The sequence below is a fragment of the Sciurus vulgaris genome, assembly GCF_902686455.1.
Source record: "Sciurus vulgaris genome assembly, chromosome: 3".
NCBI classification, from domain to species: Eukaryota; Metazoa; Chordata; class Mammalia; order Rodentia; family Sciuridae; genus Sciurus; species Sciurus vulgaris.
Genome location: NC_136463.1, coordinates 75,803,283 through 76,091,640, shown reverse-complemented (window position 1 = coordinate 76,091,640; position 288,358 = coordinate 75,803,283). Strand labels below are relative to the sequence as shown.

General features: G+C 35.7%; 1 long non-coding RNA gene across 1 annotated transcript; it reads left to right on the top strand.

Moving 5' to 3' along the window:
- The first annotated feature begins 83,895 nt into the window (after nt 1-83,895).
- On the top strand, nt 83,896-210,855 carry LOC306657790. Its single transcript, XR_013762884.1, has 2 exons — nt 83,896-84,034; nt 210,749-210,855. It is a non-coding gene; the product is annotated as an uncharacterized lncRNA (long non-coding RNA).
- Nucleotides 210,856-288,358: the final 77,503 nt, after the last annotated feature.

Here is a 288,358-nt window from a genome sequence, read left to right as displayed (position 1 = left end):
CAAGAATCACATGATTATTTCAATAGATGCAGAAAAAGCATTTGATAAAATACAGCACCCCTTCATGCTCAAAACACTAGAAAAAATAGGGATAGTGGGAACATTCCTTAACATTGTAAAGGCCATTTATGCTAAGCCCATGGCTAATATCATTCTAAATGGTGAAAAACTGAAAGCATTCCCCCTAAAAACTGGAACAAGGCAGGGAAGCCCTCTTTCACCACTTCTATTCATCATCGTTCTTGAGACTCTGGCCAGAGCAATTAGACAAACCAAAGAAATTAAAGGCATACGAATTGGGAATGAAGAACTCAAACTATTCCTGTTCGCTGATGACATGATTATATATTTAGAGGAACCTGGAAATTCCACCAGAAAACTCTTAGAACTCATAAGTGAATTCAGTAAAGTAGCAGGTTACAAGATCAATGCCCATAAATCCAACGCATTTTTATACAGAAGTGATGAATCTTCAGAAAGAGAAATTAGGAAAACTACCCCATTCACAATAGCCTCGAAAAAAATAAAATACTTGGGAATCAATCTCACAAAAGAGGTGAAAGACCTCTACAATGAGAACTATACAACACTAAAGAAAGAAATTAAAGAACACCTTAGAAGATGGAAAGATCTTCCATGTTCTTGGATAGGAAGAATTAATATTGTCAAAATGGCCATACTACCTAAAGTGCTATACAAATTCAATGCAATTCCAATTAAAATCACAATGACGTACCTTACAGAAATAGAGCAAGCAATTATGAAATTCATCTGGAAGAATAAGAAACCCAGAATAGCTAAAGCAATCCTTAGCAGGAAGAATGAAACAGGGGGTATTGCAATACCAGATCTTCAACTCTACTACAAAGCAATAGTAACAAAAACGGCATGGTATTGGTACCAAAATAGAAAGGTAGATCAATGGTACAGAATAGAGGACACGGACACAAACCCAAATAAATACAATTTTCTCATACTAGACAAAGGGGCCAAAAATATGCAATGGAGAAAAGATAGCCTCTTCAACAAATGGTGCTGGGAGAATTGGAAATCCATATGCAACAGAATGAAACTAAAACCATATCTCTCACCATGCACGAAACTAAACTCAAAATGGATTAAGGACCTCGGATTCAGACCAGAGACCCTGCAGATTATAGAAGAAAAAGTAGGTCCAAATCTTCACCTTGTTGGCTTAGGATCAGACTTCCTTAACAGGACTCCCATAGCACAAGAAATAAAAGCTAGAATCAACCACTGGGATAGATTCAAACTAAAAAGCTTTCTCTCAGCAAAGGAAACTATCAGCAATGCGAAGAAAGAGCCTACAGAATGGGGAGAATATCTTTGCGAATCATACTTCAGATAGAGCACTAATCTCCAGAATCTATAAAGAACTCAAAAACTTTACTCCAAGAATTCAAATAATCCAGTTGACAAATGGGCTAAGGAAATGAATAGACACTTCACAGAAGAAGATCTACAAGCAATCAACAAACAGATGGAAAAATGTTCAACATCTCTAGTAATAAGAGAAATGCCAATCAAAACCACCCTAAGATTCCATCTCACCCCAATTAGAATGGCGATTATCAAGAATACGAGCAACAACAGGTGTTGGCGAGGATGTGGGGAGAAAGGTACACTCATACATTGCTGGTGGGACTGCAAATTAGTGCAGCCACTCTGGAAAGCAGTGTGGGGATTCCTTAGAAAACTTGGAATGGACCCTCCATTTGACCCAGGTATCCCACTCCTTGGCCTATACCCAAAGGACTTAAAATCAGCATACTACAAAGATACAGCCACATCAATGTTCATAGCTGCTCAATTCGGAATAGCCAGACTGTGGAACCAACCTAGATGCCCTTCAATTGATGAGTGGATAAAGAAACTGTGGTATATATATACAATGGAATATTACTCAGCCATAAAGAATGATAAAATTATGGCATTTGCAGGCAAATGGATGAAATTGGAGAATATCATGCTAAGTGAGATAAGCCAATCTCAAAAAGCCAAAGGACGAATGATATCGCTAATAAGTGGAGGATGACACATAATGGGGGGGAGGGAAGGATTAGTGTTAGGGTTAGAGTTAGGGTTAGGGAGGGGGGCAAGTATGGAGGAAGGAAGTACTGTATAGAGGGTAAAGAGGGGTGGGAGGGGTGGGAGGAAGGGAAAAAATAACAGAATGAATCAAACAACATTACTCTATGTAAATTTATGATTACACAAATGGTATGTATGCCTTTACGCCATGTACAAAGAGAAAAACAACATGTATCCCATTTGTTTACAATAAAAAAAAAATAGAAAAAAAGAAAAAAATAATAAATAAAAAATAAAAAAATCTATTTGGAAATTAAACAATATACTTCTACCTAATTCACATGATAAAGAAGTAGTATTAAGAGAAATCAAAAAGCAATTTGAGCTGAGCAAAAATAAAAGTAAAACATCAAAATCTTTGGTATTGGAGAAAAATGTAAATTACTAAATATTTACATTTGAAAAGATACAAGTCTTAATGCAAATCTTCCTTTTTAATAAACTACAAAAAGAAGAGCAAAATATACCAAAATCTCACAGAAGTGAAAATAATAAAGATAAGGGCAGAAGTCTATAAAATTGAAAGTGTAAATAGTAGCAAAATTAATCTCTAAGTAGTTTTATGAAAAGGTCAGTATATTCATAAACCACCAGCTAGACTGGCTAAATAATGAAACTACTAATTAACAATATCTATAATAAAAGGAGGGTATCATTAGAGATTTTAAAGACATTAAAAAGAAGAAAAGGATATACTACAAGTAATCCACAACCATAGATTCACGATATTTTATGGAATTAATATGTTCTTTGGAATAAAAATTTAGTTAAAAATAATTCAAGAAGAAATATATAACATGAAGAATTCTATATTTTTTAAAGAAATTAAATTCACAGTTTAAAACCTTCACAAAGAACAAGTCTAAATCTTGTGCTTTCACTGGTGAATTTCACCTTTCATTTATAAAAGAATCCTACACTCTGTTCCAGAAAATATAAGATACTCATTGTGTATACCCAGAATTACCCTAACAAGAAAATTTAAAAAAACTAACATCTGCATGAGTCTGAACAAGAAAAAAAAATCTTCAATAAAATCTATGCAAACTAAGCTTACCTGTATGTAAAAGGATGATGCACCATAATTATGCCTGAATGTAAGTCTGGTTTAGCATTGAAAACCAGTAAGTATAATTCACCTATATAGCAGACTAAAGAAGAAAAACCATAGTGAGTCATTTTAATATAAACAGAAAACAAACATTAGACCAAATAACTCATCAACTCACATTAAATTACGAGTAAAATAAAACATCATAAATCTGACATTAGGTTTTTACAAAAAATCTACAGGTAAAAGTGTAATTAATAGTGAAAAACTAAAAATTTTGATTGTACTTAATTTTTCTTTTTATGGGACTAGAAAACAAATATCTTTATTTTCACCACTTCTATTTAACATTATCATGGAAATTGCATCTAAATTAAATAAGACAAAATAAACAACTAAAAGTCATTTGGATCATAAAAGAAAACAAAACTTTGTTGGTGATGGCATGGTCTACACAGAAATTTCTAAAATAATCTACACACACACACACACACAAAGAACAAACTAAAATAATAAGTAGCACATTTGTAGAATACAAAGCCAGAATGTATAAATATGCATTTCTACATGACAATAATGAAAAACTACAATTAAAACTTTAAAATAAAAATGTAATTTATAATTATACCCCCAAAATAATGTAAAAATACAATAAAATATGTATAAGATTCATATGTTCAAAATCATAAAGCATTAGTGAAAGAAATCAAATAAGACATAAATTGAGAAACATAAAATGTTCATGAATCTACAGCTTCAGTAACTGAAGCAGCGTTGAATTCATAAAAGGCTAGATAAGGATTGAAAAAAGGATAGAGAATTTAATAGTTCCATTGAAATACCAAGTCTCAAAGAAAAAAAATCCATGGCATAAATGTAGCTTGTAAACACAAAGATCCAAACACACTGATGGCTATAAGTGAAAAATTGAACATGTATATAATATATAAACATTTTATATAAATGCAAAAATCCTCAACAAAACACTAGCAATTCAAACCCCCAAATATACAAAATATTTTGTCCTTATCAAAAAGGAAAAAAACCACATAGTTATTTTATTAGTTGTAGAAAAAGTATCAGACAAAATTCAACACTTCTTCAAGACAAAATCTTTAATAAATTAGAAAGACTCTCTGTAAAACTGACAAAAATTATCTGAGAAAAACATAACCAACAATTTAAAGATGAAAGACTCAATAGTTCTCCCTAATATCAGGAAAAAGGAAAGCAATATTCTAGTCTAGGCCATTAGGTAAGGAAAAAGAAAGAAAGAAAGAAAGAGAGAGGGAGAGAGAGAGAGAGAGAGAGAGAGAGAAAGAAAGAAAAGGAAGGAAGGAAGGAAGGAAGGAAGAAAGGAAGGAAGGAAGGAAGGAAGGAAGGAAGGAAGGAAGGAAGGAAGGAAGGAAGAAATGGCATACAGAATAGATACAGAATGGAAAAGAGCTGAAAACTCTGTCCTTGTGTACATGTACACATGATACAACCTTATAGACTCCTAAGAAAGCCACTGCAAAGAAACTACTAAAACTAATGCTTTGGTTCAAAAGCTTACCAGAAACAGGACAAATATAGAAAAAAATTAATTTTATCCTTCTTTAATAATGATGAACAAAACCAATGTGAAATAAATAAAACAATTCCGGTGAAAATTGCCCTAAAAATAAAATACTTAGGAATAAACTTTAATAGGACTAATAACTATACTTTGAAAACTACATTGTTAAAAACATTGCTGAAAGAAACTGAGGAGCACCCAAACATATTAAAGATATTTCATGTTCATGTATCAAAAGACTTGAATTTGTTAAGGTGTTAATATATTCAGTGATCATAAAGTTCATATGGAAACTCAAAGTATTATGAATCTTTCAAAAAGAACATCATTGAAATACTTCAACTTCTTAATTTAAAAAATTACCAGAAAGCTACATTTATCAAGACATGTAGTACTAGCATAAGCAGACATGTAGCTGGGCATGGTGATGCACATCTCTAATCCCAGCAACTCAAGAGCCTGAGGCAAATGGACCACAAATTCAAGGCCAGTCTGATCAACTTAGGAGACCCTCAGCAACTCAGCATGACCCTGTCTTAAAATAAATAAACAAATGAATAAATAGGGCTGGGGATATTAATCACTGCTAAAGTGCCCCTGGGTTCAATCCCCAGTAGCAAAAAACAAAGACAGACAGGCAGGTATTCAGTTCAGTGGGATAGAATAGAAGTTTCTCACATTTATGACTAATATTGATTCCCAACTAAGCGGACATGCCATTTTGATGGTGAATAAAAGAGTATCTTCAACAAATGGTACTGAAACAACTACACAGTTAAATGAAAACAATATAATATCTGTACCTTACATCATATATCAAATTTAACTCAAAATTGAATCAAAGACCTATATGTATGAGTTAAAATTATACAATGACTAGAAGAAAATTAGGTATAATCTTCATGATACTGGGTTAAATGATGATTTATTAAATGTGATACAGTATGCAGAAGCAACAGAAGACAAAAGAAGATACATTGTTCATCATCAAAATTAAAAAAATCTATTGTGAGTCAATGGACACCATTAATAAATTGAAAGCACAAGTCATGTAAAGTAAAACAATAGACTTATAAACCATATCTGATAAGGAACTTGAATCTAGACTATATACACCACTGTTACAACTCTAGAACAAAAATATAACTCAATTTAAAAAAATGAGTAAAATATTGAAATAGACATGTCTGAGAAGAAAAGCTCAAATGGCTAATAAACAAATGAAAAATTGTTTGGCATCTGTTGTGGGGTCCGGTTATTGATACATAGAGAGACCACCATAAACTAAAGCTGGAAAAAAGTTTATTTTGGGGAAAGAGGAAAAAAAGGGAAAAAGAAAACAGACCGACGTGTCATGATTGCTATAAGTGGGGCAGTCGTGGGGAGTGACTTCAGCAAGCTCATTTTTAAAGTGAAAACCATAAAAAATATCCTAACAGGCTTAGAATAGGGGCCTTTTTACATTTTTTTTTTTTTCTCAAGGAATGCAAGCAGCCAGCTCCAGCTTATCTATTTCAGGCTGCACCTGGTGAGTTAGCAGGGAGAGCAGGCATGGGGAGCCAGACTACCCGTATCTGAAGCTGGCAGCTTCTGGGGCCTCCGAAGGGATGGGCTCCTTCACAGAAATGGTCACAATGTCCTTAACTCATGGCCACTTTATTTTATCTCCCGTATTGTCCTTGTATTTACCACAGTCAGCACAACTCAATGATTTATTCGCACCCATTTTGGTTTGGTCAATCTTAACTAGATATATTTGTTTTATATCAGAGGGTCTCTACCTTTTTCTTTTTATAAGGGGGGGTCTCTACTTTTTCACAGCATCCATGGCATTAGGAACTTTTGTGGACATCTCAGAGTGACCAGATGGACCCTCACATAAAGTTCAGCTCAGTTGTCAAAATGAATGCCATACAGCCTGAGGAGTTAGGGAAGATTTATTATTTACATAATGAAGCTATCTAGAAATGCATGGCAACCCTCTCAAGGTGTCTAAAAATGACTTTAGAGAGTAAAGAAAGGAAATTTGTTTGGCGTTTTGTGGTAATTATAGGTGTTACGGTTTAGATATTGGGTCTCACCTGAAAAGTTCATGTGAAACAATGCAAAAAAGCTTAGAGGTAAAATGATTGGATTATGGCGGTCTTAAACCAATCAGTAAATTAATCCCCTAATAGTGATTAACTGAGTGGTAACTCTAGGCTGGTAAGGTGTGACTGGAGGAGGTGAGTCACTGGGTGCATGCCTTTGGGGTATCTATTTGGTGAGCTGACCTTAGTCTCTGTCTCTCTGCTCCTGATGTGATGTTCTAGGCTGCTTTCTTTGGCCACCCTCTTCTGCCATGATGGTCTGCCTCACCTTGAGCCCTGAGGAATGGAGCCACTACCTCTGAAACCACGACCTCCCAAATAAACTTTTCCTCCTCTAAAATTTTTCTTGTTAGGTCCTTTCCGTCACAGCAGCAAAAAAAAAAAAACTGACAAAAACGTGATAATGCTGGGTTAGCTTTCTCATACATGAGCAAGGAGTTACATGGTGTGAAATTTCTGTCTGTTCCAGAGGAAGATACTGTCCAAACTTGTTCTGATATTGGTGGTAGTGTTTTATTTTGCTTTTTTGTTTGTTTTGTTTTTCAGCTTGCTCAAATACAGTGCAGAGAGAAGAGGGAGGGACTTATAACTGGTAAGAGTCAAAGATAAAAATAGATTCAGTATGTTTATTACAAAGCAAAACCACAATGAAATACCACTTCAACCGACTAGGATAGCTATAATCAACAAGAAAATAACAATTGCTTGCAATGAAATGGGGAAATTTTATCACTAGTCAAATGCTGGTGAGAATGCAATATGGTTCCATCATTATGGAAAACAGCTTGTAGGTTTCAAACAGTTTGATACAAATTTACCTTATGGACCAGCCAATATCACCCCTCGGTATATATACAAGAAAAATGAAAAACATATATTCACATAAAAGTTTGTATACAAACTTTATTAACAGCACTATTTATACTAAGTAAAAAGTGGAAATAACACAAATGTCTATCAACTCATAAAAAATAGAATTTGCTATATTCGTATAGCTAAATATTATTAGTAATAAGCAGAAAAAAGTACAGGTACATGCAATGATAGGCATGAACTTTGGGAACATTATGCCACACACACACACACACACACACACACACACAAAATGGCAGTCACAGTGGGCCACATATTGTGTGATTCTATTTATCTAACTCCAAAATAGGCAATTGTTTCTCTTTTTTCTTATTGGTACTGGGGATTGAACCCAGGGGCGGTCAACCACTGAGCAACATCCTGGCCTTCTTTATGTTTTATTTAGAGACCGTCTCACTGAGTTGCTTAGGGACTGACTGAATTGCTGAGGTTGGCTTTGAACTCCAATCCTCCTGCCTCAGCCTCATGAGAAGCTGGGATGACACAGATGTGCCACTGTCTGGCCAAAATAGGCAAATTTATCGACAAAGTAAATAGATCCACAGTTTCTTAGGGATATGGGAAGTGGGTTGTTAGTTGGCAACAGTTAAAGGGCATGGGGTTTCTTTGGGGAGTGAAGAAGTTATTCTCAAATTCATTGAGGTGATAGCTGCGCAACTTTACTAAAAGCCATTTAGCTGTGCACTTTAATTGGGTGAATGGTACAGTATGTGAATTAAGGCTCAATAAAACTATTCATTAAAAATAATAATAATCTTCAACCTTTATTTCACACCTAATGTAAAGATTAATTCAAAGTAGTTCTTGAGTTAAATATAAAACCTACAACAATAAAACTTCTAGAAGTCAGCAGAGGAAAAAAATCTGTTACCTCAGATTAGTCAGAGTTGTGAGATATAACACCAAAAGCATAAAAAGAAAGCATGATAAATTGAATTATATTTTAATTAAAACTTTTACTTGGAGAAGAGTCATTCTTTGCTAGAGAATGTAAAACATCACGGCCATTTCTGAAGAAGTTTCTGTGCTTTATAAAGTAAAACATATTCCCACCATATGATATAGAAATTCCACTTCTAGATTTCTACCCAAGAGAAATGAAATATTGTGTTCACACAAAAATATGTACATGAATGTTTATGGCAGCTTTATTCATTTTGCCCCAAACTGGAAACAACCCAGATGTCTTTCAACCCATGAAAGCATAAACAATCTGTGGTACAGCTGTACTTAAAATACTACTCTATTAAAAGCAACAAACTATTGATTCATGCAACAACTTGGATGGCTCCTAAATGCCTTTTGTGAAGTAAAAATATCCAGACCCAAAAGGCTACATATTGTATGATTCCATTTATATTACTCTTGTCAAAAGGAAAAACTACAGGAAAGGAAACCGGTCAGTATTTTCCAGGCACAGGGGGTATAGGAAAATGATCCACAAAGCACAGTTTTGAGGAAGGTGTGTGATGAGAGAAGTGTTCACTTATGGGAAGGTGTTAATAGACACAATTCATTCATTTGTCTAAATGCCACATAACTGTACAATAATTTTTTGAGCATTATTTTATGCATTTTTTGTAGAAAAGAAACCAAGATATAGAAGTAATTGACTCTTCGAAAGTAGAGATCATGAAAGAGAATACAAAACTAATCCACCATTAGAGGTTGGAGGAAACTAAGGAGATGTAACAAGTAAATCCAATGTGGGGTCAAAACTAGTGAAATCCAAGTGAGTTTTGTATTTCAGTTAATAGCATTGTGCCAAAGTTAATTGTTTTATTTAGATAAATGTCCCATGATTATAGTGGATGTTAATACAAGAGGAAGCAGGATAATGACTATATAAGAATTGCAAATCTTTGTAAGTCTAAAATCATCTCAATTTTTGAAATAACAAACCTCTTAAAAGCATTATACTAGGCTAAAGAGTTTTCACTGAGTTCTTCAAATATATCTCTCCTATATTGACTCATGCAGTTTCAACCATGTTGTAGTCTAATCCTCGCATTCACATAAAGATATTTATGCCTTAAACCCTGGAACCTGCGAATAAGTTACCTTAAAATAGAAATAAAGATTTAAAAAAATTTTTTTCTCTGTAGCATGTGGTGCTACAGTTGCAATTAAATACTCATTTGCTATCATTTTAATATTGGATCAAATTTATCAATTTCATCCCACTTCATTCTGATAGTAATATATTAACTGGAAAGTATCCAAATCTATTTTTTTTTCTGTTGCTATGCTAACTATTTTCCACAATTTTTAAACTTCATGAGTTTGTATTCTTACAGTTCTGTGCATCATGAGTCTAAAATCCATGTCACTGGGACAAAATTAAGTGTCAGTAGCACCGTACTCTCTACTGTCACCTTAGAGGAGTATTTGTTTCCTTGTCTCTGTAATTTCTGGCTCTATACTCCTTGTCTTCCTTAGTTTGTGGGCCTTTGCTCCATCTTCAAACACAGGGACACTACTTTCATCATCACACAATCTTCACTTTCCTCTAGATCTTCAAGTTTAATCCTCTGTCTTCCCTCCTATAGGGACTCCTGTGATTACATCTTGTGATCACCTGAATCATTCAGGATAATGTCCCCATCCGCAAAATCCTTTTGCAATGAATTTTTAATCTGTGAATGGAAACTTTTAAGGTCAATGTGAGAATACCTTTCAGTGGACCCAGAAGACAAGCTTAGCTTGTCACCACTCATAATCTTTGGTGACTACTGTATTCTGTACACAGTCATGGTGATGACACATTCTATAACAACAGTATTATAGTTTTCCCCATTCTACACATCAGATCATTGTAAAGATCTTCCAGTAAAGATCTAGGACTAAATAATAAAAACATTAAATGTATTGCATGAGTTTCTGCAAAAATGGCCTATTTTATGAATGAACAGCAGGGAGTGATGGTGTCCCAGGTAAACCTGAGAGAAGTAGGAAGAGCTGTGTCTTCTGCCCTTTCCCTTTGTCACACAGGTACACCAAATGAAGTGGTAAGGCAGTGGTCAGGTTGTCAAGTGGGAGAAGAACAGTGACAATGAGGACAGACCTCTTTGGGGACTTAATACAGTCATGTGTTCAGACAGGGACTTGAAGTTCTTAGAATAGAGTGTGTTTCAACATTTCTCATTTTGTTTAGGAACCAAATACTTGTTTAAGAGAGTTTCTCACCACCCGCATGGGTCTATCCAAGAGTAGAAGCTCATACCTGGTTGTCAGTGGCTCTCATCTCCCATTGTTAAAATATCACCAGCCTGTAATTACATTTTCCATGTAAGTTAAAGAGATTTAGGTAGTATATCCTTATTTAAAACCTCTTGTTTAGTGTGTAAGAAAATTGAAAGTAATAATTTAACCTAAAATTACATCATCTTAGAGACAAATACATGTAAGGGCATACCCCTTGGCAATAGGTAAAATTTAGTTCCAGAAAAATTTAATTGAACTAATTTGAAACAAAATAAGTCCATGAATAATGAGTGTAGGTAAAGGGAAGTAAAAGAGGAATGAGTCCAAGTTTTTAAATATTTTTTGAGTATGTCAGTGCTACACAGTACAATATATATATAATATATATATTATATATATATTGCCTTATATGCCAGCTTCTTTGTTTAACAGTTTGGTATTTTAAATAATGTATTTAGCTAACATCTTTATATTTCTGGTTGCTCATCTGAAACTGGATATTATCTGTTTCACTGGGATTGTGTGGCTATCATTAAATGAGGCAAATGTAATAATAATAAAATAGTGAACTGCCTGGAATAGTGTATAAAATGTAACATTTTTGCTTAAACCATTATTTAGAATCTCATTTAAATAAACTATTATGTATCATTGTCATAAAGTTAATGTATAAGATCTAGTGGAAAATTCCCAGTGATGCTAAAATCAGCCCAACATTTTTGAGTTAAGGAAAGAATCATTATGTCTTTGATGGTTTTATATTTCTAATATGTCAGATACTAGCCTAACCTAATCCACCTTCACTAGCTCTAACATTTAGCTAGAATCAAAATTGGAGTTATTCAAATTTACTTTTTCCAGAAATGTAATTTTCTGATTTAAAAGTCATAATAAAATGCATTGAATTGACAGGGAACTACTAAGTAGAGAATCATAGAGGACTTCTTTGGGTCCTCAGACATAATTAAAATGTACTGAGCAGGAAACTGCTCATAAGAATGGAAGCCTTTTAGTACTTGAAAAAGGAGAGCTAAGCTTAGTAACTTACATTATTCTTAATAATCTTTTAACACACTTCGTAAACATTTTATTTTTATTTATATTTTGGTTGTGCTAGGGATTGAACCCAGGGCCTTGTGCATGCTAGGCAAGCACTCTACCAACTAAGCTGCAACCCCAGTCCAACATTTTTATTTTTAAAGCACTTTAGAAATGAAAGTTCTATGTTATAATTTCTCCATTTCTTAATGGAATCTTAATAAAATAAATCTTGTACATGAATTATCCAATGCATTCATAAAAAGTATTTACAACAGCTAAGGCTTGATGATAGCAATTATCACAGTTATCTTTGAAGTTATTTTTCTTGGAAATTCATATTCATAAGCAGACTTGAATTTCACAGTTCCATAATGAATATGTTCATCCCCATTCTACAGATGAGGAAGCCATGATTCATGTGTTCTAAGATCACATGTTCCATAATTGGTAGAGCCATAATTTGAGCACAAACCCAATGCTTTCCCCATCCTATTTCAGATTCTCAGATTCCCATTAAATGGTGCACTTGATTCATCTCTGTGTTCTGAGATTTTAGCCTCTATGAACAAGTGAACTGGGTCAGTGCTCTGATCCTTCATATGAAGGTAGCAGGTGACTACTTTTTCTGCACTAAGGCATCTTCAGTGTGCTTGACCAAAGATGAAAATTGGAACGGCAGCCCTCTCAGACTTATGCCTTTAGTGAAGAAATATTTCCAAATATATCATGAAAAGGAAAAGATCCAACTTCAAGCCTGTAAGTTCTCATTAATAAAGAGAATGTTGGTACATCTGATTTATTGGGAAATCTTTCTTTACCAGAACAGAAATGTGTTCATATCTGGGGTTTTATTTTCCACTGAGTTGCCTGATGGATGTGCTATTCTGGATCACCTGAAATTGAAGGGTTCTTTTTAAAATAAATGTTTTAAAAAAGCACCAGTGCTAATGGCACAATAAAATTGACAAGTTGAAAATAAAGTGTCAGAAATATAAAAAATTAAAGTTCTCATAGCAATATTAGCCCACTATATAGCACATAATGTCTAAATTATGGGGAATTTACAGACCTAAGTAGTAAGCCAAAAAAAAATTATTCTGTGAAAATGTGAACAAGAAGTTTTAATCCAATTTTCATGCCATCACAAGTAGGTCTTGATAAATAAGAGTTTATATTATTGATGTACTATTATTGGAGCTTCAGTCAGTATTTATGACAGAAAAAGAATTTGCTTTGCTGTTGGGGAGAAATGAACATGAATCCATATTTTTCTCTTTTCCTTTTTTTCTCATTTTATTATGTTTACAATTGAAACACAGTGGATGTCAAGTTTATGGGGTACAGTGTGATGTTTCTATTTGTGTATTCATTATGTAATTATCAAATCAAGGCAATTAGCATATTGATTGCATTACTTCCACTCTGTCATTCCGTTCTCTTATTTTTAAAGTGGAGAAAATATTTCTGTGATGTAGACCCAAAAACAGACCTAAAACACTAGTTCACAGAATGCAAGTTCTGGGTCAATGGAACACCTTTTTCATATAAATGAATTTCAGTAGTATTCATACAATTAAGGAGAAATGATATGGTGTAATACTCTCCATTTCTTTAATTCAGCAGGCTTCAAATTCTCAATGTGATTGAATTTATGTTCAAATCTTAATTATTAAATTTATTTTTAAATTTTTTAGCCCAGCAGAATATGAGATGTACAATAATTTTGGTAAGGAGGTAAAGGGTTTTAAAAAAATTCTGAAATAATAATGTCACCAAAAGTTACATGAAGATCATGAGAATTAAACTATCCTTGTAAGTTATTGATATTTGGCTGCAAGGAGAGTGTGAAGAAGAGGGAAGGGATGTGAAGCTGATGAGCAAGAGGCCCAGAGGAATACTGTAATTATTGAAAATACTGTAAGTACTATAAATACTGTAATGGACAATGGCCCATTTCTCCAGGTCTTACCTTCCTCATGGGCAGATTGAGATGACTTGGGTTAGATCACATGTAGAAGATATTCTGACTTTAACATCTATGTCTTATTGTATTATAAAAATATGCATCAGTTCTAAGGTATTTAAAAATCCAAACGTATTTCCAGTCCCCTTTCACCTTTTCTTGTCTTTTTCCTTCTACTTCTTCCTCTACCACTTATGCTACCTTTCTTCTTTCCCTTGGAATTCCTCTTTTTCTTTACCTTTTTCTTTTCCTTTTGATTCTTTCTCATTTATATATACCTTTTTGTTTTTTCTGTTCAGAATTTATAGAACCCCCCCCCATATTTTATGTGAATTGGCCAACAGAGGATTGATAACCTGTTCTCATAATGCTGTTTTGTTTTCCTTTCTTTCTTTCTTTCTTTCTTTTTTTTTTTTTTTTTTTTTGTTGCTTAAAATCATTCTAATCCTGCTGAAGCAAAAATATCCTTATTTTCACACAGTCTATTAAACTCTGAGCTACCTCCAAATTTTTTTATAGTTATAATGATTTTGCTTCCAGTACATGCTAACAGGGTCTTTTCTCACTGCCATGTTTAGATTTCAGCTGCATACCAGGTTCTGAACTATGAGGTTCTTTAGGATCTGAAACTTTTTTTTGTCACATTTATATTTGAAACACACCTTATCATTTTATTTATTCATTCATGTGTCACTTTTCTAAAAGAACTTGAAGCAGGATGAAATAAAAGTCATAAGTAATAAAACCAGACTGGAATTTGTTTTTAAAAATCAAACATTGAAAAGGAAAAATAAATTAAGGCTGTTGCACCATACTTTGCTAACTGTGTGCTCCATGGCAGTCAAATGATAAAGGGCTATCTATATATTGTTACATTTAATTTCTCTTTAGGAAGAAGAAACTTGTCGATTTTTTAAAAAGCACCTATTTTTTAATAAATTCATTTTGTTAAATAAAAATGTTTCATTTTGTAGCTTCTACAGGATGTTCTATAGATTATAACATAATAACGATCTACCTTTAAGTAAATGTGGAATCGATCTTCAATTTTGCATTTTGTAATGATTTAATTTTTAAAAAAGCATACCATGATGTCCTAATTAACTCACTGAAAGCACTCCTACCAACTGCAACATTTATTGCCCATAATTTATAGTATTTTGCTTTGTAATGTTTTATGTTTAAAATATTCATCAATATGCTGCCGTCCACAGTTTTAAGTGAAAATGCAAAAATTTTCTTTCTCTAACCTACCCTGCAACTTCATTCCTTAGAAACAACGGTTTAAGTGAAGAGTTTGGCCTGGTTTTTGTGTTCATATCTCTGCATCATGATCATGTACTTGTACTCCAATTGCTTAATGTATTATTTTACTGTAAAGTATGGAATTTCCGGTTTGATAGAGGAGCAATTAGCTTCACAACTCACAAGCATACACATACTTTCACATGTTACCTCTTCTGGTCCTAGAATATAGATTATCTGTTATGAGTTAAATAGTCAGATTTATATCAATATATTTAAAATAATCACTGCAGTCAAAAAGTGCATTATATCATGTTTCCTAGTGCATAAGCTCCTGGATGAGAATGTTTTCTTATGTGGTGGTTATTTTAACCATTGTGTCTGTAGGTTTTAAAACACTTCCTGGTCTGCTGTCAACATTCAATAAGGAACTGCTAAAAAAATAAGCTGCCTTCAGAGCCTCTTCATTTTCATAAACTAATAATTACCACACTTCTTCCTGTGCAACTTATCATCAATATATGTATACATTTTTTTTAATTTTCCAAAATATTTCCTGATTATTTCTTTATTGAAGTTCTGTCTGCATAGATGTATCACACCCAGAGACATTTACCTGATTGCTCCGGATGAAACTAATGACTCCCAAGGTTATTGTATTAATGTATTTTAATAAATGAAGATGACATAGACATAAAAACATGTACTGATGAGCTCCATGCATGGGAAATTATGAGAACTGCTTATTTAAAAATTTTCTTCATCCAAGCATAAATTCTGCCACATATATTAATTTATTCATGCACTCATTCATTCAACAAAAATTTGAGTGCCTAATATGTGCCAAACACTGTGCTTCCATTCAATTTTAAACATCTAGTCCTCAAGATATTCACATTTAGGTAAAGGAGACCTATCAGAAATCAGGCAATGCATCTAGAATATGGTCAGCAAGTGAGTAGGGATATGAAAGAGAAGAATCTGGGAGTACATGGAAGAGGATAATCTTGAAGAGTCTATACAGAGATGATTGTTCAAGTTCATGAAGAATCAATGGGAAAACAGGAAAACTGGAAGAACAAAGTCAAAAGCAAGGCCTCATAATATTTGAAAACTATTTCACATAGAGGAAAAAGACATGATACAGGATTGTTGGAGCACAGGCTTTTCAGGAAAGAACAAATAATAAGGTCTTACAGGCAGTTTGTTAAGGAAAAGATTGAGACAGAATTGTCACTTGACATTGGCAGGTAGGGTACATTAGCAATTGAAAGGCTGAAAATAGATCTCTTCAGAATCTTTCACATGAGGCTAGGAGAGTGTGTTGAGAACTCAGTTACTGTTTACAAAGTTGTAGAGAAGTGTATAGAATTGAGAATTGAATAGGAGGTTGAAGGCAGGAATTTAATATGGGCAAAGATCAATTCAAAATCATGCATTTAACAAGGCCTATCTTGATACCCTCACTACAGAGTTCTTAGCCAAGTCCACAGTGTTTTTCAGGAAATTACAAACAGTTCATCACAAGAAATTATCATGCCATACATTTATATAGCACGGTCTGCCTTCTGGTCAAAAAGGAAAAACATACTGCACTTGAAAAAATACAGAACATTATAATTAGAGACAGATTATAAATATAACAGCAGTTTATGGAGGACATAGGTCAGGGAGGACAAACACAGAAAGCCCACACATGTCACTTCTTTGACTTTTCAACATGTCAAGTCCAAATAAGGGTTTTCTGAACTGAGGGTGAGATGGAAAGTGATTTTTAACAATTTTATTAACAATGGTATCTGGTAAGCCCATGCTCTGGCAGAAAATAATAAACTCATCTTTGAGCATATTATTAAACAGAAAACAAATTGGAGGAGAATTAAAGAAGATAGAAGAATCAGAAGTAAAAAGAAAAGTTGTTTTAAATTAACAAATTTACATTTACTCCACAATTTATTTTTATTATGAGACCCCATGAAAATACATACCCCATCTATGAATACTGACTGTGTGCTCATGAAGAAGAATGGACCGTGGTTGACACAGGGAAACTTTCTCCTGGACAACAGGACAAGTTCATTAAGAAAACTCCTTTTGTTTCATGCCTTTGATGGGCTCCCTTAAACTTTTCCTCTACAGAAAAAAAAAAAAAATAAGCAAAAATAATAATATGATACCTTGGAGGTATATGTCTCTGTGTGTGCTTATTCTGACCTAGGCAACGTTTGAAAATTCTTTGTTTCCACAAAATTACCACCACAGCAGGTCTCACTCCAATTAATTTCATGATGGAAAATAGTCATTAATGAATAAAATCCCCGCATACATATTTCAATTTAAAACAGTGAAATGATGGAAGGGAAAACAATGTACCAGAAAGAGACATTTGGGAGTGTTCACCAACCAAACAGGAGCCTGCAAAAGTAGGTTACATGCTCCATTCAGGGCAGCTTTTTCATCCCTATTATTCAGACTATTAATATTAATGGATTCTGGGAGAGAAAGTTAGGGACCTAGTCTTCCATCTTGCTGTGCAGAAACTGAATATTGCATGATACAGAATAAATGGAGTGTTACTGATGCCATTTTGTCTCAAATGAAGTTATGGCAGGGAGCAATCCCTTATCCTCACTCATTCTTGTTCAGTTGGAGTCTAGGCAAAAAGTTAGCTATAATAATAATAATAGTAATAGTAATAATAAGTAATACATAAATGTGTGTGTGTATATATATAATCCCTAGCTTGCAAAAGCTGACAGGTATTGGATTAGTGTGATTTGAGAGAATCCTGACCTTCTCCCTACCCAGGAGTGAACCTGGTCTCTCTTGGCTCTGCAGAGTGGCAACCTGTCCTCTGGCAGTATAATTTAAACATGATGATTTAAGAATGAGAAGACTTATTATGCAACTTCCGCCACCCACGACAGAGGTGTATGCTGTTGATGTCCAAGGAAAATTAGGCATGGGATGAAAATGGACTGGCTGTATTCATTAGCTATAAAGTTCCCATCTTTCATTAAGTGCTATGAAGCTGAGTGATTTCATAAAATGGTTTTTAGTGCACAAAGAACAGGATATTAAAGATAATAAAGATAGGTGGTCCCACCACCTGGGAGGGGATGTCTTGCTAAGGGATGCAGATTCATTAGCGTTTATGACTATACACTTTAGGTGTCAAGGCACAAGCATTCCTCAGCTTTGGGTTTTCTATTAATGCTGCATTTCATTGAGAATTGTGAAGAGGACTTGAGATTTGTATGTTTTGGAACAAATAAAGTTTGTATGCATGCATGCATGACTCAGTGCCCATAAGAATCTGGAAGGAAATACAAATACTTTAATGTGATATCTCAAAGCTACTCAGCACAGAGAGAAGGAAGGGAAAAAGAAAACATACTTTTATTCCTGGCACAGTCAAAGTGAGTCTGGTCAGTGTTTGAATTCAAAAGATGCACAAGTCTCTACTGATACAGAGCTGGTTAATTCTAGGGTACATTTTAAATGAAAAAGAAATTATAAACATTATTTTTCCATAGTTTAATATTTCCTCTATGACTTGGCTGTATTTTAATATATTGAGAAGACTTGTTGCTTGATGTTTGCACTAAAACATCATCATGAGAGCATTTGCATGATGCAGGAAGTAGAAGAGTATGATTGGTCTGCTAAGAAACTGCAACTGCTTGCCTCCCAAGAATAAATGAATTAATAAGGTGATAGAAGAAGGAAGCTAGATGAACTTTTTAAATGGAGAACTATATTTCTCTTGAAATTTTTAGAATTTCACAACCACATTTAGATATCCAGTTTTCCCAATGTCATTGAAATGAACATTCTTATTTTTATTTTTTATTTTTTTGTCTTTTTAGTTATACCTGACATAAGAATGATTTTGGCAGATTATACATACTTAGAGTAGAACTTATTCTACTTAGGATCTCACTCTTATGGTTATACATGATGTTGAGTTACCCTGGTCATGTATTCAAATATAAGACTAAGAAAGTTATGACCAGTTCATTCTATAGTCTTTCCTTTTCCCCTCCCCACTCCCTTCCTACATTTCCCTTTATCGAATTCAATGGATTTCTATTATTCCCCTCTCAAATCTCCCTTGTTTTGTGTTAGCATCTGAATATCAGAAAGAAAATTCAGTCTTTGGTTTTTTGGGTTTGGCTTAAGGCACTTAGCATGATATTCTCCAGTTCCATTTATTTACTGGTGAATATCATAATTTCATTCTTCTTTATGGCTGAGTAATATTGTGTATATATACCACATTTTCTTTATACATTCATCCATTGAGGGACACCTGTGTTGTTTTCATAGCTTAGCTATTGTGAGTTGAACTGCTATAAACACTGATGTTGCTGTGTCACTGTAATATGCTGTTTTTAAGTCCTGTGGGTAGGCCCAACTCCCCAACGTGTCAGCTTAGGAACTAAATTCCTCAAAAGACTCCTAAAGCACACTAAGTAAAATCAAGAATCAATAAATGAGATGGTAGCAAACAGAAAAGCTTCTTCACAGCAAAGGAAACATTGAAGAATATGTAAAGTGATCAAACAGAATGGGAGCAAATCTTTATATCACCAGTACCTCAAATAAGGCATTAATTTCCAGGATATACAAAGAACTCAAAAAACTTAAAACCAGAAAAATAAATAACTCAATCAACAAATGGGCAAAGGAACTGAACAAACACTTCACAGAATAAGAAATATGAATGGTCACAAAATATATTAAAAAATGTTCAACAACTCTAGCAATTAGAGAAATGCAAATTAAAAACACACTGAGATTCCATCTCACGTCAGAGTGGCAATTATAAAGAACGCAAGTAACAATAAATGTTGGTAATGATGTGGAGTGACAGGTACTCTCGTACATTGTTGGTGGGACTGCAAATTGTGCAACCACTCTGGGAAGCAGTATGGAGATTCCTTAGAAAACCTGGAATGGAACCACCATTTGACCCAGTTATCCCACTCCTCAGTCTAAACCCAAAAGGATGAACATTCATTTTCCATTGAATGGACTTGTCATCCTGACAGAAAATCAATTGAACATAAGTAGACTGAAATACATTTTTTGAATGTTTGGGGAGGAGAGAGGTATACATCTCAAGTACATTTTCAAACAATTAACACTGGAAGGCTTACTTTAATGAAATGAGAAAAATGTGGATCTGGTTCATTAAATTTTATAGTCTAATATTATAAATGATTCATGTTAATCTTTTAAAATGGTCTTCCATTAATCATTTCTTCCTGATATATTTCTTTTGTTTTCGGGCAATTTTCTACTTTACGAATGTTTGTTTCTGAAGAACAACTTGCTCATTCATCCTGAAATTCACAGAGCCTGACACATAGTATATGTTTAACACACAGTTATTGACTAAATTATAACTTTTCCTCTTTAGATATCATTTGCCAGTTTCTCTTCAGTTGGAGAATCTGAAACTCAGAGAGATTCTTTTCATCTTGTCGAAGGCAGCGCAGCAAAGCCCAGTCCTGGAATTCCTAGATGGGCTAAGTGTTCACTGTCTATCCAGACTTTGTAATGATGCAGATTTCAGTCAGGTTTGCTGTAAATTACATGGCATGAGAGCAGCTTGTTCAGTCTTGAAGTGCTTAACTAACGATGCAGAAAAAAACAACAATTAATGCTGACATAATACAGAAATAAAATACCAGCAAGAAGAAAAAATGGATTTTGATTTTCAGGAATATGGATTTCACTTTTCCTTTCAGATTTGCCCAGTATTCATGGCATCATTAAAACAAAAGGTTTCAAATAGACAGGATAATCTTAGCCACTCCAGAGAAATTCTCAGAAGAAATAGTTATGTATCCTGAAATAGGATATTAATTAATTCCAGCATTTAACATCATGCTTTCCTAAATTACAGTGAGAATTATCAGTTAATTCTGAGGCAAGATTTAACAACCAAAAAGGAAAAAAAAAAAAAAAGACAGTAGAAATCCCTCCATTCGATTATTATGGAGTTCTGGAAACTTGATAGTTGTAATCACACAAATAGCCAGAGGGTTAATTTTGATTAAACACTAAATCATTGATAATAGATTAACAAGAGCAGCAACTAAAATAATGATAATCCACTGCACTTGAATTTTACTGATCACTTGATTCCAAAACCTAAAAAAATTAAAAATAATTTCAACACCTCTAAACCAAAAGAAAATTTCTTTTTTCATATTATTTTATTTTAAAATTAAAGAGTCTAAGGTAAATGTGAAAAGGTTAATGATAATGTGCATGATGTTTAAAAAAAAAAAAAAAAAAGCATTACCAAGATTTGTGCTACATGACCAAGAACAAGATTTTCAGTCCTTTGCTTCTCTATCCTTATTTCTAAAAAAAGAGACCTGAAAGCCCAGGGTTATTACATTAGTTTCAGCATGAATATTAGTCAATGATCTTTGAGATCCTTCCCACTTCTTTTCTTTCTATCTCCTTCACGATGGGTTCCCTGACCAAAAAGACTCTGAATGGAAATTATGAATATTATTTATTGAAAAAAGATTTCACCCGTAGGGTAGACATGCAAGCAGGATGGACAGAGGAAATTGGGCAGCAATATAGTTTTAGTAAATGCCTCAGTCAGTACCTCAAAAACTCCTGGAATGGAGGTGATGTTGAGAATTTTCCCATTTGGAGGTGAGAATGAGAATGTACACCCTACATTGACCAGACTGCCTGGACATGGGGCATGACTAATAGAGAGATACCTCCTTTCAGTTGAGGGCATCTCAGCAGAGCTGATGTTATGTGTATCATAACATCAGCAAAGGGAATGGGGCAGGAAACACCCCCTAGCTACTCCTCACTTCACCAACATAGGTAACATTCTTTCTAAGACCTAAAGAAGAGATCTTTGCATTGGGGGCATGCTCTGAGTAGAGACATTTTGTCACTTGCCACAGCATGGACCAATAAGATCCCTGGGCCTCTGAAAAATGTTTCTCTACCTAATTAGAAAGAGGGAGGACAGAGAGAATGGCAGAGAGACTTGGCCTGGGAGCTTCCTTCTATCACACCCCTTCTTTCCCTCCCTGAATGTTTATAGAGAGACAAACCTTACTGCAGTTAGCACCCAGTTTCTGGAAATCCAAGAAAACAGGGGGAAGGCTGATAATCTGATATCCAGAAAACTAAATTAAGCAATTTGGGGATGTCTTACTTGGCTATCTCATTCTACAGAGGATATTTATCTGTCTTGTGTTTTTATGTCTTTTTCCCTCTCTGAGGATTTCCTACTTTGGAGGTAAAAAAAAAAAAAAAAAAAACTGATGTGGAGTTCACATTGATGAGAGATCTAAGACATAATAGATGTTTAATATTATTATTTTCTCTCCTCTACAACACACAAATCATTCAAATGTATAGGTGTCATAAAAAATGGATCATTTGATAAGAGTTGGATTTTCCAATAGGCAAAACATCTGATGGCCATAGTTCTCATATGAATTTACAATGCTTCATGTTTTGGAAAAAAGTCTTCTAAATGCAATTTATATATTAATCAATATCTGCTGATCATCAATATGAACTATCCAATAAAAAGATATTTTCATGTAGGGCAAAGCAAGGAAATATATGTTTCTCCACCTTAAGGCTTTTGTGGATTTGGATCTATACTACTTTCTGGAGCTCTACTTATACCATCAGACTACCCACTGTTAAGGTCACAAGCTTAACAAGCTCCTTAGCCCAGCCCTTCCCACATTTATGCATCTGTGGTGATCTGCATAAACTTTTTGAGTTAGTGATCCAACCCTGTTAGAACCATGATCAAATTATTAACACAGTGTCTTTCAATAAATGACTGATGACTCTTTGGTCCCTGAATTTCACTACTGGCCCACTGGTATTTTTTGCCTATTTTCTAGATGTTAGCTTCTCAGACACATGAGATTCCAAAAGCACTAGAGTATAGATATGTATTGGTTAGGTTTTCATCTCTGTGACCAAAATACCCTATGAGAACAATTTAAGGAAAGAAGAGTTTATTTTTGCTCACAGTTTCAGAGTTTCAGTACATGTCCAGCAGATTCCATTGCTCTGGGCCCAAGGTATATCATGATGGAAGCAGCATATCATGATGGAAGGGTCCAGAAGAGGAAACTTATCAGCTCATGAAAGCCAAGAAGCATAGAGAGAGTGAAAGGGGCCACAGGGAAGATCAACCCTCCCAGGGCACCCCCTATGACCTGCTTCCTCCAGCCTTGTCCCACCTGCTTACAGTTACCACGCAGGCAGTCCAGTCAAATGAGGATGAACTGATTAAGTTACAGATCTCACAAGCCTGTGATTTCACTTCTGAATATTCCTGTATTAACAAAGGATCTTCTGGTGGACACCTCATATTCAAACCATAACAAGGTACATAATGTCTTTCATTTTTCTTTTTTCTCTTCTGTTGTTTCTAAATCTTAACAGTTATATTAGCAGAAGTAATTACTATATATTTAATTCTTGCTCAATGAAGAACAGTACTATATATTTTCTATTTTAATGACACTCAGTGAAGTCCAGCAAAATAGGAAAATTAGTTTGTTTTAAAGACAAATAAAAATGAGAAAAAAGTTAGATTTCCTATAAATTGTTGCATACCTGATCATTCCATTCTCTTGGATTTTTGTTTTTGGTTTTTGCTACTGAGATTGAACCCAGGGGCACTTAACCACAGAGCCACATCCCACATCATATATATATATATATATATATATATATATATATATATATATATATCTGCCTATAGATATATACATGCTACAAGGTCCCTCTAAGTTGCTTAGGGTATTACTAAGTTGCTGAAGCTGGCTTTGAACTTATAATCCTCCTGCCTCAGCCTTCTGAGCCTCTATAATTACAGACTTCTGCCACCACACCTGGCCCATTTTCATTTCATTTACTTTAATATATGTTAAAATAATTTAAATATTCTGAATATATATATTCTGAATATTTATATATATGAATATATATATATATATGAATATATATGTATATATATAAACTTTTTCTGCTTTGAGTTGTTTTAATTACAAAGTAACAATCTCTGGAAATTACAATGATGTATAGAAGGTTTGCCCAGATTTTGAGACTGCTATAGCCAAAGCACTGAAACTACCCTGTAGAATCCTCTCACTTCTTCCTTTTTTACCCTAAAATTTGTATTCCTATTACTGTAAAGCTGTCTTCAACGCACAGTGTCATTTTTCATAGATCGGTAATATCACAGTCTTCAGTCATTTTTTGAAAACTAAGCTATCCATAGAAGAAAGAGCAGTACTTTATTTACTTTACTTGAAAATATGTTCAGTAGCATGGCTCCATAAATACACATCTTTGCATCTCATTTTCATGATGATCTCATGGGTACAGCAGTCACTGAGCATTACTGAAACACTTCCATGCCAGAAACACAGCATAACTCAGGAGACTCAATATAAAATTATTATTATTATTTTAAGTGTTATTACTTTTATAGCTACATGAATGCCTGCGGTGCTTTGCAGTGAATAAAATACATTTTATCAAATAAATGTACACAAACTATCAGAACTAAAGAGCTCAGATTTAAAAACTAGACTAGCAATGGAAGGCAAGTGCTTAAGAAATGAAGAGAAAGTAGGCTTAAAATCTAGGAATGAAAGAGGGACATCAGATAACATGGGTCTAAAGTTGGGATGATGTTAACTAAGACATCAGATTTATTCAACCTTACCTCTGTCATTTAGGGCATAAGACATAAACATGTCACAGAAGCCAAAGTTCAGACTATTAAAGGCAAAAATTAAATATACATTGAAAGTTCACCAGTGCAGCTTCATTGCTAGGGTATAATAGAAAATGAGTACAATTTCATCATGGTCCCTTAATGTCCCACCTTCCTCAGCATTTTTCTTTCTTTCTGAAATCTTACATTGCAGAACTTATTTTTCCTCTTTTCCCTTGTCCTACTTCCCCCTCTTCCCTTTTGCCTGGAGGATATGATAGGGCCCTTTCTGATTTCAGTTTTTCCAATTTTTCACTGTCATTGCATGGTGTCTCCTATACCCACACCTGTCCTCGAGTCCCATCATCTCCTTGTAATTGTCTAAAGAATGTTTAACACTAATTTTTATTTCAGAATACACAAACATATACAAAAAGAAAATCAATTTTCTACTCTTGCTGTGTCCTAATTCTCCAAATTAATATGCTGCTTCTTTTTATTCATTCACCTTGGACTTCACTATTTTTGGAATAGCTCTCTTTCCCCGGGCACATCTATGTGTCCCCTCTTGTGATTCAATAGCCCAGACTTCTCATTCACCCAGCTATATCCTCTTCTTGTGTCATGAGGATGTATTTGTCTCAATCCAGCAGAAGACTGAGGCCACCTCCTTCAGAACAGAGTTTGTCTCAGATCTTTAGTCCACTCCAGGGCTTTCTGCATTCTCTTTGTCATCTCCCCAAACCCTCCAAAGCACAAACACAAACTCAGGTTATCACCGCTCAAGTTGCCAAGCATCACTTAATTATGTTCACTACCACTATTTCTGTAGTCTTCATCAAATTAGCATGAAGAGTTTTTCCCATATCCTGGCTAATAGATAATTTCTTGGTCTCTTTTCTTCTTTTTTTTAAATTTTATTTTTAGTTGTGGATGGACACAACTATTTATTTATATACATGGTGCTGAGACTTGAATCCAGTGCCTCACATGTGCTAGGCAAGTGCTCCACCACTGAGCTCCAACCCCAGCCCTCTAGGTTTCTTCTTAGTTAAGAATTTTTGTCCTTCTGGATTTCCCAACACCTGTGTCACCAACCACACTCCAAGTCAAGGCAGGTACCTCACTCCATTCAGAAATAAGAATTGAATGCATGAAGTTTAATCAGAAGGTGCAGAGATACCAAGAGAGAGAGGAAGATGATGTTAATAAGAAAGTCAGAAATGGGTGACTTTAAGCAGTGACTGGGTTGTTGGTCACTGCTCATCAGAATGATATCTGTGGACACAGTGAGGTGACCAAATGTACAAGGTGAAGATTCAATTGCATCCACTGTAACCTGACCTCAACTACTTTCATAGATTACTTACCTGATGGCTGTAAGAATGTGGAATCTTTCTTGTCTTCCTGTGGTTTTCACACATCTCAGAAAGCAGATGTTCAACTGGAATTTACTTGTTACATTTTAATTGATACAATAAAAGACATTTCTAAACATAGTAAACACAAGATGATATATTTTAAAGCTTCTACTGCATGTATTTTGTGGTGTTATTTAGCACAACATTATCCTACTCTGTTACATCAGGGCCTCTTCTTCTCAGTGCTGCTTATCCATTACATACACACTTAGATATAAATGAATAAAACAACTGACAATATGATATGCTTTTATTCTAATCTCTTTACTTCTATCCCATTCCTGTTTTCCAAAGCAAACTGTATTTTAATAACATAAATATAATTAGAAGTTCTTTGACAAAAGTGGATCATGATCCAGAGTATCAGGAGAATATTTATCCTTCTAGATCAAATGTAAAGCAAGAATGTCAACAAATAGAAGCAGAAAGATTATAACTAGAACATAGTGTGTACTTAAGAGATGAAGATAAAGTAATTGACAAGAGTTCAGCATAAAGTAATAAGATAAAGTAATTGACAAGAGTAGGAAATATTAAGAAATTTATCCATTGGCTACTATGGACAGAGTTAAAATTAAAAAGTGAAACATAAATCCCTTTCAAATTTTGAGGACAGGTCTGAGTACACAAATTTAGATATGGACTGTTTTTAGAGGAATAAATGCATGTGCAGGATGTTTCATCTTTTTATATTAGCAGAAGGCACATTTTAGAGTTGAACTGAGGAAGCTACCCTTCATGGTTTCAGAGCTGAGGTCTTTCAAAGACACCAGAGGTCTTTCCACTGCACTGTGAAAGGATGTGAGGTTCTTCCACACTTGAGAAAGTTGCTGAAATAAGAAATCTTTTTGCCATTGCTTTTATAACTGTTTAATTATTTCATTTGTTTAACAAAAATTATATTATCATCTCTAATGTTAACCACAGGATGAGGTTTGTTCTGGGTCAGAATAAAGAGGGAAAAGCCCATATATGACTCATTCTGATGATTTAAAAATCCTCACAGATCTGGATTAATGGGTGGGTCCTATCTATACCAGCAGGTGTTCTGCCAGATGGAACACTTCTCTATTTTCTTCAGTAGAAAAATTTAAACTGATTTGCTGACTGGAGGATTTGGAAGAGGCAACAAACAATGAGAAAATTTTAACAGTTCTTTCCTGGAAAACTAGTTTGGATAGGAGAGGGAAAGAGAGAGAGAGAGAAAGAGAAAGAATATTTATGTGTGTTTTAGAGGAAAATAACACAAAAATTGCAATTAATGAAGGTTTTCTGTGAACCCTTGCTTCAAATCCCAGTTTCCTTTAAACAAACACTCCAAATGATTATAATTAAAAAATCTTTCATGGAAAGATAGAGACTGCTGAGTCTTTAAAAAGCATCATCCCTAAGATTAAAATATCCACTTTCCTTTCCTTATTATTTGTCTATGTGGTGGGACTAATTAGATCTAATTAGAGTACAAGGATACCAAACCCTAATGAGTGTCTATTTTGGATATATTTTTAAATGAAGTGCAAAATGAGATGCTTTGGAGATTTTCCTCTAGCAAAGGACAGAAAAACAGGAGAAGATGTGTTTCCAAGGTCAAAGCCAAAATGGGTCAAATGAAATTTATGAAAGGAAATTCCTCTAGAAAATATCACGGGTAATCATAAAACATGGGTGATGTCTTCCAATTAGCAAAGCCACCAGTTCAAATTGCAGCAAGAGCAAGCATGTATGCACATGTGTGCACACACACAATTTTTAAAAGCCTCTGGTATTTGATTGAAATGGTAAATGAAACAAGGCAACTACATTATCTGAGAGCAGAAACTGAGAGACAAAGTTTTAATGCACAGCAGATTTCAGCAGATGCCATATAGTTTCATATATATTTTCTTTTTTTTTTTTTTTCCCCCTTGAGGTTGAGAAAATAAGACCTATTCTGGGGCTTCCCACTTTTTGGGGATGAGGGAGGAAGGTAATCTTGTTCACTAGTTAAGAACATGGGCTTTTGGAGATAGTGGACTCTTCCAGTGAAGAAAACCTAGAGATATTTCTGATAAGGACTAATGACGGGGTTCTGACCTCATCAGTGGATTAACCCATTTGATGAAACAAACCCACAGATATTGGAATGGACTACTGTGAGATGGATCCAGGTAGAGGAAGTAGGTCAGCTCTGGGGTGCCCAGGAAGGGTTTATCTTCTCCTAGCCTTTTCCTCTTTCTCTACTTCTTGGCTGCCAAGTGCTGAGCGGCATTCTTCTGCCACATGCTTCCACCATCAGGTGTCTGGCTTGGAAACAGTGGAGCAAGAACTAAGACCTTTGAAACCGTGAACTAAAATACTGATCCTTCTCCAAGTTGCTTCTGTCAGGTATTTTATCACAATAGTGCAAAGTTGACCAACAGAGATCTATATCCTAACTTCTTCTATTTCCCATTTTTTTCAAGGTTGATTTCTACAAAGTTGGCAGACTATTAATCTGGTTCAGAGGGAATTCCCAACAAAAAATATTAAAATCTTCTCTTTTTCGTTTTACTCTAATTTCATCTGAAGTTCAGAGGAAACTTTTGTCAACCAGGAATTTGCCCGGTGGAAAACAAAATCAAGGGCTAGCCTTGCACATATAAGAAGTAGACGAAAAGCCAGCCTTTTCTTTCTTTCTTTCTTTCTTTCTTTCTTTCTTTCTTTCTTTCTTTCTTTCTTTCTTTCTTTCTTTCTTTCTTTCTTTCTTTCTTTCTTTCTTTCTTTCTTTTTCTTTCTTTCTTTCTTTCTTTCTTTTTTTCTTTCTCTCTTTCTTTTTTTCTTTTTCTTTCTCTTTCTTTCTCCTTCCTCCCTTCCTTCCTTTTCCTTCCTTACCTGATTCTTTTTATACATAAGATTGAATAATAAGCCAGCCTTGCATTTCCATCTGTTGCAGTCACACCCAGAGAGTGCAGTAAAGCCTATCTGTGCCCATACACTTGAAGGTAAGTTTCTAACTGGGCAAGCAAAAGATGTTCTTGGCAGAAGTTATTTATGAAGGGAGAATCCTCTAATATGGGTATGTGATAATGATAGCCAGTTATTAAACTTTATTTAATTGATGAAGAATTATGTTTCAGTTTAAAAATAAAATAGGACTTAAAGTTTCACAATAAGGAGCTGAGGCAGGAGGATTGCTAGCTCAAAGCCAGCCTCAGCAACTTAGCCAGAACCTGTCTCTAAATAAAACATAAAAAGGACTGGGAATGTGGTTCAGTGGTTAAGCGCCCCTGAGTTCAATCCTGGTACCAAAAAATAAAATAAATAAAAATAAATTTAAAAAGTAATGCTTTGCCAACCTCTTCCCCATTTCATGATCCCATATATCCAAGTAATCCTGTTCAAAATAAAATCCTATTTTCAAACAAATACCTTTGTGTAGATCAATGATGGTTGATGAAAGGGGATATTTTTTGGTTCATCAATATTAGATTCTACTTAATAGAGTAGCTGAGAATTATTCCTCTTATTGAATCATCTCTATATTCCATTGTCCCAACATTGTTCCATGCCAATATTTGCTTAAAGAATCACAGTTTACATTTCATAACACACACACACATATATATACACACAAATATATGTATGCACATTCCATATATAATGTATAGCTTATTCAAGAATTCTGTTACCAAACTTTAATTTCTTATATACCTGTATAAATATTTTTCTTGACTTTAATAAACACTTGTTTTTAAATTTTTATTTGATTAGTTTTATCAATATCTCTCATTTTTATTTCAAAACTACACTAGACCTTTCAAATACTATATATATATATATATTTTTTTTTTCTGTATTCACTTGAAAACAGATTAATCCGTTTTTTCCATCAACTAATTTCTGAAATCCTCTTCTGCACTAACCTTCCTCCCTTCTCCCTTGAGGCCAACTGTTCTCTAGAGTTCATGTTGCATGCAGTACTTGTTCCAATTTCCCTTTGCTACTTCAAAGTATAGAATCCTTTATTTTTTAGATCTAATACCTACCACTTTTAAAACTTTACTTCCTGGTTATATGAAACTACAATTTGTGATACCTTTTTAAGCAGAAATTGGTATTGTAGTAGAATAAAAATCTTTCCCATTTTCATGGAAGCAAGGTCAAGGTCTTTATAACAAAAGACCTTTTGTTATAAAACATAATTTTATTTAGTATGAATTTTATATGATATGCTATTCTTACATAATAAAAGGAAAACACAAATGGCTAAATCACTGCAAATATTCAAGCTTAGGGTGATGAAGAGTGGACAGTTATTAAGTAAATATTATCGAAGACAAAAGGGTATCTAATGGTAATAAACTGGTAATAAACTTTAGCAAAATCTATTTGTTTAGATTCTTTTGTCCTCTGTCTTTGTTCCTTTTCTCAAGATGTAAAGAGGACATGTCTGAAATTAACTTCTTATTCTACCCATTAAGGGAGAAGGGTCAGAGTAGAGAACAATGTTCATGCCTCTGTACTCTTCTCAAATGCCAAGGTGCCATGTTTTGGAGCAGCATGTCCCAAATTCCAACTGCATGCATTTTTTTTTTTTTTTATAACTTTGAAAGTTTGAAAAATACATGCAATCTGTCTTTGAGTTTAACAATTTGACCCAATTCAGAATTTTATAGTCAAAATAAAATTGTTCTTAAAATTTTAGAGATTTTGCTTCCCTAGAAATCTATACCACTCTTGAGAAATCTGGTGATGTTTGACTTAGTATCTGTTGATATAAGATATTTACTTGTTTAAACCAATGTATATGTGTATACATTGTATATATTGTATATGTGTGTGGGGGGGAATGTGTGTGTGTGTGTTTTTGCATTTATATGTATATATCTTTGTAATGTGATAGCCATTTCATCGTCAAACAATAATTTTTGTCTGTTATATACAGAAAATGGGCCCTATAAAAATATTGTGTGTGAGATTTGAAGACATTTAATTTGAAGAAAGTGTTAGGGAAAATATTTTGGAACATGCTTAGAATCATTAGTTTTTATGGTTTGGATATGAGGTGTCCCCCAAAAGCTTATGTGTGAGATGATGTAAGAAGTTTCAGAGGAGCAATGATTGGGGTTGTGAGAGTCTTAATACAATCAGTGAATTAATTTTCCCATAGGTATTAACTGAGGGGCAACTGAAGTGGTAGGGTGTGGCTGGAGGAGGTGGGAAATGGGGCCTGGCTTTGGGGTATACATTTGTATCTGGTATGTGGAGCTCTCTCTCTCTCTCTGCTTCCTGATCACCATGTGACCTACTTTCCTCTGCCACACACTTTGCCATGATATTCTGCTTAACCCCAAGGAACGGAGCTGAACTTTTATAGGTTAGGAACTCTGAAACTGTGAGTTCCTAATTAAACCTTTCTTCCTTTACACTTGTTCTGGTTGTGTCTTTTAGTGGCAGTAGTAGAAAAAGCTGACTAAAACATTAGTCAAAGAAATATTGTGGTACGTAAGAGCATTGTGCTTGGTTTACACTCCTGGCTCCCCAAGTTACTAACTTCAAGACTCTAGGCAGAGTAGACTATCTGAGCTTGAGTGGTATCAACTGAAAAATAAAGATAATATTTGCATTGTAGATTGTTTTTTCCTTTTTAAAGATTTAGACATTAGACAACACTCAAACAATGTGTTATGCCTTTCTGTTTCTGGTGGTCCTATTTTACTTTTTGATTTACAAAATTTAGGAAGCCTTTTGTAAGTTGATTTCCTCAGGAGTTAGTTAACCTTGCTGTGATATAGAGAATATGCATCTGTATAATCCCAGAAATTGGGAGACTGAAGCAGGAATGTCACAAGTTGAAAACTAGCATAGGCAACTTAGTAAGACCCTCAGCAATAATTAGATTCTGTCTTGAAATTAAAAAAAAAAATGCATTGGTATATAATTCAGTGGTATAATACCATTGGGTTCAATACCCAGTACAAAGAAAAAACACGTGTGCTTGTGTGTGAGTGTTAATGTCAGCCATTAGGGGGAAAAGAAATCAGGGCTGACAAGACACATTTACTAAAAACAGACAATGCTTCAGTCAACTCCAAATTACTTGAATTGTTCCCCTTGTGTATCTGCTAATTAAATATACACAGTTTGAGTGGGAAATGAAATAATATTAAAGAAAAATAATGTAAAGCAAATAGAAAAAGTGCCTTCATTTTTTCAGTAAAACTCAAAGAAATGATTAATGTCACTCCTTTTTATAACTAAATTAATATGTATGGAAAACAAAAAACAGCAATGCATCAAATTCCAATCAAAGGAATGAAAATGAAAGAACACAAATTAAGTAGCTCATTATACATGTCAGTTATTTGCAATAGACTGCCAACTTTAAAATCACACCTTGAAACCAAGGCTAGAATTTCTCTTCAACTGTGCAGATGTGCTTATGGTTAATTCTATTTTCCTGATAGGCAATCTAACACTATGGGCTTTTCCGTTCTTGTTCTGGCAATTTAAGCCCACCTAGTGTATTTCCTGAGTATTCATCTCACTTTATCAACAAAGATTAAAGACTTAGTCTACTGGTAATCCCATTATCATGCATGATAAAAGTAAATGTATCTTTGGTCACTGCCTGTAGAACTCAAGGGATTTATCATGAGTGAGTATAAAATCCAATTAATCTCAGCTTTCTTAGCAGTCATGTCGATCATTAGTCTATTCCCTAGAATGCATGTATTTACCTTTAGTTTACCAGAGGATTTTCTAGATTTTAAAAGAAACATGATTTATTTTGATTTGGCTCAAAACTAAAATGTTTTAAAATGGGAAGTGTTTATGTTGTAATATTCTTAAAATAATAAATACTCTTGTGGAGTAAAAGAACAAGATATTATCTCTTTTAATAAAATAAATAGGTTCAACTCATGGTTTCATTGAGACATTTTCTTTCAAGATATGAAATAAAGGACTGCATTCTTCAGAATAAATCCAAATTTTCTATCTTTGGAGAATAAACATAGTCTTCCAATCCTTCCTTATCACAAACATTCTCTCTCTCCCTCTATCTTTCTCTCTCTCTCTCTCTCTCTCTCTCTCTCTCTCTCTCTCTCTCTCTCTCTCTAACACACACACACACACACACACACACACACACACACACACAAAACATAAAACAAAAACAAACAAAGAAAAAGCAACCACATGCAAGAACACACACATAAACTTTATAACATCTGGACAAATGAAACTGGTTAATAGTGACATCAACATTTGGGCAATAATTAAAACCTGGTTTTGTCAAAATCATGGTACCATTGTGATGTTTACATAATGAGATAATATTTGTAGAACTGTTAACAAATTTACACAAAGCAAATTTTAATAGGTATTGGCTATTATTATTATTATTTCCACAGTATTCATAAAAGACTTTTGAATTTCTTTTCTTGCTTTGGGGAATTGACATTAATGATGGAAAATTTACCTGGCTTGCTGACTGTAGTGTTTTAGAGTGCCTTATGGTATTATGTAAAGGCAACTACAAATTATAAATAAGAGGCTTATTTCTCACTGTTAAAAATTATAGTAAAAGACTTGACCCTTTCTCTCTTTTTTCTTTGAAATTTTTTCTTTGTCTTTCTCAACTGCACATAAATCTTTTTCATTGTTGGTTTCACCTCTCAGGAATGTTCAAGAACCAAGAACATCACTTTGAAATGTTACTGCCAAGTAAATTAGTGCTTAATCTCTCTGGAGAAGAAAGGAGACATGCCTAACTTCAGCTGTCACCTCACCCCAAGTTGCAAAATCTATCTCATATATTGAATGGATTATACCCACTTAGTTAGATAGAAGATAAGAGTTCTTGTCTTTGCAATCTCTTTAGTGAATTGCCAGTGATGATTTCCTTACCCTCTTTGGTTTAATGTTTTTAATAAAACTTTTACATTTTCAGAGTTTTCTGAGTTGGAAGAAGATTTTGTTTTCAACTATACTTTTCCAGGAATTGTCAGTCTTCCTCTGTCTCAGTGTCTGCCTGACAATCCCCAAAGCTCAGTATCTCCTAAGATCTTGGGATGGGACAGAATCTTAGGTGGCCATTTTTTCCTTCAGAATACATTGACAATAGTTTGAATCATAGATTCTGAGCAAGGATGGACAGTAGAGTCTAAGTGATTCTGAAAGAGTTTTGCCAAAAGAAAATATGAGTGTTCTAATTTTTTTGCCCTGTTTATTTTTATTTTAAAATTCATTTTGTTATTATTATTTTTTTTGCTTTTATTATTTTTTTTGCACCAGATTCTTGTTACAAATGGTAAGGTATTTGTTTTCAAGATATGCCAGGCACTGTGGCCTATGCATGTAATCCCAGAGATTAGGAGGCTGAGGAAGGAGAATCATAAATTTGAGACCAACCTCAGCAATTTAGCAAAATCCTGTCTCAAAATAAAATAAAATAAAATAAAATAAATAGTTGGGGATTCAAATCAGCGGTAGAGTGCCCATGTATTTAAACCTTAGGATTAAAAAAAAAAAAAAAAAGTAGGAAAGACTTTAGTATAGAACTGAGCTCTACTCCAAATACAGCAACTATAGCTAGTGGTTTGCACCCAAAGAGCAGTGGGGGGTGGGTGAATAGAAAATTGCTAGGAGGATCTAGATTGAATACCAATGTTGGGTGTCCCTACTAAACAAGACTAACAAGAGTTCTTCTTAATGGCAGACCAGGGACTAGGGGAAGAATGGTGCTGAATTGAAAATGGCTCAGAGGAACCTGATTAAAATTTAGTACCATAAGTCACTGCTTAATAGCTATCCTAAATAGAAATTGAAATAGGGAGAGACTTAGATCTCTTCCTAAGACTTAGAGGAAAATCTACTGTAGAACGAACCAAAAACTTACAAGAACTTGAAACTAATTAAAACCAATTGTGACAATAAACATCAAAAAAGTTAGAAATATCTTTTATCTAAATATTACACTTGAGTCTTATTGTATCAACACACTTTTTAAGTTAAGAAGCAAACATAGTCGATATGTTACAAATTGCATTGGAAATCTACAGTTCAGAGTTAGATGTGTCCATTAATCTATTTTTACAATGAGAGCCTGCATAATTATTTCACAAATCAGGGAACCAAAACTGAGGGAGGACTAGTAATCTACTCAATATAACAATTCACATCATTTAACTAAATTTTGTTGTTTTGTGACAAATGGTTATAAAAGATAGTTTATGTAGAAGGTATTGAATTAGACTCTTTCTAATTATATAAAGAATAAGAAATTAAGATCCTCTTCATGAACTTCTTAGAAGAATATAGAACCACAGGAAAAGAGCCCCCAGTAGAAAATGTAAGAAGCAATTGAGAAGGAAGCAATTATGCCTGTGCCCAGCCTCTGCCTTCATAATAATTAGTTGAGTGACCACAATGTGCAGCAAAGTGGACTTCCTACTTGCATCCTCTGTTTAATCTGCATGTATTTCAAATGTGAATGTGTGATGGTTTTTCAGCTAGGGATAGAATTTAATTTTCACCTATACTTTTATAGCTGAGAATGAAACTTTAATTTAAATGAGCAGTTTATTTTGGAAGCCAGAAAAATAAAAATACCAGTAGACCCAAATATCCTAGTGAATTTATGAAAAATATTCTGCATTTCTCCAGGAGCACTTTGCATTTTATCTTTCTTCTACTGAGTTCATTCTGACAACCTGATCTAAGAAGCTAGAAAGTTTAATTTCATGAAGCATTTAGTTCAATTAATTTAATAAATATTTGTTCAGCACCAATCTAGACTTTAAGTGTAGAATAAGATCTAAAGATGAAAAAAAGCTGTGATAAACTATTGAGGTTCTGCTATGGAAAAATAGAAACCTTAAACTAACAATTCTAGTGCAAAACAAAGACTCATGAGAATGATGACAGCCCAGTGGTGCCCAGCGATTCTCCACCTCTGGATCTTCACAACCTGCTTAATCTTTCTCCACACTGCACCCAGATAGGACTATCTTGTCAACTAAATATTGTATAAGTGAAGGGTTTCTGTCCCAAGATAAAGTCATAAAAGATACCAAGGTTCTGTTTTGCTCCCTCTTTCACAGTCTGCCCTGATCCTGGATCACACTCATGCTTTGAGGGAAGCCAGCTGCCATGTTCCTCACTGCTGAGGATGTGGTAGTGAGCTGAAAAGTGGGACTCCCAGACTTCCTGTAACTTCAACCTTCACTGGTACCTATTCAAGAACCCATAGAAGACTGTGCCAGATTCCCCTAATCTAAACCACCATTGGATTTCTGATGCTTAGAAACTACGTGACATGACAAGTGTCTTTTGTGTGAGCTGCTAAGTTCTGGAGTTGTTTTGCAACAACAAACAACTAATAAAGAGAGATATACAACTGATGGGAGTAAAATTCAGAGATGGATTTCATTTCTTCCTTCATGGTTAATAAAATGGAGCACATTATCTTGATGCTAGCAAGCTTTCGAAGTGATTGTAAGGGATAGTTTGCAGAGAATACATTCATGGAGAAGAAATCCTGGAAGGAAGGGAAAGGTGCAAAACCAAAAGTGAATTCATGAGTATTTAACAATGTTTCAACTACTTGGATTCTAGGTACATGGAGGATGCCAAGTGAAAAGATATGTTGGAGCCAGATGAAGAAATGCACATGTTCATCTACTGTTCAGTTTAGGAACCGACATACTGTTTAATAGACAGAATGAGGAGTGATTATATCAATCGTGCTCTACTCTCAAATAAGAAACCCACAAAATTAAGTTGTATTTATTAAAGATTTGCAGGGCAATAGTGAATGGCAAAGATTCTTTAATCTATATGCAGGACTATTATAAGGGGTGAGAGAACATTCTCATTGCTAAAAAGATCACAGGGGGTTAAGAGAAGAATAGAGGAACTTTAGATTACGTAGAGGAAAATGAGAGGGAGGAGAGGTTGGGAGTATGAAAGATGGTGGAATGAGACAGACATCATTACCCTAGGTACATGTATGACCACACAAATGGTATGAATCTACATTGGGTCAACCATTGAAATGAAAAGTTGTACCCCATTTGTGTACAATGAATCAGAATGCAGTCCATATAAATAAAAAGAAATTCAAAAAAAAGAAAAAGAAAAGATCACAGGTTAGTGGGAGGTATAGCCAAATAGAGCTGTTAAAAGACAGGTCATGGGTGTTATGACAGAGGAACACAAAGACTGAGACAAGTTATTGTATTGGGCAATGTTTTGTATGTATCTTGAAAAAATAAATACATAAAGAATAAACTAAGAAAATTAAGAGGTCAAAAAGAGAAAGTGAGAAAGTATACATGCTATTTGTGTCTTCCAAGAGAGTCACATTTTTTATTACATGTGTAAAATTCAATCTTTATAATACTGTTCAGCAACTGATATTTTTTAATGCCAATTCACAGGTGAGAAAAACGATGCAAGTACTTTAGTTACACAGCTGGGAAGAGATGGAGCTGGGATTTGAGTCAAGATCTGTCTAATAATACTTCCCTTACACTTTATACTCTGCTCTGATGCCAGAAAGCTGTGTTTGTCAGCAGTCCCTGTAATTGGAAGTCAAGTTTGCCAAGCAAGGCTGAATCAGATAAGACTTTTTCTTTGCTTTCTAACTGAGAGCTAGATTGTCTCTGTTGGGGCTGATACTCCAACTCAATTAAGCTAATGCCATATGATCGGTTTGGTAGAAATCCATTATCTCAGTGGAGTGACTGAGCCTGCCACATTTGTAACGAAGAATCCATCAAAATATTTGTTCTGGTAGCCTTATATAAACAGTACCTCAAATAAACACCTTGTAGTTTTATTTTCACTTTGTGAAGTGATATAAGGTAAGATGAGAAAGAGACTTCTGATATCAACTATCAAGTTTGAAATAATTAAAATAACTTATTGAATGGGAGAGGTTTCTATTAGACATGAACAGACTGAAATTTTTACCTTTGTCCTAGGCTCTAAATCAATCATAACACTAATAATAAACTACATTGATCAGAAAAGCATAATCCAAATATAATTTTCATTGTTTTCACTGATAAAGAATTTTTTTACATCAACTTCTTATTCTTCTGAGTATTATATATTTACTTTTCATCCGCAATGAAAAGTAACCAAATCTTTGAAAGAAATTCACTATTAATATGCCATATTTCTCAAGAGATTTATGTTCACATATATGTTTGATTAGGTGTTTATAATTTGTTTTCTTTACCCTTGTGTCACGACATCTACTTTGGGGGAAAGCAGTTAACTGTTTGGGGTCCATAGATCTCATGACCCATGAACTTTGCTTCCTCTCATTATCCTCTCCATTACATTATTTTCACAGTGCCCCTGATCCGTTTCTTTTTTTTTTTTTTTTTTTCCGTTTCTTCTTTATACCAAATTATGATGTTCCCAGATTTCCTTGAGGCTACTGAGAAGCACCGTCTGGCACATGAATTCTGCAAAACAGCAATGTTATAATAGATGAGACAGGACTTCCCATCTCATCACCTCCAAATTGAAGGTGGTCTTCAGTGAGAGGTGTATGATATGGTATGCTGGTCAAAAGTACCCTCAAAGGATCCTGTGTACATCAGAAATTGCTTATGCTAAGTCTTCTTACAGTATACCTAAATGCAAACCTCTCTTGTAGTACAACTGAAAGAAAGAATCTGAGAAGAAAATATGCTACTGACCTTCCCGCATCAGTGGAAGACTTCCTCCAGAACTTGTGCCTATTTCTGAAGGTCATTAGGAATTGCTGTGCTAGTCACACTGCTGTCTGTTAGATATTGGCTTCACCCATAGAGTTCCTTAAATCAAATCAAGAGAGTGGATCAAAAAAAATTTCAAAATACACAGTTAACCTAAAACCATACCATTAATTTCTGACATATAGAACTTTGCTAAATTTTTGAGCACCAATAATAAAATCAGCACATTTCATTATTTCTCTCTTCTACCATCTTTCTCTTACACACACATGTCCACACACGCACATCCACATTCTAGATCTATTTTATGTATTTTAAAGATAAAGACAATATAATGGTAATGTATTTTTTCCCTCCAATTTAAGAATTCCCACATTACTCAAGACTTCACAGTAACATTAGGAAAATGTAAATTTGAGATATCCCTTGAAACTTACACCTTAATGAAAACCCAGATCTATCTAAAATATGGAATGATTATGCAACATTGCCTGAATATTTTTCTGTTAATAACATTCTTGTAATAATATTAAAAATCATTATTGAGCATTTGTTTTGAGCCAGGCACTGCAGGCAAAGAAAATTCCCAATGTCCACACTCAGATTATAAATTCAGTCTGTCATAAGTGGTTGAAATTTATGATTCTCACATCACAAGCCTAGTCTTACACCGTTGAGTTAATGCCCAGCAGTTCATTTGGTGGAATAGATTTAATCTGATTGAATGATTGAATTGAATTTACCACTTACATTATTGAAATTGATTTCCATTGAAATTTTGAACCAATGACCTTATGTAGTGATTCTGCCAAAAAAAAAAAAAAGAAGAAAAACCTTAAGTTGTTCTCATCCTGTAAATTCTATATACTACCTCATTTATTTTTCAATTCCATGATGAAAAAAGTAGTAGGAATAGGAGTAGCAGCAATCGACTGTGTGTGTGTGTGTGTGTGTGTGTGTGTGTGTGTGTGTGTGTGTATCTGTCTGGGTGAAACACAATCTCAGGGAGATGATATAACTCATGTTCAAATATCTTTTCATCCATGTCCATGACATTCCAACAATGATTCTCTCAAAGTCTCTGATAACTTTCTTAGTCATGCCCAATCATGTCATAAGTGGCATTGCTAACAGCCAGGCCAGTCACAGCAGCAAGGAGGGAGTCATCTCATTACGTGATTACATACACTCTGCATTCTATTAACACTCATTCATTCATTATTAACTATTTTATTCTTTCAATTAACATTGACTGAATGTCATCTCTGTGTCCGACGTTGTTAGCTTTTGGGATTATAATCATATATAAAATATAATCCTTAGCAAGTGTGTGGCACACACCTGTAATCCCAGTGACTCATGAGACTGAGGCAGGAGTTTGAGGACAGCCTTTAACAACTTAGTGAGACCCCGTCTCAAAATAAACAAAAATGACTCAGTGGTAAAGTGCCCCTGGATTCAAAAAAAAAAAAAAAAAAAATCTATAAAAACAAACAAAAATGGAAAAAAGAGTGAAAGAAAAGATGCAGTCCTTTCTCAGGTTGATTAGAATTGAGTTGGTGACAGGGATGCTGGTAAGGAAAGCACCATGATAATGATAAGTCCACAAACAAAAGAAAAAGCCTCCAAACTGCTGACATATGAGAGGATATGTTGCTTAAACTCCAATTAAAGAAAAAGGGGATTTCAAAAGACTTTCAGATGTCATAAGAGCAGTATGTTTATCAAGGGCAAGAGAGAAAATGATGTGTCCTGCCCCCTGCACATTCTTCTATACACCTGACTGAAAGGGGAGGTGAGAAGAGGGAAGTTATATTAGCAGAGGTTTATTTGAAACAGAGCTCACTGGTTATAGCCTTGCTAATGGATAAATGGATAATGAAAATAATGGAATGGTGAAAATTAGAAGGATATAAGGTAATAGGTATTTATGATGGGCTAAGTTTAGGTAGTGATAATGTATAAAGGAGGAGGAGAAGAAAAATAGGAGCTATGTTAAATATGTGTATTGTGACACTATTACTGACTTCTTTGTATTCATGTTCTTCAGGTACACATGCTTTTAAAAGAGAAAGCTTAGGAGAGCGTTTTATCAAGATGGGGTTCTCCAAACTAAAATTGTAGCAATAGTCTCCTTCAGATTTACATAGAAATAACAAATTTGGTGGGTATTTATTTATGTCATTTAATGTTCTGTAACTGAATAAAGGTAACCTCTTGTCAATAAGTTATATGTAAAATTTTGTGTTACTCATTAAAAAATAGCTATGGTTATTAATAGAGAAAGCAGTGATTGATTTGAGTGAAGGATTAAGAAAAGATGAATCTCTCATTTTCATATTATGGAAATGAAGTCATAATGATGAATAAGGGAGTTGTCTAGGCATATATATACTGTGCATATTTTGAAGAGTGGCTGGGAGAAAGCCATCAAACAAGTCACTATTGGACACAGGGAGCCTTAAGTGTCATGGGATATCTAACAAAAGATGTTAAATCACCAAGCGAGTGTAGAGATTACACACTCAGGAGGAAATTACAGGTCACCAGCTTCTAGGTCGTAGTTGAAACCACATTAGCAGCTAGGCCCACCAAAGCAGAGTACATGTAGGAGTGAATCTAATTCTATACTAATACTAGGAACTAGACAGAGAAATGTATCTGTATGCACATATTCAAAAAATGGCAAAGACTTCAGAGAGCAAGGTAAAATGAAGAAGAAAGATTGAAAAAAACACTAATTTGGGGTTTGTGCTTGGGCTCTGGCGGCAGCCGTGTCTCCTTGAAGAGTCTGCGTGGGATAGGCACTCTTTGTTATCAGTAAGAGTGGCCAGCAGTCAAGGGAGAGGGGGCGTGCAGAGCGGTTGTCCCTGACAGTCTCCCCCGGGCCTTTGAAGGCTCCAGATGCCACTCTTCAATTCCGCCACCCCCACCAAGTTCATTCCTACCGAGGGGCAGCTGCTGCAGCCTACCCACCTGGGCGCTTGGGTACTTGGCTCTCTTTGTCGGGCTGTGGCTTGGTGCCCCCTGAACTGGCAGGTCCGGAGGGACCCCAGGGGAGAGACCCTGGTGTCGACCCTCTGGGGCCCTGTTCAGTGCAGAAGGCTCTTGGCTCAGCTCCTGGCAGTGGGCAGCAAGGTTCAGCCTAGGCGACTGTGGATGGTGGGCCTTTCAGGACTCCAGCTGCATTAGTTATGGGCATGCGCAAGGATTTTTTATGCCATATTCCTAGAAGCATTTTTATATCCAATTTCTATTATCAATTGGTCAGTGTTATGAATCAAGAGAACAATGAAGATAAAATTAATACAAACCAAAGCATGAATATCCCTATGAAATACAGATGAGTATCATCAAGACACCGCACTCCTGACTCAGGAATCAAAGGACTGTGCCACCACTTCCAACCTCCTAGAGCTTTCCTCATGGAAGAAGTATCCCTAAAGATGCAGCAGCAGGCTGTGACCCAGAAACCAAGTGCATGAATAACCCTAAGGAATACAGATGAGCATCTTCAAGACACTGCACTCCTGATTCAGGGATCAAAGAACTGTGCCACCACTTCCAAACTCCTAGAGATTTCTTCATGGAAGAAGTATCACAAAAGATGCAGCAGCAGTTTATCCTGAAACCAAGCCTCTTGTCTGTGTCCCAGAAACAAAGTGGTGACTTTGCTTTTCTTTCATTCAACAAAAGTGCTCATTTCATGAGCATAAATTTTTTACAAAGGCGAAGATCCAAACTTCCAGCCAGATGAAACATTTTTCTTTCAAATTTTCCAGGGTTTTTTAAAAAAGGATAGAGTTTTAGTGAAATTTTTACAAATCAGCAATAGGCCTGGCTTCCCTGTAACCAGCAGCAATTAGCAATACAGTAGCAATACTGTTTTTCCTTGCTTCAGCTTTTTTCCCCACTTTTATGTCTTGCCTAGAGCAGGTCAAAGGCAAAGACAAGGCTGTAGGTGCTTCAGGGCTTTCCTGGTTCTCTAATACTGTTGGGAGAAATCCTAAGTCTTGGCCAGCAGCTGTGAATGTCTCAAGTATGTAAGGAAAACCTTCACACATTCACACCAGTCAGGAATACCTACAGAGAGGCACATTCCGCTCTGGTCACTTAGGAAAGTAAACAACTGTCCCCAAATACCTAGTGTTACCAAGGGAACCTGTATTGGGGCCTCGTGGTCTGATCCCCCATGGCACATTGTGATTGGGTTAAAAGTCCATAAAATGTATGGTTTCTCCTGCTATAAACGAGTTTGCAGGTTGCTCACCACAAGCCTGCATTTACCCAACTCCCGGGGCCTGGTTTATGGCTCCGTCGGCTCTTACCTGCGACTGAGCCAGCCTGGCACACACCCCTACAAGTACACTCCACTGTGTGTTCCCTCACATGGTCCCATTGGACAAAGGAGGTTGTCAGTGATGAGTGTCAGAAGACTGCGATGGCCCGCCTGGACACTGATGCTGATTAGCATGTGAGGACTAACATGATTTGTACAGAAGACTTTCCTTAGCCCCTTAATATGATATAAATTGTGTGAAATCATTCTCTCTTACTCACCCTGTAATGTCATTTCTAGTGTATTAACACTGATGTTCAATGCAAGGCCTCTGTAATTTACCATCACCCATGCTTGACTTTTAAACTTTGAATGCAAAATAAAGATGGTATAAGAAACCAAAAAAGGCAGAAGCATTAATGTGACAGCTGAATTTCTACATCTGTCTTTCTCAGTCTGAACCAACTGTGGGATCCTCTGAAAAATGGCATTGCCTTTTACAAATGAGCAAACTAGGGCCTAAGCACTAAAAACTAAAGAGAATATATAAAACCTGAGAGGTGACCCTTACATATAACAATGTTTGACATCATCTGAATACCACATAAAATTCAGAAACTCTTCATCTATTTGCAAAATAATTCATTTAGTATTAATGGAAAAGTATCTGATACTATATTTAAATTCACTGTACAGTGATCTTACTTTATGATAAAATTTTACATATACATCCAAGGGAGAAAACTGTCAAATTAGTGACACTGAATTTCATTAAGGTTTTTCATGATTTAAAGTATTAGTATTCAAAAATTTCCCTTTAAATAAAACCTCCCACAATGCATACATTAAAAAAAAACACTAATTTTTAAAAGAGGGTGATATTGGCATACGATTTCAATGATGCAAAGGTGTCAATATCCTAAAATATAGGGTCGAAAGATCTGTGGTGTTGAATGAACTTCTTGATGAAACCCAAACCCTTCTCTTTTCTTTCATCATCTCTAAAATTTCTTATATAGAGCTCATTACACAGGGCAAAAAAATCTCCTGTGGTACAAGAATGAATTTTCAAATTTTGAATCTTGATTCCTTACTCCACGCTTTACTAACTTTGCAATGCTGGACTATTTAATTAGCCCTTCTGAGTTCTAAGTTGCTCTTCAGCAGAAAATTAAATATAAAAGTGCCTATCTCATTGGACTGTTGTGAAGAAGAAATGAAACAGTATATGAGGAAACACTCTATAAGCTCCACTGGGCTCTAAATAGCATGCAAATTTGATATTATTAATAACATGTGGATATTGTTCTTCACATCCTTTCTACTCTGTGTATGTGTATGTGCGTGTGTGTATGTGTGAGAGAGAGAGAGGGTGAGAGAGAGAGTTTAACCTGTTCCTTGTAGTTATTTTCTGTTTTTGCATTGTATGTGTAAAGATGAATATTTTATTTGCATGTTAGCTCCTAATTTGTAAACAAATGCCCACATGGTAAGATAAAGGAAAATATGATATTTCCCCAGGCAGTATTAATAATATTCCAGACTATTTCCAGGATCGTGCTGTTCAATTAATACACAAATCAATCTTACCCCTAGGAATTTCCCCAGTGTTCTCATGACTCAAACTTCCTGGAAATGAGTACAATTTTCTGTCATAGGGCTCACTAACAGGCAGCATTCACATGTGGGATGATATCTACAAGCAGCCTGGCCATTTCCAGTTTCTTGGGAACAGGAGTGTTTGGTGGCTTCCACACAACAGTTACATTTACATCACTAACCTATGGCTACTTTTATTTTTAACTATGCTGACTTATTAGTACAGACCTTGGGTTTCCCACATGTGCCTGACCTCAAGTGATTTAACAGTTTCTCTCTTTGTAAAATGTGGTTCTTAGCCCTACAAAACACAACATTTATTATTTTATAACACTTTTATTTATAAACTATAATATAACCTAATAAGATTTACCCTAAGTACATATATTTTTAAAATAAGGTATCATATACAACACAAAATAAAGTAGCCCAATGCCAGATCCCTTGTTCTTATATTGGTAACTCAAAATACTACTATTGATAATATTTCTTTAAGTAGTGGACAATACAATATGCTTATGTACAACATACTGTATGCTTTTTCATCAAATGACTAAGTATGCATTCCTGGAAAATGTATGCTAATTATAAAAAAAGTGGTGTACACATATATATAATAGATTCTAGATTCAAATACTTATAAACTGGCTTTTATATATATGAATTTCTAGTAGGATACAACAAAAGTTGTATGTGTGGAAAAGTGTGTTGTTCACCAAAAGGTATCATTTCTTCTCCTTTTTGGGGAGCATCATGAGAACCATTATCTAGCCTTCTTTCAGTCTAGCTAATGAAATGAAACAGAAATGAGGTGTGCTATTTTTAGCTAAGTCGTTTAAGAAAATTTATTCTGTCCCCTATATCAGTCACATTCCTTACAGGAAATAAATGATATGTTCAAATTGAATAATTGAAGGCAAATCTAATAATATGATTTAAAAAGTGAGAGCAGGTTATAAGGATAGTATCAAAGTTAGTGCAAATTCCAGGGTTAGCAGGAAGATTCTTGGGCTCTCTAAGCCTGGAAAAAACATAAGGAGGATACAAGTGCCAGAAACACTCTAGTGGGGCTGTATGCCAGGAAGTAGGGTCTTAGGTGTGAACATCCAGCTGGCAGCAACCCCACTGGAGAGGAATCAACAATCTGATGTCCCTCTTCTCCCCCTGCCCCCAATGTCGCTCATGTTCTCAAGGGTTGAGCCCAACTGAAATCCCTCAGTCAGCCCAACTGAAACTCCCTCCAAGGGTTTCCCTCTTGGGGCATAGAGCAACTTGGAGGAGAATAAAGACTGAATCATGAGGAAAGATGACCAGCATATCTCTCCAAAAGCATCTTTGATTTGGTCTGGCTGATATCAGGGTAGCAGATCTAATACTCTTTTCCAGAACAGCAACCTCTCACTTGATGAAATTGTAAGGAATGGAAATTCCCTAGTCCCAGGGTAGACATACCTTTATTGGAAAATAAGGGGCAGGGACCCTGATTTCAGTGTTTTTGGTGGTGGTGGTGGTGGTTGTTTTTCCTGTTTGGTGTTGGGGATAGAACTCAGGACCTGGGTGTATACCAGACAAGTACTCTGTCACTGAATTCTACACCCCCAGAATTTTAATAAGGATGCTGGTGATCTCAATGCATGCTTAATTTTGACATCCACTGTTCCAAGAACACGCACATTATTTTTCTGCCACTCCTTCCCCTGCCCCTCATAATTTTATCAGAATCTAGCAACTCATAGAGTGAATAAATACGCATTAAATGAATAAAATAAAATTTTGCATTTCTATTTTAAACATCCTACATCATTTAGATATGTTTGTTCATTGACCAGAATTCTAAAGCAAGACTGGAAACTGCTGTCTTATCTGTCTCCCATCTTTTATAAATCATGCTATTTTAAGCAATTTTAAGACTATAAGCACATTCATGGCAATGTAATGATTTTTTTTACATTATCAGATCAATTCTTAATTTTTCTAAAAGAATATTTTCTGTGTTAATGAAGTGCAATTTCTCAGAGAGGTAAAGTACAGGTTTGGAATTTTTAATTAAATGATCCAGGATTTAGCAAAACAATGCTTGACTTGGCCAAATTTCTCCATGATGACTGTTATCATACACAGTATGAATTTGTAAAATGGCCAAAAGGTAAATGGATTTGGGAAGTGGTGTGTTGTGGTGATTAGTATGCCAATCAATCAGCAAGAGAGAAAGATGTGGCTTGATTGGTTTATTATCAGAAAAATTGATATGTATGGAGAGACTGTGTCCATGAGAGATTATATCTGCCTATCAAAATAAAAATAAACAAAGACACCATTGCTGCAAGTTTATGAACAATAACAACAATGAAAACAAACAGAAAAATATCTTCTTGAACTCTGGCACTTTTGCATCTAATTAAGTACAACATTGGTTCATTACTTTTTTCAAAAAGAAAACAGAATTATTAAAATGCCTTTTATGTCAGATTTTATTGAAATGATATTTTGAAGTGGTATTATTCTATTTTCAGACGGTCTACATGTGAGGTACCTAGTAACTGAACTGAGTCTTGCTTTCATACAATAGCAGCAAAACAATCACGACTACATCTAAAATGTGCTTTTTAAGCTTCTGATTCTGTGTTAAGCATTTTATTTGTATAATTTAATTTAATCCTCATGATGACCACATAAGAAGTGTTGTGTTACCTTTCTGAGAAAAACCAAGGTTTTGCAATGTTAGGTAACTTGCTCATGTTTACAAAGATCCACGATTCAAACCCAGGTCCATCTGGAACCAATTACAGCATATATGATTATGTATACGCTAGGACTTGTGCTCTTTCTACAATGTTATCTTGCAATCGTTATCATGTGAATGCTTTGCCCACTTTTGATCCTCTCCTTTTAGACCTATTTTCCAAATCTTCTTACATGAAGGTGGCCAGTGGATGGTGTGGATTTATCAAATCACTTTACATGGGTCACATCAAGGATCTGCAGTTACTGGGTACAGCAAGAGGAGAGGGAAAGAGAGATGCTGCTGAGAGTACAACACAACAGAAAGAAAGTGATGTCCTCAGGCCGCCACTGGTGGTTCAGACCTGCATTTGACAAACTCCACCAAGAATGTTGAGCTTGCTAAATTTCTGAAATTCTTTTTGCTAAGATGGAACACACACATTTATAAAAATAACAGCTTGAGAAATGTTCTTTGGCTGGATATGTTTCAGTTCTGGAAACACAGTCAGGGAAATAAATGTTTAATATTTTCTTTCTCCTCAAACTTGAGCTTACCAGAAACCCAAAGCTAATTCATACTGTGATTAATGTAGACCAAATAAATTAAAGTTTCAAATTAGTTTTTTTTTTTCAAATTAATATTGAAAATAGTACAGGATGATGCTTACCTCTGTGCTTTTCACTTCAGATGAGATATCAGAAAATGGAAGGGACTGTGCCCAAATCATGGGTGCTCAGGGAAGGTGACAGAGCTATATCTGGGCATGGAGCTTCCAAATCTTGCCTTTGAATATGATTTATCAAATTTGTAAATACTGAAAAGACCTGTTCTCAGAATTTTTCAGGCAATTCAGTCAAGTCCGTTTCTAAATTTTAAGAATTCTATACATCCATTACAAGCATGTGTCCCACATAATTTCTCTTAGTGTAGGGTTACATCTTAGCTCATAAAGCATGTGACATTTGCTTGGAGAGACATTTCATATATATCAAACAACCTTACAAGACTTTTTAATTCTTAATTTCAGTTAGTAGTGTTTGTTGTAAAACAGCCTTTCTGAGCTTGTGGGAGATCAGTGGTACAGTGTGTGCTTAGCATGGATCTGATTCCCAGAAACATGAAAATATTAAATAAATGAATATACCAGTATTTTTAATACTGTACAACAAACAATTCACTTTTTTTTTTGTTGATATATTTTTTTTTATTTTCTTTTTTTATTGTAAACAAATGGGATACATGTTGTTTCTCTGTTTGTACATGGCGTAAAGGCATACCATTTGTGTAATCATAAATTTACATAGAGTAATGTTGTTTGATTCATTCTGTTATTTTTTCCCTTCCCCCCACCCCTCCCACCCCTCTTTACAATCTATACAGTACTTCCTTCCTCCATACTTGCCCCCCTCCCTGACCCTAACTCTAACCCTAATACTAACCCTTCCCTCCCCCCCATTATGTGTCATACTCCACTTATTAGCGATATCATTCGTCTTTGGCTTTTTGAGATTGGCTTATCTCACTTAGCATGATATTCTCCAATTTCATCCATTTGCCTGCAAATGCCATAATTTTATCATTCTTTATGGCTGAGTAATATTCCATTGTATATATATACCACAGTTTCTTTATCCACTCATCAATTGAAGGGCATCTAGGTTGGTTCCACAGTCTGGCTATTGTGAATTGAGCAGCTATGAACATTGATGTGGCTGTATCTCTGTAGTATGCTGATTTTAAGTCCTTTGGGTATAGGCCAAGGAGTGGGATAGCTGGATCAAATGGCGGGTCCATTCCAAGTTTTCTAAGGAATCTCCACACTGCTTTCCAGAGTGGCTGCACTAATTTGCAGCCCCACCTTTCCTCCTACATCCTCGCCAACACCTGTTGTTGCTCGTATTCTTGATAATCGCCATTCTAATTGGGGTGAGATGGAATCTTAGGGTGGTTTTGATTTGCATTTCTCTTATTACTAGAGATGTTGAACATTTTTCCATATGTTTGTTGATTGCTTGTAGATCTTCTTCTGTGAAGTGTCTATTCATTTCCTTAGCCCATTTGTCGACTAGATTATTTGAATTCTTGGAGTAAAGTTTTTTGAGTTCTTTATAGATTCTGGAGATTAGTGCTCTATCTGAAGTATGATTCGCAAAGATATTCTCCCATTCTGTAGGCTCTTTCTTCGCATTGCTGATAGTTTCCTTTGCTGAGAGAAAGCTTTTTAGTTTGAATCTATCCCAGTGGTTGATTCTAGATTTTATTTCTTGTGCTATGGGAGTCCTGTTAAGGAAGTCTGATCCTAGACCAACAAGGTGAAGATTTGGACCCTACTTTTTCTTCTATAATCTGCAGGGTCTCTGGTCTGATTCCGAGGTCCTTAATCCATTTTGAGTTTAGTTTCGTGCATGGTGAGAGATATGGGTTTAGTTTCATTCTGTTGCATATGGATTTCCAATTCTCCCAGCACCATTTGTTGAAGAGGCTATCTTTTCTCCATTGCATATTTTTGGCACCTTTGTCTAGTATGAGAAAATTGTATTTATTTGGGTTTGTGTCCGTGTCCTCTATTCTGTACCATTGATCTACCTTTCTATTTTGGTACCAATACCATGCCGTTTTTGTTACTATTGCTTTGTAGTAGAGTTGAAGATCTGGTATTGCAATATCCCCTGTTTCACTCTTCCTGCTAAGGATTGCTTTAGCTATTCTGGGTTTCTTATTCTTCCAGATGAATTTCATAATGGCTTGCTCTATATCTGTAAGGTATGTCATTGTGATTTTAATTGGAATTGCATTGAATTTGTATAGCACTTTAGGTAGTATGGCCATTTTGACAATATTAATTCTTCCTATCCAAGAACATGGAAGATCTTTCCATCTTCTAAGGTGTTCTTTAATTTCTTTCTTTAGTGTTGTATAGTTCTCATTGTAGAGGTCTTTCACCTCTTTTGTGAGATTGATTCCCAAGTATTTTATTTTTTTCGAGGCTATTGTGAATGGGGTAGTTTTCCTAATTTCTCTTTCTGAAGATTCATCACTTATGTATAAAAATGCGTTGGATTTATGGGCATTGATCTTGTAACCTGCTACTTTACTGAATTCACTTATGAGTTGTAAGAGTTTTCTGGTGGAATTTCCAGGTTCCTCTAAATATATAATCATGTCATCAGCGAACAGGGATAGTGTGAGTTCTTCTTTCCCAATTCGTATCCCTTTAATTTCTTTGGTTTGTCTAATTGCTCTGGCCAGAGTCTCAAGAACGATGTTGAATAGAAGTGGTGAAAGAGGGCATCCCTGCCTTGTTCCAGTTTTTAGGGGGAATGCTTTCAGTTTTTCACCATTTAGAATGATATTAGCCATGGGCTTAGCATAAATGGCCTTTACAATGTTAAGGAATGTTCCCACTATCCCTATTTTTTCTAGTGTTTTGAGCATGAAGGGGTGCTGTATTTTATCAAATGCTTTTTCTGCATCTATTGAAATAATCATGTGATTCTTGACTTTAAGTCTATTAATATGGTGAATGACGTTTATTGATTTCCTGATGTTGAACCAGCCTTGCATCCCTGGGATGAAACCAACTTGATCATGGTGCACTATCTTTTTAATATGTTTTTGTATGTGATTTGCTAAAATTTTGTTGAGAATTTTTGCATCGATGTTCATTAAGGATATTGGTCTGAAATTTTCTTTCCTTGATGAGTCTCTGTCTGGTTTAAGTATCAGGGTGATATTGGCTTCATAGAATGAGTTTGGGAGGGTTCCCTCCTCTTCTATTTTATGGAATACTTTGAGAAGTTTTGGAATGAGCTCTTCTTTAAAGGTTTTGTAGAACTCGGCTGAGAACCCATCTGGTCCCGGACTTTTCTTTGTTGGTAGGCTTTTGATGACTTCTTCTATTTCAGTACTTGAAATTGGTCTATTTAAATTGTGTATGTCCTCCTCGTTCAGTTTAGGCAATTCATATGTCTCTAGAAACCTGTTGATGCCTTCAAAATTCTCTATTTTGTTGGAGTATAGATTTTCAAAATAGCTTCTAATTATGTTTTGTATTTCAATCCTGTCTGTTGTGATATTTCCTTGTTCATTCCGAATTTTAGTGATTTGGGTTTTCTCTCGTCTTCTCTTTGTTAGTGTGGCTAAAGGTTTATCAATTTTGTTTATTTTTTCGAAGAACCAACTATTTATTTTGTCAATTTTTTGTATTGTTTCTTTTGTTTCAATTTCAGTGATTTCAGCTCTGACTTTAACTATTTCCTGTCTTCTACTACTTTTGGTGCTCTTCTGTTCTTCTTTTTCTAGGGCTTTGAGCTGTAGTGTTAGGTCGTTTATTTGTTGAGTTTTACTTCTTTTATTAAATGCGCTCCATGAAATAAATTTCCCTCTAAAGTACTGCTTTCATAGTGTCCCAGAGATTTTGATATGATGTTTCTTTGTTCTCATTTACCTCTAAGAATTTTTTAATTTCCTTCCTAATATCTTCTGTTATCCATTCATCATATAATAGCATATTGTTTAATCTCCAGATGTTGGAATAGTTTCTGTGTTTTACTCTTTCATTTATTTCTAACTTCAATCCATTATGATCTGATAGAATACATGCTAGTGTCTCTATCTTCTTGTAATTGCTAACATTAGCTTTGTGGCATAATATATGGTCTATTTTAGAGAAGGATCCATGTGCTGCTGAGAAGAAAGTGTATTCGCTCTTGGTTGGATGGTATATTCTATAAATGTCCGTTAAGTCTAAATTATTGATTGTGTTATTGAGATCTATGGTTTCTTTGTTCAATTTTTGTCTGGAAGATCTATCCAGTGGTGAGAGAGGCGTGTTAAAATCACCTAGTATTATTGTGTTATGGTCTATTTGGTTTCTGAAATTGAGAAGGATTTGTTTGACATACATGGATGAGCCACTGTTGGGGCATAGATGTTTATGATTGTTATATCTTGCTGATTTATGCTTCCCTTAAGCAGTATGAAATGACCTTCTTTATCCCTTCTGACTAACTTTGGCTTGAAGTCCACATTATCGGAAATGAGGATGAATACTCCAGCTTTTTTGCTGAGTCTATGTGCATGGTATGTTTTTCCCCATCCTTTCACCTTTAGTCTATGGGTATCTTTTTCTATGAGGTGAGTCTCTTGCAGGCAACATATTGTTGGATCTTTCTTTTTAATCCAATCTGCCAGTCTATGTCTTTTGATTGATGAATTCAGGCCATTAACATTCAGGGTTATTATAGAGATATGATTTGGTTTCCCGGTCATTTGGTTCATTTTTTAAATTTTATTTATTTATTTGTTTGACACAACTTGTTTCCTCCTTTATTTGGCAATTCCTTTAGGATAATTCCTCCCTTTGCTGATTTGCGTCTTTGTTTTTCATCTCTTCCTCATGGAATATTTTGCTGAGAATGTTCTGTAATGCTGGCTTTCTTTTTGTAAATTCTTTTAGCTTTTGTTTATCATGGAAGGATTTTATTTCATCGTCAAATTTGAAGGTAAGTTTTGCTGGGTATAAGATTCTTGGTTGGCATCCATTTTCTTTCAGGGCTTGAAAAATGTTGTTCCAGGCCCTTCTAGCTCTTAGGGTCTGGATTGAAAAATCTGCTGATATCCGTATTGGTTTCCCCCTGAATGTAATTTGGTTCTTTTCTCTCACCGCCTTTAAAATTCTGTCTTTATTTTGTATGTTAGGTATTTTCATTATAATGTGCCTTGGTGTGGGTCTGTTGTAATTTTGTGTATTTGGAGTCCTGTAAGCCTCTTGAACTTGATTTTCCATTTCATTCTTCAGATTTGGGAAATTTTCTGATATTATTTCATTGAATAGGTTGTTCATTCCTTTGGCTTGTTTCTCTAGGCCTTCCTCAATCCCAATAATTCTTAAATTTGGCCTTTTCATGATATCCCATAGTTCTTGTAGATTCTGTTCATGATTTCTTACCATCTTCTCTGTTTGGTCAACTTTGTTTTCAAGGTTAAATATTTTGTCTTCAATGTCTGAGGTTCTGTCTCGCAGGTGTTCTATCCTATTGGATATGCTTTCTATGGAGTTCTTAATTTGGTTTATTGTTTCCTTCATGTCAAGGATTTCTGTTTGGTTTTTTTTCAATATCTCTAACTCTTTATTGAAATGCTCTTTTGCTTCCTGTATTTGCTCTTTTAACTGTCGATTGGTGCGATCAATCAGTGCTTGCATTTGCTCTTTCATCTCATCATTCAGTGCGTGCATTTGCTCTTTCATCTCATCGTTTGCTTCTCTGATCATTTTAATTATGTACATTCTGAACTCCTTTTCTGTCATTTCTTCTGCCATGCTGTCATTGGGTTTTATTGATGTAACATCTAGATTTGTTTGCAGCATTTTCTTTCCTTGTTTTCTCATATTGTTCAGGTATCAGAGGCCCGCTGAGATATTGCAGATTTCCTCTATTGACTTACAATGTCCCTGAAGATTTCTATATATATCCCCCCTTAGCCTTCAGTAGGCTGAAGTCTTGGATGAAGTTGATAATGCGGTGTTCCACAAGGAAGCTGCCTCTCTAGGAGTGGGGGCCTGCAGGTGGGATATAATCCCTGCTAGTGGGCAGAGGTGCCTCCACTTGTTGACCAATGGTCATCCAAAGGGGACCTAGGCTGCGGGCTGAGGCAAGGCCTGTTTGGGCCTGAGTCTCTGGTTTTACCGTCCTTGTGGGGAAACGTCACCCAGGAGGGAAGACTCACCCGGTGGGGAGGTCTCGCTGGTCAGTTCCCTCCTAGAGGTTCCCCTCAATTTACAGCTACCGCCTGGGCTGGGCTGCCTTCCTCTGCAAAGTTCCCAGGGGCTCGGCCCTACCTCCTGGGCCTGGGAGCCTCACCCTTTGCAGATGACTCTCCTTAGGCTGCCCTTCCTCAGAGTATCTGCCCACAGGCCTGGAACCTTCGCTCCGCCCTTAGCCTGTCTCTGTGCAGCTCTTCCACCAAGAAGCCTCCTAGATCCTGGGACCCTGCTCTGCACCTAATCGCCTGGCTATGCGGCCCCTCCTCTGAGCAGCCACCTGGGGCCCTGTACAATCGCTCTGAATCCCAGAGACCCGCCACAGGCCTCTTCCTCCAGACAGCTGCCCAGTATTCCGGTGCGGTCACTAGGAGTCCAAGAAACTCACTGCGTGCCTCCTCCTCCCACCAACCATCTGTAGCCCTGGGCAATCAATCACTCCGAGTCGAAGTGACCCTCCCCGTTCCTCCTCCTTCTCCAGATAACCCCCCAAGTGTTCAGGAGGGGTCGCTCTGAGTGGCTCTGAATCCACATGACCCGCTGCACGGGTCCTCTGGGCAACCGCCCGGAGCTCTGGTGCGGCCACTCAAGATCAAGCGTCCCACCACACTTCCCCTCCAGGCAGCCCCCCTGTGTTCAGGAGCTGTCACTTTAAGTCCAAACAACTCACCACTCGCCTTCTCCTCTGAGCAGCCGCCTGGAGCGCTAATGCAGTCACTGCGAGTCCAAACGACCCGCCGCGCTCCTCCTCCTCCTCCTCCTCCTCCTCCTCCTCCGGGCAGGCCCCGGGGTTCAGAAGTGGTCTGAGTCCAAACAGCTCGCCACGCAGCCCCTTCTCTGGCAACCGCCTGTAGCTCTGGTGCAGTCACTCTAAATCCAAGTGGACACGCTCCTCCTCCTCCTCCTCAGGGCAGGCCCCGGTGTCCTGAGTCCACACAGCTCTCCTCGCCACTCTTCCCCTGGGCAGCCGCCGGAGCCCCAGTGGCTGCTCCGAGTCCCAGCGCTGTGCCGAGCGGCCTCCTTTACGATGCTCCCAGTTGTCCGAGTTCACTGCTCCAGCGGGGGGAGGGGCGTCTCGTCGGCAGCTCTACTTCACAAAGTTTCCTGTGTTCCGGGACCACCGTCCCATCCGGGACGCCTTCCCAAGGGGTGAGAGTCACCCGGCTGCTTTGAGTTGGTCCCAAGCATCTCAATATCTCCTCTTTTGAATCCTGAGTCCTGGAGCAACATGAAATGCAGCCACCCTCTAGGCCGCCATCTTGAAACTCCAACAATTCACTTTTTAATCAACATGCTCATATATTTCATACTTTCTCTGGCATACTTTAATCTATAACCTATTTCTACCAGAAATTATAATTAATATGCTGTATTAAAATACTTTTAAAATTAATATTTTTGTCAAAAGTTTTACATCAAAGTAGTCTCAGAATTCAGTTCAATGTGTAAATGTCTTCTTCAAAGAAAAATTTGACTTTTGTTCCCATTGTGATATGAACCAGTTTGTTCTTCTATTCTGCTTTTGTTGGTTTGTTTTTTGGTGCTGTGGATAGAACCAGGGCCTTGCATATTTTAGGAAAGTGTCCTCCCATTGAACTATATTCCAAATCCTCTAACCAAATATTTGATAAAATTATATTCATGAACAATTAAGAATCATTGACACCGCTCTTTTTGTCTGCTAATAAATAAAAAAAGAGCAAGGAAAAAATCAAAACAAAAAAACCACTCAAACCTCACACCTAAATTATTGATCACTGTGAAGTAGAATCATTAATAACTGAGGTTCAGAACAATATATAACTTAAGGAATATCCTATTGATGTTAATGGCAGAGTAGAGATTTGAATCCACACCTGCCTGTGACCATGAGCAACTTAATATGTATGTATTGTAGAATCGCTTCCCCATCAGTAAGAGAGTAGACTCCAAAAAGACTGAGAAAAGAGGACGAACAATTCAAATGGTATACAAGATATGTCATGTTTCTGAGGTGTGAGTGATCATGAGTATAGGAGAGAAAAGGAAGACATGCTTGCATAGTGAGTTACGGTGAAAAGACAATGAAAGAATGATCCCATTCACGAAGAGCTTTGTTCATTGGGAGTTTGGGGAACAGAGCTGAACTTACTCTCACAAGGAAATACAAAAACATGAAAAATTTGAATCCCTTTACCAGAATAATAACAAGAAGAAAGTGGAGTCTGCACAGATATTCCTGGAAGCCATCTGTCCAATACTTGGGAAGAGAAAGAAACAAGCCCTAGAGAAACAGACACTACAATGAGACATATTAGAAAGCTGGACTAAAAAAAGGGTGGGTTGAAAAAAACTCAGTGGGACTTAGAGACTAATGGCTATTATAGAAAAGAGAAGGATAAGTAAAAGCCTGTTTTTAGAAATAGACTTTCGTGGATCTGGAAGAAGAAGGTAATCAGTATCGAAAACATTCTATCGTACAGGGAAAGCAAACACACATACACAAATCAAAAGGTTTCTATGGCCTCATACAGCACATACAGAGAAATGATGAGTTAACACTAAATTCATATTTTGTGAGGGAATGCACCCTTGAACATATTTTGATTCTTGGAATCATCATTGATCAAAAATTCCAGGACTGGGGATATAGCTCAGTTGGTAGAGTGCTTGCCCTGCAAGCACAAGGCCCTGGGTTCAATCCCCAGCACAGTCAAAAAAAAAAAAAAAAAAAATTCATATCCTAGACTAGTGATTCAATCTTGGAAAATAAGTTGATTGTTGGAATAAAGGGAAGGTGCAAGATATTATTATTATAATTTAAATGGATTTCTTATAAATAATTGATGGCTGTTATTTATTCATCATTAAATTAGAAATTCATATTGAAGTTAGGTGAGCTTCCTGAGAGAGAATTTCTATTTTTGTGCCAGCTGAAGACACTTAGAAAATCACAGGCACTTTTGACTGACTGATTGTCTAAATATTCATAAAATGGTCAAACTATTTGAAACTCTCTAGAAGATTACATTAAAATGGAACACCAGCATCAACAGCCAAGTGAACAAAGCAACCAACACAAAGCAAACTTGCTTGGTTGGGTGATACCAGCTGTGAAAGTGATACTGGAGCAGAAGTATTCATATTTCTCAAAAACTGTATCCTTCAAATTATCTTACAAATCCTGGAAATTCTAAGAAGATACACATGCTTTATTTTTTACTAAGAATTTGCTCCAAACTGATACTTAAAGTCCAAACCTATTAAGGAAGATCAGAAGCTATGGAAAATTCATTCTGCTTTTGTTGTTTGTTTCTTTTAAGCCTATGGTATTAAGTACACCTAGACTTACATTCCTTTCTTCTGAACTATTTTCTGATGCAACCCATTACATCAACCATAAATTGAGAAACAAGAATGAGCCTACATTATTTTCCTTGATATGCTCAAGCATGGTAAATAAAAGTGAGAATTCTGAAGTTAGGATATTCAGAGAGAAATCCTGGTCTCATCATTGATTTATTGAATGACTTTGAGAAAATCATTTAGATCTCATTGAATTTGCAAAATGGAGAAGATAATAGAGTTAGAGGGTTTTAGGTACTATTGATGGTGTACATGTAAGAAATCAGCTCTTAGAAATATTAGTGTTATTATTGTCACCAATGATGCATTTTTGATACTGCTAAAGATATCATATGAACTTTCTACACAAGAGCCAACAGTTTTCTCCCTCATTATTTTTGGTCCCCAGTCCAGAAGATATCCCTACTCCCTAACTCTAATAACCAAATGAAAAGAGAGATGAATTTCAAGGAAGAAAAAAAATAAACTAACTCTCATTACCAATAGAAATCGGAATCGGGTTCGTATTCCACAGAGTCAAAGAATGAAGATCATGAAACCGAGATAAGCAAGCAAGCAGAAATTTATTAAAGAGGAGGTTAAGTTTCAGAAATGTAAGCAAAGTCAGCCAGGCATGGTGGTGCACGCCAGTAATCCCAGTGACTCAGGAGGCTGAGGCAGGAGGATCTTGAGTTCAGCACCAGCTTCAGCAAAAGCAAGACCCTAAGCAAGTCAGTAGACCCTGTCTCTAAATAAAATACAAAAATGGAACTGGGGAAGTGGCTCAGTGGTTTAGTGCCCCTGAGTTCAATCTCTGGTACATCCCACCTAAAAAAAAAAAAATGTAAGTGAAGTCCCAATGAAGAGAATGGGAGGGGCATGAATGGGAGGTCTCTGGGCATCTCTTGATTTAAAGGCACATGAAGGGAACTTGACTTGTCCAGTGCCAGGGGGCTCATACGGAGTTGTGTAATTGTCTTTTCGTGAGAGTGGGGTCTTTTGTCCCTTTTGGGAAACAGATGTTGCTGTTTGACATGCTTGTGCATATCTCAAAAGGCAGAGCATACCTCAAACTAAGTAAATGATTTGTGTAATATATTTTTTTTTTCAGCCTCTTCATTACATCACTTGAATAAAGAGAGAGATTCTGGAACAAGACAAGGACGTTCTCTTTCACAACTTCTATTCTACATTGTCCTGAAACTCTAGCCAGAGCAATTAGACAGAAGAAAGAAATTAAACAGATACATACAGGTAAAGAAGAACTCAAACTGTACCAACTTGCCTATGATGTGATTCTATATTTAGAGGATCCAAAAAATTGTGCCAGAAACATTCTAGAACTAATAGTTGAATTCAGCAAAATAGCAGGATATAAAATTAACACCCATTAATCAAATGTGTTCCTATACAACAGTGATGAATCCATTGAAAGAGAAATTAGGAAAACTGCCTCATTCACAATAGCCTCAAAAAATTAAAATATTTGGAACTCAGTAAAACAAAAGAGGTGAAAGACCTCTACAGTGAAAACTGCAGAACACTAAATAAGGAAATAGAAGACCTTAGAAGTAGGACAAATCTCCAATGCTCTTGAACAGGCAGAATTAACATTGTCAATATGGCCACACTACCAAAAGTGCTATACAGATTTAATGCAATTCCTATTAAAAGCCCAATGACATTCTTCATAGAACTAGAAAAAGCAATTGTGGAACTCATTTGGAAAAATAGGAGACCCAGAATAGCCAAAGCAATCCTTAGCAAGAAGAGGGAAGCAGGAGGCATCGCAATACTAGACCTAAAACTATACTACAGAGCCATAGTAACAAAAGTGACATGAAATTGGCACCAAAACACACATATAGACCAATGGTACAGAATAAAAGACACAGAAAAACCCACATAAATACAGTTATCTCATACTAGACAAAAGTGCCAAAAATTTCACTGGAGAAAAGATAGTCTGTTCAACAAATGGTGCTGGGAAAATAGAAAATTCATATGTAGCAAAATGACATTAAACCCCTATCTCTCACCATGCACAAAAATCAACTCAAAGTGAATCAAACACTTAGGCTTAAGATCAGAGACTAACAGAAGAAAAATAGAAGAAAAAGTAGGGACAAATCTCCATTATGTTGGCTTAGAAACCGAGTTCCTTAACTATACTCTAAAAGCACAATGATAGTAGAGTGAAACAGACATTATTACCTCATGTACATATGTACATGTATGACTGCATGACTATAGTAATGTATAAACAGAAAAACGAGAGATTACACTCCATTTATGAATGATCTATCGATATGTAAAAAAAAAAGTACAATCAAGAATCAGTAAATGGAATTATAACAGACTAAAAAGCTTATTCACAGAAAAGGAAACAATCAAGAATGTGAACAGAGAGCATGCAGAATAGGAGAAAATCTTTGCCACCTGAACCTCAGATAAAGCATTAATCTCTAAGATACATAAAAAACTCAAAAAAACACAAGAGCAGAAAAGCAAATAACAATCAGTAAATGGACAAAGGAACTGAACATGCACTTCACAAAAGAAGAAATACGAACGGTCAAGAAATACGTGAAAAAATGTTCAATACCACTAGCAATTAGAGAAATGTAAATTAAAACCACAGTGAAATTTTATCTTTCTCCAGTCACAATGGCAATTATCAAGAATATAAGCAGCAATAAATGTTGGTGAGGATGTGGGGGAAAAAGGTACACTCATTCATTGCTGGTGGGACTGTAAATTGTTGCAACCACTCTAGAAAGCAGTATGGAGAGTCTTTAGAAAATTTGGACTGGACAACCATTTGAACCAGTTACCAACTCTTTGGCATATACCCAAAGATCTTAAAATCAGCATGCTATGGAAACAAGGCTACACCAATGTTCATAGTTGCTCAATTCACTATAGTTAAGCCATGAAACCCACCTAGTCGCCCCTAAATAGTTGAATGGATTAAAAAATGTGGTATATGTACACAATGGAATATTACTCAGCCATAAAGAAGAATTAAATCATGGTATTTGCCAGTAATGGAAAATTACTGGAGGAACTGGAGGCTATCATGCTAAGTCATAAAATCCAATCCCGAAACTGAAAGTCTGAATGTTCTCTCTGATATGCAGATCCTGCCTCATAATATGCAGGGGTGCAGGGGTGGGAGGAGTGCAGGTTCAGTGAATTGGACAGGAGGAAGCGGGGTGGGGGGTTGCAGGGAAGGGAAAGAAGATGGGAATGGAAAAGTCCGTAAAGTGATTTGGACATAACTTTCCTATGTTCATATATGGACACATGACCAGTCTAACTCCACATCATGTACAACCACAAGAATGGGAAGTTATATTCTATGTTGTATATGTCAAAATGCAATCTACTGTAATGTGTAAATTTAAAGAACAAATAAAAGAGAAAAATTTACATAATCTTCCCCAATTTAAATGACAGATAAGTGATGGGGTCTGAATTCAAACTCATGCTTTCCTGTTTTAAAGCCTGCCTGTTCAATATGAATTGCTACTTCCAAAAAAATTGGGTAATTATCAGTTGGTCATACTAGACAGGAGATCTGCAAGGAGAATGTTATAGTTTGGACCTGCAGTATACCTTACAGAACTCTTACGTTTAAAGTATGGTACCCAGTGCAGCAAGGTTAACAGATGAGGATTTTAATATATAATTAAATTATGAGGGGTCTGTCCTCATCAGTGAATTATTCCACTTAATTCATTAATAATTTGAATGAATGGACCATTAAGTAATTATCATAGGTAGGTGAGGTATGTTTAAAGGAAGTAGGTCAAGGGGTTGGGGTGTTGCCTTGGTGACTATCTCTCCCTTGTCATTTAATCTCTCTCTCTCTCTCTCTCTCTCTCTCTCTCTCTCTCTCTCTCTGTCTCTCTCTCTCTCTGCTTCTTGTACCCCTCCAGCATGATATTCTGCCTCACTTTAGGCCCAGAGCAATTGAGTCAGCTGACCATTGACTGAATCCTTCATTCCTTCATAACTGTGGACCCAAAATAACTCTTTCCCCCTCTTAAGTTGTTCTTGTCAGGCATTTTAGGTACAGTGAGGAAACACTAATTCAGACCACAGTAACCAGATTTAAAAGTTCATACACATCTTATTAAATCTTCCAGTGATTATTTCTCTGAAACTTTCTTTTTTCTTTTTTTTTTTTGGAACCAAGGATTGAACCCAGGGTACTTAACCCCTCAGCCACATTCCCAGCACTTCTCTGTTTTTCGTTTTGAGACAGAGTCTCACTGACTTTGAACTTGCCATCCTCCTGCCTCAGACTTAGAAGAAAATGTTGTAGCCTGCTGAGGAATTATCACTCACTTTCATATTTTTATGTGTATATGGCAAAAGACATTGGACACTCATGAACACACGTGCAAGATTGCTCAATTTGCTTCTTAATATGGGTTGTCTGTATTTGATTGCATGTGTATGTGTGTACACATTTTGGGGGAAATGTAAAATAAATTAGTAAGATAATCTATTTAGTGTTTTGTTCAAACAACCCTGTGTTTCCATTATATATACATATCAGACAATGTAGAAAAAAGGCTCTTAAACATTTGTTTTACAACTCTTCCTCTAGATGTTTGGAGAGAGTTAAGTCAAGTCTTTACACTGTTCTTGCTTTCATCACAGCTTTATAATGCTCTTTTTCACTGAAGTTCAAAATTTCTGTCTCAAACATGTACAGCAGAACTCAGAGTTCTTCTTTTTAAGAAAATGAATGACAACTTCAAGGAACATAGGAATTTTTGACTAAATTAACAACAACAACAACAACAACAAAGCTCTTTCAACTCTGCTAATGCAAGCAGTGAAGGAAAATAAATGTGTTATTTGTTTACAGGCCAAATCTAAGTCTCAGTTGATTATCAGTGTAAATATTTACAGTATGGCAATGTATATAAAGAGAAAGAAAAAGAAGGAAAGAAAAGAAAAAAGAAAGAAAGAAAGGAAAAGGAGGATATGGAAAAGAAAATGAAAAGAGAATGAGGAGAGGATTTACAGAATTCATTTTTGTAATTATAAGGGAACCATTAAATAAAACACATATTAAAATTTAAATGCTTAGTGTAGTAGTGTAAGCAATGACTTTCGAGTTAGGAAAATGAAGATTTGAATTCATGCTCTCCTTTGGGCACTTACCTTGGGACTTTCCTTAGGTTTTCATATCTTCACTTTAGTTTTTTCGTTAAAAACATAGAGAAATTATTCCCACATAGGTTGTGAATGTTAATGGAATGACTGGTAGAGTGTCTAGGAGTGTTTAGAGGCTGAATTCAGTAATATCAGTAGCTGCTGCTACTGCTGTGATTGCTGTTATTGTTTTGAAATACTCAGCCTCCTACTCTTGCTATTCCCAGCCCACAGCTCTGGTTTTGCACTCTAACTCATATAGGTCAAATGCCTGAATTAAACTTTTGGCTGACCCTCTATTTCTAATCTCTTCTGTCCCTCACTCCCACTGAAAGTATTTAAAAATACAAATATGATGACATTATTTCTATGTTTAAGAAAGAAAATTAAGATACTACTAATTTTCATGAACACTTCTAAACTCACTTTAAGTATTCACATAATTTCCCTTATTCGTTAGAAGGCTAGAGAGAAAACTTTTCATTCCTGTATTAAGAGAGAATTATATCAAATTAAGCAACTTTCCCACATTCAGGCAGAAATAGCTGGTAGGGATAAGAAAGTAACAGTGCAGAATCAACTAGTGATCATGGGATAATGAACAAACTTTTTAGATAAAACTTAATCTGTCTGTAACTTTATAGTTACTCTCCCCTCTGGACACTCTTGTTTCTAAAGGAAGTCCAGGTATTTCTGTGCTTTTCAATCATAAAAGTAATGGAATATGATTTGCCTTCATCTACCTGGATTTTATAATTGAGAAATAGACTCTGCAAAGCAGCAATCTATAAAGCAAAATTAAGTAATTCAATGAAGAAAGCTGTTATTTTTGTAATTGTAGGCAATACAATTTGAATTCATAAATTCATTACATAGATGACTATTATAAGGTAAAAATTTCTAAACATTGAAAAGTAATTTAAAAACTTTACAAATTCCAAAATTAATAAGTCCTTTCATGAAAATCATTATCTATGAGAATATGGAAAAAACTAGAATAAATTTAAGTGAAGAAATCATACAAGTGAATAATACTAACAATTATTCCAGACCTAAAAATTACTAAAGAAAAATTAATAGGAGTAATATTCATAAATATATATGAAAAACAGGAGAAATGACTAACTGCTAGTTATCAAGAAGCAGCATCTCAGATCATCCTGGAGGTGGAAACAGAGGAAAGCATTTATTACTCCAGAGCATTGAGAAGGAAGCTTCTTCAGCAGCTGCTGAATCTGACACTGCATGTTACTTCTCCTGAAAACTTTTTATTGAGTTTATAAGAAATGCTAATAATTTTCTTCTTTGTCATCTTTCTTTTTTCTCTAAGGTGTCTGAAAGCCTTAGAAACTGCCAACTCTGCCCTCACTGGACCTTGCTTTCACTTGGTGCACCTGTTCAGCCCTTCCTCCTTCTTGTAAAAATCAACTTATTCAGCCTGCATGGAATAACAAGTGAGTGTAAGCATTTATTTATTTTTATCTTAGCAAAACCATAGACAAATCTGCCTAGTCTAGGGGACACTGGAAAGCTAAAACACCAAGAGCATGAACTTATCTCTAGAGAAGCCACGTTGACTTAGAAGAGGATGCCTTGGTCCTTAATAAAATTGACTTTCTCTTCCTCTAAAACCATCTCAGTAGTAAATGTCAGTACGTGTATGTCCATAAACACACACACACACATATATACATACACAGAAGTTAAGAAAATCCCTTCACCTGCTAATTTATATCTGGTTTCCTAATGGAAATTTATGTATATCTCAATCTCAGAAATTGAATCCATAATTTTCATTAATACTCTATTTTGCAAGTTATATGCAGCACTTTTTTAACATACTTTTTTTTTTTTTTAAGCAGTACTATATTCTTCATGGAAATAATGAGAGATCTCCACAACATGACAGCCTCCTCGGGAAGTGATTTGGCTCTCAGTGACAGAGAGAAAGTAAAGGAATTGAGTGGATAGAACAGGAGTGAGTCAAAAACTCAGCTTGACAGGGTATTAATCTGAAGGGTTTTTCTTCCCCCTCATGTCAGCATATAATGATGATGTGGTAATTGATGGATGTATTGTATTTTAATAGGATGCTCTTTTTTATTTTAACGTCTTCTCTGGTCTCCCTTTCATTCATGATGACTTCATGCAGACTTTCCTTATAGTGTGCTTCATTATAATAGGATGTTTTGGTACTAGCACTACTTGAGTCAATAAGAAGAAATCAAATTTGGAACTTAGAAACTGGGTGAATTGAAGAAAAAACTGGTATACCATTATTGTCTTGTATCAAACTATATAAGGTTGGTTTCTGAAATAAGAAAGACATAAAGAACTAAAGAAAACAAATTTAAAATAGAAAGCCAGACAGTAAACAAGCAAGAAAGTAAGAGGGAAGAAGGAAAAAAGAAAAGAAGGAAGGAAAATAGTAACATGTAATGTTAATTCAAAGAAGTGAGTATGTACAGTCCATGGGAAGTTGTACAAAATTAAACTTGAAATAAAATATCTCTGTGGCTAAAATGCAAACACACCTTGCTACCTAGTTTTCAACCATAGAAACCAATAATCTTCTATTAATTTTGACTTAATAGCCTTTCATTTAATTAAAATAATTAAAATTTAGATTGCAATAACTTGAGAAGGGAGAATTGTAAAAAGCTGATGCACATATCATTGATATTAGAGTCATTTTCCAAAAGCTGAGAAGCCATTACACACTGTTGCTGCAATAACTGTTGTTAAAGAGGGCTCATATGACCAAAGTCCAAATTTCTCTGTAGGATAACACGGCACTAGATCAGCTTGTTGTGCATGTGCCACAGACTTGGATATGCTTTCTGTTGGCATGACATTGCTACAGTGGTGGGGTTTCTGAACTGTGAGTAATTTTTATTTATGAGTATCTCCATATTTCTACTAAATCAGCCAGTACAAGGCACAGAGACTGTTACTATTCACTATCAATCACAAGCATGTCAATTAGGCACATCATTCTTCTCTACTGAAGTCAAAAGGAAATTTTAAGTTTCAGTAACACAGACAGGCATTATCACCTGAAATTAGACATGGTAGTGAAATAAAATGTATTTACTACTCAGAACCATGGTAGTCACTCCAAGAGGTCAAAACTGGTATATTTAGTACATATTCAGAGCATACCAGAGATAATGGTGATAACGACAATGATGATGTTGATTTTAGGGGCACCCACAATTCATTAAACATCTGTACTACAGTAGGTGCTAGGATAAGGAATTACAAAATAACATTATTGCAATATTTTGCAATTTCTGTATCTGATTATAAAGAAATTGCATATGTATGCACTTATATATATTAAAATGCATTTTTATTATAATATTTATTGGAAGGCAACATATTTGACATTTAAAGATAAATGAATGTTTATCACTCCCCACAGATTAGGAACTAGATATCTTCTCTCATCATTTGTATTTAGCATTTTACAGGATGTTCTATTCATGACAATTAGGCAACAAAAGGAAGTTAAAAACATTATATTAGAAATAAAAAAGTAAGAGATCCAAGATGGCGGTCTAGAGGGAGGTTGCGTTCCTTGTCGCTCCGCAACACCGGATTCAAGCAGAGGATATCTGTTTCTTGGTGAGGCAGTTTTTGCTGCTTATCGATGCCCTGCTCTTTACCCCATTTGTCTGCTGTGATCACCTGTGATGACCTGCAATCTGCCAGCATATCGACGCCTTTTTTGAGAGCAGATTGCTCACTGTCAGGCGTCTATCATCCACCATTTGCCTGCCTCTTGCCTGTCCATCGCCTGCCTTACCCCTATCCATCACCCAACCCTCGAGGTTCACCTCCCGATCATCCGACAGCTGCCAGCAGACTGACTGCGGACCGCCAGTGGAGAACCAGCTGCCTGCTGCTGCCTGGAAGTTCACTGTTACAGTACCTGCAGGTTTGATTACACGTGGCTGCCGCCATTTTGAGACAAAAGCCAGGCCCTGTAGGACCCCTGGCGGGACTGACTGAGTACCGTCTCCAGGATTCCTCAACCTGACTGATCACTCCCTTCCTCTGGGGCCCTCACATCAACTGACTGCTCCCTGCTGCCAGGACCCCCAGACCAACTGACTGTGCCCTACCACTGGGAACCCAGACCAACTGATTGCACCTGGCCTCCTGGATCCCACAACCACACCAAACACACCCGACCTCCAGGACCACTGCTGGACCAACTGCATCCTGTCTCCAGGACCTCCAGCTGACCACGTCCACCCCTGAGCTGCAGCTCCCCATTTGCCAACACATTTAGAAGCCAGAGCAGCCATCTTGGATAATCCTGGAAGCCGTAGCTCCGATCTTCAGGTGGGGCAAATCCCATCCTGAGACGCCTGCTGGAGGCTTGAAGCTCATTGTCAGGTACCTCTCATACATCAGGCTATTGAACACTGGGAGGTTTCATTAGTATATGACTGTTATACAGTAGATTTTCTTTTTTCTCCTTTTTAAAAAAAAAATTCAAGTTTTTATTTCTTTATGTTTCTTGCTTTCTTTTCCTTCTGTTTACCTGTTCCCTCAGAGTCTCTTTCTCCCTTATTTACATGCTAACATCCGATTTCTTTTGATTACACTCTCACCCTTTCTATTTTCTAGAACTTCTGTATATTCTTTTCTTATCCCATTAACAGCCATATTCTTCATCCCTCTGCATCCTCTTTGTCCTCCATTAGAAACTGCAGACATTATTGTAAACCTGTTTGTTTTACCAAAGATAACATTTTAACACATTTTGTTTATTATGACAATTTTGTTATTGTCCCCATAGGGGCTGTTTGGTCTAGGATTGCACAGTGTCTGATTTGGGCACTGCTAATATTGATCTCCCCTTAAAGAAAGGGTTTTGGAAACCTATAGAGCCACTATAAGCCTATGGGGGAAATCTGCAATACCCCAGATCTGCAGCGCTAGAGGGGAAGATACATGAACAACATGAAAAAACAAGGGAAGAAAATGATCCAAACAAATCTAGGTTCTATAGTAATAGAATCCAATGACAGTATGTTAGAAGAAATGTCAGAAAAAGACTTCAGATTATACATGATTAAGATGATTCGCGAAGCAAAGGATGAGATAAGAGAGCAAATGCAGGCAATGAATGATAATACCAATAAGCTGAAAGAACACCTGCAGGAAGCAAAAGATCATTTCAACAAAGAGATAGAGATTCTTAAAAAAAAAAAAAAAAAAAAAAAAACCAAACGGAAATCCTTGAAATGAAGGAGACAATAAACCAAATAAAAAACTCAATGGAAAGCATCACCAACAGACTAGACCACTTGGAAGACAGAACCTCAGACAATGAAGACAAAATATTTAATCTTGAAAATAAAGTTGCCCAAACAGAGAAGATGGTAAGAAATCATGAACAGACCAAATTTAAGAATTGTTGGATTGAGGAAGGCACAGAGATACAAACCAAAGGAATGAAGAACCTATTCAATGAAATAATATCAGAAAATTTCCCAAAACTTAAGAATGAAATGGAAAATCAAATACAAGAGGCTTACAGAACACCAAATGCACAGAATCACAACAGATCCACACCAAGGCACATTATAATGAAAATGCCTAACTTTCAAAATAAAGATAGGATTTTGAAGGCCGTGAGAGAAAAGCACCAGATTGCATATATGGGGAGACCAATATGGATAGCAGCAGACTTCTCAACCCAGACTCTAAAAGGTAGAAGGGCCTGGAACAACATATTTCAAGCTCTGAAAGAACATGGTTGCCAACCAAGAATCCTATACCCAGCAAAACTAACCTTCAGATTTGAAGATGAAATAAAATCCTTCCATGATAAACAAAAGTTAAAAGAATTTACAAATAGAAAGCCTGCGCTACAGAATGTTCTCAACAAAATATTCCATGAGGAGGTAATGAAAAACAACAATGGAGGTCAGCAAAGGGAGGAACTACTTTAGAGAAAAACCATTCAAAGGAGAAACTAAACCAACTTAAAAACCAAAAATAAGCCAAATGACTGGGAATACAAATCATTTCTCAATAATAACCCTAAATGTTAATGGCCTAAACTCATCAATCAAAAGACATAGACTGGCAGAATGGATTAAAAAGAAAGACCCAACAATATGCTGCCTGCAAGAGACTCATCTCATAGAAAAAGACATCCACAAACTAAAGGTGAAAGGATGGGAAAAAACCTACCATGCAGGACATTTCATACTGCTTAAGGGAACCATAAATCAGGAAGACATTACAATAGTAAATATTTATGCCCCAAACAATGGTGCATCCCTGTACATCATACAAATCCTTCTCAATTTCAAGAATCACAACAGAATAATTCTGGGTGACTTTAACGCACCACTGTCACCACTAGATAGATCTTCCAAACAAAATCCAACTGAAGAAACCATAGAACTCAATAACACAATCAATAACCTAGACTTAATAGACATATATAGAATAATCCATCCATCAACGAGCGGATACACTTTCTTCTCAGCAGCACATGGAACCTTCTTGAAAATAGACCATATATTATGCCACAAAGCAGGCCTTAGGAAATGCAAAAAAATATACATACTGCCTTGTGTTCTATCAGATCATAATGGACTGAGAGTAGAAATCAATGACAAAGTAAAAAAAGGAAATTACTCCAACACTTGGAGATTAAATAATATGCTATTGAATGAAACATGGATAACAAAAAACATCAGGGAGGAGATTAAAAAATTCTTAGAGGTCAATGAGAATGATGATACAACATATCAAAATCTCTGGGACACTATGAAAGCAGTACTAAGAGGAAAATTCATTGCATGGAGCGCATTCCAGAAAAGAATGAAAAGTCAACAATTAAATGACCTAACATTACAGCTCAAAGCCCTAGAAAAAGAAGAACAGAATAACAGCAAAAGTAGTAGAAGACAGGAAATAATTAAAATCAGAGCTGAAATCAATGAAATTGAAACAAAAGAAACTATTCAAAAAATTGACATAACAAAAAGTTGGTTCTTTGAGAAGTAAACAAAATAGATAAACCCTTAGCCACATTAACAAAGAGAAGGAGAGAGAAGACTCAAATTACTAAACTACATGATGCAAAAGGAAATATCACAACAGACACCACTGAGATACAGAACATAATGAGAAGCTACTTTGAAAATCTGTATTCCAACAAAATAGAAAGTACCGAAGACATTGACAAATTTCTAGAGACATATGCTCCTCCCAAACTGAACCAGGAGGACATACACGATTTAAACAGATCAATATCAAGCAATGAAATAGAAGAAGACATTAAAAATCTACCATCCAAGAAAAGCCCAGGACCAGACGGACTCTCAGCCAGTTCTACAAGACCTTCCAAGAAGAACTCATTCCAATACTTCTCAAAGTATTCCAGGAAATAGAAAAGGAGGGTACCCTACCAAACTCATTCTATGAAGCTAATATCACCCTCATACCCAAACCAGGAAAAGACACATCAAGGAAAGAAAATTTTAGACCAATATCCTTGATGAATATAGATGCAAAGATCCTTAATAAAATATTGGCACACCATATCCAAAAACATATTAAGAAAATTGTGCACCACAATCAAGGGGGGTTCATCCCTGGAATGCAAGGATGGTTCAACATTTGTAAATCAATAAACGTAATCCATCATATCAGTAGACTTAAGGATAAGAATCATATGGTTATTTCAATTGATGCAGAAAAAGCATTTGACAATATATAACACCCCTTCATGCTGAAAACACTAGAAAAAATAGGGATAGTAGGAATATACCTGAACCTTGTAAAGACTATTTTATGCTAAGCCCATGGCCAACATCATTCTTAATGGAGAAAAACTGAAACCATTCCCTTTAAAAATGGGAACAAGACAGAGATGACCTCTTTCACCACTTCTATTCAACATTGTCCTCGAAACTCTAGCCAGAGCAATTAGGCAGACTAAAGAAATTAAAGGGATACGAATAGGAAAAGAGGAACTTAAGCTGTCGTTATTTGTGGATGACATGAGTCTATATTTAGAGGATCCAAAAACCTCCTCCAGAAAACTTCTAGACCTCATCAATGAATTCAGCAAAATAGCAGGCTATAAAATCAACACGCACAAATCAGTATTTTTATACACAAGTGATGAAACAGCTGAAAGGGAAATGAGGAAAACAACTCCATTTGCAATAGCCTCAAAAAAAAAAAAATAAAATACTTGGGTATTAATCTAACCAAAGAGGTAAAAGATCTCTACAATGAAAACTACAAAACACTGAAGAAAGAAATTAAGGAAGACCTTAGCAGATGGAAAGATCTCCCATGTTCTTGGATAGGCAGAATTAATATTGTCAAAATGGCCACACTACCAAAAGTGGTATACAGATTCAGTGCAATTACAATTAAAATCCCAATGACGTACCTCACAGAAATAGAGCAAGCAATCATGAAATTCATCTGGAAGAATAAGAAAACCAGAATAGCTAAAGCAATCATTAGCAGGAAGAATGAAACAGGGGGTATCGCAATACTAGAACTTCAACTATACTACAAAGCAATAGTAACAAAAACAGCATGGTATTGGGACCAAAATAGACAGGTAGATCAATGGTACAGAATAGAGGACATGGACACAAACCCAAATAAATACAATTTTCTAATACTAGACAAAGGTTCCAAAAATATGCAATGGAGAAAAGATAGCCTCTTCAACAAATGGCCCTGGGAAAAAGGGAAATCCATATGCAACAGAATGAAATTAAACCCCTATCTCTCACCCTGCACAAAACTCAACTCACAATGGATGAAGGACCTTGACATCAGACCAGATACCCTGCATCTTATAGAAGAAAAAGTAGTTCCAAATCTTCACCTTGTTGGCTTAGGATCAGACTTCCTTAACACGACTCCCATAGCACAAGAAATAAAAGTGAGAATCAATAACTGGGATAGATTCAAACTAAAAAGCTTTCTCTCAGCAAACTATCAGCAATGCGAAGAGAGAGCCTACAGAGTGGGAGAATATCTTTGCCACTCATACTTCAGATAGAACACTAATTTCTATAATATATAAAGAACTCAAAAAACTCTACACCAAGAATACAAATAACCCAATCAACAAATGGGCTAAGGAAATGAATAGACACTTCACAGAAGAAGATGTACAAGCAATCAACAGATATATGAAAAAATGTTCACATCTTTAGTAATAAGAGAAATGCAAATCAAAACTACACTAAGATTTCATCTCACCCCAATTAGAATGGCGATTATCAAGAATACAAGCAACAATAAGTGTTGGAGAGGATGTGGGGAAAAAGGTACACTCATACATTGCTGGTGGGACTGCAATTTAGTGCAGCCACTCTGGAAAGCAGTGTGGAGATTCCTTAGAAAACTTGGAATGGACCTACCATTTGACCCAGCTATCCCACTCCTTGGCCTCTACCCAAAGGACTTAAAATCAGCATACTACAGAGTTACAGCCACATCAATGTTCATATCTGCTCAATTCACAATAGCCAGACTGTGGAACCAACCTAGATGCCCTTCAATTGACGAGTGGATAAAGAAACTGTGGTATGTATATACAATGGAATATTACTCAGCTATAAAGAATAATAAAATTATGGCATTTGCAGGCAAATGGATGAAATTGGAGAATATCATGTTAAGTGAGATAAGCCAATCTCAAAAATCCAAAAGAAGAATGATCTCACTGATAAGTGGATGATGACACTTAATGGAGGGTGGGAGGGGGACAAGAATGGAGGAAGGAGGGACTGTATAGAGGGAAAAGAGAGGTGGGAGGGGTGGGGGGGAAGAAAGAAAATAACGCAATGAATCAAACATCATTACTCTATGTAAATATATGAATATGCAAATGGTATGCTGTTACTCCACGTACAAACTGAAAACAACATGTATCCCATTTGATTACAATAAAAATAAATTTAAAAAAAGAAATAAAGAAGTAAAATTACCTCTATCAACAGTCAATATTTTATTCACAAAGAAAATTCTAAAAAATACATTTGAAAAATCATAAGGACTAATAAATTATTTCACTGTGGTTACAAAACACAAGACCAGTTTAACAATCAGTTATATTTCTATATACCAGCAATTAACAGACGGAAATGAAATTAGGAAAACCATTAAAATACAGCATGTTCAGAATTTAATAAAGGAAGTTCAGGTCTTGTATACTAAAAATTTTATATCACCATTGCTAGAAAAAATTAAAATGCAAAGAATTCTTATGTTCATGAATCTGCATACTTAAGAGTGTTAAAATGTTAAAGACTTAATACTAAACCTTCACAAGTCCTTGATTAATAGAGAAGAGAATGTAGCATTTCTGATTATCTTTAATGGAACTAACACTATGCTGACATCAGTATGTAGGCAAAAATTGTTGATGAATATTTGTATAAAGACTGTAGTTTCTTTAAGAAATATTTATACAAATGTATCTCATAAATACAAAAGTAAAAATTCTTAAACAAATCTTAACAATTCAAATCCATCAATGTATGTAAGAGAGAAAATTATTCATTATGATTAAGTGGGATTAATCTGAAGGATATAAGATTAGCCTAACATTCCTAAATCAAGTACAAGTCACACTAAGAGATGAAAAAAGAAAAACCATAAGATCATTTTAATATAAGCAGAAAACAGCATTTTACAAAATCCAATGTACATACATGCCGTAAACATAACAAACTATGAACAGAAGGAAATTTCCTCAACTTTATAAAACAAGGCATACAAAAAGCAAAAACCAATCCTATAATATGTATAATCAGAAAAATAAGAGAGTACACTCAATTTATGTATAATCTACCAAAATGTATAAATACATTCTACTGTCATGTACAACAAATTAGAACAAATGAAATATTTTTTTTAAAAAAGCAATAACAAAATTGCTACAACTAAGGTTATCATTTTCTGTAGGTTAAAAATTGTAAGCTCAGGGGTGCGGATAGCAGCCAAATGAAATGGGACAGAAAATGGCCCAAGCAAGCTTTACTGGAATTTGACTCTCTGGCGAAATTCCCAGACCGGGGGTACTGCTCAAGTAGGGCCCAGGAGAAAATCTTTACTGGCCCTGGCTGCCCAGAGTTTTTATAGGCTGGAATGGGAGGGGATCCTGCTGAGTGACAGGTGGATGTTAAGGGTCAGTGGAATTTTCTAGACCACTTGATTGGTCACCTTTTGGCGGGCTGGCCTTTGTCTCAGCTGCTCTGCTCTGCCCCCTACAGTTGCCTAAATTCCGACCTAACAGAAATAAGGGAAGAATGTTTATTCTTACTACTTTCTTTCAACATCGGAGGTTCTAGGCAGTTCCATAGGCGAGATCAAGAACAAAACAATGTATATTTTAATGCTTTCAATAATTGATAGAAAAAATGTTGCAAAATAAAAACTAAGGCTTACAGATGATAGACTGTCCATGTAGAAAATTCTATGAAATTTACAAAAATCCTAACAACACACAATATGCGGATTTATTTGATCTATACATTTTCTACGTTGCATAACAAACTCTCACAAAGTTAGTGACTTAAAATAAAAATTTATTCTCTCATTGTTTGTTTGGGTCAAAAGTACAACCATGACCTGCTGGGTCTTCTAGCAGGGACTCAGGAAGCTGTAATAGAGGAACAGTTAGGACTGGGTCCTCAGCTGGAGATTGAACAGGAAACATCCAGTTCCTCATTCACATGGGGGTTGTCAGTACTCAGCTCCTTGTGATTGAAGGATTCACAGCAATTTACTTAATCTAAGCTACCGAGGTAAAGAGAAACAAAGACAAATCAGCTAGTGAGATAGAGTCTTTTATAATATTACATAATCAGAGGAGTGACTGTCTTTCATCTTTGCCATATCCTTTTGATTAAGAGCAAGTCACAAGTTCCACCCATGCAAGAAAATCCAGAAATCATTTTCAACCGGTCTTCCCAAGAATCTTCAGACTTAATAACTTAGATAAATAATATGCCAATTCCTTGAAAAATACAAGAATCAATACTCATTAAATAATAGGTAACTTGTATAGTTCTTACCTATTAAAAACATAGAATTTGCAACTAAGAAACTTCTCAAAAGAAAACAGCAGATTTACATCAATTTGGTAAACATAAAACAGAGCAGAAATGGAACAGTAAGTAGAAAAATAATAGAAAAGAATAAGAATACATTTATTGAAAAAAAGATAAATAAAATTGGCAAACCTTCAACTATATTGAGAAAAAAAAAATGGGAACATTCAGAAAAATTCAGAAGTTAAAGAAAATACATCAAACTGATACCACAGGGGGAAAAAACCACAGGAAATTACTGTGAATGCTTTTTTGCCAATAAACAATGTAGAAGAAATAAATAAATTTCTAGAAACATAAAATATACCAATAATACATTTGAAGAAATAGAATTTCTGAACAGACCTATAACTAGTATAGAGATAGAATCAGCTGTCAAAAACTTCCTGACAAGGAAAACTTCAAGACGAGATGGCTTCACTGTGAGTTCTAGCAAACATTTAAAGAAGTATTAATGCTAATCCTTTTCAAACTCTTCCAAAAAATTGGGAAGGAGAGAACATTTTCAACCTCATTTTATAAGACCAGCATTACCCAGAAACTAAAGCCTGAAAAAGACAACACAAGAAATCTAATATCCAATATCCTGGATAAATATAGAAGCAAAACTCAACAAAATAATAGCAAACCAAACCCAGGAGCACATTAAAAAGATTATACACCACAACCAAGTGGTATTTATCCCTGGGATGCAAGACGATTCCACATATGAAAACAACTTAATGTGATTCAACACATTAACAGAATAAAGGATAAAAATTACACAATCATCTCAAATAGATGCAGAAAATGCTTTTGACAAAATTCAGTACCCTTTCATGATTACAAAAAATAAACTCTTAATAAAGTATGAATAGAAGGAACGTATCTCAATATAATAAAATCCATATTGAAAGTGCACAGCTAACATAATACTCAACAAGTAAATGAGAGAAAGATTACACAAGAGAATGAAACAAACCCACAAAAGGAAGTTGTCTAGAGGAAGAATCTTATCACTTGTGAGATTTTTCAGGCTCATCCTACGACTCAATTTATGTGTATTTCTCATTAGGATACCTACAAAGGAGAAGAGTTTGTGTTCTTTTCTTTTTGGAGTTTGCTTTTATTTTCCTATCGACTGCTTTGCTATCTTGTCTTGAAATGACCCTCCTATGTTATCCTAGGTATAATGATGATCTATTACTTTCAGTTCTGCTGTTCAAATATGTAATTGCAAATATTGAGAAAGAAATGAAATTCTGAATGCTGCAGTACGCTTATTTCAAATGCTCTTGTTTGTCTTATTCCAGGGATTACACTGCAAAAGCTCATAAATTGTCTTCATTTTCTCAGTCAAGGCCTATAAGGCAGGTTTTGACTTGCAATTGTTAATGTCACAGTTTCCTCCAGTGCCATTTCAATAGATGTGTTCTTATTTACTTATTTTTGTGTGTGTATTTAACTATCTGACTTTCTGTTAATTTGCTATTCCTTTATCAAGCGACTTTGCTATGTCGCAATCAAATCTAGGAATATCAAATATTCTTCACAGGGTAACTGTACAGTAAAGTATGTTTACACAAAACTCCATTTATAGTATACTTTTCCTGATTGCATTTTCCTGTTTATGCAGTGTTTCCCTGAACTCACCTGTAAAATTTACTGTTGAAAATTCAATTAGATGGAGATTAGAAATGAGTATGAATAAGCATGGGAGCTAACTATGCTTCTGTATCAATCCAGACTCACATTTACTCATTTTTAAAAACAGACCACTCACAAGATGATTCCTAATTGATTGCTATCACCCAGTCAGTAAATTTTATACTGAAAATAACCCATAATTGATTAAGCAGGAGGTAGTTGTTAATATTTTGTTTTGATTTACTTTTTGCCTTATCCTGCTTTATTTACACATTTTATATAAAAACCATGTACCCATAAAAATACTTGGAAATTAGGGGAAAAAAATCCATCTGTAGAGCTACTACATATCTACCATGCACTATCATTATTAATGTCATATTGTAGACTCCTTTGTATTTGTGTGTATATTTATATATAGAATGTATCTCTATATACATATATATCTATATGCATAGATATATTCTCTCTGTGTATTGTATATAAATTTTCATATACCATTAAAATATTTCACTGATACAATATTACTTGGCATTCAGATTTTTATAAAAAGATTTGTGACCTGGCATAGTGCTACACATCTATAATCCCCACAACTCAAGAGATTGAGCCAAGGAAATTGTAAGTTTAGGGTCAGTTTGGGCAATTTAGTGAGACCCTGCCTCAAAATAAATACAAAATGGCTAGAGATGTAGCTCAGTAACAGAGCACTTGCCTAGCATATGCAAAGTTCTGGGTTCAATCCCATGCACAATACATACATACATACATTTGTATTATATATAATTGCATATATCCATCTTGTTTTGGAGTAATTCTTCATAATGTAATCCCAGATGTGGAATTAGGTTTTCATAGATTATGAACACATTAAAGACTTTTCATACATCTTTGATTTCAGGAACTAACACTGAGTGCATGTCATATGAACCCATATAAAATTTATGAATCAGTTCTTGGAAAATAGCTTCTTAGTGGCATGATAATTTCAATAAGAAATAATATCATGTCCCATTCTTTATCCTTATTCTTTAGAATTACATTGAAGGTTATCAGAAAGCTGCTGACAGTTGTTCATAATTTCTCTTGACTGAGCAGAGGTTTGCAAAGGGCCACTCATTCCTGGGAGACAGTATGTATTGGAGAGCCTCAGAGTAAAAATGTAAATACACCCCTGTTGCCATAATAGATCTAATATTTACAAATGATGTAAAGGGGAAATTACTTAACTTCTGGGATTCTGATTCCACATTTATAAAATGGATAGTCATCATCCTTCCTTCATTTACTTAGTTATGTATTTAAAAATATGAATTAAGCTGGATGGAATAATAGGTAAAACAACTTAAATTTCGTGACATATGGAGTTGGCAATGGAGTGGGAAAGATGAGCAATGCAAATAAAACAAATGAAAAATAGAGTTCCATGAAGGAGAACTTGACCAGGTAAAGGGCCTTTTCTATGTGATGGTGAGGGAGGAGTTCTGAGTGGTGCATCAACGCCTAGGCATCTACCTGAAGCAAATGAGGAAATGAGACCATGAAGACAACCAGGGCTTTTTCTTTCCCTACTCTGGGATTTCTGTTTTGTTTTTGTTTGGGTCACAAGTTGAAAAAGCTCTTTGGAGCAAAATGAGATTCTTTTAAGTTGCTGGCCTTTGGAGACACTCATCTTAAACTGGTTGAATATTCTCTGCAGATGTTTATTTTTCTTTTGTGATTGGAGCCCTACTTTTCTGGAAAAGAAATCAGAAGAGTTAAATGGAAATAGTCATTAGAAATACAGTTTTTTCCTTCAGAAAGTGTACTTTAAAAAAATACATATTAATGATGCCAGTCTGATGGAAATCTGAAATGGGTTCTTGCTCCCCAGTGTTGAAGATTTTCTACTTGCCTGAAAGATGCCCTAAAAGCAATTTGCCTGCAGCCCCTCCTGGCTTAAATGGACAGGATATATCACATTCCTCAGCGAACTGAGGCAGGGTCAAAGGTCAGGCTGTGTGTGTAGGCAATGAAGGATAAGGGTCTATGGAGAGAGGATGAAGACTGGTTATCAAAGAGAGAACAATGGGTCGCTACTGGTGCTACTGGTGCTCCTGGGCACTCTGGGCTCACTGTGCTGATCCCCACATGCTTTATCTATATATTCTCTTAACCTTGTGTCCCTACCATTCTCATTTATCTGTCCCCTAGCCTTAACTGAGGGCCTAAAACCCCTGCATCTGAATTTGTGTGCTGACGCAGATGGGGCTTGGACAAAATGGACTCTCACTTTGTAGTCGTATTTCCCCCATCTACATGATCATATGCAAAACATCCCCTTTTCATAGTTGCTGTGTGAGTGAAAAAAAATGTTAAATGACAAACATATGATGAATGATCAAGAATTGGTAATTATAGTTAGTGATGCTCTGAATAAGCTGAATGAAGTCTGTATTTTCTCTTGGCAACTCCTCCTGAGAGCCTGTCTTGGCCGTTGTGAAGATCAGAGTGTGTCACCTCATTTTGTATTTGAGAAAACGGATTTCTCAATAATCAATTTACTCAATAATCAATTTACTGATTTCTCAAGTAATGGTATAACCAATCACCTGAGGCTGAGATGCCACAGCTTCTGGAGATGGTGGTCTTACTGAGTATCTCTTATCCTCAGGAATCCTGCCTTTGTCTGGTGCTCTTCACTAACACTTTCCAAATGTTTTCCATGCCTAATTTACAGTTGAAACAATGCAGTTTGCTGAAGCCCACAGCTTCACCCTGTATAGGCTTTCTGTCAGGATTCTTAAGAGTTTCTTTCTTGTCGCCTTTTGCTCCTAATTATGGCCAGCTGTAAACTAATTAACCTCTCTAGGTGTCTCCCAGGAGGTTAGAGTGCTTGGCAGCTGGGGCAACAGCAGCACTGCAGCTGGGAATAAATGATAACAAAGCATATTGATTCACCAAGCCTGCTTCCCGAGCCCACAATTTCCTCATAGTCTCCTTGCTAGCAGAGATAACAAAAGCAATCAAGAGCAAAGCTTTTGAGATGGAGAAGAACTTAAATGTCCTCATTGTTTTAACTTTGCTTCAAAGTCTGCTGTGTAAACACAGTAAACTGCAAATGAGGGAAAAAATAAGTTGATAAATGAGTGAATGAATGAATATGTGGGAGTGAATGCAGCGTGGCAATATAAAATCAAGTAATCAACTCAAAGGTACCTGTTTTGTGTTGTCTACCATGTTGAAAGGGCTTGGGATAATGGTGTCAGAAAGTGGCCAGAAAGAGGTAAATGATGGGCTGCAGCCCTGGAGGACTTGAGCCCTGATGGGAAGAATGAGGAATGTTCCACTTGTAAACATCTAGGAAACATCTTTTTTCTGTGTTATGTTTTGTTTTTAACTAATGGTGCTCTCAGTGTGTGTGTTATGTGTACGTGATATAATTTGGAGGTCTCATTTACCAGATTTCTTACATATCATTGCATATCCAGCAATTTTTATTGGACTTGTTCCATAAATGGTATTTGAATTATTGTATCACTGGCTCCAAGAATGTAAAAATTTCCACTTCACTAACTTTCAGATATGAACTGAAACTTCAAAACTATTTGAGTGACATATATCTTAGAGCTAAATCTTAAAGAAGAGTTTTATTACATTTCCCTCTTTTAGAAAATGTGATGTCTTGTCTTCTTGCCATCTGTTTTCACCTTTCGATCATTTGCTAAACCTGTCCTACCGTGCTATTCATATGCCAACTCTGTTCTCTCTGACCCTATAGTATGAAGTTTTGATACTGGATAGGAACAAACATGGGATAGAGGCCACTTTTTGTCTAAAAGACTTGAAATTAGTAAAATTACAGACTGTACTAGACTTCATCATGAAAAAAACAAAATTAGGAATCAATAACATAATTAAATATGTATCTTTATTTTTCTCTTTGAAAAAATATTTTAAACAATCTTTTCTTATGTTTCAAAATCGTGAATAATTTTATTTTAGAAAAACTTTTATCTTTTGACATTGGCCAGGAATTAATTATAGTCCTGAAATAATTCATTAATAAAAATAAATTTTTTATTGTTTAGAATATGTATGGAAAGATAATCTTGGTTTTGATCATTAAACATTGTCATATATATCAGTTTCATTAGTTTTAGACCTAATACTAATGCCAATTGTTAAAATAAAAAGGAATTCAGTCACTAAAGTCCTACTAAAAAAATGGCTTCAATGAATAAACATATTTTCTTTAATTAGCATACATTCACATGCAAATTGTTTTCAAGTTGTGTTGTGGTTTTACTTTGATTTCCTAGGTTGAATAAATAAATACCCCTTCGCTGTCCCTCTTACCTAATTCATTTGCTTAGTAAGCTCTTTTGTACATTAAATGCTAAAATAAAACTTTGCCTGCCCTAAATTTGATGTATTCTGATCCTTGGAAGCAAAACATTTGTTTGTGTTGAGCCTAACAAAAAAAGGATAATTAAGTTTCTCATGAAATAGTGTCTGAACACATACCTAAAATTGAATACAGTAACTCAAATATGGGGACAAGAAATCATTATTTCTAAGTATACAAAGTGATTTTTCAAGGACTTCAAAGGCAAACTGCAATTTTACTGAATTTATGCTTAATTTTATTGAATATTACATATGTAAGAGAGGTCTCAAAATCTATTTCTCTGACAGTCCTCTGTTCACACCTCAAAACAGAATTTACAAAGTTATGCTACCACTCTGTACATCTTTGAGATCCCAATAGAATAAACTGCTGAAAAATAAAGACTAAAGTAAATTCTTAGTAAATCTTTGTGGAATTAATATTAAATTAATGAATAATATTTTCAATTAAAATTTGCAACCAAACATCTCTCTTCAAGACCCTTAAAATGAAATTACCTTTAAAAAATGCTGGCCCAGATTCATGGATTTTGTATAAATCACACTATCAATAATTTTCTTGAAGACTTATCATAGAAATGAATATTTATTTTCCAAAACACAGATATTGTACTTAGAAGCAATTCATCATTATACTTATACTTTATGATTAATATTAAAATATAAAAGGATTCATATGCAAACTCAAGCACACTGCATGGGGTGCTGTGCTGTGGGACCAACTGTTTGATTAGCATTGTACTTGGTGTAAGGCCCCCAAAAAGGAAACCCCAACTCTGTCCCATGGATGGACGGCAACCCCAATCAACCGCAGGAGGCGTCACTTGATGCAAACCGCAAGAGGTGTTTATTCCAGCGCGCTGGGACCCAACTCCAGGAGTCGAGTCCCTAGCAGAAAATCTTGTAGGTTTATAAAGGCAGAAACCACACATCGGGAGGGGTCGCACATGAAAGGGAAAAGGGGGACAAAGCTGCCGGGAAATTTCAAAGGGGGTTCTGGGTTTGCTGATAACATACAACATGTTTCACAATGTTTTACAACAGGGCGTAGATTCTGTTCAATAGTTTCTGGTAATCATTCTGTTTGATCACTATCTGGCTATCTGGCTCAATTTACCCTTTTATTCTCTGTTTGGGGCTGTTTCTTGGAACAGCTTTAAGGGCTTTGTTCCCATTCCTGGGAGGGTGACCTTAGGGAGTTGAGATGACTGGGAGGGTGACCTTAGGGAGTTAAGATAACTGGGAGGGTGACCTCAGACAGCTTAAAAAAATGTCCATTCTTTCATTTCCCCATTTTCTTTTCTGGTAAGTTCTAATCATGGAACTTCTGTCTCTATATACTCTTCTCCAAAGCTATTTCCATGGCGGAGGGACTGGTATTATTGCCTGAGCATTAGTACCTGTACAGCACTTATTATTTCCCTGATGAAGGTGACTAGGCGATTTCAGGCAGGCAAGAGCCGAGGGGGCAGGCCACCAATTAGCAGCCCCTTGTTTGCAGTCCTTGATAAACAGTCCTTGATAAAGGCAGGTAAATTTGGTAATCAATGGCCTCCGGAGATCCTTGACATTCCATTCTTCCAGGGGCAGTCTCCAACTTGCAGAGGCAGATGACCTCATGGCTTCATTTCCTCGATTTGACCCGATCCCCTATTTCTACACTAACTACCTATTCCCAATTCTGGCTTCATTCCCCCCTTTAGCTTTAGGAACCCGTAACTGCTTGTTAAGGAAATGAAAAGGGGCGTCAGTCATTCTGGCTGCTTCGAAGCTGAATGGGGGCAGCGAGGGGCAAGTTTGGAGTTCCTTCTTTTTTAAAAAATCGGGTCAATCGAGGGGTCCCAGGAAGAAGCCCGGTTGGGGAAGAGCAGGTTGTAAAGTCATCTGGGGGTGGCTGCTTCTATGATAGAAGAACAAAAAGACATGAGTACTGAAATGAGATTAGCACAAAGTAAATGTTGCAGCATCTGAAACATGCCACTGAGTATCACAAAAATGACAGAAGTTAATCTCTTACCAGGAGGTGAAAGAACTGAGAAATTGTTCCCATAACTAGGCCTAGCAAAGGCTGGAGAGGACAAGGCCTTTATTTGGGGACTTTAACGTTATCATAGATGTCTCCAAAAAATATAATTAAGCTACTTAATGTCATCTGATTTTGTAAAATATCCCTTTATTGGTATAACCTGTGTTTAGTAGAGATCTCTATACTTCTGTTACTTAGAAATAGATAATCATACTGGCAAACATAGATTAAGTCTACCTATGTAGCTTAGGAAGGTCTGCAGGCCTTAAACTGACTAAAAACTTCTGACTCTGGCAGTTTCTCTTGATAGTTATCAGGCACATTTGCTGAAGAATCTTCCTCTCATTTGTAGCTTCCAGCCTTTATTCTAGTGGGCTAATACAAGTGTACATCTTAAGTTACATTTAATTATTATTTCCTTTAAATGCTCAAGAATGGCTATATTTTGGTTTTAACTGTTTTGCTGGGTATCTAAGATCAAGCTGGTGAAATTGACCTGGTTCCTGTCTTGTTAAAGAGTCAGCTGAGTTCCCACAGGGGTCACTCGTACAGAACTTAAGAGCGGCTCCTTAGCTCCACCAGTGACTTTGATTAGGCAGGGTCTCTTGATGAGGTGACTTCCTTTAGAAACATCAAGGGATGTTTCCCCTTTTCCATGACCCTCCTCTGCAGCAGATGAACTGGATGATTTTTCATCCTCTAGTCAACAATCTCCTTGATCAGGAGGTTGTGTGACCCAGAGTTGCAACGTTCCTTAGAGAAGTTCTCTTATTCCCTGGGTTCAGGCTAACGTTGAGGGCAAGACCCAAATATGGACTTTTCTTGACCTCTGTATTTAACTCCAATTTCTAAGTTGGATCTTAATTATCCAGCAAGCCAGTCTCACCAGTCATAAATTAAGAGTAATGGGCTTTAACTTTAATGTCCATAACTTTACAGTTATTTACCCTTTTATCTAACTGGAGTCTGCATTAGTACTGCAAGTTACCACTATCTATTCTATAGGTGATGGCTTATTATCACAAGTTACCTAGGTTGTGTGTTCTTGGAGCAGCTACTTCTGCAAAACATTAACAGGTAACAGTTTTACAAAATGAAATTAGCAAGAGTAAAAATATATTCAGCTTGTATAATAGCTATCTTCAATTTTGATTGAGAACTACATTCTATCCCCTATTTGAGATCACAGTACTTTTACAACAAGAACCAATATTTTGACTATAACTTTAAATAAGCTGAAGTCTGACTTATTTTGGAGTCACTCTAACATGCAGTAAGGTGGGAGGCAGAGCCTTATCTCAGGTAAGGCAGGGCTCTTTACAGATCTTAAGTGTTTTAATTCTGATGTTGATCTTTGCTTCTTCCTTAAATATCATTAAGTAGTTTACATATACTGTTTCCTGAGTCTATATAAACTTTATAATTAATACAATTTAACACAGTATCTAAAACATGAATCAAAGAAAGGCTGAGAGAGCTTTTAACTTTCCTTTTGTGTGATTAAGTGGCAAAATGTTTTCATGTTTCTTTCATATTTCACAATATTAACCTTTAAACAAATCAGACTCTAATGTTTAGAAATACATTTACATTTGAAATTCTTTATCTCAGTGTAAAAAGTAACAAATTTTACACATACCCTATTGATAGCAGGTCCTATAATAGAACATTATATGATAGAAATAAATCTCCAATAAAATTTACTCTTTATAAGTTTAAGATTACCATTACAGACAAGTTTAATCTGGAGGAGAGCAGAGCTTAATAAATTCCTTGCTTTAAAAACTTGTGGTCCTGAAAAATATGAACACATTTAATATACAACTAGTGACCATTTCACAAATACCTTGACACTTTTACCTTACCAAATTGAGTTTTTAAAGAGAAATGTAGACTCTGTAACAAAGTACAATACTCTATAATAGTTGTTTAACCATAATTGTATACACCCCAATTTTTAAGACTAATTGTTCTAAAGAATAAAACTTAATAGACACAAAGTTAAGAGTAAATTAGTGTTTCAAATCCTTGTCATTTTACCATGTCATTCTACCATATAGATTAAACTTTGGTTTATATCAGAACACTAGTATTTCACCTTAGGGAAAACCTTCAATAGTTTTACCTGTCTCACATACATATAACCAACTTAGTTACACACAAACTTGTTGAAACTTGCCCTTTACTTACACAGACTTTCTTAGCACTTACTTAGACCCTCATGTATTTCATCACACAAGCACTTTCTTACCCAGAAACATTTCCTTTTTCCTTTTACTAAATATATTTCCATACCCAGAACCTTTTATTTTTCTCTTTCCTATTCGTTGACCCTTTTTTGTTCACATTCTGAAACAACTCTTATGAAATTTCTGAATTTAAATTACTCTATTTTAATAAGATTAAATATTCTGTTGTTTATAGTTGAAACACAGTTGAAACTTTTGGGACCCTTTGTATACAGAATTGCACTTGTTAGGACATAACTCTTAGTAACCTTGTTTTTAGTTTAGTGATGACACAAAGCAAGTTTAAACCCTTTTATTTACCAACCTATGAAAACACCAATAATGTTTAAGTATGATACCCCATGGCATTTAAGGAGTTAAAAGTACTCAATGTTATTTAACAATTAGCATTTTAACTTTGTAAATTAATCAGATATCTCTACAAACACATTAGAGTAATCCCATACATGTTAACTCTAATTCACTTATTCTGTAAAAACCAAGATATCAGACAAGTGTCCTGTACAGTATTTGCTGTCTCTTCCCTGTTGAAGAAAAGTCCTAGAAACAATTGATATTAGACATTTTATTAACATCAATATTTTATTAGCTTGACCACCTAGAGACTTGCAAGTTATTTTCAAAGACATTTTACTCTTATTAGTTTACCCAATTTGAACCTTTTTAAATCACGAGAATTAAAAGTATCTGGATCCATTTTTAAATTTTAATTTTAGGAGTGCTCAGTTTTGATACAGACGAAACATGACATCAGACAGCACAACATACAAATAACACAAAATCAAGCCCTTGTAACTTATAGGTGAATCTCATTGCAGTGTAACAGATGTTCAAAAACTCTAGTTGAATAAAAAATAGAACTGATCAAAAAATCATGAGCTCAAAAAAACATATAATTAAAAATATAGCATTTACTTTGCTGGAGTTTTAAAGACTCTTTTTACCTTTTCTTTCCCTGGGTTTGAGACTGGTCTCCTACTGAGCCTTTAGGCTTCTTTTATTTATATTTCAATGCAAGCCTGGACTGAGATCTGGAAGGATCTAACAGGTTTTAACAGAAACTCTGTGTCTAAGGCATTTTAGCCATCTCATCCGGACAGGTTGGATGTTAAAATTATGAGACCTTATTTTTCATTACTTTTGAGACTGAAACTACTTTGCTAAGTTACCCTTTAGGGCTGTCGGGAGGGGGAGTCCAGAGAAGGAACCTTTGGGGTCCACCCGAGAGTAGCCCGGGCCGAGAACCCCGCAGTTGTTCCAACCCTTCCTCCACCTCCGCCACAAACACACAACAGAACCAGATACAGACGGGCGCCAATCTCTGATCCACCAATTGAACCCCATCAGCGCCCTTACCGACGGAGACTACCAGGCGTCCCTGGCTCTCCTTCCACCCTTAGGGCGTCCCCCAGGGCTGCAACCTGTGGCCCCCCAGGCACGTCTACCGGCCACTGTCCGGCCACTCTCACGAGTCACCGAACGGTTGCCACCGAAACCGAAAGCGCGCTCACAGAACCAGACCAACTAACAAAACACAAGACAAAGACAGACAACTTTAGGGTACCCCTTCTTACCTCCAAGATCGACTCCGCGGATGAGGGGGGGCCATCTTATCCCGGACGAGCCCCCAAATGTAAGGCCCCCAAAAAGGAAACCCCAACTCTGTCCCATGGATGGACGGCAACCCCAATCAACCGCAGGAGGCGTCACTTGATGCAAACCGCAAGAGGTGTTTATTCCAGCGCGCTGGGACCCAACTCCAGGAGTCGAGTCCCTAGCAGAAAATCCTGTAGGTTTATAAAGGCAGAAACCACACATCGGGAGGGGTCGCACATGAAAGGGAAAAGGGGGACAAAGCTGCCGGGAAATTTCAAAGGGGGTTCTGGGTTTGCTGATAACATACAACATGTTTCACAATGTTTTACAACAGGGCGTAGATTCTGTTCAATAGTTTCTGGTAATCATTCTGTTTGATCACTATCTGGCTATCTGGCTCAATTTACCCTTTTATTCTCTGTTTGGGGCTGTTTCTTGGAACAGCTTTAAGGGCTTTGTTCCCATTCCTGGGAGGGTGACCTTAGGGAGTTGAGATGACTGGGAGGGTGACCTTAGGGAGTTAAGATAACTGGGAGGGTGACCTCAGACAGCTTAAAAAAATGTCCATTCTTTCACTTGGCACACAGTAAAAGTAAACATTTAACATGCACAAGCTATCTCTAAAGCCACACATTCAGAAGCTGTCTTCAGTTCTCTTATTGTACTTATACACACATATACACACGCCCACAGAAAACAGAGAGATGCATGTAATATTCAGCATCTATAATTACATATATGTTTATATTACTTGTGTAAAACATACTATTAAGAGACTTTTTTTTTCAATCAAATTAGGCATGAGGGATGAAAGGAAGTTGGAGCATTAGGAAGAGAATGAGAGATTCTAAAAACTTGAACCTTAAGAATTAATTTAAAATATTGAATTTCCAATTTCAAAGAGTTCACTGGAAGACAATCTTCCTACATTACATTTCTAGGAATGCTTAATGTTTCAATATAAAAGACCTTAAACCTCAACATGAACATAAAATCAGACTTCAATTTATGACTGCCAATTAAATTGAAAGAAATCAGAATGGAGTTGAATGAAATTTTTCAATGACCCATATGCAGAAGCCCAAGGCATAACTTTGTGTAGAAACCACTGTGATCCAAACTGTCCTTACTGTGCTTCACATATGTAAGTGAAGCCAGAATTGGGAATAGGTAGTTAGTGTAGAAATAGGGGATCGGGTCAAATCGAGGAAATGGAGGCCATAAAATCATCTGCCTCTGGAAGTTGGAGACTGCCCCTGGAAGAATGGAATGTCAAGGATCTCCGGAACCCATTGATTACCAAATTTACCTGCCTTTATCAAGGACTGCAAACAAGGAGCTGCTAATTAATGCCTCCTGGGCCCTTGCCTGCCTGAATCACCTTGGCCCTCCCCCTGCCCATGGCTTCTCACTTAATGCAAAACCAGGCCTAGTCACATAGGCAGGAAGGACAGATAAGGTGGGGGAGAGAACTGGAGAACAAAACAGAATTTAACCTATAAAAGATGTAGGGTGCGCTCACTTCTGGGGACTTTAGAACATTAGCCATGGCCCCCTTCTCCCTGCCGGGAGAAGTCTGTATTGTAAGGCCCCCAAAAAGGAAACCCCAACTCTGTCCAGTGGATCCACGGCAACCCCAATCAACCACAGGAGGTGTCACTTGATGCAAACCGCAAGAGGTGTTTATTCCAGCGCGCTGGGACCCAACTCGAGGAGTCAGTCCCTAGTAGAAAATCTTGTAGGTTTATAAAGGCAGAAACCACACATCGGGAGGGGTCGCACATGAAAGGGAAAAGGGGAACAAAGCTGCCGGGAAATTTCAAAGGGGGTCTGGGTTTGCTGATAACATACAACATGTTTCACAATGTTTTACAACAGGGCGTAGATTCTGTTCAATAGTTTCTGGTAATCCTACTGTTTGAGCACTATCTGGCTATTTGGCTCAATTTACCCTTTTACTCCCTGTTTGGGGCTGATTCCTGGAACAGCTTTAAGGGCTTTGTTCCCGTCACTGGGAGGGAGACCTTAGGGAGTTGAGATAAAACAGACAGCTTAAAAAAATGTCCATTCTTTTGAAGCCAGAATTGGGGACAGGCAGTTAGTGTAGAAATAGGGAATCGGGTCAGATCGAGAAAATGGAGGCCATAAAACCATCTGCCTCTGGAAGTTGGAGACTGCTGTGGGAGAATGGAATGTCAAGGACCTGCAGAACCCATTGATAACCAAATTTACCTGCCCTTGTCAGAGACTGCAGGCAAGAAGATGCTGATTAATGCCCCCTGGGCCCTTACCTGCCTGAGTCACTTTGACCCTCCCCTGCCCCATCCGCTTCTCACCTGCAAAACCAGGCCTAACCTGTAGGCAGGAAGGAAAGAGATAAGGGGAGAGAATGGGAGAATAAAACCCATAAAAAGGACAGGATTTGCTCATCCCACGGATTCCGCCTTTGGGTCCCCTTCTTCCACCCGGGAGAAGTCTGCTTTTACTTTTCTTTAATAAAGCTGCATTTCCACTCTACATTTGCCTCGGCGTGCTTCTCCGGCGTTATACTTCAACACCTGAGGAAGCAGGACTCGTCACCGGTAAAGAGCGGTATCACTTTCAATATTATTAGTTTTAAATAAAACCTGCTTAATCTGCTTGCCTTGGCGTGCTTCTCTAGTGTTCAATCTTCAACATTAGAAGGAGCAGAACTCGTCACCGGTAAATGGCGGTATCATAAGGATGACCAGGTAAGCCACAAAGCCTTGCTCAATCAACAGAACTCTGTAGCACTACCCCACCAGCCTAGGTCAAAGCATTTCAATTTCACCCTTTCTGCTTAACTGACAAGATTCTATAAGGTTTAGTTGAGCATGCAGAAAGAATACTCATTCCTAAAATTACTAAAAATTGCAGACTATATAGCATGATGTCTAATGTGCATGCTTCAGAGTTGGACAGCTTGAGTTTAAATCCTTCCTAAATTATCATAGCTCTGTCATTACCCAAGTCATTTAATCCTCAGGTACTCTGCATACATATGGGAAGAATGATGTGCATGTGTGTGTGTGTGTGTGTGTGTGTGTGTGTGTGTGTGTGTAGGATTAACTGTATGTAAAATGTAACAACATTATAGAAATATGTCAGATTCATATGAAATAGCTAATATTTTTCATCTACAAGAATGCCAAATTTGTACAGTTCAATAGATTTTAGAAAATATTATGATACTGGTTACTGGTTTATCTATCAAATAAGTAAAAGATAAATCATTGTCTGCACAATTGATTATAAATTTAGGGGCAAACTCTTATTAAAATTCTGTTTTCATGATGTGAGATGTATACTGGCATTTGTCAAAGAGTAAGGGAGAACAGTTCTCTCAACAAACAGATATAGGGATCACCCTGGTATTTTTAAAATGTAGATTCTAATCCACTAAACCAGAAGTAGGACTTGGAATTTGCATTTGAATTTAATTGCCAATGAGTTCTGATGCAGCTCCTAGAGCCCTCACTGAAGTCCAAGAACCAGAAGACAGTTAAGAAGCAAAAGGGAATTAAAGATCATAGAGTTGAAGACAGGTAAGTGCACAATGAAGACATCCAGATACCGTCTCTCAGCCAAGATGAAAGATTAGACAGGAGATGGAATGAGATAATAAGATGATAAGTGTGATGGGTGGAACCCGGGGCCCAGGGTTACGCCACGTGCATCCAAAGATGGCGACTGGCAGAGAGCAAACGGCGTTCTGAATATGAATGGAGAAAGGCAGAACATGTTTACAATTGGCTGTATTATAATCAGTTCAGCTGCCTAGTGTGTGGACAGATATACTTTACATGTATGCTCAAGCCAGTGACTGCTTGACCTTTAACAGGATTGGATGGACATATCTGGTTACAATTGCTTATGCATGAGACTGCTTATATATTGAGGATGTTATTGGAATAAAGGGGAAGCTGCTTCATGAACCGCTGAAGTGTACGTGTCTTCTGTCCCGCTGGTCGGGCTGTAAGCGCGAGGAGCGGTGGTTTTCTGCAAGCGAAAAGACAAAGAAGCCGCCATTTCCCGTAAGAGAAGCCATGCGGAGAGCTGCTTGAAGCAGCCCTGTCAGCAAGCAGCAACAGTTTCCCACAGATAAGCAGGAAAATTCCATGGATCCAGTAGAACTATCATTTTAATAAGAAATGTGTGGTATAGGAGGAGGTTAACTTGACCTTGTTTGGATAAAATGGATGCTATGTATCTAGTGGGATCTAAGCAAAATCTGGAGTCAGAGGTATACTCAGGTTCTGTGGAGACAGTTTTACTTTAATTGAGGGAGTGAGAGTGGCTTTTATTAAAGGAAAAAATAAATTCTATGTATGTAATGTATGTATATACAGCTAAAATATCAAATTAGAATGAGAAAAATAATTCCAAAATTTAAAAGCAGTAATATATCACAAATATCACAATGCTAAGATAAATGTCCCAATTTGAAGTCAAACCATATGAATCTTCAACAGCCTGTTCTTACCATTCTGAGACCACAGGACTCAAGAAGCAATGTAATGGAGAAGAATTAAATAGACTTGTGATAGCAGTTTTAAACCTCTATGTATTGCTCTGTGGGCAATATATCTTGCTTTTCCAAATTTTACTGAATATATGGCTGTGTGAACACATATCTAATTTGAGTTTGTGCAGATGAGCATCTGGAAGCTTAAGCATCATGGGCTAAGTAGTTAATCGGCCTCAGATTGGGCCTTTGTATTTTGTAACTATTACCTGACTACCAAAATCAGGAATAAATTCATTTTTTTCTATGTGAGAAGTCATTCCCATTATAATACCATCATCACTCACTTGCACTTGATTGGCTTCAATGAAGGAATAAAGGTGAATTTAGAAATGGTGTGCTTAGTTTGACACACACCTGAGTGGATTATGTAAGCTGTCTGAGTGTATAGATCTACTTCCTCTCATGAGCCATCTCGTAGGGAAGAATATCCTTGACCATTTCCCTATGACTCAGGAAATTTAACGACTGAGTTTGGAAAAACAACTTAAAGTATTTTGAGAGATGTTTTAAAATTTCGGACCATATCATACAAAGGATATAAATTTTTAAAGAGCTGTCTTATATTTCAGTCCTTTACATCTGTCCCTTTCTCCAACTTTCAAAGACAACCCTCTCAAGTACAGCTCTAGTCAGACCAGAGGCTTCCAGGAGATGTAGCCAAGACACAGGAGAGTGTGAAGGACTTTCTTTTAGTCCCTTCTCGCTTCTGTTAACATTTCCCTGGAGGATGAAGCATTGATGTTGTCAGGCTTTTTGCCATAACTGTCTTGCTACTGATGGGTAGGACAGGAAGGGTACACAGTCTACTTAAAAGATCAACAAACAAGGAGAGCTTCTGGGTTTGAATATAATGTCAGAACTTTTCTCATTTTCAGATTTTGTGTTGAACCATTTCCCCACAATTCAGGGATTATTATTTTTTTAAAATTATTTTTAAATTTTTTTTTATTTTTTACAGGTTGCATTTTGATTCCCTTGAAGTGAAGGAACTCATAAATGTTTGGTATTTACTAAATGTAGTTCTTTGCAAAGTTAACCAGGCTTCTCTAAGACCCAATTCCTCTAGCTAACCTAGAAAAACTAGAGATTAGGACCAGAACCAAAGTCTATGGAGTCCAACAGTTAGCTTGAGGACAGTCATCATTCAGAGGCAGACAGAATAAAAAGAGGCAAAGCCCACAAGGAGCAATGAGGAAAAGGGGGAAGACAGAGAACAGAGCGCAATGGCACAGAAAGAAGAAAGCTGTGTAAAAAAGGACAGCCATGACCCAAGTGTCAAAACCATGATTAGAAAATGAAGTCAGAATCATATCCTTTCAATTTGGTAACTTAAATGCTGTTGGGGTCCTTTGCAAGATCAGGTTTAGCACAGAAGTTTGTGCATGTCATAATGTGCTGAGTTAAAACTATGAATGGTAGATGAGAAAAATTGAAGCTATGGATCTAAGTAACAACTTTAATACTTTTTTTTTTTTTTTTAAAGAGGAGGAGCAGAGGGCATCTGGGGAGTGAAGGACAGTAAGAAACACAGCTTGGGGGCTGGGGAGATAGCTCAGTCGGTAGAGTGCTTGCCTTTCGATCCCCAGCACCGCAAAAAAAAAAAAAAAAGAAACACAGCTTGGGTTTAAACTGGAATAAAAAGCTTGTTAGAGTAATGAGTACATTTATTTCAAATACATTCATTATGAAGATGTCAAAACATAAACATTGCTGAACAAGGAGAATGGGATCAGATTTCAAAGAAAATTTCACAATTGAGGTACTTAAATTAGCTAAGAATTTTTAAAAGAACATGGGAGAATAGATAGGTCCAGAAGGAGGTAACAGGGCTGCACGTGAGCCAGTCTCTGCAATTTTCTGGCTGTATGGTCTCAAACTTCATTCATTGTAGATTTCTACTCTATCTAGAAGTATCTTAGAGTTTTGAGAAAATCAAGAATGTAAGTGAAAGTGATTTGGAATTGATCTGCTCAATTTCTAATTTTATATTTTTCTTACACTTAATATTTATTTTAGCTGGTATGTAGTAACACAGAAAAGAAAGAAATACTTGACTGCAAATTAGGACCTTGAATTTTTGTCACATGCTTGGTATTTACTGTAGGTCTTTGCAAGGTTAACCAAGCTCCCTCTAAGATCCAATTCCTTAATATAACATAGAAATATGTTTATGGATTGATGATAGTTGATAACTAACAAAGATGTTTCTTGCAAGGAAAATGGCACTTAGTACTTGGCTTAAAAAGTTGTCACTATTACTAAGAAGATAGCTTTTCACCTCCAGTCATTTATGTGAGATACTACTGATTCCTGATTAAGGTAGAGAAGTTTTACTAGAGAATTTACATCTAAAATGAAAGACAATCAACCTTTCTTAGGTGGCTTTCATTTTCCTGCTTAGAATAATAAATATGTTATTTTGTTCTTGTATTTGTACAAATAATCTCTCAAGAGTAAGTGCACTTACTTGTCACGTAAGAAAAATACTTGAATATGTTAATTACTTTATTCATAGATACAGCTACCAAATGGAAGAGCAAATAGTATCATTCACATGTATTTAGTTTCAATAGCATTTTCTTATCTGAATACACCTCATAATTTCTTAACAGAGATGGCCACTATTATTTATTTTCCATTATTCAAAACAGTACACTGTTGGAAAGAGAAATAAAACCAAAATTTTAAGTACTGCCCACAATATCAAATGTTTCTGCCCAATAATATTAAAAAAATTACTCATTAGTGCACTGAAATAATTACTAAGTATTCGTATTTATAATAAAGACTCAAATTGGTTTTAACAGAAAAGTTAACAGTACCTCAAATCACAAAATGGTTTGTTCTTTTCAAATACTAGCAAGTCTTGAGCTGAGCAGCCCAGCTCTTCCATGGTGGCTCTGCCTTAGTACTCTATCACATCCTTAGACTATGTTTCTTGATGACTAGCTCACGGTTACATGATAACTAATACAGGTCTAAACTTGCATGTAAAATGCAAACTATTTCTGCTTCAGAGGATGACAGCATAGTAACCAGAAGATGAATCTTCAAAATGAAAATAATAGAAAAATAGGATTTAAAAAATTTAAAAATTTTATTTTTAGAACAGTTCGATTTAAAGAAAAACTGTGAAGGTAGTACAGAAAGTTCTCAAACACCTTGTGTTCATTTTCTCCATCATTAACTTCTTATATTTGTTAGAATTAATGCATCAAGACAAACACACTATTATTAAGTAAAGTTCACACTTATATTCAGATTTCCTCAAGTTTTCCCTGATGTCTTGTTACTATTCTGGAATTGAATACAGGGAAACACATTACTTTTACTCATATTGTCTCTCTAGAATTAATTTGGCAATGAAAGATTCTCCCTTGTTTTGAATGACTGACAAGGTTGGCCAGGTATTTGTTGTTGACTGTTCAAAAGGTGGGATCTGATGTTTGTCTCATGATTAAACTGGGGTGGTGGTTGTTGGAAGAAAGACCACAGAGATGCCATTCTCATGACATTATATCATTGTGACTTAACATGGGGTAATAACTTGACCACCTGGCTGAGGTAATTTATCAGATGTATGATTGTCTGGAATGCTTCTGCGCCTTGAGGGCAAAATAGCAGCATAAATTATTTGAAAATCTTCTGCATGGCACATTTGCCCACATCATATTTATATATTTATTCAATCATTTATTTATATTGATATGGACTCATGAACATTTAATTTGTTTTTTAGGTTAAAACTCAGTATTACTTTATTGTTCAAGTTTTTTCATTGTAAACTGGAAATTATTTTTAATTATCCATTTTGGGTAACAGGTAGAATTAGACAAAAAATTGCTAAAAATACAGAATATTTAAAAAACATGAATAACATATTTATCTAATAAGCATAGGTAGGACTTTGCACCCAACAATTAAAGAATACATATTATTTTCAAGGTATAACTAATTAGAATAGAAAAATTAAAAAAATAAAAATGCATATAGAAAATTTACCAAAATTATTCTATAAAGTGAATCATAAGGAAGATGTCAAAAATTTCAAGAAACTTAAGTAGTTCAGTGCATGTGCCCTGACTGCAATGTGAAATTAAGATAGATATGAAAATATTTTAAAATTATTCATTTTGATATTATGAAAAATATTTATTAATAAATTATTTGAAAAAGACAGTATTTGCTTCTTAAGTGTGGATTATGCGTGATTTCTTTCAAATAATTAATTCTAAACAAAGTCTGGAAAATAATTGTGCAGTGAAAAACCCGACAAACACTTCTTCAGCCAAGTGCTCAAGGTAAATGTCAACAGCTATAAATCATGTTGATAGCATATAACTTTGACAGTATATGGTGAAAATGGCACTTTACCTCTGTGATCTTCCTTCTCAAAACTCCTAACTCTACTTTCATTATGAAAAAAAGAAAATCAGAAAATTTCCAGTAGGGGCCATTCTATAATGTACCTGACTGTGATACCTCAGAACTGTCAAGGCCATCCAAAACAAGAGAAGTCTAAGAAACTGCCTTAGTCAAAGGAAATCTAAGAAGGCATCAGGATTAAATGTCAAGTGGTATTCCAGATGAGATTCTGAAAGAAAATCTAGAATATATGCAAAAACGTATGGATTTTACTTAATAATACTGCATCAATATTAATTCAATTGTAATATGTGTACCATGATTGTATAAGATATTAATTAGGGAAACTGTATGAATACAGGTTGGAAACAGATATATGGAAACACCATGTGTTCAATTTTTCTATATATTTAAGATTGTTCTAAAAATAAAGCCTATATTTTATAAAATGTACCAAGTAGAAATTAGAAATTATTTTCACTGAATAATGATGGTGGTAAAGTATACCAAAATTAATTGAATGAAGATAAACTCATATTGTTTGAAATTTTTAGTCTTAAATATACATGCCACAAGGTTCTGCAGATTAATGAGTTAAAATAAATTTTACCAAAAATGCAATAAAATAATTCATGAAGCAGATTTAAAAAAAATAGAAAACATCCTTGCAAAAGTGAAATCAGTGATCTCAAAGGCCAGTACTGTAAAACTCTAATATAATGATAAACAAAATATAAAAATAATAAATTTTGGAGGAATTCGTACATTAAAATCAAGAATAAAATAGAACGTCAAAATACTTAAAACAAAAAACACAAGGGCACATTTTTTAAAATGATGTTCCATTGAAAGCAGAAATTTACATAGTATGAAGAAATTTATTGAAAAATCATTTACTAAATCTGATAGAAGAATAATTCTGGAATGATGAAATAAACTGAATTTTACTTAAAGTAATAGACCACTTTTCAAAAAAGAACATACCCTACTCAGATATTTAAGGAAGAAAATTTACTTACTAAGGAAGAAAATACCCTACTCAGATATTTAAGGTAAAATTTTGCACACATTTTTCCAGAAATCTTCTACCAAAAAAAGAAGTGGTACTAGATCTTCTACCCAAAAAATAAAGTGTTACTAGTAGTAGGAAAAATGTCTAGGATTGTCCACCTAACCCTCAAGATTTCAGACCTCCATATTTCCAGAACCTGTGACTGTGAGTCAATGTGGTTACATGACGTTAAAGGAAGCAAATATCTAAGAGAGGAGAGGTTATCTAAGTAAATCTAATCTACTCTTAAGAGCCCTGGAAAGCACACTGTTTTCTCTGACTGGTAGTAGGAATAGGAGATAGGAGAAGGCAGAGTGGAAAGCAGAAATGGAAGTCAGACAGGTAAGAAATGTGATGAAGACTTGGAGATGATGGTGAGTACGTGAAGAAAAATGGTTTAGGGAGTCTCAAGGTCTTAAAGAACTGAAGCAAAAGCCCCTGATTGCCACCCTGGGTAGAATGGGGACCTCAGTTCTATATTTTTCAACAGCCTGAATGAATACACATACAAATATAGATTCTTCCCCTTTACACTAGGGGGAAAAAAAAAGTGTAACTTTGACAATGTCTTGATTTAGGCATTGTGAAGCTTTAAGCAGAGAATACAGTGTTATTGTGTTCAGACTCTTGACTCATATAAACCATGTAACAATACATTTGTGTTAAGATATCAGAATTTGTGATCTTTTGTAATGAAGAAGCTGAAAAAATAATACATTACACAAATCATTTACTTGGTCCAGATTAACCTTGACCTAAAACATGAAAAAGTTCCTTTTGTAGAAAGAAAAAAAGAAAAAAGAAAACATTTTCTATGAACATAGGAGCACAAGTCCAAAGCAAAATGCTGTGAAACCAATTTCAACATATAATAACAATTACATTATCAGATAGTCTGACTAATTGTATATATTCTAGGATTGGAAGTTGGCATGTCAACCATTCAATAAATGATTAATTAATTCAACATTTTAACATAATTCAGCATATGAAAAGAATACTGAGTGATATCCATATTCATATCTTCCATTTAACATTTTATTGACAGGCCTGACTAGTTCAATAAGCTAACAGCATGAAATAATGGCATAAAGACAAACAAAAGTAATGATCCCTGCTTCATTCTCAGATGACATAATCATATGCTCAGAAGATTGAAAAAAATGTCTGAGCAACTATAATTAATGAATTTAGCAAGACTGCTCAATCTAAGAGTCAACATGTAAGAGCTGACCACCATATTTTTTCCATATACCAAAAACAAGTAGAAAATCAAACTTAAAAAGAAATATCATTACAACAGCATCTAAGATTATTAAACACCAAGAAACAGACTTTAAGAATCTATTCATTAAGAATTTTGATACGAAGTACAAAATACTTTTGAGATAACATAAAAAGACATACGTATATGAAAAATTAAACTTGGTAAATGGATTGGAAAATTTAACATTAAATAATGAAAAAAATTCCAATTAATCTTAACATAAATCTTAACATTAATCTTTACATATATATGTAGTACTACATATATATGTAAAAGGTAGAATGATGAATAAAATATTACATATCTATATATTATATTACTATGTAGAATTACAGTACTATAAACCATAGTTTGACTTTAATCATAAACTGCTCTTATAATTTTAAGTCCATGAGATGATTTGTTATCTATATCATTTTCATTGTTAAGGTAGAATACAATAAAAAATATCCAAAATCCAATAGAATTAGGCAATACATTACTTCTTTACATCAGTATAACCACTTTGTGCAAATCATGAATTTGAGAAGAAATCCAATTCAGTTCTTAGTTCTTGCATACTAGGGTGCATGCTCTCAATTAAATAGTCAAGATATATTAAGTTGTTTTGTTGTGGTATTTTAATGTGTGTGCTTTTATTATCTGAAGTTGAGAACATCAGGGTACACTGGATCGTTCAGTGCACATCATGGAGGGGCCTTTACAAATTAAAGATATACCTTATTAATGCCAGACAGAATCTGAGTAGATATTGACTTTTAAGTCTAAGTTAAAGGAATACTAACACTGAGCAATCCTGAATTACATTTTAATATTTTTGGGTCAAGGAGCAGAAAAGGCAAAAAGGTCAATAAATAAGATGCACTTGTTAAGCCAGTTGAATGTGCACCCAGTGATCTTCTTTTCTCAAGTGTATAATGGGCAGAAAGTTGGATTGAATGCCCTTGAACATAGCACAACTATTTTAAAGTTCAGAAAAACTAAATTTGTGAGAAATCAAGTTTATAGCAATATTACAATAATATATTTAAGTGATCTTTTCTGTTTTGCTCTAAAAAATGTGAGTCAATAAAGTATTAGAAAGTAATAATTCCATGGTTGACATATGAGTAAAAAGATCAAGCATATGTGAATTTTATGGACTTCTTTGACAAGATTGTACATCAGGATGATATTATAAAATAACTCAATTCACAGAAACTGATGTGAAATATAGTAGTTCATTTTAAATAGTCTTCTACTTTGGAAATTGGTTGACTTGTTTTGGTAGCTTAGCTTGCAATTCTCTCTATACAAAAAATAAGTATAGAGTCACATTCATCACCTCTCCAGGTACTCATCTGAATGTGCCAACTTTTCATAGAAGATGATTGAATTCACTTGTACTGGAGCAATAATGTACCTGTGCACATGTATAGAAATACCTGTGCAATCATTCCAGGGAAGAATGTGACAAACTTTGATAAAGAATTCCTATAAAATCAAGGATGATGGTCTTAATGATGTTTACTTCATTTTAGTATTCCATTAAGGTCAACATCTCCTAATATTTTATATATGTGCTAAGAATGGTTTAAATAAAGACATAAAGACAAGGAGGATCAATTAGGGAAAAGTTTGTGGAGAGGAAATTGAAATGACCCAGGTAACTATCAAGTGTGAACAGCAAACAGCAAAGAAAGCAGATTTCATACACAACAAAACAAAAATGTGGCATGGAAACAGTCCTTCCGGGAATGATGTTCAAGAAACAATTTGTTATGTGTTAGGTGTTAGTGTTTGCAGTATTTTGTTATGGAAAATAGTATTTGGTATATTGGAAAGCTTTGCTTTTGGTAGTTGAATGAAGTTTCTCCTTCAGTTTCTTAGTTTTAGTACTGGTCCTTGATTATCTTGGATATCTAGTAGACAATGTAGCATCGTGTAACATAACGGTCATAATGTGTGATTTAATTTTAATATATAGGTTACACACACACACACACACACACATGCACTTACTTCTTTAGCTGTTCTGATTGGGACCTCCCAAAATATGTTGAATCATAAATACGTATCATTATCAATAATTATGTTAGAATCTCTCTTAAATTTCATCACTGATAATGCTACTTCAGATGGATAGTCTTTAACAGTTGAAGAAGAGTTTCTTTAATTTATATTTGCTATGAGTATTGAGTTGGGGTGCTCTTAGTTTGGAATTACATACCCCAATGATGCATGATTGCCTTAACTTTCTAAGTGTTCTTTTATTGGAATGATACTATTTTCCTGTAACATATTAATATTGTTGGCTTTCATTAATTTACTTTCTAATATTAAACATTTCTGTGACTCAAAAAACAAGAATGAAGTATTATAAGAGTTCTTTTAATATGCACTTATTTCAACTTACCAGGTTTATAAAGAAGAAAATTCACTTCTATTCTCAGTGATATTTGCCCTGAGTTTTCTTCTATTTTTCTTTTCCACAGGGAATCAGTACTACTTTAGCCCCATAATGCAATTTAATTAGCTGTTCCAGACTCTGAAACAGAAAATGTAACATGAATGTTACCTGCTTCTTGATGACAGAGTAGGACAAGCCAAGTGAGCTTCTAAGGTTTCATATATACCAACAAAACAGAAGAAAAACAAGCAAAAAAAGACACACTGCAGTGCATTTGTGAGCATCCCTGTAATGTAAAACAGTATTACAAAACTTTTAGGGGTTGGGGTTGTGGCTCAGTGGTAGAGCACTTGCCTAGCACATGTGAGGCACTGGGTTCAATACAAAGCACCACATAAAAATAAATAAGGAAAATAAAGGTATTGTGTCCATTTACAACAACAACAACAAAATTTTTAAAAATACCTTCTAGAAAACCAAATTTGGAGCTGAAGTATACAGTTCAGTGGTAGAATGCTTACCTAGCATGCATGAGATCCTGGGTTTGACCCCCCACTATTATAAGAAAAAAATTACAAAAATATTTTCAAAAATGATCATTTAAATATCATTTATGACAATATTTATGCATGAAATTATTTCTTTAATTTAATTATAGCATTTTAATTCTCAATTTTTGTTTTTCTTCTGATTTCATGAAATATGCAGCCATAATATACTTATCAGGTCTAATATTTCCTTAATTTTGTATTTTAAAATTTTTATTCCTACCCTTTTAAATGTTTTTATTATTTAAACTTGTAATATCTTCAAATGGAATTCTGTTCACCTGCTTTTTAAAAATATTTCTTGGTTTTTTGAAAGTATTTTTAGCTGTAATTTTTCCTTATTTATATTTTAATCATATCTAGAAGCATTTGTGTTAAATAATTCTCATTACCAACTATTTCTAAATGATTTGCCATTCTAGTTCACGTGTTTCTGGGGTTTTTTGTATTTTGGAGGGGGGGGTTTGGGAGGGTACTGGGGATTGAACTCAGGGGCATTCAACCACATTCTCAGCCCTATTTTGTATTTTATTTAGAGATAGGGTTTCACTGAGTTGCTTAGTGCCTCACTTTTGCTGAGGATGGCTTTGAACTCACAATCCTCCTGCCTCAGCCTCCGGAGTTGCTAGGATTATAGGCATGCACCACTGTACCCAGCTAGTTCACATTTTTCTTTATGCCAAAGGTCCTTTAAAAGGGTTTGAAATAACATTAACATGTATGTTTCCCCAATTTTATTTTTATTTCTGATTTTAATGCAGTGATGATGGGTTTGAGTTGTATGTTTTGAAATCCGTTGATATTGTATGTGTTTTGTTGGTATACATGTGTTTATGTTTTGAGGATATTTGATGTATATCTCAAATTATGTATCATTTCCTCTCATAAGGTAAAATATTTACATAAGATTATAATAATGATGTTTTGTCGAGTTCTTTCTACTTTTTTTTTCTTTGTCATGATACTTCACAAAATCCATGTTATTTCTTTCTAAGAACAATTAAAATATATTAACTTATTTGGGCTATGGAAAAGAAGGTCAATTGATATGGTCAAGTGTTTATTGGTTTGAGTCCCAAAATTATTTTTTCAGATTTACTTAAAGTTAACATTGTTGAATGACCTTCATTTACTCTCAACTTAGTCCTAGATCGTAACCAGGAAAGAATAATTTTTAGTACTTTCTGGAATCACTCGTGGGAAAGATTTCTGGATAACAACTCGTGATAGTTTCTTCACAGTGATAGTCCATTGCTTAACAACCCATTATAATGACACAGAATTGCATTATACTCTAGTATTTCTGAAACAAGAGGAAACAGTTCTTCAATAGCATGTCATTTATAATGCTAGTTCAGCAAAAATGGGAAAGGTTTTGTGCTTTTTAGAGTAAAGCTTTAGTCGATAATCAATAAATGGGATGGCTTCAAACTAAAAAGCTTCTTCACAGTAAAGGAAACAATCAAGAACATGAAGAGAAAACCTAAAGAATGGCAGAAAAATTTGCCACCTGAACCTCAGCTAGAGGGCTCATTTCCAGGATATATAAAGAACTCAAAAACTTAGCAACAAAAACAAACAAAACGAAAAAAAAAAGAAGAAGAAAAGAAAAAGAAACAAATAACCCAATCAACAAATGAACAATGAAACTGAACAGGTGTTTCCCAGAAGACATATGAATAGTCAACAAATATATGAAAAAAAAAATCTTCAACATCTCTAGCAATTAGAGAAATGCAAATTAAAACCATACTGAAATTTCATCTCACTCCACTTAGGATGGCAATTATGAAGAATACAAGTAACACCGGGCTTGCTGGTACATGCCTGTAATCCCAGCAGTTTGGGAGGCTGAGGCAGGAGGATTGGGAGTTCAAAGTCAGCCTCAGCAAAAGTGAGGCACTAAGCAACTCAATGAGACAGTGAAACACAAAATACGGCTTAGGAATGTGACTCAGTGGTTGAGTGCCCCTGAGTTCAATCCCTGGTTACTCTCACCCATCCCTGAAAAAGCAAAAATACAAGTAACAATAAATGTTGGTTAGGGTGTGGGGGAAACGTATATACTCATATATGGTTGGTGTGATTGCAAATTGGTGCAACTACTCAAGCAGTATAGAGGTTCCTCAAAAAACTAGGTCAACCATTTGATCCACCCATCCATCTCATTTCTATATATCCAAAGGGTTTAAAATCCACATACTACAGTAAGCAGCTGAAGCCAGAATTGGAACAGGTAGTTAGTGTAGAAATAGGGAATCGGGTCAAATAGAGGAAATGGAAGCCATAAAGTCATCTGCCTCTGGAAGTTGGAGACTGCCCCTGTAAGGATGGAATGTCAAGGATCTCCGGAGGCCATTGATTACCAAATTTACCTGCCTTTATCAAGAACTGCAAGCCAGGAGCTGCTAATTAATGCCCCCTGGGCCCTTGCCTGCCTGAATCACCTTGACCCGCCCCCTGCCAATGGCTTTTCACTTAATGCAAAACCAGGCCTAGTCTCTGCCCCCTAGAGATAAGGGGGGGAGAGAACTGGAGGACAAAACAGAATTTAACCTATAAAAGATGTAGGGTGCGCTCACTTCTTGGGACTTTAGAACATCAGCCATGACCCTCTTCTCCCTGCCGGGAGAAGTCTGCATTATTAGCTTTAAATAAAACCTGCTTAATATGCTTGCCTTGGCATGCTTCTCTAGTGTTCAATCTTCAACATTAGAAGGAGCAGAACTTGTCACCGGTAAACGGCGGTATCACAGCTACATCAATGTTTACAGGAGCTCAATTCACAATAGCTACACTGTGGAACCAATCTAAGTGTCCTTCAACAGATGAATGAATAAAGAAAATGTGGTATATATACACAATGGCTTAGTACTTAGTAAAGAAATTTATGATATTTGCAAATAAATGGATGGATCTGGAGACTATTATGCTGAGTGAAATAAGTCAGTCCTAAAAAGCAGGAGAGAATGTTTTCACTGATATGTGGAAAGTAACCCAGGAAAAGGGGGGAAGGGGAAGAATAGATATTCAGTACTTTAGATAAAGAAGAATGCAGCGAAAGGATAGGAAAAGGAAAGACAGTGGAATGAATTCAAAATAATTTTTCTGTGTACATATATGAATTCTTCATGGTGATTCCCTACCATTATGTATATCCATAAAAATGGGACCCTAATTAGAATAAGATATTCTTGTATAATTATATCAAAATGAATTCTACTGTCATGCATAACCAAAACAACAACAACAAAAAAAAAAAAAAAAATTAAAAAGTAAAGCTCATTCCTAAAGGTTAGTGCTAAGGCAATATAAAATAAGTAGATGATTGTATAAAGGAACCCTAAACTGATTTCCAGGGTATTGTTAAGCCTTTGGGGTGTTTTTGGTGTTTTTGTTTTGTTTTGTTTGTTTTTTGATTTTTTTGCATTTTACTTCACTTATCATTCTTTTACAACGGAAAGAAAATTTACCTTGGGGTCTTTAAGTTCTGTGATGACAATGATTTTTTTCTCCACTACTTAAATACCAGCTGTGAAACTGGTACATGCAATTTAAAAAAAAATAAAAATTAGTGAGTTAATAAGTGAATGAAGGAATGAATGTACTAAATGACTGTCAAGAAGAAACTGAAAGAATGAATATTTTTTTAAGCTGTTTTAAAGAATGAACATTTTTTTAAGCTGTTTTATCTCAACTCCCTAAGGTCTCCCTCCCATTGTCTTAACTCCCTAAGGTCACCTTCCCAGTAATGGGAAAAAAGCCCCTAAAGCTGTTCCAAGAAATAGCCCCAAATAGAGAGTAAAAGAGTAAATTGAGCCAGATAACTAGATAGTGCTCAAACGGTAGGATTACCAGAAACTATTGGCCAGAATCTACGCCCTGTTGTTAAACATTGTAAAACATGTTGTATGTTATCAGACAACTCAGACCCCCTTTGGAATTTCCTGGCAGCTTTGCTCCCCCATTTTTTTCTTTTTTTTTTTTTTTTTTCCCTTTTTCTCCCTTTCATGTGCGACCCCTCCCGATGTGTGGTTTTCTGCCTTTATAAACTTGTAAGATTTTCTGCTAGGGACTCGACCCTTGGACTCCTGCGTGAGTCACGAGTAGGGTCCCAGCGCGCTGGAATAAACACCTATTGCGGTTTGCATCAATGACGCCTCCTGTGGTTGATTGGGGTGGCCTTCGATCCAAGGGATAGAGTTGGGGTCTCCTTTTTGGAGGTCCTTCAAAACAACACTCCTAAACATCTCCATTTTTGGAGATGGTCACATCTACCTAGGATCTGATTCTTTTTGTTCAACAGTCAGGAAAAAAAAAAGAAAAAAAATTCATAGGTGTATACTTTACAGAGCCAGCCTCTGAATAACTTTCTGTTTTTCTACCTGCCATAAACAACCGCTCCTGCTCCTTCAGGAACATCCTAGGCTGCCTTGAGTGTAGCTGTCTGGTGAGATACACTCCCCCACAAACATTGATTAACATCATTCTGCTTCTTTACTTTCCTGGCTGTGCTTCCCTTTTTGCTGTGAAACTTCTCCCTAGAATTTTTAATACGTTATCATTTCAACCCATAGTTTCTTTTCCTATGGATTTCTGCCTCTGAATACATGCTTAGCAGTTGCAGCAGGTTGCTAAAAATTTGGGACCCAACATTAAACAATTTATAATAGCTCCTAGATGCTAATGATCTCATGCTTTTCTTCCTGGGGAAGAAATTTTGGCTATTCTCTTTTATACTTAGTGAAGAAACATCTTTCCAATTCTCTAATGTAAGCAAAATTGCGATCATAAATAACTAGACTAGGTTTGAAGATTTGGATGGCTAACACTGAAAATTTGAGGGTTAGATTAAAAGAAAAACTAGATCTTTAAACAGTGAATTTTATATTATGAGTACTAAACATCTTAGGTGTTGACTTATCTTTCTTATAAATCAGAGGTCAATGGACATTTTACAGGCTGAGAAAACATTGTGTTTTAGTCACATAAAAAGAGAGAAAATGGGAAAATGGCATTTGTAGCAGTTAAGCTCTTCTATTTTGTGTTAATTCCTCTCCTGTGGTTCAATGTTCCTTTGTAACCTGAAAATTTATCAACCTTTAGTTATTACCTTAATAACAATGACTATGGTTTATTGATTGCATACAATTTAATTGCATGCATCCTAAAAGGTAGGTATTATTAAGTTTATTTTTACTAATAAGGAAAGAGAAGCATTAAGTAGTTACTGAGTTGGGCTTGGGTTACAAAACTCCAAATTAGTGCAGCACATGCTGCCTTCTTATGGTGATTCTTCTATCTGATTCCATGGTTTCTTAACTCTCACGTTTGAGTATGAAACCAAAAACTTCACCTACATTTTGATATTGTTATAGCCTTAAAGATGAGGGGAGATACTCCCTATGCTTGTAAAGACAGAATGTCCTATATTCTTCTGCAGACCAGACATGGTGCCCATCTTTCTTCTGCCCATTCACATACCTCCTTTGTCATATGAAGATGATGATAATGATTTGAAAATCATCAGAAATGAAATGCACTGAAATGATTGTATCATGCTTTTATAAATATTTACTAACTTTATTTTTTTCTTTTTCTTTCTCCACTTTAATATTCTCTCTCTCTCTCTCTCTCTCTCTCTCTCTCTCTCTCTCTCTCTCTCTCTCTCTCTCTCTCTCTTTCTCTCTCTCTCTCTTTCAGTGCTGGGATCAAACTCAGTGCTTCACATGTGCTAGGTAAGCACACTGAGCTACAACAAAGGCACACACTTGTTTTCTTTTCTTTTCTTTTTTTTTTTTGGTACTACAAATTGAACCCAGGGTTGCTTAACCACTGAGCTACATACCGAGCTCTTTTTCTTTTTTGTTTTCTTTTTCTTTCTTTCCTTTTTTTTATTTTCAGACAGGGTCTCCCTAAGATGCTTAGGGCCTCGCTGATTTGCTGAGACTGACCTTGAACTTGCAATCCTATTGCCCCAGCTTCCTAAATTGCTGAGATTGTAAGCATGCACCACTGTGCCTGACAGAAGAGATAATTTTAAATGATTCAATACTGTCTTGTTTCTAGAAAGTCTATATCTTTAATTTTTCTTTTCTTTCCAGACAGTTGATAGATGAATTGCTAAAAGTAGCAGTGGAATGTAGCTAAAATATTTTATGAAATTAAAAATAAAATTCCCAGACTCCTGCATACTCCATTTCTATACTAACCAACCCAAAGCAAACTTTATGGCGGTTTAACTGCTTCACTGAATTCTGGTAAATTTTGAACTAAAAGAAGGCTCAGAAAGTCAAGTAATGTCATGATTAGACTAATGTTTAATTTGCTGTCCACCAGAAAGCTTCAATGTCATTATATGTGTGTTTACCCAATACTTCCAAAGCAGCACCAACCAGTGGCAATAAAATATAAACTATTTTAAAATTTAAAAAATAATAAATAGCCACATTACAAAAGGCAAATGGAGACAGATGAAACTAATGCTAATATTTTATTTAACCGAACATGTCAAAAATTATTTCAGTGTAAATGCAATATAAATTACTAATGAGATATTTTACTTCCCCTTTTATTTACATGAAGTCTTCAGAATGTGGTATGTAATTTACACTCACAGCACATCCCACCTTAGACTTTAGAGATGCATGAAATCATCTCTAGATTACTCATAGTACCTAATACAATGTAAATGCTGTGTCAGTAGCTGTTATACTGGATTGTTCAAGGAATAATGATGAGAAAAATGTCTGTACATATTCAGTACAGATGAGAAATTGTTTCCAAGTATTTTCAGTCTACAGTTGGTCAAATCTATGTATATGTAGGGTCAACTATACAGATTTTTCCTCTTCAGGAGGATTTCCAAAAATTATCCAGTAAAGGAGATGCTATTTCTCAGTCATTGCAGATCATCCCGTTAATCCCTCTTACTGTACATCAATAATATACTTGGGACCCCCACAGTCTAACCCTTCTCCTGGGCTCTGCCTTGTTCAAGAAGGACAGGTTTGGATGCATGGGCAATGACAAAAGGCTCTGACTTTCAACATGCAAACTCTCAATTCACACATTTGTCCCCTAACTGATCAAGTGGTTAGTTCCAAGACTTGTTCTAATGCGGAGACCACTCTTTTTGTAGAAATGCTCTATTAAAATTCCAGTAATGAAGAAGTTATAAAAAGAAACACAGCTTATAACAGATAAACATTCATTAAAGAAAAGTACTACTTATAAGAATGTTCCCTCGCAATTCCACATCATCAGTCTTTCTTCTGTTCAACAGTTCATCAAACTTTTCAAATTCTACTGATAGTTAAATGCTGTGAAAATTATATAATACAGTCTATGAAAGTTTTGTCGAAGATGCAGAACAGGTTTTATTAAGGGTTCAATATCATGTACCAGAAATACTGAAGCATATAACATTTTGAATTGAAAAATACATATATACACAGATATATATATACTCATATATATGTGCGCATATATATGCATATATATGCGTATATATATGTGTGTGTGTGTGTATATATATATATATATACACACACACACATTACTGTTTCTTAGATATTTAGATAATTAGGGGCCCCCCAAAAGCTTACATGTGAGAGAATGCAAAAATTTTCAGAAGATAAATAATTACACTAAGAGAGGTATAACTTAATCATGGATTAATTCACTAATTTGGAGTCACTAGGTGGTAACTACAGGCAGGTAGGGGATGCCTGGAAGAAGTAGGTCACTCAGAGCGTGCCTTTGGGGTTTATATTTTGTCCCTGGTGAGCAGAGCTCTCTCTGCTTCATAGTCGCCATGTTCCAAGATGTTTTCCTCCATCACACCATTTCACCATGTTGTTCAGTCTCACATCAGGCTATGGAGTCAGCTGATCATAGACTGTATCTCTGAAACCATGAAATAAAATAAACTTTTTCTCCTCTTAGTTGTTCTTATGCAGTCTTTTGATCATATAGATGAAAAAACTAACTAAAAATATAAAAACATATGTATATGTAACTTAAAAGGCAATTCTTTAACTATCATGGAATTAAAAGATATTATTGATACTAGGGATTCTACGAATGTATCGCAAAGTTGACCCTTTTTCAGTTTACTAAATGAAATGTAATCAGAAGATCATGGCAGTATGTTCTCATAAAATTTGATCAGATAACCTGTATCTCAACAAGTTAGCATGTGTGTCATTTTTATTAATTCTAATAAGCATGTATAATTGATTATAATTAATTTGATTAAGTATGCAACCATCAAAATACTTCAAAAACTATTAATTTTATAATATTTATCATTTTTCATAACAGATTGCTTTATGCAATTTTGCCTAAAACTTGTAAAAACCATAATCAGATGATTTGCATCTTTTTATTTAAATTTATTGTACTTAAAATCTGTGTTACTTTTTGATGCATAGGAAAGTTGATGCTCACACATGTGCACTTTAAAAATGGTTTATAATATATGAACATCTGCTCCACTTCTCAGAATATCAACAGGGAAAGTGCAGGAGAATATTAAGTGTTGCCCACATCATTACTGTTACAATGAATAAGATAAATATTTGAACATAATGGCATACTTCATCATAAAAACATATTGAGGTTATTTGGGGAATTCATAATGTTTCATTTAATCACAGCAAAAAGTAAAGTCGTGAAGTGAGTAGAGAAGAGGCTTACTGAACTGGGAGCCGTTTCCCTTGCTGTGACATTCAGGCAAACCCTATTAACTCAGGATCCTACACAGTTTGGAAATTAAGGTTATTCAGACTTGATGCATTTGATTCAGGTTGGAAAAAGTTTGGAAAGGAAGTATTTATTTGCAAAGTATGAAACAATTTCACTCAAGAGAAAGGAGAAGATGAATTATTGAAGCAAATTTCAAAAACAAATAGGAAATTCCTTCTCATAAATGGTATTAGAGTTCTGAATTTAGGAAAAGATTTTGGCTAGGAAAAGGCCAGACCACAAAAAACAGACACAGGAGTTTTTCTAAGTCCTGAGTGCTCATCACAGTGTGCTCTCTGCCTGACATTAGAATTCCTGGGTTGCTTTCTTATTATTAAATAAATGGGTGAAAGAGATGAACATTAAGTTTTCTTCCATGATCCTAACTTTTATGGGCTAATGAATGTGTTTAAGCACATAACTATGTCAACAAGATAATTGGCCATTTAGTACTATCTTAGACTGTTTTCTGTGACTCTAACTGGTTCCCTGGGACTGGGTAGTTTATAGGTAAAAGAAACTTATTTGGCTCAAGGTTCAGCAGATTGGGAATGCAAGACCAAGGCAGTGGCATTTGCTCAGCTTCTGATGAGATCCTCATGACTTAGAGCAAGCAGGTACATGTGGAAGAGATGGATGTGTGAGAGCGAAGAGGAGAGGAGCAAGGCTTACTTCACAGCACCCCACTGTGATGGTAGCTAACCCTGTCCCAAGAACCCACTCATAAGACATGGCATTACCCTAATCACGAGAGCTCTGTTCTGATGGACTGAAGACTCCCCACCAGACCTAGCTCCCAATATAACCTCAATGAGGAATTAAGTCTTAACACAAGTTTTGGAGGGTAGAAGTCATATTCAACTCAAAGTAATTCCTCTTTAGTATGTCTGAGTTTCCACAGTATATCCTCCACATGCTTTTTTAAAAATCTTTTCCTGTATTTCTTCTTCTTTACACTTACAGAATTAAGTAATAGTCAACAGGTGGACATTACGCTCAGATTTATGATTTGGCCCTTCACACTACTGTGATTGTCAAAAGACTTGTTCAATAAAAGCACATTATTTTGTTTTAATTTAGTATTTAGGGTATTGTAGTATTTACACGTAAGCCTAAATAGATTTAGTATTATATTACATTTATTCCAAATGTAAAATTTTAAATATGACAAATTATTTACGATTTACCTATATGTTCACAAGTAAGCATTTTCTCATTTTCTACCTGTTCCATTAAAAGTGGTGAGATCATCCACAAAGCTATTTGACTTATAAATCAAGCTTGAAATACAATTGTTTAGTGTTCAGAAGGGTATATCACATAATCTACTGAAGGTCTATAAGAAAGTATTAGAATTTCTAACTATTTTTATTGTGTCTTTTTAAACATCTCACAATTCCATGTATTTTACAAAATATATAATCTTTATATATAATTTGATAGATTTGTGAATTGAAAATAAGAACTTAAGACGTATCTGAATTACACATACATATAAAGGTATGTGTAAGAAAGTTGGAAATTCACAGTGCAGATTTGTGTTGCCCAGTAGAAATAAAAGTCACATCTATAATTTAAATTTCTCAGTAGCTATATCAAAAGAAAAAATTAAAACAAAATATCCAAAATATCACTTAAAATGTAAGCAATGTGACGATATTAACAATCTATTTTACATTTGAGCATATATGAATATTATGTATACATACATACATGCATGTATTTTTCCCTTTTTAATATTGGAAGTTCAATGTGCATTTTATACCTACATCTCTCTTTGAACTAGGGATACTCCAAGTGCTCAATATCCACATGAAACAAGCGCCTACTTTCCTCAGTAGTTAATTCTCAAAACCACACAAAGAAGCTCTTCCTCCAGAGGATTTGGCCTTGACCCTCATGGACAGTGTTTTCTCCCTACCCCTGGAATTTCCTACTGCAGCCCCATTTTCATGTCTGTCTCTGAACCTTTGATTTGAGCTACACACAACAAATTGAGCCTCTGGGTTTCACTGTTCCACCTGTGCCCCAGCTCTGCTGCCTATCTGGATTTCCAAGTTGTCTCCAGTTGCCACCTGGAAACACTGTTTCTGGGGGCTTTTGTGGACAGGAAGTTGAGACTTTGCCTCCAAATATTTAGGTATTTCTAATCAACAATAATATCAGTTATCAAATTCCAGCTAACAGTTTTTTTATAAATCAGTGGCTCTCAAATGATGATTCTCTAAATTGGATTCAGGTTTTTCATTACTCCAACCCAGTAATAGTGGTTGTTATGTAATTCACCAAAAAAAAAAAAAAAAAAAAAAAAGAGAGAAAGAGAGAGAGAAAAGAAAAAAAAATCAATAGAAGCAATTTTCCCAAAGTAACTTTTAAATTTGCATCTCTATAGTTTATTTCTAAAAATACTACTCCTGGTTAATATTTCTTTACAGTGAGAAATATTATGGCAAATCGATTAGAAAGCAAATGATGTTAACAGCAAGTGTTAAAAAGTATCTTTTATAAATATTATTTATATTTTCTGTATAATAGGGTACTTCCATATCTGCCAACCCATTAGTCCATTAGAATGTAAGTTTCACATTACAGGAATTTTTTTCTGTAGTGTTCCCAAATTTCCCAGAGTGTCCAGCACATATTTGGCTTCCAATAAAGGTTAATTAAACAAATTTTAAAAGTCAATTTCCCCCTTAAGCTTGTTCTTGTAGCCAGAGTGCTTCATGGTGTATTTCTACACATAATACCATCAATGTTAAGTGCATGAAATTGACTAGTCTGAGTATCACTTGTGTTAAGTCCTTCTGTAATATTATAGACAGCCCTAGAAATTCTATATTGCTTGAGGAAGACTGCTAATATGTGCCTTGAGGACCATGCTACAGCAGTTAAGCATTCTCAGCTTCTTTGAAGGTGCAAGGTGCCAGCATTCTTCCGTGGGATCTTCCTGTTTAGTTCATATGACTTTACCACTCGTAAGAACAAAAGCAGAAAGAGAAACATGGCATCAATCACTTTTTCTGAATGAAAATTAAAAGGAAATTTTTCTTTGTTGTTCAATCAACTCTTTTTTTCCAAAATAACCTGGCAACAGTTATCTTTGTTGTGTTATTTTCTTCAAGATTAAGAAATGATCAGCTTCTATTTTCTTCTTTTTAGGTACATACTGTACTGTTTGGTTTAAAGAGAAGTTAATATATGAACAGAGCCTACAGTGTACTTAGAAATATGAAACATCTTCACATACTTTTTGAAAGCTGTAATTTTATATATTCATACTCCATTTTATATACTAGATTTTGTATATTAATTTGCTCGATGGATTTTACTTTAGAAAATCAAATATATTACATCACTCTAGTGAAACAGCCTTGTATTCTCATCCTTTTTCTGCCATTTTTTTTTTTTACAGACTGCATTTTGATTCATTGTACAAAAATGGGGCACAACTTTTCATTTCTATGGTAGTACACAATGTAGACTCACTCCATTGGTGTAATCATAGGATAATAATGTCTGTTTCAATCCACTCTTTCTTTCCCCTACCCCCTCCTGCCCCATTACCTCTACACAGTCCAGAGTTCCTCCTTTCTTCTCCTACCACCCCCCGCCATTCTCCCATTATGTATCATCATCCACTTATCAGAGAAATCATTTGGCCTTTGATGTTTTGGGATTGGCTTATTTCACTTAGCATGATATTCTCCAACTCCATCCATTTACCTGCAAATGCCATAATTTTATTCTTCTTTATGGCTGAGTAGTATTCCATTGTATATATATACCACAGTTTCTTTATCCATTCATCTGTTGAAGGGCATCTAGGTTGGTTCCACAATCTAGCTATTGTGAATTGAGCAGCTATAAACATTAATGTGGCTGCTTTACTGTAGTATGCTGATTTTAAGTCCTTTGAGTATAAACCCAGTGGGATAACTGGGTCAAATAGTGAGTCCATTCCAGGTTTTCTGAGGAATCTTCATAATGCTTTTCAGAGTGGCTGCACCAATTTGCAAATCCACCAGCAATGTATGAGTGTGACTTTTTCCCCATATCCAGGCCAAAACTCAACTCAAAATTGATCAAGTTTCTAGAAATTAGACCTCAGACCCTTCACAAAATAGAAGAAAAAGAAGGCCCAAATCTTCATCATGTTGGCTTAGGACCAGACTTCCTTAACAAGACATCCATAGCATAATAAATAAAAATGAGAATCAACAAATGGGATGGATTCAAACTAAAAAGCTTTTTCTCAGCAAAGAAACAATAAATAATGTGAAAAGAGAGCCTACAGGGTGGGAGAAAATCTTTATCACACACACTTCAGATAGAGCACCTCTCTCCAAAATTTATAAAGAACTTAAAAGACTTTACACCAAAAATACAAAGAACCCAATCAATAAATGGGTTAAAGAAATGGACAGATACTTTACAGAAGAAGATATACAGGTGATCAACAAATATATGAAAAAGTGCTCATCATCTTTAGTAGTTAGAAAAATGCAAATCAAAACCACCTTACAATTTTATCTAACTCTAATCAGAATGGCTATTATCAAGAATACAAGCGATAATAAGTGTTTGTGAGGATGTGGGGAAAAAGGCATACTCATACATTGCTGGTGGAATTGCAAATTGGTGCACCCTTTTTGGCATTTTTTATTGTTACCCTCTATTTATATTAACTTTATATGCTTGCTGCAAAAGCTTACTTATATGCCAGACACTTAAAATGGTTGTATGTTGAAATTAATATATTATAAATGGATGGGGAGGGAGGGAAAAACCAAAATCCTTTAGAAGTCTGACCAAAAAAAAACTGCATTCTTAGACTATGTTTTACATACATACTTGCATATCCTTCAACATTTGGAGTCAATTATCACTGGTCAGTATTCAAGGCTGATGAACTGGGTGGTAGTTGAGGGATATGGTGAGTAAATATGCATGACCCATTTAAAATGAAGAAACTAAAAGTTAGAACATTTTACACATAGTTGTTTTTCAGACAAATGAGAAACAAACTTGGGAAACAGTGAAATGAGTAGTTGCTGGATTAATGGTGATCATATATATATACATATATATGTATATATGATGATATATATCACACATAAATGATGTTTATATATTTTATATATAACAAAGATACTACCTAGAAACACTTAAAAGATTTTTTTCGACTCTGATCCACGATTTGTTTCATTCTGAGATCCCACCATTAAGCCCCAAAATATCCAGAAAAGCACTCCATGAGAAGAGCACCAGCTAACTTAACAGGTACATAAAGTCTAGAGAGAAAACAAAGTGTTTAGTTTCCCAGTAGCCTTGCTTTCTTGTTCCAGTGGAGTGATTTTCAGACCAGTGTTCTCCTTGCAGTCTCTTTCTGCCTCTATCGCTTTGCTCAGGCTGCCTGCTACCACCCCTGCCTCCGTGCGGTCTGTCTCCTCTTTGAGGAATCCTTCCTTTCCATGCCCTGCAGCTCTCCACTGTTCCACTTCATGTGTAAGCATGCAGTTGTTCACAGATTTTAGGTAATCCACTATAGATACTTCAATGAGAAAAACTTCCCAGTTTCCAATAGTCATTCCTACTCGTAGCCTAAATTAAAACATTTTCATTTTCAGAAGGAATGAGGGAGAAGGGATAATGGAATTTGTGAGGCAGAAAATCCTGAGAACTCATTCATTTATTTATTCAATATTTAATGAAAGTCCTCTGTGCACCTATCACCGGATGATGTACTAGAACATTAAAAAGAATCAGGCACTCTCTTTTTGCTCAGGATTTCTTTTTAATGTAGAAGGCACACACGTAAGTTGATAAATTATTTCACAATGGTCTAAATGCTGTAAAAGCATCTAAACATAAGATTGTGGAAGACAATTATTACCACAGAGACAAAAAGGAGTTGAATGCTCCAGATTGCAATACACCAGGAGAGTCAAAAAATAGAGGTATCCCTTTTCCACCTGCACTGTCCACACTGTTCCTATAGATAGAAATACAATGATGAATCCATGTTTCCCTACCTCACTGTGTTTAAATCCTATCTTTAGAGAGTATTCTACAAATAGAAGAATAGCTGTATTGGTATTGTTAAAACTTAAGACACCATTGGATGGTCACTATATAAAGAATAAGAAACAATTCAAATAATTAAAAGTAGGTGAAATATTAAAGTGGATTATGTGAAGTATTGAAATACAATATTTACATGCAGAAATGTAACTATCTTCTGTGAGAGCTTTAAAAAATGCTTCTGCAAAGGGTCTGTCATGCTTGTAGTTTGAGAAGTTTGAAAGAGCAAATGTGTCACATTATGGGTAGTAGTTCAGAGGAAGAAATGTAAATATTGGGACAGTAGACAAGAGTGAAAAATTTAGGATGAAAGAGTTTCAAGTTATTTTAAATATTTTTCTTTGCTATTCAACATAAAAATACCCTAAGGATAAAGCATTTTGATTTTACTGTCCTCCTTACTATGAGTAAGAAGGATAATTTTCTTTAAATGAATTAAAAACTTTGTGAAAGGCTAAGTCAAATGTATCTACTGAATTGAATGGATACTCAGCATGCCTGGACTTTCTAAAATAACTTTATGACCCCATCAAATTGGTGAACCCCTCATTCCTCTCATGTTGTATTGATAGAAGTTTGGTTAAATCCTGGATATCCTATGTAACATTCGTGTTAGTGCATTTAAGGTATTCTTGAATTTCATTTACATAATCTATCAAATGGTTGTTGTAATACTTTTTAACAAGTTTGTTATGAGGGCTAAATAGACATGACCTCAGAACATCAGCTGATATACACATTTTGGTACTCACCTGGAATTCCACTCTTAGTTCCCCATTTCTTTCTTTCTCTAACTTCAAAGCTTTGAGCTACATATTCAGTTAGATGACATGTAAACCATAAGACATGATCTAGCCATATTTCTTTCAAATAATTCCACCATGTACATTCTTTAAGAGTTATTCAGGAAATCTGAGCAAGTTGATGAAAAATGAGAATTAATGAGCCCCTTTGGGAGAAGGTACTGTCTTTTTCTATCTTATCTCATATTAAGGTAACAGATCAAGGATAAAGGACAAGAACAAAACCACAGAACTCTGGAATATGCTGAAACAATTAAATAGTGGTTGCTTAATCTGGGTACCTGGGGGCAGGTAGTGGTTACTTTCAGGTGCAGTCAACTATAAGAATTGTGGCACTGCACAGAGGAAAAAGGTCATTTTCACAAGAATATCAAAACAGCAAATTCCACCAGTTGTTTATACATTCTGAGAGAAGATGATGTGATGAACATTGTTTTGTATGTCTCCTGTACCACAGGAGATAAGAATAATTTAATCTTGTCTGAAAGAAAAACAAAGATTATCTAAGAAGTGGTCCCTCAATACACAGTCAAGTCATACTACACCCTTCAGCAGATATAGTTTACTCTGTATAGTTGTGCTGTACCACCAAAGAGCTGTGTACTCAAGAAGGAGATATGCTTGGCTATTTGGGGTTGGTGAGCTCAAAAGCCCAGGCCATAGAGAACTGGGAACAGCAGAGGTACAAAGATTGTATCCCCCTCATTGTGTGCTCTGGAGAACATTGTGTGAACTGGAGAAAGGTAAGGAACTGAGTCGTTATTAATACTACTAGTATGAAGCAGAGCAGTGTAAGAGTAAAAATGCCCCAGGAGAGGGGAAAATGAGTCCAGGAAACCAAAGGATCAGTGCAGAATGAGAAATGTCAACAAGGAATCTTGCGTGGATCCAACATTCAATTCAAACTCAAACCTATCTTCGGTTTATTATTTTTCCATCTGTGACAAACAAGCATCTCATAGATAATATAAGAAATTAGTTGCCACCCCACATGGTGGCACACACCTGTTATTCCAACTACTGGAGAGGCACAGGGAAAAGAATTGAAAGTTAAGTCCAGCCTGGATAACTCAGTGGGACCCTATCTCAAAATAAAACGTGGTAGTGGTAGAACATTTTTAAAAATTCCAAAAAGCAAAACCAAAACATCAACTGCCCACTTTCACTGCAGCATTGTTCACAATAGTTGTTCACAATAGTTAAGATATGAAATCAACTTAAACATCTCTCAGTTGGGGAATGGATATGGATACAGAAAATGTGATATAAATATCTCAAAATAAAAATATTATTTTAAAAAATGGTTTGGGGATGTGGCTTAGTGATTAAGCACTCCAGGGTTCAATCCCTGGTACCAAAAGATAAAATAAAATAAAATAAGTAAGTAAACAATCTTAAGAAATTAATAGTGTTTGACCTTTAAAAATAAGAATATTTGTGATAACGACTGGACCTTGAAGACATTTTCTTATGTGAAATAAGCCAGGCACGAACAGAAAAGCAAATATTCCATGATCTCACTTACGTGTAAAATTTTAAAAGTCAAAATCATAAAACAGAGTGGAATGTTAGCTATGAGGGGCTATGTGTGTTTGTGTGTGTGTATGTGTGTGGGAGGGAGGTACAGGAAGGTGCTGGTAAAAGCACACGAAATTACAATTAATTGGGGGGATAAAATTCAAGATATTCATTGTACAACATGGAGACTACTTTTAATAAGAATGTATAGATTACATGAAACTTGCTAAAAAATTTGATTTTAAATGTTTCCATCACAGACATGTGAAAAAAGTGATAAGTATGTGAATGGAGTGATGCAACATAAATTAGCCTGATTATCCATTTATACATTCCATAATGTGTGCCTGTATGTGTGTGTATGATATATATATGTGTGTGTATATATATATATATATATATATATATATATATATGAAGAGCAAGATACCCATTACTAGGTTTTTATTAATTAAAACAAATAAATACATAATGTGATAAATATATAATCTAAAATTTTAAGAATGAAAAAAAAAAAAAATACTGCTAAGAATTTTCCAGATCAGGAATAGAGGTCATTTGTTTCCAGAGATTTGCCCAGAGGTTTTGGACCACATATTCCTGGTGCCTGGGAATTTTCTATTTGGGCTTCCACTGATGATTCCCTCATTCTTTACTCACAGGTTTTATAGACATAATCTTGAAATTGAACTAATATAAGATATGCACAAAGGCAAGTCTTCATATTCAATGAACCAGATAAATGATATACCCAATAGTTTAAAGATTTTACTTTGAGTAACTCTAAAGAAAATGGAAAACAAACAAAAAAAAACACAAGTATCCTTGTACATTTCAAGATTATCTAAAAGACTTTCTTAAGTTTCAATACTGTCAAAAAGTATATGGTGGTATCTTGAAACACTGACAATTTTAAATAAAGGTATTACATAATTTTTAAATGTACACAGCAGAATAATAATAATTAAACACCTAAGACCATTAATTTAAGAGGAAAAGCTCTTTCAAAAATGTCATGTTTTATATTGTATTGCTTTTCCTTATACTTGTTTTGCCCCTCCTTATTTCCTCACAGAACTTAATCTTAGTATATTTTTATTCTTGAAGGTCCTTCATTTATCACGTTTTTTACACATCTTTGAAACGAAAACACATCTATATATTCAAACTTTTTTGGTTGTATTAAGCCTTAAGCATTATTTTTTCTTTTGTAAAAAGAATTAAAATTGCTAGTCGTACACACTGATTAAAACAACATTATTTTGCATAAATAAATATTAAACATAAAAAAGTAAGCTTTCAAATGAAATACATTTCTGAACAAGATAATGTTTTAAATTAATTCATGTACCTATAAACAAAAAATAATAATTGTCAGAACAAGATAGAACTCAGTGGAAACTAGCAGAAAAAAGGAAAGAAAATTTAGATCACATTAACTGAGTCCTGAGAAAAGGTAAATTCATAATTTTGATGATGCATTATTTACTATAAAATTAAATATAGCCTCATTAATTATTCCAAATTTAATTAGTTAATGCCAGAAATGAATAAATGAGTTGATAATATTTTGTATAAATATAGAGTGTTAGTGACTTGATACTAAGTAAAAATGAACGTAAGTTTAGAAAAATAGGATCTTTTGGGAAAGATTAATGAAAATATTTTTCCTACATATTTACATAAATACTTAAGAAAATATAAAGCATTCATTTCTAATTATGTTCTTATTACTCAGTTAATTAAGTTGATTAAAGGACAATAAACATGGACTTTTTGCCACCTCTTCTTTGATATCATGCAAACTATGCATATGGGACACAAATCAGGAAAAAGGTCTATGTAAACAAGTACAATATAGAAAGTGAGGACACTCTTCCTAGAATATTGGTAATTTTCATCATACTTTTTACAATTCTTGAGTGAATTTTATGTCTAAATATCCAGATAGTCCACATACATAATTTGATAAAGACACAATCTGCTCCTTAATTGGTTCTCTTAGACAAATAACTTAAGATTACCTTCAATATTTCTTGCTAAATTTATTTTTATTTGCTTATATGAGACTCTCCTCATGGAGCAACACAGGCTTTGACAAATATTGGGAATCTAGAAACCTCTATTTTAGGATATGGTGACTCAATCGCAAGATGTCCTGTTGACTCCAGTATGCATCGCAAGTGATCCACTGTCCACTATCCTGACTTCTTTCATTCCAGATTAATCAGTTTTTCTATTCCAATCTTATATACTTAGTTTATTTTTCTAGTCTTATCCTCTAAGAATTTCTGTAAAGTGATGATAGTATAGACCTACGTAGTTTTATTTCTCAATATCAGTTCATCATTAATTTTGAAGTTTGCAATATATTTCATTGTAGAAATTCAGTATCAAGTATTTTGTCCTTATTTTGTAATATATATTCTTTATTTTTAAAACAAGTCAGTGAATTTTATGAAATTACTTTTTCTGCATAATTTGAGATGACCTAAGACTTGCTTCCATTATTTAGCTAATATAATAAATTAGAGTGTTCTATTTTCAAACGTAACCCAACATTTTAATTCTGTTATAATTCAAATGTTCTTGTTTTCTGCTATTATTTTAAAAACCATTGAAGTGAAATTACTGCCATTTTCTTTAGAATTATACATCAGAAAGAATTATTTGTAATTTTATTTTCCTGTAATTATTTTAAGTTCTGTGATAAATGATTGTGCAGTCTTCATGAAATTGAGATTTTTTCTTTTCTAATCTCTGAGATAGTTGATATGTTGATTTTTAAATATTTAAAATAGATGGAAAATTTTAAATACTTAGGAACTCAGTTTTGTCTTGCTTTTTAATATGCAGACAATTCTCACGTATTGTATCTTTTTATTGTCTCTAGGTTCTCTAATGGTATCTCATTTTTCTGTCCTTATGTTACTAATTTGTTGTTCTGTTCTTTTATTTCCTCCAACTTAGAATGTATTTTATGTTGTATTACACCTTTTTTTTTTCTTTTTGAATCTGTTCTTTTTAGTCACACATGACAATAGAATGTATTTTGACATATTATATATATTTGGAGTATAACTTCTCATTCTTCTGGTTGTACATGGTATAGAATTACATTGGTCATGTATTCATATATGTACGTAGGAAAACAATGCCTGATTCATTCTATTATCATTCCTATTTCAATTTCCCCTCCCTTCCTTTCTTTGTACTTTGTCTAATCCAAAGTATGTCTATTCTTCCCTACTTCCCATCCCTCTTTATTGTGAGTTAGCATCTGCATACATATGAGAGAGAACATTTGACTTTTGTTTTTTTGGGATTGGCTTATTTCACTTAGCATGATAGTCTCCAGTCCCATCTATTTACTGGCAAATGTCATAATTTCATTTCTCTTTATGGCTAAGTAGTATTTTATTGTGTCACCTACACCTCAGATAGAACATTAATCTCCAGGATATATAAATAATTCAAAAAATTTAACACCAAAAAAACCCCATGTAATAAATGGGCAAATGAACTGAACAGGCACTTCACAGAAGAAATATAATTGGTCAACAAATATATGAAAAAATGTTCAATATCTCTAACAATTAGAGAAGTACAAATTAAAACTACACTGAGATTTCATCTCACACCAGTCAGAATGGGTATTATCTACAATTTAAGTAACAATAAATGTTGGTGAGTGTGTGGGGGAAAATGTACACTCATACATTGCTGGTAGGACTGCATTTGGTACATTCACACTGGAAAGCAGTATGGGGAGTCCTCAGAAAACTTAAATGGAACCAATATTTGGTCGTTATCCCACTCCTTGGTTTATAACCAAAGGACTGAAAAATCAGCATACTACAGTTATGCAGTTCAATTCACAATAGCTAAACTATGGAACTAGTCTCGGTGCCCTTCAACAGATGAACAGATAAAGAAAATGCAGTATGTATTGCACCTTTTTGAAATAAAATTTGACTTGTTGGTATTCTGTATTATGTTTGTGTTCTATTTAATTAGTTTCTGTTGTTATCTTTATCTTCTACATCATTCTTTCTTTGTGTTTAATTTGTAGTTCTTTCATTTATTTCTTAGGACAGATACTTATTCAATTGCTTCTCAATCTTATTTTTTTAATTCATAAATTTAAGGCTATGAAATTCCCTTTAAGAATGCCTTTAGCTGATGTTCTCACATTGTGACATTTTGTAGTTTCACTGTTACACACTACAACCTAAGCTCTAATTTTCATCATGGTTTCTTTGTTAATTAATGACATATTTAGAGATTTTTAAAATAATTTCCAAAAGGTGAATATGGAGCATTCTAGTTACATTTTGTAATTCACTTCTAGTTTAATTAAACTGTAGTTAGTTTATATATTCTGGATGGTTTAATTCCTTTGGAATACGTGACTTAGTATTATAGCAAGGTTTAATTAATTTAGCTAATTATTACATATAGATTAAAAATAAAGCTTTCTTCAATATTAATATTGTTAAAATATCTATAATTTATTAATTTTTTGCTATTTTTTTTTTATTGCTAATATATGTTGAATTTTTCCCTACTGATTGTGGATTAGTCTCTATCTCCTTGTTTCTGTCATTTTTTCCTATAGTTTTTCCAGATTAAGTTTTTAGGAACAATTTTAGCACTATACATCTTTTTATGGTGTTCTTTTGTTATTATAAAATAATAGTCCTTATATTTAATGGTGTTCCTTATCTTAAAGTTTATTTTTTCTGATATTACTGTCATCTATCTTTATATTATCTATATGAGATGACTTTATCTACTTACTTTGAACTTTTGTAGATCTTTATATTTATGCTGGGTTTATAATAGCATATTTTTTGCAGTTGCTTGTTGCATGTTTTCTTAGTTTGTATGTTTTATGCAACCTTATTTTTTCATTAATTGGAATACCTAGTAGACCTAGATTTAATATAATTACTGATACCTTTGGCTTTTGGTATGTCATCTTGCTATTTTTTTGTCTCATTTTTCTGAATTAATTTTCATCATTTTCTTGATTTCTTTCTGTTGAAATTGTTTTATTAATTTTTTGACACTTATTAGTTTGATAATTATGTATTTTAGATCATTTTACTATTTGATTTTAGATTCATTAGATATTGTAAGAAATGATTTATAAAAGCTTCACAGATATGTATCATTTAATAATGAAAACATTCTCAAAAAATGCATCATTAGGCAAATTTTCATTGGGCAAGCTTCACAGAGTATATTTACAAACCTAGATGATATAGCTACCTATAAACCTAGGCTATATGATCTACTCCATTGGTCTTCAGCTTAAAACCAGTATACTATGTTACTATATTAATATTGTAGGCAAGTGGAAAACAGTGGTATCTGTTTGCCTAAACTTATCAAACATAAGAAAAGGTACAGTAAAGACAATCTGCAAAAAATAAAAAATTTACACCTGTCTAGAATACTCACTATGAATGGAGCTTGCACCACTGGAGTTTCTTTACATGAGTAAGTGAGTGAGTGGTGTGTGGATGTGAAGGCCTAGGACAGGACTGTATGCTACTGGACACTTCGTAAACATGGTACACTTAGGCTACCCTATTTTATAAACAATCTTTCTCATTCCTCAAGAATAAACTAATCTTAGCTTACTATAACTTTTTCTTTAAATACTTTTTAGCTGTTTTCATAATAAAACAGCTTAAAACACACACACACACAAATTTTTCTTTCCAAGGATGGAAAGGATGAAAAGGAAATTTTTTTATACTTTTTTGTCTCACTAAAACAGAAACACACATTAGCCTAGGCCTCCTAAGCAGCAGGATCATCACAATCACTGTTTCTCATCACCAAGTCTTATTCCTCTGGAAGTTCTGGGATGATAACACACATGGAACTGCCTTCTGTTTTTATTTACCTTGGAAAATCTGAACCACCCCTCATTTTTGAAGAACAGTTTCCCAGATATAAATTTAGTGGTTAACAGGATTTTTTAAAAAATCCTGTTTTTGTTTTTTTTTTAAACTTAAATACTTTATCCCAATGTTTTCTCTCTTGCGTAGTTCCTGATGAGAAATTAGCTGTTCAGCCTATTATAGATACCTTGTTTATGATGCTAGTTCTGTCTTGGTGTGTTCAAGATGGTCTCTTAATCTTTGACTTCAACAGTTGGATTGTACAATGTTCTGGGTTTGGTTACTTTGTGTTCCTCAATCATTTTGGATTTGTTAATTAATGTCTTTCCTCAAATTTGAGAAATGTTCAACCATTCTGTCTACTAATATTCCTTCTGCCTTTTTATCACTTCCTTCTCCTTCTGGAACTTCCACGTACACATGTTTATGTACTTGAAGGTATTCTGATGTGTCACAGGCTTTCTTCACTGTTCTTCACTGCTTTACATTTTGCTTCACATGATCAATAACTTCAACTATCATATGTTGTTATATACTTATGTTTTCTTCTGCATGCCCAAAACAACTGTGGAAGTCTTCTAGTGATTTTTTTTATATTTCAGTTGTTAGACTTTTCGTCTCTAGAATTTGCTTGCCTAATTTCTTTTGCAATTTCGATCTCTGTCAATAAACTCCATTTTTCATACTTTTTTTAACTTCTTTTAGATATTTGTCTATGTTTCTGTTATTCCTTAAGAATGTAAAATACAGTTTTATTTAAATTTTTTATTTAAGAAGACCTGTTTTGACTTCTCAGGTTTAGGTTTTTTAATTTATTTTTTCTTTGAAGAAATCATGATTTCTTGTTTCTTTGAATGTCTTGTAATTTTGTTCTTGTTGCAAGTTGAGTATTTGATAATATTTGATTATTATCATATAGAAATACTGAAAATCAAATTATCCCCTTTCCCTCGATTATACTTCAAAAAGTAGAACAGAACAATAAAATAAGTTGTGACAAGTATGCTCTGGAACAATGGACCATGTTTCCATGATGCCTGGCACTGTTTTAAGAATCTACCATTTTAGCTGGGCATAGTGGTACATGCTTGTAATTCCAGCAGCTTGGAGGATGTAGAGTTCAAAGCTAGCCTTAACAAAAGCAAGGCACATAGCAACTCAGTGAGACCCTATCTCTAAATAAAATACAAAATAGAACTAGGGATGTGGTTCAGTTGTAGAGTGCCTCTGAGTTCAATCCCTGGTCCCCTCCAACCAAAAAAAAAAAAAAAAAAAAAATCCATCATTTTAAGACCATTGTTTTGCTGTGGGTTGGATAATTGTTTAGGGGGAAAATATCAGAAAATGCTCCCGTCAATTCATATTGCTTTTCTTTGGATTAACATTTGCTTGCCTGCTATAAATCTTTAACTATGACCCAAAGTTCTGAAAATGTGGATTCTGACAGCTAATGCTTGGTTTTCAACTTTTCTATAAAGAGATTAATACTTGTAGCGATCATTCAATTTTGTTGATGCTAGACTCTTTTCGATCTCTTAATAGTTATTTTCACAGAGAGAAGATTTTTAATTTTAAGAATTTCCAATCAACCTTTTTTTTTGCCCTGTCATTGTTTTCTTTTTGGCCCTGAGGATTGAACCACAGAACCAAGTCCCAACCCTTTTTATGTATTTTAATTTTGAGACAGGATCTTACCAAGTTGATTAGAGCCTCCATAAATTGATGAGACTCACTTCCAACTTGCAATTCTCCTGCCTTAGCCTCCTGAGCCTCTGGGATTACAGGCATGTGCCACCATGCCCGACTTAATTTTTTTTTTTTTTTTCATGGATAACAATCTTGATGTTTTAGTTAGCTTTTGTGTTGTTGTGACTAAAAAACCTGACATGGACAATTTTTTAAGAGGGAAAATTTATTTGGGGGCTCAAGGTTTCAAAAATTTCAGTCCACAGACAGCTGCCTTTATTCCTTGGAGCTCAAGTTGAAGCAGAACATCATGACAGAAGAGTGTGGCAAAGGGAAGGGGTCCACATGATGATCAGAAAGCAGACAAAGACGCCACCTTCAATTACCCTCAGTAAATCAGGTTGGAGGATTAATTCACTGACGGGGTTAAGGCTCATGTAATCATTTCTCCTCTAAACCTTCTTGCATTGTCTCGCACAGGAGCTTTTGTGGGACAGCTCACGTCCAAACCATAACACTTCATGCCATGTTTAATATCTTATCTACAAATCCACTAACACGTAGAATACCCAACTCTTTTAGAATTTTTATAGTTTTGACTTTAACTTTTATATCTCTGACCTATTTGAGCTTTTGTTGAAAAATGATACGGTCTGCCTCTAGATTTCCTTTAAATATGGACGTCTACAAATAATATGGATATTCACCATCAATTGTTAATAAGACTCTCCACTGAATTTTCTCAGTGCTTTTTGAAGTGTCCGCTTATGTTCATGTGGGTCTTTTTCTGGATTCTTTTCTGAATGAAGAAAGGAATTGGATTCTGCACATTAACTTTATCCTGTGATATCCTTATGCTTTCTCATTAGTTCCTGGAGTGACTTGTCATTTGTTTTCTGAGATTAGTTTTACACAGACAATAATGTCATTTATGAACAGAAATGGTTGTATTTGTTTCTTCCCAATGTGTATTATTTATTTACTTTTTCTTTCTTATTGCACTTGTTATGTCTTTCCACCACAATGTCAAAGAGAATTGGTGAAAGGAGGCATCCATGCCTTGTGCCTGATCTGTGGAGGTAAAGCAGCCAGTCCTTTTCTTACCATATATCTTATCGTATCTTGCATCATGTCAGATAAAGTTATGGTTTTTAAATGTTCTTCACCATGTTAAGCAAGTTCCCATCTATTCCTGGATTGCAGAACCTATTTTTTTTTCAATTACAAGCTGTTTAATTTTGTCAAGTGCTACTTTTGAATCAACTTACAGAATTACATGATTTTTTATTTAAGTGTTGTGTATTAAATGTATTAATATTCAAATACCGAAGTAATCTTCCACACCTCAAATAAATCCTACTTGATTTTGATGTATAATTCTTTTTTTTACAGTGTTAAATATTATCTGACAATTGTTGAGGATTTTTACATCTATATTAATAACAAATATTGGCATACAGTTTCTCTTATTGTAATATTTGGATCTCATTTTATTATCAGGGTTATGTTTACCTGGTACCATGGGGAACACTCAAACATGTATAAACCTTAGCGACAAGTTTTCACTCAACACATGCCATTGATAAAAAGGCTCTCCTGGTTATTGGGAGCATCATCCAGTCCCGAAGCAAACCATTGTCAAGCATGCTATTGTTTATTGTGAGTACTACTTAGCATATTCTGGAATTCTCATTTACTCAATGATTTCCACTTTTTATGAAATTTCCCCTCCCTTAGAAAAACTAATGTGTAACCTTGCTAAGTGTAATTCAGAAGTCTGCATGCATTATTTTATTTTATATTTATTATAATTTAATAATAATAATTCTGCTAGTAACTGACTTTTACCAACACCTAGACTATACCATGCACCAACATCTGCTTTACATTTAGTATTTCAATTCTTTGCAACACCTATTGAGATCATATCATTATTTTCACTTAATGAAAGGAAATGAAACTCAGAAAGGTAAAACATTTTAAAAACTATTAAAAATGCAGTGTCAATAGAGCCTGGAATTAAACCATCTCATTTGTGTTGGCAAAATCTATAGTCCACACAGTATATTAGTGATTCCTAAACTTGTCTCTGTGTTTGAGTCATCTGCAGAGGTGATAAATGATTCAGTGTCTTTGAGGAGAATTTAAGAAAACTGCACTTATTCTGTGTGAAGAGAATTGGAGTATCCAGGCCCTCAAATACAGGTTTGAACTCTCTCTAATGACTTTTCATCCAAAGATGATGCTTCTTGATCTGGTTAAAAGCATCCCGATGCCAGCAGTTGTTCCACTGGCCTCATGTAGTCATTCTGATACTTCTATATTTAAGTGTATTACAAATAAAACCATAAGTCAATTTGTTTTTCTGAAAGTCACTGTTAATTTTAAGTTAAACTTTCCTTTAACTCCAAGACACCTCCTTCCCTGAATCTCAAGCAAAATCCCTGAGTAGATAATCTATGTTAGCACCTTCTTCTTCAATCCCATTAATCATTCACCCTTCCCTATTAAGTTCTGCAACCAAAAAAAAAAAAAACTGACCTGAACAAACTGTGCCATCCCACCAAAGTGGAAAGGAGAAGAGAAAGTTTGAGGCATGTTCTTTCCTGATCTCTTTTCTGTTTCTTTACAATGTACAATGGCAGGGCATCTGTAGGTGTATAGCTCTATTTGGCAGTGTCCTCCTTGTCTTTGGATCTAATGTACTCTGAAAACATCATTTTTTCTTGACCTTCTGACAAAAAAGTTTAAGAACTTCCAATCACTGATAATCCCTGGCTAATCTCCAACATCCCTTTTTGCTTTCTAGCTAATATTTTTCATTTTTAAAATAATTCATTAAATACTGAATATGTGAGTGATACAGCCCTCATGGCTCCCATTGCATTTCAAATTAAATAGAAACCAGACCTTACTCTTGAAAACCTTGCTTGTCTGTTCCTGTCCATTCTGTCTACATCTTCCTATCAAATTCACTCCTCACTCTACATACATTGTTCTTTTTAATAGTGCTTTATTACTATTTTGTGCACTGTGACTGCAATGGTATTCTTTCTTTTGTGCACTAAATGTCTGCATCAAGCTGTTCTTAAAGTCTAAGCTCTCATATTATCTACTAAAGAAGGCTTTGATCACCCTACTCTGCTGGGGAAACAAAAGAACCAAGAAAAAGTTGGAAAGTTTTGAGAGCAAATTTATTTGGCCTCACTGTTTTTAAATTTACCGATTTTGCTTTATCTTGCTAATGTGCCCCTTTCGTGCATTTGTGAGTACAGACTATAAAGTTTTTAAATTATATAATAGGTAGAAACTTTCCACAAAACCAATGAAATCTCCATTTCAAAAATCAAATTAAACAAGTAGTATTTAACCTTTTATGACTTCAACAGTATTATTTCAGCAGTGGTGGTTTATTTGCATAATCTACATATGTATATTCTGAACTTTATCTTCTCCTAGAATCTCTCTGCAGTGTGAATGTGCCTATAAGACTGGATCTTAATAATTCATTTAGGCAGCCCCTTAGCATACACAAAGGCATCTTGACTTTTTTGTGTTATTCCCATCAAAATGTGTAAACATTTGTTTGATTTAATAACAATAGAAAAGGTATGAGAAAAGACAGAGTGTCTAGGAAAAAAACATCAGCCCACCATTATGATTTATATGGCACAATCTGAAACACCTTCGCAGTATGTTTGTATAAAAAAGTCTATAAAAATGAATGGCTGGGTGGAATTCATTATAAAATGGGATTTGCATGAAAGGTGAGTTTTCTGCTAAACAAAGACACTGAAAAAGCTTTAGAAAATTTGGAAACATTGAAGACTGACAAGTTAATTTGCGTGAATGATAAAAAGGCCTAAGGTCTAAGCTAGATAATGACTAATGCCCTACAAAATCTGATCTGTGGAACTGCCTTTGTAATCCTGGTCTACTATTTATGACTCATGTCACTCTATGCAATGAACTCAGCCTTTGAGTCTCAGCTTTCTTAGATTCTGTACAAGGAAATGGTGTTAACATGCAGCTTAAATGGAGAAGTTGGGTGTTAAGCACTCAGTTCTGTACCTGGTAGAGGTTCTTAGTTCAGTGTCTAGAACAACCTTAAGGCTCTATCAATGATCATCATGATGGTCATTCTACAGACAAAAACACTCGTTCATTCACATACCAGTCAAAACATCCCGATCCCTTGGAAACTTCTGCCAAGCTGATGAACAGTGTCCACACTGAATAATACACTGATCAGTTATAATTTGCCAAAGGCCTATATTTATGGTATTCAATGGTATCTACAACTACAGATTTGCTTATCTATTTAGACTACTGGACAATGGCCACATCTACATATTGTACTTCCTGATTCTGCTTAACGTCTTTCTTCCTAACAGAGACAAAACCAAGTTAGAGCAAAATGAGCAAAGTCTATTGATTCATAAACATGGACTAATATTTATAAACTCATCTGCCCTCATGCTGGGGTCCAGCCCCAGCAGGAGTCCACGGGTTCCACACTGGTAAGGGGGCGCGGGGAGACAGCGTCGGTGATGGATGGAGAATGAAAGACACAGACTCTAGTTCTGGTGCAATCATTCCCACTTTATTCTGGGGAAGGCTGGGTTTATATACATTTTTCTTCAGGCTTTGATGACAGGCTTGTGACTAATAAAATCAAAGAAGTTTCCAAAGCATAGGCAGAAATTGTTTTTACCAAAAGATTATGAGAAAACAGTGACCTTACAGATTATCCTTACTTAATCACCAGGGCTTGCCATTGGTAAAATAAGCTGGTCCATATCTAGTAGCTACTGTGGGAGGTGCTTTGTGCTTAGAACTTGGGGAAACGTTATCTATAAGTTTCTGGGCCCCAACAGGTTCTGGCTGTGCAGTAAATGCAGTGTTTGTTTTTTAACATAATAAAAACATTCTGCTGTTGTGAGGTTAATCATCACAGGTTGCAACATGTGTTTTGTCTCCATGATGTTTTTCTGGAAATTTGTAGAATTATTCCCATCACCTCTAGCAAGATCCCCAGACTGAAGTGAGTAATATATTACAGGAAACTCCACAGAATAACATCCAAGCTAGGGAGGCATACATCTGGCACGCAATCCTTTTAGGATGAGTCTTTGCAATCATCCTTCAGTGGAACTCTGTCAAGCACTGCAAGGAGAGCCAGGCGCCCCTGCACCCTCATTTTTGTTTCAGCGGAGTCTTGAAAATGTTTAAAAAGAAGGTGAGTTTATAAAGTAAAATGTAAAACACTGATAAAGAGGAAACACTGATTGACATGTATTCTAATAAGGTTGGTGTTTAGAAGAGGGAAGGGCTTCTAATTGGTTTTCAGGTACATTAACAATGCTTGTTTGACCTCAATGGTGCCAGTAACCAGGTGGGAACAATTTCAAGAGGAAAATTTTTAAATGTTAGGTGCAGATGATTTTGTGTAACTGGACGTTTACTGAAACAAGTGGACATTGAAGGCCTTTTTTGGTAGTCAAACTTACAATATTCCTCTTGGTAGGGGGAGGGGAGGCAGGAAGTGTCTTTTTGTTCGGGTGTGAGCTGTTGGAAAGTTTGAGGCCTTTCACTTGAACTCTGTCTTCAAAGATCAGACTGTATTCTGTGAGCTCCCTTTAGCAGTGAGATGCTGCAGGGGAGTGTTTTGTCAACCACATTATTCGGCTCCCATTTTACAAAGCAGGAGGATGAAAACTGACTTAATTTCTCACCTCCAAAGAGAAAGAAGTCCACATGGGAAACTAAATTTCTGATTCCAAAACCCAAAATCTTTCGTTTATACTGGGTTTTGTTTTTTTCACAAATTAAAGGCAAATGACTTACTGGGAGATTTAAGCCACAAAAGTTCATCCTTATATTTGAACAAAAGAATCTGTCTCCCCAAAGTAAAAATGGACTTGCCAAAGAGCATACAAATAATTAATGGCAGAACACCGAGCTAATAATGATGAGGATTAAGACATATTTGCAGAACCCAGGCTCATACAGTGCAGTTCTCTAGGTTAGGAGTGCTGTGGTTTTCCTTAGGTTGTGAATGATGTGGCCATGTGTCCCGGCATATTGACTGTCCTGCCCAGAAGCGTGATCTGAAAGGAAAATCATACCGACCTCATTAATTATTACCATGAGACTTAAATTGAAAATTAATATGAGTAAATCCCTATCACAATATTAGGAACCACATTGGGAATTCATGTGACACTGGCTGGGGAACAATTAGGAGAGCTGCACAGAAGTGTCCCGGACATGCATTTCTGAGGGCAGCTAGCTGGTTTTTGTCCCTCCTTATGGAGGTATCTCATTAATGCCACATTTTGATTCATGGCAAACATGAATGCCTTCCAGCGACGCTCTGTTCAATCAACAGTTTTGTTTTGAATGTAAATAACATCTGGGAAAAAAATCTGAGACTTTAAGATAGTACAGGTAATTTAAGTCTTGGAGGGAATCTTCCTCTGGGTTTCTGTTAAGAAATGCAAAGCCAATGTGTTTCTAAGGAAGGAAGACTGCTCTGCTCAGCCTCTGAGCTAGGTTTACCAGAGGGCAATGAACCTATTTATTTAAATCAGTATGCATTGATTTATAGTTGATGTTTTTGTCTTTATATATTATGTCCTCCTGGAAGGGTACCTTTGCTTTATTGCTTAAATTACTGGGTTGCTCCAAAGGGCATTAAGCTCCTTTCAAATACATGCTGAAGGCAAGAAAAGTGCTGATTTAACTCTCAGCACAATGCACATGTAATAGTAAGTCTAGTGGCTTCATCTTTCTAGTCACCTTTCTAATTTAATGCATTCTAACATGCAAACATCCTAACAAATCAACCCTAAGAACTGTCGCCCACACCACTGAAGGTCTTCTGAAACTCTAGATATTCTATTCTTTCCTAACAATCTTCCACTACCCTCCCCCACCACACCACTATTTCTGACATGACAGGGCACAGAGAATTCTCTAGTTAAGGTTCTTCAAAGATGAATATTTTCCTTTATTTGTTGCTGATCTGATCTTCCGAACTGACCGAACCCATTTTCTGCTGGCTTCAACTGGTCAGCAGGAGGACTGGTCATCGCATCCATAATGACTGTACACAAGTGCATGTTTTTGTATGTGTGTGTACATACTCACACATGTATATGTACATAGCTATAAACATTTATTTTTATATTGTTATATGTGTATTATACATATATGTAAGCTATGCATATTTATCTTATATACAAATACAAGTATGTATATATTACATAGGTCTACTTACTATATAATAATTTTTCCAAGGACCCTCTGACGTTGAAAAAAATTCATCTAGTTTGGGAAAGAATGATCGTTTCTCTTAAATTATTATAATCCCCATTTCATTTTAACAATTTTACAAACTCATCCATCTTCAGCAGACTCCAGACTTGCTCTTTTGAAGCAGCATGCAGCAGTGCAAGGACACATACTTATCTGATTGCTAGACTCTACCACAGTTGATTGACTGTGACCTTAGGCATGTTACTTAATGGTCCTGACACTCAGCTTTCTCTACCAAAGCAAGGGATAAAATGAGCATTTTAGGAGTTTATTATGAAAATGAGAAGTTCTTTGAAATTCCAGAATAGTGACTTTCCTTTAGCAAAGGTACAGAAAATGTCTTTCCTTTTCTGCATTGGTAACAGGGGAGCCTCCTCTGCAGGATGGAGGAGGAGTCACTGAGGGCTTTGTGAGAGGCCCTTGAGATTCTTCTCACAGCAAGCCCATCCCCCTCATCCACGCCCAGGGAGAGCAGAGGAGAATAGATGGGAAGGTGCTTTGGAAGTCAATGTGCTCTTTAAAGCGCGGGTGTTATTATTAAACAGATGGCTAAGCTTTTTATGGCCCACTCAATCTCCTGAATCCTCAGTCCTGCTGAGGATTCGTAGCACCTGATAGTTATTAACACACTGAGGAATTCTTCTGTTCTGGGTCCTTCTGCAGCCCCATCCACTTCCATTTCTTCCTTTCCTGAACATATGGGAAGTCCCTTTATCCTGAACTTCAAGTAGAGCTCACTTCTGCCACTAGGATTTCTAGGGAGTGAAAGGATTGGGAGATGAAGGACAGAGAAGCACAAAAGAGCTTCCCTATTTATCCTCGATCAGCTTGCATTTCTCTAATGGGAATTTGGAACTTCTAAGCTCCTCTTCTTGACCCTTCCTTTCCCCTCCCAGTTCCATGGTGTTACTGTTCCATTGCTTCTCATTTAATGGCCAAACCATGGCCACCCTTCCAGACATAGTTCAGGCATAGCTTCTCTCAGGAAGATTCCAGTAACCATCAACTGAGGCTTTCTGTCTCTACTATATTTCTTTCCTCTGTCATCTCCTTACCATTTGCTCATTTTTCCTTCTTGAACTGCTTTGAGAACACAGACTATGGCCCTGACTTCTGTTGCCTCAGTTCCTGGTGTGCTGATGTTCAACATGTACCTGTTGATTGACCGAGTCAATTCCTGCTGATGGAAGCAGAAAATGATGTAGACTGAGCTAGGGAGAATCTCTGTCAGATTTCTTGACCTTTTTAGTTCCAGTTTTGAGAAAGTGCATGGAAGATAGTAAGCTATCATGGCTTTGGAATCAATAAAAGAAACAACAAAACTGGAAGTTCATCAAAAGCATTTATTTGAAAAAAATCAACAGCTTTATGGATACAGTTTATATGCCATACAAATTATTCACTTAAAGTTTAAGGTTTCAGTATTTTCATAGGTATGCACAACCATCATTGCTGCAGTCTATTTAGAATTTTCTCATATCAAAAAAAAAAAAAAAAAAAAAATTCCTGCGCCACTTAGCTACCACCATCTGTCCCCCATCTTCTCTCTCTAGCCCTGAGCATCCCTCATCTTATGCCTCTATTCATTTACATAAGTCTAATAATTTCATGTGAATGGAATCATATAACATGTGACCTTTTGTGCCAGCTTCCTGGCTTGTTTAGTGTTTTCAAAGTTCATATGAAGCCAGAATTAAGGACAGGCAGTTAGTGTAAAATAGGGAATCCAGTTGATTCGAGGAATGAAGGCCATCTGAGTCTGGGAAGTTGGAGACTGCCCCTGGGAGATTGGAATGTATGTGTCTCCAGAGCCCTTTTGATCTCCCAAGGTGACCTGCCTGTACTAACCCTTCCCAAAAAGCTACAGACAGGGAATTGCTAATTAATGCCCCCTGGACCCAACCTTTCTGATCACTCCATTTGGCCCTCCCCTGGCCATCTGCTTCTCACCTTTTTGCCATCTCACTGGCATCTCCTGGTCCTGGTCACATAGGCAGGAAGGAGATAGATAAGCAGGGAGAGAACAGGAGAAACAAAGGGAGACCCTAATCTGTAAAAGACGCAGGGCACACTCACTTCTTGGGGATTCTAGAACATCAGCCATGGCCCACTGCTTGCCTTGGCATGCTTTTCTGGTGTTGTACTTCAACATCTGAGGAAGCAGAACTCGTCACCCACGAAAGGTGGTATCATATTCACTCTTGGCACACACCAGTGCTTCATTCCTTTTGCCTGAACAGTGTTACACCTATATGCATAGTTACATTTTGTTCTTTCCACTCATCAGGTGGTGGACATCAGGCTGCTCTGAAGACCATTTACAAGTTTTCGTGTAAAACATACATTATCGTTTTTCTTGGATACTTAGGACTGCAATTGCTAGATCATATTTGAACTCTAGGTAACTGTTTGAGAAACTGCCAGGCTGTTTTCAAAGTAGCTGCAACACTTAAGCAGCAGCGTATGAGGTTTTCCATTTCTCCATATCCTCACCATATCTTGTTATTATAGATTATTGATTATCACCATTTGAGTAGATATTAAGTGGTATTTCATTATGGTCTTAAATGGCCTTTTTATAACCACTGATCATGCCGAGCATCTTTTCTTGTGCTTATTAATCATTTACATATCTTCCTTGCAGAAAAGCTTTCTTCAGACACATGTCTCAATTTTAATTTATTCTTATTATCAAGTTATAATATTTTTTTTCTATTAATGTCTTAGCAGATATATGATTTGCAAATTTTTTTTTCCATTCTGTGGGTTAACTTTTCATTGAAGTCATAATTATGATAAGTTCCAGTTTACTTATTTATGTTCCCTTGGTTTCAGCACCATGTTGTAGAATCTTTTGCCAAACCAAAGGTCATGGAAATTTATTCCTCTGTTTTCATCTATATGTTTGATAGTTTTATCTCTTGCTTTTTACTCTCAGGAACAAGTGTTTAAAAATCAGGAAAGTATAGTGAAGATCCATGGACTGTAATGCCCCAGAGAGGAAGTAGAAACAATCCAGGTTTCTTGACTTTTCTAACATGGTCAATTCCCACATCTTAACTCAGACAGGCAACTCTGCACAAAAATTTCAGCTTCAGCTCTAAGTTAATCTCCACCTTTCCCTCATCCCCCCAAAATTTTAATTTCCAATTTTACTCTTCCCTCATTAGTGTTGACCTACCTTGTATCTTCTCCTTTCTTTTTATGTTCACTTTATTTCATATATTTAATTATAAATATTATTTTAAATATACTGAATATTATTTTCATGACTGTTCTCACTGATGTTTCTCATTCTCTAACCTGGAAGTAAGAGTGCTGTTGGTGAATACAGCTGCTGGCTCTTCATTCTGCATGTGAACCCTGCTTCTTAGACCCCTGTCTAAGAGGCAGAGCACACAACACTGCCCAGTCCCCCAGTAAACACTGGGCACCTGTCTTTGTGAATTCTAATTGGAGCATTTCCAAATGTATGCTTAATGTATTTTCAGGGTTCTCCAGAGGAGCAAGACTCTGTAAGAGAGAATTTAAGATTAGTTCACAAAATTAGAGGTTGAATAGTCCCACAATGGCTATCAGTTAGACAGGGAGAACTGGAGGAACTGCTAGATGATCAATGCAACATGCTGAAAGGTTGAGAACAAGAGGGACCACGGATGCAGTCCCAATTCAATGCCAAAGGCCTGAAAGTGCCTGGGAGAGATGTGGGTACAAGTGCATGTTCCAAAATGAAGGAATCTGGCATCTGATTGTCCACAGATAATAATGGCAGAAAAAAAAATGCTCCCACTCAATAAAGGTCCAGCATGGGTCCTCCAAATTCCTTTTCTCCTTTGTTGTTCCATGTGGGTCCCCAGCCAATCAGATGCTACAACCCACATTCAGGGTAGGGTCTCCCTGTTCGGTTCATTGACCTACATAAAAATCTCTGGAAGCACCCTCCAGACACACCCAGATGTATGCTTTGCCATTTTCCTAGGCATCCTTAAATCCAATCAAGTCAGCAACCAAAACCAAAACCACACTCTTTAATATTAATGCATGTCATATGAAATAAAAAGAGGTCATTGTTTCAAAATCTTTGGGAAAGATTATTATCAAAGTCAAACAAGCTTCTTTCAATAGTGTTTCCTGGTGTCTTTAGTAGTCTAGAATAGGGAATAGGGTCACTGTGCACAGCTTCTAATATAGATGACTTCATAGGTGCTAATTGACCTAATGGTGACAGTGAAATGTTAACACCCAACCCAATAAGAAATGTATTCTGATGTGTGCTTACACTCACTCCATCCCTGTGCAGCACATGGTTCCCCACACCCAAGATTCATTAGGTAAGGGGCTTTGGAAAGGCAATTGTGTTTATCTTTCATGTAACATCAAAGACTAGACCAATGCCCAAATTATCACAGATCAGATGGACTGTAATATGCACATGTTTATGAAATGTTTTAATGTTTGTGAACTATTTTTATTTTCTTATATTTGTATCGTAGGCTGTTCCACAGTCTTCTGTGTAACAGTAAAGTCAACTCCATTTTTCTTTTGTTTCTTTCTTTTCCTTTATTAGTTTGAGGTGACTCTAATAAATAAATACTCTTTTCTCATTAGTTTTAATTATGCATTATCTGATTTCTGGTGACAACCTTCATCTTACTTTTATGAACTAAACTCAGTTTTGGAATAATTCAAACTATTTGGAAATATTTTGCCTGCCTGAATCCAATGAACACCTTGAAAAACTCATTACTATCCTCCAGACTTTTTCTAATTAGATTACACCTTTATTGGAGAAATAGAAATAAGCAGTTTTCCATCCCTTACAAATATGAAAATTCATGTTTCTCAACATTAAAGTTTTATTTAACACTCCAAACATTTTTTAGTGTCTGTTTATTAAGAAAGTACATAAGACAAAGAGCTTATATGAAATAATCAGGCTTCAGATTGAGTGTTTTATCTTTCTTACAAGGAATATAATATGGAAATGAGGTTCTTAGGAGAGTGTTTTAGATGGTTATAGGCCTCTACTCCAATTTGGGGGTGCTCAATGTAAAGCAATTTATATAAACCATTTTCCCCATTACCAGAAAACTCTAACTTATTTTAGATTCATTTAGCACACAGATAAGAAAGATCTTTTCTTTAATTGCTAAGGAAGCCATAAACATTTCCCATTGATACATATGGTTAAAAGTGCCCAAATAAATGAACTATGATATAAAGGAATCATCCTAGAAAAGCTGTTAGACCATAGGAAATGTACTGCTAAGCAAGCAGAAAATCTCCTTAGGACATTAAAAAAAAGAGAGACTAGTACTTGGTTTAGTATTTCCAAGCTATCTTTCTTGGACCAGAGGTTTGCTTCATTTTGTTTTTATTTCCAATTTAAATTAATTAATTATAAAACATATTAAAAGAATTTTGAAAAATGTTATTCAGCACTTAGATGTTATGGCAATGTCAAATTGCTATAAAAGTTTCAAAACCCTTAAATTTAATGTTATTACTTTGAATCTAGGAATGTAGCTTGATCTTGGAGCTCTATGCTAGCATGCAGGAGGTCCTGAGTTTAATTCTCAGTACTGCAAAAATATTTTTGCTGTTTACCTTGTGCAGACCCATAGCAATAGGTAGTGGACTGGCATTGATCTCTAGAACACATTTTTGACAAGCACTATTGTAGCTCTTCCTGAAACTACCAAATACCTCTATATTTACCACCATTCAGGAGCTCTGAAGGAGAGTCATTTGTGAGTAGGTTATTTGGCCATGTGTATTTAAAAAAAAATCTGAAAATAATATATTGTTTTTGATAACATTTTTGGACAGATATCTTCTCTTGTATTGTAAAAGAGAATGCAGAACCAAATGCCTGGCATAAAAAATAATTGCGCAGTAAATTATCATCAAATGCACGAATAAACACTATTCACATTGTTTCTTCACAGTAACCTTGCAATTTTGAAACATTCAGAAACTCATTCTATTTCTCTTGCTCACAGTAGCCCCAAATATTCTAAAACAAGTGAAAGAATCAAAGCATCACATTAAATGTAATGTGTCACATTCACATACACACCACACACACACACACACACACACAAGTTGCATCTGCCCCCTCACAGTGGGGATGGTTTCCTAGTAATCTTCTTTGGAAACCATTCAGATCTCTAGTTGTTTCTATCCCAGTCTCACCTCAGTTATTAAATATGATTGGCATATGAGTGACATGTTGACCATCTCACCTGCCCCCATCCCCTATTCATCAACAATGCAATTGTTGCTATTCCCTGCATGAAAGCTGCTTTAGTTTCCTTCTGCTAACTAGGTTTCATTGAAAATGTCTGGTATAACCGATCCAGGAGAATGACTTTTCTTATAACCAGCAGAAAGGAGAAAATAAGCTGTGGAAAAGAAGATAAGGAAATTTTATTCAGCCTGTATTTGACCTGTTTTATTACCTGAGAAAACATAATGTATCTAATCTCTTTGCAGCAATTTCAAACCCTTAGGCTTTATTACTTAAATCCCATAAGCATAAAACTGTTCCTGTTTGTCATTTGGTAGACATACACACACTCAGACACACACACACACACACACACACACACACACACAGGTCAGAGTCTTTGAAGAAGACAAAAAGAACTTCTTAAATCACATTTGATGTTTGTTTTTCTGTGACATTTCTTGTATCACCATCTGACATTTTTAGTTCTTCATACTTTGAACCCCAATCTGTTAAAAACCCTTCCTTAGAGAGAAAGGGATGAAAATTTTGTCCCTATTTCTTCTATTGTTAACTCCTGACTTCACAGCAGTGGAACAAACACTATGGAATGATGAATGAGGTAAGTGTGACATAAAGTATTGCTAATAGTTCCTGAAAAATAGAAAAAAATTATTTATAATTTATTAATCAGTGCACTTCTCTAAATTCATAGAGTTAACAGAAAAGTACTAATAAGGGAGTGAATTATTATTAAAACTCATTTTTATTACTATAACTCTTTCAAACATGTGTTAATCTTTGCAAATGAATAGTAATTAATGAATATTCATTCCATTCTCTAAGAGTTTAGTAAATAGAAATGCTTGCGACCAGAACATACACTGAAAATACCACCTTCCTTTTTCGATAAATTCAGCCTCTTGACTTAGAGGCAAAGAAAAAATACCTAATTATGAGCAAGCCCCAAACATTATGAGTTTAGAGCAAATTTGATGAGTGCACTTATAGGGAAGATTAATCCAGAACGTGGTCAAACCTATACAAGCCCCACCTGCAGCAGGACCTGACGGGATGTGCAAATTCTCACTGAATGAAGAACTGTATACAATTCATACCCCTGAGAAAACTCACCTATAGCATAGCATTATTAGAAATGCAGTAATGAAGTCTCCAAATATTATTGTTAAAATTGTCTATTTCTTTACTCTGTTAGTTTTGGTTTTGTGTATTTTGGGGCTTTCTTCTTAGGTACATGTATCTTTGTGTTATTATTATTATTTTATTGTCTTGAAAGATTGGCAGTGTTATTGCTATAATTTTCTTTCATTGTCTATAGGAATAGTTTCTGTCTTCATGTCTATTCTTTCTGTCATTGGTATAGACAACTCCTTCTGACTAGTGGTTATCATTGACATGGAGTACCTTTTTCCCCTTCTTTTACTCTTAATTTATTTGTGGTTTTGAATCTCGATTGAGTTATTTGTCTGTAGCATATTTAGATGGAACAAGTTTGGGGTTCCTTCCAGTTTTTCCAAATTTTGATTTAATAAACTGCAATTCTCTGTCCTCTAATTGGAATGATTGATGTATTTATATTTAATGTAACTGCTAAAAGATAGGCTTTATATCTGCTATTTTCTATTGGTTTTCAATATGTTTTATGTCTTTTTATTGTTGTTGTATTCCTCCGCTCTTCTCTGGTGGTCTTCTTCAGTGTTAAAAATATTATCTGCTGCTTTGTTTTAATTATCTTGTCATCCTTTTCCTTTTAGTGGTTTGGTTGCTCAATTATTCTTTGCAGTGGTCATCCTGGGGATTGCAATTAATATCTTACTTCATAACCATCTAGTTTGTATAACTAATAATAATAATTTCAATAGTATACAACTATACTGCTACTATACAAGTACTTTTCTCCCACATTCTATTGTGCTTTATTATTACAAATTATAGTCAATCTTCATTATTTATACATTGATACTTATAAATTTCCTTACTTGCTAAAGAGGTGTGCCTATTATCAGAACTACTGATACTTTTGTGGTCATTTGTAGGCATATGAATTTTGGCATAACAGTTGAGTCATCCAACATGCCTATTCATAGCTAAGGATGGACAAGGTGATGCTCTGCCTTCCTGTCTCAGATCTCATGTGGAACTGAACAAGGATGAAAAACAGTTGTGGGCAGAGCATTGTACTACAAGAAGCTCTATCTGTAGGACCACTGGATGGCATTTGAATACCAACTCTGGCACTTCTTAGTGAGGTACCCCAAGGCAAATCATTTTAAATTTCTGAACCTCATCTTGTCTTTCATAAGATCAAGAATATGGAATCGACCAGATGAGATGTTTTGAGAATTTGTAAACACATTCCATGAGATAAATTAAGATGAAAAAATGTATAAAAGGAGCAATGATTTATTGTGTATTAATCAGTGTTCATAATGAATTTATAGAAAATATCTCTGAGGGATAATGAGAAATGACTATAAATATTGTAAGACAGCAGTCTCCAGAGAAACTGAACAGATAAGATATATTTATTTTAAAGAACTGACTCACATGATGGATATGCACATGTATGAGATCTGCAGGACAAAACTGCAGGCTGGAAATTTAAAAGGATCTGTTTTAATCTTGACTCTAAAATTTACAGGATAACCTGGCTAGTTGAAATAAAGGCAGGATTTCTACATTACCATCTGGAGGCCGAATTTATTTTTCTACAACATTTTCTCTGAAGTATTTTAATTAATGGAATAAAACCTATCCACATTATAGGTGATAATCTCCTTTACTTAAAGTCACTGACTATAGATAGTAATTGCATCTACAAATACTTTTACAGTAACATTCGGACTGGTATCAGACCACACTACTGCACACCATTGCCCAATGTACTTTAAATAATTTAATCCCCATGACATATTATTGCTTAATGTAGTTTTCTTTTAAATCAGACATAATTTTTAAAATCACAAAAAATTCCATATTTTCTTATATGTTTACCTATGAACTTACCTTTTCTAATGTTATTTATTTCTTTACATCATTTCCAGTACTATCTGATGTCTATTAATTTCTGAAAATACTACCTTACATACTTCTTATAATTTAAAGCTGCAATCATTTACCACTCCCCTGCCCTTTACAATGCAGCCGTTTCTCCCTCTCCCATCTTACAACCCAGATCTTCAGTCTGTGAACATCCTACTCAGCCATTGATCCACTTGTCAGCCCCCAAACCCCGGAGAAGCTCCCTGGCCATTTCTCTCTCTCTCTCCCAGCCCTGAGAGCTGACACTCTGGTCCTCCGCCTAATAAAATCTCTAGTGTGAGTTCCTGTGTCCAGAGTGACTTTCTGGGAGCAGTCACTGGGCTGAGACTCAGACCAGGCACCCCAGAGTGCTTGCTTCCCTGTATGCAAGGGTCTGAGCTCATTTTTCTTACGTTTCTTAAAGGAAAAGTTTTCTAGTGACAAATTCTAGGAATGCCTTACTGTTCCCATCATCTTCAGAGTAGAGTTCTGATGAATCTAGACATTTTGTTGATATTCCATTGTTTTCTGTTGTGGATATTGTTTTGAGAAGCTGGACCATCGAACCCAGAGCCTCATGCATGCTAGGCAAGTACTCTACCACTGACCTATACACCAAATCCTGCCTTCATTGCTTTCTTTTCTTCTTTCTTTCTTTCTTTCTTTCTTTCTTCTTTCTTTCTTTCTTTCTTTCTTTCTTTTTTCTTCTTTCTTTCTTTCTTTCTTTCTTTCTTGTTTTCTGGTAGTAGAGATTGAACCCAGGGCCACTGTACTACTAAGCTACATCCCCTGCTTTTTTTTCTTTTTTATTTTAAGAGAGGGCCTCACTAAATGGCTGAGACTAGCCTGGAACCTTGTGATTCTCCTGCCTCAGTCTTCTGAGTCACTGGGATCACAGTTATGCACCACCTCACCTACTCCTTTCTCCTTCATTACTTTCTGATAGCCATTAGTGACTCTTTTTGTTGATGATCCCTTATGTATGTGAAGACTCAATTCTTTCTTGTTTCCCTCAAGTTTCCCTCTTTGACATTTCCTCTCAACAATTTCACTATCATATGTCAAGTTATGGATGTCTTTGAATTTACCATGCTTGTAGGACTCTTGAGCTTTATGACATGCAGATTAATGCCTTTAGTCAGATTAGGAAGTTTTCTGCCCTCTTCAGTTTTCTTCCTCTTTTCCCTTCTCCTCCACCCATCAGGGAGTGTATTGTTTTCCTTTGATGGAACCATAAATTTTTTAAAGTTCCATCCATTTTTTCTACATTCCTTTATTTTATTCCTTGGTCATATACAGTCCTCCTTAATTTTTTAATATATTATAATGGCCAGTTCTTAACTTTTCTTTTAATAATTCCAATAGTCCTAAAGGACTAGTTTCCTTGGATAGCTTTTAGTTTTTATGCATGGACCATGAAATCTTGTTTTGTTGTGGTTGTTGCTGTTTGTTTTGGTTTTTCGGTTTACGAAGTCTTTTATTTTATTGTGTTGAAAATGGGGCAATTATAAATAATATAAAGTAATGACTTTTAGACAAATCATTCTGTTACTGCCTCAGAATATGTGGATGATATTTGCATCATCATTATTCTTACTGTTAATGTTATTCTTGAGTGATGTTTCTGAACAATTCTGGTAAATCGTATTCTTTGTCATGAATCTCTCTACAAGACTCTTTGGTGGTCAGCTAATGCGTAGAACATTTTCTTTAATATTTGGAACAAAAATCTCCTATTCTTCATTAATCGGACTATGCATGTGTGATAATCAGTTTTTTCATCTGGAACCAAACAACCTGTGACCAGAATAACAAGGAAAACTAGGAAAGTTAAACTAGGAAAAGTTATTTGGTCTGGTAGTTTCAAAAGTGTCAGTTCATGGTTGGCCAATTCCTTGACCTGGTTCTGAGAGTGTAACAATGGTCCACTTCACCTTTTGAATATAATTCTGAAGTTTTTTTAAAAGGGACTTGTTTTCCTTTTCTTCTCCCTCTCCTCTTCCCTAACTTGAGTTATCTGTGCTCCACAGGAAGGAGGTACCTGCCAGTGAATCTAGGAAGTGAATATCTCCCAAGTTAAAAAGTGGATCCTAAAACACCATCAGGGTGCCCTGGGACCCCTATCATGGTACACCTGGAATGTGACCTTTGAAGAGTTTCTTAAAAAAAAAACCTGTTCCTCCTTATGGGTAGAATCACAGCATCTGGGACACAGAGGTCTCCTGTGTTTCTCCTTTGCTAGCAAAGCAGTAAAACAACTTTTTCCTTTTCTCAATACCTTGTCCTCAATATTAAATTGGCATTAATTGTCACTGGGGACAAGGACCAAGCTTTCAGTTACAAATTTTTGGTTACAAGATGAGGCAAAGCAGCATGGTGGAAAGGTGTGATAAGGAAGGGTAGGACTGAGCACGGCTTCTTAGCTCATGCATAAGGACAGAGAAGAAGAGGCCAGGGACAAATATAATTCGAGGTTGTGTTCCAGTGACCTACTTCCTCCAGTCACACTCTACCAAAAGCTGATTAATCCATTGAGGAAATCTGAGCCCTAATCATTGCCTAAATGCCCAACTCTGAAATGTTGCCTTGGTAATCACGCTTTCAACACATGAGCTTTCGAGTGTGTATTTCAGATCCAAACTATAACTGTGTGTTGGGGCATCCATTAAACTCTAAACCAGATAGTTGAAAATTTTCTATGTCCTTTGTTTCTTGCTTGTGTAGAACCTCAAAATTAGCTGAGGTGGAAGCTTGTAGCATCCTCAGATATTTTCCCTGCAGATGCATGCACATCACCCTCTATACTCCTAGGAACATGTCAGAGATTTTCAAATTCTCCTACAAATATCCCAATCTTTAGATTTTCTCTTTAAGCTTTTTGGTTGGCCTGCTATTTATCCAAACTATTATCCACTGCCTAAGTTAGCTGAAATGTTGACCAATTTCCACTTATTTTCTTCGACTGCTGCCCCAGGGAAAAAAGCTGTTTACACTTGGAGAGCTCCAAGTCATCACAAATAAAGACACTTTGAAATGTGCGTCTTTTATGAAACTGTCAGCACAAATAATGACAATTCTATGGAAATAGGGCTTTGAAGGAGCACCAACCCTGTTCTGCTTCTTCCAGTGTTGCCTGCTGCTAATTTTAATGTGATTATTGGATTTCAACATTACCATGCAGCTAGAAATTTGACACAGAAACAGTTAAAATATCACAAAGTTCAGTTATTCCTGAGATTTTCCTATTCTTTTGCTTAAACACTCTCAGAAATATTACAAGTTGTTAGTTAGTTCCTAAAATTCTGACAGTGTTTGCCAGTTTTCTTCTTGTATTTATGGAGCAGGAGACTCTTGGAAGTTTCTATTGTACCCCTGTCACTATTACCCACAACACTCCTTCCTGCAGTATGAATTTTTAAAAGTGTGCAGTCAAAAAAAAAAAAAAAAAGAAGAAGACTGAATAAATAGTCTTCTGACATCCCATAAAACTGAATTCTCCATAATTCATTCTTCATTCCTTAATATCCTCTTCTTATACTATGTTTGGGCCATATCAAGCCAGTTGTAGTTTCTCTAACCTGGCATGAGCTTTGCAACTTTGAATAACTGAATAATAATAGTGAATGGTCAGCAATCAAAAGTGATGGGCCCCTATTGAGGTTTTTGTTCAAATGCAAAACCACACCTGGAGGCTAATGTGAAGAATGGGAAGTGGAGGTGAACCAAGATGGAAGCCGATAGGAAGAATTAAAAGTCAAAGGTGATAGCCTTGGTGTTGTTTCAATGCCTGTTTAAAATAGATTTTACTCCATGGTTTACCCGAAACCATATGTAAACCCCTAATCTAGCACACCTCCTTTTTTTTTTTTTTCTGCTATCAAGCCTCCTCCAGCATGGTGAGAATTCAATCTTTTCTTGCTTAAATAAATTCTGCTTTGTTTACTTTCTACTTCCATTATTGTCCTTGGACTTTATTCTTCAGATTTGTGAGAAAAGAACCCAGAAGGAAATTGGTGAAGCAGGGAAACTAATCTCATCTCGAAACTCTGATTTTACAACTTACTTCCTCAGCTTAAATGTGCTGTTCTCCCTCTTTATATTTCACCTGGATGATGCCTACTAAGAGTCTATAGATTACTGATCTTGGAGATCAGGAATGGGTCCTCATTTCCCCATGTTGAAGATTAAACACCGGAGAAATGAAGAGGCAAGTATAGAAAGCAAGCCTGTAATCCCAGAGGCTTGGGAGGCTGAGGTTGGAAGATCTAGAGCTCAAAGTCAGCCTCAGCAACTTAGCCAGACAATTTAGCAACTCGGTGAAACCTGTCTCTAAATAAAATATTTAAAAAGGCTGGGGATGTAGCTCAGTGGTTAAGAACCCCAGGGTTAAAAAACAAACAAACAAACAAACAAACAAAAACAAGAGGGATTGAGATAGCATATTTGTCTGGAGAGAAGGGGGCCCAAAGCTGGGTGTCCCTGGGAGTGGGTGTGTCTTGCTCTTTTTTAGACTTCAGCATTCCGCTTTTAATCCCAGCTTTAGTTCCTCTCTGTGTACATGCCTAAGGGCAGGAAGAGGCAGGAACACAGTGGGTAATCACTTGTATTGGGAAATGGAATCCCTGGAGGTGTTAGCAACCCATTGAGCTGGGAAGTTTGAATCTGGAAGTTAGCTGTTAGCAACCCAGTGATAACTACCCATATTCTCTCTGGACTTCATCATTCATTATCTACAGTGAGTCCCAGGCCTTCTTCAGCGCCCTGCCTCAGTTTGTTGAGGAATGTGTCACGTTCTATCCCCTCAGGCCATGCAGGGTTATGGCAGATTGCTTTTTGGCAATGAAAGCAAGTGGGGAGTTAATATGGTGGGCTCAGTTTATAGAATTATTCTCATGTTCCCATCACCCTCATCTATTTGTCCCCTTACACTATCACCTTCTCTTTCTTTAGCCCTTGTCAACCAGTCGAGTTTAGGAGTCTAACATGTTTATCGGCTAACTCGATATGATATCTAGTATGATACATATCAATACTACTTGTACATTGGGCTTGAGATGGAGCAGCAGTAGGAGGCTTGCTTAGCATGCACAAGGATCTGTGTTGATAACCAGCACCACAAATAATAATAAGTAAAAAATAATACACTACTTTTCTGTCTCTGAACTTCAAAAGAAAGTCACTGAAAAATATTCTTCTTCGGGAGTGTGATAGCATCAGCCTAACTTCTTATACACATTCATTCTCAAGCAAACTTGTCCATACACACAAAAGGAAAATATGTATGTGAAAAAAAGAGTTGTTTGAATCCCAAGAATAATAATCTCCCAACGGAGCTTAGGATTTGTCTTTTTGTACTTCTCTATATAAATTATATACTTTTTGATACTAGGTAGGAACTTAATCCAAGGGTGCTTTACCCCTGAGCCACATCCCAGTCTTTTCGTTTTTCATTTTGAGGCAGAGTCCCATTTAGTTGCTTAGAGCCCTACTAAATTGTTGAGGCAGGCCTCAAACTTGTGATTCCTGCCTCAGCCTCCTGAGTCACTGGGATTACAGGTGTGAACCACAATATCAGGTGGGACTTTTCTATATTACATAAGGATGAGATCAAAATTTTTAATATTTGACACTTTCAAGTATTACTTAGATGACCTGGCATCTAAGCTTTGGATCAATCATATGTACCTGCAGGGGAACTTATCTTTTTTGGGAGAGTACCACCTTCGGGGAAGACAAATCAAAAAGGGTCTTTCACATCCACAGAATATGGCCACATAGGAAGTCCAATTGTTTTTATTTAATGAGTCACATGTTAAGGTTTGGATTTGAAGTATTCCCCAAAATCTCATGTGCTAGACAATAGTCAGAGGTGAAATTATTAGCTTGTGAGAGTGTCACCTAATCAGTGCATTAATTGACTGTAGGAACTAACTGGGTAGTAAATGTAGGCAGGTAGGATGTGGCTGAAAACAGTAGGTCATGGGGGTGTGATTTTGGATTTGTGTTTTTGCCCCTGCCCACCTCTCTTTTTCTATCTCTTTGCTTAACCACACCCTTCCTCCATAATGTTCTGTTTCACTTTGGTCCCAGAGCAATGGAGTCATGCTGACTATGGATTGAAACTGTAATCATGAGCTAACTTTTCATAACTCTGTAATCAGGAGCTGACTTTCTGCCTCTAAGTTGTTCTTGCCCAGTCTTTTGGCCACAGTAATAAAACACTGACTAAAATAGCTCAGAACCTCTTGGACTCCCCAAGAACAACCTAAGACTGTGGCAAAAAAAAAAAAAAAAAAAAAAAAATTCTAAGATGTTCTGCTAGCACAACTAAATGAACTGTTGTTATAATTTCCTGGAGCTACGCTTATCAGTAACTCAGCCCTGTATCCAAACATGGTTCTTCATTCCTGCTGTCCATAGAGGAGGGTAGCATTTCTATGACTCTGACTTGGTCATGATGTTCAACATCATCAAACCTTGACTGGTGACATAGAGCAGTCCTTAATGCCACTATCTATCTAGGGAAAGTAAATCTAAAATTGGTCTGTCATCTTCAAATTTAGGAAATCAAAGTCTATTCATTCTTGCCTTGTACCCTAGCAAGTTTTTAAATTTAACATTAAATAAAATGCATTAAAGAAAGAGAAAAAATTAGGCATATACTAGATAAATGTGTCTTTAATTGTTTGGACAATACATGGTCCTTTCTCTCTTTGTTTAGGAAATGATCTACAGATGCTCCTGTGGGCATCGACTAGTAGTATTTATCCCTTTCTGGTGGACCATTCAATATGCCTAGAATTTGCTCTACATTTTTGTGATCCTCTTTTTAAAAATCTTTCCAGAACTTTGAAGTCTTTATCCTCCTTTAATTCAGACTGAATTAGGATTATTAATATTTTTCTGTTGAATTCTAGCTCTTCCAGTTTCTGACACCAATCTATATATAATCTCATACTTTTTCTCAATTCTTTCTTGTCCTTTTGTTGACCATCTGAAAACTTGCCATGTCCTCTTCTTGATGAGCCAGGCTCCTTCACACTGACACTTGAAACCCTACTTCTCAGGAATAGAATCGGAAGTTCAGTTATCAGACCAGTGTGTCTTCTGCAGATGCTGTTTCAGGACATACTATCTGAAACACTTCCTAGTGTAAGAGATCAGTAGTGTCTTTGATGAGAAAAGTGAAAAAATAAATAAATATGACCACAACCACAATTTCAAGGATGTTATATTTAGTCAAGGAGAAAGGCAGATATACATATTACAACTCAAGACAGTAACTGAAAACATAAAATCATTTACCAAATGAGAGTGATTACAGTACAGATAAAAGACAAAGATGTTTGTTGTGCTTAAGAAGAAGAAACAAAGTACACATCACATTTCACAAATCATTTCATAAGGTTCCCTTCATCAGTCAAAAGAGCCAAGTGTGCCTGGAAAGTCCTGTGAACTGGAGTAGTTAAGCGATGACAGATCACTGTTGCATGCAACTCCTCCAAGATTCTCTAGGCTCTCAGAATGGATCTGCCCTCTACTCATGAATGTCCAGAAGGCTCTCCAGCTCTTGTTCTACCACCCTGTCTATCTTCATCTCTTCTCCAGACTTCCACATACTTTATGCTTAACACACAGTGCGCCATTACCCCCTACCAAATACACTGCTCTCTCTCTAAAACACATTTCCTTTTTTCAAGAATACTTTTTCCTGGCCCTTATTTGCTCTCTTGTTTTCCCCAACTCATCTCAGCCTATCTGACAAAGAGGAAACCTCCTATGCACACTCCTGCCAGATATGACAAATGGCCTTTCTTTATGCCCCAGATGCTACCTTTGCTGATCTCTGCTGCTAATGTGATTACCCTGTTTTTAATTGTGTTTACTTCTCTGTCTCCACAGTCAGAATGGGAACTCCTTAAACATATGCCTGCATTACTCCCTCCATATTCCTCAAGAGATGCTAATTAAATGATGGATAGGAAAAAAAAAAAAAAAAAAACAAGACTTCTTTGTACCTTTGTACATGTGGCAGGGGACTCCCTGCCATCCTAGTCTGGTTCATTTGGAGAGCACTGTCCTCTTGGGGAACAGGAAAGACCTGGAAAACCCTCACTGCACAGGCTAGGACACCTTGAGACTGTCACACGCTACTCCATCTCTGAGCCAAGGTTTTGCATAAAGAAGCAATAGTGGTAGGTTGGTGCAGCAAGGAGTTTGCAGATGTGCAGGAACATTCATTGAATTAATTCCATAACACTTCACTCAACCCTCTTCCCCAAGTGAGCAAATTTTGACTGTAATTCCTTCACTCTACTTTCTGTTGGCTATATTTGCATGTGTTTTTCTCTTCTATAGCCTCTTATACATTTTCTTTTCACAAGAGTAGTGTCAAATATATTGCATGACAAAAGGTGATGAAATCTAATCATTTAAGCAGAGAAACCTTCTTAAATGTTTCCATGTTTCTATCAGATGTTATCTAAGAAAACGTTTAGAAAGAGTTCAACAGACAAGGTTTGGGGTTTGGGTTAGAGAGTAGTCCACATGGTAGGACTAGAGTGATTAAAGGTTTTGTGCTCTCCTGGAGGCATGCCTCATTGGGTGGACCTTGGCTTGTTAGACTGTGGCATGGAAATATGTGGAGGAGTAATAGAGAGTAAAACTGAAAGTTACTCAGAGGCCATGGAAAATATATAAATATATACATTCACATGTACACATATGTGTATGTGAATGCATACACTTGCACACATACGTGCATGTGCATATATACATGCCTATTTGTATATATACATGCTTCTGTGTATGCACATATACATTCACACACACACATTTAATGAGTTTCACCACTGAGAGAGCGTATAAAGAGGACTTGACCAAGAGAAGTCACAAAAAGCCATTTAGAACAAGTCTATAGTGGAAAGATCTGTGGAGAAAGAAAAATCAGAATAATTGGCAAGAAAGGGGCTCCTGGAAAGGTTGAAAGAGGTAGGGAGAGTGTTCAGCACAGCAGTACATGCTGGAGTCAGGGACTGCGGTGATGGCTGGTGTGTTGGGGAATTCAAAGAGGTAAGGCAGAAAGCACCAGGGAAAAAAGGGCTTTTGTGTAGAGAGGAAGAAGTCATTGATAATGTTGACTTTTCAGCTCCCTAAGATTAAACAAAGGTAACCCTGTGATGGAGCACATCACCTTTTCAGAGTCTTGGTAGCATCTCCAAAAGAGAAATCACAAGAAAATACACCGATAAGACCTTAGTGCCGGGACTGGGTGGTTCTAATACAGGTCTTAGAAGGCATGGGACTGGCCAGTCTTAAAACCACCCTGTGTTGGGCATGAACAAAGTTAGGTAAGAGTTCTGGAATAGTGGTCATGAGCAGAGGTATTGAAGTGTGTGTTGAAGTCTTCAGGTGTAAACTGTTAGTACAGGCACAGCTTTATTTTCCAGGTAAAAAAAAAAATTTGGGGGGGGGGGGAGAGCTAAGCATTTTAAACCTTACTGTGATATTAATTATCATAGAAGCAGGAAAAGTGTTCCTCATCACAGAATTGTTTTGCACAGGGACAGGAAAGAATCTACACAGGGCCAGTTATCGTGGAACTTTGAATGAATTTTAGTCAAGTCATAGGCTATTCAAAGTTAGAGGCCTGCCGGAGTTGAAGGACTCATGAATGTGATACTCTGCTGATTTTATTTCTGGTCCCCATCTGTTAATTCTGTAAGTTCTCTAATTTTTTTCCCTCTGAAGTGATGCAAAGATGACTTCCAATGCATTGGTTGTGGGAGCAGTTTCACTCCTCATTGGGGACCTGGTCTTCCTTTCCTGTGATGGAGAAAAGCGACAGGAAGCAAACCGCCAAGGCCATCACTCATCAATATCAGCCTCCGGGCTCCCCAAAGCCCTAGACTTTACACATTTATCTCTTCCTGTTCTGTGTCAATTTCAACAGTGGGGAATGCCCTGGGGCAGAAATAGACACAAGATCCAAATGAATCAATGTCCTATAAGCCAAGTGCTATGCCTTCAAGCAAGGCAGAGCAATTATTACCCAACACGGTGCCCCTGCTGGTTCTCAAGGACAAGCAGGAGAAGTGAATCCATCACAGCCTTGCCATTTAAGATGCACTTTAAGCTGCAGTGGCTCTTCTGTACAGCCATCATTCATTTGTTCTCATAGTCATTCTTCTGCATGCTTTCAAGACTGGCAATTTGCACAGAGGAAGTGAAGAAGACAAAGCACTAGGTGAGTGGGTTTAAAATGTAAACAGTTAAGAATGAAACTCTATTCAAGGAGGGAGAAAAACCCTGATGTAGAAGAATTACATGGGAATTTTTTTGTTAAGCATGACTTCTTCACCCCAACCTGGCAGTGGTGAGTAAAATTTTGTGTGTGTGTGTGTGTGTGTGTGTGTGTGTGTGTGTGTAATGCACACACAAACTTCAGTTATTTACTAAACATATACCTCTAATGGTGTATTAGTCACCTTTCCATCGTTGCAACAAAATATCTGAGGTAATTTATATACAGGAAAGGTTTACTTAGGCTCACAATTTCAGAGGTTTCAGCCCACATTTGGTTGGTTCCATTGCTTTTGGGTGTGTGGTAAGGCAGTGCTCTGTAGTGATGAGCAGGAAGCAGAGAGGGAGACAGGAAGATGTCAGGGTCCCTTTATTGGCAAACCCCCATGACCTAACTTCCATCCATTAGGCTCCACCTCCAATAGCATCACAGAAGACCAAAATGTTTGAACATGGTATTTGGGGAATATTTAGGTTCTATGCCATAACACATTGTTGGAGGGCAAATCCAAGGCAGATGTTTATTTGTATTGAATTCTAGTACAGTATTTGTCATGGTGCTCAGAATGTCTTACCGAGTTCCAACATATCCCTGGGACTATTTTAGTTCAGTGTTTGAGAATACAGACATTAGGCTTATGTGTTTTTCTTGTACATTGTCATACAGAATTAACTGCTTAATAAAATTTTGCCAATGATGGGGAAAATAAGTATGTACATATGTATATACACATATATATTCATAATATACATTTGTATATTTGTATATAATATATGTATACATTTCCAGCACAGTGATATATATATAATATCAGCAGAGACTTCCCCACATGTGGCCTTTCACTATAACTTACAAGAGGTCTGTGATGCTCTATAATTGCTGGAGACAGGTTTTGCATATCAACATGAAATATAGTTATTTATTAATAATTTATTAGAACAAGCTTTACTCTGATATAATAAATGAATTATTAATTGATGCTTTTAAGGGAAATAGTTCTGAACAGAAGTTGCTTTCTTTCTCTTTTCCTTCTTGGGTTTTAGGTTAGCCAATATTTGCAGAAGAAACAGATGCCACAAATTTAATTATGTAAACAAGTCAGAGCATTACTTTTCAAGATCCATCATGATATTTCAAAATATATTAAAATTAACACATCCAGTGACAAACAAATTAAAAGGTGTGCCCAAGGTGAGGGAAAAAAGTACATTCCTGGCCTTTAGTAGGATATACCAGGCAAAGATTAATTGGACTAAACTGTAAGAACAAAAAGTTTTCATGTAGAAAATCTGTATTATTTGGCATGAGAATAGCTGCTTAATGGACTGACAGAAAGAGAGCGAGTGATTGCATCTATCAGTGATTCCAATTTATCAGTGCTTTATTTTATTTTACTTTATTTCATTTTATTTATTTTATTGGTACTGGGATTGAACCCAGGGACACTTTACCACTGAGCCGCCTTCTCAGCCCTTTTTGTTATTTTAAGACAGGATCTCACTAAAATGTCCAGGTTGGCCTCAAACTTTCAATCTTCTTGCCTCAGCCTGTTTAATCACTGGGATTACAGGTGTATACTACCTAACCTGGCTCAATGTATGAATGCTTTATGAGTGATTTCATGTACAGCTTGCACCAAGAAAAAGAGTCTCTTCCTATATATCTAGCTTTCAAAACAGTCAAGATGGTTCTTGATTTTATTTTATTTTAATCTACTTTTATTACTTTTGAAATAGGGTTTTGCTATGTTGGCCAGGCTACTCTGGAATTTACTATCTTCCAGGTTCAGTAAGCCAAGTAGCTGGGATTACAGGGATGCACAGGGATTACAACTGGGATTATTGGCAACTGTCTCAATTTTTTTAAATTTAATAATAAAACATGTTCTATTATTTGTCCTTTAAAAAGGGAGCATTTTTGTCTTTCTGGAAAGAGAAAATCCGCACTGTTGAGATGTCCCAAGGTAACTTTAAAACATAATTAAATGTCTAGAAAAGAATTTCTGTTATCATCCATTGTCAGTCAACAGGGAGTATAAGCCTGCAATAGGTCAAGCATTTTGGTTCTCATTAGAGATTCAAAACTGAATAACACTTGGGCCCTACTCTGAGCAGATCTAATAGAAAAAGAATAAATAGTTGGGACTGCAATATACAGAAGTTTCCACAATGATTTTGCTTTAAAGTTTTCCGATCTAATCAACACAATTACCTTGCTAAAAACACATCTTTGGCTTTCTGGTGTCTACAGAATAAAAGCTTGACATCTTACCAGGGGTTATTCTGCTCTGTAATCTCTGACCATTCCTCTCAATACCACACTTAAACACAATACTATTTGAATCTGGGTATTCAAATATACACTTTTCTGTGTGAACACCCTATGCACACCCTGCCTGGCTCCCTGCAACATCTTTGTTGCTATCAAGTATTATTTCCTAGGTGCTATTAGTCTTTCAGATGCTGAGATGTGACCTTCTCCAGCAGATTTCTCTCACAAAGGGACAACTGATATAGGGATCATTATTGATACTGTGAGGCTTATAACAAAGCCAGAAGCTTTGAATGAGACTGGTGGTGGTAAGTTTGTGCAGATCAAATAAAAGAAGAAAAAAATAGTGGTGAAATGAAACTGATTAGAACTTTGACCAGAGAATTAACAGTAGAAAAAAAAAAAAAAATAGAAAACCAAAGGAACAATATGAAGATGATCTTAGTAAGAACTTTATTGCCTTTATATGGAGAATAATAAATATCTACCACTAGTCAAAGGTACCACTATTAATACAATTAGAAAAAGTGAAAATGCAAGACTAGGCCAGGAGAAACTACTAAATATCACTAAAAGTACTAATATTACTGAAATTATAAAATTACTAAATTACTAATATTACTATGATAAAACATCCAGATAAAAGCAACTTGGAGAGTATTTAAAACCTGGGTCTTCAGATTCAGAGAAAGTGTAGAGATAGAAGAAATGATTTTGAAATTGGCAGTTCATGTCATTTGTAGTATATCAGCAAATGCTATGAACCTGTTGTGTGTGTGTGTGTGTGTGTGTGTGTGTGTGTGTTTATTTATTTATTTTTTCACTACTAGATTGTCAATTTCACAACATAGGGACATGGTTTATAAACTGCATTTCTATAGCTCAAGCAATGGAAATCGTGCCAGGCACATAGTAAGGGATCAATTAGCAATGAAAAGAAAAGTATTTCATGTCAATATAACCCTAATATAGCACAGAAGATAACGTTTGACATATTATTCTTATAGATATGCCTTCTGTCTTAAAGGAGTTAGCATCCTAGAGAAAATAAGAAACATTCACAAGTACTACACAACTAGGTTAAGGAAGATGAGAAAAGCTGCAGACATATGGGCAAGGACAGGAACTTACTTCTGGCATTGGAAAGGATGGAAGAAAAATAAATAGGAGGGAGGGGCTCATTTTTGACCTGGTATTTTAAGGATGAAAATGAAAATGGAAGAAAATGAATATGAAAGGCTTCCCAGGCTTAAAAATAGCTACTTTGTTGTTGTTGTTGTTGTTTTGTTTATTTGTTATTATTCAGTTAGGGTGTAGGGATGTGAGATGCTCTTTCCAGTTTCCCTGGAGAGTTCGTATTTAGAAAATATGCCTTTGTTTTGTTGGTTTCTAATTATTTGTTTTGTTTTACTCCCATGAGCACTGATATTACAGTGCTGCTCAGCATGGAGGAGAGTGGTAAGAAAGACCAGTGGCCTAGACCTTGTGGAGGTGGTTTTATGGGTCTTTATTTTCAGGTTCACCCCTCTTTCCTGCCCCCAGAGTCTCCAGATTCCACTCTGGCAGTCCCTCCCACTGGGAAGCTCTACAGGAGGCGTTAGCCTCTGGGGTTGGCACTCCTTTTTCTCTTAACACCTTGCAGTCATTCATTTACTAAACGCTGCTTCCCCATTCTTTTTACTGTTGCTGATTCTTTCTTGGCAGTCCTCATTACCATCTCATTAGAAACTCAGGCAAAACAGTATAATAGCAGAAACACACACACACACACACACACACAGTTAAAATAATCTTGCTCTGGAGACCTAATTACATTTTGTCAATCATTTATTCATTTTATTCAATTGCCCAGTGTGACTAAATATTTTAATAATTAGTATTTTGATTTTTGAATGATGAAAAATTTAGAATTCAAGCTAAAAAGTAAATTATTATTGGTTTTCAGGTTTCATAATTCTGAAACACAAACTAATATCAGACTTATAAAAATACTAAAATGTTTCATTGTGACACATAAAGTTTGTGAAATATATTAAAATATGGACGTATAAGAAGATATTTACATTTTTACTTGCTATACAATATTAATTTCCTTTTCTAAAGAACAATAGGTTATCAGTGTAATATTCTAGCCAACTTGTGCGTGTACGCACATGCAAACTCATATCTTCTTTAAATTTACAGTTTCCTTCTAAATACCTTTGCATCAAAATAACCAAATCGAATGGGTCAGAAATTTTTTGTCATAAATTTTGATCTACTCTAAATATTGGTATAGCAGTCCCCCTTATTGAAAATGGGATATGTTCCAAGACACCAGTGAATGTCTGAAACTATGAATAATCCCAAACCATATGTATACTATGATTGTTTTTATACACACACACCTATAATAAACTTAATAATTTGGCACAGTGAGAGATTAACAATTTTACTAGGCTTTTCTAGGGGAACAGAAATTATAGAAAAAAACATATGTATATGCACACACATATGTGTATATATATGCATATATATAATTATACACTCACCTTTTGAATATAGCCCTCTCTGTTTATTTTAAAAGAACACAGTTTTCTTTTCCTATTCTCCCTCTCCCACTCCCTAGCTTGGGGCAGGGAACAAGAATACCTTTTCCAGTTGGAAAGGCCAGTTATCTGTTCTTGAGTACACACCTACCATAGGAAGGAATGCCATCAAAATATCTAGGAATTCACTACCTCCCAAATTAACAAGTGAAACTGAGCACACCACCAGTATGCCCTGGGACTCCACCTCCACACCCCTGCCCACCACCACCTCAGGGCACAGCTGGAATGCAGCCTTTGAAGAGCTTCTTTAAAAGTGTTTTGTTCTCCTGAAGGGAGCCTCAGACTGGAGTAGCCTGTGCTCTCCTTTGTAGCAAAGCAATAACCCTTCTATTTTCTTTTTATCCAAACCATGTCCTCCTTATTAAATTGGCACTGGGGATAAGGACCAAGCTTTTGGTTACACATATGTAACCACTTCTTGCTTCCATTTCTTGTTTCATCTGGGCTCCACGACCATAGTATGTTGCTACCCAAATTCAGGAAAAGTCTTCTCTACTCAGTTCATTGACCCACATGCCAATTCTCTTTGGATAAAAACCTCACAGCCACAACCAGACATGTGCTTATAATTTATAGTCCTCTCAATAAAATCAACTTAACAATCAGGATTAACTATCACAAAATTGTAAACTAGAATAGTCATAAAACTACTTGTCATAATAATAGTCATAAAAATAGCTTGTCATCGTCATATCCAAATTGCCAAGAATATTATTTATGCTTTGACACCATTATTAAGTAAAATTGAAAGAATGGACATTTTTTTAAGCTGTCTGTTTTATCTCAACTCCCTAAGGTCTCCCTCCCAGTGATGGGAACAAAGCCCTTAAAGCTGTTCCAGGAAACAGCCCCAAACAGAGAGTAAAAGGGTAAATTGAGCAAGATAGTGCTCAGACGGTTAAGATATATAGGATATAAGATTACCAGAAACTGTTGACCAGAATCTACGCCCTGTTGTAAAACATTGTGAAACATGTTGTATGTTATCAGCAAACCCAGACCCCCTTTGGAATTTCCCAGCGACTTTGTTCCCCTTTTCCCTTTCATGTGCGACCCCTCCCGATGTGTGGTTTCTGCCTTTATAAACTTGTAAGATTTTCTGCTAGGGACTCGACTCCTCGACCCTGCGTGAGTCACGAGTTGGGTCCCAGCGCGCTGGAATAAAAGCCTCTTGTGGTTTGCATCAAGTGACGCCTCCTGTGGTTGATTGCGGTTGCCGTAGATCGTGGGACAGAGTTAGGGTCACCTTTATGGGGGTCTTACAAAATAAAGAATACTTGAATGCAAGTACCATGATACTCCAACAATCGATTTGATAATGAAGCCAGAATTGGGGACAGGCAGTTAGTGTAGAAATAGGAATCGGGTCAGATCTAGGAAATGGAGGTCATGAAAGCCATGTGCCTCTGGAAGTTGGAGACTGCTGTGGGACAATGAAATGTCATGGACCTGCAGAACCCATTGATTACCAAATTTACCTGCCCTTGTCAGAGACTACAGGCAGGAAGATGCTATTAATGCCCCCTGGGCCCTTACCTGCCTGAATCAATTTGGCCCTTCCCTGCCCCATCCCCTTTTTACTTTTTACATCTGACCTGCAAAACCAGGCTTAATCCCGTAGGCAGGGAAAAGGATAAGGGGAGAGAATGGGAGAATAAAACCCATAAAAAGGACAGGATTTGCTCATCCCATGGATTCCGACTTTGGGTCCCCTTCTTCCACCTGGGAGAAGTCTGCTTTTACTTTTCTTTAATAAAGCTGCATTTTCCACTCTACATTTGCCTCGGTGTGCTTCTCCGGCGTTATACTTCAACACCTGAGGAAGCAGGACTTGTCACTGGTAAAGAGTGGTATCAATAATCTAGAAGGCAACAAAGTGAACAGTGGTTGGTAGATTAGACAGGATAGACACTCTGTTCTGATGGACTGAAGACTCCCACCAGACTAGCTCCCAATATAACCTCAATGAGGAATTAAGTTTAACACAAGTTTTGGAGGGTAGAAGTCATATTCAACTCAAAGTAATTCCTCTTAGTATGTCTGAGTTTCCACAGTATATCCTCCACATGCTTTTTTTAAAAATCTTTTCCTGTATTTCTTCTTCTTTACACTTACAGAATTAAGTAATAGTCAACAGGTGGACATTACGCTCAGATTTATGATTTGGCCCTTCACACTACTGTGATTGTCAAAAGACTTGTTCAATAAAAGCACAATTTTTTTTTTAATTTAGTATTTAGGGTATTGTAGTATTTACACGTAAGCCTAAATAGATTTAGTATTATATTACATTTATTCCAAATGTAAAATTTTAAATATGACAAATTATTTACGATTTACCTATATGTTCACAAGTAAGCATTTTCTCATTTTCTACCTGTTCCATTAAAAGTGGTGAGATCATCCACAAAGCTATTTGACTTATAAATCAAGCTTGAAATACAATTGTTTAGTGTTCAGAAGGGTATATCACATAATCTACTGAAGGTCTATAAGAAAGTATTAGAATTTCTAACTATTTTTATTGTGTCTTTTTAAACATCTCACAATTCCATGTATTTTACAAAATATATAATCTTTATATATAATTTGATAGATTTGTGAATTGAAAATAAGAACTTAAGACGTATCTGAATTACACATACATATAAAGGTATGTGTAAGAAAGTTGGAAATTCACAGTGCAGATTTGTGTTGCCCAGTAGAAATAAAAGTCACATCTATAATTTAAATTTCTCAGTAGCTATATCAAAAGAAAAAATTAAAACAAAATATCCAAAATATCACTTAAAATGTAAGCAATGTGACGATATTAACAATCTATTTTACATTTGAGCATATATGAATATTATGTATACATACATACATGCATGTATTTTTCCCTTTTTAATATTGGAAGTTCAATGTGCATTTTATACCTACATCTCTCTTTGAACTAGGGATACTCCAAGTGCTCAATATCCACATGAAACAAGCGCCTACTTTCCTCAGTAGTTAATTCTCAAAACCACACAAAGAAGCTCTTCCTCCAGAGGATTTGGCCTTGACCCTCATGGACAGTGTTTTCTCCCTACCCCTGGAATTTCCTACTGCAGCCCCATTTTCATGTCTGTCTCTGAACCTTTGATTTGAGCTACACCAACAAATTGAGCCTCTGGGTTTCACTGTTCCACTGGCCCCAGCTCTGCTGCCTATCTGGATTTCCAAGTTGTCTCCAGTTGCCACCTGGAACACTGTTTCTGGGGCTTTTGTGGACAGGAAGTTGAGACTTTTGCCTCCAAATATTTAGGTATTTCTAATCAACAATAATATCAGTTATCAAATTCCAGCTAACAGTTTTTTTATAAATCAGTGGCTCTCAATGATGATTCTCTAAATTGGATTCAGGTTTTTCATTACTCCAACCCAGTAATAGTGGTTGTTATGTAATTCACCAAAAAAAAAAAAAAAAAAAAAAAAGAGAGAAAGAGAGAGAGAAAAGAAAAAAAAAATCAATAGAAGCAATTTTCCCAAAGTAACTTTTAAATTTGCATCTCTATAGTTTATTTCTAAAAATACTACTCCTGGTTAATATTTCTTTAACAGTGAGAAATATTATGGCAAATCGATTAGAAAGCAAATGATGTTAACAGCAAGTGTTAAAAAGTATCTTTTATAATATTATTATATTTTCTGTATAATAGGGTACTTCCATATCTGCCAACCCATTAGTCCATTAGAATGTAAGTTTCACATTACAGGAATTTTTTTCTGTAGTGTTCCCAAATTTCCCAGAGTGTCCAGCACATATTTGGCTTCCAATAAGGTTAATTAAACAAATTTTAAAAGTCAATTTCCCCCTTAAGCTTGTTCTTGTAGCCAGAGTGCTTCATGGTGTATTTCTACACATAATACCATCAATGTTAAGTGCATGAAATTGACTAGTCTGAGTATCACTTGTGTTAAGTCCTTCTGTAATATTATAGACAGCCCTAGAAATTCTATATTGCTTGAGGAAGACTGCTAATATGTGCCTTGAGGACCATGCTACAGCAGTTAAGCATTCTCAGCTTTCTTTGAAGGTGCAAGGTGCCAGCATTCTTCCGTGGGATCTTCCTGTTTAGTTCATATGACTTACCACTCGTAAGAACAAAGCAGAAAGAGAAACATGGCATCAATCACTTTTCTGAATGAAAATTAAAAGGAAATTTTCTTTGTTGTTCAATCAACTCTTTTTTTCCAAAATAACCTGGCAACAGTTATCTTTGTTGTGTTATTTTCTTCAAGATTAAGAAATGATCAGCTTCTATTTTCTTCTTTTTAGGTACATACTGTACTGTTTGGTTTAAGAGAAGTTAATATATGAACAGAGCCTACAGTGTACTTAGAAATATGAAACATCTTCACATACTTTTTGAAAGCTGTAATTTTATATATTCATACTCCATTTATATACTAGATTTTGTATATTAATTTGCTCGATGGATTTTACTTTAGAAAATCAATATATTACATCACTCTAGTGAAACAGCCTTGTATTCTCATCCTTTTTCTGCCATTTTTTTTTTTTTACAGACTGCATTTTGATTCATTGTACAAAAATGGGGCACAACTTTTCATTTCTATGGTAGTACACAATGTAGACCTCACTCCATTGGTGTAATCATAGGATAATAATGTCTGTTTCAATCCACTCTCTTCTTTCCCCTACCCCCTCCTGCCCCATTACCTCTACACAGTCCAGAGTTCCTCCTTTCTTCTCCTACCACCCCCCGCCATTCTCCCATTATGTATCATCATCCACTTATCAGAGAAATCATTTGGCCCTTTGATGTTTTGGGATTGGCTTATTCACTTAGCATGATATTCTCCAACTCCATCCATTTACCTGCCAAATGCCATAATTTTATTCTTCTTTATGGCTGAGTAGTATTCCATTGTATATATATACCACAGTTTCTTTATCCATTCATCTGTTGAAGGGCATCTAGGTTGGTTCCACAATCTAGCTATTGTGAATTGAGCAGCTATAAACATTAATGTGGCTGCTTTACTGTAGTATGCTGATTTTAAGTCCTTTGAGTATAAACCCAGTGGGATAACTGGGTCAAATAGTGAGTCCATTCCAGGTTTTCTGAGGAATCTTCATAATGCTTTTCAGAGTGGCGCACCAATTTGCAAATCCACCAGCAATGTATGAGTGTGACTTTTTCCCCATATCCAGGCCAAAACTCAACTTGAAATAGATCAAGTATTTAAGAATTAGACCTGAAACCCTTCACAAAATAGAAGAAAAATAGGCCCGAATCTTCATCCTGTTGGCTTATGATCAAACTTCCTTAACAAGACTTCCAGAGCAAAATAAATGAAAGCAAGAATCAACAAATGGGATGGATTCAAACTAAAAAGCTTTTTGTCAGCAAAGAAACAATAAATAATGTGAAAGAGAGCCTACAGGGTGGGAGAAAATCTTTATCACACACACTTCAGATAGAGCACCTCTCTCCAAAATTTATAAAGAACTTAAAAGACTTTACACCAAAAATACAAAGAACCCAATCAATAAATGGGTTAAAGAAATGGACAGATACTTTACAGAAGAAGATATACAGGTGATCAACAAATATATGAAAAAGTGCTCATCATCTTTAGTAGTTAGAAAAATGCAAATCAAAACCACCTTACAATTTTATCTAACTCTAATCAGAATGGCTATTATCAAGAATACAAGCGATAATAAGTGTTTGTGAGGATGTGGGGAAAAAGGCATACTCATACATTGCTGGTGGAATTGCAAATTGGTGCACCCTTTTTGGCATTTTTTATTGTTACCCTCTATTTATATTAACTTTATATGCTTGCTGCAAAAGCTTACTTATATGCCAGACACTTAAAATGGTTGTATGTTGAAATTAATATATTATAAATGGATGGGGAGGGAGGAAAAACCAAAATCCTTTAGAAGTCTGACCAAAAAAAAACTGCATTCTTAGACTATGTTTTACATACATACTTGCATATCCTTCAACATTTGGAGTCAATTATCACTGGTCAGTATTCAAGGCTGATGAACTGGGTGGTAGTTGAGGGATATGGTGAGTAAATATGCATGACCCATTTAAAATGAAGAAACTAAAAGTTAGAACATTTTACACATAGTTGTTTTTCAGACAAATGAGAAACAAACTTGGGAAACAGTGAAATGAGTAGTTGCTGGATTAATGGTGATCATATATATATACATATATATGTATATATGATGATATATATCACACATAAATGATGTTTATATATTTTATATATAACAAAGATACTACCTAGAAACACTTAAAGATTTTTTTCGACTCTGATCCACGATTTGTTTCATTCTGAGATCCCACCATTAAGCCCCAAAATATCCAGAAAAGCACTCCATGAGAAGAGCACCAGCTAACTTAACAGGTACATAAAGTCTAGAGAGAAAACAAAGTGTTTAGTTTCCCAGTAGCCTTGCTTTCTTGTTCCAGTGGAGTGATTTTCAGACCAGTGTTCTCCTTGCAGTCTCTTTCTGCCTCTATCGCTTTGCTCAGGCTGCCTGCTACCACCCCTGCCTCCGTGCGGTCTGTCTCCTCTTTGAGGAATCCTTCCTTTCCATGCCCTGCAGCTCTCCACTGTTCCACTTCATGTGTAAGCATGCAGTTGTTCACAGATTTTAGGTAATCCACTATAGATACTTCAATGAGAAAACTTCCCAGTTTCCAATAGTCATTCCTACTCGTAGCCTAAATTAAAACATTTTCATTTTCAGAAGGAATGAGGGAGAAGGGATAATGGAATTTGTGAGGCAGAAAATCCTGAGAACTCATTCATTTATTTATTCAATATTTAATGAAAGTCCTCTGTGCACCTATCACCGGATGATGTACTAGAACATTAAAAAGAATCAGGCACTCTCTTTTTGCTCAGGATTTCTTTTTAATGTAGAAGGCACACACGTAAGTTGATAAATTATTTCACAATGGTCTAAATGCTGTAAAAGCATCTAAACATAAGATTGTGGAAGACAATTATTACCACAGAGACAAAAAGGAGTTGAATGCTCCAGATTGCAATACACCAGGAGAGTCAAAAATAGAGGTATCCCTTTTCCACCTGCACTGTCCACACTGTTCCTATAGATAGAAATACAATGATGAATCCATGTTTCCCTACCTCACTGTGTTTAAATCCTATCTTTAGAGAGTATTCTACAAATAGAAGAATAGCTGTATTGGTATTGTTAAAACTTAAGGACACCATTGGATGGTCACTATATAAAGAATAAGAAACAATTCAAATAATTAAAAGTAGGTGAAATATTAAAGTGGATTATGTGAAGTATTGAAATACAATATTTACATGCAGAAATGTAACTATCTTCTGTGAGAGCTTTAAAAATGCTTCTGCAAAGGGTCTGTCATGCTTGTAGTTTGAGAAGTTTGAAAGAGCAAATGTGTCACATTATGGGTAGTAGTTCAGAGGAAGAAATGTAAATATTGGGACAGTAGACAAGAGTGAAAAATTTAGGATGAAAGAGTTTCAAGTTATTTTAAATATTTTTCTTTGCTATTCAACATAAAAATACCCTAAGGATAAAGCATTTTGATTTTACTGTCCTCCTTACTATGAGTAAGAAGGATAATTTTCTTTAAATGAATTAAAAACTTTGTGAAAGGCTAAGTCAAATGTATCTACTGAATTGAATGGATACTCAGCATGCCTGGACTTTCTAAAATAACTTTATGACCCCATCAAATTGGTGAACCCCTCATTCCTCTCATGTTGTATTGATAGAAGTTTGGTTAAATCCTGGATATCCTATGTAACATTCGTGTTAGTGCATTTAAGGTATTCTTGAATTTCATTTACATAATCTATCAAATGGTTGTTGTAATACTTTTTAACAAGTTTGTTATGAGGGCTAAATAGACATGACCTCAGAACATCAGCTGATATACACATTTTGGTACTCACCTGGAATTCCACTCTTAGTTCCCCATTTCTTTCTTTCTCTAACTTCAAAGCTTTGAGCTACATATTCAGTTAGATGACATGTAAACCATAAGACATGATCTAGCCATATTTCTTTCAAATAATTCCACCATGTACATTCTTTAAGAGTTATTCAGGAAATCTGAGCAAGTTGATGAAAATGAGAATTAATGAGCCCCTTTGGGAGAAGGTACTGTCTTTTTCTATCTTATCTCATATTAAGGTAACAGATCAAGGATAAAGGACAAGAACAAAACCACAGAACTCTGGAATATGCTGAAACAATTAAATAGTGGTTGCTTAATCTGGGTACCTGGGGGCAGGTAGTGGTTACTTTCAGGTGCAGTCAACTATAAGAATTGTGGCACTGCACAGAGGAAAAAGGTCATTTTCACAAGAATATCAAAACAGCAAATTCCACCAGTTGTTTATACATTCTGAGAGAAGATGATGTGATGAACATTGTTTTGTATGTCTCCTGTACCACAGGAGATAAGAATAATTTAATCTTGTCTGAAAGAAAAACAAAGATTATCTAAGAAGTGGTCCCTCAATACACAGTCAAGTCATACTACACCCTTCAGCAGATATAGTTTACTCTGTATAGTTGTGCTGTACCACCAAAGAGCTGTGTACTCAAGAAGGAGATATGCTTGGCTATTTGGGGTTGGTGAGCTCAAAAGCCCAGGCCATAGAGAACTGGGAACAGCAGAGGTACAAAGATTGTATCCCCCTCATTGTGTGCTCTGGAGAACATTGTGTGAACTGGAGAAAGGTAAGGAACTGAGTCGTTATTAATACTACTAGTATGAAGCAGAGCAGTGTAAGAGTAAAAATGCCCCAGGAGAGGGGAAAATGAGTCCAGGAAACCAAAGGATCAGTGCAGAATGAGAAATGTCAACAAGGAATCTTGCGTGGATCCAACATTCAATTCAAACTCAAACCTATCTTCGGTTTATTATTTTTCCATCTGTGACAAACAAGCATCTCATAGATAATATAAGAAATTAGTTGCCACCCCACATGGTGGCACACACCTGTTATTCCAACTACTGGAGAGGCACAGGGAAAAGAATTGAAAGTTAAGTCCAGCCTGGATAACTCAGTGGGACCCTATCTCAAAATAAACGTGGTAGTGGTAGAACATTTTTAAAAATTCCAAAAAGCAAAACCAAAACATCAACTGCCCACTTTCACTGCAGCATTGTTCACAATAGTTGTTCACAATAGTTAAGATATGAAATCAACTTAAACATCTCTCAGTTGGGGAATGGATATGGATACAGAAAATGTGATATAAATATCTCAAAATAAAAATATTATTTTAAAAAATGGTTTGGGGATGTGGCTTAGTGATTAAGCACTCCAGGGTTCAATCCCTGGTACCAAAAGATAAAATAAAATAAAATAAGTAAGTAAACAATCTTAAGAAATTAATAGTGTTTGACCTTTAAAAATAAGAATATTTGTGATAACGACTGGACCTTGAAGACATTTTCTTATGTGAAATAAGCCAGGCACGAACAGAAAAGCAAATATTCCATGATCTCACTTACGTGTAAAATTTTAAAAGTCAAAATCATAAAACAGAGTGGAATGTTAGCTATGAGGGGCTATGTGTGTTTGTGTGTGTGTATGTGTGTGGGAGGGAGGTACAGGAAGGTGCTGGTAAAAGCACACGAAATTACAATTAATTGGGGGGATAAAATTCAAGATATTCATTGTACAACATGGAGACTACTTTTAATAAGAATGTATAGATTACATGAAACTTGCTAAAAAATTTGATTTTAAATGTTTCCATCACAGACATGTGAAAAAAGTGATAAGTATGTGAATGGAGTGATGCAACATAAATTAGCCTGATTATCCATTTATACATTCCATAATGTGTGCCTGTATGTGTGTGTATGATATATATATGTGTGTGTGTATATATATATATATATATATATATATATATATGAAGAGCAAGATACCCATTACTAGGTTTTTATTAATTAAAACAAATAAATACATAATGTGATAAATATATAATCTAAAATTTTAAGAATGAAAAAAAAAAAAATACTGCTAAGAATTTTCCAGATCAGGAATAGAGGTCATTTGTTTCCAGAGATTTGCCCAGAGGTTTTGGACCACATATTCCTGGTGCCTGGGAATTTTCTATTTGGGCTTCCACTGATGATTCCCTCATTCTTTACTCACAGGTTTATAGACATAATCTTGAAATTGAACTAATATAAGATATGCACAAAGGCAAGTCTTCATATTCAATGAACCAGATAAATGATATACCCAATAGTTTAAAGATTTTACTTTGAGTAACTCTAAAGAAAATGGAAAACAAACAAAAAAAAACACAAGTATCCTTGTACATTTCAAGATTATCTAAAAGACTTTCTTAAGTTTCAATACTGTCAAAAAGTATATGGTGGTATCTTGAAACACTGACAATTTTAAATAAAGGTATTACATAATTTTTAAATGTACACAGCAGAATAATAATAATTAAACACCTAAGACCATTAATTTAAGAGGAAAAGCTCTTTCAAAAATGTCATGTTTTATATTGTATTGCTTTTCCTTATACTTGTTTTGCCCCTCCTTATTTCCTCACAGAACTTAATCTTAGTATATTTTTATTCTTGAAGGTCCTTCATTTATCACGTTTTTTACACATCTTTGAAACGAAAACACATCTATATATTCAAACTTTTTTGGTTGTATTAAGCCTTAAGCATTATTTTTTCTTTTGTAAAAGAATTAAAATTGCTAGTCGTACACACTGATTAAAACAACATTATTTTGCATAAATAAATATTAAACATAAAAAAGTAAGCTTTCAAATGAAATACATTTCTGAACAAGATAATGTTTTAAATTAATTCATGTACCTATAAACAAAAAATAATAATTGTCAGAACAAGATAGAACTCAGTGGAAACTAGCAGAAAAAAGGAAAGAAAATTTAGATCACATTAACTGAGTCCTGAGAAAAGGTAAATTCATAATTTTGATGATGCATTATTTACTATAAAATTAAATATAGCCTCATTAATTATTCCAAATTTAATTAGTTAATGCCAGAAATGAATAAATGAGTTGATAATATTTTGTATAAATATAGAGTGTTAGTGACTTGATACTAAGTAAAATGAACGTAAGTTTAGAAAAATAGGATCTTTTGGGAAAGATTAATGAAAATATTTTTCCTACATATTTACATAAATACTTAAGAAAATATAAAGCATTCATTTCTAATTATGTTCTTATTACTCAGTTAATTAAGTTGATTAAAGGACAATAAACATGGACTTTTTGCCACCTCTTCTTTGATATCATGCAAACTATGCATATGGGACACAAATCAGGAAAAAGGTCTATGTAAACAAGTACAATATAGAAAGTGAGGACACTCTTCCTAGAATATTGGTAATTTTCATCATACTTTTTACAATTCTTGAGTGAATTTTATGTCTAAATATCCAGATAGTCCACATACATAATTTGATAAAGACACAATCTGCTCCTTAATTGGTTCTCTTAGACAAATAACTTAAGATTACCTTCAATATTTCTTGCTAAATTTATTTTTATTTGCTTATATGAGACTCTCCTCATGGAGCAACACAGGCTTTGACAAATATTGGGAATCTAGAAACCTCTATTTTAGGATATGGTGACTCAATCGCAAGATGTCCTGTTGACTCCAGTATGCATCGCAAGTGATCCACTGTCCACTATCCTGACTTCTTTCATTCCAGATTAATCAGTTTTTCTATTCCAATCTTATATACTTAGTTTATTTTTCTAGTCTTATCCTCTAAGAATTTCTGTAAAGTGATGATAGTATAGACCTACGTAGTTTTATTTCTCAATATCAGTTCATCATTAATTTTGAAGTTTGCAATATATTTCATTGTAGAAATTCAGTATCAAGTATTTTGTCCTTATTTTGTAATATATATTCTTTATTTTTAAAACAAGTCAGTGAATTTTATGAAATTACTTTTTCTGCATAATTTGAGATGACCTAAGACTTGCTTCCATTATTTAGCTAATATAATAAATTAGAGTGTTCTATTTTCAAACGTAACCCAACATTTTAATTCTGTTATAATTCAAATGTTCTTGTTTTCTGCTATTATTTTAAAAACCATTGAAGTGAAATTACTGCCATTTTCTTTAGAATTATACATCAGAAAGAATTATTTGTAATTTTATTTTCCTGTAATTATTTTAAGTTCTGTGATAAATGATTGTGCAGTCTTCATGAAATTGAGATTTTTTCTTTTCTAATCTCTGAGATAGTTGATATGTTGATTTTTTAAATATTTAAAATAGATGGAAAATTTTAAATACTTAGGAACTCAGTTTTGTCTTGCTTTTTAATATGCAGACAATTCTCACGTATTGTATCTTTTTATTGTCTCTAGGTTCTCTAATGGTATCTCATTTTTCTGTCCTTATGTTACTAATTTGTTGTTCTGTTCTTTTATTTCCTCCAACTTAGAATGTATTTTATGTTGTATTACACCTTTTTTTTTTCTTTTTGAATCTGTTCTTTTTAGTCACACATGACAATAGAATGTATTTTGACATATTATATATATTTGGAGTATAACTTCTCATTCTTCTGGTTGTACATGGTATAGAATTACATTGGTCATGTATTCATATATGTACGTAGGAAAACAATGCCTGATTCATTCTATTATCATTCCTATTTCAATTTCCCCTCCCTTCCTTTCTTTGTACTTTGTCTAATCCAAAGTATGTCTATTCTTCCCTACTTCCCATCCCTCTTTATTGTGAGTTAGCATCTGCATACATATGAGAGAGAACATTTGACTTTTGTTTTTTTGGGATTGGCTTATTTCACTTAGCATGATAGTCTCCAGTCCCATCTATTTACTGGCAAATGTCATAATTTCATTTCTCTTTATGGCTAAGTAGTATTTTATTGTGTCACCTACACCTCAGATAGAACATTAATCTCCAGGATATATAAATAATTCAAAAAATTTAACACCAAAAAAACCCCATGTAATAAATGGGCAAATGAACTGAACAGGCACTTCACAGAAGAAATATAATTGGTCAACAAATATATGAAAAAATGTTCAATATCTCTAACAATTAGAGAAGTACAAATTAAAACTACACTGAGATTTCATCTCACACCAGTCAGAATGGGTATTATCTACAATTTAAGTAACAATAAATGTTGGTGAGTGTGTGGGGAAAATGTACACTCATACATTGCTGGTAGGACTGCATTTGGTACATTCACACTGGAAAGCAGTATGGGGAGTCCTCAGAAAACTTAAATGGAACCAATATTTGGTCGTTATCCCACTCCTTGGTTTATAACCAAAGGACTGAAAAATCAGCATACTACAGTTATGCAGTTCAATTCACAATAGCTAAACTATGGAACTAGTCTCGGTGCCCTTCAACAGATGAACAGATAAAGAAAATGCAGTATGTATTGCACCTTTTTGAAATAAAATTTGACTTGTTGGTATTCTGTATTATGTTTGTGTTCTATTTAATTAGTTTCTGTTGTTATCTTTATCTTCTACATCATTCTTTCTTTGTGTTTAATTTGTAGTTCTTTCATTTATTTCTTAGGACAGATACTTATTCAATTGCTTCTCAATCTTATTTTTTTAATTCATAAATTTAAGGCTATGAAATTCCCTTTAAGAATGCCTTTAGCTGATGTTCTCACATTGTGACATTTTGTAGTTTCACTGTTACACACTACAACCTAAGCTCTAATTTTCATCATGGTTTCTTTGTTAATTAATGACATATTTAGAGATTTTTAAAATAATTTCCAAAAGGTGAATATGGAGCATTCTAGTTACATTTTGTAATTCACTTCTAGTTTAATTAAACTGTAGTTAGTTTATATATTCTGGATGGTTTAATTCCTTTGGAATACGTGACTTAGTATTATAGCAAGGTTTAATTAATTTAGCTAATTATTACATATAGATTAAAAATAAAGCTTTCTTCAATATTAATATTGTTAAAATATCTATAATTTATTAATTTTTTGCTATTTTTTTTTTATTGCTAATATATGTTGAATTTTTCCCTACTGATTGTGGATTAGTCTCTATCTCCTTGTTTCTGTCATTTTTTCCTATAGTTTTTCCAGATTAAGTTTTTAGGAACAATTTTAGCACTATACATCTTTTTATGGTGTTCTTTTGTTATTATAAAATAATAGTCCTTATATTTAATGGTGTTCCTTATCTTAAAGTTTATTTTTTCTGATATTACTGTCATCTATCTTTATATTATCTATATGAGATGACTTTATCTACTTACTTTGAACTTTTGTAGATCTTTATATTTATGCTGGGTTTATAATAGCATATTTTTTGCAGTTGCTTGTTGCATGTTTTCTTAGTTTGTATGTTTTATGCAACCTTATTTTTTCATTAATTGGAATACCTAGTAGACCTAGATTTAATATAATTACTGATACCTTTGGCTTTTGGTATGTCATCTTGCTATTTTTTTGTCTCATTTTTCTGAATTAATTTTCATCATTTTCTTGATTTCTTTCTGTTGAAATTGTTTTATTAATTTTTTGACACTTATTAGTTTGATAATTATGTATTTTAGATCATTTTACTATTTGATTTTAGATTCATTAGATATTGTAAGAAATGATTTATAAAAGCTTCACAGATATGTATCATTTAATAATGAAAACATTCTCAAAAAATGCATCATTAGGCAAATTTTCATTGGGCAAGCTTCACAGAGTATATTTACAAACCTAGATGATATAGCTACCTATAAACCTAGGCTATATGATCTACTCCATTGGTCTTCAGCTTAAAACCAGTATACTATGTTACTATATTAATATTGTAGGCAAGTGGAAAACAGTGGTATCTGTTTGCCTAAACTTATCAAACATAAGAAAAGGTACAGTAAAGACAATCTGCAAAAAATAAAAAATTTACACCTGTCTAGAATACTCACTATGAATGGAGCTTGCACCACTGGAGTTTCTTTACATGAGTAAGTGAGTGAGTGGTGTGTGGATGTGAAGGCCTAGGACAGGACTGTATGCTACTGGACACTTCGTAAACATGGTACACTTAGGCTACCCTATTTTATAAACAATCTTTCTCATTCCTCAAGAATAAACTAATCTTAGCTTACTATAACTTTTTCTTTAAATACTTTTTAGCTGTTTTCATAATAAAACAGCTTAAAACACACACACACACAAATTTTTCTTTCCAAGGATGGAAAGGATGAAAAGGAAATTTTTTTATACTTTTTTGTCTCACTAAAACAGAAACACACATTAGCCTAGGCCTCCTAAGCAGCAGGATCATCACAATCACTGTTTCTCATCACCAAGTCTTATTCCTCTGGAAGTTCTGGGATGATAACACACATGGAACTGCCTTCTGTTTTTATTTACCTTGGAAAATCTGAACCACCCCTCATTTTTGAAGAACAGTTTCCCAGATATAAATTTAGTGGTTAACAGGATTTTTTAAAAAATCCTGTTTTTGTTTTTTTTTTAAACTTAAATACTTTATCCCAATGTTTTCTCTCTTGCGTAGTTCCTGATGAGAAATTAGCTGTTCAGCCTATTATAGATACCTTGTTTATGATGCTAGTTCTGTCTTGGTGTGTTCAAGATGGTCTCTTAATCTTTGACTTCAACAGTTGGATTGTACAATGTTCTGGGTTTGGTTACTTTGTGTTCCTCAATCATTTTGGATTTGTTAATTAATGTCTTTCCTCAAATTTGAGAAATGTTCAACCATTCTGTCTACTAATATTCCTTCTGCCTTTTTATCACTTCCTTCTCCTTCTGGAACTTCCACGTACACATGTTTATGTACTTGAAGGTATTCTGATGTGTCACAGGCTTTCTTCACTGTTCTTCACTGCTTTTACATTTTGCTTCACATGATCAATAACTTCAACTATCATATGTTGTTATATACTTATGTTTTCTTCTGCATGCCCAAAACAACTGTGGAAGTCTTCTAGTGATTTTTTTTTATATTTCAGTTGTTAGACTTTTCGTCTCTAGAATTTGCTTGCCTAATTTCTTTTGCAATTTCGATCTCTGTCAATAAACTCCATTTTTCATACTTTTTTTTAACTTCTTTTAGATATTTGTCTATGTTTCTGTTATTCCTTAAGAATGTAAAATACAGTTTTATTTAAATTTTTTATTTAAGAAGACCTGTTTTGACTTCTCAGGTTTAGGTTTTTTAATTTATTTTTTCTTTGAAGAAATCATGATTTCTTGTTTCTTTGAATGTCTTGTAATTTTGTTCTTGTTGCAAGTTGAGTATTTGATAATATTTGATTATTATCATATAGAAATACTGAAAATCAAATTATCCCCTTTCCCTCGATTATACTTCAAAAAGTAGAACAGAACAATAAAATAAGTTGTGACAAGTATGCTCTGGAACAATGGACCATGTTTCCATGATGCCTGGCACTGTTTTAAGAATCTACCATTTTAGCTGGGCATAGTGGTACATGCTTGTAATTCCAGCAGCTTGGAGGATGTAGAGTTCAAAGCTAGCCTTAACAAAAGCAAGGCACATAGCAACTCAGTGAGACCCTATCTCTAAATAAAATACAAAATAGAACTAGGGATGTGGTTCAGTTGTAGAGTGCCTCTGAGTTCAATCCCTGGTCCCCTCCAACCAAAAAAAAAAAAAAAAAAAAAATCCATCATTTTAAGACCATTGTTTTGCTGTGGGTTGGATAATTGTTTAGGGGGAAAATATCAGAAAATGCTCCCGTCAATTCATATTGCTTTTCTTTGGATTAACATTTGCTTGCCTGCTATAAATCTTTAACTATGACCCAAAGTTCTGAAAATGTGGATTCTGACAGCTAATGCTTGGTTTTCAACTTTTCTATAAAGAGATTAATACTTGTAGCGATCATTCAATTTTGTTGATGCTAGACTCTTTTCGATCTCTTAATAGTTATTTTCACAGAGAGAAGATTTTTAATTTTAAGAATTTCCAATCAACCTTTTTTTTTTGCCCTGTCATTGTTTTCTTTTTGGCCCTGAGGATTGAACCACAGAACCAAGTCCCAACCCTTTTTATGTATTTTAATTTTGAGACAGGATCTTACCAAGTTGATTAGAGCCTCCATAAATTGATGAGACTCACTTCCAACTTGCAATTCTCCTGCCTTAGCCTCCTGAGCCTCTGGGATTACAGGCATGTGCCACCATGCCCGACTTAATTTTTTTTTTTTTTTCATGGATAACAATCTTGATGTTTTAGTTAGCTTTTGTGTTGTTGTGACTAAAAAACCTGACATGGACAATTTTTTAAGAGGGAAAATTTATTTGGGGGCTCAAGGTTTCAAAAATTTCAGTCCACAGACAGCTGCCTTTATTCCTTGGAGCTCAAGTTGAAGCAGAACATCATGACAGAAGAGTGTGGCAAAGGGAAGGGGTCCACATGATGATCAGAAAGCAGACAAAGACGCCACCTTCAATTACCCTCAGTAAATCAGGTTGGAGGATTAATTCACTGACGGGGTTAAGGCTCATGTAATCATTTCTCCTCTAAACCTTCTTGCATTGTCTCGCACAGGAGCTTTTGTGGGACAGCTCACGTCCAAACCATAACACTTCATGCCATGTTTAATATCTTATCTACAAATCCACTAACACGTAGAATACCCAACTCTTTTAGAATTTTTATAGTTTTGACTTTAACTTTTATATCTCTGACCTATTTGAGCTTTTGTTGAAAAATGATACGGTCTGCCTCTAGATTTCCTTTAAATATGGACGTCTACAAATAATATGGATATTCACCATCAATTGTTAATAAGACTCTCCACTGAATTTTCTCCAGTGCTTTTTGAAGTGTCCGCTTATGTTCATGTGGGTCTTTTTCTGGATTCTTTTCTGAATGAAGAAAGGAATTGGATTCTGCACATTAACTTTATCCTGTGATATCCTTATGCTTTCTCATTAGTTCCTGGAGTGACTTGTCATTTGTTTTCTGAGATTAGTTTTACACAGACAATAATGTCATTTATGAACAGAAATGGTTGTATTTGTTTCTTCCCAATGTGTATTATTTATTTACTTTTTCTTTCTTATTGCACTTGTTATGTCTTTCACCACAATGTCAAAGAGAATTGGTGAAAGGAGGCATCCATGCCTTGTGCCTGATCTGTGGAGGTAAAGCAGCCAGTCCTTTTCTTACCATATATCTTATCGTATCTTGCATCATGTCAGATAAAGTTATGGTTTTTAAATGTTCTTCACCATGTTAAGCAAGTTCCCATCTATTCCTGGATTGCAGAACCTATTTTTTTTTTCAATTACAAGCTGTTTAATTTTGTCAAGTGCTACTTTTGAATCAACTTACAGAATTACATGATTTTTTATTTAAGTGTTGTGTATTAAATGTATAATATTCAAATACCGAAGTAATCTTCCACACCTCAAATAAATCCTACTTGATTTGATGTATAATTCTTTTTTTTACAGTGTTAAATATTATCTGACAATTGTTGAGGATTTTTACATCTATATTAATAACAAATATTGGCATACAGTTTCTCTTATTGTAATATTTGGATCTCATTTTATTATCAGGGTTATGTTTACCTGGTACCATGGGGAACACTCAAACATGTATAAACCTTAGCGACAAGTTTTCACTCAACACATGCCATTGATAAAAAGGCTCTCCTGGTTATTGGGAGCATCATCCAGTCCCGAAGCAAACCATTGTCAAGCATGCTATTGTTTATTGTGAGTACTACTTAGCATATTCTGGAATTCTCATTTACTCAATGATTTCCACTTTTTATGAAATTTCCCCTCCCTTAGAAAAACTAATGTGTAAACCTTGCTAAGTGTAATTCAGAAGTCTGCATGCATTATTTTATTTTATATTTATTATAATTTAATAATAATAATTCTGCTAGTAACTGACTTTTACCAACACCTAGACTATACCATGCACCAACATCTGCTTTACATTTAGTATTTCAATTCTTTGCAACACCTATTGAGATCATATCATTATTTTCACTTAATGAAAGGAAATGAAACTCAGAAAGGTAAAACATTTTAAAAACTATTAAAAATGCAGTGTCAATAGAGCCTGGAATTAAACCATCTCATTTGTGTTGGCAAAATCTATAGTCCACACAGTATATTAGTGATTCCTAAACTTGTCTCTGTGTTTGAGTCATCTGCAGAGGTGATAAATGATTCAGTGTCTTTGAGGAGAATTTAAGAAAACTGCACTTATTCTGTGTGAAGAGAATTGGAGTATCCAGGCCCTCAAATACAGGTTTGAACTCTCTCTAATGACTTTTCATCCAAAGATGATGCTTCTTGATCTGGTTAAAAGCATCCCGATGCCAGCAGTTGTTCCCACTGGCCTCATGTAGTCATTCTGATACTTCTATATTTAAGTGTATTACAAATAAAACCATAAGTCAATTTGTTTTTCTGAAAGTCACTGTTAATTTTAAGTTAAACTTTCCTTTAACTCCAAGACACCTCCTTCCCTGAATCTCAAGCAAAATCCCTGAGTAGATAATCTATGTTAGCACCTTCTTCTTCAATCCCATTAATCATTCACCCTTCCCTATTAAGTTCTGCAACCAAAAAAAAAAAAACTGACCTGAACAAACTGTGCCATCCCACCAAAGTGGAAAGGAGAAGAGAAAGTTTGAGGCATGTTCTTTCCTGATCTCTTTTCTGTTTCTTTACAATGTACAATGGCAGGGCATCTGTAGGTGTATAGCTCTATTTGGCAGTGTCCTCCTTGTCTTTGGATCTAATGTACTCTGAAAACATCATTTTTTCTTGACCTTCTGACAAAAAAGTTTAAGAACTTCCAATCACTGATAATCCCTGGCTAATCTCCAACATCCCTTTTTGCTTTCTAGCTAATATTTTTCATTTTTAAAATAATTCATTAAAATACTGAATATGTGAGTGATACAGCCCTCATGGCTCCCATTGCATTTCAAATTAAATAGAAACCAGACCTTACTCTTGAAAACCTTGCTTGTCTGTTCCTGTCCATTCTGTCTACATCTTCCTATCAAATTCACTCCTCACTCTACATACATTGTTCTTTTTAATAGTGCTTTATTACTATTTTGTGCACTGTGACTGCAATGGTATTCTTTCTTTTGTGCACTAAATGTCTGCATCAAGCTGTTCTTAAAAGTCTAAGCTCTCATATTATCTACTAAAGAAGGCTTTGATCACCCTACTCTGCTGGGGAAACAAAAGAACCAAGAAAAAGTTGGAAAGTTTTGAGAGCAAATTTATTTGGCCTCACTGTTTTTAAATTTACCGATTTTGCTTTATCTTGCTAATGTGCCCCTTTCGTGCATTTGTGAGTACAGACTATAAAGTTTTTAAATTATATAATAGGTAGAAACTTTCCACAAAACCAATGAAATCTCCATTTCAAAAATCAAATTAAACAAGTAGTATTTAACCTTTTATGACTTCAACAGTATTATTTCAGCAGTGGTGGTTTATTTGCATAATCTACATATGTATATTCTGAACTTTATCTTCTCCTAGAATCTCTCTGCAGTGTGAATGTGCCTATAAGACTGGATCTTAATAATTCATTTAGGCAGCCCCTTAGCATACACAAAGGCATCTTGACTTTTTTGTGTTATTCCCATCAAAATGTGTAAACATTTGTTTGATTTAATAACAATAGAAAAGGTATGAGAAAAGACAGAGTGTCTAGGAAAAAAACATCAGCCCACCATTATGATTTATATGGCACAATCTGAAACACCTTCGCAGTATGTTTGTATAAAAAAGTCTATAAAAATGAATGGCTGGGTGGAATTCATTATAAAATGGGATTTGCATGAAAGGTGAGTTTTCTGCTAAACAAAGACACTGAAAAAGCTTTAGAAAATTTGGAAACATTGAAGACTGACAAGTTAATTTGCGTGAATGATAAAAAGGCCTAAGGTCTAAGCTAGATAATGACTAATGCCCTACAAAATCTGATCTGTGGAACTGCCTTTGTAATCCTGGTCTACTATTTATGACTCATGTCACTCTATGCAATGAACTCAGCCTTTGAGTCTCAGCTTTCTTAGATTCTGTACAAGGAAATGGTGTTAACATGCAGCTTAAATGGAGAAGTTGGGTGTTAAGCACTCAGTTCTGTACCTGGTAGAGGTTCTTAGTTCAGTGTCTAGAACAACCTTAAGGCTCTATCAATGATCATCATGATGGTCATTCTACAGACAAAACACTCGTTCATTCACATACCAGTCAAAACATCCCGATCCCTTGGAAACTTCTGCCAAGCTGATGAACAGTGTCCACACTGAAATAATACACTGATCAGTTATAATTTGCCAAAGGCCTATATTTATGGTATTCAATGGTATCTACAACTACAGATTTGCTTATCTATTTAGACTACTGGACAATGGCCACATCTACATATTGTACTTCCTGATTCTGCTTAACGTCTTTCTTCCTAACAGAGACAAAACCAAGTTAGAGCAAAATGAGCAAAGTCTATTGATTCATAAACATGGACTAATATTTATAAACTCATCTGCCCTCATGCTGGGGTCCAGCCCCAGCAGGAGTCCACGGGTTCCACACTGGTAAGGGGGCGCGGGGAGACAGCGTCGGTGATGGATGGAGAATGAAAGACACAGACTCTAGTTCTGGTGCAATCATTCCCACTTTATTCTGGGGAAGGCTGGGTTTATATACATTTTTCTTCAGGCTTTGATGACAGGCTTGTGACTAATAAAATCAAAGAAGTTTCCAAAGCATAGGCAGAAATTGTTTTTACCAAAAGATTATGAGAAAACAGTGACCTTACAGATTATCCTTACTTAATCACCAGGGCTTGCCATTGGTAAAATAAGCTGGTCCATATCTAGTAGCTACTGTGGGAGGTGCTTTGTGCTTAGAACTTGGGGAAACGTTATCTATAAGTTTCTGGGCCCCAACAGGTTCTGGCTGTGCAGTAAATGCAGTGTTTGTTTTTTAACATAATAAAAACATTCTGCTGTTGTGAGGTTAATCATCACAGGTTGCAACATGTGTTTTGTCTCCATGATGTTTTTCTGGAAATTTGTAGAATTATTCCCATCACCTCTAGCAAGATCCCCAGACTGAAGTGAGTAATATATTACAGGAAAACTCCACAGAATAACATCCAAGCTAGGGAGGCATACATCTGGCACGCAATCCTTTTAGGATGAGTCTTTGCAATCATCCTTCAGTGGAACTCTGTCAAGCACTGCAAGGAGAGCCAGGCGCCCCTGCACCCTCATTTTTGTTTCAGCGGAGTCTTGAAAATGTTTAAAAAGAAGGTGAGTTTATAAAGTAAAATGTAAAACACTGATAAAGAGGAAACACTGATTGACATGTATTCTAATAAGGTTGGTGTTTAGAAGAGGGAAGGGCTTCTAATTGGTTTTCAGGTACATTAACAATGCTTGTTTGACCTCAATGGTGCCAGTAACCAGGTGGGAACAATTTCAAGAGGAAAATTTTTAAATGTTAGGTGCAGATGATTTTGTGTAACTGGACGTTTACTGAAACAAGTGGACATTGAAGGCCTTTTTTGGTAGTCAAACTTACAATATTCCTCTTGGTAGGGGGAGGGGAGGCAGGAAGTGTCTTTTTGTTCGGGTGTGAGCTGTTGGAAAGTTTGAGGCCTTTCACTTGAACTCTGTCTTCAAAGATCAGACTGTATTCTGTGAGCTCCCTTTAGCAGTGAGATGCTGCAGGGGAGTGTTTTGTCAACCACATTATTCGGCTCCCATTTTACAAAGCAGGAGGATGAAAACTGACTTAATTTCTCACCTCCAAAGAGAAAGAAGTCCACATGGGAAACTAAATTTCTGATTCCAAAACCCAAAATCTTTCGTTTATACTGGGTTTTGTTTTTTTCACAAATTAAAGGCAAATGACTTACTGGGAGATTTAAGCCACAAAAGTTCATCCTTATATTTGAACAAAAGAATCTGTCTCCCCAAAGTAAAAATGGACTTGCCAAAGAGCATACAAATAATTAATGGCAGAACACCGAGCTAATAATGATGAGGATTAAGACATATTTGCAGAACCCAGGCTCATACAGTGCAGTTCTCTAGGTTAGGAGTGCTGTGGTTTTCCTTAGGTTGTGAATGATGTGGCCATGTGTCCCGGCATATTGACTGTCCTGCCCAGAAGCGTGATCTGAAAGGAAAATCATACCGACCTCATTAATTATTACCATGAGACTTAAATTGAAAATTAATATGAGTAAATCCCTATCACAATATTAGGAACCACATTGGGAATTCATGTGACACTGGCTGGGGAACAATTAGGAGAGCTGCACAGAAGTGTCCCGGACATGCATTTCTGAGGGCAGCTAGCTGGTTTTTGTCCCTCCTTATGGAGGTATCTCATTAATGCCACATTTTGATTCATGGCAAACATGAATGCCTTCCAGCGACGCTCTGTTCAATCAACAGTTTTGTTTTGAATGTAAATAACATCTGGGAAAAAAATCTGAGACTTTAAGATAGTACAGGTAATTTAAGTCTTGGAGGGAATCTTCCTCTGGGTTTCTGTTAAGAAATGCAAAGCCAATGTGTTTCTAAGGAAGGAAGACTGCTCTGCTCAGCCTCTGAGCTAGGTTTACCAGAGGGCAATGAACCTATTTATTTAAATCAGTATGCATTGATTTATAGTTGATGTTTTTGTCTTTATATATTATGTCCTCCTGGAAGGGTACCTTTGCTTTATTGCTTAAATTTACTGGGTTGCTCCAAAAGGGCATTAAGCTCCTTTCAAATACATGCTGAAGGCAAGAAAAGTGCTGATTTAACTCTCAGCACAATGCACATGTAATAGTAAGTCTAGTGGCTTCATCTTTCTAGTCACCTTTCTAATTTAATGCATTCTAACATGCAAACATCCTAACAAATCAACCCTAAGAACTGTCGCCCACACCACTGAAGGTCTTCTGAAACTCTAGATATTCTATTCTTTCCTAACAATCTTCCACTACCCTCCCCCACCACACCACTATTTCTGACATGACAGGGCACAGAGAATTCTCTAGTTAAGGTTCTTCAAAGATGAATATTTTCCTTTATTTGTTGCTGATCTGATCTTCCGAACTGACCGAACCCATTTTCTGCTGGCTTCAACTGGTCAGCAGGAGGACTGGTCATCGCATCCATAATGACTGTACACAAGTGCATGTTTTTGTATGTGTGTGTACATACTCACACATGTATATGTACATAGCTATAAACATTTATTTTTATATTGTTATATGTGTATTATACATATATGTAAGCTATGCATATTTATCTTATATACAAATACAAGTATGTATATATTACATAGGTCTACTTACTATATAATAATTTTTCCAAGGACCCTCTGACGTTGAAAAAAATTCATCTAGTTTGGGAAAGAATGATCGTTTCTCTTAAATTATTATAATCCCCATTTCATTTTAACAATTTTACAAACTCATCCATCTTCAGCAGACTCCAGACTTGCTCTTTTGAAGCAGCATGCAGCAGTGCAAGGACACATACTTATCTGATTGCTAGACTCTACCACAGTTGATTGACTGTGACCTTAGGCATGTTACTTAATGGTCCTGACACTCAGCTTTCTCTACCAAAGCAAGGGATAAAATGAGCATTTTAGGAGTTTATTATGAAAATGAGAAGTTCTTTGAAATTCCAGAATAGTGACTTTCCTTTAGCAAAGGTACAGAAAATGTCTTTCCTTTTCTGCATTGGTAACAGGGGAGCCTCCTCTGCAGGATGGAGGAGGAGTCACTGAGGGCTTTGTGAGAGGCCCTTGAGATTCTTCTCACAGCAAGCCCATCCCCCTCATCCACGCCCAGGGAGAGCAGAGGAGAATAGATGGGAAGGTGCTTTGGAAGTCAATGTGCTCTTTAAAGCGCGGGTGTTATTATTAAACAGATGGCTAAGCTTTTTATGGCCCACTCAATCTCCTGAATCCTCAGTCCTGCTGAGGATTCGTAGCACCTGATAGTTATTAACACACTGAGGATTCTTCTGTTCTGGGTCCTTCTGCAGCCCCATCCCTTCCAATTTCTTCCTTTCCTGAACATATGGGAAGTTCCCTTTATCCTGAACTTCAAGTAGAGCTCACTTCTGCCACTAGGATTTCTAGGGAGTGAAAGGATGGGAGATGAAGGACAGAGAAGCACAAAAGAGCTTCCCTATTTATCCTCGATCAGCTTGCATTTCTCTAATGGGAATTTGGAACTTCTAAGCTCCTCTTCTTGACCCTTCCTTTCCCCTCCCAGTTCCATGGTGTTACTGTTCCATTGCTTCTCATTTAATGGCCAAACCATGGCCACCCTTCCAGACATAGTTCAGGAATAGCTTCTCTCAGGAAGATTCCAGTAACCATCACTGAGGCTTTCTGTCTCTACTATATTTCTTTCCTCTGTCATCTCCTTACCATTGTGACTCATTTTTTCTTCTTGAACTGCTTTGAGAACACCAGACTATGGCCCTGACTTCTGTTGCCTCAGTTCCTGGTGTGCTGATGTTCAACATGTACCTGTTGATTGACCGAGTCAATTCCTGCTGATGGAAGCAGAAAATGATGTAGACTGAGCTAGGGAGAATCTCTGTCAGATTTCTTGACCTTTTTAGTTCCAGTTTTGAGAAAGTGCATGGAAGATAGTAAGCTATCATGGCTTTGGAATCAATAAAAGAAACAACAAAACTGGAAGTTCATCAAAAGCATTTATTTGAAAAAAATCAACAGCTTTATGGATACAGTTTATATGCCATACAAATTATTCACTTAAAGTTTAAGGTTTCAGTATTTTCATAGGTATGCACAACCATCATTGCTGCAGTCTATTAGAATTTTCTCATATCAAAAAAAAAAAAAAAAAAAAATTCCTGCGCCACTTAGCTACCACCATCTGTCCCCCATCTTCTCTCTCTAGCCCTGAGCATCCCTCATCTTATGCCTCTATTCATTTACATAAGTCTAATAATTTCATGTGAATGGAATCATATAACATGTGACCTTTTGTGCCAGCTTCCTGGCTTGTTTAGTGTTTTCAAAGTTCATATGAAGCCAGAATTAAGGACAGGCAGTTAGTGTAAAATAGGGAATCCAGTTGATTCGAGGAATGAAGGCCATCTGAGTCTGGGAAGTTGGAGACTGCCCCTGGGAGATTGGAATGTATGTGTCTCCAGAGCCCTTTTGATCTCCAAGGTGACCTGCCTGTACTAACCCTTCCCAAAAAGCTACAGACAGGGAATTGCTAATTAATGCCCCCTGGACCCCAACCTTTCTGAATCACTCCATTTGGCCCTCCCCCTGCCCATCTGCTTCTCACCTTTTTGCCATCTCACTGGCATCTCCTGGTCCTGGTCACATAGGCAGGAAGGAGATAGATAAGCAGGGAGAGAACAGGAGAACAAAGGGAGACCCTAATCTGTAAAAGACGCAGGGCACACTCACTTCTTGGGATTCTAGAACATCAGCCATGGCCCACTGCTTGCCTTGGCATGCTTTTCTGGTGTTGTACTTCAACATCTGAGGAAGCAGAACTCGTCACCCACGAAAGGTGGTATCATATTCACTCTTGGCACACACCAGTGCTTCATTCCTTTTGCCTGAACAGTGTTACACTATATGCATAGATTACATTTTGTTCTTTCCACTCATCAGGTGGTGGACATCAGGCTGCTCTGAAGACCATTTACAAGTTTTCGTGTAAACATACATTATCGTTTTTCTTGGATACTTAGGACTGCAATTGCTAGATCATATTTGAACTCTAGGTAACTGTTTGAGAAACTGCCAGGCTGTTTTTCAAAGTAGCTGCAACACTTAAGCAGCAGCGTATGAGGTTTTCCATTTCTCCATATCCTCACCATATCTTGTTATTATAGATTATTGATTATCACCATTTGAGTAGATATTAAGTGGTATTCTTATGGTCTTAAATGGCCTTTTTATACCACTGATCATGCGAGCATCTTTTCTTGTGCTATTAATCATTTACATATCTTCCTTGCAGAAAAGCTTTCTTCAGACACATGTCTCAATTTTAATTTATTCTTATTATCAAGTTATAATATTTTTTTTTCTATTAATGTCCTTAGCAGATATATGATTTGCAAATTTTTTTTCCATTCTGTGGGTTAACTTTTCATTGAAGTCATAATTATGATAAGTTCCAGTTTACTTATTTATGTTCCCTTGGTTTCAGCACCATGTTGTAGAATCTTTTGCCAAACCAAAGGTCATGGAAATTTATTCCTCTGTTTTCATCTATATGTTTGATAGTTTTTATCTCTTGCTTTTTACTCTCAGGAACAAGTGTTAAAAATCAGGAAGTATAGTGAAGATCCATGGACTGTAATGCCCCAGAGAGGAAGTAGAAACAATCCAGGTTTCTGACTTTTCTAACATGTCAATTCCCACATCTTAACTCAGACAGGCAACTCTGCACAAAAATTTCAGCTTCAGCTCTAAGTTAATCTCCACCTTTCCCTCATCCCCCCAAAATTTTAATTTCCAATTTTACTCTTCCCTCATTAGTGTTGACCTACCTTGTATCTTCTCCTTTCTTTTATGTTCACTTATTTCATATATTTAATTATAAATTTATTTTAAATATACTGAATATTATTTTCATGACTGTTCTCACTGATGTTTCTCATTCTCTAACCTGGAAGTAAGAGTGCTGTTGGTGAATACAGCTGCTGGCCTCTTCATTCTGCATGTGAACCCTGCTTCTTAGACCCCTGTCTAAGAAGGCAGAGCACCAACACTGCCCAGTCCCCACAGTAAACACTGGGCACCTGTCTTTGTGAATTCTAATTGGAGCATTTCCAAATGTATGCTTAATGTATTTTTCAGGGTTCTCCAGAGGAGCAAGACTCTGTAAGAGAGAATTTAAGATTAGTTCACAAATTAGAGGTTGAATAGTCCCCACAAATGGCTATCAGTTAGACAGGAGAACTGGAGGAACTGCTAGATGATCAATGCAACATGCTGAAAGGTTGAGAACAAGAGGGACCACGGATGCAGTCCCAATTCAATGCCAAAGGCCTGAAAGTGCCTTGGAGAGATGTGGGTACAAGTGCATGTTCCAAAATGAAGGAATCTGGCATCTGATGTCCACAGATAATAATGGCAGAAAAAAAAATGCTCCCACTCAATAAAGGTCCAGCATGGGTCCTCCAAATTCCTTTTCTCCTTTGTTGTTCCATGTGGGTCCCAGCCCAATCAGATGCTACAACCCACCATTCAGGTAGGGTCTCCCTGTTCGGTTCATTGACCTACATAAAAATCTCTGGAAGCACCCTCCAGACACACCCAGATGTATGCTTTGCCATTTTCCTAGGCATCCTTAAATCCAATCAAGTCAGCAACCAAAACCAAAACCACACTCTTTAATATTAATGCATGTCATATGAAAATAAAAAGAGGTCATTGTTTCAAAATCTTTGGGAAAGATTATTATCAAAAGTCAACAAGCTTCTTTTCAATAGTGTTTCCTGGTGTCTTTAGTAGTCTAGAATAGGGAATAGGGTCACTGTGCACAGCTTCTAATATAGATGACTTCATAGGTGCTTAATTGAACCTAATGGTGACAGTGAAATGTTAACACCCAACCCAATAAGAAATGTATTCTGATGTGTGCTTACACTCACTCCATCCCTGTGCAGCACATGGTTCCCCACACCCAAGATTCATTAGGTAAGGGGCTTTGGAAAGGCAATTGTGTTTATCTTCATGTAACATCAAAGGACTAGACCAATGCCCAAATTATCACAGATCAGATGGACTGTAATATGCACATGTTTATGAAATGTTTTAATGTTTGTGAACTATTTTTATTTTCTTATATTTGTATCGTAGGCTGTTCCACAGTCTTCTGTGTAACAGTAAAGTCAACTCCATTTTTCTTTTGTTTCTTCTTTTCCTTTATTAGTTTGAGGTGACTCTAATAAATAAATACTCTTTTTCTCATTAGTTTTAATATGCATTATCTGATTTTCTGGTGACAACCTTCATCTTACTTTTATGAACTAAACTCAGTTTGGAATAATTCAAACTATTTGGAATATTTTGCCTGCCTGAATCCAATGAACACCTTGAAAAACTCATTACTATCCTCCAGACTTTTTCTAATTAGATTACACCTTATTGGAGAAATAGAAATAAGCAGTTTTCCATCCCCTTACAAATATGAAAATTCATGTTTCTCAACATTAAAGTTTTATTTAACACTCCAAACATTTTTTAGTGTCTGTTTATTAAGAAAGTACATAAGACAAAGAGCTTATATGAAATAATCAGGCTTCAGATTGAGGTTTTATCTTTCTTACAAGGGAATATAATATGGAAATGAGGTTCTTAGGAGAGTGTTTTTAGATGGTTATAGGCCTCTACTCCAATTTGGGGGTGCTCAATGTAAAGCCAATTTATATAAACCATTTTCCCATTACCAGAAACTCTAAACTTATTTTAGATTCATTAGCACACAGATAAGAAAGATCTTTTCTTTAATTGCTAAGGAAGCCATAAACATTTCCCTTGATACATATGGTTAAAGTGCCCAAATAAATGAACTATGATATAAAGGAATCATCCTAGAAAAGCTGTTAGACCATAGGAAATGTAATGCTAAGCAAGCAGAAAATCTCCTTAGGACATTAAAAAAAGAGAGACTAGTACTTGGTTTTAGTATTTCCAAGCTTATCTTTCTTGGACCAGAGGTTTGCTTCATTTTGTTTTTTATTTCCAATTTAAATTAATTAATTATAAAACATATTAAAAGAATTTTGAAAACTGTTATCAGCACTTAGATGTTTATGGCAATGTCAAATTGCTATAAAAGTTTTCAAAACCCTTAAATTTAATGTTATTACTTTGAATCTAGGAATGTAGCTTGATCTTGGAGCTCTATGCTAGCATGCAGGAGGTCCTGAGTTTAATTCTCAGTACTGCAAAAATATTTTGCTGTTTACCCTTGTGCAGACCCATAGCAATAGGTAGTGGACTGGCATTGATCTCTAGAACACATTTTGACAAGCACTATTGTAGCTCTTCCTGAAACTACCAAATACCTCTAATTTACCACCATTCAGGAGCTCTGAAGGAGAGTCATTTGTGAGTAGGTTATTTGGCCATGTGTATTTAAAAAAAAAATCTGAAAATAATATATTGTTTTTGATACATTTTTGGACAGATATCTTCTCTTGTATTGTAAAGAGAATGCAGAACCAAATGCCTGGCATAAAAATAATTGCGCAAGTAAATTATCATCAAATGCTACGAATAAACACTATTCACATTGTTCTTCACAGTAACCTTGCAATTTTGAAACATTCAGAAACTCATTCTATTTCTCTTGCTCACAGTAGCCCCAAATATTCTAAACAAGTGAAAGAATCAAAGCATCACATTAAATGTAATGTGTCACATTCACATACACACCACACACACACACACACACACACAAGTTGCATCTGCCCCATCACAGTGGGGATGGTTTCCTAGTAATCTTCTTTGGAAAACCATTCAGATCTCTAGTTGTTCTATCCCAGTCTCACCTCAGTTATTAAATATGATTGGCATATGAGTGACATGTTGACCACTCACCTGCCCCCCATCCCTATTCATCAACAATGCAATTGTTGCTATTACCCTGCATGAAAGCTGCTTTAGTTTCCTTCTGCTAACTAGGTTTCATTGAAAATGTCTGGTATAACCGATCCAGGAGAATGACTTTTCTTATAACCAGCAGAAAGGAGAAAATAAGCTGTGGAAAAGAAGATAAGGAAATTTTATTCAGCCTGTATTTGACCTGTTTTATTACCTGAGAAAACATAATGTATCTAATCTCTTTGCAGCAATTTCAAACCCTTAGGCTTTATTACTTAAATCCCATAAGCATAAAACTGTTCCTGTTTGTCATTTGGTAGACATACACACACTCAGACACACACCACACACACACACACACACACACACAGGTCAGAGTCTTTGAAGAAGACAAAAAGAACTTCTTAAATCACATTTGATGTTTGTTTTTCTGTGACATTTCTTGTATCACCATCTGACATTTTAGTTCTTCATACTTTGAACCCCAATCTGTTAAAAACCCTTCCTTAGAGAGAAAAGGGATGAAAATTTTGTCCCTATTTCTTCTATTGTTAACTCCTGACTTCACAGCAGTGGAACACACTATGGAATGATGAATGAGGTAAGTTGTGACATAAAAGTTATTGCTAATAGTTCCTGAAAAATAGAAAAAAATTATTTATAATTTATTAATCAGTGCACTTCTCTAAATTTCATAGAGTTAACAGAAAAGTACTAATAAGGGAGTGAATTATTATTAAACTCATTTTTATTACTATAACTCTTTCAAACATGTGTTAATCTTTGCAAATGAATAGTAATTAATGAATATTCATTCCATTCTCTAAGAGTTTAGTAAATAGAAATGCTTGCGACCAGAAATACACTGAAAATACCACCTTTCCTTTTTCGATAAATTCAGCCTCTTGACTTAGAGGCAAAGAAAAAATACCTAATTATGAGCAAGCCCCAAAACATTATGAGTTTAGAGCAAATTTGAATGAGTGCACTTATAAGGGAAGATTAATCCAGAACGTGGTCAAACCTATACAAGCCCCACCTGCAGCAGGACCTGACGGGATGTGCAAATTCTCACTGAATGAAAGAACTGTATACAATTCATACCCCTGAGAAAACTCACCTATAGCATAGCATTATTAGAAATGCAGTAATGAAGTCTCCAAATATTATTGTTAAATTGTCTATTTCTTTACTCTGTTAGTTTTGGTTTTGTGTATTTTGGGGCTTTCTTCTTAGGTACATGTATCTTTGTGTTATTATTATTATTTTATTGTCTTGAAAGATTGGCAGTGTTATTGCTATAATTTTCTTTCATTGTCTATAGGAATAGTTTCTGTCTTCATGTCTATTCTTTCTGTCATTGGTATAGACACTCCTTCTGACTTGTGGTTATCATTGACATGGAGTACCTTTTTCCCCTTCTTTTACTCTTAATTTATTTGTGGTTTTGAATCTCGATTGAGTTATTTGTCTGTAGCATATTTTAGATGGAACAAGTTTGGGGGTTCCTTCCAGTTTTTTCCAAATTTTGATTTAATAAACTGCAATTCTCTGTCCTCTAATTGGAATGATTGATGTATTTATATTTAATGTAACTGCTAAAGATAGGCTTTATATCTGCTATTTTCTATTGGTTTTCAATATGTTTTATGTCTTTTTATTGTTGTTGTATTCCCTCCGCTCTTCTCTGGTGGTCTTCTTCAGTGTTAAAAATATTATCTGCTGCTTTGTTTTAATTATCTTGTCATCCTTTTCCTTTTAGTGGTTTGGTTGCTCAATTATCTTTGCAGTGGTCATCCTGGGGATTGCAATTAATATCTTACTTCATAAACCATCTAGTTTGTATAACTAATAATAATAATTCAATAGTATACAACTATACTGCTACTATACAAGTACTTTCTCCCACATTCTATTGTGCTTTATTATTACAAATTATAGTCAATCTTCATTATTTATACATTGATACTTATAAATTTCCTTACTTGCTAAAAGAGGTGTTGCCTATTATCAGAACTACTGATACTTTTGTGGTCATTTGTAGGCATATGAATTTTGGCATAACAGTTGAGTCATCCAACATGCCTATTCATAGCTAAGGATGGACAAGGTGATGCTCTGCCTTCCTGTCTCAGATCTCATGTGGAACTGAACCAAGGATGAAAACAGTTGTGGGCAGAGCATTGTACTACAAGAAGCTCTATCTGTAGGACCACTGGATGGCATTTGAATACCAACTCTGGCACTTCTTAGTGAGGTACCCCAAGGCAAATCATTTTAATTTCTGAACCTCATCTTGTCTTTCATAAGATCAAGAATATGGAATCGACCAGATGAGATGTTTGAGAATTTGTAAACACATTCCATGAGATAAATTAAGATGAAAAAATGTATAAAAGGAGCAATGATTTATTGTGTATTAATCAGTGTTCATAATGAATTATAGAAAATATCTCTGAGGGATAATGAGAAATGACTATAAATATTGTAAGACAGCAGTCTCCAGAGAAACTGAACAGATAAGATATAGTTATTTTTAAAGAACTGACTCACATGATGGATATGCACATGTATGAGATCTGCAGGACAAAACTGCAGGCTGGAAATTTAAAAGGATCTGTTTTAATCTTGACTCTAAAATTTACAGGATAACCTGGCTAGTTGAAAATAAAGGCAGGATTTCTACATTACCATCTGGAGGCCGAATTTATTTTTCTACAACATTTTCTCTGAAGTATTTTAATTAATGGAATAAAACCTATCCACATTTATAGGTGATAATCTCCTTTACTTAAAGTCACTGACTATAGATAGTAATTGCATCTACAAATACTTTTACAGTAAACATTCGGACTGGTATCAGACCACACTACTGCACACCATTGCCCAATGTACTTTAAATAATTTAATCCCCATGACATATTATTGCCTTAATGTAGTTTTCTTTTAAATCAGACATAATTTTTTAAAATCACAAAAAATTCCATATTTTCTTATATGTTTACCTATGAACTTACCTTTTCTAATGTTATTTATTTCTTTACATCATTTCCAGTACTATCTGATGTCTATTAATTTCTGAAAATACTACCTTACATACTTCTTATAATTTAAAGCTGCAATCATTTACCACTCCCCTGCCCTTTACACTGCAGCCGTTTCTCCCTCTCCCATCTTACAACCCAGATCTTCAGTCTGTGAACATCCTACTCAGCCATTGATCCACTTGTCAGCCCCAAACCCCGGAGAAGCTCCCTGGCCATTTTCTCTCTCTCTCCCAGCCCTGAGAGCTGACACTCTGGTCCTCCGCCTAATAAAATCTCTAGTGTGAGTTCCTGTGTCCAGAGTGACTTTCTGGGAGCAGTCACTGGGCTGAGACTCAGACCAGGCACCCCAGAGTGCTTGCTTCCCTGTATGCAAGGGTCTGAGCTCATTTTTCTTACGTTTCTTAAAGGAAAAGTTTTCTAGTGACAAATTCTAGGAATGCCTTACTGTTCCCATCATCTTCAGAGTAGAGTTCTGATGAATCTAGACATTTTGTTGATATTCCATTGTTTTCTGTTGTGGATATTGTTTTGAGAAGCTGGACATCGAACCCAGAGCCTCATGCATGCTAGGCAAGTACTCTACCACTGACCTATACCCAAATCCTGCCTTCATTGCTTTTCTTTCTTTCTTTCTTTCTTTTTTTTCTTTCTTCTTTCTTTCTTTCTTTTCTTTCTTTCTTTCTTTCTTTTCTTTTTTTTCTTTTCTTTTCTTTTTTCTTTCTTTCTTGTTTTTCTGGTAGTAGAGATTGAACCCAGGGCCACTGTACCTACTAAGCTACATCCCCTGCTTTTTTTCTTTTTTTATTTTAAGAGAGGGCCTCACTAAATGGCTGAGACTAGCCTGGAACTTGTGATTCTCCTGCCTCAGTCTTCTGAGTCACTGGGATCACAGTTATGCACCACCTCACCTACTCCTTTCTCCTTCATTAATTTCTGATAAGCCATTAGTGACTCTTTTTGTTGATGATCCCTTATGTATGTGAAGACTCAATTCTTTCTTGTTTCCCTCAAGTTTCCCTCTTTGACATTTCTCTCAACAATTTCACTATCATATGTCAAGTTATGGATGTCTTTGAATTTACCATGCTTGTAGACTCTTGAGCTTTATGACATGCAGATTAATGCCTTTAGTCAGATTTAGGAAGTTTTCTGCCCTCTTCAGTTTTCTTCCTCTTTTCCCTTCTCCTCCACCCATCAGGGAGTGTATTGTTTTCCTTTGATGGAACCATAAATTTTTTAAAGTTCCATCCATTTTTCTACATTCCTTTATTTTATTCCTTGGTCATATACAGTCCTCCTTAATTTTTTAATATATTATAATGGCCAGTTTAACTTTTCTTTTAATAATTCCAATAGTCCTAAAGGATAGTTTCCTTGGATAGCTTTTAGTTTTTATGCATGGACCATGAAATCTTGTTTTTGTTGTGGTTGTTGCTGTTTGTTTTGGTTTTGGTTTACGAAGTCTTTTATTTTATTGTTGTTGAAAATGGGGGCATTATAAATAATATAAAGTAATGACTTTAGACAAATCATTCTGTTACTGCCTCAGAATATGTGGATGATATTTGCATCATCATTATTATTACTGTTAATGTTATTTCTTGAGTGATGTTTTCTGAACAAATTCTGGTAAATCTGTATTCTTTGTCATGAAATCTCTACAAGACTATCTTGGTGGTCAGCTAATGATTAGACACATTTTCTTTAATATTTGGAAACAATAAATCTCCTATTCTTCATTAATAGACTATGCATGTGTGATAATCAGTTTTTCCATACTGGAACCAAACCAACCTGTGACCAGAAATAACAAGGAAAACTAGGAAAAGTTAAACTAGGAAAAGTTTATTTTGGTCTGGTAGTTTCAAAAGTGTCAGTTCATGGTTGGCCAATTCCTTGACCTGGTTCTGAGAGTGTAACAATGGTCCACTTCACCTTTTGAATATAATTCTGAAGCTTTTTTTTAAAAGGGACTTGTTTTCCTTTTCTTCTCCCTCTCCTCTTCCCTAACTTGAGTTATCTGTGCTCCACAGGAAGGAGGGTACTGCCAGTGAATCTAGGAAGTGAATATCTCCCAAGTTAAAAAGTGGATCCTAACACACCATCAGGGTGCCCTGGGACCCCCTATCATGGTACACCTGGAATGTGACCTTTGAAGAGTTTCTTAAAAAAAAAACCTGTTCCTCCTTATGGGTAGAATCACAGCATCTGGGACACAGAGGTCTCCTGTGTTTCTCCTTTGCTAGCAAAGCAGTAAAACAACTTTTTCCTTTTTTCTCAATACCTTGTCCTCAATATTAAATTGGCATTAATTGTCACTGGGGTACAAGGACCAAGCTTTCAGTTACCAAATTTTTGGTTACAAGATGAGGCAAAGCAGCATGGTGGAAAGGTGTGATAAGGAAGGGTAGGACTGAGCACGGCTTCTTAGCTCATGCATAAGGACAGAGAAGAAGAGGCCAGGGACAAATATAATTCGAGGTTTGCTTCCAGTGACCTACTTCCTTCCAGTCACACTCTACCAAAAGCTTGATTAATCCATTGAGGAAATCTGAGCCTAATCATTGCCTAAAATGCCCAACTCTGAAACATGTTGCCTTGGTAATTCACGCTTTCAACACATGAGCTTTCGAGTGTGTATTTCAGATCCAAACTATAACTGTGTGTTGGGGCATCCATTAAACTCTAAACCAGATAGTTGAAAATTCTTCTATGTCCTTTGTTTCTTGCTTTGTGTAGAACCTCAAAATTAGCTGAGGTGGAAGCTTGTAGCATCCTCAGATATTTTCCCTGCAGATGCATGCACATCACCCTCTATACTCCTAGGAACATGTCAGAGATTTTCAAATTCTCCTACAAATATCCCAATCTTTAGATTTTCTCTTTAGCTTTTTTGGTTGCCTGCTATTTATCCAAAACTATTATCCACTGCCTAAGTTAGCTGAAATGTTGACCAATTTCCACTTATTTTCTTCGACCTGCTGCCCCAGGAAAAAGCTGTTTACACTTGGAGAGCTCCAAGTCATCACAATAAAGACACTTTGAATTAGTGGCGTCTTTTATGAAACTGTCAGCACAAATAATGACAATTCTATGGAAATAGGGCTTTGAAGGAGCACCAACCCTGTTCTGCTTCTTCCAGTGTCTGCCCTGCTGCTAATTTTAATGTGATTATTGGATTTCAACATTACCATGCAGCTAGAAATTTGACACAGAAACAGTTAAAATATCACAAAGTTCAGTTATTCCTGAGATTTTCCTATTTCTTTTGCTTAAACACTCTCAGAAATATTACAAGTTGTTAGTTAGTTCCTAAAATTCTGACAGTGTTTGCCAGTTTTCTTCTTGTATTTATGGAGCAGGAGACTCTTGGAAGTTTCTATTGTACCCCTGTCACTATTACCCACAACACCCCTTCCTGCAGTATGAATTTTTAAAAGTGTGCAGTCAAAAAAAAAAAAAAAAGAAGAAGACTGAATAAATAGTCTTCTGACATCCCATAAAACTGAATTCTCCATAATTCATTCTTCATTCCTTAATATCCTCTTCTTATACTATGTTTGGGCCATATCAAGCCAGTTGTAGTTTCTCTAACCTGGCATGAGCTTTGCAACTTTGAATAACTGAATAATAATAGTGAATGGTCAGCAATCAAAAGTGATGGGCCCCTATTGAGGTTTTTGTTCAAATGCAGAAACCACACCTGGAGGCTAATGTGAAGAATGGGAAGTGGAGGTGAACCAAGATGGAAGCCGATAGGAAGAATTAAAAGTCAAAGGTGATAGCCTTGGTGTTGTTTTCAATGCCTGTTTAAAATAGATTTTACTCCATGGTTTACCCGAAACCATATGTAAACCCCTAATCTAGCACACCTCCATTTTTTTTTTTTTTTTCTGCTATCAAGCCTCCTCCAGCATGGTGAGAATTCAATCTTTTCTTGCTTAAATAAATTCTGCTTTGTTTACTTTCTACTTCCATTATTGTCCTTGGACTTTATTCTTCAGATTTGTGAGAAAAGACCCAGAAGGAAATTGGTGAAGCAGGGACAACTAATCTCATCTCGAAACTCTGATTTTACAACTTACTTCCTCAGCTTAAATGTGCTGTTCTCCCTCTTTATATTTCACCTGGATGATGCCTACTAAGAGTCTATAGATTACTGATCTTGGAGATCAGGAATGGGTCCTCATTTCCCCATGTTGAAGATTAAACACCGGAGAAATGAAGAGGCAAGTATAGAAAGCAAGCTGTAATCCCAAGGCTGGGAGGCTGAGGTTGGAAGATCTAGAGCTCAAAGTCAGCCTCAGCAACTTAGCCAGACATTTAGCAACTCGGTGTGACACCTGTCTCTAAATAAAATATTTAAAAGGCTGGGGATGTAGCTCACGTGGTTAAGAACCCCCAGGTTTCAAAAACAAACAACAAACAAACAACACAACAAAAACAAGAGGGTATGAGATTCGCATATTGTCTGGAGAGTAACGTGGGCCCAAAGCTGGGTGTCCCTGGGAGGTGGGTGTGTCTTGCTCTTTTTTAGCCTTCAGCATTCCGCTTTTAATTCCCAGCTGTTAGTTCCTCTCTGTGTACATTGCCTTAAGGGCAGGAAGGAGGCCAGGAACACAGTGGGGGTAAGTCACTTGTATTTGGGAAATGGAAATCCCTGAGGTGTTTAAGGCAACCCTATTGAGCTGGGAAGTTTGAGAATCTGAAGGTAGGCTGTTAGCAACCCAGTGATAACTACCCATATTCTCTCTGGACCTTCATTCATTCATTAATCTACATTGAGTCCCAGGCCTTCTTCAGCGACCTGCCTCAGTTTGTTGAGGAATGTGTCACGTTCTATCCCCTCAGGCCATGCAGGGTTATGGCAGATTGCTTTTTGGCAATGAAAGCAAGTGGGGGAGTAATATGGTGGGCTCAGTTTATAGAATTATTTCTCATGTTCCCATCACCCTCATCTATTTGTCCCCTTACACTATCACCTTCTCTTTCTTTAGCCCTTGTCAACCAGTCGAGTTTAGGAGTCTAACATGTTTATCGGCTAACTCGATATGATATCTAGTATGATACATATCAAATACTACTTGTACATTGGGCTTGAGATGGAGCAGCAGCAGTAGGAGGCTTGCTTAGCATGCACAAGGATTCTGTGTTTGATAACCAGCACCACAAATAATAATAAGTAAAAAATTATACACTACTTTTCTGTCTCTTGAACTTCAAAAGAAAGTCACTGAAAAATATTCTTCTTCGGGAGTGTGATAGCATCAGCCTAACTTCTTATACACATTCATTCTCAAGCAAACTTGTCCATACACACAAAAGGAAAATATGTATGTGAAAAAAAGAGTTGTTTGAATCCCAAGAATAATTAATCTCCCAACGGAGCTTAGGATTTGTCTTTTTTGTACTTCTCTATATAAATTATATACTTTTTGATACTAGGTAGGAACTTAATCCAAGGGTGCTTTACCCCTGAGCCACACTCCCCAGTCTTTTCGTTTTTCATTTTGAGGCAGAGTTCCCATTTAGTGCTTAGAGCCCTACTAAATTGTTGAGGCAGGCCTCAAACTTGTGATTCCTGCCTCAGCCTCCTGAGTCACTGGGATTACAGGTGTGAACCACAATATCAGGTGGGACTTTTCTATATTACATAAGGATGAGATCAAAATTTTTAATATTTGACACTTTCAAGTATTACTTAGATGACCCTGGCATCTAAGCTTTGGATCAAATCATATGTACCTGCAGGGGAACTTATCTTTTTTGGAGGAGTAGTACCACCTTCGGGGAAGACAAATCAAAAAGGGTCTTTCACATCCACAGAATATGGCCACATAGGAAGTCCAATGTTTTTATTTAATGAGTCACATGTTAAGGTTTGGATTTGAAGTATTCCCCAAAATCTCATGTGCTAGACAATAGTCAGAGGTTGAACTTATTAGCTTGTGAGAGTGTCACCTAATCAGTGCATTAATTGACTGTAGGAACTAACTGGGTAGTAAATGTAGGCAGGTAGGATTGTGGCTGAAAACAGTAGGTCACTGGGGGTGTGATTTTTGGATTTGTGTTTTTGCCCCTGCCCACCTCTCTTTTTTCTATCTCTTTGCTTAACCACACCCTTCCTCCATAATGTTCTGTTTCACTTTGGTCCCAGAGCAATGGAGTCATGCTGACTATGGATTGAAACTCTGTAATCATGAGCTAACTTTTCATAACTCTGTAATCAGGAGCTGACTTCTTCTGCCTCTAAGTTGTCTTGCCCAGTCTTTTGGCCACAGTAATAAAACACTGACTAAAATAGCTCAGAACCTCTTGGACTCCCCAAGAACAACCTAAGACTGTGGCAAAAAAAAAAAAAAAAAAAAAAAATTCTAAGATGTTTGCTAGCACAACTAAATGAACTGTTGTTATAATTTCCTGGAGCTACGCTTATCAGTAACTCAGCCCTGTATCCAAACATGGTTCTTCATTCCTGCTGTCCATAGAGGAGGGTAGCATTTCTATGACTCTGACTTGGTCATGATGTTCAACATCATCAAACCTTGACTGGTGACTATAGAGCATGTCCTTAATGCCACTATCTATCTAGGGAAAGTAATCTAAAATTGGTCTGTCATCTTCAAATTTAGGAAATCAAAGTCTATTCATTCTTGCCTTGTACCCTAGCAAGTTTTTTAAATTTAACATTAAATAAAATGCATTAAAGAAAGAGAAAAATAGGCATATACTAGATAAATGTGTCTTTAATGTTTGGCACAATACATGGTCCTTTCTCCTCTCTTTGTTTAGGAAATGATCTACAGATGCTCCTGTGGGCATCGACTAGTTAGTATTTATCCCTTTTGGTGGACCATTCACTATGCTAGAATTTGCTCTACATTTTTGTGATCCTCTTTTTAAAATCTTTCCCAGAACTTTGAAGTCTTTATCCTCCTTTAATTCAGACTGAATTAGGATTATTAATATTTTTCTGTTGAATTCTAGCTCTTCCAGTTTCTGACACCAATCTCATATATCATCTAATCTCATACTTTTTCTCAATTCTTTCTTGTCCTTTTTGTGACCATCTGAAAACTTGCCATGTCCCTCTTCTGATGAGCCAGGCTCCTTCACACTGACACTTGAAACCCTACTTCTCAGGAATAGAATCGGAAGTTCAGTTATCAGACCAGTGTGTCTTCTGCAGATGCTGTTTCAGGACATACTATCTGAAACACTTCCTAGTGTAAGAGATCAGTAGTGTCTTTGATGAGAAAAGTGAAACAAATAAATAAATATGACCACAACCACAATTTCAAGGATGTTATATTTAGTCAAGGAGAAAGGCAGATATACATATTACAACTCAAGACAGTAACTGAAAACATAAAATCATTTACCAAATGAGAGTGATTACAGTACAGATTAAAAAGACAAAGATGTTTGTTGTGCTTAAGAAGAAGAAACAAAGTACACATCACATTTCACAACTCATTTCATAAGGTTCCCTTCATCAGTCAAAAGAGCCAAGTGTGCCTGGAAAGTCCTGTGAACTGGAGTAGTATAGCGATGACAGATCACTGTTGCATGCAACTCCTCCAAGATCTCTAGGCTCTCAGAATGGATCTGCCCTCTACTCATGAATGTCCAGAAGGCTCTCCAGCCTCTTGTTCTACCACCCTGTCTATCTTCATCTCTTCTCCAGACTTCCACATACTTTATGCTTAACACACAGTGCGCCATTACCCCCTACCAAATACACTGCTCTCTCTCTAAACACATTTCCTTTTTTCAAGAATACTTTTTCCTGGCCCTTATTTGCTCTCTGTTTTCCCCAAACTCATCTCAGCCTATCTGACAAAGAGGAAACCTCCTATGCACACTCCTGCCAGATATGACAAATGGCCTTTCTTTATGCCCCAGATGCTACCTTTGCTGATCTCTGCTGCTAATGTGATTACCCTGTGTTTTAATTGTTGTTTACTTCTCTGTCTCCACAGTCAGAATGGGAACTCCTTAAACATATGCCTGCATTACTCCCTCCATATTCCTCAAGAGATGCTAATTAAATGATGGATAGGAAAAAAAAAAAACAAAAAAAACAAGACTTCTTTGTACCTTTGTACATGTGGCAGGGGACTCCCCTGCCATCCTAGTCTGGTGCATTTGGAGAGCACTGTCCTCTTGGGGAACAGGAAAGACCTGGAACACCCTCACTGCACAGGCTAGGACACCTTGAGACCTGTCACACGCTACTCCATCTCTGAGCCCTAGGTTTGCATAAAGAAGCAATAGTGGTAGGTTGGTGCAGCAAGGAGTTTGCAGATGTGCAGGAACATTCATTGAATTAATTCCATAACACTTCACTCAACCCTCTTCCCCAAGTGAGCAAATTTTGACTGTAATTCCTTCACTCTACTTTCTGTTGGCTATATTTGCATGTGTTTTTCTCTTCTATAGCCTCTTATACATTTTCTTTTCACAAGAGTAGTGTCAAATATATTGCATGACAAAAGGTGATGAAATCTAATCATTTTAAGCAGAGAAACCTTCTTAAATGTTTCCATGTTTCTATCAGATGTTATCTAAGAAAACGTTTAGAAAGAGTTCAACAGACAAGGTTTGGGGTTTGGGTTAGAGAGTAGTCCACATGGTAGGACTAGAGTGATTAAAGGTTTTGTGCTCTCCTGGAGGCATGCCTCATTGGGTGGACCTTGGCTTGTTAGACTGTGGCATGGAATATGTGGAGGAGTAATAGAGAGTAAAACTGAAAGTTACTCAGAGGCCATGGAAAATATATAAATATATACATTCACATGTACACATATGTGTATGTGAATGCATACACTTGCACACATACGTGCATGTGCATATATACATGCCTATTTGTATATATACATGCTTCTGTGTATGCACATATACATTCACACACACACATTAATGAGTTTTCACCACCTGAGAGAGCGTATAAAGAGGACTTGACCAAGAGAAGTCACAAAAAGCCATTTAGAACAAGTCTATAGTGGAAAGATCTGTGGAGAAAGAAAAATCAGAATAATTGGCAAGAAAGGGGCTCCTGGAAAGGTTGAAAGAGGTAGGGAGAGTGTTCAGCACAGCAGTACATGCTGGAGGTCAGGGACTGCGGTGATGGCTGGTGTGTTGGGGAATTCAAAGAGGTAAGGCAGAAAGCACAGGGAAAAAAGGGCTTTTGTGTAGAGAGGAAGAAGTCATTGATAATGTTGACTTTTCAGCTCCCTAAGATTAAACAAAGGTAACCCTGTGATGGAGCACATCACCTTTTCAGAGTCTTGGTAGCATCTCCAAAAGAGAAATCACAAGAAAATACACCGATAAGACCTTAGTGGCCGGGACTGGGTGGTTCTAATACAGGTCTTAGAAGGCATGGGACTGGCCAGTCTTAAAACCACCCTGTGTTGGGCATGAACAAAGTTAGGTAAGAGGTTCTGGAATAGTGGTCATGAGCAGAGGTATTGAAGTGTTGTTGAAGTCTTCAGGTGTAAACTGTTAGTACAGGCACAGGCTTTATTTTCCAGGTAAAAAAAAAAATTTGGGGGGGGGGAGAGCTAAGCATTTTAAACCTTACTGTGATATTAATTATCATAGAAGCAGGAAAGTGTTCCTCATCACAGAATTGTTTTGCACAGGGACAGGAAAGAATCTACACAGGGCCAGTTATCGTGGAACTTTGAATGAATTTTAGTCAAGTCATAGGCTATTCAAAGTTAGAGGCCCTGCCGGAGTTGAAGGACTCATGAATGTGATACTCTGCTGATTTTATTCTGGTCCCCATTGTTAATTCTGTAAGTTCTCTAATTTTTTTTCCTCTGAAGTGATGCAAAGATGACTTCCAATGCATTGGTTGTGGGAGCAGTTTCACTCCTCATTGGGGACCTGGTCTTCCTTCCTGTGATGGAGAAAAGCGACAGGAAGCAAACCGCCAAGGCCATCACCTCATCAATATCAGCCTCCGGGCTCCCCAAAGCCCTAGACTTTACACATTTATCTCTTCCTGTTCTGTGTCAATTTCAACAGTGGGGAATGCCCTGGGGCAGAAATAGACACAAGATCCAAATGAATCAATGTCCTATAAGCCAAGTGCTATGCCTTCAAGCAAGGCAGAGCAATTATTACCCAACACGGTGCCCCTGCTGGTTCTCAAGGACAAGCAGGCAGAAGTGAATCCATCACAGCCTTGCATTTAAGATGCACTTTAAGCTGCAGTGGCTCTTCTGTACAGCCATCATTCATTTGTGTCTCACTAGTCATTCTTCTGCATGCTTTCAAGACTGGCCAATTGCACGAGAGAAGTGAAGAAGACAAAGCACTAGGTGAGTGGGTTTAAAATGTAAACAGTTAAGAATGAAACTCTTCAAGGAGGGAGAAAACCCTGATGTAGAAGAATTACATGGGAATTTTTTTTGTTAAGCATGACTCTTCACCCCAACCTGGCAGTGGTGAGTAAAATTTTGTGTGTGTGTGTGTGTGTGTGTGTGTGTGTTGTGGTGTAATGCACACACAAAACTTCAGTTATTACTAAAACACTATACTCTAATGTGTGTATTAGTCACCTTTCAATCGTTGCAACAAAAATCATCTGAGGTAATTTATATACAGGAAAGGTTTACTTAGGCTCACAATTTCAGAGGTTTCAGCCCACATTTGGTTGGTTCCATTGCTTTTGGGTGTGTGGTAAGGCAGTGCTCTGTAGTGATGAGCAGGAAGCAGAGAGGGAGACAGGAAGATGTCAGGGTCCCTTTATTGTGCAAACCCCCATGACCTAACTTCCATCCATTAGGCTCCACCTCCAATAGCATCACAGAAGACCAAAATGTTTGAACATGGTATTTGGGGAATATTTAGGTTCTATGCCATAAACACATTGTTGGAGGGCAAATCCAAGGCAGATGTTTATTTGTATTGAATTCTAGTTACAGTATTTGTCATGGTGCTCAGAATGTCTTACCGAGTTCCAACATATCCCTGGGACTATTTTAGTTCAGTGTTTGAGAATACAGACATTAGGCTTATGTGTTTTTCTTGTACATTGTCATACAGAATTAACTGCTTAATAAAATTTTGCCAATGATGGGGAAAATAAGTATGTACATATGTATATACACATATATATTCATAATATACATTTGTATATTTTGTATATATAATATATGTATACATTTCCAGCACAGTGATATATATATATAATATCAGCAGAGACTTCCCCACATGTGGCCTTTCACTATAACTTACAAGAGGTCTGTGATGCTCTATAATTGCTGGAGACAGGTTTTGGCATATCAACATGAAATATAGTTATTTATTAATAATTTATTAGAACAAGCTTACTCTGATATAATAATGAATTATTAATTGATGCTTTTAAGGGAAATAGTTCTGAACAGAAGTTGCTTTCTTTCTCTTTTCCTTCTTGGGTTTTAGGTTAGCCAATATTTGCAGAAGAAACAGATGCCACAAATTTAATTATGTAAACAAGTCAGAGCATTACTTTTCAAGATCCATCATGATATTTCAAAAATATATTAAAATTAACACATCCAGTGACAAACAAATTAAAAGGTGTGCCCAAGGTGAGGGAAAAAGTACATTCCTGGCCTTTAGTAGGATATACCAGGCAAAGATTAATTGGACTAAACTGTAAGAACAAAAAGTTTTCATGTAGAAAATCTGTATTTATTGGCATGAGAATAGCTGCTTAATGGACTGACAGAAAGAGAGCGAGTGATTGCATCTATCAGTGATTCCAATTTATCAGTGCTTTATTTTATTTTACTTTATTTCATTTTATTTATTTTTATTGGTACTGGGATTGAACCCAGGGACACTTTACCACTGAGCCGCCTTCTCAGCCCTTTTTGTTATTTTAAGACAGGATCTCACTAAAATGTCCAGGTTGGCCTCAAACTTTCAACTCTTCTTGCCTCAGCCTGTTTAATCACTGGATTACAGGTGTATACTACCTAACCTGGCTCAATGTATGAATGCTTTATGAGTGATTTCATGTACAGCTTGCACCAAGAAAAAGAGTCTCTTCCTATATATCTAGCTTTCAAAACAGTCAAGATGGTTCTTGATTTTATTTTATTTTAATCTACTTTTATACTTTTGAAATAGGGTTTTTGCTATGTTGGCCAGGCTACTCTGGAATTTACTATCTTCCAGGTTCAGTAAGCCAAGTAGCTGGGATTACAGGGATGCACAGGGATTACAACTGGGATTATTGGCAACTGTCTCAATTTTTTTAAATTTAATAATAAAACATGTTCTATTATTTGTCCTTTAAAAAGGGAGCATTTTTGTCTTTCTGGAAAGAGAAAATCCCGCACTGTTGAGATGTCCCAAGGTAACTTTAAAACATAATTAAATGTCTAGAAAAGAATTTCTGTTATCATCCATTGTCAGTCAACAGGGAGTATAAGCCTGCAATAGGTCAAGCATTTTGGTTCTCATTAGAGATTCAAAACTGAATAACACTTGGGCCCTACTCTTGAGCAGATCTAATAGAAAAAGAATAAATAGTTGGGACTGCAATATATCAGAAGTTTCCACAATGATTTTGCTTTAAAGTTTTCCGATCTAATCAACACAATACCTTGCTAAAAACCACATCTTTGGCTTTCTGGTGTCTACAGAATAAAAGCTTGACATCTTACCAGGGGTTTATTCTGCTCTGTAATCTCTGACCATTCCTCTCAATACCACACTTAAACACAATACTATTTGAATTCTGGGTATTCAAATATACACTTTTCTGTGTGAACACCCTATGCACACCCTGCCTGGCTCCCTGCAACATCTTTGTTGCTATCAAGTATTATTTCCTAGGTGCTATAGTCTTTCAGATGCTGAGATGTGACCTTCTCCAGCAGATTTCTCTCACAAAGGGACAACTGATATAGGGATCATTATTGATACTGTGAGGCTTATAACAAAGCCAGAAGCTTGAATGAGACTGGTGGTGGTAAGTTTGTGCAGATCAAATAAAAGAAGAAAAAAAATAGTGGTGATGAAATGAAACTGATTAGAACTTTGACCAGAGAATTAACAGTAGAAAAAAAAAAAAATAGAAAACCAAGGAACAATATGAAGATGATCTTAGTAAGAACTTTATTGCCTTTATATGGAGAATAATAAATATCTACCACTAGTCAAAGGTACCACTATTAATACAATTAGAAAAAGTGAAAATGCAAGACTAGGCCAGGAGAAACTACTAAATATCACTAAAAGTACTAATATTACTGAAATTAATAAAATTACTAAATTACTAATATTACTATGATAAAACATCCAGATAAAAGCAACTTGGAGAGTATTTAAAACCTGGGTCTTCAGATTCAGAGAAAGTGTAGAGATAGAAGAAATGATTTTGAAATTGGCAGTTCATGTCATTTGTAGTATATCAGCAAATGCTATGAACCTGTTGTGTGTGTGTGTGTGTGTGTGTGTGTGTGTGTGTGTGTTTATTTATTTATTTTTTCACTACTAGATTGTCAATTTCACAACATAGGGACATGGTTTATAAACTGCATTTCTATAGCTCAAGCAATGGAAATCGTGCCAGGCACATAGTAAGGGATCAATTAGCAATGAAAAGAAAAGTATTTCATGTCAATATAACCCTAATATAGCACAGAAGATAACGTTTGACATATTATTCTTATAGATATGCCTTCTGTCTTAAAGGAGTTAGCATCCTAGAGAAAATAAGAAACATTCACAAGTACTACACAACTAGGTTAAGGAAGATGAGAAAAGCTGCAGACATATGGGCAAGGACAGGAACTTACTTCTGGCATTGGAAAGGATGGAAGAAAAATAAATAGGAGGGAGGGGCTCATTTTTGACCTGGTATTTTAAGGATGAAAATGAAAATGGAAGAAAATGAATATGAAAGGCTTCCCAGGCTTAAAAATAGCTACTTTGTTGTTGTTGTTGTTGTTGTTGTTTTGTTTATTTGTCTTATTATTCAGTTAGGGTGTAGGGATGTGAGATGCTCTTTCCAGTTTCCCTGGAGAGTTCGTATTTAGAAAATATGCCTTTTGTTTTGTTGGTTTCTAATTATTTGTTTTGTTTTACTCCCATGAGCACTGATATTACAGTGCTGCTCAGCATGGAGGAGAGTGGTAAGAAAGACCAGTGGCCTAGACCTTGTGGAGGTGGTTTTATGGGTCTTTATTTTCAGGTTCACCCCTCTTTCCTGCCCCCAGAGTCTCCAGATTCCACTCTGGCAGTCCCTCCCACTGGGAAGCTCTACAGGAGGCGTTAGCCTCTGGGGTTGGCACTCCTTTTTCTCTTAACACCTTGCAGTCATTCATTTACTAAACGCTGCTTCCCCATTCTTTTTACTGTTGCTGATTCTTTCTTGGCAGTCCTCATTACCATCTCATTAGAAACTCAGGCAAAACAGTATAATAGCAGAAACACACACACACACACACACACACAGTTAAAATAATCTTGCTCTGGAGACCTAATTACATTTTGTCAATCATTTATTCATTTTATTCAATTGCCCAGTGTGACTAAATATTTTTAATAATTAGTATTTTGATTTTTGAATGATGAAAAATTTAGAATTCAAGCTAAAAAGTAAATTATTATTGGTTTTCAGGTTTCATAATTCTGAAACACAAACTAATATCAGACTTATAAAAATACTAAAATGTTTCATTGTGACACATAAAGTTTGTGAAATATATTAAAATATGGACGTATAAGAAGATATTTACATTTTTACTTGCTATACAATATTAATTTCCTTTTCTAAAGAACAATAGGTATCAGTGTAATATTCTAGCCAACTTGTGCGTGTACGCACATGCAAACTCATATCTTCTTTAAATTTACAGTTTCCTTCTAAATACCTTTGCATCAAAATAACCAAATCGAATGGGTCAGAAATTTTTTGTCATAAATTTTTGATCTACTCTAAATATTGGTATAGCAGTCCCCCTTATTGAAAATGGGATATGTTCCAAGACACCAGTGAATGTCTGAAACTATGAATAATCCCAAACCATATGTATACTATGATTGTTTTTATACACACACACCTATAATAAACTTAATAATTTGGCACAGTGAGAGATTAACAATTTTACTAGGCTTTTCTAGGGGAACAGAAATTATAGAAAAAAACATATGTATATGCACACACATAGGTGTATATATATGCATATATATAATTATACACTCACCTTTTGAATATAGCCCTCTCTGTTATTTTAAAAGAACACAGTTTTTCTTTTCCTATTCTCCCTCTCCCACTCCCTAGCTTGGGGCAGGGAACAAGAATACCTTTTCCAGTTGGAAAGGCCAGTTATCTGTTCTTGAGTACACACCTACCATAGGAAGGAATGCCATCAAAATATCTAGGAATTCACTACCTCCCAAATTAACAAGTGAAACTGAGCACACCACCAGTATGCCCTGGGACTCCACCTCCACACCCCTGCCCACCACCACCTCAGGGCACAGCTGGAATGCAGCCTTTGAAGAGCTTCTTTAAAAGTGTTTTGTTCTCCCTGAAGGGAGCCTCAGACTGGAGTAGCCTGTGCTTCTCCTTTATAGCAAAGCAATAACCCTTCTATTTTCTTTTTATCCAAACCATGTCCTCCTTATTAAATTGGCACTGGGGATAAGGACCAAGCTTTTGGTTACACATATGTAACCACTTCTTGCTTCCATTTCTTGTTTCATCTGGGCTCCACGACCATAGTATGTTGCTACCCAAATTCAGGAAAAGTCTTCTCTACTCAGTTCATTGACCCACATGCCAATTCTCTTTGGATAAAAACCTCACAGCCACAACCAGACATGTGCTTTATAATTTTATAGTCCTCTCAATAAAATCAACTTAACAATCAGGATTAACTATCACAAAATTGTAAACTAGAATAGTCATAAAACAGTACTTGTCATAATAATAGTCATAAAAATAGCTTGTCATCGTCATATCCAAATTGCCAAGAATATTACTTTTATGCTTTGACACCATTATTAAGTAAAATTGAAAGAATGGACATTTTTTTAAGCTGTCTGTTTTATCTCAACTCCCTAAGGTCTCCCTCCCAGTGATGGGAACAAAGCCCTTAAAGCTGTTCCAGGAAACAGCCCCAAACAGAGAGTAAAAGGGTAAATTGAGCAAGATAGTGCTCAGACGGTTAAGATATATAGGATATAAGATTACCAGAAACTGTTGACCAGAATCTACGCCCTGTTGTAAAACATTGTGAAACATGTTGTATGTTATCAGCAAACCCAGACCCCCTTTGGAATTTCCCAGCGACTTTGTTCCCCTTTTCCCTTTCATGTGCGACCCCTCCCGATGTGTGGTTTCTGCCTTTATAAACTTGTAAGATTTTCTGCTAGGGACTCGACTCCTCGACCCCCTGCGTGAGTCACGAGTTGGGTCCCAGCGCGCTGGAATAAAAGCCTCTTGTGGTTTGCATCAAGTGACGCCTCCTGTGGTTGATTGCGGTTGCCGTAGATCGTGGGACAGAGTTAGGGTCACCTTTATGGGGGTCTTACAAAATAAAGAATACTTGAATGCAAGTACCATGATACTCCAACAATCGATTTGATAATGAAGCCAGAATTGGGGACAGGCAGTTAGTGTAGAAATAGGAATCGGGTCAGATCTAGGAAATGGAGGTCATGAAAGCCATGTGCCTCTGGAAGTTGGAGACTGCTGTGGGACAATGAAATGTCATGGACCTGCAGAACCCATTGATTACCAAATTTACCTGCCCTTGTCAGAGACTACAGGCAGGAAGATGCTTATTAATGCCCCCTGGGCCCTTACCTGCCTGAATCAATTTGGCCCTTCCCCTGCCCCATCCCCTTTTTACTTTTTACATCTGACCTGCAAAACCAGGCTTAATCCCGTAGGCAGGAAGGAAAAGGATAAGGGGAGAGAATGGGAGAATAAAACCCATAAAAAGGACAGGATTTGCTCATCCCATGGATTCCGACTTTGGGTCCCCTTCTTCCACCTGGGAGAAGTCTGCTTTTACTTTTCTTTAATAAAGCTGCATTTTCCACTCTACATTTGCCTCGGTGTGCTTCTCCGGCGTTATACTTCAACACCTGAGGAAGCAGGACTTGTCACTGGTAAAGAGTGGTATCAATAATCTAGAAGGCAACAAAGTGAACAGTGGTTGGTAGATTAGACAGGATAGACATGCAGGGCAAAAGGATGGATTACATCACAGGTGTAAGGCCCCCAAAAAGGAAACCCCAACTCTGTCCCATGGATCGACGGCAACCCCAATCAACCGCAGGAGGTGTCACTTGATGCAAACCGCAAGAGGTGTTTATTCCAGCGCGCTGGGACCAAACTCGAGGAGTGGAGTCCCTAGCAGAAAATCTTGTAGGTTTATAAAGGCAGAGACCACACATCAGGAGGGGTCGCACATGAAGGGAAAAGGGGATCAAAGCTGCCCGGAAATTTCAAAGGGAGTCTGGGTTTGCTGATAACATACAACATGTTTCACAATGTTTACAACAGGGCGTAGATTCTGGTGTCTTAACTGCCTGAATACTATCTTGCTCAAATTACTCTTTTACTCTCTGTTTGGGGCTGTTTCCTGGAACAGCTTTAAGGGCTTTGTTCCATTACTGGGAGGGAAAACTTAGGGAGTTTTGAGATAAAACAGACAGCTTAAAAAAATGTCCATTCTTTCATTTCCCCATTTTCTTTTCTGGTAAGTTCTAATCATGGAACTTCTGTCTCTACATACTCTTCTACAAAGCTATTTCCTTGGCGGAGGACTGGTATTGTTGCCTGAGCATTAATACCTATACAGCACTTACTCTTTCCCTGATGAAGGTGACTAGGCGATTTCAGGCAGGCAAGAGCCCAGGGGACACCAATTAGCAGCCCCTTGTTTGCAGTCCTTGATAAACAGTCCTTGATAAAGGCAGGTAAATTTGGTAATCAATGGCCTCCGGAATGACATTCCATTCTTCCAGCTGGCAGTCTCCAACTTGCAGAGGCAGAAGACTTTATGGCTTCATTTCCTCGATTGGACCCGATCCCCTATTTCTACACTAACTACCTATTCCCAATTCTGGCTTCATTCCCCCCTTTAGCTTTAGGAACCCATAACTGCTTGTTAAGGAAATGAAAAGGGGCGTTGGTCGTTCTGGCTGCTTAGAAGTTGAATGGGGGCAGTGAGGGGCAAGCAGTTTGGAGTTCCTTCTTTTTTTAAAAAATCAGATCAATCGAGGGGTCCCAGGAAGAAGCCTGGTTGGGGAAGAGCAGGTTGTAAAGTCATCTGGGGGTGGGTGCTTCTATGATAGAAGAACAAAAAGACATGAGTACTGAAATGAGATTAGTACAAAGTAAATGTTGCAGCATCTGAAACATGCCACTGAGTATCACGAAAATGCCAGAAGTTAATCTCTCACCAGGAGGTGAAAGAACTGAGAAATTGTTCCCATAACTAGGCCTAGCAAAGGCTGGAGAGGACAAGGCCTTTATTTGGGGATTTTAACATTGTCCAGGATATCAGGAATGTAACACAACAATTAACTCTTAATGTCATAGATGTCCCCAGAAAATATAGTTAAGCAACTTAATGCCATCTGATTTTGTAAAATATCCCTTTATTGGTATAACCTGTGTTTAGTAGAGATCTCTATACTTCTGTTACTTAGGAATAGATAATCATACTAGCAAACATAGATTAAGTCTACCTGTGTAGCTTAGGAAGGTCTGCGGGCCTTAAACTGACTAAAAACTTCTGACTTGGCAGTTTCTCTTGATAGTTATCAGGCACATTTGCCGAAGAATCTTTCTCTCATTGTAGCTTCCAGTCTTTATTCTAGTGGGCTAATACAAGTGTACATCTTAAGTTACATTTAACTATTATTTCCTTTAAATGCCCAAGAATGGCTATATTTGGTTTTTAACTGTTTTGCTGGTTATCTAAGATCAAGCTGGTTCAAATTGACCTGGTTCCCTGTCTTGTTAAAGAGTCAGCTGAGTTTCCACAGGGGTCACTCATAGAGAACTTAAGAGTGGCTTCCTAGTTCCACCAGTGACTTTGGTTAGGCAGGGTCTCTTGATGGGGTGACTTCCTTTGGAAGCATCAAGGGATGTTTCCCTTCTTCCATGACCTTCCTCTGCAGCAGATGCACTGAGTGATTTTTCATCCTCTAGTCTCAACAATCTCCTTGATCAGGAGGTTGTGTGACCCAGAGTTGCAACGCTCCTTAGAGAAGTCCTCTTATTCCCTGGGTTCAGGCTAAGTTTTGAGGGCAAGACCCAAATATGGACTTTTCTTGACCTCTGTTTTTAACTCCAATCTCTAAGTTTGATCTTAATCATCCAGCAAGCCAGTCTCACCAGTCATAAAGTAAGAGTACTGGGCTTTAACTTTAATGTCCATAACTTTACAGTTATTTACCCTTTTATCTAACTGGAGTCTGTTACCACTATCTATTCTATAGGTGATGGCTTATTATCACAAGTTACCTGGGTTGTGTGTTCTTGAAGCAGCTACTTCTGCAAAACATTAACAGGTAACAGTTTTACAAAATGAAATTAGCAAGAGTAAAAATATATTCAGCTTGTATAATAGCTATCTTGAATTTTGATTGAGAACTACATTCTATCCCCTTTTTGAGATCACAGTAACTTTTACAACAAGAACCAATTTTTTGACTATAACTTTAAATAAGCTGAAGTCTGACTTATTTTGGAGCTATTCTACACAGTGAGGTGGGAGACAGAGCCTTATCTCAGGTAAGGTGTGGCTCTTTACAGATCTAAGTGTTCTAATTCTGATATTGATCTTTGCTTCTTCCTCAAATATCATTAAGTAGTTTACATATACTGTTTTCTGAGTCTATATAAACTTTATAATTAACACAATTTAACATAGTATCTAAAACATGAATCAAAGAAAGGCTGAGAGAGCTTTTAACTTTCCTTTTGTGTGATAAAGTGGCAAAATGTTTTCATGTTTCTCTCATGTTTCACAATATTAACCTTTAAACAATCAGACTCTAATGTTTAGAAATACATTTATATTTGAAATTCTTTATCTCAGTGTAAAAGTAACAAATTTTACACATACCCTATTGATAGCAGGTCCTATATAGAACATTAAATGATAGAAATAAATCCCCAATAAAATTTACTCTTTATAAGTTTAAAATTACCATTACAGACAAGTTTAATCTAGAGAATAGCAGAGCTTAATAAATTCCTTGCTTTAAAAACTTGTGGTCCTGAAAAATATGAACACATTTAATATACAACTAGTGACCATTTCACAATTACCTTGACACTTTATCTTACCAAATTTAGTTTTTTTAAAGAAAAATGTAGACTCTGTAACATAGTACAATACTCTATAACAGTTGTTTAACCATAATTGTATACACCCCAATTTTTTAAGACTAATTGTTCTAAAGAATAAAACTTAATAGACACAAAGTTAAGAGTAAATTAGTGTTTCAAATCCTTGTCATTTTACCATGTCATTCTACCATATAGATTAAACTTTGGTTTATATCAGAACGTTAGTATTTCACCTTAGGAAAAACCTTAAATAGTTTTAGCTGTCTCACATACATATAACCAACTTAGTTACACACAAACTTGTTGAAACTTGTCCTTTACTTATACGACTTTCTTAGCACTTAGACCTTCATGTATTTCATCACACAAGCACTTTCTTACCCAGAAACATTTCCTTTTTCCTTTTACTAAATATATTTTCATACCCAGAACCTTTTATTTTCTCTTTCCTATTTGTTGACCCCTTTTTGTTCACATTCTGAAACAACTCTTATGAAATTTCTGAATTTAGATAAATTACTCTATTTTAATGAGATTAAATATTCTCTTGTTTATAGTACTCTAATTGAAACACAGTGGAAACTTTTGGACCTTTTGTATATAGAATTGCACTTGTTAGGACATAACTCTTAGTAACCTTGTTTTTAGTTTAGTGATGACACAAAGCAAGTTTAAACCCTTTTATTTACCAACCTATGAAAACACCAATAATGTTTAAGTATGATACCCCATGGAATTTAAGGAGTTAAAAGTACTCAATGTTATTTAACAATTAGCATTTTAACTTTTTAAATTAATCAGATATCTCTACAAACACATTTGAGAAATACCATACATGTTAACTCTCATTCACTTATTCTGTAAAAACCAAGATATCAGACAAGTGTCCTGTACAGTATTTGCTGTCTCTTTCCTGTTGAAGAAAAGTCCTAGAAACAATTGATATTAGACATTTTGTTAGCATCAATATTTTATTAGTTTGACCACCTAGAGACTCGCGAGTTATTTTCAAAGACATTTTGCTTTTATTAGTTTACTCAATTTGAACCTTTTTAAATCACGTGAATTAAAATTATCTGGATCCATTTTTTTAAATCTTAATTTTAGGAGCGCTCAGTTTTGATACAGACAAAACATGACATTAGACAGCACAACATACAAATAACACAAAGTCAAGGCCTTGTAACTTTATAGGTGAATCTCCATTGCAATGTAACAGATGTTCAAAAACTCTAGTTGAATAAAAATAGAACTGATCAAAAAAATCATGAGCTCAAAAAAACATATAATTAAAAAAACAAGAGTCCTGGAAAAATGATACGGCCGTTAATTACTTTAGTAAAGTACCATAGCATTACTTTGCTGGAGTTTTAAAGACTCTTTTTACCTTTTCTTTCCCTGGGTTTGAGACCGGTCTCCTACTGTGCCTTTAGGCTTCTTTTATTTATATTTCAATGTAAGCCTTGACTGAGATCTGGAAGGATCTAACAGGTTTTAACAGAAATCTTGTGCCTAGGGCATTTTAGCCATCTCATCAGGACAGGTTGGATGTTAAAGAAAATTATGAGACCTTATTTTTCATTACTTTTGAGACTGAAGCTACTTTGCTAAGTTACCCTTCAGGGCTGTCGGGAGGGGGAGTCCAGAGAAGGAACCTTTGGGGTCCACCGGAGAGTAGCCCGGGCCGAGAACCCCACAGTTGTTCCAACCCTTCCTCCACCTCCGCCACAAACACACAACAGAACCAGGTACAGACGGGCGCCAATCTCTGATCCACCAATTGAACCCCATCAGCGCCCTTACCGACGGAGACTATCAGGCGTCCCTGGCTCTCCTTCCACCCTTAGGGCGTCCCCCAGGGCTGCAACCTGTGGCCCCCCCAGGCACGTCTGTCACCGAAAGGCTGCCACCGAAACCAAAAGCGCGCTCACAGAACCAGACCAACTAACAAAACACAAGACAAAGACAGACAACTTCGGGGTACCCCTTCTTACCTCCAAGGTGGACTCCGCGGATGAGAGGGAACTGTCTTATCCCAGATGAGCCCCCAAATGTAAGGCCCCCAAAAAGGAAACCCCTACTCTGTCCCATGGATCGACGGCAATCAACCACGGGAGGTGTCACTTGATGCAAACCGCAAGAGGTGTTTATTCCAGCATGCTGGGACCCAACTCGAGGAGTCAAGTCCCTAGCAGAAAATCTTGTAGGTTTATAAAGGCAGAGACCACACATCGGGAGGGGTCGCACATGAAAGGGTAAAGGGGAACAAAGCTGTCGGGAAATTTCAAAGGGGGTCTGGGTTTGCTGATAACATACAACATGTTTCACAATGTTTTACAACAGGGTGTAGATTCTGGTGTCTTAACTGCCTGAATACTATCTTGCTCAAATTACTCTTTTACTCTGTTTGGGGCTGTTTCCTGGAACAGCTTTAAGGGCTTTGTTCCCATTACTGGGAGGGAAACCTTAGGGAGTTGAGATAAAACAGACAGCTTAAAAAAATGTCCATTCTTTCACAGGCAGGCTGAAACAAGATGGTTAAAGACTTGACCTCACTACATGGAACAATGTACAATTTGAACAATTACTTTTAAATGATGAATTCCTAAACAATTTATAATTTGTTTCTGGAATTTTCCATTTCATATTTTTCAACTGCACTTGTGCACAGGTGATTGAAACAGAGAAATGCAAAACCTCAAATAAGGGGGACTACTCTAGTATTATTGGTGAAATAGGAGTGTTCTTGCCAGGTTAACTAACCATTCCATAGTTACCAAGAGCACCCTGTCCTTATATCTTCAGCTTCTGAGTTCCACTAGTTCTGGAGCAGCCTCAGGTACAAGCTAAAGATGATAACTAAGGCTTGAGGAACGTTTGATTATGAACAGGCTCGCTTCCCAAAGGTTAGATGAAGAATGAAGCAGAATTAAGGCTGCCATAATAGGAAACCTGAGGCAGTTGAGAAGTTAATGGACAGGGAGAGATGAAGTCCAGTCTCAGGAGCCAGGTATAAGGGAGCCAGATCAAGAGAGAATTGAAATGGCACTGATTACCACACTGTGCTATGCAGTGAAGCTACCCATTCTACAAACTAACTCTGATTACTGATACCTCTTCTAGGACGGAGGTGGAAACAGTGATGTCAGAGGAGAGCTCAATTATATTCCCATACTACCAATCATGATATAAATCACTTCCTGTAACCCAAATAAAGGATACCAATTCTGTTAGTGGACAACTTTATCCTTTAATGATGTTTATTTATAACTATGCAATATATTCAAACTATACAATTTGTATGTGCTGATTTTCTAAAACCAGTCATTGGATCCAGAGAATATCCCCCATGGAACAAGGTGCACAGAATGATTCTGAGGTTCAAAAAAGTCTTTATTATGACAAAGAAATACTAAGAAAAGTTAGCCAAATGAGAGATTTAAGAGTCAGATGGCATATATAAATCAGCAGTAATTAACCAGTCTATGGGTTATTCCCAGATCTCTTTATAGAGATCTAAATCAAAGAGATTTAACATAATCATCATTCTTGGCTTATTGCTTCAAACATAAGAAACAATAAGTCTTGTGGGGTTCACATGATAAGTACATGAGCTCAGTAGAACTTGAGTCAAAGGCTGCACCACCATTCATTGATGTATCATAAATATCATCCCTTTCTATTCCTTTTCATGGGTCTCTACAGATCTTATATCAAGTCTCACAAAATAAAGATAATCATTGCCTTTCCAGAGAAAAGTTTTTGTGTCTTTGGAAAACAACTCATGCTTTCATCTCTGAAAGAAATGTTTTCCTTCCCTATTAAAGAGGAGAGAACTACATAGAATAAAACAGCCAAAAGCCATACTTGGAAGGAGTTGGTAGAAATTATTGGAGTATTTGGTGGAAACAGGAGGCACAGAGAAGCCACCTACAGAAGAGAAATTCCCCAAATTCTGTCCAGAGTGTAGAGTGATGAGTGATTTATATGGAAGATTTTGTTCTATCTTCTTGTATCTGTATCTGGATGTAGTCATCAAACGATAAAGTTAATTTTAAAAAAGTGATACCGCCGTTTACCGGTGACGAGTTCTGCTCCTTCTAATGTTGAAGATTGAACACTAGAGAAGCACGCCAAGGCAAGCATGTTAAGCAGGTTTTGTTTAAAGGTAATAATACAGACTTCTTCCGGCAGGAAGAAGGGGGCCATGGCTGATGTTCTAAAGTCCCAAGAAGTGAGCGCACCCTACATCTTTTATAGGTTAAAGTCTCTTTTGTTCTCCAGTTCTCTCCCTTCTTACCTCTCCCTTCCTGCCTAAATGACTAGGCCTGGTTTTGCATTAAGTGAGAAGCCATGGGCAGGGGGAGGACCAAGGTGATTCAGCCAGGCAAGGGCCCAGGGGGCATTAATTAGCAGCTCCAGGCTTGCAGTTCTTGATAAAGGCAGGTAAATTTGGTAATCAATGGGTTCCGGAGATCCTTGACATTCCATTCTTCCAGGGGCATTCTCCAACTTCCAGAGGCAAATGGCTTCATGGCTTCATTTCCTCGATTTGACCCGATCCCCGATCCCCTATTTCTACACTAACTACCTGTCCTTAATTCTGGCTTCAAAAGTAAGCTCTTATATCTTGACATATTCCCAAATATTGAATGTGTCTCTAATGGATTAGATAATTTATTGAAGAACAAAGTGGGTTTCATTTCTACTGCTCAAAGTTGAATTAAATATATCAATCCCCTAAAAATGCTCTCAAAAGCCTTCTTTTCTTTCTTCACTTTGTCTCAATGATGAGCAGAATAAATGTTAGGCAAGGTTAAAATGTGTATACTGTAAGCATACAACCTATTAGGACTCATACAGAATATATATTGTTGTTTATTTTAAAACACAGTTTGAGTATAATCCTAGTACATTCATGCACTGAAACCAGAATGAAGCACAGAGCTCTTCTTCTAAGGTCAGGTGAACAGAGGATGTCCTCATTCTCACCTGGACTGACATGGACAATACCAATAAAGTTGCTGGACTATTTCCCTGTGTTTTGCATTACCTGCAGATAATTAAAAAAGATTTCCTCATTACTTTTCTCTTGCTGTTTTTTTCTAGGTGTTCATAAAAGGGAAATCCGGCAAAGAAAGATGGAAAACCAAAATAGTGATACTTTCACTTCAAGAAACTTCCCACACAAGAGGAATGATGGAATTTTTTTTTTTTTTTTTTTGGCGCAGGTGATTGGACCCAGGAATGCTTAACCACTGAGCCACATACACAGTCCTTATTTATTTATTTATTTATTTATTTAAATTTTGATAGTGGGTCTCACTAACTTGCTTAAGGCCTAACTTGCTGAGACTGGCCTCTAACTCATAATCCTCCTGATTCAGTCTCTTGAGGCAGTGGGATTACAAAGTGAGCAACCACGCCCTGTGATAGTGAAAGAATGGACATTTTTTTAAGCTGTCTGAGGTCACCCTCCCAGTTATCTTAACTCCCTAAGGTCACCCTCCCAGTTATCTCAACTCCCTAAGGTCTCCCTCCCATTGTCTCAACTCCCTAAGGTCACCCTCCCAGTAATGGGAACAAAGCCCCTAAAGCTGTTCCAAGAAACAGCCCCAAACAGAGAGTAAAAGAGTAAATTGAGCCAGATAGCTAGATAGTGCTCAAACAGTAGGATTACCAGAAACTATTGACCAGAATCTACGCCCTGTTGTAAAACACTGTGAAACATGTTGTATGTTATCAGCAAACCCAGACCCCCTTTGAAATTTCCCAGCAGCTTTGTCCCCCTTTTCCCTTTCATGTGCGACCCCTCCCGATGTGTGGTTTCTGCCTTTATAAACCTACAAGATTTTCTGCTAGGGACTCGACTCCTTGAGTCGGGTCCCAGCGCGCTGGAATAAACACCTCTTGAGGTTTGCATCAAGTGACGCCTCCTGCGGTTGATTGGGGTTGCCGTGGATCCATGGGACAGAGTTGGGGTTTCCTTTCTGGGGGCCTTACAATAGAAACTTCTTTTAGTTAAAAAAAAGTAAATCTTCTATTGATGATTGTAAGGAATCTGGCTTCCCCCACCACCTGTCAATCTGCCATCGCCCGCCTCTCACGTTAGAGAAATTTCCGGCTTACGCTTACATTGCCATAATCTTATGCATACATTTGTTTGCAGGTATTATTTTGTGTAAATCACTGGAGAACAATTTGTTTGACTATGAGATTTCATGTAAGACAATAAGGAGTCTAATACATGGAAAACGGGAGAAAACCAGTCCTGAAAAAAAAAAAAAAAAATTAGAGCGGGACAATGTATTTCCATAGATTATGAATGGAAATGTAGGTTTTAAAGGCAGTACTCAGATCATCTTACGCTGTTGCCCAAACTCTCAGAGTTCCTTTTTTGAATTTGTAATGAAAGTGTCAGGTCTTACTATATATTGCTAAGTCCTAACTCCCTATGAACTGGTGCTTTACCATCTTCTTCTAACTCAAATTTCTTTTTCATTATTTAGGTGTCATCTCAGTTCTATTGTGAGACTGTTAAATCTTCCAGCTGATCTATTTTTCCATAATCTCAATTAAATCACCCAGTTTTAATTTATGATTCATTCTCTTTGCTCTCTAAAATTTATCTTGTTTATTTTCTGCTTTCCTTAGTAAGTTGTACATTGTGAGAGCAAATAACTTGCCTGTCTCTACTTTCAATACCTTGAACTCTACTTAGCACACAGTAGGATCAACACATCAATATCTTTGGACTGAATGATTTTTTCACTTATCTCATAATGAATAGCGGTGCACCATCTGACATAGACTCACTAGTCACATTTATGTATATACCAACTTTTGATGGGTTATTAATAGAAATAAGAAATAAGTTCTGGAGACTCAGCTAATATTTTATCATTAGGCATTTCATATCATTTTCATTTAATATTAATAAAAGACAACATAAATGTGAGAATTTAAGAAAAATGAAGAAATTCACATATTATAGAACTCAGATGTTCATTTTATGACTGAGGAAAATAAAGTTTAAATGATCAGTGACTGACATAGCTAGTTAGTGAAAGAAATTTAATTGGATGTTCTATCACCTGAAGAATGGCTCCAAGACTTTCTTACAAGATGAGGCCTTCAGAGTCCTCCAGAGTCAGTGCTCTGAAGTTCTCTAGCCTCTAATTTTCTACATTTTTAAAATTCAATACATTACTATTTAGTTTGCCTATTTGTATTTGAGGAATTCAAATAAGAGAGGTGGCTGCAGGGAGAAGTGAGCAGAGAAACATCTGTTAGAAAGAGAGGGCCTTGGAGGAAAATATTTATGCATTTATATTTGTATGTGTGCATTATTGGTGGGGCTGTTGGAATGTTTTAGCAGTTTTTTTTTTTTTTTTTAATTTGTATTCAGAGGCATGACTATTTTATTGTTGACAAAGGCAAGAAAAAATTTCCCATCTCAGCATTTATTTTTACAAAGGATATGTGCTGATTGCCTGGGTTCATTATACAGATCCTCTACTTAGAATTCTTAATGAGAACGACATTTTTTGTTTTTTGTTTTTTGCTTTAGGTTTCTTAAATGCATAATTCAAGTAACAACAGTCCCCTCACGGTGGTACTGGAAGGATTAAATGTTTTAACACATGTAAGAGCTTAGCAGTATCTGGAGATAAAGTTGCTCTGTCTAGTGCAAGTGTTCCTGTGTGTGCAGACCGTGTATACACCAGCTCTGGGGTGCTATATATAAGTGGTAACCTGATAGTGCTACTAACAGATTAATCAGCTGTGAGGGTGTATTTATGTGTTTCCTTTTAGAATGATCAGACTTTTATCTAAGATCCAAATCAAATCCCATCATCATACATTTTGCAAGTTTAGGGCTCAATCATGGAGCTCTTTGCCTGAAAAATATAGACAATGTGTGTCCTTATAAACTCTCTTTGAGAAAGAGAGAGAGAGAGATAGAGAGAGAGAGAGAGAGAGAGAGAGAGAGAGAGGGAAAAGACCCCATCAGGCATAATAGGGTGGCAATCACTTGAACTGCCAGATGTCTCTTTGTGTCCATCAGTTCAGATACGCATGCGTCTTTCATCCAACATACATGTATGTACTGGTAGTATGATAAGTGCAATTCTATTCTCTGCCAAGAGGATGAAGACTCGAAAGAGATAGTCTTTCCTAAGAAAACTTTTAACATCTGTAGACAAACCCTTTCATCCATTGATCCTTGTGCCTGAGAAAGCATCTCCTTCAGGGAAAGCAAGAGATTGCTCAACAATTTGAATTAGATTGGGTTTACACAAAGAACAGATGCCTCCCAAAATCATGGACAAAGGCATCAATTTTCATGCCCTTGATTGTGTTCAAATTAATGACATAACTATTTCTCATCTGCATCACAGAATTTCAAGGATTCACAATGAATCTCTCTTGTGGGATGTTCTGGTTCTTCATCACATTTTTTACATGCTACATGCATGGTTTTCTGTTTATCTCTTTTCGAATTTCAAAATATGTCTTCCCAGCCTGGAAGTACACAAGGTTGAGAAAAGTGTCCAAATCCATATGCGCTGAGATTCTGCGCTGGGTCTGCCATTCTTCTTGCTGATTCAAGATCCAGTAGAATTCGGTATTAAGCCAACTGAGTTTTCTGCTTATATTTTCTTTGAAAATCAACACTAAAAAAAAAGCCAATTCCTGAGCAGGTTTGACTTGGAACAATAAAGTAATTTCCAATCAAGAAAGAAATGGTACTGATAGCCTCGAAATCATGCTTTGTAGGGTGTAAGTGGGAAATGCTGTTGACTCCTGAGGAAGGATTAAGTTGAAATTTACTTTCTATTACATTGCTTTTTTCCCATTCTCTTGGCTTCTGTATTGATCAGTTTCACACCTTTATTTATTTATAGACTCATTCAAAAATTTTGGAGAGTGAATATACAAATTAGAGGAATGAAATGAGATAAGAACAGTAAGAGGGATGTGAACAAGAGGCAGTTGAGATATAAAGAAACATAATAGTCTTGGGGATTAGGGACTGCTTCAGCTAGGAACAGTCTTACTGAAAATAAGAAGTAATTCAGTGATATTAGATGTAATATGGACACTCTTCTGTAAGAAATAGCGTCATCAGACACCTTCAGAGGAATCAGAAAAGGTCTCATCTTGTTTTGTGGCTTGGACAGCAACAAAACCTGCCACCTCTGTGTGCAAAGAGGAAAACAACAATTGCTTAGCATAGATACAGGAGGCAGTTGTGGCACCACAGTCCCGCAGCCTCCTGGAATGATTTGAAAGGAATGTGAGAATCCACAGAGTAGAATAAGGGGAAGAAAGGATGATTGGGGACAGGTACTGTGACCCTTTATGTAGCCACAATATGATGCTCTCTGATGAGCTGCCAGGCCCCTAGAAACAATAAAGCAGACACCGGGGAGCTTAAATGATCTGCCCCTATAGTGGGGCTAAGTGGTAGAGCTACAAATATATCTCACAATTTTCAGCCTCTGAGTTGATTTTGTTTTTCTGTTTTATTTAGAGTCCCACAATAATTTATTTTAGCCTCTTCACTGCAGACAGAATTGGGATTTTTACCACTGTCCTTGTATTGGGTACTTTCAGAACCAATCTGTTATTTTGGGTTTTCTTTTGTTACCTTTGTAAATGAGTTCCCCCCCACCCCCCCGATGGAAACCAAAGTATGCCTTTATAGATAACATTTTCCACTAAGACTTTATGAGATGATGGTGCATTTCTGGGTGCTGGTATTTTAGTATTGTTCTTATGTGTTATACTTTTCATTTATGAAGCAATCTCAATGAGAAAAAGCATTAAGATTCCTCTGGGCAATAATTTATTGTCAAGATAAGGCAATACAACTTTATCTCTCCTAGGTGAGCATGCAGAGTATTTAAACAGGGCTCTATTTGGTATCTTGCTTTTAATGTATAATTCAGTTTGAATTAACCTTAAATTCTCTTTTCTATCATGTGTTTACTAAGAGCAAAATGTTCCCATTGCTTTATTCATCCTATGCTCAATATTTTATGTAACTATTTCTTTGGTCTTGCAAATTCTGTCAAACTACTTATTCTATTAATGATAAATTTCAGATTTTTAAAAATAGGATATATTAGAAGACCTTCTAAGATCTCTCGCTCAAGGACAGATATTATCCCTAACTGGATCAAGCTGAAAAGCATATGAAGTGTTGCCACTGGGCATGTAGGAGAGACACAAAGTGTGAAATGAGAATCATACTCTTTCCATTGATGCCTGTCTGCCCGTGGGATATGCTAAGCTTATTCATTTGCTCAGGACAAAAGAAAGTCAGCCCATATTGTTATCAGTAAAAGGAATTGGAAAAGGGGTTGGAAACTCACCAGTTTATGAATATCTCCCTGTCTTGTCTTTCCTGAAGTGGAAAACCTTCAATGGAGGAGTTAAGAAAATGAGGGCTGTACAAATGAAGCAGGCATATAAGCAAAGTTGAAATGCCTAAAATTATAGAAGGAAGTAATATTTATGGTTTTATATTATTAAATTCTTCCGATATGGATTTTTATTTTCTTTCCTTCATTCTTTATAAAACCACAATCTTGGAGAAACTTAAACACTATGTATTAATTAGGGTTCTCTCTCTAGAGGAACAGAATCAACAGGAAGTATGATAATTAAAAGGAGATCTATTAGATTAGCTTACACAGCCAGAAGCTGGATAGTCCACAACGGATGTCTGCAGACTAGAGAGCTGGAAGAACCAGTAGCTGCAGTCCAAGAGGTGGAAGCCCCAGAACAAGAGGGATCAACGGTGCTCTCCTAGTCTGGGACCAATGCTTCAGGATAATCATTGGCAGAGTGATTTGGAAGAGTGAAGAAGTGAGAGTCCAATGTCCTCAGACTGTCCAAGCAGCAATCAAGAACCCGTTCAAGAAAAGTCAAGTTCACATCTGCTTTCCTTGTTCTTCCAATTTTTATTCCATCCAAGTCACCATCCTATTGGGTCGTGCTGCTCACACTTAGGGAGGGTCTCTGCTTCAGTTCACTATCCTCTGCCCCCCAATTTCATTCATTCCTAGACATGCCCTCACTGACACACCCAGAAGCCTCTTAATCATTGGCATCTCTTAATCCAATCAAGTTGACAATTCAAATTAACCACTCTTAGACTTGTTGCCATCCTAGAGATGAAAGTGTAGTTTGCTAGCAATGAGGTACTGACATAGGGTGCATCCACAGGCTACTTACTCTCCACATCTATAAAGATGAGAAATTTTGTGAATTCAAGAAAATTGAACAAACACAATGAAAAGATTCTTCTAAGGTTTCCCAGTTAAGATCCTTTGAGTTAATGTATAGACTAACTGAGGAATCCAAAAGCCTTAGAAAAATAACTCAAATTATTTTGTTGATTTATTTTGATTGTAAGCACATTAATTCTCTAGTTTTAGGCTCTTGATATATTCAATGGCGATATGAGTATCTTCCTTTCCCAACTCAAAGAGTTTTACAGATCAATTGAAATTTTACTTTTTAAATTGCTTAGCATACTATTCACACTGCAAGATGTCAGTAGTTAGTATAGAGAATAAGCAGGTTCAATTTTTAAAATGATGTCACAAAATCTGTGGCTTATAAGAACTGGTTAAAATTGCAGGGTGTGGAAAAGGAGAAAAATAGCAGTTTCCTAGGTCACATGGTAGATAAATCATTTATGTCAACAGTAGGGATATAATAGGAATTCAAATTTTGGATCAAGATAAGAGAATAGTCACATATTCTATATTGAATTTAAAGAATGAAGAAAAAGTAGAACTATCTAGCAGAAAAAAAATGGAAGTTGAAGTCTGATGCTTATAGAATTGTTTATGCCACAGGCAAACATATGGTAGTCATGATTTTAAAGCTGATGGTGAAAATGATAGAAATTTATAAAATTAATATGAGAGAGTATGTAGATAATTGACTTTCTGTGTTGGCTGCACAAAGGTATTTAAATTTTGGGAACCTCTGTGTTGAAGTTTTCTAATATTTCCTCTTATACTGTGGAAATGTCTCCTGTTTAATTAGGTTTGCCACTCTGATCTAATGCTACATGAAACAAAATATTTGAGGTAGTAATCAGAGAAGGGAAGCCTGCCATTGCTGACTTTTGAGGTTCTCTGGGAGAAGAGAAAGTCACTAGAACATCAGAAGAGTAAGGACACCGTGATCTCTTCTATTGTATCTAGTTTCCCTGGACTTAGGAAGGAAGTGCAGACAGAAAAATCCCTGTCAGAAATGGCTGTGTAGACAGAGAGGGTTTTAGGAAAGACTTTTACCACCCCCTGTGGTATGGAGGTAGAGTTGCAATTCCACACACTAGTGTGCAGGGGTTTCCAAGATGGCCAGGGGCACCAAAGACTCTTCCTGCGAACCGACCCATAGATGATGAAGCAGCAATTTCAAGTATCAGTCACCAAGCCTTGAAGCACTAAGACTTGTCTCAGTAGATGTAGGCATAGTTCTAGAAACAGCTTTTAAGTCTGGATCAAAACATCAGTCAATAAAAAAAATTCCAAGTATGAAAAAAAAAATCTGAAAAGGGGAAACCTGAAGCTACTTGGGATTGTCTTCCCACCAAAATGGAACAGGGATCAACATTGAAACCATATTCAGTTATCCAGAAACCGAGATTATATTTATGGTGTGAAATTTTTAACATCAAATTCAATTAATCAGAAACTAAAGAGATAGTGACAGACCAATTCATCTTTTATCAACACAAACAAACTAACCTCACGGTTGTTCTGAGGTAAAGTCACCAAGAAATAATCTTGATGAATGCTTGTATATAGAATGGCACAGCATGAAATGTATAGAACAGAAGCCAAAAAGGAAAGAAGACCAAGACATCTCAGTGCCTGGGAGGAGAATAGAGCAGGATTTCCCTAGGGTGATGAGAAGGTGGCACAGAAAGCAGTCTTTATGCTATGCAGAGAAATAAGATATGGGTGTGGGAAGTTGTTAGAAACAGACTGCTCAACACTTCTGACAACTTAAGTAGAATAAGAGAAAGGATACAGATTTCAGGGGGAAAAAAAGGAAAAAAAAAAAAAAAAACAAGACTAAGGGAAGGTCCTTATCTTTCTTTTCTGTTTCTTTTAAATCTTACTTTTAGAATGGTAGGAATCTTTAGCATATATTGTGTCTTGTGAGAAAGACCTAATACATAATTTAATGTTTGAGAAATGAGGATATAACTAACATAAAAATAATTGTCTAGCATTTATTTACATAGTGTATATTCTGCCTGTAATTGTTTAAAATGCTATGTATATATAAATCTAATTTTTACCAAAAACTCTACAAAGTAAATGCTGTCACCATAATTTTCTTACATGAAAGCACACACAAGCATACACACATTCACACAGGGCAAACACAGGCAGTCGCATGTCTTAAGCCACACATCCAGTACAGGGGGCACTCTGTTAAGAATAGGGAAGGGCAGCACGTTACCTGATTAAGAAGATAGCCTTAGAATAGACAGGGATGCACCTTATTCTCGGAAAGAAGTAAATGGAGCAGGGGAAAAATAATATTTTTAAATAAAGAAAAGAGATATGACAATAATTTTGTTTTTCATCCAGGTTCTACTCAGTAAGAAGTAAGATGCCTGCTGATCATCAGCAGACAAGATTGAATTGAGGTGTTGATAAGGTTGAAACAGGTCTCACAGTTTAAAGTCAAACGTAATGTCTACCTTGTGTATAACTAAGCACAGAGTAAATGTTTAATACATTATTTTTTGATTTAATTTAATACTATAAAATTTTATCTTCAATAAAGAGATTTCTTTGGAACTTTGGAAAAACATAAAAGAAAGGCAAAATAAACCTATGCTTTTGCTGCTTGTCATGGTGTATCTGATATGCAATAATTTTAGCTCTGCATGTGATGTATTTTCTATACAAACACAAACATACATACATTTATTCTGTTCAAATCAGTAAGCACAAAGAAGCTGGATTCTGTGAAATGGTTGCACGCTGGCTCCTTCTAGAGAGGTCTACAACTGCTGTGCTGAAGTATACTGGGTACATGTATATTTTTAAGCTTGTTTTAAGTTGGCAGCTCTGTAAAAATACCTCTTGACACTCTCCTTACCCAAACTCTCCCTAAGACTGTCCGTAACTTGACAAGGTGCAGACTTCTTCCTCCAGTTAGTCTATTTTGAGGTTTTAAAAATGCCTGTGAAAATTAGAAACAAAAAACAAAAATAGCTGTCCAACCCAAAAGATAGCCAGTGTTCCCAAGAGATTAAAATGAAAAGGTTGAAAATAAAATGTCTTAGACCTAGAAGTAGGATCAAGTTCCTTTTCAATAAAAAGTTCATTCAGATGGTTTGGTCACATGTCTTTCTTGGCTCTTCTGAAATTTTTAATACTCTATATTCTTTAAGCTAGCACTTAAAACATTCAGTTATTTAAATCTATCATTCCAACTATTGAAATTGGGGAAAATGGGGAGGAACATTGAATTCAAAATCATGTCTACTTGATGAATAGATGTGTAAGCTTTAGTGAGTTGTTTAATGTCTTTGTATGTCATCTTATTTATGACTACAAAGGACATAGGATTTCTACTTTGAGGAAGCAGAAATTAAAATATATGTGCTATGGTTTGGATATGTTGCGTGCCTTTGTTATGGTTTTGATATCAGGTGTTTCCCTAAAGCTCATGTGTCAGGCAATGCAAGAGAGTTTAGATGTGGATTGATTAGTTTAACGAGAGTTGTCGTAGTTATTATTGCTGTTTGTTTTGTTTTGTTTTTAACTAATCAACACGTTAGTCCCTCAATAGGAATTTAACTGGTGGGTAACTGTAGGGTGTGAGTGAAAAAGGTGCATCATTGGGGCTTGCCTTTGGGATATATATTTTATCCTTGTTGAGAGAAGGTCCTCTCTCTCTCTCTGTTTCCTGGTGCCATGTCCTGAGCCACTTTCTTCCACCACACCCTTCCACGGTGATGTTCTGCCTCATCTCAGGTCCTGAGGAATGGTGCCAGCTATTTATAGACTGAGACCTCTGAAACTGTGAGCCTCCAAATAAACTTTTCCTCCTCTAAAATTGTTCTTGTTGGGTCTTTTGGTCAAAAAAATGAAAAAGCTGACTAAAATAACCCTAAAATTTTATGTTCCAGAAGTTGATCCCTAGTTTGGTGATAATGAGGTAGAGGAGCACTTAAGATGTGAGACCTAGTGCAAAGTGTTTGTCAAGGGGGCTCCATCCTCATGAATGGATTAATGCTGGTCTCACAAAGTGTTTTGGTCTCACAGGAGTGAGGCAGATCTTGCTAGATAGGTTGTCATAACGTGAGGATGATCCATGTTTTAGTCATCTGTGAAGCACATTGACCAAAATTCCCAAAAAGAAGAACTAAGAGGAGAAAAAGATTATTTGAAGCTTATGATTTCAGAGGTTTCAGTCTATGCTCTGGGCCCAAGGTGAGGCAGCTGATCATAGGGAAAGGGCCCAGCAGAAGGATAGTGCTCAGTTTATGGTGGGGTCAGGAAGGTTTGGGGAGGGGGAGAGATTGAGACTGAGAGAGAGAGAAAGCTCTAGAGAGCTCTAGAGGGAGTGCTCTAAAGAGAGAGAAAGAGGAAGAGGCTGAAGGGAAATTGTAACCTTCCTGGACACACTACTAGTAATAACCTTTCTTAAGTCACACCCACCTGTCTATAGTTACTACTGAAGCAGACCAGTCAAATTAGGATAGGACAATTAGGGTACAATTTTCATAACTTAATCTTCATATCTCTGAATATTGCTGCATTAACAGGAGATTTTGGGGGATACCTCATTACTAAACCATAACATCCCGTGTGCTTGGTCCATTCTGCATACAACTAGTTCTTTTTCAGTTACTCTGACATGCTGAGATTCATCCAAGAACACTGGCATCATGTTGTTTGGACCCTCTGGCTACCAGAATCATATGGCTAATAAACCTCATCTATTTTATTTTGAACAAAGCCTCAGGCATTTTGCCGTAGCAAAAAAAAAAAAAAAAAAAAGATTAATTCAATATATTTCTTTATTTTTCCTGATAAGAACCCCAAACCCTGGAGTGTATATTTAAAAAAGAAAATTTAAAGATAGAAAAAAGGAGATCTGCTAGAGATTTCAAGATAAGGAGCAATATAGCAATGAATCCTCTGAGAGTTTTTTTTTGCTTCATATAGCACAGATATGGATGGAAGAATCTGGAAACAAAGAAACATCGCAAGGCTCAGACAAAAGTTTATTCTCCACAGTCAAAGAATTAGGAAAAGGGAAATCTATAAACCTACCCAGGTTTTAGATAGTAGATTCTCTACACTAGCAAAACAATCATAAAATCATTTTGTCCCCACTCATCACTCTTTTAACAGAAGTTTATAGCCTAGAATTCCACTCTCACCAGACTTTAATAAAGCATCCAAACCACTCCATAGTGCTTTCAGAGAGATCAAAGATTTTCATCTCTCCTGGGTAGTAATATGTCATTGCCATTTTGGTATAAATGGAGACCTGTGGACATTCTAGACTTCCATCCACATCAAATCCTAATTTAGCTGCTCTCTCTCTCCATGTTGATGAGGTGTTTTAGAAGACCTTGGGGAGAGTTGAGATTTTCACCATACATATATTTTCATGTCATTAAATCAAGATGTAAGATAAAAAAGTGATAAGGTATTCCAGATCTTTCTCAGAGAGGGTGAGATCAGTGGTTGTTTTGTGGAGAGCAAGAAAGTCTACTTCTATCCAGAAATAATTAATTGCTTTTCCCTCATCCTCAGGTGTTACTGGAGGCTAAGTAGAGAATAGACTTCTAACTCCATCTTGTAATTCCAAAGCAGCTCCACACTTCTCTGTTGGTGTGGTACTAGAAAAGGGCAGTTAAACAACTGAAAAGGGCAGTTAAACATAATCCAGAATCTTGTAATGTGATATCCTGAATGTCAGAAAGCAAACAAAAATACTTCATCATGTCAGGAATTTGGGAAACCTCAATTTGAATAAGAAGGACAATCAAGAGATGTTCTATTAGTTTCCTTTTACTGCTATAATAAAACACCATAAACTTAGGGGTGTGAATCAAACAAATTTACTATCTTAAAATCATGGAGTTTGAAGCCCACAATGCACTAAACAAGAGTTGAAAAGGCTGCATTCCCTTAGGGTAGAACCCATTTCCTCACATTTTGCAGGCTTCAGAGGTTGACCAAGTTCCTTAGTTTACATTCTCTTTCCATCTTCAAAGGTCAATTGAATCTTTCTCATGCTGCATCTACCTAACACTCACTCTTCCTTTGCCTTCCTCTTCTACTTAGGGACTCTGATGACTACATTGGACTCACCCAGACATCTCCCCATCTAATGATCAGTGGGTTAGGAGACTTAATAAACTTCATCTGCAACTTGTTGTCCCTTGCCATATAACTTAATGTATTCATAGGTTCTGGGGATTAAAACATGTATAATTTTGTTGGAGTTAATATTGTTCTTCCACTGAAGGGTAAAACATCAAGTATAAGAACTCTTTAGGTTCTGAAGATTATTTTCTTTAGTCATTGCTCTTGCTGAGATGGTAATTATGCTTCCTGAATAGATGATAAACATACCTATTGATAACCTGTTGAGCTTCCTTCCTCCAAAATAAGTTATCTTTCTTAAGTGTAAAACTAAAAAAGCACAGCTACAAAGTAAAAAGTGCATCCTGTTTGAGATAACATGCATTCTTATGTGGACATCTATAAGGAAGGGCAGTGACACCTACCGGGAATAATTTGTTCAATAGTCCCTGTGTAGCGTGAAATAAGACATGTAATAACTGAGAGGAGACATGGACAACTTCACAATTATATTTAGAGAACTTACTTGCCTTTTCTGATAACTGATGAAAAAGATAGGCAGAAAGTCAGCATGTACATATAAGAACATAACCAACCAGAACTAACTGACATTTATAGACTACCATATCCAACAGCTACAGGATACACATCTCAAGCACTCACAGAACATAAACCAAGATAGACCATATGATGGGCCATAAAATAAACCCCAGTAGATTTAAAAACATTGAAATTATACACTGTATTCTCTGACAACAATGGAATCAAACCAGAGATCAATGAGAGATTATGAAAAAAATACCTCTTTGAAACCAAATTATGTTTGAATAAATTGATCCATGAGTCAAAAAAGATGTCTCAAGAGAAACTAAAACATACATTGAAGAGATTGAAGATGAAAAAGCAACATAGAAAAACTTGTAGGACACAGCTAAAAAGTTGCAGAGAAGGAACTTATAACACTAAACGCTTCTATTAGAAAACTGGAGTTCCACATGGAGAACTAGAAAAAGTACATAAATAAATGAATAAAGAAAAAAGAAAGAAAAATGAACCCAAGTCAGGCAAAAAAAAAAAAAAAAGAAAGAAAGAAAAGAAATGAAATAAAATAGTAAGTAACTATTTAAAATAGAAAACAGCAAATGAAAATTGGATGGCAATGCTTGGTATGGTGGCACATGCCTGTATTCCCTGGGACTTTGGAGACAGAAGCAGGAGAAACACAAGTTTGAAGCTAGCTTCAGCAAATTACTGAGGCCCTAAGTGACTTAGTGGGGTCCTGTATAAAAATTTTTAAAAATGAAATAAAATAAAAAAGACTGGGGGATGTAGCTAAGTAGTAAAGTACTCCTGGGTTTAATCCACACTACCAAAATAAATAAGTAAATAAGTAAATAAATAAATAAATAAAAATAGTAAAAGAAAAAAGATAATGGTGAGAAAAGACCAATTAATTTGACAAACGTGTAGCAGGGCAGACAAAGAAAAAAATGATAATAAAAATTATCTGTGTCAAGAATGAAACAAGGGATAAATAATCAATATAGAATAAGCAGACATCTAAAGAATAATAAGGGACTAGAATAAATATTTCTACAGATATGAACTTGACAATTTTGATAAACTAGATACACACTACAACTCATACAATATAAAATTGATGTTCTGAATTGCTCTGTAACTGACAAAATTAACTTTTAATTAAAATATCCCTCCAAATATCATACACAGATAATATTACAATTGAATTCCACCAACCATTTAAGGAAGAATTAAACCAAGTATACATATTACCTTTGAGAAAATAGGTGAGGATTAGAGCTTTTCCAATTTATTTTATAAAGCAATTAGTCTTCTAGTAAAACCAGGCAAATACAGAAAGAGACGAGAAAGAGGAAGCAAAGGGGGATGAAAAGAAAGAAGGGAGGAAGAGAGGATGGGGAAGGAATGAAAGGAATGAGAATATTTGAGACCAATGTCCTCATGGATCTAGATGTAAATAATGTTTAAAGTATTAACAGAATTAAGCAATTTTTTAAAAGAATTGTACACTGTGACCAAAGAGGAATTGTTCCAGGAATGAAAGTGTGGTTTGATTTCAAAATCCATGTAATCCACCATGTGAATTACCTAAAGAAAAAGGCATGATTACACCAATTGATGTACAAATAACATTTGACATAATTCAATGCTTATTCATGATAAAACTCTTGGAAAAGCAGTGTTATAGTTTGGATATGAAACTAAAACTCCTGTATTAGTACAGGAATATTCAGAGGCGAAATGATTGGATTGTAAGAACCTAATCATGCCATTCTAATTTAAATGGACTGAGTGGTACGTGTAGGCAGGTGGTGCATGGCTAGGTCACTGGAGGCTGCCCTGGAAGGGCTCATCTGCCCTGTGGTCCCTTTCCTCCCTCTATCGCTTTCTTAGCCACCATGGATCATGGAGCAATTCACCCCACCTTCCTAATATGATGTTCTGACTCAACTTGGGCCCAGAGCAATAGACTTGGTCAACCATGAACTAAACCTCTACAACCATGAGCCAAAATAAACTTTCCTCCTCCAAGTTGTTAGTGTAGGTTATTTTGGTCACAGTAAATACAAGTGGCAATAGAGTGGAACTTTATTTACTCAATAAATGCTGTCTACACAAAACCTAAAGGAAATCTCACACTTACAGCTTTAAGACTGAATACTTTCTCCATAAGACTGGAAACAAGGAAAAGATTCCTGTTCTCACACTCTTATTCAACACAATACTGGAAGTTCTAACTTTGCAAAATGGCAAGAAAAGGAAATGAAAGGCATGAAGATGGGGTAAGAAAACACAAAGATACCTAATTGCAAATGACACATATGAAATCTCCCCAAATTAGAAAAGTATCTTCAAATTTAAAAATATTATCAACAAGATTGTGGAATACATGATATGAATATGAAAATCAATTGTAATTTTATAAAATATCCAATATCACACATGAGCACTGACATTAAAAATGGCACAAACTTTTACTTGATAAAAAATTAAGTTCTGAGATACAAATATAATAAAAGATAGGAAGAACTTGTATGCTGAAAATAATAGAATAGTAATGAAATAAAAGAAAAGATCTAAGTGAATGGAGTGATAGTCTTTCTCTAAGACTGGATAATTTGATACAGGTCTAACACAATTTATATCAACATTCCAACAAAATTTTAAATAGATTTATGCAAGATTAATGTAAAGTTTATAAAGAAATATAAAGTGACTAAAAGAGGAAAAAGAATTTTGAAAATGGAGAATGAAATGGAAAGGATATTTACCATGTGGCTAGAATAATCAGGAATGTGTGTTTTTGGCAGAGTTATATGCATGTAGGTCAACTGAACAAAAAGAGCACCCAGGAACATACCAATTCAAATACACCCAAGTGATTACAGAAAAAAAAAATACAAAAAAGTTTAACAGAGGAAGTAGAAATTTTTTCAACAGATAATACTGGAGAAATTCTACAGACAAAAGTAAATAAATAAACCTCTACCTAAACATCAAACCTTATACAAAAATTAACAAGAAATAAATCATGGACTTAGGTATATAACATAAAACTTTACAACTTTCTCATCTTTACAGGAAAAATATCTTCAGCAAGCAGAGCAAGGCAAATAATTCTAGGAATTTAAAAACAAAAAAAATGATCCTTTGGATTTCATCAGAGATAAAATCTTTTGATATGTGACAGAACTTTTAATGAGGATAATAGCATGAGCTATGACTAGGATAAAATATTTACAAACAATATATAAAAAACAAAAAAAATAGCATCTAGAATACACTAAGATTTTTCAAAGCCCAAGAGTAAAACTAAAATATTAAATTAGAAATTAAGCAAAATATTCATCAAACAGTTTATCTGGATCTCACATAAACACAATCACTATGTTCAACATCATTAACCATTGGGCAAATATGAATTAAACCACAAGGACATATCTATAAAAGTGAATGAAGTTAAAATTTAAAAAAAAATATTGACAATACCAAATGCTGATGAGGATGCAGAGACAAGGAATCACACATTTTTCATGAGAATGTGTAAGGGTACAGTCAATCTAGAAAACAGGTTGACATTTCCTTAAAAATCTAAATATGCAACTACCTATCATATGACCCATCAAATTATTCTGTTTGGTGTTTGTCTCAGACTTATGAAAAATTATGTTCACACAAAAAATCTTGTATACAAATGTTAACACTAGATTTGTTTTGTAATAGTCTAAAACTGAAAGCATTTAGATATCAATCTAACAAGGGAATAGTTAAAGTGTGGTACATACACAGCATGGAACACTATGCAGAAATGAAAAGGAATGAATCATTAACAAAACGATGATTTGTATGAACCACTATAGAATAATACTGAACAAAAAAGAAAAAGAAAAAGAAAAAATAACCCTGTTCATAGAAGATTGCAAATCATCTGATTTATATTTTAAAAATGTTTTATAAGTGGAAATTGACAAAATCATAAGATGGAGAACAGATTATTTGCTGCCATGGATTAAAGAGGTATGTAAGGAAGGTGGCACCTGGGACAGCTTTGAGGAAGCCTTCTGATGACAGATATGCTGTGGAACCCTTTTAACAATATCCATGTCTCGGTTGAGCAATGGACCATAAGTGTACAAACTGATATTATTGGAGAGAACCGGGAGATGGATGCAAGTTACCTCTATGTGTTATTTCCTACAAATGCATGCAATTCTATAATTAAATTTTAAAAATTTGTTTTAAAGTTTTAAATTTTCATTTCAAACAAGATAATGCTTACTCTCTAAGTTTGTTATCAGAATGAAATACTACATTTAAAAGTGCCTACTTGAAGTCCAAAAAAGCCAAAGTTAACTCATCTGATATTTTTCTTTAACAAATGGATACATGAATGGGAATGAGTGTATTTTAATAAATATAAAATTTCTCAACACACATTTTCAGTCATATTCCTTTGGTGATTGGAACACACATTCTTTATGCAGTTCCCTTTCTAATCAATTATTTCTGCCCTCATGAGAATGCTATAGACCCTTTTTTTATTCTCACTAATGACACTACTAATGAGCATAACAGTAGTAGTGAAATACCAGTTACATACAGTCACCATATACTCAATAATTGCATATGTCACACCATTTTATGCCTATAAAACTTTAGTTAATTCGTTTCTTGGAGATTTGTTGCATTTTTCATTTAAATAAACCAAATTTCAGAGGTTATAAGAGGTTTCCCAAAGGCAATGGAGTTAGTGGCAAATTATAATCCAGATCTGGCTGAGAAAAATAAAATTTAATTTTTTGCCACCTCAGATAAATTTCCTCTGTGCATTTTCCCCCAACATTAATCTGCTCACTCATCTTGTCCCCATGTGAATGGTATAGCAAGACAGCTACACCTGGACACAGGAACATGCAGGCCTTCTCTGTATTGTACAATATGTTTTCACTTGCCTACTCCAGGTCTTCTTTCTTCAGAACCAAGAGCAATGTCCAGTGTCCATAGTAGGACAACTCAGTTTCCACTATCTAGCCAATCAAAGGCAAGGGAAGAGGGTATTAAAATGTGGTGACTCTAATCTTTTCTTCTTCCACCTGAAAAGATTCCCCATTCAATGCAAACCAAGCAACCAGCAATTCTGTATCTCTAAATATGGTATTAACAGGAATCTTCATTCGTAGGATTGAATGAGCAGTTATGAGGACCCCAAGAGGATAAAAAGAACTCCCAAATTGGGCGGTGTAAGCTATGCATAAATTTGTTCAACCTCTTCTGGGAATATCACTTTTCTGTTTTACTCAAACCTTTTCACCTGCCAAGGGTTAATGTCACATTCGGCTGTGTAATAAAGACACAGGTAAAACCAGAGACACAAAGGAAAAAGGAGAGACCATACCATCATAAGCCTGTGCTCCCCCATCAGCATCAAGCCTCCAAATATCCTTTCCCAGACAATGACACTGTTGTTCCTTTATATGCCATATGAGAAGTCATCAAATGCCCATTTATTAACAGAGGACGGCTTCATGTGTTGCCCAGGGCTTTAGTGTCCATGTTTGCTTACATTTCAAAGTAATAGAGTCATTTATTTTCTTTATAGCTGCCCAGCAATTTTAGGTAACACTTTTATATCTTCTCTCTTGTGAAGATATCAGTGATTTTATTCAGCCTATACCAAGGCAGACAGCCCCTTTTATAGCAACCGTCGGGGAAATCACTGATGTTGATAGATTCTGGTTCTTTCCTCCCTCTTCAGTTCATACTTTTTATTTAAAAGAAAAAAAAAAAAAAAAAAAAAAAAGCCTCAATGGGCTTAGAACTTCTGCTGGGAATATTGAAACTCTAAAGAAAAGTGCTAAAAGGACAAGAGAGGTAGTCTTTCTGATTTAATTAGACGTCTGAGAAGAAACCAGAAATTAAAAATGGAAGAAATGTACAACATCTCAATGCCAGTCATTGTCCTGCTCAGATTTTCCCCCACATCCATCCATCTCTGAATGGATTTCTTAATGAGATGTCTAAAACACAAAATTTTAAAATTTTAACTAATAAAATTCATTGATGATTTGTTTTGAGGCTCAGTAAAATAACCTGTACAACTGACAGTATGTTATCGGAGTTTTTCTCTCCTGGATCCTGTAATCCCTTCTATCCATTTCCTGTGACATTTTTCTTTACTCCACCATCCCAGCTACAAATAAGTCCTAACCAAGGAGATTCCTTATGAACCATGGTGATAATTCATTAAATGCCTCACTTGTATTTCTGGTCTTCTGCACATGGTGGTAGAATCTGACCTTTGGGGCTTTCCTTTCCACCTGTATATTTCAGATCGTTTGTGGAATTGTTGGTAGGAAATAAGAGGGTAGATACTAAATGGATGAGCCTAACTATCTTAAATCAGAGTCAAGCTACTAGCTTGTGGTTAGAATCCTCCGTAGTATGGGGTTTTAATACACGCTTGATAATTATATTTAACAATTGCCCATCATGCAATAAATTCTGATTCAATGAGAAGTTACAAGCATAGCACCAGATATTTATCATGCTGGATGAAGCACACACACCCCACACAAATATCCCATACACAAAATTCAAGTCTCACTTATTCTTTAAAAAATTCTACTGAATACCTACTCTGTGTTCAGTCTTGTTTAGCTCTTGTGGATACAGCAGATAATGACACATGTCACACTAAGTTCTACTCTTGGTAAGATTTCATTTAGCAGAAAAATGGAAGTAATCCAACAGACATTCATTTTATAGTATCTAAAAATGATAATACATAGTCCTGAGAAGTTATTGCAGATCGTCTTGACCTCACACTGTTTCTAGCAGATGAAAACATAGCTTGTCTACTATCGTGGCCATTAAAGGGCCTTGCTAACTTCTTCAGTACCTGCTATAGTATTTCCTATCTTTAACCTACATTCATTCAAGTCCAATTTAAATCATTCCCTTGGGTTCTTCCTTTTAGAACCTGAATTCTGAAAGATTCAAAGGGCACATGGACTCGCAGAAAGTTCAGGAAAAAGGTTGAAGAATGGTGCTTGTCCAAATTAAAGTATGGAAGAATTGGGGAGTAAGCAGAAAGCAATTATATGGTTGGCAAGGTACCAGGGTGGTGGGGTCAACACCTCCACACCGCCTTTCCAGCAGCTTCTCCATACATTTAATAATGATTGATTGCAATGTTGTTATTTACAGGTCTAACTTTCACTTGTGTGCTATTCTATTTAACAAAAAAAAAAAAAAAAAAAAAAAAAAAAAAAAAAATTGCATTAAGAACACCTGCTAATCATCTGCTTCAGTTAATTTAAAAGGAAAGATTCTAATAGTATTTTTACAGTTTTCTAATTTGGTACATACTATGAGTTGTAATTAATGTCTTAATTAGATGCCATTATCTACTCTTAGGCACTGATACATTATTTGAAATCAGGCCTTGATTACTATATTGATATGTGTTCTTTACTTTATTATTATCTTTTTTTTCTTTTTTAGTTTTCAAAAAGAAATTTGCTTGTCTATTTTTCTATTTAGGAAAACGTCCTTGTAGCTAAACACTGCTACTTCTCAGAGACATTTTCTGGATTATAATCTGCACCAATGCCCAGCATTTCTTTCCCATGTGTCTCTCATTTTCTTGAGACTGATGTTGGGAATTTATGTGGACTTCCAGTTGCCCCATGCTGTCTCCAGGCAACCCCACTGTGCTAGATATTCAGTCCCTCATTAGGTACTTACTAAATGTCAATGGATTCTGGATGGACCATCAGGGTGTAGAAGAGGGTAAATACGAACGGAGAATAGAGAACATTTACAGAAAAGAAGTCAATGAACTACAACAGGACAACATTTCAGAATGGCAAATTCAAAAATTCCCATCCCAGTCTCACAAGAGTAGACCACTTTCCAACATAATTTTCAACAATATTTTTGCTGTGAAATCATAGTGAGCCTGACAAGTAGGTGGAGGAAGAAGCTGGGGTTAGTGATCTCTGCAGAAATACATGATTATATGCTCCCTTTGTGTAGCATGGAAAAGAGTCTCTGCTGATTTTGGTGCTCATGAGTTAACTCCTCAACTAAATGAAAAAGGACAATAATTTTCTTTCTGTATATTTTGTGCAAGTAGTTGGAATAAGATAAAAATCCTATTTTATACAAATACAAGTACCAAATAATCATAGGGGAATCAGGCTGAAACTGGAAATATGTAGGAAAGTAGAGGAGACAGTTGCAAAGAGAGATGATTTATGGAATGTATATGAAAAATGTATTAGTCATTGTGATGTGCATGGTTGACTGCTCTTACTTAGATCCTATCCTCTATCCATTTGACTACTAGGATTAAGATGGCTGGACAGGTAAAACTATATTTTAGCCAGAGATTCAAATTTTATATAGACTTGACCAATTAAATAGAGTGGCATCTATTTTGTTTCTTACTGATATATTATAATTATACATAGTAATGGGCTCATAATACTATATTTGCACATGCACATAATATAATATGTTATAACTGGTGAACTCTCTTATGATATAATTCTAATGGGATTATAATTCTTTTGATTCTTACCACCCACTTCTCCCATCTTTGATTATTTGGAAGAAAATCTCAAATCATATCATTTTATCTTTAAACAGGTCAGCAGTGTGTATTCATAAAAGAAAATGAATTATTTTTCAATTTAAATAACTATATTGCTATGATCAAATTTGTAAATAATGTAACAATAATCATTTTACTATTATCCATGATTTGGGTAGTATTCAAATTTCCCTGATGGTCATTTTTGAAAGTTTACTATTTGCTTGTTTAAATTTGGATTTACCGAATGCATAACCATTAGCTAAAGTGTCTCTCAAGACCTAGCTGAATTATTTTTTTATCTTCTACCTCTTTTTATTTTGTCTTGCAACTATTTGTTGAAAAACAAAAACAGACATGTGTCATGCAACGTTCCTACAGTCAGCTCACTGTAGGAGAGACCTGCATGTTTTCTATTTAACACGTTCTCTATTCCAATAAATTGGCTTTTACATTTTATAGGCCTTATAGAGCTCTCAGCAAAAATATTTCATAGGTGGATTCTATATTTCCACAAAAAAAAACACACACACTGTACAGTGGACTCTCTCTGAGGTGACATTGGTAGCTCTGAAAATTGAGGGTCACTGTCTTAAGTACATTAATTTCTTAGGGACTGAAAATGAAGTATCTTAATTTCATCTTTTTGTTCATCAGTTTGAACATTTGTGTAGCAGAAAAATAATTCATCTATTATTTGAACATCTTGAAGTACAAGATGCATGTAGACAAAATGAAGAGTATGCTTTTTTGTTACATTATATATCAATATTTTCTCTTGTTATTTATTTTTCTAGTATCCTCCAAATGAATTCATAGATTTAGTAATTTTCATGTGCATCAGTTGTCATTAATATTAATGATCACTGATGCCCAAATAGCCCAATCTTTAGCCAATGGTGCTCTTTGTGAAATTGGTTTTTAAATAATTTTATTAAAATTAGTCTTTGTCATTTGGTAGGACAAGACATTCTAACTTCATGTTTTTCTATTTGGCCATTCCTCAAGTCTGAGTCCATGTTAGTAGGAAATTACATTTAAGAGCACAAGTTATATCCTAGAGTTTTGTGTTTTCACTGGTTTGGTATTTCTTCCTAGACTTTTTCCCAGAAAGCTTTAAAATATTCATATTTTTGAGAGTTGAAATATAACACAAGTTCATACTGGTACTTCTAATTAAAATTAAGGATAGATGGTCTTTATATAGTCTTGACCCCATCTCTTACCTCTTTCCTTTATCCTTATTCTTGATGACACCAAGAAAATTCCTCATTGCTTTATCTTATAATATATCTATAATTGTCTCAGCACAATAATAGCAATGCCACCTTCAACATTATGAGTAAATGCCTAAAACAGTTAGCATTGTTTTGTTTTCCTTTTATCTTTTCCCTTATTTTATGATACACTAGCATAATGGCATCATTATTGTATTTTACATACATTGCAATAATTTCTCTGGGTTTAATTATGTCACTCACTTGATATGCATTTAGATGTTGTTTTTGTAAGGTTTTTCCTTACTGTGCCCAAAAGACCTGACAAGAACAATTAGAGGAGGAAAAGTTTATTTGGGGGTTCATGGTTTCAAAGGTATTAGTTCATAGATGGCTTACTCCATTCTTTGTGACCTGATGTGAGGCAAAGTATTATGACACAGGAAACTGGCTCAGGACATGACACCAGGAAGCAGAGACAGAGAGAGAAAATAACAGGAGAGAGAGAGAGAGAGAGAGAGAGAGAGAGAGAGAGAGAGAGAGAGAGAGAGAGAGGGAGAGAGAGAGAGAGAGAGAGAGAGGGAGAGAGAGAGAGAGAGAGAGAGAGAGAACACTCCCCTCTGCCACAAGCAGGATCATTAAATCAGAAACCCACAAGGGGCGATGAGGGATTGAGAAAAGACAAACAAAGACACAAAGAGAAAAAGCTGGGATCAGGTGGGACATTGTACTCTAATGGAGGAACAGTGACCCAGAGTCACAGCACATTTATTATATAGGGTCTCACAACCAGGAAGTTAAAAACTATAGAGGTATTGTTCTTTGTGCACTGAAACTTACAGGACTAGAAACATTTCGTAGATCTTCTATTGTTGCAGTGCTAGTAGCTTCCTGTGGCACTCAGGAAGCCCACTGTCCAAAATCACTACAAAGCCTGCAGGTTTGGAGGTCACAACACTAGCAAAATATTGTGGTTATCTTATCCTGCTCAGAATTCTCTTTCCCAGGGACCTGGTGTCTAAGCTCAAGCTCAAGACTGATATAACTCTGTGCTTTTGCACAGTCTCTTCAGGCAGGGTGTCATTATAGCCACAAGGCAGGCTTGACCTGTACTTTTGCACAGGAAGTTCCCACCACAAGTGCACCACGACCATGAGGCAACCTGAGATCTTGATCCAAATCATGATTCCCCATACTCCTCACCATAACCAAAATAGATATCCCAAAGGCACACTTCCATTGACCCAGATCCTCCAAACATATCCTATTGTCTATGCTTACAACCTAGTTAATCCCTATCAGGAAATCAATTAACTGACAAGGTTAAGGCTTTCATAATCCAATAGTTTCACTTTTAAATTTTTTTGCATCATCAAACACATAACCTTTTGGGGGATACTTCATATCTAAAACTATAACTAATGTTTTTGTTTCAATTTCCTATTTATTTGGATATTATTTTATTTTATAATTTCATAAAATCTTCATATGGTTTCAAAGTCAAGTCTATGAAGCATTCTCTATTCAGAGAAATCTAGCTCCTATTTCTATCCCCTCCACCCTTTTCCCTTCTTTCCCAGAAAGAAAAACTTCTATTTAATTCTATGGTATGTTTCCAGTGTTTTACTTATAAGTGTAAGCATGGTGCATTTGTGTGTGTGTGTGTGTGTGTGTGTGTGTGTGTGTGTGTGTGCGTGCGCATGTCTGTGTGCATGTGTGCACTTGTATACAGTATGGACAATAATAGTAAATTATTTTACTCATTTATAGTAAACTACACATTTTCGTCCACATGCTTGCTCTCTTTTATTTAGGCCTCACCTACAATACCACATAAGGCATTCCCCATTCCTTTTTATAGTTGATTATAGTCCTATCTGCAGATTTGCCAGGATTTGTTCAATCTCCTAATAATGAACATTTGGGTATGTTATGGTTTGGATGTGAGGTGTCCCTCGAAGGCCTATGTGTGAGACAATGCAAGAACTTTCAGAGGTGAAATAATTAGATTTTAAGAACTATGACCTAATCAGTGAACTTATCCACTAATATGAATTAACTGGGTAGTAACTATAAGTAAGTAGGGTGTAGATATGGTAAGAAGGTTGCTGGGCATGTGTGCTGTTGGGGTTTACATTTTGCCCTTAGTGAATGGAACTCTCTCTCTACTTACTGATTGCCTTGTCCTGAGCTGGCTTCCCTCTGTCCTCATGATGTTCTGTCTTAGCTTGAACCTAGAGCTATGGGGTCAGCTGACCATGGACTGAAGGCATAAGTCAAAATAAATTTTTCCTCCTCTAAACAGTTTTTTTAGGTATTTTGGTCATAGCAAGGAACAGCTAACTAAAACAGGATTGTTTCCATAATTTACCATTACAAATAAATTCTCTGTGCAGAGATGTTTTATGAATATCCCTTATAACAGATACTTAGAAGATGAAATACTTGGGTCAAAGGGCAAATAGTCACGTAATCCTGAAAGACCTCACCACCTACCATGGCATAGGTGTTATATCATTTTACATTTTCACTGACAGTATTTCCCCATTGTTTCAAAAACAAAGCATATTTATATCAACCTGTAGATGTTGCCAATGTGTCAGAAAATAAATTACATTTCACATTTTCCTTTATCTCTTTATACCTCAGCTTGAGAATCTTTTTATGTGACTAAGGGCAACTGGCCTTTCTTTTTTCTGTAAAATACATGTTCATATCATCAAGTCATTTTTTGAGAGAAACATTAATATTTTTTACCATTTTCTTCTCTCTTCTTAGAAGATTACATTTATACATTAGCTGTTAACTTTTTGTCAGTGATAAAAGTCATAATTCACATCAAAATTTCATTGCCACATTGAAGTCATCATTATTAATGCTACTAAGAAGAAGCAGAAGGCAAACTTTAATGAACACCCATTTTCCAGAGAATAAGCTAAAATATGATTCAAAGGTGAATTAATATAAATACGCAGGTTAAAGTTTATGGTTGATTAAATTCATGGAATAAGACATGTATAATCTGTCAAGTAAAACAAATTCCCAAGGGGGAGTCCAAATTACTACAGTTTGTAGTTTATGGTGTTCTTGATGAAGGGGAAATAATACTGTACAGCTTTTTCCCCTCTTTCCATTGAAGGATATACATATTGGTGGAGGGCAGAATCACAGGGAAGACAATAAAGTGCTGGTAAGAAAAGAGGATAATTGAAAAATGCAAAAACTATAGTCTGTGGAGTAGTATGTGCATCGGTGATGCAGGAAGACAACACAGGGTGTAAAGCTTTCCATCCTCATGCAGGAAGGCATAAACACACCTAAAGTTTCCAACCTCATTAATACAGATAAGCTTTTTAAAAAGTTAGACAGAAAATGTGAAGAAAAACTGGGAGGATAAAGGCCCATTGATTTTTAATTTTTGTTTCAAAACGAGCTTATTCTTATTTCTTTGAACTTAACATTTAATGAAATATTTTATTTCTAGCTGTATCAAAATCAAAAGAGGAAAAGAAAAAAAGTTTCTGAACTACCTGAGAAAGTGTCACTAAACTTTCGTGTTAACCTGGGAAATATTACAGATTAAACCAATATGCTATTCAGGGCTGGAATTGGAGGCTCTTTCCCAAAAGTATTTCTAATATGTTTATTCCACTGTTTGATGAATGGAAGGTCAGACCTTCTCTAGTGTTTCAGATTGCACATTCCTTTAAATGCTTGATGCCACCATACACAAGTACATAGAGGATGCAAGTTAGAAAAGCATGGGATCTTTGTCTAAAAGAGAACGTGGAGACTTCTCTGTGTTCTTTATTGACAAATGAAAAATAAATTAGCCTAATTAGTTACATTTTGTGGCCCTTAGTACAGAGCTATTTATTAGAAAGGTAAAAAAATAAATAGAAATCAACTTTCTCATTTTCAGTACCTTATGATTTCTCTGCTCATCCAAGTTGATGCTCCTGAAAAAAGTATTTAGAAAATACACACATGAGACTCACATTTTGCTACAGACCTTATATCACATAATATACTCATATGTAATATTAAATAAATACAATGTAAAACACAATATTAAATATATACATATCTAATATGGGCTATCAATAGTTTTGAATTAAACTTCGAATTTAAGCAAAATAAACTCTTAAATTCTACAGTTAACTTAAAAGACAAAGAACTAAACACAAGCTTTTGGCAAGTCAAGACTTTGAAGGAATTATTTTGCTGTCTTGATAATGCTTCTGTATATGAAGATAACATATGAGTTTTAAGTTGCTGTCACATCATCATAGATGCTCTGGCATCCAATACTACTTACTCCATCACCCCCACTGTGTTCATGATAAATGGTGAGGGTCTGACCACAGCTATGAAACAGTACAGAACTCAGTGAATCTCTGAAGCATGATATGCATAGCACTGATGTATCAGACAGTGTCCTAACCTTACTGCTAACGAACTCTTAAAAAAAGTGTTTCAACTGAAATGTCCTAAAATCAGAAGCTGAACTCTATCCTGAATTTTACATGAATCTGTGATTTCTCTTTTAACATATGGTTAGCATGGTGAGTGAGATGTCAGTCATGACTGAATGGTTTAATTGGACCTTAGTTATGATGAACTTTTTGTAATGACATTATACCCAATACAAGAATATGGAATTTCAATGTGTTGACCAGAGCACAGGCTTAGAATTACATGGACTTGATTATAAAAGGGGTCTTCTTGTGCCACCAGGAAATTTGCTTTATCTAAGAACTTTACTACCATTGTCTCTAAGATGGGTGTGTTTCCCTCTTCCTGGAACTACTTACATTTTTCTATTCCCTTGGTTTACTTTCTTACCTCCTTCAGTTCTCAGCTCAAACATCGTAGTGTCAACATCTTCTCAACATTCCTATTGAGAATGGTACATGGTCATCATGTGGCATTCTGTATTTTTCTGCCATGATTCATTTTGAATATCACTTAATATCACTTGTTTATTATATATCTTCCTGATAGTTTGTATGGAAAGAACTTTTGTCCACTGTTATTATTGTTTTATCCTCAGCATTTAAAATAGTCCATGTGATATAGCATTCTGTACAACATACTATAAAATAAATCGATCAAATTATATTAAAAAGGAAAAATTATTTCCATTTAAAAGGGATGTTGAGGGAAATAAATGGAACAATTTTTTCAACAAATATTGAACACTGACTTATATGTGTTAGAATCTGTATAGCTTCCAAGGAAACAGAGGCAAATTTGACTCCAGTCTTCATTGACCTTACATTTTAATATGTGTAATGAGACATTAAAATATAAATTATACAGTAAATTATTAATTAATTTTATAACTGTGAGGGAGAAGTAAATGGTAGAAGGAAATATATAGCAGGAAAATATTAACTCTGTAAGTTCAGGGAAAGGATCACAAAGAAATAATTTTTAACTTGGAAAATGAAGGATTAGTAAGTTTTCTGGAGTCTGCGTGGGAAGTGGAGGGAGTAATCCATAATTAAAACAAAGGGAATAATATAGGTAAAATATCTTGAGGATCATGTAAGGGTAACTCTGTCCATTTTTCTGGCATTCTGTTGCCTGTTGCATAGTGGCTGCTCAATAAACAGTAACCTTAAAATAATCAATAAATTTTATTATTTTACAAATTCAGAAGAAATTAATGATAATAGGGTTTCAGTAGTGACTGTAGGATATGATAGACTATATATGTCAGGTATAGTCAGGAAAACACAAACAAATCTAAGTAATTCAAACTGAAGGAATTTAATATAGAAAATTAGTACTCTGTTGATGGGAGACCGAGAAAACAAAAAGGGATCCAATGAGGACCAAAACAGGAAATCTTTGCTGCTAAAAATGAAGGAATCAGGAGAGAAGACAGCCTTGGTGAGATACAGAAGCCAGAGCCAGTTGGTGGAAGTTAGAGCACAATGTGGCCAGCTAGTGGGTCCTGAGACATAGTAGAGGACAAAGATCCCTGTACTGAAGACAGGTGGAAATGAAGGGAAGACAACATGTTTCCTCCAACCTCTGAACCACCTGCCAGTGCCTCTCACTGGCTGGATATCCTGGAAAACCAGTTGGCAAGGTATCCAGGGAAATATAATTTATGTGATAGATACTAGAGGAGCATAAAGGCAGGAATGGAACACCAAACTGTCTTAATGACTTTTTATAGTAATAGGGATGCTAACTAGCTCCCTCTTCAGCAGAAACTGCAGCTACACTGCATAGGTTATAACCCATCACTCTAGGAGTGGTGAATACACATGATGTATTACCCAGGAGTGTTAGTCAGCTTTCTGTTATTGTATAAAACACCTGAGAAAAACAATTTCGATGAGGAAAGATTTATTTTGATTCACGTTTTCAGAAGTTTCAGTCCAGGGTCAGCTGGCTCCATTGCTTTGGTAAGGCAGGGCATTATGGTGGCAGAGCATGGAAGAGGAAAGATGCTCAGCTCATGGCAACCCAGAAGCAGAAAAGTGGGGAGTGGGGGACTGGAGAGAAGATGAGCCTTCCCAGGGCACACTCCCAGTGACCAGTTTCCTCTAACTAGGTCCCACCTCTCCAAAGCTCATTCAGCCTTCAGTGGCTGAATCCACTGTTGAGGCCTAAGCCCTCATGATCCATCACTTCCCAAAAATCTCACCTCTGAACACATGAAACACTGGGAGACATGCCAGCTACAAAATATAACCATCAGGTACAGTATCTGTTTCTAACGGTATGGCACATAAATGCTATATATAATGAAATGACATTTGTGTTAAAAACAGATACTGAAGAAATTTTCAGATATACCCTAATTAAATGCAAAATCATAGGATTTTTATTTTAAAATTATTTTAAGTCAATTGATAAGAAAATTGAGCTAAATAAGAAAAAAAATGGAAAGGTAAGAATAGTAGCAATACACACACATGCATAATCCATAATCCCACTATTCTCAGATAGTTACTATTAATACAGTGATATGGAAACAATCCTTGGAATTCATAAATGTATGTTAATTCTAACCACTTAAATAGAATTAAAAAATTATTCTGACTTTGTAACTAATTTTCTTGAGACATGAGTTTGAATCATGTTGGGATAGGGGAATAGATGATTTTTGTTCCTTCAGGACAGTAGTGAATCTCTAACCTGCTTGTACCAATATGGTAACAAAGTTTTTAAACATTCAATGTCAGAAACATAGTAAATTAGGGGCTGGCGGGGTTAGTTCTTTGTTGAAAATACAGTGAGTTAGCAAGTGATAAGAGTATTCATGAAAGTTATAAAGTTCATTTATGTATGATAGGAAACAAGAAGAAGCTCTTCATGGAAATACATATGGAGACTATGCCAAGGCCTTGTTTAAATGTTTCTTTCTGAATTTGGAAACATCAGTGAATAATACTGAAGAATATGAAGGTCTGATTCATTTTTCTAATATTTTATAGTCATTTTTATTTAATAAATTTACACAATTAGAATAATATTTAGCATGATTTTATATTTTCATTAATGTGATATGAAAGTATTATATTCTTTTCTAAATTGGTATTATTAGTTTTTTAAGCAAGCTTTTCCCCTTTAGGTCTTCAGATTATAAACATTTTTAAACTAATAGTTTCAAATCAATTTTGAGAATAGGTGCCATGACCACAAGTGTTTTCTACTTGACAAGAAAAAAAAAAAAAAATTCTTGCTGAAGGCTAAGCTTTCTTTTTAGCTAAGTGAGAAAACATTTCACAGTGTATTTACTGAAAACAATCAATAAGTCCCTAGTAGGTATAAGTCAATATATATCAAGTCAAAAGTACACTATTACTTGGAAGTCAATATGTTTTACCAAACATATGGAGAATTTACATTAAAACAAGCCCTGGCATTTCCAATCCAATATCCCCTCCTCCCCTTTGGTAGTATAATGTACTGCAACTCAAGCAAAATCACATGCATAACTAAGTCACTCAGTCAAAATTGCATTTAGTCAACTTTCAAGAAAATACTATTATATTTCATTTGCCCCAAAATGCTTTCTCAGATTGTTAGCCCATCACTATATTTTAAAGCACTTTTCTCTTTGCCCCTTAACTTTCCAGGACCATGGAGAGGACAATAGTTATGATGAAAACATTTTAGAACCATATACCTCTTAGAGCCCAATTCTTCCTTCTGCCTCCCAGCATTGATATAACGATTAAACTTTAACTTATACTTTTTCTTAGCTAAATTTTTTCACATGTGGTCCACTCTATGAGAAGGGAAGACTTGAAAATTGAGTAACAGAAGTCTGTTTTACCTCATAATGGCAACATCTTCTTGATATCTATAGTCACTTCTAAGCACCCCTATGTTTAATCTGTTGTCTTGCCAGAACATAGGTGCTTGACCTGCAATATTGGTTCTTCCTGTTGCCTAAAAGGGGTTGATTGGAGGGTCATTACACAACAATGATAAAAAAGAAGCTTCCTGGGAGAAAAAGAGTTATTTGCTAATCAGGACCTTGACATTGACAAAACTATTTATTTATTTATTTACTTTTGGATCAAAACTAAATGTCGCTTTCCTATATTATTATATCCTACTTTAAAATCTAATGTAACTCTTAATTGTTTTAAAGATTAGAGAGTTGTTCACATTTTTCTTAGGAAACTGAAAGGGAAACAAGGCATTCTCCCCAGGGAAGGTGCTATTCTACATTATTCCAGAGACAGGACCAATTTCCAGTAGGCATTAGTAGGAAAATGAGCCTGTGATACCCTGAGATGGGGAAACTTAGCAACAAGGAAGGCAGTGTATCCAGGGCACCATGTGCTTGCTCATTTGCCCTGCATCTTCAAAAGGCCAAATTACATAAAGTACAAGAGTATCAGTGAGTGAAGAATAATGTGCTATATTCTTGAAGAAGGCCAAGAATGGGACTCTGTAAATACAGGAGACAAGGGGTATTCCTGAGGTTTGAAGATCAAGAGGGACTTCATGGGGATTCTCGGCATGGATTCTAGCTGGTACAGAGTATCTAGAGGCAAAGTCAGAAGAAATAAATATTTTGGTGACCTACATCAAGCATATGGATATGGCCTGGTAAATTTGTGGAAATGGCAGATAATACCATGTTTTTCAACGTAAGTGATTGAGGAATGGTATTTCAAAAAGTTGGGAAAGTAATTTTAATAGAAAAATAAATAAATAACCCCCAAGTCTCTGATAATATATTAGAATTTGCTTTAAAAAAGTGGACCCGGGACTGTTCTGTGTGCTTAATTGTATACGAATAAAGCAAAAACAAAACAAAAAACAAGAACAAAATGACCTTTATAATCTGAATTCTTTGAGGAAGAAAATCTTGGTAATAGTGTCAACAGTATAAACAACTGTCTGAGAAAAGAGAAAAAAGAGATACATGCATTAGTTAGTAGACTGATAAATTAGTATAGGCTGCTATTTCCTAAAATATATTTGAAGGAACTCAAATTTCATAGACTGCCCCTAGGAATTGCATGGGGGAAGAATAGAAGTTTCTCTCTCAATAACATTTTTGTCAATCCAGAACTAAATAAAGTAAAACAGTGTCCACAACTATAAGAACATACCTAATAAGCTACTTTTCACAACAAATATCAAGAGAGAGAGCTCATAGCAATATCATTTCTGAAACTTGTTGGGCCTTGGTTGTCCCCCTTGAAAGAGTATCTTGGGAAATCGTCCACAGATTGTATTTTTCAGCATGAAGGTTTTTGCAATAAGACCCTCATTATACTGTAAGCTCCCCTATGAAGTAACCCTACTGTGTTAACAATTGTATACTCAGTTTCTAGGAGAGTTTAACCTGGGGTAAGTCCTTCAGAAATGTTTATTGAATGGAATTGAAAGAAAGACCTAAACTAGGAGAAGGAATTAGAGGACAGGAAACAGGATAGGAAACCAGCACTTGCATTCTCTATATTTTATTATTGAATCATTGCTTCTCAAGTGTGGTTATTCAACAATTCGTATTTGGAAGATAGAGTCAGAGGAAAGAAACTGGACATGCTAAATCTTAGGCTAGAATAATCTCAGATACTCTCCTGTTTAATCTATAACTTAAACTGATTTGTTTTAAAAAACATTATTGTAGAAAATCTTTCTTAGTCAAGGTAATATTCTTGTTCAACATGGGTGAGCTGGAATTAATCAGTGCTATAGATAAGGAATGGCAAATAACCTAATTTACGCAAAATTATGATTTTAGAATTAGAAAGCCTTGATTCGAATGCTTGACTTCCAAGTCACTGAATACGTGGCGGTGGAGAATTTTAGTTTTCTCATCTGTGAAAACATGAAGTTAATAACACTTGTAGGCTATTTTAGTGTATCAAATGATGCTCCTGAAGTTCTATGGGCTGTGCCTAGAGCATAGTAGCTCTCCAATAAAAGCATGATAGTTTAGAAAAGCCAAGAAAAAACTACAGCTTCTCCTGGCCTAGATAACATGACAAAAATCACAATCATCCTCCAAGCAAGCTAATGGGAAATATCATCAACATAAGAAAGCCAACCATAAAATCTAGGCTGAAGGATGTACAGTTTGAAAGTTTTGCTTTTCAATGCAAAGGGTATCTGTAAAAAATCATTCAACTTTCCTGAACTATGGTTACAAAGGTTGTAGTTTGTAGACTTTCAATGGTATGTTAGTGTACTAAATTCACCTCAATCAATCCTTATAACAATCTTATGAGTTAATGTCTGTGCTCACTGTGGTTCCGTCCAGCTTATGATGTTTCAGAGAAAAGAAAAAAGAAGAGTATACTGATTGTTTGTGATAAAAACATTTTAAATATATGGCAATGAATGAGAAGGAGACATACAATGTGCTTTTAGAAGAATTGGAGATTCTTTGTGACTGAAGCAGAGATTTTTAAGGGGAAGTATAAGAAGAACTAAAAATGTCTGAGTTGATTGAATTTGGAGAGACTGCAACCAGATCTGGAGGGAATCTAAGTTTGGTTTGAGCATATGTAGAGAAAGCAGAACAAATAAGGAATTTCAAACCAGAGAACAAGATGGGAATAATTTTCCTTAGAAACACAATCTGATAGTGGTTGTGCCTGCAGTGGTTTAATCAGATTTGTGGGATAAACTTCCCAGCTTCACTAAGAAATTGTCACTCTAAGTTCAGGGAATTTTCTTTCTCTTGAATTGCTCACATTTTGCAATATATGTTGGAAACGAAATGTGATCCACATTTGCTTAGAAAAGGTGCTCAGGAGTCAGGCTACACGCTCTGCCACTGACTTAGTTAAACTAACATTTATGTAACTTAATTCTTGAATCAGCAGTGTTCTTATCTGAAAAATGGGAATATTAATGGTGCTATGGTAAAAGGGAAGTTTAAAGTATCTAACATCCCACAATGGTACACGATAATAAATGATCGTATTTAATAGTCCATTCTTGTACATCTACTTCATAGATCCTAAGTTTTTCTAATCAACCATTCACATGTCCACAAGATTTCCTCTCATGGAGATTTATGTTCTGTTGGATTTCAAATTTATCTCTATCCTTTTACTCTCATGACCAGTGTTTTGAGAAGTACATTCTCGGAAATGTCAGAACTACTAAGATTAAAAAAAAAAAAAAAGTATAAATGTCATTTGATAGGTTTGTAGAGTTTTGATCCTGTTTTTCTCATTACTTTCCCTTTCCCTAGGCAACTGCATTTTTAAAACACACCTTACACTTCTCCCTCACAGCTTACAAATCTGCCGATTTGGCAAATTAACTCAGCAGTAATACCCGTGCGTGTCACAAGAAAGTACAAAAATTATGCAACTAGTCTTTATTTTCTGACCCTAAAACCAAAGAGCTATATTTTGACTATGTTCATTGATCCAAGATATGGTATTTGCAGCAGTCCTCTTTGCTGTTGTTCACACCGTCTTTTGTGATTACTATAATCAGAAAGTCACACTAGGTTACTTAGGGGGAACGTTGCTTCAATTGGGGCATCTGCACCTACACCTGCTTCACTCCCACCTCTACTCAATGCAAAGCAGAGGGAGCAACCTTCCCTTGGTAATTTGGCCCCCAATTGTGTATTCTTTTGCAGAATAAGGATGGAATTAGGCCATGGGTCACTGATCTGTAGATCTGTATGTCTTTCCATGGATACTTGGAAGTGCCAAAACAAACTTTAGTTTGAATTTTGTGGAGCAGAAATGTACTTTAAATGAACTCTATAATATGTTCTCCTGCCTTCGTGGAGATACTCCACTATTTTGCTGAAGAGGTTGTGGTCCTTATGAATATCTGTCATTATGGTCTGCTCTAAGTGTAATGATAGACTGAGAGGTCCGGGGACGTTTGTCTCACACTGCATTGTACCATATTCATGTGAAATTTGAAATTCCTGGATCTGTTTTTTGCTTACTTGTTTATTTTTCTCTCCTTTTAAGATTGTCTTATTTGCTTTCTCTTCTTGCTTTTGGATGGATGGTCAATAAGCAATTATTTATTCCACAATTATCCTCACCCTGTTCCAACTTATACTTCTAATAAATCATTTCTTAATCTAAGAAATGCAGTAACCAACCTTCCAAGTGTTATATCAGGCAGGAAAAAAAAGGAAAAAAACAAGCAGTCTAAATGAAGGTTTTGAGGGTTCTATTATGAGTAATGAGCATTTCCTTCTTATAAGCATCTCCATGATTCCATTTGCCCCCTCTCCCATCTGGTCTGTTGAGACCACCTCCTGTCCAGCCTCTTTTTCCTGCTGCTCTACAATTCTTTCTTTATAGTGCTGAAAATTCATATATGTCCAAATCATTTTCTCATTTAAAATCGCTTATGGGTTTTCTACTGACACACAATAAAATCCAAGTTTCCTTCCATGGACTCAAGATCCTGAATCTTCTGGATTTTTTCCCCTTTGCAAATTCATAACAGCTTCATTTGTCTTACATCCTGCTATAGAAATATTGAGAAGTTCTTATTTTCCCTTAAAAAAAAAAAAATAAAGCCTGACCTATTCTCTAAGATTTCAAATGTGCTACAACTTTTGCCTAGAATGTGCTTCCTTGTTCTTTTACATTTGTATCATCCAGGTACTCTTGTCACATGTGGAGGTCTAGTTCTGGGTCCTCCACAAGTTTCCAGAGCACTGAACGCAAATGCTTGTGGGAAGACTTGCTGCTCTGTGGTTTAATTGCACATTCACTCCTGAGCTTCCTTTACCAGGCTGCTGGCTTCTGCAGGGCATAGGCCTTACATGGAGTTCTCTGTCCTGCATCACATGGCCCTGAGGTCCTTACCAATCTCATGTCTCCCTTCCACCAGACCTAGCAAGATATTGAAAATTCTTAATCTTTCCAGGCTGTTCTGCACTCCAGGCCTCTGCCTGACATGTGAACATCTACACATGGGCCAAGAACTGTCACCGGGTTAGTTTTCCCAAATGCTTCCTTAAGAATTTAAGTAGAAATGACTTCCTTTGCATCTTAGTTTAGCTTTCAATCTTCTGTGCTGGCTATCATTATATGTCCAACATTTCCTTGCTGTCAATTATTTGTGTGCCTATGACCTATGATAAGACATATATCCTCTAAAGACAAAGAAATGTGTCCAATTTTACTTTGTATTTTCTAAACCTAGCTCATTGCCTGATTAGAGTAAGAACTCATTATGGATACTGTTTTAAATGAATAAATGAGCATTATAATGTCTGTTTTGCTTGATGTATGTCTAGCAGAATGACTTTTCATTTTACTTGCCTTAGTTAGCATATTCTTGATCAGTGGTTTTCTCAAACAGGACTGAACATTGGAAACACTTGGAGATTATTTTGTAATCATCCTGGTTAGTGTTTCTTGAATATTAATGTGCATAGGAATCTTCAAAGAATCTTGGAATCTGATTCAGAGGGTCTGAAGTGGTGCCTGACATTTTATATTTCTAGCAAGCTCTCAGGAGATTTGCATGCTGCTGGGCCAGGATCACAACAAGTACTGAGCCCTGACCTTCTGAATCAAACTCTCTGGGGATCTGGCCTGGGAAATATATGAGTGTTCCAAAGTGTTCCTTCAAGTTTCTATGATTATCAAAGGTTTCCATACACATAAAGGAGTTACTGTGCATCTTTTTACATTGCCTATCATTTACACACTGCATTATTATGGAACAACTTGCCAGGAATTGTGCATATATAGCTGTGACTACAATCATGAAGGAGACAGGAATGTTCTTGATCTTATGGAGCACAGACTCTATTTACACACAAATAAACATGTGTAAAATTATTACACATTGAGATGAATATCAAGAAAAAATATATTGAAGGCACTGCCATTGGCAATAATGATGGAAGAAAAGACCTACATTTAAGATAATATTTGAATGATACAAATGCATCCCCACAATATTAGCAGGGCAGTAATATTTTAAACAAAATTAGAAATATACTAACTCAGGTACTAGGAAAGAATCTGGTGAAATCTAGAATCTCTCAAGAATAGGAATAGAAAGAACAAATGGAAGAGTATGTGGTAAAGTGAACATGGATCAGACACACACTCACACACAAATTGGTCACCTAACCCAGCAGAACACATGGGCACAGTGAGAAACACTTTCTCTAATGAGCCTCGGGTGCAGGGATCCTGTAAAGCTTCACCCAAATCCATCTTGTTTCCTTTGGGAAATGGCCCAACTTGGAGTATCAATTGCTAGGTTAGACAGGTGCCTTTAGGATAAACTCCTCCATAAATGTGCCTGTAGTGTTTCATTTCATTTTGTTTCAATAATATTTTTTGGAGAAATTTACAAAAAAATCAACCAACATCACCAAAATCATTGAGTCACTCATTTTTTTTTTTTTTTTAGCATTCTAGAGTAAACTTGGCACATTATAATATTGAACATAAGCATGCCCAGAAGTATTCATGTCTTCCATCTTTGAAGTCCTGATCTCAACATGCCCAAAAACATTTGCAGCAACCACTTTTGTGTCCACCATCTTAACCTCCTAATGTGTGCTCTATGACCTTGAACAGAGCATGGCCATGAATGTGTCTACCATCTTTCCTTCTTGAACTACAATTCTGCACTGAGCATGCTCAGAAATGTACATTCTAAACTGAGCATGTTTAGGAATGTGCTGGCTCTTCAGTACCTTACTATAGGAATAATGTATAGGCTCTTCAAATTAAATCCCCATGATTCTATTCTTTGAGAAAAGCATTGTAAATAACTCTAGTATTCTCCTTCCTCTCTACTGGTAAATCTTTCTCCTTTATTAATATTCTGACCAACAGGAGAATCCATTATGTTCATTTATAAGAAAAACAATAAAAATCATCCAAGTCCATATGCAAATTCATTTATTTCTGAATATCTAGATATTCAGAATTTCACAAAATGAATTGGTAACTCAATGTTTGTTACTGGTGATACACTCTCTCCTCTGCACAGGGAATTCACAGTCAGCTTGATGAGGTGTGAAGCTGGTTTCCAGCTTCAGTCAGAGGGGATTATAATGAAGCACCCAGAATGCCCCCATCTCAGAATCTTCCTGTGGACCAAGGGCTGGTCCAGCTCCAGCAGCCAATAGGAATGCAGAGTGTCTGGATTGGAATTCATACATGTCATATTTCATTTGGGAAAGTCATTAAGTCCTCAGCAGTTTAACTTTGAAATAAACTTGTTGGTTCAACCTTTCTGACACTGATGTTTTACCACTAAGCTATATCAGCAGTCCTTTTTATTTTGAGACAAGGTTTCACCAAGTTGCTTATAATTCAAGATAACACTTTTATGTATTTTTTTTTTTCTTTAGGTTAAGTAAACTTTACTTTCGGGTAAATATTATATATTTTATATTATTATTCATCATATTATACATTTAAATACATAAATTTTACTCTAAGTTCTTTAGGTTCTAATTCTCAAGTCTATTAAAACTAAATAATTATATAAGACAGCTTGCTAAGTTGCTGAGATTGGCTTCCAACTTGTCATCCTTTTGCCTCTCAAGTTCTGAGTTGCTGAGATTACAGGAGTGTGCCACCAAACCTGACTTACTTTCATTCTTTCTTTTTTTTTTTTTTTTTTTTTTTTGTAGTTTGACCTTTGTACCTACCTTCGATGCAAAACAGAGATTCATAAAGCTTAGTTGTTTAATTTGCTATGACCTTGTTAACCACTGTTAACCATTGCATTTCAGAATTGTAGACCATTAGACAATAGTCCTCACTTCAAAGATAGCAATTCCTTACCCTGCTCCATGGATTCAGTCCCTAATTCCTTCATTATGACCCATCTTTCTAGCATTTCAGTGCCTCTTCTAATATAATTTATACCCGTAGTCTTCATTCAATAGTAAAGCCCAAACTGGCATTTCACTTGTTATTGTATAAATAAGTACAACTTTTAGTTTGCCTCTGATAAAACCATCCAGAATTCCCGAAATGCATTTTGAAACATACTTTCTAAATAGCCTGGTGTTTTTCCAACACAGTTTTTAATCAACATTGCAACAAAAAAACCTTTATGTGCATTGAAATAGCTAGTCAAATTGATTTTACAACAAATAGCAATAAAATAATCTAAGATAATAGTTTTCTTCATTTGCTTTTTTTCTCATGTTAAACATACTTTATTTTTGGGTTAGCATTATGTATTTTACATTGCTACTCATCACATTGTATATTCAAATACTATAAATTTACTATAAACTCTTCAGATCCCAATTCTCATATCTGTTAAAATCAATTATATAAGGCAGCTCAATGTTTGGAACATGGTAAGCACCTAATAAATAGCAGTTACTTTTGTTAATATTATTATTTTCTTTAACACTATGACATGGGAATTTTGGGGATACAAATCTTTAAATCTTATTATCCATTGCATGGAAAAAGCAGGAGAGTTTAGAGGCCAGGCCCAATAATCAAAAGATTCAAGTACGTAATAAAACAGTTTTAAATACAATAAATAAAATATCACACTTAAAAAATGGGGGTGGGTGGGAGGGGTTACTGAATGCTGGAGTTGAACATGGCCTGCTCTCTCACTGAAACATCCTCAACTCTATTTTGTTTTTGTTTTTTTTAATTTATTGAGACAGTATCTTACCAAGTTGCCCAGTCTGGCCTTGAACTTGGCATCCTCCTGCCTCAGTCTCCAAAGTTGCTGGGGTGATAGACCTGTACCACTGCACTGAACTGCAGTTAAATCTTGAGGTTCTAATGAAATGAAAGTAAACAGGAAACCCATGGACTGGCATTGTTCTGGGTGTTTCTTCATTTTCATTCATACGATCATCGAATTGGTAAAAATGTGTCCTATTTCTACAGATGTTAAAATTGAAGTTGTGAGATATTAGAGAAATCAGTCAGAGAGAAATTGAATTAAGAGTCAAACAGATCTGTTGTATTCCTAAATCCAAAAGCATAAATTAGTTCAAAAATGAAACCACCATTTGGAAGAACACAGCCACACATCTGCTAATGCCTCTCCTCATCAGATAAGCTCCGGTACAATACTCTTTTTGTCATTCTTCCCTGTACAACCTGCTGTCCTTCGTGAAATAACAGTTCCATTAGGTGCAGGTGCTCCTAATTGGGGTATGGGTAGGTTTTGTTAAATCTGCAAAAGCAGCCAACAAACACTGACAGAGTTCAAATCATCAATTGTGGCAATCCCTTTCTGATGTAAATTTCTAGTTTGTTAAAATGATGATCAGTTTCAAGGAAACAAAGATCATTTGCATTGAAGTGAAACACTCTCCTGGAAAAACCTCCAGGATTATAGGTCATTTAACTGAAATTTAAAAATGTTACAATAATGACCCATGCATGCTAAAGTTCCTTTTGTCTCATTTACCTATTCATATCATCTGATACCATATATAAAGCCCTGTGGACACTGGCTTTATTTTCAATGATACATGTTCACACAAACAGCTTTAAATACACACACTTTTCTTGACAGAGATTTTTGTGGCATGTTAAATAGGTAAATATGCATCACATGTAACAATAATCAATTTTTTGTGGTAAAAATACCTATGAAACTTTGCTACAGGGCTTGCATTTTGTTTCCAGGTATAGAGAAATCCTCCTTGTACATTTGACGTGATATAGTATTTGAATCCTTCACTCCTGTTTGGATTCTGTTGCAGTTATATCACTTCTTTGAGAGTGTTTTAGTAACAGTTTCAAACAGCTTTGAACTGGTTCTGCAGACTGGTTCTGGTTCACTTCAGACTATTTCAAGTCAAACCAGAAAGACAGAAGTGTTTCCAAGATAACCAGGGTTACCACAGTTGCAAATAAGAAGGGTTGAACTGAAGGAAGTGAGAACACAGGTCAAATAAACAGCCACATCTAGTCACAAGAGGTAGAAAAATATCACTGGAACTTTTTGATTGCAAGTCCTCTCAGAAAAACAAATGCAAATATCTCCACCATGCACGGACAACTGTCCAGATATGTGTGTTATGAAACAAATGAAATAACAAGGTTGGAAGGTAACGGAAAGATGACATAAACAATATATATTTTAATATCTTGCCACTATTGATACCACTGTTTATCAGTGATGAGTTCTGCTTCCTCAGGTGTTGACATATAACATCAGAAAAGCACGCCAAGGCAAGCATATTAAACAGGTTTTATTTAAAGGTAATAAAACAGACTTCTCCTGGAAGGAGAAGGGGGCCACAGCTGATGTTGTAGAGACCCAAGAAGTGAGCAAGTTCCACATCTTTTATAGGTTGAGGTCTCTTTTATTCTCCAGTTCTCTCCCCTTTATCTCTCCTTCCTGCCTATGTGACTAGGCCTGGTTTTGCAGGTGAGATGCATAAAGTGAGAAGCAAATGGGCAGGGGGGCGGGCCAAAGTGATTAAACCAGGAAAGGGCCCAGAGGCCATTAATTAGCAGCTCCTTGCCTGCAGTCCTTGATAAGGACAGATAAATTTGGTAATCAATGGGCTCCAGAGATCCTTGACATTCCATTCTCCCAGGGGCAGTCTCCACCTTCCAGAGGCAGATGGCTTTCATGGCCTCCATTTCCTTGATTTGACCTGATCCCATATTTCCTATTTCTACATTAGCTGCCTGTCTCCAATTCTGGCTTCAGTATTATTGTTTTATATTATTAGCAGGCATCTTAAGGTTATATATATATATATATATTTATATATTTTATATAAATTTATATATAAATTTACATTTATATTTTCCAGTTAAAGTTTATCCTTCATAAGAGTGAATACAAAATTATATTTTATTCCTCTAATTGATTCTGGCTAAGTGACAGTCAATGAGATTGCATTAGGAACAAATGGACATCATCTCTGCCATTTCCTTGTTATTTGATTGTGCTTATATTTTAATATTGTCTTTACCTACAGTATCATAGTAGGAGTCTGATTTGTGAGGATTTGTATATGTACAAATGGAATAACATGTTCTGCAAATCTAGTTGCCCTGTGACTGGGAAGGGAGAGAGGGTAGTGAAGCTCTCTGAACTGTGGACTGAACTCTAGCTTTGGAATGCCTTACCTTTCCTGTGTCACCTGCACGGAATGGAGAACTGACCAGGGTGCCACTGTCAGCCCATGTTAACCCACATTAAGATGATTTTCTACTCTATCATGTCAATTGAAGTATAAACATAAATTGATGTTTTAATATTTTGTTTCAGTATTTTAATAATTGATCTTAAATTACCCTGGGACACTGTGATAGGCTAATATATATACATATTTATATATTTTTTTTCTTTTCGAAACTTTATTTCAACATAACTATGCTTACAGAAATACACTCACAGTACATGGTTTAAGATTTTAAAAAGAATTTGCAATCTGGCTTATTTTTATCTATTACAAATGTATATAAAAGACCCACCATCAAATGCTGCTAAAGAAAGCAGCAAGAACTTTGAGAAATATACCTTTGGTTTGCCTCAGAAAAATAGCACGTATTGCACTGAAAAATTTTATAAAATTGGTGCAACAAAACATTGTTGTCAAGTTACAATGCCAGTTTAGAAGGTTCAGTAACAAATGGATGTAGGAGTTGGGAGGGTGCCTGTGTACACATGTGATAGTGTAAAGCTATCTGGTTTGGTTTATATAGTATGTAGGTGGTAAATATACACAAACCAAGATTCAGATAATTTCTTAAATCTGAATTAACACTATTAGCTCACTTCATCGGCTGAGGTCAACAATGAAACTCTGCACACTGGCTTTAAGTTTCTTTGATGTATGCAAAGTAAATTTTCTTCCCCAGTTTTTCAGTCCAGAAGTGACAGTATACTATAAGCAACATTGTTAACATTCAGGGGGTGACATGCTATGAGGTAAACTGGGGTTTTAATTTGTATGAGCACTCATACAAATGACCCCAAAAGTCAATGACCACATGCCTTGATAAGTGACTGAAAAATAAAATGGCCCTTGTTGGAAGATTAGAGCAAAACATCCACCTACCATTATAAGAAGCCTTATCAAAACAATGTAACTCCTTACAAATGATGCCTCAATAAAAATAATAGTAGCCCCCAAATAAGAAGATTCTCTCAAGACATGAGTAAGTTTTATGATAATAGTGTGTTTGGTGTGTGTGAATGGGAATTTATAAATGTTGAATTCTAGGCTCCAACAATCATTGTCAGCAGGAGATCAAGCTGCAAATATTTATGTTTTAAAACTTAAATTATACAGCTAGTTAAGTCTTCCTAATAACTAGTTTTTAATGTTAATGAGCACATTTTACCTAAGTTACCTTTTACATTATATTGAAAAAGATTCATCTTAAACACAGATTAGAGATTGGGAATCTGCTTGCGAAAGGGGTCTTTCTGGAATCTTTCATACTGTAATGGAAAGAAATTTGCCTTCTGGGGAATTGAACTAATTTCTAATCTAGCCTTTAAGACTAGAATGCTGGAAACAAATATATGAAGGAAATTAAAACCCTTATTAAGTTGATGTGTAAAAACATTGTTACTGGAAATTGACTGGGACTTGAGGCCTTTCGTCCAGAAACAAGGACTTGATTATCAGGCCTATATTAGGTCCTGAACCTTAATGCCATGTGTTTGCACTTTTAAAAAATTGTTTCAATGAAAAATATATTAGTACTTGAAACTTCTGGTCCAGTTGGGAGTTCTTCCATTTGAAAAATGTGATATTTGCATGGAACTGTTTGAATCTTTGTATTTTCTAGTGCCCTCCCCCCAATAGAATTGAAGCTAGAACTTTCTCTTTTGATAAAGAAACAATAAATGAACATGTTATTTGTAAATTGGTATTTAGTAACTAGTGGTAAACTTGAAATACTAGAATGCATTATAAGCCTAATCCTAGATAGTCATAAATATCTAATTATTTTTGAACCTGTATTCCCACTGGTTTTCAAGATACTTTGTTATATTTTTCCTCTTTATCAGATAAGCTAATATTTGCTCAATCTGCTGGTGACTTGATCTTCTATCCCCGGATAGTAGAAGTATAAGAAATGAATTTCTGTTGCTTAAAAATTACTCAGTCTGAGATATTTTGTTTTAACAGCACAAATGTACTAAGATATATAAAACTAGATGTGGACTTTAACAGACTCAGTAACCAAAAACCTTTATCCAGATCCTCAAGACATCATATACAGTTTTTATTTTTGGTATTCTTTCCTAGGGACAAATTTTTATTATCTTGTTAGCTAACTAGTAACAAAAGCATTTTTTTTTAAATTTTTATTCAAAGAAACATTCTATTGTCATTTTCATGATATTAGTTCAAGTCATCAGAAAGTAGAATCCTTACTGTCCTTTTTCTGCAAGGGCATGCTATGTTGCATTTCACAGAGAGAAATAGTCACAGCAAAGTTATTTCACCATTAGTAATAGCAATGACATCACAATACAAACTGCAAACTTCTTTCCAAATCCCATTATGCATTAGTAAACAAAGCTTTGCCATTGCTCAGGTAAAAAGAGGTTTCCTTCCCTGAATAGCAGATTTATTGGGATGCTATTTCCTCTGTAAGTCAGTCCAACTTACCCTAACCTCACAATTTCCCCCAGGTGGTAGAGATGTGCCCCAGCACAGTGGTGTGTCTCTTCATCGTTGTTCCGAGTTCGGGCTGCTTGGCTGGTACCCTGCCTATATTTTTTTCCATCTGGTCCTATACCTTAATTTCCTTTCCTAATTAAAGACTGACAGCAGTGTCTTTATGATTGCTGCCACCTGATGTTTTGATCTAGGATGTGGTAGATACTCAGGTCTGGCCACCTGACCCTACTTACACATCTCTAGACCCATCAAGCTTAGACCTTAAGAAGCTCTCTAGCTAAAAGGTTCTTAAAGCCACACTCTACTTCTTCTAGTTCAGATAATATGCTAAATAATAGTACAGCTCATGTTCCAGCTAGTTCATGCTCTGAAAGGAGAGAAAATGTGCAAATATATAAATCCAGTAATAATTATAAATATGGCAAGAGAAACACAAAGCATATAAGTTGGGAGAAGGGAGAGGCAGACTTCAGAGAAGAAGCAGGGATATCTACGTTGTATAAATGAAAACTCAGTTGCTCTTCAAATAATGACAAGGATTTCCTCTAACAAAAAGAATAGGGGTACCTCAATGAAGGCAAAACAGTCATAAAGCAAGAATGTGAACCCAAAGATGTCAGCATTGCTAGACCAGCAAACAAGATCATAAAGACAATATCAGGCTGCAGGGCCTTCCAGGCTAGGATCAGAGTTTTGTTATGAAGCTCCTGAAACTTCCCCAAAGTGCTTAATAAATAAACAAATAAATTAACACATATTTATTTATTAGATATAAAGCCATAAAAAAAGACATCAGGAAAATATTTATAAGCTCCCCTCTTTCTGAGACTTCCAGCAAATGTCAGGAAAAGTGTAGTGCTATTTTCTGCTTCTTCTAGCTCAGAAAACATGCTAAATAATAGTACAGCTCATGTTCCAGCAAGTTCATGATCTGAAGGGCAAGGAAATATACAACTACATAAAATAGATTCAAAGAGCTGGCAGTAAGAACTCTTCTGGATTCTAGTGTCCCTTTTGCTCTGATTAAGGTACTGTTTGAGAGTGTCCCTTAAAAGTTCCTGTGCCAGAAGCTGGGTCTCCAATTTAACAGCATGGAGGTGGTGGGGCCTTTTAGAAAAGGTTAGATAATGAAGACATCACCCTCAGAATTAATGCAGTTCTCTCAAGACAAAGACTGTATAAAAGAGCAAGTCTGGCCCTCCCTAGTCTCTTGTTCCCTCTCTCATCAGGTAATCACTCTTGCCCATGTTCCCACCCTGATGCCATCTTCCATGCCATGATGCAATCAGGAGGACCACCTCAGAGGTCAACCAAATGAGGCCACCTGGTCCTGATATTCATCCTACAAAATCATGAGCTAAATAAATCTTTAGGAAGTTCCCAGCTTCAGTCATTTTGTTATAGTCACACAAAATAGAATAAGACAACTTAGACAACTTAGTTTCTTGGTGATGTCTCAGTATAGAATCTTGGAAAACTTCAGGAAATCAAGTCCCCTTATTTAATGTGCCTCAGTTCTTTGCCACAATTGTGATAGTTTCTTGTATAATATTGAGATACCAGGAATTAAGTTTTGTCCAATTTTCTGTCCCTCAAAAGACTAATTCAGTGCCTGGCTCATGGTGTGAGCTAATTATATATCTTAAATTTTTCATGCAAGTTAAACATATTAACAGGAGGAATAAAGTCAATATAACAGGTATATTTCAAAGTTATGAAACAACAGAAAAGAGAAAGCATTTCTGAATTTTACTTGTCATTAATGTTTTTTTTTTGATATTAGCTAGAACTAGTTTAAAACCCCACTCTTAGTAGGTGTGAGACTATGAGACATTTTCTCAACCCCTCTGAGTTTTTGTGTCTTCAGTTACAGAATTGGAGCAGACACAACAGACATATTTTTAGTCAGAATAAAATGTAATAGTACATATAAGATCGCAGCCCAGTGATGCACAGCATGGGGGCTTAAGACAGTACCACAATCCAAATTCCAGCCCCACCATTTATTGTGTGACTCTCGGAAAGATAATATTTTTCACTGTACCTCATGTTCTTCATTTGGAAAATTAGAGCAGTGATGTCATCTACATTTCTGAAATCTTGTGTAAAATGTACAATAAGTCAATATTTGTAATTCATTGTCACATCTGGGTGATAGCAATTGCTCCATAAGTAGTAGTTATTAATATTGAGAAGTGCCTGGAATGTAATCAATGATCAATAAAATATGGTTGTATGATGATAGAACTTGATGAGAAGTTCCTGGGGCTTCAAGTGTCCTTGAAGATGAGAATTTACAGGTTGGTACAGGAGGGAGTGGGGCAGCCATAAAAGTGCAAAGCTGACTGAATTCTTGGTAGACTGGGAAGCAAGACTGACAGAAACACGAAGTTGCACACCATAGACAAAAACTGCAGTAAAAATGAAGAGCATACTTTGGATGTCACATAAAATAAAGAGATATGTTTTAGGATGGATTTCCTGTAGAAATTCTTGAGGCAATGAAGAGAGGGAGAGCACATGCCTGAGTGTGCACATGATTTATAACAAAATTAAATCACAGAAGGAAGATGACTTGAGTCACCTGGTGAATTCCTCTCTATGAGCATCACACACTAATTTCTTAAAATGTTATCAATTATAAAAATAGCATAATTTAGAATCATCAATAATAAATAGAACAATGTAGATATCAAGGCCTGTAAGCAATAAGTAAATACGTATTTCTTAACTAATATGCAAACTTACAGAACTAAGTCATGTTGACAGATTTCTCTGTTTTTTTTTTTTTTTTTTTTTTTTTTTTTTTTTTTTTTTAATAGCAATTTGCTTCTTTTCTGTAAGAGAAGGCAGGACATACTCCATTTTAAGTGGGGGATCCTCTTCCCTACCAGATTGTCAGTTAAGCAGTAGGAATGTACAAATAGAACGCTGCAGTGAACCGTTTTTCCCAAAGCTTGAAAATAAGATTTCGCTTATCAGAAATCTGTTTTTTATTTAGAAAACAGTTTTACCCTTTCTTCTGTAGAGAAATATGAGAAAAACATCACACAAGCAAGTGGCCTTCAAGGAACCCTACACATGCATTTCTATCTATTTGATTCACATTTAGATGATCTGATATCAAATGATAATGCTTTATTCCATTATAATCAGAGAGAAGATAAAAATGCCTATAGATTAATGGAAACTGGCACCTTCATTCAAGCAACTCTGTCTGCTGCTGGCTGCTTCTATTGCAGAGGATGCTATCAAAAATGGCAGAAGATTTCATGCATTAAGAATCAGATCATTTCCCAGCACCTCATGCACTGTGCAGCTTATGGAAATGGAATCTGTCTTCAATCTCATATCCTCACCTTAGAACAATATCTACACCACACAAACATACACAATTGTAATGATATATCACTCGCCTATTGATGGTAGATGTTAAGGAAATGAATCTTCAATGAAACCTTCAGAGTGGGACTCAGATTGAACCAACTCTGTGTACACCATTTAAAATCACTAGATATCATTGTGTTTATCTGCAGCAAAAATACACTGTTCATCTCAATAATTTATGTGTAAATAATTTCTTAAAGATTCCTTCAATCCACTACAGTTCTTTTCTTTATCTTTAAATTTTTTTATTAGTGCAATACAAATTGTACACACTATTGGTGTTCATTTTGTCTTAATTGTACAGGCATCAAATGTTTTTATCTATTCAGTTAACAGGACTTACACTTTCCTGATCTTCCTTCCTTCCCAGTTGGTTTTCTTCCACTCTATCAGTCTTCTTTTTATTTACTTAGAGTTTACTTTTTAATTAGTTCTATGGATGTAGATAAAAGTGAAATTCACTGTAGTATATTTGTATACATACTTAGGGAAGCTTGGTCAGATTCATTCCACAGTTCCTCACTTTTTCCATCCCTCCTATCTTCCCTAAAATCCCTTCCTCTACTCCATTGATCTCTTTAGTATTTTCATAGGATTTCCCCACATTTTCCCCTGCTATTTTGGTCAAGCTTTCATATTAAGAGAGAAAAATATTTGATCCTTCACTTTCTGGGTCTAGTGTATTTCACATAGCATGATGTTTTCCAGTTCCATTTATTTTCCAGCAAATGATGTAATTTCATTCTTCTTTATTGCTGTGTAAAACTTCATTGTACATTTATACCACATTTTATTCATCCATTTTTTCTGTTGATAGGCTTCTGGGGTGGTTCCATAACTTGACTATTTTGAATTGCACTTCTACACAGATTGATGTGACTATGTCCCCAAAGTGTGCTGATTTTAGATCTTTTGCCTATCTACCAAGGATTGAATTACATGGTGGTTCTATTTCTATGTTTTTAAGGACTCTCCATATTGTTTTCAAGAATGGTTGTGCTAATTTATAGCCTACCAACATTGTATGAATGTACTTTTGTCCCCCATATCCTCACCAACTTTTATTGTTTTTGTATTTGCAACGATTGCTATTCTGACTGGAGTGAAATACAATTGCAGCATATTTTGATTCACATTTCACTGATTACTATTGACATTGAACTTCTTTATTTATTTGCTGGCCATTTATATATTTTTTTCAATAAGTATCTCTTAGTCCTTTTGGCCATTTAGTAATCGGGTTTATTTTCAGGGAGTTATTCATATATTCTGAATATTAATCCCTTGTCTAAATAGCAGGTTGCAAAAATCTGCTCATTTCTTAGGTTCTCACTTCATGCTCTGAATTGTTTCCTTTGCTGTGCAAAGGAGTGTCTAGGTAGAAACCTATGGTTTCTTAAATCATTTTCAGAATGTCTGATCTATTTCCTAGGTCTTTGATACACTTTGAGTTGACTTTAATGCAAGGTGAGAAATAGGGATAAGTTTTATTCTTCTACATATGAATATACAGTTCTCTCAGTACCATTTTTTAAAAAGACTACATTTTTCTCCAACACATGCTTTTGGCACCTTTGTCATGTATTAGATGACTGTATCTATGTGGGTTTCTCTCTGTGTCCTCTATTCTATTTGTCTTTATGTGTGTTTTGATTCTAGTACCATGCTGTTTTTGTTACTATAGCTCTGTAGTATAATTTGAGTTCCTGTATTGTGATGCCACCAACATCAATTTCCTTGTTCAGGATTGCTTTGTCTATTCTGATCTCTTAGTTTTCCAAATGAATTTTAGAATTGTTTTACTTTTCTATTTCTGTGAATAATGTCACTGGTATTTTGATGAAGGTGGCATTTAATCTGTATAAGACTTTTGGTAAATGGCAGTTCTGAGAAGATTGATTCTTCCTGTCCAAGAACATGGAAGTTCTTTCCATCTTCTGAGGTTTGCTTCACTCTTTCTGCAGGGTTCTACCGTTTTCATGGTACAGGTCCTTTACCTTTTTCATCACATGAATTCCAAAATTTTTATTTTGTTGAGATTATTGTAAATGGGATAGTTTTCCTAATTTATTTTTTAGCAGATTCATTATAAGAGAAGAGGGAAGTGATTGATTTTGTGTCCTGCTGTTTTTCTAAATTAAGTTACCAGTTCTAGAAGTCTTGTGGCGTTTTCTGTGTTTCTATGTACAGGATCATGTCATTAGCAAACAGACATTGACTTCTTCTTTTCTGTTTTATCCATTTAATTTCCTTCTCCAGTCTGATTGCTCTGCCTAGAGTTTCAAGAACTATGTTGAATAGAAGTGGTAAGATAGGATGTCTTGTATTATTCCTGTTTTTAGAGGAAACATTTGCAGTTCTTCTGTATTCAGTATGATGTTAGCCTTAGTTTTTTTGTATATAGATTTTGCAATGTTGAGGTAAGTTCCCTCTATCTCTACTATCCTTAGTGTTTTAAGGGTAAGTGGATGCTGGACTTTGTAAAATGTTTTTTTTTTTTTTTTTTTTTTTTTTTTTTTTTCTGAATCTATTGAGATAATCATGTGATTCTTGTCCTTAACTCTATTTATGTGGTGACTTACAATTATTAATTTACATGTGTTGAACCACCTTGTAACCCTGTGATGAAAACCACTTGACTTTGATGTACCATCTTCTTAATGTATTTTTGAATGCATTTTGCCAATATTTTATTAAGAATTTTGGCATCTATGTTCATGAGGGATATCAGTCTAACTTTTTTTTTCTTTGTGTGTCTTTGGTTTTCATATCAGGGTGATACTATCTTCATAGAATTAATTTGGCAGTGCTCCCTCCTTTTATATTTCATAGGATAGTTTGAGAAGGATTAGCATTGGTTCCTTTTTGAAAGTTAAACAAAAAGTTTTTAAGAGCTGCTTCAATTCATTGCTATGTGTTGGTCTTCTTAAGTTTTCTCTAACCTCATGATTCTATGTTTCTAGGAACTTGTCAATATCTTCGAGGTTTTCTAGATTATTAGAGTATAAATCTTGAAGTAATTTCTTATGGTTCTCTGGATTTCATTAGTGTTTGTGGTATCTCCTTTTTATCTCTCATTTTGTTAATTTGGTCTTGGTTCATTTTGTTCTGCTTAGTTTAAGAGTTTGTCAAACTCATTTGTCCTTTCAAAGAATGGTCTCTTTGTTTTAGTGATTCTTTGTATTGTTTTTTATTTAATTTTTATTTTATTTAATTTTGGCTCTGATTGTAATTATTTCCTGTCTTATTCTGATTTCGGTGTTAGCTTGTTCCTCTTTTTCTATGGCCTCAAGGTGTAATGTTAGATTACTTATTTTGTAGCATTTTTTTTTTTAATGTAGGAACTCAGTTCTAAAATCTTTCTTCTTAGAACTGCCTTCATACTGTTGTATTTTCATTTGTTTTTAATAATTCTTTTATTTATCCCCTGATTTCTCCAGTAATTCATTCCTCATTCAAAAGTGTACTATTTAATCTCCAACTGTTAGAATTGTTCTTTTTTATCTTGTTGTTGATTTCTAATTTTATTCCATTATGATCTGATAAGATACAAGAAATTTTTTTGTATCTGCCAAGATTTGCTTTGTGCTCTAAAATATAATCTATTTTTGCAGAAAGTTTCATGTGCTTCTGAGCAAAAAGTGAATTCAGTTGTGATGGATAAAATATTTTGTAGATATGTTAGTTCCATTTGATTAATAGTATATTTTAGTTTTAAAGAGTTCTTACTTGCTTTGTCTGGATGACCAATCTCTTTGTGAGACAGGTATTTGAAATTACCTTGTATCATAGCGTTGTGGTGTATTTGATTATATATATCAAGAAGGGTTTCTTTATATAAGCAGATCCACTATTGTTTGGGACTATTTGTCCCTATGCTGGTTTGCATTTGCATTTCTTCTGCACAAAATATGTCAATGAGTATGTTTTGGAGTGTAAGCTTCCTGGTTATGAATTCCTTTAGTTTATGCTTATCATGGAAAATTTTTATTTCATTTTTAAGTCTGGAGATTAGTTTTGCTGGATACAATAATAATCTTGGTTGTCACCCCTCCCTTTTTTTTTTTTTTTTTTTTTTTTAAGGGTTTCTAAACCCTCCTGACTTTAAGGGCCTGAGTTGCAAAATTAGTTGAAATTTGAATTGGCATACTTTTAAGTATAAACTGCCATTGAACTCTTGCAATTTTAAAAATTCTGTCATTATTCTGTATATTAGGCATTTTCATTATATGTCTTGGAGAGGATGTGTTTTGATTGTGCCTTGTTGGGGTTCTGTATGACTCTTGTATTTGATTTCCATATATCTTGGATAGATTATACTCACATCCTGTCCTTTCTTGCTGCACAAGGAAAAATTTTCCCTATTGCTTATTTGTTGAATCAATTTGCACTTCAAATGGAACTTCTTTGGCATTTAAACTAACCTTTTTCTTCTTTCCAACATGATATATAAAATGTTTGCCATAAGTTACATGTTCTGGCTTTGCTTTATTTCTGTGGCCTTTTGACTTTTTTGCCTTTCTAATATAAGCTTTCTATTTCTCTTGTCAGTTTCTCTTTCCTGAAATTGTATGGGTGACACACTCTTCCCCATTAAGAGGAGAGAGTAACTCCCTGACTGGGTCTGATCTGAGGATGGATTCTCCCTCTGGATGGAGTTGTGAAGGTAAAGTCAGTTCTTTTGTAGCATAACCAGGAAGAGTAATGTCTGCATTAATATTCTGTATCTACTGTCATACGGGATTCAAGAGCATCTCTTTTCTTACCTAATATCTGCTATGTGTCCAGTATACTGCAAAAAAAAAAAAAAAAAACTGCTTTATTTGAACAGAGAGACTTAAGGTAAAATATAGTTCCCACCTCTGGGTAAGCTGTGGAAATTCATTCTGGGCCTGTATGTATATCTGGTGCACCTGTGTTTAAAACATGAGTAACTTCTACCTCATCATAATCTTCTCATAAAACATAGATTAACTGATGTCAGAGTGCTCCTTCCAATGCTTAATTTTCACCCCCAATGTTTTGCTCATTTACACACATATTTTGTCAAAAAGAATAAACAATAATTTATATATATATATACATATATATATGTTAAAATAAGACAACTAAAAATAGAGGCAGAGAGATATGGTTAGAAGTTTTGGGCATGAACTAAACCTAGTTTATGTCTCTTCTACTTAAAATTTTTGTGCATATGTTAATTAGACAGTTCTGGCTGCAAGTGATAGCAGGTCAATGCAAACATGTTAAAGCACAACAAGCATTTTACTGGCTTGAGTTACTATGAGGAATACTGGGAATGTTCACAAGAATCAAGATAGAGTGACAGGTACCTACCTGGGTCTCAAATGCTGGAACCAGAATTCAAATGACCACAACTCTTAGTTTTGATCCTCTTCCAAGGCTTTATGTTGAAGAGGGTCTGTACTCCAGTAGATAAGGTGCTTGCCAGCATGTTCTATATAAGCAACTCCAGTAGAATGAATCCTCTTGTCTCATCATCTGCACATCAAATCCAGTGGAGAGCTGTGATTAATTTCATTGTGTCTCCTATAGTGTCACTACAACTAGAGGAACAGACAAGTGCATTGAACAAGATGAATCATAAAATGATCAACAAATAAAGTACCAGATACCAAAAAAAAAAAAAAAAAAAAAAAAAAAAAGAAGAAGAAGAAGAAGAAGAATCATTCAGCAGGGTTGGAAATTAGAGATAAGAAACTGATTTAAGTGAGACATAAGTGAGGCATAGACCATTTAATGTAGAACATGTCATGTTGTAAATACGTGTAAATACATGTCAACATGTAAATATATGTTGTAGTGCCTTGGCAGGATGTTTTCCAGGAACAAAGATACATTTGGTCTGCAACTTATGCATCAGACTGGTAACTAGCTGTAGATTGGTGCCACACAATACATCTAGTTTCATCAGAGATCCTGACAAGTGGGCGACGAGTTTTGCTTTCATAACTTGGTTTACCAATGCCAGTGTACCCTTAAGCCAAAGAAATTGGAAGACGAGGATTAAACTAAAAACAAAGACAGAACAAAAGAACATGGCCATTAGAACTTGAACAGAAAACGAACAGCTTAACAAGAACTGTGAAGTCAAATAGTAGAGTTTACACAAAGGTCCAGCAGAAGGGAGCAGGGAAGCAATTCAGTGAGCTCTTTCTGTCCTGCCAAACTTCCACATCCTGCCCATGCATCTTGTTAATCAAATCCAATTGCAGTCATGCTGATGGAATTCACTGCATCAACATTTTGCAGTGCAGAGAAAATAAATTAAGAAGGGCTATTAAAAAATAGCCAGTGACAAAAAACAAAAAAACAAAAAACAATAAAGACACTTTCTGAGGAAAGAAGGTATAATTCACCTAGCAAATAAAATGACTCTCAACTCTCAAAAAACACAATTTCATTAAATTGTGTTTAAAGATCTAATTGACTTTTATTAACAATTCATGGACTGGACTTCATCCCATATCTGAAAAAGAAAGATGCTCTGCTAAGGGGAGCAGATGGGATAGGCATCACCATCAGAAAGGACTTAAGACAGCAGAAATAAAGAACAAAAAGTGTTCATTTCAAAGCTAATGTTTTTGGTATGGGCAAAAGCACAGCAAGCTTGCTTATCATGTCCTATCAGGTTAAATGGGTTCCTAATGTTTGGCTGCTTTGAATCTTTTCTCTTTCATTTTTTTAAGAACTGGCCTGTTTGTAAATTTCATTTGGTTATGTAGCACTTAGCACGAGTCACTTTATTCTGGTTTGGGCTCATCTGTTGGAACCTAGTTAAGCAGCTCAGTTTAAAGCAATGACCGCCTGTAAATTTTCTTTTAATCAGACTGTATGTCACAAAAATACCCCCCAAATATATGAAACTTCCATTTGGAATAAATGAAACCACAGGCCGCTGCTGCAGCTGCCATCACCCAGAGGTCTTTTCTTCAAGCACAGCTGGAACCTAGAGATCTCTTCCCCTGGAGCAGCTACTACCTACACACTGCCCCCCACACTGTCACCCAGAGGTCTTTTCCCAGGCACACCACTGCCACTAACTGGTTCTTTGGGTGCTGCTGTTGATGACCTGCTGTCCACTGCTGCTGACGGGCTGCTGACACCACCCAAAGGTCCACTGCCAGATTGCTCGCAGGTTTGGTTACATGTGGCCACCTCCATCTTGGATGGCAGCCAGTGCCTGGCAGGGAGGCAGGGTAAAGCAGGTTTGCCACCACCATCATCTTAGGGTACAGCCATCTCTGTATGGGACATTAGTCATGACCTAGAGGTCCAGTGTCAGAATACCCTCAGGGTTGGCTGCACCTGGAGTCTTCCTGTTAGGAGTGTTGGTGACTGCTATCCTGCAGCTTCTTTTTAGGGTCACTCCTGTATGTGAGTGAATCCCTTGTGATCTCTCTGCAAGTTGGAACAGCATTGAGATCTTGGAACTGCAACATGGCCAAGCCTGGGATGTCTGAAACCCAGATACATGGGATAGTGACTGGGTCTGCATGGGCCAGTCTGGGACTGGCAATCCCATGAAGAATCAGAGATAGAACTGAGAAAACTCTGAACCCTAAAGCAAACAGTTGTTTAGTGGAATTCTTGCTTATTTGTTTGTTTTGTTTTGTTTTGTCTTAATATAATTTTAATAATGAAATTGAAAAAAAAGAAAATTGGAAAAATTGACAAATCAAAAAGTTGGTTATTTGAAAAAATAAATAAAATTGGTGAACTCTAAGCCACACTAATGAAGAGAAAGAGAAAACTCAAATTACTGAAATACGTGATGAAAAAGGAAATATCAAAACAGACATGACTGAAATACAGAAGATAATTAGAATCTATTTTGAAAATACATACTCCAATAAAATAGAAAACCTTGAAGACATCGACAAATTTTTAGAGACATATGACCTACCCAAACTGAATCAGGAGAACATACACAATTTAAACAGATCAATTTCAAGTCTTGACATAGAAAACACCATCAAAAGCTGACAAATCAAGAAAAGCCCAGGATCAGATGGAGTCTCAGCCAAGTTCTACAAGACTTTCAAAAAAGAATTAACCAATTCTCTTCAAAGTATTCCATGAGACAAAAAAGGAGCAAACCCTTCCAAACTCATTCTATGAGTGATATTACCCTGATATGAAAACCAGACAAAGGCACATCAAAGAAAGAAAACTTCAGACCAATATCCCTGATGAACATAGATGAAAAATTCTCAATAAAATCCTTGCAAATTTCATACAAACACACATTAAAAAGATAGTGCCTCACCATCAAGTAGGGTTCATCCCAGGGATGCAAGGTTGTTTCAACATATGGAAATTAATAAACATAATTCATCATATCAACAGCCTTAAAAACAAGAATCATATGAACATCTCAATAGATTCAGAAAAGTATTTGACAAAATACAGCACCTATTCATGTTCAAAACACTAGAAAAACTAGGGATAGTAGGAACATACTTCAACATCATAAAAGCTGTATATGCTAAACCAAAGGCCATCACCTAAATGGAGACAATTTGAAAGCATTCCCTCTAAAAACTGGAAAAAGACAAGGATGCCCTCCTTCACTACTGCTGTTCAACATCATCCTTGAAACTCTAGCCAGAGCAATTAACCAGGAGAAAAAATTAAACGGATACAAATAGGAAAAGAAGAACTCAAACCATCACTATGCTGATGACATGATTCTATATTTAAAAGAACCAAAAAATTCCAACAGAAGACTCCAAAAACTTATAAATGAATTCAGCAAAATAGCAGTTTATAAAATCAACACCCATGAATCAAATGGATTCCTACACATCAGTAATGAATCTACTGAAAGAGAAATTAGGAAAACTACCCCATTCGCAATAGCTTCGAAAAAGTTGAATACTTGGGAATCAATCTAACAAAAGAGGAAAAAAGAAAATTACACAACACTAAAGAAAGAAATTGAAGAAGACCTTCAAAAATGGAAGGACCTTCCATGCTCCCAAATAGGCAGAATTAATATTGTTACAATGGCCATACTACCAAAAGCATTATAGGGATTTAATGCTATTCTAATTAAAACAAATGTAGATGAGCCTGCAAAACACTATGCTAAATAAAAGAATCCAGATACAAAAAGTTAAAAAAAAAAAATCTCTACAACATTCTCCATAGAAGTAGAAAAAGCAATCATGAAATTCATTTGGAAAAATAAAAAACCCAGAATATCCAATCAGTCCTTAGCAAGAAGAGTAAAGCAGGAGGCATCACAACGCCAGTCCTTAAATTATACTACAGAGCCATAGTAACATAAAAGACATGGTATTGGCACCAAAACAGACATATAAAGAAATGATACAAAATAGAAGACACAGAAACCACATAAATATAGTTATCTTATACTAGACAAAGGTGCCAAAAACAATCACTGGAGAAAAGATAGCCTATTCAATAAATGGTGCTGAGACAATTGGAAATCCACACATAACAAAATGAAATTAAGTCCCTCTTTTACCCTGCACGAAACTCAACTTAAAGTGGATCAAAGACTTAGGCACTAGACCTGAGACCCTGTGCCTAACAGAAGAAGAGTAGGTCCAAATCTTCACCATGTGGGTTTAGAATTTTACTTCCTTAAAAAGACTTCTAAAATGCAAGAAGTAAAATGAAGGATCAATAAATGGAATGGTATTAAACTAAAAAACTTCTCAGCAAAGGAAACAATTAATTACATGAAGAGAGAGCCAATAGAATGGGAGAAAATCTTTACCACATGCACATCAGATAGAACATTAATCTTTAGGATATATAAAGAACTCAAAGTATTTAACACAAAAAATACAAATAACCAAATCAATAAATGGCTAAGGAACTGAACAGACACTTCACAGAAGAAATATAATTGCTCAACAAATGTATGAAAAAATGTTCAACATCTCTAGCAATTAGAGAAATGCAAATCAAAACTACTCTAAGATTTCATCTCATCCCAGTCAGAATGGAAATTATCAAGAATACAAGCATCAATAAATATTGGCCAGGATGTGGAGAAAAGGTACACTTATACATTGCTGGTGGGACTGCAAATTGGTGAAACTACTCTGGAAAGCATTATGGAGATTCCTCCAAAAACTTGGAATGGAACCACCATTTGACCCAGCTATCCCACTTCTCAGTTTATACCCAAAGGACTTAAAATCAGCATACTACAGTGATGCAGCCAGATCAATGTTTATAGCAGCTCAATTCACAATAGCTGAACTATGGAACCAACCTAGGTGTACTTCAACAGATGAATGGATAAAAAACAATGGGATATATATATATGATGGAATATTAGCCTTAAAGACGAATGAAAATGTAGCATTTGCCAGTAAATGGATGGAGCTGGAGAATATCATGCTAAGCAAAATAAGCCAATCCCCCAAAACCAAAAGTCAAATATTTTCTCTGATATCCAGATGCTAATGCACAATGGGGGGAACATAGAGATAAATATAGTTACTTTAGGTAGAGGGGAGCAAAAGAAGAGGAGGCAGTATGGGGTTAGCAAGGATAGTGGAATGAATCAGACATTATCACCCCATGTACATATATAACTATATGACCAGTGGTATTCTACATCATGTATAACCAGAGGAATGAGAAATTATACTCAATTACATATGATGTATCAAAGTGCGCTCTACTGTCATGTATAACTAATAAAAACAAATTTAAAAAATGATACCACAATTGTAGCAGCTTATTTGAACAGACCTCTGGGTCACTGACAGAACAAACAGGAAAAAAAAGGAGATTTAGAAAAACATGATTACTAAATAGCATTTCCCAAATGACAAAATACATAATTATCAAGGTTAAAGAACAATTGCAAACATTAATCATATGGTGACTTATAAAAAGTCTCAATAATTTCAAAATATTTCAAGGAAACATTATTTTCACTGGACAAAATTAACTACAAATTATTTCATAACTTTGCCTATTGAGATACATACTTCAAGGGGATTGGGGATCTAACTCAATGTAGCACACTTGCCTATCATGTGTGAGACCATAGACTTGATCCACAGTTCTGAAAACAAAACAAAACAAATCAAAACAAAAAAGCAAACAAACAAAAATCGAGACCTACCCCTGAAGTAACCCAATTCAAGAAGAAATTTAAAAAGATTAGAAAATATTTCCAGTTAAATAATATCAAAAGTAGAACATATCAAAATTATAAACGGTGACCCACATTAATTTCAGTCTTAAAATATATTTTAATAAAGAAAAATCAACAATCAACATACTGTTAACCTCAAAAATTTAGAAACTAAACTTATCCAATTAAAATCAAGTCAAGTTAAAAAGGAAACAATGCATTTGAGTAAAAATTGATAATTAATAAAATTTTTTAAATCAATAAAAGCCAGAAAATGGTCCTTTGGAAAGATTTCAGAAATTAAGAAGTACTAGTGAAACTCTTAAAGGAAAGCATCAGAAATTAGTAAGTATACACCATGACAAATTCTGTAGACATTAAAACAGGATGAAAAAATATTACAAATATTTTTCCTGTTAATTTAAAAACATAAATAAAATGGACAAGTTCCTAGAAAAAATAGTCTGCCAAACTCTTTCTCATGAAAATAGAATATCAAATAATTCTATATCTGTTAAAGATAAAAAGTAAGTAACATCAGTTTTCCACAAAAAACTTGATGCCCAGATAACTTCGTTAGAAAATTCTAGCAAATATTTAAAGAAAAGAGTACACCAATCTTAAGTACCTTTACAAGGAATAGTGAAAGAGAAAACATTTCCAACTTGTTTCATGAAAGCAGCAAGCTTTGTTAGAAAAGTCTGTCAAGGCCATTACAAGATAGGGAAATAATAAGCTATTCTCTTGTGTGCAGAGAGATGCAAAATCTTTTAAAAAGTTGCAAACACTTGGCTAACTATAAAAAAGAAAAATCATAGCCATGTTGAATTTATTCTGGAAATGTGAAGTTCTTGTAATACTTTAAAATCAATTGTTGCAATTCTCTACCTAACAGAATGAAGGAGAAAATCACCTTCAATACATAAAGAAAATCATGAAATAGAAAAGCCATTCATGATAAAATCTCCTAGAATCCCTGAAATAAAAGGGCTCTTCTTTAACACAATAAAGAGTAACTTCTAAAAGCCTCCTCTGGCACCATTCTTAATGATGAAATATGAGAGGCTTTCCCTCTGAGACTGCGAACTAGACTAAATGTTCGCTCTGAATTGTCAAAGCAGAAAAGTAGAAAGAGGAAAAAAGTGGAAATGTATTAGGGATTACATCGGCATAATTAGGCTATTAATTTGTCCAATTCTGTTTATTCTTCCAGATATATGTAGAATCATAAGCACAATAGGCTAGAGGACAGAGGAAGGAATTCCACATGATGGTAATGGAGGGAGGGAGAAAGTAAGGCAATGGCAGGGCTGGGGACTAGAAAACAAAGGTCAGAACCCTGAACATTAGAATAAAATGCTTGAGGCATATTATTTTGAAGGAGGTGACTAGGTTGACCAAATGGACTACCTGGAGAGATTTATGGACTCGAGGTGCTCAAGAATATTTGTGGTTAGACCTTCTGTATGGATTTTGTCATTGCCCTTCTGAATGACAGGAACATGGGAAAAAAGGAGATCGACAAATCCAAATTTATCTGTGAAATATGGGAAATATTGAATGTTTAGCACATAACTTCATGAAAAGAGGGAATAATTGGAATGTCCAGATAAACTTTAAGAAAAAAATAATTTTTCAAGAATTTGGTGTCTGAAATCTCAACATGTACATAGAAGGGTATCACCAGTACTATCAGCTCCCCAGGATTCTGGGATGGTGTATCTCCTTCTGAGAAGAGGATACTAGGCTAACTAGAACACCATGGCCTTTGGAGACAGATGGGTTAAGTGAAGAAACGCATGAAGGGTCATTTCATTTTTTCACCCTATATTCTATTGGAGGATCTTGATAATTTCAGAGGTGCCTTCTATGGAATAAAGAATTAGATGTTTTTAGTTCTTGATTCAACAGTTTTCTGTGATCACTCTCCTTTCTTGAAGCAGCTAGTGGTTGAGTGTTTGCTAACCCTTTCCTTCATCTGTCTTTACAATGTGTGTTACTACTATTCCTTGGGTATTTTTTTATTATGTTGGGCATTATCCATTTTTCTTTTTGTTGTTTATGTTGTTCAGGCTTTGGTCAGTCGTCCTTAAAAACAGTTCCTCTGTCCTATTGGTCCTCATATATAGTTTCTATGTGTACCATGGACATGGCTACGTTATTTGGGAATTTTTTTTTCTGACACAGTAAAATATTTCAAGCTCATAATATTAGACTTTTCTCACCCCAAATATGAACCAGATATTTTTAAAGGGAGACCTAGTTCTTTTAATGAGAGTTATTTTTTAATGAGATATATAATATTTTGAAAGCATGACTGGAGGAGGTACAGTGAGCTAATAGATAATATCTTTGCTTCAATGGATATACTGTTGTTTCTGTTGTTGTTTTACTTTTCTTTGTATTTGTTAGTAGTTTTCTGCTAATTATCCAATCTCAAAACAAAAGCACAGAGTTCTTTCTCATGTGCACTAATACCATATTTTGTCTTTTTCTATCCCTCAGTGAGGAATTGCTTTCCAGTATTACTAATATTTATACCCATTCATTCTAATCCACAAATCATGAACAAGGGTCTCAGAAATATACATTTCTAACATCAACAATAAGTCTACCAAAAAGGTCAAGATTTCTTGTGCAATTATTTTTTTTCTTAAAATGTATTCCAGTAAAGGATATATAGTTATGATATGTTCATCAAAGTTACTAAAATAATGTATACCTTTTCCTAATTGATTATGTTGGCAATTTGATAAACAATTGCATTTCTTTTATCACAAAAGTACTTAAGATTTTACTTTCTTAAATGTTTTTCACTTTAATTTTGGACTTACAGTATATAAAACATATATATGATTCTAAGGTAAAAAAAACATACACAGTTACTTAGAAAAAATTCTTATTTCCATTCCTATCTATCCTATCTTTTACTTACATGTCACAGTTTTCTTTCAGTTCTGGTATACCCTTCATGTATTTCTTTGTCTATGTAAAACATATCTAGATACATATTTGCTTGTGAATTCTTTTCAATGCTTTCTCTTTCAATTCATAAAAAGCAGGGTTTATACTGTATGTACTTTTTGAACTCTGATTTTTTTTTTACTAAACCACATGTTTCATAAATCATACAATATCATTTGATAGAAATCAATCATATTTGTTTAATAACTAAAAGGACACTATTGTGTTAATGACTCACAGTTTATTCAGCCAATAATCCATGGATGGACATATAAGTTGTATCTGACATGTTTCTATTACAATGACACTTTCATGGATAACTTTATGAATATTCAGCTGGCTTTCTTAGTGCTCCATTCTCAATATTGCATTCTGTTGTGACAACAAAACGTCTGTTTCTTGTAATAAAACTAGAGAAATTCGAAGAATATTAGAGAAAATGGTCCTTAGGAAGAGCAATCTTCAGTTTGGTATTCATTGGATACTTAGGTTTTTTGATTATGGTGATGATAATGTGTGATTTTTAAAGATGCCATGAGTGGTTTTGCACAGGGTAACCAAATGTGCTTTCCTTCAGTGCTCCAAATCATCCACTAGGGTCACTCGAGTAAAGTGAGCTTGTGCTAATCTGCACAGAAAGTCGATACTGCAACGGGTCAGAAGAGCTGGAACAAAACTAGAGAAATAATCTAGAAGCAATGGATAGAAACAGAGTGACACATTAAAGTAGTTGTTTCATGACTTGATTTTTAGTTCTGTACTTCATGGTATCCTGGAACACACCTCCCTGAGTGGCAGTCATCTGTGCAGATAATTGATTTAAGACAATGTAGAGAGAGAGTATGTTTGCATGGTCTGACTTAAAAGATGTGGTACATCACATAAATGATATTGACATATGGTAGCTCTTGTAGATTGTAGATGGGTAGTTGAATATCAGTTGAATTTGAGGCACGTCATTTCCAATAAGATATAATAAGAGATGAAAAGAGTCACTAGATTTAAATATGCTCTCTAAATATTATTCACAAAGTTCAACTGCAAATCAGAGGTCAAACTGATTTTCATTAGTGACAGTGGCAGCTATCCCACAATAGGTGTATGCAGAAGTGTATTTATTTAAAAACAAATAAAAATTCTCATGAACAATGCATGCTGGCATAGATAGACACAAACATTAATAAAAAAAAGGGGGGGAGGGAAGGGTTAGTGTTAGGGTTAGAGTTAGAGTTAGGGAGGGGGGCAAGTATGGAGGAAGGAAGTACTGTATAGAGGGTAAAGAGGGGTGGGAGGGGTGGGGGGAAGGGAAAAAATAACAGAATGAATCAAACAACATTACTCCATGTAAATTTATGATTACACAAATGGTATGCCTTTACGCCATGTACAAACAGAAAAACAACATGTATTCCATTTGTTTACAATAAAAAAAGAAAAAAAAATAATAGTGATAATAATGATATAACTAGCACCCAATTAGTTGTTTATTCACAGGAACTTTTAAGCACATACCTATGGTTGTAGATCTAGTATTAAAAATCTGAAAATATGGTTTGAGACCCTTCTTTTAATCATGATGTTATCCTTCTCTCATAATAGATTAAGAAGGAAATAACAGAACAAATTATATAGAGATACATAGTAAGAAATACGGAAATAGAAATCTATGAAACCATGCAAACACATACACATAAACATATTGATACTTTTTAAAATAATGAACTGTTTGGAAAGACTCACTGACATAAAACTCTATATTTTAGTTTGAAAAGTAAACTTTCTTCCCAACTCCTCACCTATAAATATCTGTATGTAAGTGTAAGGACAGGGACAAAGTATTTCCTTTTTCTTTCTCTTTCTTTTCCCTTCCTTCCTTCCTTCCCTCCTCTCCTCCTCCTCCGCTGCTGCTGCTGCTGCTGCTGCTTCTTCTTCTTCCTCTTCTTCTTCTTCCTCTTCTTCTTCTCTCTCTCTCTCTTTCTCTCTCTCTCTCTCACATTCTTTCTTTCTTCATCCAGTTGAAAACTCCTAGCCTGATAAATGCTCTTGATCAACATTTCAGTCAGGTTTTATGTTTCTGTGATTGAAAAACCTTTAAGAAGTTTATTTTAGCTCACAATTTCCCAGGTTCAGTTCATGGTCAGCCATTCCATAGCTCTGGGCCCAAGGTGAGGCAGACACTATGGTGGAAGGTTGCAGCAATGGAAATAGCCTAGGACATGCAAAGAAGAAGCAAATAGAGAGCTCTGCTCACCAGGGACAAAATATGAACCCCAAAGGCACACCACCTGTGACTCACCTACTCCAACCACATTCTGCCAGTCTACAGTTACCACCCAGTTAATCCATATCAGTGGGTTAATCCACTGGTTAGGTTACACTCTTCATAATCTAATCATTTTACCTCTGAAGATTCTTGCATTCTCCCACACATGAACTTTTGGAGGAAACCTCGTATCTAAATAATAACAAACAATGTCAGTACATTTATTTACTAATGTTGGGGTAAAGGAGAAAGTCAGAGGTGGGAGAGAACACAAATGCATCTTCTAACAATACATGAACAGTGAGTTGTGTACAGTGAACATCAGGAGAGTGCAAGTGTACAAGAGGGGTTTAAACTGCACAGATCTGTATATAAACAATATACAGATTCCTGGGGACAGCAACTCTTCTCAGAATAATTGGTTTCATCTATTTTATCTTCTCTCCCCAGAAGGTCCTGGAGTTTAACAGATGTGAATATAATTCTTCGATACATTTTCCAAAATCCGGATACCTCAATCTCTGTGTTGGTAACATAAGAAGATCCGAACCTATAATAGTAATAGTAATAATATCAGTCAACTTTAGGTTTGTCTTGTAGGCTAGAGTCAGAAAAAATTAAACCCTAATTTTAAACTCTGGTGTTTATTGTAAAGGTAATAAGTCTTGTACTAACTTTTTCATATGAAGGAATTCCAAAAGGCTGGAAAAGTGTCTTAAGTTGGTCCTAGTGACCTGACTGGCCAGGGCCCAACAACAACTGAGGCCAATTTTAGTCTGCTACAACTCACTTGCACTCAAATGAATCTGACCTACAATCAGCTCATGAGACACACCTTAGAGGAGTAATTACATTTTATCAGGCAGCAACGATTTAAGTCAATGGAAGATCTCTCTTGGTGATAATTTGGAATCTGTTTAGTCCAGTAGAGGAATACCCTTAGGAGAGAGATAATCTTTAAATTGTTGAGAGCCTATTGAAGAGTGTCTACACTGATTTCTAAAGCCAAGGAATGCGACAACCTGACTTGGAAGGGTGACTCCTAAGAATTTTTCTCAACTGTTAACTCATTCTTTTTTAAATTCCTTGGTTCTAAGGATGGAAACCAAGGTCTCCTTCATGCTAAACAAAACACTATCACCCAGCTGCATCCCCAGATCTCAACTTATTCTTGATGCCAGGAATTAACTAAAAATTACAGGAGTTTCTTCCTCTTCCTGAGTTCCTCCAGGATACTTCGGATTATCACAGGATTCCAAATTCCAAAAGGGAAAATCCATAATTGTGCAATATTTTTCTCAAGAACTGAGAAAAATTTTGGAAGAGATGTTACAGAAATAAGCAATTCTGACTTTCTTCAAATATAATCAGAGGAAAGGAACATTCATGGAACCTCAGCATTCACTGTACTTTCATGGTTTCTTTCAAATGTGAATGATGCTTAATTTTCAAAACACAAGGGAAGGAATGGATGTTTCGCATAGTTTTTACTGCCACACATTCATTATTATAATTGAGGTAAATGGAGAAAAAAGTATTGATATAAGAATATAAATTATGTTTTCACCATGAAGAAAATTTCTATTAATAATTGTAATGTTTTTACTTGTCATATTATCAGTACATGTGTGATGTATTTTATATTTATATTATAATATTACATTATTTATGTATTTAGTTCACAGTTTAAACAGACATTTAAAAATAACCTTCCTGCAGAACAAATCAGTCATAAAACTAGGGTGAATTGGTAGAATTAATTTCAAAGTATAAACTAACATTGAAGTATTGTTTAGTTGCCATTGATGAAGTTTATTTTCCCAGAACAATTGAGGTTTCTAAACAGCTGTTGTGAACCTGAATTTCTGAAACTAATTCTCAAAAAGGTTCTGATGAACTTTATGGTTTATGCACCCGTGTTATTTGCGGAACGCCGCGGCTTCTTCTTTGCCTGGCTTGCTCCAAGCGGCGGCGCTGCTTCTCGCGCTTACAGCCCGACCAGCGGGACAGAAGACATGTACACTTCAGCGGTTCATGAAGCAGCTTCCCCTTTATTCCAATAACACCCTCAATATATAAGCAGTCTCATGCATAAGCAATTGTAACCAGATACGTCCATCCAATCCTGTTAAAGGTCAAGCAGTCATTCGCTCGAGCATACATGTAAAGTATATCTGTCCATGTGCTAGGCAACTGAACTGATTATAATACAGCCAATTGTAAATGCGTTCTGCCTTTCTCCATGCATATTCAGAACGCTGTTTGCTCTCTGCCAGTTGCCATCTTTGGATGCACGTGGCGTAACCCTGGGCCCCAGGTTCCGCCCGGCACAATTATTTAAAATGGTAGTAAATGAATATGTCATTGGGAGAAAACCAGATTTCAACTAACCTGTTATGGTTTGGATGTGAGGTGTTCCCCTAAAGCTCATGTAAGACAATGCCAGAAGGTTCAAAGTAAAAATGAGTGGGTTACAAGAGCCTTAATCCAACTGGTGAATTAATCACCTGATGGGATTAATTGAGTGGTAATTGAGGCAGGTAGGGTGTGGCTGGAGGAGGTGGGGCATTGAGGGTGTGGCTTTGGCCTATATATTTGCATTTAGAAAGTAGAGAGGTCTCTCTGCTACCTGGTCACCGTGTGATCTGTGTCCCTCAGCCATACTCTTCCTTCATGATGTTCAGCCTTGCCTCTAGGGCCGAGGATGGAGCTGGCTGCCTATGGATCGAAAACTCTGAAACCACAAGCCCCCACAAAAAATTTTCCTCCTCTATAATTGTTCTGATTGGGTCTTTTACTCACAGCAGTGAAAAAGCTGACTAAAGCATAATCAATTCCACCTTCCTTCTTATTTTCAACCATATATGTTAGAGTGGATTAAACCTAATGGAGGAAATGGCTATTGTTCAGGAAAAACCCACAGAGAAAGGTGCATTTTTATTTGACAAACTGCTAAGATTCTCATCATAATGAACTGCAGGCAAATTTTTATGTATGTGGCTGGCTGGTAGCAGCTTTAGGATATTTTTCACACTTCTGGAATGTATGTCTATGGAGGATGTCATCAGAGAAACCACCTCCTCAAAACTCAATCTCAATATGAAGTCTATTTCAGAATGCAGAGCAATTTTCCCCTAGAGATGCTGGAAATATTTGTGAAAAAATTACAATGTTTTATCATATAAATCTGAAGAAAAGTTACTTATATATATAAATAATATATATTTCTTACATATATGTACATATTCACATATATAGTATAAAGACATTTTCTCTGTTTTCCTCTCTCCCTATAGATAGACATAGATATACAGTTATAGGTAGCCCCACTGTTTCTGGGGCTTTTCAGTAGAGTGTGCATTTGGGGGAATAAATAAATAAATACTGCAAGTGTTTTCTTTGAGATTCTTAATGGGCACTTACTTGGTCCAATGCAAAGCAGATGTGGTTTCCTACATACATCCTTTCTTTGAGTTTTGGCATGTGAAGGAGGCATGGAGCCAGAGGGAGTATGTGACTGTCAAATGCTAAATCAAAATTTAATTTTCCTGATATTGCTTGGATCTGGAAAATTCCCCAAAGACCCATGTGTTTGTTGCCACCCCAAGGCACTATTTGTAGATGGTGGAACTTTTAGGAGGTGGGCCTACTGGGAGGAAGCTGGGTCACAGGAAGCATGCCCTTAATGGGGATTTGGGGAAACTAGTCTTTTTCTCTCTTTTTCTTTGCTTCCTGGACACTATGAGATGAGAAGAAATACTGTGCCAAATGCACTCACTGGGATATATTGTCCCACTGTACACTCAAAGCAACAGGGACAAACCATCATGAAACCTGTGAATCTATGAGCCTAAATAACCTTTCCTTGTTTTAAGTTTATTGTCTTAGATACTTTGTCACAGAAATGGCAAACTGACCAACACACTGCTATAGTTGGATAATCAAATACAACCACACTTTATATTATAAATAATGCTCTGTGTAATATATCTATACCTAAATTGCTATCCATGTGTCCTATTATGTCCTGGGATAGATATTCAAATGTAAGCCACTTGACCAAAAGACTTGAACCTATTTATGTCCAAATAACTTTTCTGAAAATATATTTCAGTTTATACAACTACCAATGAGTTGATGTATATACTTCACATTTTATAGTCCTTTTAGGGAATAAAGTGACTTAACAACTCTAAGGAGATGAAATTTAATTGTATACTTTCAAATCCATGCTAAATTATAGGCGTGACCTCATCCAGAGAAAACACTAGTAGAAGCCTTCAAATGACATGAAATAAAACTCACATTTTTGACAACTCCCATACACTGTATTAGGTGCATGAGAAACAATATTTATTGTAATCTTTGAGCAACTCATCATATCAATACTTTGTCCCTATTAATGCATCTTTGAAAATTGTCTCAGAGAGGTTGATTAAACTGCCATTGATTGAACAGTTTCTGTGTTATTGAGCTTCACACAGGCACATGTCAAACAAAAAGTATAATTAAGCAAACTATACACTGGATCTTAAATCACATGATATCAAGAGCCAATAATTCAGATGACCAGACCCCCACTGAATATTCCCTTCTCTGTGATCCTTCATTTTATGTTTAATTAAAATGTGGAATAACAGCTCTCATTTCTCTGTATTCATTATTCCTACAAAATCACTTTAGTCACATACAAGTGACAGTATAATATTGATAATTTCTATGAAACCATTCATCACCATCCCTTCCTTGTATTTACTGTTGCTTAATAAACAGGAGATAACCATCTCTTGGCAGGATGAAACAAGCACACACAAAGAAAGAAAAGAATTTAGCAACATTTAATTAATTGCAAAGCCTAACTATTATTTATGTGAGCTCATTAAAACCTGTAGTTTTTTACTATCAATCCATGATTTTGAAGTAATGGTAAATGGAAATTTTGTAGTCAAACAATAAATTTGGTTAAAAGAGAACACTCAGGTGAAAGTAGCTAGAACTATCTGCCCTTAGAAATGAATAACTGAACATCCACTCTCAAAACAGTTCCTTTTGCTAAATGGAATCATTTCTTGCCATTGGCTTCAAATCTTTCCAAGGTAGGTAATGGCTTCCCATAGCAAAGTCAATTTTTAAGTCAATTAAAAATTGGAGGTAACTTCTCAGATGAGATATATAATATAGTAATTAATGGCTACTGAAAATGCTATGTTGAAAAATATTACTGGCATTTATTTGAAGCAGGAATAGTAGCTTTATATGGTATTTTTTTTTCTGTGCACATAGACTTCTTGAGTATCCTCCATTTTAAAAATAACAATTTATTGAGACACTATTCACAGCCATATAACTGACTCATTTAAATTACAATTCAGTAGATATTAGGATAGTCACACAATTGTGCAATCACCAGTATAATATAATTTGAGGATATTTTCATCACCCACCCCCACAAAAATTACTATATCCATTAGCAGTCACTCCCTATGTCTCTTGCTACCACCTTCCTCAACCTTAGATAGCCCCATCTTGTGTCTTTGGTCTGGGCAGGGGAAAGGGGAGTCCAGGACTTTTTGACAGTTCACATTTCTTGCAAAAATTGAATGATGTAAGTAGATAGTTTGACAAACCTAGGCCACACCTTAGAATATTAAACTCCAGCTTCCTTTATGATTTTTATTTAATTTCCTAGCTGGATGCATTCTATTTCTTTTTCTTTATCAGCATATTCCTAGAAATACAGCCACATTAACTACAAAGCAGTAGTAAAGAAGTTCAGTGGACCAGGAAGAAAATGTAGTTTATCTTACTACCTAGAGAAAATATACTAGACTATGCAGAGCAAAGGGAATAAGTTTTCCATTAATAGTCTAGCTGCCACGGGAGTATTAATATCAGACATCAATACTGCAATAGTGACAGAGAGACAGAGTAACGGTTAGTGATGGAGAGAAGCTCATGTGTGCTACAATGGATCAGAGTTTAACATGTCAAATCCCACCTCCATGATCCAGTCTCTCTTGACCATCTAGAGCCCTGGGATACATCTGTATTAGGTTATACTTGTGCATACTTCAACATTGTTAGCCCAGAGCCAAATGAAGTTTTTCAACTTCTTCCTCAGTAAAGTCCTCTTTCTGCAAAAGTTTTCTTCTCATTTAGGCAGGAGTGCAGCTGGCTGGGAGCAAAACATGGCTGAGACCATTAACATAAGAGCATAATAGACCTGGATCGTTTTTTTGTTTGTTTTTCTGTAGTGGGGAATGAACCCAGGACCTTACCCACTCTAAGAAAGCATGGAGTTTTATCTCCAGCCTTCATAATTCTTTTATTTTCATAAAAGGTATCTCCAAGTTGCCCAGTCTGGCCTTGAACTTGTGATCCTCCTGACAGTCTCCCAAGAAGCTGGGATTATAAGCTTGTACTATCAGGACAAGCAGAACTGGTTTCTGGTTTGAAGAAGATGGGTTTTAAATTGATAGACCCAAAGATTGTTTTCAACTTGTGTTTGTCATTGTGTGACTTTACATTATCTGATTGCTCATTTACATACAAAGATTAACCTGAAAAAAAGTGGCATGTGTAGTCCACAACCATTGGGCCCGGGTGATCTACTATTATAGTATAATCAGAAAAAGTGAAATTGTTCCTGAGAAAACTAAGACAATGTCATGCCAATGAGAAGCTGCATTACCTAAGCCTTCAAACAGCTCTAGAAATTAAAAAGAGCAAATGTCTGATGAGACTGTGTGTTTATCTAGTAGGATCTGTGATTGCTTCTAAGTGGATTGATGGAGATAGATTCTTTCTCAAGACAGGCTTTGCACATTTATCCATCATTGTCCCTCACTGGCAACCCTCTTGCCTTGTGTGCTCACATACATGTACATGAACATACAGGTGAAGCTCCACCCTGTGTTTCTGTTAATGATCTGTTCTCCACTTGAATCCCCCAGGTCATCTTGCTGGAATGCCCAGTGCAGCTGGAAAGAGCCAGGTTGACAGAGAGGCTGAAAGTGGATACCTGATTTGAGGGCAGAGGGCAAGTAGTGAAAGCAGTGCAAAATGGTCTAAAGTGGAAAGAGAGCTGTTGAGAGCTAAGGTCTAAGAGAGCAGCTGTGGTTTGGTACACAGGTCAAAATCTAGGTACGTGTATGAGCTAGTGTAGATAT